General features: G+C 43.7%; 1 protein-coding gene across 1 annotated transcript; it reads left to right on the forward strand.

Moving 5' to 3' along the window:
- The first annotated feature begins 35,237 nt into the window (after window positions 1-35,237).
- Window positions 35,238-179,972, forward strand: SIAH3 (siah E3 ubiquitin protein ligase family member 3). Its single transcript, XM_068267752.1, has 2 exons — window positions 35,238-35,479; window positions 178,826-179,972. The coding sequence occupies exons 1-2, from the start codon at window positions 35,345-35,347 to the stop codon at window positions 179,411-179,413; spliced, it is 723 nt and encodes a 240-aa protein (XP_068123853.1). The 5' UTR covers window positions 35,238-35,344; the 3' UTR covers window positions 179,414-179,972.
- Window positions 179,973-288,358: the final 108,386 nt, after the last annotated feature.

Raw genomic sequence — 288,358 nt, forward strand, 5'->3', positions numbered from 1 at the left:
TTATATAAGATATCCCCTATAAAGATTCCTCTATAGCAGGTCTGATGCAGGCTCATCTCTATGACGGAAGATGGCGTCATAGAGATGAGCCTGCATCAGACCTGCTATAGAGGAATCCCGCAGCACGGACGGACTTTAGGAATGAAGGCCTAGATTCATCATTGTCTTTGAGATAACTTTTTCCAGTTTGTTAAATTACCGAATTCGAAGTTTATCGATTTCTAGTTGTATTCATCAAGGTTTTTCTGCATTTGGTGTGAATTCGATATAATATATCGATAACAATTCGGTAACCATTCGGTAACATGACGATATTTCCATTTTACAGTGGTAATTTTAACACAAGGCCATAAGATTCCCATGGAATTGTGGGTAAAAGGCAGTCCTTTGAACACCACGTAGCAACATTCTGAATAGGGCTTAACACTTGGATTCTGGAAGTGGCTTGGGACAATCCCACAATTTTGCCAGCTGCGGCTTGATAGGAGACTTTTCTAAAAAAAAAAAAGTGTAGTGCAGCTAGCAAATGAGTTAACCCTGGCACTGCCTGTGTTCTCTTACAAGATGATTCAAGAGAAATGCAGATGTCCTGTTATAGCAAATAAATATATTCTCTTGCAAATTGATATGGTTCTAGACCTTATTCTTGCCCTTCTGCGCCTTTGAATCACTCTCAGCTGATACATAACCACTTGAAATGGCTCCATCTTCTCTGTCAGCAATGATCTGACAGGAATAACAACAGAGCAGTGAAGGAGATAACTAATCTTAAGTGTAACGCTAAACCACACCCACTTTCATTTTCATGAATTGCACTTTCTTCCGTTTTAACGCATCACTAACGAATGATTACCGGATTATTACCGAATGCTCGCTAACCGCTGTAGATAAATTTGATGAATCCTGAAATCAACTTAACAAATTCGGTATTTTACCAAACTGTCGTTAACCAATTCGATAAGTCTTGATGAATCGAGGCCAGTGTGGAGGAAGCACACTCCGCTGTTTATATCTCTGCATACAGCGAGAGCGGCAGTCGGATCAGCACACTGCTGATATTTACATGCCGCTCCGCTATGGCGGGGGAAGGGGGAGACACAGCCGACACTGTCCGTGCAGCTAAACAACAGTGCATATGCAGGGGAGCACCCGGGGGACACAGCTGTAATTTAAGTACTACTCCGCTCTGGAGGGGGGCAGGGGAAACCCTCATGGCTACATATTTGCCCTATTCATTCATCACATTGTAGAGGGGGATACTCTGGTTAGCATGCACGTTTTATTTACATACTGCTCTGCTTTGGAGAGTGGACAGGACAGTCATGGCTGCATAAGTGCCCTATACATTCATCATTGTGTAGAGGGGGATACTCTGGCTAAAATGCACGTTTTATTTACATACTGCTCAGCCCTGGAGAGGGGACGGGGACACAGTCATGGCTACATATGTGCCCTAATCACACAACACTATGTAGTAGAGTGGGATACTTTGGCCGAGACGCACACAACTATAAGTTCCATTTTGCTTTGGAAGGGGAGCAGGGGCACAGTCATGGCCGCATATCCTCCTAAACCACGCCACATATGCTGGAATGGCTGCTTGTTGTGTAGTGTATGGCAAATGGAACAATGACCTTAGACCTTTGCATTGCCTCCCCCAGCTTATACACGAGTCAATCAATTTTCCCAAGTTTTTTAGATAAAAGTTGGGGGTCGGCTTATACACGGGGCAGCTTATACACGAGTATATACGGTAGAATGATCTTGGAAGTTAAGCGAAATAGCAAAAAACCGCAATCATTGTGAAACTGTCTCTCCCACTTTTTGGTTTAAATATACTTGCATATTTTAAAGTACACCCACAGTGAAAATAAACTGATAAACTAAACAATTGTATTTATCCTCCTTCTCATAAAAATTACTTTTCTAGATATCACACAGTTTTAGTTTACATTTAAATCTACTTTTTACATTTTTACTGTTTCATAATCTCTGCTCAATAACACATTTATTGAAGTATGCTAGAGATAAAATCTATGATCGATTGACCCTTTTTATCTCTTTCTTGCTCTCAGAAGCCATTTACTGCCAGGAAAGTGTTTTATGGCTGTAATTCCTTATCAGTGATGGCTACGCTACAGTCTGACCCAGTTCTGACCCAGACAGAAACTGTCACTTGCATACCTGATGTTTAACTCTTTCAGGCAGAGAAAGAAAAAAAAACACAACATAGTTATTTGTGTGCTAGGCACTGTACACACACATGTCTAACTCATCATGTCACATGTCACCTCAGTATTCCTTTATAGAGACAATGAAGCGAATTTTTTTTTTATGATAGAATGAATTGTTTGTGTAGTATGGATAATTACTAGAAACATTAGTAGCAAAGAAGATATTCTAATTTTTCATTTTCCGTTATATAGGTTTATTTTAGAACATTGCATTATCCTCTATAATAAAACTCTACAGTTGCTGCGTCCAGCAGCTGTCCCTGTTTTTTTGCTACTGCGCATGTACGCAGTAACGGACAGCTGGACGGGACCAGGGAGCGAGGTAGGTGGGTGGGTGGACGGGCGAGGCCAGTGGGTGTTCACGCGCGGCGGTTGCGTGCGGGCACGCGTGGCGGTTGCATGCGCACTGACTGCCGGCGGCGGTGGCGGCAGTAGCAAAAAGACCTAAAGCCCGTTTTTAAATGGGCTTAGGTCCGCTATTTCTCTAATATTTGCAGCTTACACAGTAGTCAGCATTCTAAATGATTTTACAGAGCAGACTGGTGAACTTTTGAAATGTCCTCTGCAGGAAAAAAAAAACAATACAGTGACTGACACTTGAGATAATAAGCTTCAGAAGACAGAGCTCTCTGAGACTTTGAAAGTTGTGAAGCTCAGTGGCTCTTTTGCATAGATAACATCTAGAGTTTCTTAGCTCTTCCTGTACTGGAAACAATATTAGACTTATGTCTCTGCTCCTAATGTTTTATTTCTTAACTGTATTACGCATACAAATCATTATATCATAATTTTGTTTTCGCTTCAGTGTCTCTTTAAGGAGGGATTATGCAGTGTATGGGAACATTTGCACTAGCCAAGCATTAGCAAAGTCTTCTTAAAGAAAGATCAATGTACAGTATATACCGGCGTACAAGGCGACCCGGCGTACAAGATGACCCCCCAACTTTTCTAGTTAAAAAAAAAAGTTTGGCATATACTTGCCGTATAAGACTACCCAGTTCACTGTGCGGAGCTTTAAAGTACCTGATGCTGCAATGTGTCATGCTGAAAAGTGACATAGATCACGCTCTCTGTTTAAAAAAAAACCCTTGTAATATCTTCTTGTGAGCAGCCGCTCGCGCGGTTATCAGAGCGGCTTCCAGCGTCGCCTGACTGGTGACGTATGCGCTCACGCATGAAGAGATTGCCGAGATGTATCGTGGAGCGCACACGTCACCAGTCAGGTGACCCTGGAAGCTGCGCTGCTAGCCGCATGAGCGGCTGATCGGAATAAGGCAATACAGGTTTTTTTTATCAAAAACACCGCAATCTATGTTTCTTTTCAGGGCACAGTGCACCATCAGGTAATTTATAACTCTGCATGGCACCCGGCACCCAGCAGCACCTCACGCTGAAAAACTGACACCCGGCGTATAAGACGACCCCTGACTTTACAGAACATTTTTAGGGGTTAAAAAGTCGTCTTATACGCCGGTATATACGGTACATCTTCTATTATTTATTATTATTATTTATTGTATTTATATAGCACCAACATATTACGCAGCGCTGCACAATAGATAAAAGGGTTAACATACAAGGTAGGACATACAGGAAACTCACAACAAAACAAGATCATGCAAATGATTTGATAATACAGTGTTATAGGTCAAAATAGAGACTGTTCTAGTCCACAAGAGGGGTGATTGTCAGTAAAATTGCATAATCAAGCTGGAAACACTAAGGGAGATGGCCCTGCCAGAGGCTTACAATCTAAAGGGTGGGGGTGGAGACAATAGGTGCATCTGTTGAGAGAGTGTCTAACAGAACATATTATGGTGCTGGTGTAGGGGGGTATGTGAGCATGAAAGGGTGAGTCTTGAGATCTTGTGTGAAGGTATTAAAAGTGGGGGCGAGTCTGGTGGCTGGAGGGAGCGATTTCCAGAGAGCAGCTTATTGCGGGTGGACCTGGCATTCCAGAGGCCACAGGAAACACAGAGCGTATGCCTAGGGGTAGGATGGATAGGAATAAGGTTATGCCGAGTGGGTGTGTGGGTAGAGTTTGGGGGGGAGGGAAGGGAGGTGCATGGGGGTTGAGGGCCAAAAGGGAGTCTAACGACAGAAGGGGAGAGGGTGCGGGGAAACAGAAGGGGGACAAGGAGTAGAAGGAGGTGGAGGTAGAGCATGTGGTGATGGGGGAGAGCGAGATGGGGAGGGAGATGGCTAGGAAATGGTGGAGGGGTAAGGGAGTGAACAGGAGGGAACATTTTGTACTGATGAGATAAGGTAGGATGGGGTGTGGAGAGTGGAAGCATAGACAGGGGGACAGCAGTTAGACCAAAATGAGGTAAATGTCACCAATGATGTGCCTGAAGGGGTTCAGCAAAGTTGCATCAGTAATCAATCTGGTAAGGAGAAGTCCACAGGAGATCAGCAGTGAAGTTGGCAGAACATCAATGATGGCAAAAAGACTACTTGTTAGAGTAAAGCTGTCTATATTTGTACAGTACGCATCATTGCCAGCACAAATGCCTTATGATGTAGTTTTATACAGAGTGAGTCTCATAGAACCAAAGATCACAAATAAAAATTAACCAAAAATGTAATAATTATTGCTCTGGATCTTTGTGGTATTTTTGACTGTCTCCATTGGATAATTCTGTATGGCTTTGGCTAACTTTGTATTTCCCTCTATCTGCTTTGTATTTATTTTATTACGAAATAAAAATGTTATGTGTTTTTTTACATAAATTTGCTTTACTGGCAGTTTTTATTCTGATTGGACAGGTATAGCAACCAGTTTGGGCTAAAGAGAACAAAGTATTGCTCAGTCTTTTCCTTAGACTGACAAAGTGTCTCCATTATGTAAATGGCACCTTAGCATTTTCTCACAACTCTCACAAATGAAGTACTGCTGTATTGATTTGCACTGGGGACCAATCATTATAACAATGCAATAGCATACAACATAATGAGTTTCCTGAGCTAAATCTTTATCCTGTGGTCACCTAGTTTGAAAGGTCTTTTGAGGTTATTCTAGGCCAACTCAATAAAATTATATAACTCCCCTTCTCTGCTCTGTGACACCTATTGACCTATTATTATGAAGGACTGGTTCAAGACAACATTTCATTAACCCTTTAATTGATGGTTATCTAGAAACCACTTACAAATAATCTGAGACCTCCTTTCACGCGTAGTCAGTTTCATTGTATAATTAGTCCACACTGCCGCATGAACAAATTATGACAATAAACCGAATGAACAAGTATAGCGACATAGGCACAAATTAACTGCAGCTTTTGTCTCCAGTGGTCAGTAGGCACAAAATCAATGTTGCATGTTTTGGATAAATTATTTCAGCCATCTGTTTTGAACACTTCTTGAGTAGCGTGCATTGTATTTTGTAGGGGAAAAAATGTATGCAAAAAGAAAATAGAAAAAAATAGCGAGAGTATGCAGATGGGGGATATTTGGAATGAATTGTCGACACTGACCAAGGAAAGCCCCCTAAAACAACACCATTTACTTCCAACCTACTTCCACTCCTGCTGTGGTCACTACTTCATAACAGTACTTTAGTAATGATAGTTGTATTTATGAAGTGGCAGTTAGCTTGATTGACACTTTTCAGGGGGCCAGTGGCGCACGCCAATTTTAAAGTGGACTATACCATGGGGAATGATAAAGAAAAGTGGTATTTGCTTTAAATACCTTGTTTGCCACTTCTGTAACAGACTGTCACTTTAAAATGATCAGTAGCCACCACAATAACAGTCTATGGGCCATTCACCTCTGCTTCTATAATAAAATAAGTATTGGGAACTAACAGTTGACAATGGTAAACAATTACTTCATACAAATGAATGTATGAGAGTTCCAAAGTCTACAAATGCCAATCGCCAAGGAACAAAACCTAGTCACATTTTTATAAATATGGTGCTATAAAAATAACAATAAGAGCTGGAGAACAATAAAAGGGACATCTGAATCTCAGATTGCCACTCTTTATAAATAGCCCTCAAATGTTTCCCTATTAGTCACTGATCTCCTGTCACACACCAACCATTTATTTACCACATTTATAACATGTAATGGATATACACACATAGCTGTGCAGAACTGGAGGCACATAGTAGCAGGAGTCTGATATTCCAAGGCCCCAGCCTGCATACTGCTGCTTTAACCCAGGATTGAACAATATCTCAAGCATTAGCCAATATCCATTTTCCCTCAAAAAACATTTTTTTGTATGGCTGCAGGGGCGTATCTGTATCATATAGAGCCCATGGCAAACACGGAAATTGCGCCCCCCCCCACCGGACAGAGCTGGGGGGAAATTGTGCCCCCCGCCGGTCAGAACCCCCTTCCCCTAAAAACAACATACTTTCTTGTGTACATGTGTTGTGGTTGCTTGTGTTTTTTGGCTCGGGATATTGCTTAAGTTACTTTACTGTAAATATCTCTTCTTATTCCCTCTTTGTCCTCTTTTTTTAAGAATAAGCCAAGTGCACCTTACATAAGTAGCCATGTTCCTCAGATGACAGAACTAATCTGATCTGAGGTCTGCGTGACGGGGAGGCATGGGGCAGACAAGGAGGCGCAGCACAGGGGCAGGCATCGGGACACAGCACAGGGGCAGGGAAGGGGGTGCAGCACTGGGGTAAGTATGGCAGCACAGTATAGGAGCAGTCATGGTGCCCTTGGTGCTTTGACGCTCATGGCACAAGCCATGCCTGCACCCCTCTAGATTCGCCTCTGGCTGATATTGTGGTAAAACCCCTCCCACAGTGTGATGTCAGGACCATGGTCCTGACAGTTTACTGTGTAACTTCGTTGCATTGTGGAAAATAATGGCTGTTTCCAGCTGCCAAGCAAGCCATATCTCCCTCTGCTGAATTTAAATTTACTTAGAGTTCTATGCACAGAGACCACTTGCCACTACTAAAGATGTTGCCACCTGTTATAAATTTCAGAATGTAAATTGGGGTGAGTAAAGATTTTACAATGGGAAAATACTGACTAAATACTTTATAAAATGAATATTTAAAAAAAAAAATAGGCAATTTTATTAATTACATTATTTTCACTACAGTTCCTCTTTAACGATGATCTTAAATGAAAATAAACTTATGAAATAATGATTGGAATGTGTAGTGCAGCTAAGAATTAGAACATTAGTAGCACAGATATGAGTCTCATATTGTTTCCAGTACAGGAACAGTAAGAAACGTCAGTCATTATCAGTGCAAAAGAGTTTCTCTGAGCTCTCTGACCAAGTTTGGTCGGCTATAGTGCTGTTTTCTGAAGCAATTATCTCAACCTGACTCTCACTGTTTCTTGTTTGTTTGTTTAAGGTTTTACTGCAGGAAAGTCCAAACAGTCATAGTTTAATAGTTTCATAGTTTAAAATACAGAGTGCAGTTTGTAAACTGCAAATATTCGAGAATGATGCAATCTTATAAAAAAAAGCTACATAACTGAAAATAAAAATTTGAGACTCTTTTCATTGCTACTAATGTTCCATTAATTATCCATATTCCACATACTGTACAATTCATTATATCATACATTTTTTCCTGTTTGCTTCAGTGTCACTCTAAGGACAACAAATATCCATAGAAAAGGTAAAAAGTTTAGAAAACCCTACATTTAGAAAACCCTTTCTAATTGCTGCATAAATAATCATCTGACTGTGAATTGAATAGCAGCTAGAGGCATTGAATTGCTCAGTTTTTTTCTCTTCCTGGGACATTGGCGATATGCATTTCAGGAGATATTTTCTACTCATCTCTAGCTAGGATCAGTCAAACTCGATGAACTTCATGATGTTTGACGAGACGGAGAATTAACAGGAACAAGATTTGTAGCTTATACCTTTTAAACATGTTTTGCACTTCAAAATGTATCATCTACTAAACATGCTATGTAGCCAAATGCCTTAACTCAGCTATTTGAATGAGTGTGGAGATAATAGAGGAAACAGATTTCTTGCATTACAGCCGTAAAGCCTCGTACACACGCCTGACTGCAGGCAACGATGGGTCAGTCGGCACCTCCCGCTGGGCGGATTTTCAGCAGACAGTCCAGCGTGTGTACAGCCAGTCTGCAGACTGATAAGGCCGTTTCTGAACGATCCGCCCGGGGAATCGTTCGAAACGGCCTTATTAGTCTGCAGACTGACTGTACACATGCTGGACTGTCGCTGGAACGCCCGCCCAGCGGGAGGTGCCGACGGACCCATCGTTTCTAACAATAGAGTGTGTGTACGAGCCTTTAGGCAATTACTTTAAACACAAAAGAAGATCCGTGAAGAACAGCTTATCAGTGTTAACACAACAGGAGGTCCCATATGCAATTCACCTTTTCACCCGAGTTTTCTCCTTGGTGATATTTTCGCACCTTCTCAATTAATTGCATTTTAAACCATTAGCAATTAAGAAAATACTCAAAACAATTTCCATAGTACTTTTTGGGGCTTTTTCAATTGCAAAATGCTGAAAAAATATTTTAAAGAGAAGATGAAAAATGATCTCCTAGGAGAAAACTCAGAAGAAAAAGTTATGGTAATTGCATATGGCCCCAGCTGTGAACAATTCCAGTTGCCTCATACCATGATATGCAGTGTTTTAAGTATGAAACACTAATGCATAATATGGCCCACATAAGAAAACAACATTCAAAGATCAACGACAATGGATATCTTTGTTATCATTGGGATTTTATACTGTTTTTACCCAAAAGTATCTTACATTTTAGGATCAAAACATCTTGTTATCTCAGATTCAGTTTTTATTGATCTCTACGTTTTTTCTATAATTTTAATAAAAATGAGCTTATGTTTTACTCTTAAACTACGTCATATTTACTGGAACAATGGCCTTTCTTTGAAGTATAAAAATCGCATCATGCAGAAATTATTTTATTATTTATTTTTAATGCATAATTTATTATATATCTCCAGTTTGTACATTAAATATTGTGTAAACCTCAAGAAACTTTTTTTCTAACATTTTACATTGTGACAAATGTCCCATCCCCCTTTAAATGGGCTCTGGCCAGATATATGTATGCGCAGAATTGTGGCTTCATTTGTGACTGAATAAGTCGCTAAAACTTTCTTAGTAAACTTCTATGTAATTGGCAATTCTAAGTGGTCTTCAATTGCCTGAGCAATTAACATAACAGCTAAATGGGCAGATTACTGCTGTGATCTGCCACAGACCTTTTAATTAATTTAGTCCAAGGGAAAAAAAAACCTTTTACATGTATTTTATTGATCATAATAATTATAATTTAACATATTAAATCAGACCTATGCTGGGAGAAATCTGCAGGCTGACACAGCTAACCTTTGAAAAAGTGTGAGTTTCCTGCTTGACAAGCTGAATCTTGCAAGGCAGGTCATTTCAGCGTGCGCTTTCACCCGCACTGTGCATGACCTGGGCGCCACTTTAGACATAATGTTATTATAATGTTATTATATCTATGGCTACGCAGCAATGTAATTTGAGTGCCATCAATAGCCAGACGTCTCTGAGTTGCTACAGCTCGGAGGGGTAAGGGCCCTTTTCCATTGTAAAAGTGATGCGAATGCGGCTACCCCGCCGCATCGCATCACTTCTGCTGCTGGCTGCGTCACTTCAGGAGATGTAGAACAGTGTATCAAGGGGACGGTTGGCGGATGCGGCTGTGCGAGAATCTGCAGTATGCTACAGATTCTTGGATCGGAGCATTGCCGTGCATTGGGCTCAGGACACCCGCAGTGCGATGCGGCCATGTAGCCACATCGCAACGCTTGAAATGAAAACGGGCCCTAAGAACAATTAACAGCGCCTGGAGTTTCAGCGGCAGCAGGGTGAGCCTTGATTTGGCTCACCCTGGGCCAGAAACTCCATGTACGGCAATCTTGGGCTTCAGTACTGATGTGCAGCCAGTGCTATCAGCCTGAAAGCAGCAAATGCTGGGTCAGTGGCCCAGAAAGCACAACATTGCTATAAATCTATTAATTAAGTTGTCGATTGGCAGATCACCAGGAAATGCCGTTATTTCTGCAGAAATAGCATAAGCTTTCTTCCAATCTGCTAATTGCCATATTTAGAAATGTACAAATCATCTGCTCCATAAGCAACAACTGCCACTTTCAATTTACATCAAAAATCAGCACTGATATATTTGTCTTCACCTTATTTATAAAGCAATGATCAGCCCGATTACTAATTTATGGATAGCCAATGCAGTGCAGTTTCTAGGCTAAAATGCACTCAGGGCGAGGGTGTAAAAATTGCGCCCCCCCCCCCGAGCAAGGTATGGGTGCCCGCAGTATAGGTTAGCCAGGCATAGGTGAGCCAGTATAGTTGCCCCCGCTATAGGTTAGCCAGGTGGGTGCCTCTAATATAGGTAGCCAGAATAGTTGCCCCCAGCATAGGTTAGATAGGTAGGTGCCCCCAGTATAGGTTATTTAGGTAGGTGCCTGCAATATAGGTAGCCAGTATAGTGGCCACCTGTATAGGCTAGCTAGGTAGGTGCCCCCAATACAGGTTAGATAAGTGCCCCCAGTATAGGTTAGATAGGTAGCTGCCCCCCAGTGTAGGTTAGATAGGTAGCTGCCCCCCAGTGTATGTTAGATAGGTAGCTGCCCCCCAGTGTAGGTTAGATTAGGTAGCTGCCCCCCACCGTAGGTTAGATTAGGTAGGTGCCCCCAGGATAGGTTAGATAGCTAGCTGTCCCCTATAATGGAGGGGGGAGCCGGAGCCGCGGGGAGGGCAGCCCGACCTCTCCCTCCCTCCCCTCTCCCGGGCCGCCCTCTGTGCTCCCCCCTCAGATGCAGAGCGAGCAGCCGGGAAGCGCTGTTTACAACTCACCTCCCTGGCTCCAAGCGCTGCTCTCTCGCCGCTGGTCTGTCTCCTCTCTCTGCATAGATGCGGATACACACGCTGCTTCCTGCTAAACAGGAAGCAGCGTGGCAGCGTATGTATCCGCATCTATGCAGAGAGAGGAGACAGACCAGCGGCGAGAGAGCAGCGCTTGGAGCCAGGGAGGTGAGTTGTAAAGAGCGCTTCCTGGCTGCTCGCTCTGCATCTGAGGGGGGAGCACGGAGGGCGCCCGGGAGAGGAGAGGGAGGGAGAGGTTGGGCTGCCCTCCCTGCGGCTCCAGCTCCCCCTCCATTATAGCGCCCCTCCCAACAGCACCCCGGGCGGCGGCACGCCCCGCACGGCCCTAAAAACGGGCATGAGCCAATGCCATCCTCCACTTTCATTGTGGTCAATGACAATGTGTCACTGGTATAATTTAATATTATTATTTGTGTCATAATGTATTTTTACTTACCTATTTTCTTTGATAGTATTGGAAGTTGCTGTCTCTGAAGGTGGACACACACTATACATTTTTTTAAATATCTGTTCAATTCAAGAATTGCAATCAATTTTTCTAACTACCGGTAATTGTCACATTTCAAAAATATGACCAATGTTTAATTTTTCCACAATTATGATACAATTGATTGGAAACTCTGAGAAAATTGCTAGGGTGTGTATATTAATAGACTGACAATCTAATACACACCATACATTCTTTAGAAAAACTGAAGAAAAATGTACAGCATTCCGGATTGATACAAATCGAAAAAAGGGAAATCCGATTTTTCAGTCGAATGAAAAAAAAAGCTTCATATTTTTCCAGGAGATCTGATCATATTTATGAAATTGCCATAAAATCTGATAATTTTATTGTATTGTGCATGGCCACCTTGAGACTTTAGTGGGAGCCATAATGTCTCTTGAGCCCCAGAGCCCTCCTACACACTATAGCTTTTTTCTTTCACAATCTAAACTCTCTGGAGAAGAATTATGATATCAGTGACAGGGAATCACAGCTTATCAAGGGATGACATTTCACAACACAGGTATTGTGTTCAAGTGAAACAAAATGACTTACTGCAACCTAGACACTGTCTACAGTAAATGCAGGCCACTCAGATATTTATCTGAAATACATAGTTGTTTACCATGTGTCAAGATTAATATGGGGTGCTCAACTGGCCCTAAGGGCCCGTTCAGACTACAAAATGCGGACCGCAACGCATGCGGACCGCAACGCGTACGAACGCACGCATGTCCGCGTTCGTATGCGTTGCGTGGCTGATCCCATCACTGAAAAGTGAATGGGACAGCCGCGCGTTTTTGTAAAATCTGCGTGCAGCATGCGTTCCCGGACCGCACAGGTCCGGAACGCATGCTGTGTGAACATCAGACATTGCACTCTATGCAATGTCTGATGTCCTGCGTGTCGGCCCCCCCGCACGCGTTTCCAAAACGCATATGGAAACGCGTGTAGTGTGAACGGGCCCTAACACTTAAGAAGAGAGAGGTGTTACTGCTTCATTGTTTACAAATATCCTCATTGGGTTTAAATCATGAATATGATTTACTGATTTCATAATAATTTTATTTTCAGAACATAATAATTATGGAGATTTCGCCACTGGAAATTGCTGGATCCAGGACTGATAATTGGTTACTTTATTCCAATTTAAGCTTAGTGGGTCCTATAAAGACATTTTTCTGGGACACATATTTCCTGCATGGTTCCCATTTGAATAGATTGACAAAGAGATAGGTTTGCTCAAACCTGTTACTTACTGTATATTTTTCTTTTTTGATCTCAAACACAGAGCATGCTGAACTTACTCTTTATTTTGCTGCTGAGAATTGCTCCAGAGAGGCCCTCTGGATATTCTGCACCCCCACCTTATTAATGTTTCCTTTTGTTTCCTGTACAACTTAAAGAGGAACTCCAGTGAAAATAATGTAGTAAAAGAAGTGCTTCATTTTTTACCATAATTATGTATAAATGATTTAGTCAGTGTTTGCTCATTGTAAAATCTTTCCTCTCCCCGATTTACATTCTGACATTTATTACATGGTGACATTGTTACTGTGGGCATGTTATGTAGCTGTTTCTAGCTGTTTTGTCTGTTAGAGACAGCTGTAAACAGCTAATTCCTGTCTGTGAACATTGTTACATTGTGGCAGTTTGCCCAGAGTACCGCGGTACTCAGAGCTTCTTGTGGGAGGGGTTTCAGCACAAAATCAGTCATACAGCGCCCCCTGATGGTCTGTTTTTGAAAAGCATTCTATTTCTCATGTAAAAGGGGGTATCAGCTACTGATTGGGATAAAGTTCAATTCTAGGTTGAAGTTTCTCTTTAATTGTTACTAGACTTTATTCTCACTCACTACATTCTTACCTTGTTGATGCTTTTTTACTCATAAGGCCTGATTTCATTGCAGATCTAAAAACATTAAAATGCTAAAGTCAGGGGTCCCTATTCAGTACTGTGAGGCCGCTTTCACACTTACCACACCGTGTCACGGTACACTCACCGTCACAGCTTGATGCAGTGGCCAGCAAAGCCAATGGAACATGTTACACTCCGTGCGATGCATTACAATGGAAGTGGTGCAGCTGACACATAGGCTGCAGGGTGTTGCCACATGGGGTGTGCGGTACAGAAAGCAATAGAAGACAATGGCAATGGGAACATGATAGCTGTTCGCGGTAGCGATGTGGTATGCACACGCAGATGGGGAAATTCAGATGATGCACTTCCCTTCTGGTAGTGTGAACATGACTGGGGAGGTAAGATGTTTTGGGGGTGGATCACTCCGATTTCCCTGTTGACGCAGTCTGCCGCAAGGAATTATGTACTGGTGTGGTGCGATCCGTTGCTGTGGGCTCATTTGCCGCATGCAAAACACTGCATACCATGTGTGAAAGGACCCTAATACAGATGGGATGCTGGAACCCTCTTCAATGGAGATCGACAGAAGACCCTAGTGGACTGCAATGGTTGAGACAGCTCATAACACTTGCATTATAGTGTGAGACAGTCAGTAATCACATTTTAATTTAAGCATTATAAAAGGTGTGTGTTTTTTTACATATAGCAGGAATAGGTAATGGGTACCAATGTACCACTATACTTTTTTCCAAACCTTAAGGGTTTATCTTAACCAAGTAGGGTCTATCTCCACAGGTATGTGAGTAGTTACAGGATTCATCAATAAATTGTATCATCCTGATTTAAAACTCCTTAGGAATAATCTATGACACTGTGAAATATTATTTTAGAGCTGAATAGGGTTTATTTCATTTTTTTAGCAAAACTTTCAAATTCACGTTAACATGTTTTTTTTTTCTTTTTAGAAAATACAACCACACACTTTTTAGATCTTTTTTTTTTTTTTTGCTAATGCCAGTGTCAATTGACAAGTAAAGTATTACCCCCTAAACCCAAACCCATTTTTACATTTTTGGTTTGAATAAGTGCTAATGTGAACACTCTGTGCTATTTCCAAAGCTAGAAACTAACCTAAATAGCATTATGTTCTTCATGTTCATGCCCTGCCTTCTTCAAACAAATGAATGGAGTAGCTCATCATCACACCACTAATTAAAACCTGTGAAGAGTAGGTAATGGGGACTTAAAGAGACTCCGTAACAAAAATTGCATCCTGTTTTTTATCATCCTACAAGTTCCAAAAGCTATTCTAATGTGTTCTGGCTAACTGCAGCACTTTCTACTATGACAGTCTCTGTAATAAATCAATGTATCTTTCCCCTGTCAGACTTGTCGGCCTGTGTCTGGAAGGCTGCCAAGTTCTTCAGTGTTGTGGTTCTGCTATGAACTCACCCTTCCTGGCCCCTCTATGCACACTGCCTGTGTGTTATTTAGAAAAGAGAGAAGAGAGAAGCTGCTCTAATCAGCTGGATAAATGGTCCTCTGAGCTGGCTGGGCTTTCACATACTGAGGAATTACAAACAAGGGCAAAGCTGTTTGCAGGAAGAAAAGAGCAGCCTGAAACTTCAGTGCATGGGGGAAAGAAACACACAAATGATCTCTTGAGATTCAAAAGGAATGCTGTATACAGCCTGCTTATGTATGGATGTATTTTCTATGTGTGGACATACTGTACATCAACCTACTTCCTGTTTTGGTGGCCATTTTGTTTGTTTACAAACAAACTTTTTAAAACTGTTTTTAACCACTTTTAATGCGGCGAGGAGTGGCGAAATTGTGACAGAGGGTAATAGGAGATGTCCCCTAACTAGTGTTGGGCGAACAGTGTTCGCCACTGTTCGGGTTCTGCAGAACATCACCCTGTTCGGGTGATGTTCGAGTTCGGCCGAACACCTGACGGTGCTCGGCCAAACCGTTCGGCCATATGGCCGAACTAAGAGCGCATGGCCGAACGTTCCCCGAACGTTCGGCTAGCGCTGTGATTGGCCGAACGGGTCACGTGGTTCGGACCCGAACGCGCTCTGATTGGCCGAACTGTCACGTGGTTCGGGTAAATAAATACCCGAACCACGTCATATCTCCGCCATTTGTCTGTGGGTTTAGCTTTGGGTAGGCAGGCAGGGTAGTTCGCGCTCCAGCCACGCTAGCCAGGGTCCCCCCCAGTCATTGTGTGTCGCTGCTGGGAATAGTAGTACACCGCTCGCTCAGCATTCTGTTTACTGCCACTCTGTGTACCTCGCTCAGCCACACTATATAGCATTCTGTTTACTGCCACTCTGTGTCTGCTGGGAATAGTAGTACACCGCTTGCACAGCCACACTATATAGCATTCTGTTTACTGCCACTCTGTGTACCTCGCTCAGCCACACTATATAGCATTCTGTTTACTGCCACTCTGTGTCTGCTGGGAATAGTGGTACACCGCTCGCTCAGCCACACTATATAGCATTCTGTTCACTGTTCTGTGTCTGCTTGGAATAGTGGTACACCGCTCGTTCAGCCACACTATATAGCATTCTGTGTACTGTTCTGTGTCTGCTGGGAACAGTAGTACACCGCTCGTTCAGCCACACTATATAGCATTCTGTGTACTGTTCTGTGTCTGCTGGGAACAGTAGTACACCGCTCGCTCAGCCACACTATATAGCATTCTGTTCACTGTTCTGTGTCTGCTGGGAATAGTGGTACACCGCTCGCTCAGCCACACTATATAGCATTCTGTTCACTGTTCTGTGTCTGCTGGGAATAGTGGTACACCGCTCGCTCAGCCACACTATATAGCATTCTGTTTACTGTTCTGTGTCTGCTGGGAATAGTGGTACACCGCTCGCTCATCCACACTATATAGCATTCTGTTCACTGTTCTGTGTCTGCTGGGAATAGTGGTACACCGCTCGCTCAGCCACACTATATAGCATTCTGTTCACTGTTCTGTGTCTGCTGGGAATAGTGGTACACCGCTCGCTCAGCCACACTATATAGCATTCTGTTTACTGCCACTCTGTGTACCTCGCTCAGCCACACTATATAGCATTGCGTACTCTGCCAGTCAGTGTGTATATTGCTGGGATCAGTAATACTCCACTCACCGTCAACCACTATATGAGCTCAACATGAGTTCCCCAGAGACCTCCGCTGTGAGCAGCACTCCCAACAACAGCAACAGCCAACGCCCCACGCAAGCTATAACATCCACCCCAGCAGCCAGTGGTCAGCAGCAGCCCTCCCCGGAGGAGAACGTTGTGTCCATCAGTCCGTCGCCAGAGCGATTAATGAGGGCTGCCATTGAGGAGATGATGGGGCCTGATGTGGAGGAGGAGGTCTGGCTCAGGCCAGCATCCCAAGTTAATGTTGAGGACGATGAGGGGTCTGTGTCTGGGGATGTTGGGGTGGCAGAGGTGGTGGGTGGGTCAGACTCAGGAGAAGAGTTGTATGATGAGGATGATGATCGGGACCATCTGTATGTGCCTCAGAGTCCGACCCCGGAAAACATGTTGTATCGTGTGTTTAGGTACTAAAATCTGCGTTCCCTCCCAGTAGTGTTGGGCGAACAGTGTTTGCCACTGTTCGGGTTCTGCAGAACATCACCCTGTTCGGGGTGACTATATAGCAGACTATATAGCATTGTGTTTAATGCCACTCTGTGTACACGGCTCAGCCACACTATATAGCATTGTGTTTACTTCCACTCTGTGTCTGCTGGGAACAGTAGTACACCGCTCACCCGCCACTGTATAGCATTGTGCTCTGTGTCACTGCTGACAATAGTGGTACACCGCTCACCCACCACTGTATAGCATTTCTGTACTGCCACTGTACTGCTGCCAGTCAGCGTGTACTTTAAGGATAAGTGAAATGAGGAAGAAATCCGGTGAAAGAGGGAGGGGCAAGGGAAGAGGTGTTTCCCCTGACGGTTCACGTACAGGCCACAGGGGAGCACCCAAGAAAACCCACTCAATACTGCCCATGTTGTCCAGGACAACAACCCTCACAGATCCAAAAGAACAGGACCAGATAATTACTTGGATGACCTCTCAAGCGTCCAGCAGTGGGTTAAGCAGCACCAGCACATCACGCACGAGGTCCGAGTCCTCAGCCAGTTAAAGTCTGGGCTTTCTTTGAAGACTGCACTGAGGATGTTACCATGGCGATTTGCAAGGTGTGCAAGACCCGCCTGAGCAGGGGGAAAAGTATTAACAACCTCTCCACCACCAGCATGAGCCGCCACATTCTATCCAAACATCCCACTCTGTGGGCAAACGCGGCAGGACAGGGTACCACCAGCAACACTGCCTCCCTTGGGTTCACCAGACTCACCACCAGACCCGCCTCAGCAGCAGCAGTAGCCCAGCCATTGCGTGGTTCACAACATTCACAAACATCAGACGATGCTGACACTGTCACTTTCCGGACTAGTGCTCTTGAGGTCTCCCAGTGTTCATCAAACACAACAACCAACAGCCCTTCGGTGTGCAGCGGTTGAGTTGTCTGTTTCTGAGATGTTTGAGCACAAGAGGAAATTGCCAGCAAATGACCCCCGGGCCGTGGCAGTAACAGCCAGCCAGCATAGCCAAGCTTCTGGCCTGCGAAATGCTGCCATATCGAGTGGTGGAGACAAACAGCTTCAAGGGCATGATGTCAGTGGCCATCCCACGTTACGTGGTTCCCAGCCGCTACCACTTTGCGCGCTCTGCAGTGCCTGAGTTGCATGAGCACGTGGTCAGCTAAATAACCCGAAGCTTGAAGAATGCCGTTGCCTGCAAGGTTCACCTCACCACTGACACCTGGACGAGTGCGTTCGGCCAGGGTCGATACATCTCCCTTACCGCGCACTGGGTGAACCTTGTGGAGCCTGGCAGCGATTCCTCACCTGCTACGGCGCGGGTGTTGCCCACGCCGCAAACAGCTGGATAACAACAGCAGCACCTACCTCTCTGACTCCTTCTCCTCCAACGCATCTCAAAGCTGTACCTCATCCGGAAATGCTAACCCAGCACCAGCAGCAGTAGGATCGTGGAAGCAGTGCAGCACAGCTGTTGGCATGCGTCAGCAAGCGTTGCTGAAGCTGATCTGCCTTGGGGATAAGCAGCACACAGGGGAGGAAATTTGGAGGGGAATAAAGGAACAGACGGATTTGTGGCTGGCACCGCTGGACCTGAAACCGGGCATGAAGCTAGACACCTGGCACGAACTGGCAATGTACGCAATAGAGGTGCTGGCTTGCCCGGCAGCCAGCGTTATGTCGGAACGCTGTTTCAGTGCTGCCGGAGGCATCATCACAGATCGGCGTATCCGCCTCTCCACAGAAAATGCAGACCGTCTGACTCAAATTAAAATGAATCAATCCTGGATTGGAAACGACTACGCAACACTCCTGGACCCCAACCAAGTAACATGACCGATGAACATCTGGGATGGTTTAGCGTTTCCGGTCCCTGTTTATTGAACCTCTCATCTGTATTACATTTATGACTGCATGGCGGCAAAAAGCATTGCTGCTATATCCGCACGCTTTTTGTCCTCATGCAAGGCCTGGGTTGTTGTGTCTCACAAAGCGTGGCCTTCTCCTCCTGCGCCTCCTCCTGTTCCATCACGTGTGCTGCTGCTGCTGCTGCTGCTGGGTTAGCGTTGCCGCGTGGTCCCTGTTTATTGAACCTCTTATCTTTATTACATTTATGACTACATGGCGGTACAAAGCATGCTATCCGCACGCTTTTTGTCCTCATGCAAGGCCTGGGTTGTTGTGTCTCACAAAGCGTGGCCTTCTCCTCCTGCGCCTCCTCCTGTTCCATCACGTGTGCTGCTGCTGGGTTAGCGTTGCCGCGTGGTCCCTGTTTATTGAACCACTTATCTTTATTACATTTATGACTGCATGGTGGTACAAAGCATGCTATCCGCACGCTTCTTGTCCTCATGCAAGGCCTGGGTTGTTGTGTCTCAAAGCGTGGCCTTCTCCTCCTGCGCCACCCTCCTCCTGTTCCATCACGTGTGCTGCTGCTGGGTTAGCATTACCGGTCCCTTTTCCTGGAACCTCTTATATGTATTACATTTATGACTGCATGCCGACAAAAAGCATGTTACCTGTGCAAAGAAAACAGACATTTCCCGCATTTAAAAGACAGTTTTCCCTTTGAAACTTTAAAATCGATTTTCTCAAAAACTATAAGCTCTTTTTGCTAAATTTTTTTTTCCTCTTGTACCCACTCCCAAGGTGCACATACCCTGTAAATTTGGGGTATGTAGCATATAAGGAGGCTTTACAAAGCACAAAAGTTCGGGTCCCCATTGACTTCCATTATGTTCGGAGTTCGGGTCGAACACCCGAACATCGCGGCCATGTTCGGCCTGTTCGGCCCGAACCCGAACATCTAGATGTTCGCCCAACACTACCCCTAACGCACTGGTATGTTTACTTTTGAGCGATTTTAACAATACAGATTCTCTTTAAAAAAAAACTGCTACCAACTGTGGGCTCATGTGGGGAGGCAGGTGAGAGGAGATAAAGGTTTTTATTGCTCTGATTTGATAAACTTTTCTCCACAGTTTTTTTTATTGATGGCTTTAAGTAGCTCAATAATATAATACCATTCTGACCCTCTGTTCCAGCACCTACCTGTAGGGAGCATAGTGGAAAAGTTTTGTAAACTGCCTCCTTATCTTGAGGAAATCAACAAGAAAAAGTCCACCATCTAATGCAACAGCCCTCTGCAGCCCTTACAGACCCAGACCAGTCTAAATTAGAGGTTGTACCACCACCAGACAAGAGCTGGATGCAAGTAGAAAACTGATGAGGAAAAGTTGCAGCCAAGATGGTGTCAGCAGAACCTTATTCTATGTGGTGTTTAAAGGATGAGACAGAGTGGGGCACAGAGTCTTCTCCTGGACACTGGGGAAGCAGATGAAGCAGTACATCAACTATAAGCAGCTGCCCGCTGGCTATAGAAGTGTGAGGGTGCTTCTCACAGACCTCAAAGCTACAGTGAAAACAGCACTTTCTAAATCCCTTAGGGAACTGTAGAAAAGTGCAGGCACATCTGTGCCCAGGAAGTGAAGTGGAGAACACAGGCTGCAAAATATAAACCTTCAGGAGTCAAAGAGATAATCAAAGATCTGATTGAGGACAATAAAGATGTGCTCTATAAATCAGACAACTAGTAAAACGAGTTGAGGTGAATTAACGTCTGGAAAGCGGGCTTTTAAAACCTTTCAATTCGCAACTTTTGCCACAGCTGCTAGTCTGAGAAAATGCCTGCAAATTGGAAAAAGTGCTTAGAGTACGACCACCACATTATAAATCACAGCACTACAGTTCAAGAATGGCTATTGTCAAACACAACTGTGTAGAAAAACACAGCAGTCTTAAATGCCTACAGAGGATTGAAACAAGATCTTATGTAGAGGGTCACTGTCTGCCTGTTTTATGACTACTCAGCAGAGGTTTCTAGAAATTTGTAAGACTATCAATGCAGTATCTGCTGTCTGCTTCAGCAGAAAATGGAAATTCCCATTAATGTACCTTGCTATTCTGTGAGTCATACATTCAACAAATAAAACCCTAGAGGAAGGTGACAGTTTCTATCCCCGAACAGAGACATGACAGGGCAAGCCTAAGAGAAAGGAGAAAGACAGCTCTTGGTCCATGGAGGAAACGGAGATAAATTAATGTCCGACACGTTAAAAGGGTGTTCTGACAGACAATAAAACTATTTACTAATCACACTATTCGCAAAGAAGGAGAGGCCAATGTTAGTAATGAGAAAACACAGAAATACAAGAAGAAAGTGATGTGAACTATAAACTTAAATAGACTATACAGTCTAAATATAAATTGCATATAAAGCGCTCTCCGAGAAAGTTATAAAGACTTAAGCAGAGTTTTCCTCCAAGCCCCAGGTGCACAAACTTCTGGCATGTCCCGACCCCTTACAGACACATGCTGTGGTGCATACAGGGCATTCTCTATCTGGAGTAGAGAGAACACCATGTCGTTTGGCTGTAATCGAGCGAGGCTATGCACAAGAATTCGGCGCACATGGGGTTTGGGGGATGAGTTTGAAAACAAATTTTATTTGACAGGCAGCCTATTGGGCCAATCAAAGTGTGGGGATCATGTCCTTTAAGGTGACTGGACCCGGAGGTGTCAGGGCGGGACAACTGGATCGCTCATTATTGGCAAATAGCATGCGTAAAGTTACTAGCGCTCGCTATGCTGCACTACAGCACCATAGCGTACGCTGCTTTCACTGAGGGTAATTATGCGCTCTATGCTGCCACTAGCGCATGTAGCGTGCAGTGTCTCACATTTAAGGTACGCTGATTAAATAGCACAGGTAACAGGAGGTTACTTACACTATTTTTGATAGTGAACCAACCCCTCTACGTCTTGCCACATATGAAGAAGAATTCAACTCTTAATTTCCCCTCTCACCTTTTTTCAGTTCTTTATAAACTATGGCTCATGTAACATTTGTGGACCTTAACAAAATTGCAAACGGGTGTGGTCACTCTCTCATCAGACTGATAAGGAAGTTAGTCAACTTTGAGGACAAAGTCTTTGCTATGTGATTCTTATGACTGAAAGTTGAGGTCTAACACTAGTAAAGACAAAACTAACATCTATAACACTCAGTTATCACCTTGTAACAAATTCATGGTGCTCTACTCAGACGCCTCAAAATTATTCACAACCTTGAGGTACTAGTGTAGAAACCTACTTGGCCTCAGAGCAATTGAATTAAACAAAGACAATTCGGTGGACAAGTGTGTGACTCTTCCTCTGTAAAGAGGAAAGCAGGGGTTTGATATTAGCACGTAAGAGATTGTAGAGAAATATCCTAGATCCATGAAGCAATATTTTAGGCCAGTGCTGTTCAACAACAGTCCTCAAGGGCCGAGGTCCCCACAGGTAATGAATTGAGGGGACTAAATCTGAAAGGGTGGGGTTCATCAAGTAGAATACATTTCTCTGTTTCTCTGTCCATACTTAACACTGGCATGTATATGAACTTGGACAGCCCTGTCCTAGGCATTGGATGAGATTAAGGGCTTGATTAACAAAAGAGTGCTAACACTTAGCACGCCCGTGCAAACCTGCTTTGCACGTGATATCATGCACGTAAAGCTTTACGCGCACAAACTAATGACTTCACGTGAAGTCAATAGTTTGCGTGCGTAAAGTTTTGCGCGCATTACATCACGTGCAAACCAGCTTAGCACGGGCGTGCTAAGCATATACTCTAATAGGTTAGCACATGAAGCGCCGTAGTTTTCACGTGCAAAGCGGACTTATGGCGCGTAACTCCGTTATCACTGTTTTGTGAATCAAGCCCAAGGAGTGTAGACCAGTGGGGTCTAGCTCCAGATTCTAGAGGATAGACTGACAGAATGTTAATATATAATGTGTATGGAACAAATAGAGACAACAATTATTTTCAAAAGCTAACTCGGAAAATAGCACAAAGTAATGTCACGAGAATGATAATAGGACAAGATTTTAATGCTATAGCAGAACTGAAAGAAGAGAGTTCAGTGGACTGGTATTAGAATGGGAAAAATTAAGGGGGCAATTCGATCCTGTAGGAAAAATCTATAATTACACAAGAACTGTACAAGTCTCAACCTTAAAGGCTTACCTTCTTCTCCATTCCCCATAGCACATGGTCATGTATGGATACATATTTGTGTCAATAAACAGGATATATAGGTTGCTGGCATGTCTGGTAATGGGAGTTATTAAATCCAGCCTTTCCCCAATCTCTGTTCAATTATCTGAGATAACTCTTACAGGGTTTCATGTCATCTGGAGAGTTCTCGCTCACCTTTATAAAAATGTACTGAATTACTCAAAGCAACAACGAACACATAAATGACCCCTATTTATTCTGCAAGGCAGCAATACAACAAGGCATAAGGAGCAAAATTATAGCCTTTACTTTGAGGAAATAAAAATACACGCAGTGCCAATCCAAGAAAGATATAGAGGAGATGAGAAAATCGTATAACACATATAAAGTAAGCGCTTTAAGTCCAACAGAAGAAAAGCACTATACAAGTGTTCACATTTCATTTTATTTAAAAGTAAACCTCAGTGAGAGTAATAACATTATTATAAGTTAAATACAATTCAGATTTATGGTTTGAACCTGAAAACAAATCTGTATTTTCATAAAAATGGAAAAAACTGCTAGTTGATTTATCGAGAGGATTTAGACCCACCACTCAAATGTCTGGTTCAAAACATGTATTACTAGACACTGAAAAGGCTGTTGATAATATGAACTCCGGATGACTAGAGCTGGTTTTGAATCATATGGTGTTCAAATGTGCATTTATAAAATGATTCAAACCTGTGTGTGCCCATCCTAAAGCGGACCTGAACTCAGAACTTCCCCTCTGCTCTAAAATATAAACAACAGCATAATAACCTTTAAAGAAAAACATTTGTTACAGCTGATACACATCCTGCAGTAAATCTGCAGTGTCTACTTCCTGCTTTCATGGAAGCAGCTATAGGGTAACAATCCCGTGTTTATAAATTATCTGCTCTGCCATGGCAGAGGAGATTTCTGAGCTGACATAGCTGAGAGATCATATTACACTGGTGATTAGTCACAGTTGAGGGGGATTAGAAGGGCTAAACACTCTAAATACATACATGGTACATTTCTCTATGTTTTCCTTCTGTCTTATGCAAGAGTTCAGGTTCATTATAAAACCCATGTGCACACTCCAACTTTTCTTTCCCCAACTTTTCAACTTAAACAGGGCTCAAAGAAGGTCTGTCCGTCATCTCCCCTTCTATTTCACTCTCAGCTGTAACCCCTGGCCAGAATCTTGGGTCAGAATCTTGGAACAGTCAATAACAGGAATTAAAGCTGGGAGTACATAAATGATTAAGCCATACAAAATGAAAAGACTGATGAATATGACATAAGAAACTAAATCAAAATGTGACTATCAATGTTACTGTAACTTCTTATTATGTAGGTAGAAAAAAACAAAGTCTTGTAAAAGTTATACCTTTTAATGGTTAACTGATAAAGTTAAATTCTGCAAGCTTTCTGGGATCTAGTCCCCTTCTTCAGGCATATTTCCAGATGTTAGCTGAAGTAAAACACCGATACAGGTAACCTGCCTCGTTTTTACATGCATCAGTGTTTTACTTCAGCTAACATCTGGAAATATGCCTGAAGAAGGGGACTAGATCCCAGAAAGCTTGCAGAATTTAACTTTATCAGTTAGCCATTAAAAGGTATTAATTTTACAAGACTTTTGTTTCTTCCTATATAATTTGTTTGGCTGACACAGTACAGAAACATTTTTACTACTACGTAGCTTCTTAAGTTTTTCTTTTTGAAAAGTTAAAATAAAGCTCAACACACGGGGGCTCCTTAAATGCTACCCGTTTTGAAAATGTGTATCTCTCTGAACAGGTTCCTAAAGGGATAATTTCATCTCTCTATACCCACCTCATGAGTTTTACAGCTAAATCCAAGATAAGTAGCATGTTAGTTTGGGATGTAGACATGAAGCAGGAACTAGATTTAGATTAATGGAATATCTTATTTACTAACAGGAATGCTGTCACTAAATCTGCAGCAGTACGTGATACGGTTCTGAAAGTCGACACTCGCTGGTATCGTACTCCCGTTAGGTTCCATAAAATGTTCCCTAAGGTTTCTCCATTTTGTTTTCATGGCTCCCAGGTAGGGGGCTCTATGTTACATAATTTTGGGTTGTCCGGCGGCAATCGGGCTGTGGACGCAGGTGAGGTCTCTCTTAAGTAGTCTTTGTGGAAAACAAATTACATTGGATCCTAACCAAGCTTTGTTATTAGCCCATAACTCCCTATTACTGAAAACATGGAGGAGAGTATATTATGTATCACTATGTTCTGTTCTGCATGTCTGCATGTAATGTTGCATGTCTTTGGAAACAACCAGCTCTGAATTTTTAGAAGGTTCTTACCAGGGTGGACAACATTATGTTATCTGATTATGTCTATCATATAATGTCTAAAACTATGGAGAAATTTCATCTACATTGGGATGACTGGCATTCTAAGCGAAACATCACATAATCTTCATAGTTTCGAAGGTGCTTGGTTCTTTATGTTTTCTGTTATATATGTTTTATTCCAGTTGGACATTTTGGACACTTGTCGTATCTCCTCGCTGTGACAGCCATTCGTAGATAATTCTTATATTGGCATAATGTTGCTGTATTGTTCAATAATCTTATATGTTCAATAAATCTCTAGTGAAAGAAAAGCTAAAATAAAGATTAAAACAACTAGACACGAACACGGTATGTTCAATGACTACATTATGCTGGTAAGAAGTATCTCAGAATTAAAAATAAAATAATTCAAAGGTGAGCTAATATATATATATACTGCAACATAAAAAGTGGATGTCCAGATAGCTCAACAGCAGGTTAGGCACTTGTCAATACAGGAAAAGATCTGTGTCCCTGTAGGCATGGAATTTCAATCTCCTAATTAATAATAATAGAAGGCCTACCCTTTAATCTGTTAAATGATTACCAACTTTATCCCTTGCAGACAATCTTGTACCTTGTAAAATACAAAGATTTGCAGAGTTTACAAACAACCTACACCTCTTTTTTTTGTGGTTTGAAGGAAAATCCTGACTCACTATGGTAGAATTTCAACTTTTGCGTGACCTAGCCGGTAAGTAGAATGGGAAGAGTATATCTTGATTTGACTAACTTAGAACTTTTAACTACACACATATAAGATATACATTTGTCCCAGAATAAAAATTCACCATCACTGCCACAGTAGGTATTAAAATCTGACTGGTTTTAGACTAGTTTATTGGCTCATGGGGTATTTTCAGGGTCCTCTTTATTCTCAAAATCACTTGCTCAGCCCAACTGCAAGAATAGTGTGCAAAAAGAGTACTTGGGCTTGTAAGCATCTTTGGCAAGCTTTCTTTTCAGGGAGCGCACTTGCAAAAAATAAAAAAATACTGAAAATCCAAAACCAGTAAGGACTGGCAGAATTATGAAAGTACCAGTCAGAGTAGGTTCACACTTGTCCCCTGCAGAGCAGAACCATTTAAAACTGATCCGTTTTTTGTAAAGAGTTTTTTTTTTCCTCTCCGTTTTGAGAGAAAATGCTTATTTTTGCAGGGACATTTCCAGTCCGTGGAAACGTCCCCAGCCCTGGCCGTTGGTGAGGGGCTGCCATGCTGGAGGGGAGAGCAGGCAGGAAGGGGCGAAGCAGGGGCAGCGGTGGGGAGGGGGGTCATCCCCCTCCCTCACCTGGATCCCCCCTTCCCCGCTCCCCCTCCAGCTAGTTTCTGTTTAAAATACTTTAAAAATCAATGTTATAAAGCAAGCGCCGAGCGGGGAACTACTCACTTCCTTGCACACCACCGCTCGCCTCATCACTTCCTTTAATCCCGCCCTCTGTACTTCATTGGGTGACATACAGGAAGTGACATGGTGAGCGGTGGAGCGCAAGGAAGTGAGTAGTTCCCTGCTCGTTGCTTGCTTTATAACATTGATTTTTAAAGTATTTAAGCAGAAACTAGATGGAGGGGGAGCAGGGGAGGGGAGACCCAGGTGAGGGGGACGACCTCCCTCCCCACCATCCGCTGCAAACCCCCGTCCTGGCTGCTACCCCCTCCAGCATGGCGGTCCCCTCTCCACCCACGGCCAGGGCTGGGACACAGAAAACTGATCCGTTTCTGTGTCAAAACATGCCTGTGTAGAGGGGGATCCATTTTCCTATTGCCCTTCACTACACCTGCGTGTATCAGGATCCATATGAGGCAGAAAGTCCAGATCTTCCGATGCAGGTTTTGAAAACGGGTCCCGCAAATGCAGATGGGTCCGTTTTTGTTTGGGTAAAGACGGCTGCTATTTTTAACATTGCTTTCCGTGGCTCCGGTTTTGATCAGGTTTTAAAAATGGAAACACAGATATGTTTCCAGACCTAGGGCTTGATTCACTAAACTGTGATAACTCATATCACGGCTGTTTTCGCGAGCATTTTTGCATTCACAATCGCGCGCATCGCAAATTTTCGCGCAAAAACAATATCGTTTTTGCTCGAAAATTTGCGATTGAGCGCAATAATTTGTGATTGCATGTAATAATTCCCGATTGCGCGCAAACACGAAAATGCGTGCGAAAACGGCCATATTAGGAGTTATCACAGTTTAGTGAATCAAGCCCCTAGTGTGAGCCCCCCTCAAAAAAAAAAAAAAAAAGCTTTGGAAGTGACTACAGCACTTAATGTAAGCCAGAGACGGGATAATTAAAAGATTTTATACTTACCCGGGGCTTCCTCCAGCCCCATAAGCATGTCTGAGTCCCTCGCGGTCCTCCCGCAGTCTGCCATTCAGCCACAATTAGCCCCGGTAACTGGCTCAGTCGCGTCAGTCGGGGTCTTCATGCGCGAACCTCCCCAGCATGCATAGAAGACCCCGACTGACGCAACTGAGCCAGTTACCAGGGCTGATTCCCACTGAATGGCAGACCGCGGGAGGACGACGAGGGACTCAGACGTGCTTATGGGGCTGGAGGAAGCCCCGGGTAAGTATCTAATCTTTTAATCATCTCGTCTCTGGTACACGATAATTACTTGTAATAACATGGCAGTCTGCCTTCAGAAAACATCATAAGCCATGTTTTAAATGTTTGCACAACGTCATCCCTTAACCACCCTGGCGTTCTATTAAGATCACCAGGGCGGCTGCGGGAGGGTTTTTTTTTTTTATAAAAAAAAATCTATTACATGCAGCCAACTGAAAGTTGGCTACATGAAAGCCCACTAGAGGGCGCTCCTGACGCGTACTTCTGAACGCCTCCGGCGATCAGAAGTAACAAGAAGGGCCGCGATGAGCGGCCCTCCTTGTTTTGCTTTCCTCGTCGCGATGGCGACGAGCGGAGTGACGTCATGGACGTCAGCCGACGTCCTGACGTCAGCCGCCTCCGATCCAGCCCTTAGCGCTGGCCGTAACTGATTGGTCCGGCTGCGCAGGGCTCGGGTGGCTGGGGGGACCCTCTTTCGCCGCTGCTCGCGGCGGATCAGGTAGCACACGCGGCTGACAAAGTGCCGGCTGCGTGTGCACCTTTTTATTTGAAGAAAATCGGCCCAGCAGGGCCTGAGCGGCACCCTCCGGCGGCTAAGGAGGTTAAAGGGACTCCGAACAGTGCAGAAACTATGGAAAGATGCATACCATTTTGAAGCTCTCTTTCACCTCTTTCCAATGATATATAAACCGCCGCCCTACGCCTTTTAGGCCGCGATTTCGATCGCGAAAATACCAAAAACTAAAAGGCGTAGGGCGGCGGTTTATATATCATTGGAAAGAGGAGAAAGAGAGCTTCAAAATGGTATGCATCTTTCCATAGTTTCTGCACTGCTCGGAGTCCCTTTTAATTTTACCTGGGATTTAGTAAACCTGAAGAGGTTTATATTTATGTATTTTTTAGAGAGGTTCCTTTTTTTACTTAGAGAAGGAGACCCTAAAGGGATGGCCATGAAACAATATCCCATCTATCCACTTTTTGCCTCATGGTGGTCACTCACTTACCCCTGAAAGATTTAAGAAACTAATCAATATTATAGATTGTATGATTGAATCTCTCAGGAGTTATGAAATACCAAACAGATACTTTCTGTCAAAATTTATTCACAAACCTGATTGAAATTGATTAAATCAAACTACTTCTCATTTACTGGTCAATGCAGTAGAAAACCACTGGTGCGATCAAGATGCTGTAACCAGTCACAGAGAGCAGGGAAATTAGTTTGCTGTATTATTTCACCTTGCGTTGTATAATAAGGCAAACAGCAACAATGCAGTGCAGTGCAATGTATGCAATGCATAATAACCAGATATCAGAGTTTATCATTGTCCTCAATGCTGCATACTGTATGTCATGCTCTTACTCTGCCTTAGGCCCCATTTCCACTAGGACCGAATTTGCCCCAAATCTGCAGTGTTTCCCTGAAGGGGAGTTGCACGGGGAAATGCTGCCTATGTGGCCAGTGACTTGCCATCCAGATTGCATGTTATTGTGAATCTGGAGGTCATGCTGCAGATTTGTGCAGCATGCACCACCTGAACTCCTAGCTGTGCACGGTACTCCTAAGCGTGTGTGCTCGCATCAGTTCAAGTGCCAGTGTGCATCCTGAAAAATGCATGCAGGCTAGTGGAAAACGTCCCTTAGGGCTGGTGCACACCAGAGCAGTTCTGGAGTGTTTTTTAAAACACTTGCAGGGGGAAAACTGCTTGGCTAATGAAAGTGAATGGGATGGTGCACACCAGAGCGGGTCGTTTTTTCCACAAACGCAAGCTCAGGGGCTGCAGCATTTTTTAGATTTCTGAGGCATTTCTGCCTCAATGTTAAAGTATAGGAAAGTGGAAAACCGTTCTGAAAAACGCTAGATCAGATCGGTTTTCCAGGCGTTTTGGTTACAGAAGCTGTTCAGTAACAGCTTTTACTGTAACAAAATGTGAAATCTGCTACACAAAAACACTCCAAAAAACGCTAAGCATGTTTAGAAAACATCTCTAAACATGCCTAGAATCGCTCTAAGGGCTGGTGCACACCGAGCGGCTTTTTGGGCGTTTTCAGATCCGCTTGCGGCTGCGGATCTGCTTGGTCAATGTATCTCAATGGGGTGGTGCACACCAGAGCGGCAGGCGTTTTGCAGAAACGAAAAATGCCTGGGTGAGGCATTTTTTGGATTTCGGATGCGTTTCTGCCTCAATGTTAAGTATAGGAAAAACGCAAACCGCTCTGAAAAACGGCACTTCAGAGCGGTTTTGCAGGCGTTTTTGTTACAGAAGCTGTTCAGTAACAGCTTTACTGTAACAATATATGAAATCTACTATACTGAAAACCGCAGCAGCAATCCGCAAAACGCTAGCAAAACGCTTCATAAAAATAAAAAAAAGCGTTTAAAAATCTGCTAGCATTTTGCGGATCTGCTAGCGGGTTTTGGTGTGCACCAGCCCTGAAATCTGCTTCAAAAACCTCTAGCGTTTTGCGGATCTGCGAGAGGATTTTGGTGTGCACTGGGTCTTACTGTCGGTTCATTAATTCCAAGCATGTCTAAGTTTGCCTATGCATAGACTTGCATGGATGCATGGTCACTATAATACTTCATTCTAAAGTGCTGATACCAGGAATGTATTAAGACATTGTATATACTTCTGGATAATATGAAATTTTTATGCCAAAAGATAGGGGTACAAAGTTTGGTTAATGTAATATGTAGGTGAAGTGGCAGATTTGGCTTCTGTTTGGGCTTCACAGCCTCCAATACAGCTCACTCGTTGGATGGGTGTATAGAGTGCAGAGTCCATGATGGAAGTATTTCTTTCCATAAGTTACTGCTATATTTTCTAACACCAGCAGCAGTTTCCAACTCCTCAAGTGACCTCTGAGACCTTCACTGCAGTCCCATGATAGTAGTGAACCCCTGAGCTCGCATGTAGAGTTACAAGCTGCATGAAAGATGCAAAAAAAGCAGCCAGAACTTGGCAATTACTTACAGTCATACTTCTAACATGAACTTTGAATCCCGCACATTCTTAGAATGAGCTCTCTGCTTGGGGGCTGGGGGAGATTTTGGGAGGTGAGCTTGTCAGTTGCTCTTGTTTTTTCAAAGTTTTGGAGGGCAAATGTTGAGGGGTGAGCTTAATGTCAAATATATACAGCAACTAAAATAAGCCTGGATTACTTACACTATCTGTAAGTATCCCTCCTGTAGCATATTCTGTCCGTTGCAGTGGAGCTGCAAACGGACAGTTCTAGCTTATCTGCTTGCATTCGGTTGTGCATTTGCAGTGGGTCTAATTGTCATTTGCAATCGCTCTGCAGTTCTGGGCAGCTCAGGATGCTGTCATCATTCCACCAATTGCTTGTTGCAGCTGAGCTGCGGCCAGATAGCCCTGGATTACCTGCATGCATGTTGTTACATAATACTGCATGTATTTCTTATAGGGGTCCTTTGCATTCACAGCCAGCAAGCTGTCCAGATAGCCCTGGATTTCCTGCATGCATGGTGTTACATAATTCTGCATGTATTTCTTATAGGGGTCCTTTGCATTCACAGCCAGCAAGCAAATGGTAATCAAGCCAGTTCAGGATTGAGTGATTACCATTCAGCTGTGTGGAGATTTGCATACCTGCGTCCATTGCCTGATGCCAGCATAAAAGTCTGCCTCCCATTTTATACCCCACCCGCCATAGTGGTCACTACGCTGATCTGCTGTGCACCTTGTTACTCTGTATAGTTCTGTTATTGTAGTTCTATGCGACCTTATTACTTGTGCTTTAGTTAGTTCCTGATAAATATATATGCAGACTTGCTAATATATATTTATCCGTTAGTTGAGCCGTTTGTTATTTTCCTTATTATTGTGTATTGCCTAGTTGCATGCTTGATGGACGTTCGCTGCATCCGCGGTGGATCAGTGAAGTCCATTATCCAGATAACTTGGATTCTGCCATCACCACGCTGGTGACTGTAGTATTCCTGCTACTCTAGTTTCTGGGAACGTAACTATAGGCTGCAGTTGCAGTTAGTTACGTTCTATCCTGTAGTCTTGCCTGGGTGGATGCTTGCTGGTGACTGTTGTTAGCCTGCTTGCTCTGCTTCTGTGGACGTGACTGTGAGCTGTGGTTGCTACTAGTTACGCTCCAATCTATAGTCCTGTCTTGTATCTGTCTGAAAGCTTGCTATCGCTAAGGCAGCACAGTGCAAACTAAGGCAGCGCAACATCGCACTGCGCTGCCATTGTGTTTCATTTGTAGCGATATCGGAAGCCCAGAGCTGCAGTTGCTCTGGGCAGCCTGTGTAACCTCTTCCATTATCCAGCTCTTAGTCTTGTTGTGCTGGGTGGTCAGAAAGTATGACCCCCCAGCATTACACTATCATATCGGGAGGAGACGCCCCAATGTAGAATGCAATGGGTAAACTTGGGTAATGAAACAACCTTACTTTAGGTTGGAGGTGTAAAGATAATAATTTTATTGGACACAAGAAAAGGCGACACGTTTTGCAGGACCTGCCAGCTTCCTCGGGTCTACCGTGCAGTGTCTTATGTTGCTGCATGCATGGACTGGGAGCGCCTATATAGCTAGCTATGCCCATGCTTTGCAGGTATGGGCTGCATTTGCAAGTGACCCAGACCAGGAAATTGGCAGAAAAAGTCACTTTCTTTGGAACTCTTTTGGGTAAAGATGTTTGTTTTTAAGTTGAATTCAGTGCTTATTAAAGTATATACCCCTATATTACATTGCTGTTACACTATGGCTATTAAGCATCATTTTATTTAAAAGAATGACTACTTATAAACAAATAATCAGCCCCAAATTGCATGATTTCATAGCTGCCTGTTGATTACGAGGGATTTTTTGCAGGATCCATTACAGGGGAGTACCTACAAATCACGGGGCCTCCCAAGGAAAAACTTTGATGCCCCTCATATTCACACCGTTGCCCTTGCCACCCATTGTTGACCCTCACAGCCAGGGTGGGGGGCCTTCTTCCAAGGGTCATAAAACAAGTGTGGCCATCATAATCTTCACACCCATAACAAATGTAGCCACAAAAACATCTGATCTGAAGGATGGACCCCTGTATTGGAGGGAGTGAAGTTGTAGTTGGGCTTCCCTGTAGTTACACCCCTGATCCATTATCTATTAGCTGTACACTTTGCCATCCTCCACATTACTTTCCCTACATCCCTCCTTTCCACTGCTGCCTGCGGCCTTCTTCTGAGTAAAATCTGTACTACTACATGTGGGCTGTAGCAAGGTATGATCATTGTTCTCTGCAGGTCACTTCCTATTCCTGACTGCACACAAAACACAGGAAGAACAATCCTAAGATAGGGATGGCAAATACTATAGCAGTTATCAGACCCGAGCTAAGTCATGTGAATAAAGCTTTCACACAAGGATGAAAACATTAGATCTGGTGTACACGGTTCATGGCATACAGGCTACTGAAGAGGGTAAGGGCTTGTAAACAATAGGCAGCAAGGGGTTCTCATATGTTTTCAGTGGAGCAAAATCAGTGGTGCATTTTAACTGCATTACTGATCAGGGAGAGATCATGGGCTCATTAGACCCATCATCCATAGCCATCATGACCGCTACCCCTTCCGGCACCCACCATATTTGTAAGGTATGGGGTGTGGCTTTGATTGATAGGGCTGCTGCCCACTTATCATGGATGTGACTGCATGCTGCAGAGTGGACAGACAGAAAAGATCAAGGAATTCCTGGTGCAGAGTATCGACTTTTCTCCCCAGAAGTGATTTTTTTTTAGACCCCTTTCACACTATCACGTCGTGGTACTCTCCCCACTGCTCCCACATAGTGGTCATTAGTCTCTGTGAGAATGGCCACATTAGCGGTGCTGCGCGCATGTGACGATCATTCAAATTTCAGTGACGTACTTCCCGCCAAACAGGGAGGACGTTAGTGAGCAGGGGCGGAGCTAAGCATATCACCCACACTCAGCCGCAGGGTGATTTAAACACGCAATGCTGCAATGCGATTGTCTATGTGTGAACCCAGACTCAATTTTTTGCCTGAAGATGGGTTTTCTCTAGAAATAGTCACCTGGGTTCAATTTTTATCCATTTGTCAATAATTTTAGAAAAACACATTATTTTGTGCCCAGACATTTTTCTCCTTTGTCAGCCCAGCACATTTTTCTGTGTGTTACGGGTGCTAATAATGATTTTTGTGTTCAGTTTGATAAACAGTGGCTCAACTGCCATGGGACAGAAAAACATTCTACACTTTACTTTAAAAGCCCTCTGCTTTCTGGGGAACATTGTGGCTTAGGGGGTCTTTAGGGAACTTTCAAGTCTGTAATGAGCTTTACAGCTCTGCAAAGGGAATAAAGGAAAATTGTCTCAGTCAGGAAAGCTGTGCTGGGGTAGCTTGATCAAGGCAGGGAAAGGGTTACACAGCTAGGCTGTTACTTGCAGCCAGTGATGGCTGGATTCAAGTTGCACAACCTTTTTCCTTGGCTTTCAGTACTCTGCCTTCATGCATTAATCACATATCATGCAAGGGATATTTTTAGCCTTCTAACACTGTACATTAGAGGTTGCTATGCTCTCCGCATACGGTCCTGCTGCCCTTGTCTGTGCTCTGCATTTGCTCTCTGCATGCACTCTATTATTACCTCTAGAGCCCTTTCTGAAAAGACATATTATAAAGACAGGCATGCCAGCATTAATGGGATAGAAATCCAATACAATAGCTGCTATGGATTGTCATTATAAACTGTAGAAGTCCAGCCACATCTGCTTATGGTAAGTTAAAAAGCACAGCTGATTCCTTGCCTCAACTTTACTGTATTTTTCTTTTACCTGAATTTCTTCCTTGATGGTTAAGTGTGTTAAAGTGATTCAATTAATAAATGAAGACATTAGGCAATCATTTTCTGGCTTCACTGTTGCGCTGGCATTGCTAGTCTGTAATGGGAAGATTAATGTGATGCGCTGATGTATGGTAATGTGCTGTAGTACATTCCCTAGCATTACCTCTATTCATCAGGGAGCTTCAGTAGGGGGAGGCATTTGTTATTGGCTGGCTCTGGTCCTCAAGGATAACAATCCTGCTCTTTTGATTGGTCAGCCCACTGCTGCAAGATTCTAACCATCTTATTTTGATCATAAATATGAAGGCATGCTAGACTGTGCAGGAGTGTAGTGTTCAGGCACAGCTACACTCCTCTCCTCCTCTCCTCCAGGACTGACAAGGCTGCTTTTCCCAAGCCCTGAGCAAGACAGGGGAAGAGGCAGAAAGTTGTGATGCTTTTCTTTACTCAGTGTTTTGGGGCTGTGTTAGATCTGATCCACCTAAGATTTCAGCATTATCAAGCCAAGAGAGTCTTCTCCTCAGCTGGGCAGCTGGTCTGTGTGGTGAACCCTACACAAAACTCAAAGGTGAGTTAACACAGAAGCTGAAGCAGATGGAAGGGAAAGACATTGCTGTTTTCAGAGCTCCATTCCTGCTTCCCAGACTGCAGGCTCCCCCTTCTCTCGTGTTTCTCTGGGCTGTACTATTGATTCATAGCTCCTTTCTCTGCCTGTCTTGCTTCTCTTGCCGTTATGTAAGATGTGATTTTCAAAGCGTTCATAATAGGATTTATCATCACTTAATTTGCATGGAAAATACAGCTGGAGGGCAAATGTTGTAATCTGGAGAAGCAGTTGCGTTAAGTTTTCTCGATGTGATGGCGAACTGAGGATGTATTTACCTAGCTAGTGTGCATGTATATATGTATGCAGCGACCTTGTCATGCATCTGTTCTGTGCAGGCTGTTTATTAAGGTCATCATCACTGTATTGTGTTCTAATGAGAAGTCCTGATGAATGAGGATTCCATGGTGCTGGTGTGTGTGTTGTACTACAGAACTCTAGATCGTGTTCCTGGAATAAACCGTCTTCTGTGGATATCAATGCATGGTGCCAATATATAGCTATTTGTATATGGAGTGATGTGATACACCGATCTCTATCACGATCTCTCGGTGATTTATGTTAACTGGTCCTGTTGCCTTTAGCAACCAAGCTGCTACATTTATTTTCAGTGCAAAGTATGGAGATTGAGGTAGGATTCACACTTATCAGTGTAGAAACATAGAAACAGCAAACATTTTTTTTGTTAGCAAATTTTCTATACATTATGTGCAATCGTTCGCATTTTGTGCGCATTCTTTCAGAGTAGCTAATAAAAGTTGATAAGTATTTGCACATGGTGTGCAAATTTATGCTGCAAGATTCTTTCGTGGATGCGAAAACCAAGCGCAATTTCACAATTTTTAACATAAGTGCAAATCTCCATTGATTCAATTGTATGTGCAGCGGACATGTTTGTGCAAACTTGCAAACTGTACACGATTTTTGATTGATAAGTGTGGACACTGCCTAAGTGATGACACCTGGATGGATGCTGTAGGACTATAGCTGTATTCTGTATGTTCTGTATCACACTTTTCATATATACAACACAGAACCATAATGACAATCATGATCCCCTATATGCAGAAATTGTGGTGGACATCCAGCCTAATGAATACTCTATTGGTCTCTGGAAAGAGTTGCCTGTGAATGGTAGTGCGTGTCGTGCTGTTGCTGTCCAGGGAGGGTGGTGCTGAAACATGAGCCGTACCTGTACGGAGGGAGCCTGCTGTGCCTCCACGCTCATTCCTCCACTGATCACAGCGCAAGCAGCTGTTTACATCCTACCTGCGTGTAGTTGCTGTGTGTAAGCTGTGTTGTGATTAATGGTCTGTATATAGCTGTTGTCAGGAATACAGTGAGCTGTAGATTGATCACCTTATTGCTGCAGCAAGGGACCTGTGAAGCAAGTGCTGAGACATAATCAGAGACATGGCAAGGAGTAGGTCAGAGATGTATAATTGTTATCTTGAAGTTCCACATTTAGCAACTGAAAGTCAACTATAAATAGATGACTGGAACCCTCTTTGGTACAGATGTGAACTGCATCTCTTTTGTACGTGTGTATAATAACAATGATGTGCATGTTGCTATGCATTTGTAGATGAATGTTGGCCATTTCTATTGGGCTGCGTGAAGGACTTTTCATATCATATTAAACCTATGCAGAATGTCACAGAAAGGTGTTAGGCATTGATAAATGTCACAGCTATTTCACTCACACTCACTGGTGTGAAGAATAGAGCCTGTATGCAAAAACAGGCATACATCAATTGAATATAGTAATAAAATGTATAGGAGTATTACTACTAATTAAGGTGAGGTGGTCTATAGGATACTGATATAATGAAGTATTAATCTATCCCAAAAGCAAACAGTAGCATTGCAAGTTCTGCAGCTCTCTAGTAGCAATAGTGACTGCCAAGTAGGTAGAGATGTAAACAAAGAGACAAGGAGTACAGCATGCTGCACTCTATTGGAGAGTGTGCAGTACTAACTGTAATTTTAAATGGGTAAATATGCTGCATTCAGCAGATCATAACTTTTTTTTTTCAAAGAATGGCAACGTTTTCTGTCTGTTTTACTATGTGCATGCAGATTTGGTGTACAGCACATTATACAGTGCTTTAGTTCTGATTGGCTGCAATCATGAATTGCGTGATTGTCCATTAACTATATAAATGTGAATGCAGCACACCTTAAGGATAATTAAAAATGTCTAGTCTCTCTGTTTATGTTTATCTTTAATAATGATATTTTCATTTTAGTTGAAGATTGTTAAATAAGAGATTTTTTTAGAGATGTAAATACTGCTTACCATTTACCCACAGGACAGCTAGATATCAATGTGATAGAAATCAACATGTTGCTTAAAGGAATACTGTAGGGGGGTCGGGGGAAAATGAGTTGAACTTACCCGTGGCTTGTAATGGTCCCCCGCAGACATCCTGTGCCCACGCAACCACTCACCGATGCTCCGGCCCCGCCTCTGGCTCACTTCTGGAATTTCCGACTTTAAAGTCAGAAAACCCCTGCGCCTGCGTTGCCGTGTCCTCGTTCCCGCTGATGTCACCAGGAGTGTATAGCACAAGCCCAGTATAGTCTGTGCCTGCGCAGTACGCTCCTGGTGACATCAAGGGAAGCGAGGACACGGCAACGCAGGCGCAGGGGTTTTCTGACTTTAAAGTCAGAAATTACAGAAGTGAACCGGAGGTGGGGCCGGAGCATCAGTGAGTGGCTGCGCGGGCACAGGTTGCCTGTGGGGGACCATTAGAAACCCCGGGTAAGTTCAACTCATTTTCCCCCGACCCCCCTACAGTATCCCTTTAAAGGACAACTGACCCAAGAGGGATATATGGAGGCTGCCATATTTATTTCCATTTAAAGGGAACGTGATATTAACTAAATGTCAGGTTTTATACTTACCTGGGGCTTCCTCCAGCCCCCTTAAGGCCATTTGGTCCCTTTCTGTCTCCCTGGGCCACTCCTGTCCCCCACAGGACAGTCCGGTACTCTGCCCAAGTCACGCTTTGTCACACGTGCACTTCCTTGGCCACTCCTCCATTGTGCTCCTTTGGCCAGAGGAGTGGCCCGGGGAGATGGTGAGGGACTGAGCAGCCTCAAGGGAGGAAGCCCCAGGTAAATATAAAGCCTGACATTTAGTTCATCTCAGGGCACCTTTACACAATGCACATTTCCTGGTTGTCCTGCTGAGCCTTTCTCTAATACTTTTAAGGTGGCCATTACCAATGCAATCTCGCGGATGGTCGATTGTTACTGATCTCCACAGTAATCAATCAGATATGATCGGTTGTGCCCATTAACGGGCAAAAATTTTCTAGTGAATACAATCAGATTGATGGGACCAATCGATTGTCTGCAGGATTGTATCGTTAATGGCCACCTTTAGTCCTAGACCCTGAACAAGCATGCAGATTAGATGCTTCACTTCCATTTACTGCATTTGCCGCATGCTTGTTTCAGGTGTGTGGCTCAGACACTACTGCAGCCTACAAAATCAGTAGGGCTTCCTGGGAACTGGTATTGTTTAAAAAGGAAATAAATATGGCAGCCTCTTAAGGCATTTGTCCTTTCATGTCTAATATACACTGTAAATATTGGCATAAAGTATATTCAGATATAATTACAGAGAAATAATAAACCAATTGAGCCATTTATTTTAAAATAATTACTTTTGTCCAGTAAAAGCATTATTTACTATGTTTCCTGTACATTTAATACCCCATACTTCCTAGTCTAGCCTACTACAAAAGTGCTAACAAGAAAAAGCGTATAATCACTCATGGAGGACCAATTAAAAACACCAGCTTTCATCTGCTTTGCGTGTGTGACACAAGTGAAATGGGAATAAATTGAGTTAGGTTTCCATGGAATACTATTTGTCATTGCAGTTTTCCAGTGTGTTCATTTATATGCCTAGTTTTCTATATGTTCTAACTGTGGGTAATAGCTTGATCAAGAAATGATGATGAATAATACCAGAGGTAATTTAGTGCCTGAATCTGGCAGCAACCGCCCACAACCCATTGCTACTCTATTGCTGTGTGACTTACAATGCATTTCTGGTGACTTATTAATACCTGTGGCCTCTATACTCAGCTTTGCAAACTTCAGTGATGTGTTGACAGCTGGAATGAAGTGTTTCCATAAGCAATGTGGGTCACTTGGGCCCTGAATACATGAAGCCGCATTTGTGGACTTCTTAACTTATCTTTATTAAACCTTTAAGGATCTTGTAAGCACAAAACTATTATAAACATGGTAAAAGAAGTACTATAAACTTTAGTCAGTAAGAACTTTTCTAAGTGACTTCTGCTTGCTGTGTGCTGAAAAGCTAATGTATACATATGGTTAGCAATACTGTACTTAGGGAGAGGTAGCTCATGAAATACATTCTGTACATTAGAGCCATGGTGACTTTCTCCAGCCACTCCTAGGTGAAGGAATACCTGCAGTCTGATGTGGAATAGCTTTTATTGGCATTGCTTTAGGTTGTCTTCAGTATACAATGGAATAAAGGGATGCCTCAATACTGTTCCTACATGACATTATTTTGATGCTGTGTACCTGTTTGATTCCAATTCACCACATTGTGTTGAGTGTTGTGATATTCTGTTTGTTTTGCTAGGTTTAGCATGCATCAATTCAGTCTAGTAGTTAGTGCAGCTATAAGGGCCACTACAACAAGTAACTGCTGTAAAAGGAAAAACACAAATATATATATATATATATGTCCTTCTAACAAAATTAGCATATTGTGATAAGGTTCATTATTTTCTGTAATGTACTGGTAAACAATAGACTTTCATATATTTTAGATTTATTTCACACAACTGAAGTAGTTCAAGCCTTTTATTGTTCTAATATTAATGATTTTGGCATACAGCTCATGAAAACTCAAAATTCCTATCTCAAAAAAATAGCATATCATGAAAAGGTTCTCTAAATGAGCTATTAACCTAATCATCTGAATCAACTAATTAACTCTAAACACCTGCATAAGATTCCTGAGGCTTTTAAAAACTCCCAGCCTGGTTCATTACTCAAAACCACAATCATGGGTAAGACTGCCGACCTGACTGCTGTCCAGAAGGCCATCATTGACACCCTCAAGCAAGAAGGTAAGACACAGAAAGAAATTTCTGAACGAATAGGCTGTTCCCAGAGTGGGAAGTCTGTGGGGAGGAAAAAGTGTGGCAGAAAACGCTGCACAACGAGAAGAGGTGACCGGACCCTGAAGAAGATTGTGGAGAAGGACCGATTCCAGACCTTGGTAGACCTGCGGAAGCAGTGGACTGAGTCTGGAGTAGAAACATCCAGAGCCACCGTGTACAGGCGTGTGCAGGAAATGGGTTACAGGTGCCGCATTCCCCAGGTCAAGCCGGTTTTGAACCAGAAACTGCGGCAGAAGCGTCTGACCTGGGCTACAGAGAAGCAGCACTGGACTGTTGCTCAGTGGTCCAAAGTACTTTTTTCGGATGAAAGCAACTTTTGCATGTCATTCGGAAATCAAGGTGCCAGAGTCTGGAGGAAGACTGGGGAGAGGGAAATGCCAAAATGCCTGAAGTCCAGTGTCAAGTACCCACAGTCAGTGATGGTCTGGGGTGCCATGTCAGCTGCTGGTGTTGGTCCACTGTGTTTTATCAAGGGCAGGGTCAATGCAGCTAGCTATCAGGAGATTTTGGAGCACTTCATGCTTCCATCTGCTGAAAAGCTTTATGGAGATGAAGATTTCATTTTTCAGCATGACCTGGCACCTGCTCACAGTGCCAAAACCACTGGTAAATGGTTTACGGAACATGGTATTACTGTGCTCAAATGGCCTGCCAACTCTCCTGACCTGAACCCCATAGAGAATCTGTGGGATTTTGTGAAGAGAAAGTGGAGAGACGCAAGAACCAACACTCTGGATGAGCTTAAGGCCGCTATCGAACCATCCTGGGGCTCCATAACACCTGAGCAGTGCCACAGGCTGATTGCCTCCATGCCACGCTGCATTGAAGCAGTCATTTCTGCAAAAGGATTACCGACCAAGTATTGAGTGCATAACTGAACATAATTATTTGAAGGTTGACTTTTTTGTAAAAACACTTTTCTTTTATTGGTCGGATGAAATATGCTTTTTTTTTGAGATAGGAATTTTGGGTTTTCATGAGCTGTATGCCAAAATCATCAATATTAAAACAATAAAAGGCTTGAACTACTTCAGTTGTGTGTAATGAATCTAAAATATATGAAAGTCTAATGTTAATCAGTACATTACAGAAAATAATGAACTTTATCACAATATGCTATTTTTTTGAGAAGGACCTGTATGTATGTATGTATATATATATATATATATATGTATATATATATATATATATATATATATATATATATATATATACATACATATATATATATATATATATATATATATATATATATATATATATATATATACATACATACATACATATATATATATATATATATATATATATATATATATATATACACACACACAGGGGCGTACCTAGAAATCCCTAGAAATTTGGGGGGCAGGGGGGGGTCACAGCATAAGAGGAGAGTGTGGCAGATCGGTGTGGTGGGGGGAAATTCCCCCCCCTCTCCCTCACCTCGGGCTCTCCTCTCAGCGCTCCCCCTCCTGAAATCATTGGTGGCAGCGGGCAGGCAGCAGCAGCAGCAGCGGTGGCGGCAGGATGATACATTACCTCCTTCTCGCTGGAGGACTTCTGTTCTCTAAGAGCAACTTCCTGTTTACACAGAAGCTCTTAGAACGGAAGTCCTCCAGCGAGAAGGAGGTAATGTATCATCCTGCAGCCACCGCTGCTGCTGCCTGCCCGCTGCCACCAATGATTTCAGGAGGGGGAGCGCTGAGAGGAGAGCCCGAGGTGAGGGAGGGGGGGGGGGTAATTTTCCCCCTCCACACCGATCTGCCACACTTTCCTCTTATGCTGCAACCCCTCCTGCCCCCAAAAGTCCCCGAGCCGGGCCCTAGGGGGGCCCCGGGCCCCCCCGCGACGGCAGGGGTCGCATCCCCTATTGGTACGCCAGTGTATATGTATATATATATATATATATATATATATATATATATATATATATATATATATATATATATATATTTATATTTACATATGTATATCATTTGTCCAAGAGTAAACTGCACTGTAAATGTTTTTTTTTTCCTATGTAGCTGTTACTTATAAGAAAAAGGAGATTTTGGGGGGAGCTTCCAGTTATCAAATATATCAAAAACCCTTTATTTCATATATATAAATAACACGCACAATGATTCCAAAATTCCCACCCCTTAAAAACAAAGACAGCTGTTGCTGAAATGAGGATTTGAGCCAAATTGTGCACTCCTAATTTGTCTGTTTTACCGGTATTTTAATCTTCAGGGCCCTTAATTCCCAGAGTAGTAGATCTTCCTCATATCAAGCATGAGTCAGGTGACAAAATACAGTTTTAATTCTCCTATACATTTCTCTTTGATCAAAAGATCCACCTCATATATTCATACACGCTCCTCATTACATGCGGGCTTCCAGTCATCCACATACCCGACTGAGCAAAGCAACTGGCTTTCGCCGGAACTCACGTGACCGTTGCCTTATATTTAGCGTGCTGTTTGCTGTGTCTCTTTCGCGGGCGGGTACTACCTGTACCGTATTCCCAGCATGCCCATCTCTCGCCAGTGTCAGGTCCATAGTCGGGGGGAGAGCGGAGGCGTAGCAAGGAGGTTAGTCACGTGACTCCAGCCTATGTGACGCGTTTCACCCGCAGCTCGGGTTTCCTCAGACGTGACGTCACAGGTCCTCCCCTTCCTCTTTATACTTTCGAGTGGGGATCTGTGACTATGAGTGAAAGGAACATATTAAATTAGGTTGGATTCATTATTGAGTAGCTGTTACTTATAGTAGGTGTTATTAATCTGATGACTTCAAACCTTTTTTCTGATTAGTTCTGGACTGGTACACTCAGGGGCGTAACTAGACTTTATAGGGCCATCTTGCAAAAATGAGAGCATGAGGCCCGCTTTGCCCCTTTGTCCTTTGTGAACCGGCGAATGGCAGCGGTGTTCTGCTGTTGAGCAGCCTCTGGAGGCAGGAAATAATTACACACGTCCTGCACATGGTTTTTGTGAGTGAATGTGGAGGTTTCTTTGCCATTTGGCTGCACTTGAGATTGGGGAGAGGGAAGTGGAGGGGCCCCCAAAGCCTCTGGGCCCCCCTGCGACGGCAGGGGTTGCAGGGGTGATTGCTATGCCCATGAGTACACTGACAGGGTACCTTTAAATGCACTTCCTGAATGGCACAGTCTAACTACCAGAATAATGTGCACATGATTAGGTAGACCCGGCAGCAGTTTTGTATAAGTCATTGCCAGTGAGAGCTTTTGAAAGAATAAAGGAAACTTTGAGAATCCTCCATTAGAAGGGATTTGTCATAGTGGTCCCGTAAGGGCCTGTCCACATATGGGCATTAGCTAGCAATGCAGGTACACACAGCATCTGCATTGCTGGCCACTGCAGTGCTGATCCCATTTGATTGCATTGAATGGAACTGCACTGCTCAGCACACCAAAATGCATATAGCAGCACATTGCTGGAATGCACCACTACGCAGTGCATGAGTGAAAACATAACACAGTGCTGTCTATTCACTGTATGATGTCCTTGCAGATCACACTAGCATTGCATTGCTGAAATAAGCAACAGAACGCAGAAGTGTGGACAGGACCTAAAACATAACTGGACTTTTATCTTTTGACCTAGATCACTACCTAGAGTCGCCTGCTCTGATAACTAGAAATGTATGATAAATTATTGATTTTGTTCCACTCATGTAATAAGAGAACACCTAGCTGTGTATATATACCTGCCCTTTGTACACATCACATTGCTATCTGCTACTCTGACAACTTTCTGAAGCCTCTCATTGCCCCCTCCAAAACCACCCAAGACCCCCATGGTGGTCATTAATAATAATAATTAATATATCAGTGACCTGTGTGTGATATGATATCAGTACTCAGAGTGCTCTATACCATTCCTCTATGCTCCTCTCCTGCTTACTGGACATAGACAGTAATGGCAATGGACATGCATAAAGTAATGTTCAAACCTGGTTTACAGATCACAGATATGACAATAACTGTCGCACGCAGTAATGGACATTAGTGTGAGAAAGGTTTGAAGGGAGGAGGGAGAACTATGTATGGCTGTCACAATTGCAGGGAATTGTACTAAATGTAAGTACAAGCTGTTGTTCAAGCCACAGTTTTTGCATCATACAGCTGCCTGCTAGCATCCAGGCTGAACTAATACCCCTGCAGTAACATGGGGATACAGGGAGGAGAGTTTAGTCTCTGTCATCCAGAACCTTCAACCTACCATCCCCATGGACTATTTAATTGTCTTTTTATTTACAAAAACTGCATTATGTTTAATAAAACTTTAATTAATTTAAAGTAATGTTCTATTAACTGTGTTCTAAAATAGATCCCTGAGCAATAGGGAAGTATAGCAAATAAAGAAAGAAGTTTTAAATCAGGATGATACCATTTATTGGCTAACTAAAAATGAATAAAAATAAGCAAGCTTTCGGCCTTGCAGCCTTCGTTGGGCTTACATCCTGTTAGTTTGCAGGCTGGTGGTACAGACAGCTATATACATGCAACATCAAAAGGGAAAACAGATTTTTTTTTCAAGCATAAATACATGTCATTGAGATGCCTTATGTAAAACAGAACAGAAAGTGGACAAACTCTGCGCAAACTTATGAATGGACACAGGCAAACTATTAACGATACCAAATCTGAACTCCCAGTTGCTACACACTTTCGGTCCAACGGACACAGCATGTATGATCGTCGTGTCACTGCCCTGAAGGGTGGCTTCAAAACGTCAAATGATCGATTAATAGCAGAAACAAAATTTATAAATTGGTTCAAAGCTGTGGACAAGAGCTTGAATAAGGACAAAAACTTTTTATATTGGTATGAGGCTGATGATATTTAAAAACTCTTTCTCAGCCTATATAGCTGAACTTGTGAACTCAGAATTTACGTTACCTCTGTGTCAGTCCAACTCCCAGGTCTGTGAGCAGGGAGTAAACAAGGATCCTTATCTCAAAATACAAATAGAGGAGCGCAAGATATAGGGTTAAATAATTTTTTATTTTTTATTTTACTTTATTTTGTTCCTAATTGGAACCAAATGTAAAAAGATATATAAAAAAAATATATATATGCACGTACATACAACCACATAAGTCTACTAATATCTATATCTCCACACAATCAAGAGCGCACACCACAAAGGGGATGAATAGCGATCCACCATACATTCATTCAATCAATCACATCCATATTCATACCAAGCCCTCTGATGACCCTTTGGGGATTTAGAAAAAATGTGAAAAAAATATATATATAAAAATTATAAAAAATATATGCACATATATATATATGAAAGCGATTACAATTTCCAGGATATAAAAAGCAATAAAACTCGTTCCAATGAAACGGTACTCAAAAGATTTTCCTCCACATGCATAAGGACCTTGTCCTCTCGTATATCCGTGGCAGTATCACCTCTATGTCAGGATGGAGTCCTTTCCACAGAATCAGACCTCACACCAGAACTTTTGAGGGCGCAGTTCCTATGCTTGGAAGCTCTTCACAACTAGTTAGCCAATTACTCACGTATCCCCAGAAAGAATCAGTCCCTCACGACCGGAATTTGTCCACACGGGGGTCCGTTTCTGTGTTGCAGCGGCTACTGACTCACCCACGCTGCCCGTAGTGTAAGCAGCCGTGTTGCGAGCTTCCGCGTGTCGGCTGGTTGAGGTGTCTGACGTCACTTCCGTGCGTCCCAGCTGCTTCCACTTCCTATAGTCCTGCGTTCCAGCTGCCTGTGTCACACACAATGTAGCTCTTCTCCACGTTAAGTTCTCCACACACCGCTATGGCATGAAGCTGTAGTTACAGGATCCCAGGCAGCAAGATTCCAATTGATTAAAGGGGCGCCCCACTCAATCAAAAATCTTTTATTTCATATATATAAATAACACGCACAATGTTTCCAAAATTCCTACCCCTTAAAAACAAAGACAGCTGTTGCTGAAATGAGGATTTGAGCCAAATTGTGCACTCCTAATTTGTCTGTTTTACCGGTATTTTAATCTTCAGGGCCCTTAATTCCCAGAGTAGTAGATCTTCCTCATATCAAGCATGAGTCAGGTGACAAAATACAGTTTTAATTCTCCTATACATTTCTCTTTGATCAAAAGATCCACCTCATATATTCATACACGCTCCTCATTACATGCGGGCTTCCAGTCATCCACATACCCGACTGAGCAAAGCAACTGGCTTTCGCCGGAACTCACGTGACCGTTGCCTTATATTTAGCGTGCTGTTTGCTGTGTCTCTTTCGCGGGCGGGTACTACCTGTACCGTATTCCCAGCATGCCCATCTCTCGCCAGTGTCAGGTCCATAGTCGGGGGGAGAGCGGAAGCGTAGCAAGGAGGTTAGTCACGTGACTCCAGCCTATGTGACGCGTTTCACCCGCAGCTCGGGTTTCCTCAGACGTGACGTCACAGGTCCTCCCCTTCCTCTTTATACTTTCGAGTGGGGATCTGTGACTATGAGTGAAAGGAACATATTAAATTAGGTTGGATTCATTATTGAGTAGCTGTTACTTATAGTAGGTGTTATTAATCTGATGACTTCAAACCTTTTTTCTGATTAGTTCTGGACTGGTACACTCAGGGGCGTAACTAGACTTTATAGGGCCACCTTGCAAAAATGAGAGCATGAGGCCCGCTTTGCCCCTTTGTCCTTTGTGAACCGGCGAATGGCAGCGGTGTTCTGCTGTTGAGCAGCCTCTGGAGGCAGGAAATAATTACACACGTCCTGCACATGGTTTTTGTGAGTGAATGTGGAGGTTTCTTTGCCATTTGGCTGCACTTGAGATTGGGGAGAGGGAAGTGGAGGGGCCCCCAAAGCCTCTGGGCCCCCCTGCGACGGCAGGGGTTGCAGGGGTGATTGCTATGCCCATGAGTACACTGACAGGGTACCTTTAAATGCACTTCCTGAATGGCACAGTCTAACTACCAGAATAATGTGCACATGATTAGGTAGACCCGGCAGCAGTTTTGTATAAGTCATTGCCAGTGAGAGCTTTTGAAAGAATAAAGGAAACTTTGAGAATCCTCCATTAGAAGGGATTTGTCATAGTGGTCCCGTAAGGGCCTGTCCACATATGGGCATTAGCTAGCAATGCAGGTACACACAGCATCTGCATTGCTGGCCACTGCAGTGCTGATCCCATTTGATTGCATTGAATGGAACTGCACTGCTCAGCACACCAAAATGCATATAGCAGCACATTGCTGGAATGCACCACTACGCAGTGCATGAGTGAAAACATAACACAGTGCTGTCTATTCACTGTATGATGTCCTTGCAGATCACACTAGCATTGCATTGCTGAAATAAGCAACAGAACGCAGAAGTGTGGACAGGACCTAAAACATAACTGGACTTTCATCTTTTGACCTAGATGACTACCTAGAGTCGCCTGCTCTGATAACTAGAAATGTATGATAAATTATTGATTTTGTTCCACTCATGTAATAAGAGAACACCTAGCTGTGTATATATACCTGCCCTTTGTACACATCACATTGCTATCTGCTACTCTGACAACTTTCTGAAGCCTCTCATTGCCCCCTCCAAAACCACCCAAGACCCCCATGGTGGTCATTAATAATAATAATTAATATATCAGTGACCTGTGTGTGATATGATATCAGTACTCAGAGTGCTCTATACCATTCCTCTATGCTCCTCTCCTGCTTACTGGACATAGACAGTAATGGCAATGGACATGCATAAAGTAATGTTCAAACCTGGTTTACAGATCACAGATATGACAATAACTGTCGCACGCAGTAATGGACATTAGTGTGAGAAAGGTTTGAAGGGAGGAGGGAGAACTATGTATGGCTGTCACAATTGCAGGGAATTGTACTAAATGTAAGTACAAGCTGTTGTTCAAGCCACAGTTTTTGCATCATACAGCTGCCTGCTAGCATCCAGGCTGAACTAATACCCCTGCAGTAACATGGGGATACAGGGAGGAGAGTTTAGTCTCTGTCATCCAGAACCTTCAACCTACCATCCCCATGGACTATTTAATTGTCTTTTTATTTACAAAAACTGCATTATGTTTAATAAAACTTTAATTAATTTAAAGTAATGTTCTATTAACTGTGTTCTAAAATAGATCCCTGAGCAATAGGGAAGTATAGCAAATAAAGAAAGAAGTTTTAAATCAGGATGATACCATTTATTGGCTAACTAAAAATGAATAAAAATAAGCAAGCTTTCGGCCTTGCAGCCTTCGTTGGGCTTACATCCTGTTAGTTTGCAGGCTGGTGGTACAGACAGCTATATACATGCAACATCAAAAGGGAAAACAGATTTTTTTTTCAAGCATAAATACATGTCATTGAGATGCCTTATGTAAAACAGAACAGAAAGTGGACAAACTCTGCGCAAACTTATACTTTCGGTCCAACGGACACAGCATGTATGATCGTCGTGTCACTGCCCTGAAGGGTGGCTTCAAAACGTCAAATGATCGATTAATAGCAGAAACAAAATTTATAAATTGGTTCTAAGCTGTGGACAAGAGCTTGAATAAGGACAAAAACTTTTTATATTGGTATGAGGCTGATGATATTTAAAAACTCTTTCTCAGCCTATATAGCTGAACTTGTGAACTCAGAATTTACGTTACCTCTGTGTCAGTCCAACTCCCAGGTCTGTGAACAGGGAGTAAACAAGGATCCTTATCTCAGATAACAACCTCTCACCCCATTAAGATGTTCTGTTTTACATAAGGCATCCCAATAACATGTATATATGCTTGAAAAAAAATCTGTTTTCCCTTTTGATGTTGCATGTATATAGCTGTCTGTACCACCAGCCTGCAAACTAACAGTATGTAAGCCCGACGAAGGCTGCAAGGCCGAAAGCTTGCTTATTCTTATTCATTTTTAGTTAGCCAATAAATGTAACTTGATAAAGGGAGGGGGGACACCAAGAGCCCAATAGTTTGATATTGTATAGATGATAATTAATAATGAGTAATATAACAATTTAATACTCACAAACCAGGGTTACCATTAGGCAACCACTGTAAAGGCAGGTGGGGAGATTAACCTGACCCCACTCAGGATTAAAAGTCGCTCTCTGTAGATGGGAAGAAGATGGGTACAATCCTCCACCAAGGGTGGACTTAGCAATATGTAGAAGCTTTACAGAGGCGCCAATAGAATAAAAGTCACTTAAACGCGCTTAAAACCGATGGGGCAGTGGTGGGCCTATCCCATCCATGCAGACAAAGCAAACAAAGGAAGGACTGTGGCATCAACAGTCAAACAACAATTTATTTATACTCCACAGTAAAAATAGGCAACGCGTTTCACGGGCTCAATCCCGCTTCATCAGGCCAATTAAAAAGGAGCATACAGCTTATCAGCATCAAAACCACACTGAGCGCCTCTGTGAAGTTGCGAACAGCAACTTTACCATTCTTTTCTGAATACACCCCACTGTAAGCCATGTAACTACATACACTTTACAAATTTTCCTTCAAATGCATAGTCACAGGATCAGGTCTTTAACAATAAAGGGCATCTATGGTGCTTAACACAAATGTGCCACGTGGCGCATGCTAATATTGGACACTGCACTGTATTTTAAGAGCTGTCTAGATGAGTAACTTAAAGCAAATGGGAATCATTTAAAAAAAAACAGCCAGATACTTACCTAAGGAGAGGGAAGGCTCTGGGTCCTGTAGAGCCTTCCCTCTCCTCTCCCAGTGCCCTCGCTGCAGCGCTGGTTTGCCTGTTTGAATTCCCCACCACAGAGGACTTTAGAAGTCTTTGGAAGCTGAGTTCTCCCGAAAACAGACAGCTCCATACTGCACATGTGCAAGTGCACGAGAAAGGGTGCAGTATGGAGCGGCCCGGAGCTCCCGGGGCTCCCGAAGACTTCTGAAGCCTCCCTTCAGTGGCAGAGAGACTAGTATTCAACCAAATTGGTTGAATACTGCTACGGGGGAGCCAGCGCTGGAATGGGGACTTATACAGGAGCGGGAAGGCTCTCGGGACAGCTCTATAGGTCCCAGAGCCTTCCTTCTCCTTAAGTTTTCTGTGCAGGTCTTTGGCAATCACCACATAGTGGAGGCGATTGTCTTAGGCCTAGGGAAAGGATGAGACCAGGAGCACTTACGGTGTAGTATCGTTAGAACAAATGTATAAAAAAATATAATGTGGGTAGTTTATACTCACAAAGGTGGGTTCCACTAATGCAACCAATGACAATGCATGCAGAAAAACCAGTTTCCGCTCAGTATCCTAGAACCCGCTGGAACTGGGTGGCCGCTCTCCTCCTGTGGTCCTATACACTGATGGATGATTCTCAACAGTAGTACAGTGGCACCTCAAAGAGGTGATGGGTACGGAAGCAAGTTGGAGGCAGGGCCGGCCCGCCCATGAGGCGGGGTGAAACTTTTGCCTCAGGCGGCACTTCTGGGGGGGGAGGGGGGGGGGGGCGGCACCCGCCCATCCGTGGGTGTGGGGGGGCCGCCTGAGCTGGAGGGGATAGCGGGCAGGAAGGGGGTATTGGACCTAGCGGTGGGGAGGGGGGTCGGACCCCCCCTCCCTCGCCTGGGTCCCCCGTCCTCGGCTCCCCTCCAGCTTTAAAAAGTTACGTTGCTGCCTGCAGCTATTGTAAGAGGCAACGGGTGGGGATCACTTACCTCTTCTTCGTTCCAGCGTGCGCTCCACAGACGTCACTTCCTGCTACGCCGCCCAGTCCGACCCCCCTCCCCGCCGCTAGGCCCAATACCCCCTTCCTGCCCGCTATCCCCTCCAGCTCTGGCGGCCCCTCACACCCACGGCTTGGGGGGCGGCGATTTCTTCAAAGATTGCCTCAGGCGGCAAAAAGTCTAGGGCCGGGCCTGGTTGGAGGCATAGAATAAAGTGGCCGCGCTCACAGTTCATAACCTAACAGGAGTACGTAAATACAATATCACCGTCCCAAACAGTCCTTTGTCTCCACTCAGGGATCAGTAGATCGAAATCAAAGACACTCCAGGATCACGTATAAGTCCTCCAGGTGAACCATCACATTACGCATGAAAAAGAAAGACATTGAGGGAATCATAGTGCGATCAGCTAAATGACAGTTCCCCTCCACCAGCTGGGTGACAAAATCCTCCTCCACCGTGCTTCACTCCGTGCAGGGACACACTCCCCCAATGTGCCCGCACTCACCTAAATGGCCTCCACTATCTCCGGAGGTAGGATTCAATCGCAAGGGGGGGGGGGGGGGGGGGGGGAACATTAGCTCACACTAGTCCTTCAATCGCTATAACTAAAACAGCCTCACATAGCGTAAAACCATTTATTAAACATATAAAGGAATGGAATTGCACTTCACAAGCATTGGAGGTTTAGCGCTTTGTACAGATATGTCGGCGAGTCCCTCAATGTCTCTTTCTTTTTCATGCGTAATGTGATGGTTCACCTGGAGGACTTATACGTGATTCTGGAGTGTCTTTGATTTCGATCTACTGATCCCTGAGTGGAGACAAAGGACTGTTTGGGACGGTGATATTGTATTTACGTATTCCTGTTAGGTTATAAACTGTGAGCGCGGCCACTTTATTCTATGCCTCCAACCAGGCCCGGCCCTTGTGTTACCTGTCATTTGACTCTAGCAGTACTACCCTATGTGGAGATCATGTATATTAGAGGACACTACGGAGACAATCAAGCAATTTGTGGTCAATGCTTAAGATCCACCTGAGAGCTGAGGTGGTCTGCATCTGGTGAGCATATGAGACAAAGGGGACATGGTCCTATATAGCAGAGTGACACTATTCATCACAGTCACTTGGGCACTGGGGTGTTTTTTGAGTGAACAATATATTGAATGGTATCACCCTATGTGAAGTTTGTATTTTTTGTAGATTATTGTGGAGAGGGCAGCAGTAATTATTGCAACAGTAAAGCCACATTGCTTCCTCCAGAGCTAGAACTATTAGAACTAATAAATAGTATAGTAATGCATATCATGGAATAAAAGAACACAGCCAGATTAATACATAAAAATATAGAAGTATAGATGTATTATGTCTCATGTCAAAATGATCTGTCTTATGCTGGGTACACACTATGAGATGTTCTGGCAGATTTACTGTCAGATCGATTATTTCGAACATGTCTGATATCAGATCAAGTCGATTTCCTATTGAAGTGAACGGAAAATGGTCGGAAATCTATCAGAAATCAGTTCTGATAGATTTCCGACCATTTTCCGTTCACTTCAATAGGAAATCGATCGGAAAATGCTCGGAAATCAATCGGAAATCAGATTGGACATGTTGGAAATAATCGATCGGACAGTAAATCTGCCAGAACATCTCATAGTGTGTACCTAGCATAAATTCTTAAACATACATGTTAATGTTCTGTCAGAGGAAGCCAAGGGAGAGGCAGAGGTCATGGCATATGAGGAATGGTTTGAAATGTCAAGCCTTAGTCATAGAATAGTATTATTAATTACCTGAGTCTTTTATCCTCTACTACTCTTACATTTCTCCATGCTGTGCTCATGGCCTCAATTCACTAAGCTTTATCAAACACTTTATCAAACGTTTGATAATTTAACTCATGCGTAAAATAGAATTTTGAATTCACTAAGGTGTTATAGATTTATTGAACATTTTATCGATAAAACATTTGATAAATATATAACACCTTAGTGAATTCAAAATTAAATTTTACCCATGAGGTAAATTATCAAACGTTTGATAAAGTGTTTGATAAAGCTTAGTGAATTGAGGCCAATGTGTAAGCCAGGTTTACATTACCATACATAAGCACTCTGATGAGACCCTGTAGATCTTTTGTTTGAAAAGGAAGCAAATTAGTTCTATTTTCTAAAAGCTTTTTTAAATACATTTTGAATGGAGTGATTGGTCCTTTTTGGGGCGAGTCCTGTATGCTAGCCTACAAGCTGGTGACACATTCTGTTGCTAAGGAGGGGGAGTTGAGTACTTAGGTTGCAGTCCACAATAAAGCCACACAAAACAGGAGAGTGAGCAGGAAAACATTAGGGTCGGCCTGCTGTCAGTCGAAACAATCTACCAGTGCTTAGAGATGCATTGGGGTAGATTGGGAGAGCACCATATACATACTAGATTCTTGACAGAGGCGGCCTTGACTGCTCTCCCACCCAAGAACCATTTAGTGTAAGTACAAGACTTTAGTGGGCAACATTATGCATCACAAATGGGCCTGATAGGCCCTTTAGTGTGGCCTACCGAAACCTGACATGATAGCTTCCTTTAATGTTACAATACAATAGAATAGATGGCAAAGAAAGTTTGAAGTTTCTGGTTCCAAAATAGTGGGCGGTTCACCGAGTGCTAAAGAAGTGTATGAGGGGAGTTGGCTTAGCCACCTCAAAATGTGATTGTTGCACTTCACAAAATCATTTTCAGGAAGATCGACAGGCTTTACAAAAATGAATGCAAAGTAAAATTTGTCATATGATATCCTTTTCTGTTATTCTTGTGACACTATCTGATCTTATCCATTGTAATATTCATCCCCATATCCTATCCCTGCTAGCTCAAGCTAGAAACAATATGAAGCTCATTCTGAAAAGAGACTGCGTATTCCATGATCAGTATTCTTTGGAAATAGTTTTCTTGATCAACTCCTCAGCTTTTCAAACCTGACTGCTGAATGAATGAATAACAGAACAATCTTCTAAATGTGAGAGAACAACATAGTTTGCATTAGTCGTAGCAAATTAACCACCCTGCTTTTGCTTCATTCCCCGCATTCAGTGTATTGACTTAGAGGTTATATCCATCATCTGCATGCACCTCATCACTTTTTGGTACTGCATTATGTCTCTATGACAGTTTTAATTTTGAATAAGAGTGGTTCAGCCAATTTCTTTTACTCAGACTTTGATTGTCCCACTTAATGTGAAGATCCAGGGCCTTGGCGCTGCATCAAATAATCTCATAAGTGCTCCAGCTGACATATGACAATGTTGCCTGGAGGACAACGCAGAGCGTGCTCAGAAGGACTTGGGATTTAGGGGGTTGTGTCATTTAAAGTGTCACTTTAATGAAGAACTGTAAAATTTAAAATACATATTGTGAGGTACAGAGCAGACCTCTCCTGAGTTCTGTCATGGATTTGAAGGAAAAAGTCCTGGATATTGACTGTTGTTGCACATTAGCAACAACAATATTGTGCAGATTCATTTGGGATCCAGGACTGGCGTGTATTGGGAGAAGGGTGGTCCTTGCAGGCCACTCCCCCAAGTCCAGGCCTGAGTGTGGCAGAGGGAGGGTTAATTGGCTCACCTGGATGATTTGCTGCATCCCTCAGTATGCAGTGGGCTGTGTGTGAAGCAAGAAGGTTCCGGAAAGGCTAGCAGCTGAGAGGGCTGCCAGGCCTGTTGCAGCAGGGAAGCTGCTGTGCTGGAGGAAGCTGCTGTGCTGAAGTGCTGGAGGGGAGTTGGACTCCAGTACTTGTAATCCAGGAGAAACCTGTAAAAGGTGAGTGGCTCAGGACTGCCATTAGGCCCGTGGCAGGGTGTCACTGAAGAGCCGGTCTGGCTGTTGAGAGTACACAGGGGTGGTATGCAGTAACCCCAAGTATTCCCCGAGGTCAGGGTTGGCACACAAGCAGAGTGCTCTGCCTACAGTTTGATTGCTGAATACCCAGTGTGGTGTATTTGTGTTGCTGTCTGGACATTGTTTTGACTGACCCTTGATGCTATGATCTCCTCTACCAATATGAGCTAAACATCTCAACTTCCCCCAGAATATCATAATGTACTGTATATGTAAATTAGATGTACATTCTTCCAAAGGTAAAATCACAGAAAATTACTTTTTTCCTATTTAAAAATCACATACAGTTGATATTATTACCTTATATACTCAACTATACGAAATCTAGATCTGACTCACTATATAACAGTATAGAGGTCGACTTATACACAAGTCAAGAGTAACACTGAGCACACTGAGTAGTGTGTAAGCTATTAGTGACATTTTTATTTACCCAGTGACAAGTGACACTTTCTTGATAAAGTAAATGCCAACAGAAAACACAGATCTGAAAGTCCTGGCCACAACACTTAACAAGGAAAGGGGCAGGGGGAAGATACTGGGCTGCAGGAAGGGGAGTGAATAATTACTGCACTTGTGGGCCTGGAGGAATTATTAGGGGACAGGAGGGGTTAATGGCTAGTGCAGTCATTAACCCCTCCAGGTCCCCAAGTACACTTGGTAATTCTTTCTGGTCCGCAAGTGCAGCCATTAACTTTGCTGGATAGCATTATACTTGAGTCAATAAAAATATTTAGCTTACGAGGGTCAAATATTGGAGCCGACTTATACATGAGGTCGACTTATATTCAAAGATACACGAGTAATCTGATAGCTCTAAACCTTTTACCAACAGGTTTTGAACTAGTGCATCTCCTCATAAGGGATTCTTAAAGTGAACCTCCAGACTAAAAATCTACGCAACAGCACTGAAGAGGCTCGGTGTTTCTATAACAGTTTCACAGCATCAGAACTTTGTTTTTCTTATCCAAGCCTCATTTTTAGCGGCACAGAAGAAAGCTGCCCGGGCATTTTGCGAAGTATGTACAAAGCATGATGAGATTTCTGATGTTGTTGTTCTTCTTCTGCTGTTTTGGCACAAATTAGTTTTTTTAAATTTTGAATTTGAGATTTGAAGCCTAGCGCACGCAGCTGGGAGGGGTGATCAGGACACAGGACAGTGTCTCATGCTCCCTGTCACCTCCTTTCAAACAAAAAGATGGCTGCCCCCATGAAATCACAAACATTTGCCTGTTCTTTTAAAACGGGGTGGGTAAGAGATTATATTACCTGTCTATTTTAATTAACATAACTAATGTAATTTTTTGACAGTATATTTATTTAGTTTGAAGTTCCCCTTTAATGTTTTCCATACTCTTTTCAAATGCACTCCCTGGCAAGGACCTATACAAAGATGCTGCCCTGACTACTGGCATGCACATTCTTCTGACAGTTAGACTGTGCCACTGCCATCCAAGGAGTCCTTTTTGAAAACAGTGAGGAGATGGGCTAGACCTAAACTGCCACTAACCTAAGCAATATATATTAGTGAATGGGGGGGGGTTCAACAAAAGTGGAATTTCCCGCTAAGACATTGCTATGCAAATGGACAGCACGGTGGCGTAGTGGTTAGCACTCTCGTCTTGCAGCGCTGAATCCCAGCCAGGTCAACATCTGCAAGGAGTTTGTATGTTCTTCCTGTGTCTGGGTGGGTTTCCACCAGGCAGTTCAGTTTCCTCCCACATCCCAAAAACCTACAGATAAGTTAATTGGCTTCCCCCTAAATTGGCCCTAGGCTATGATACATGCACAACATGATACATACACAGACATATGACTATGGTAGGGAGTAGAATGTGAGCCCCTCTGAGGGACAGTTAGTGACAAGACAATATATACTCTGTACAGCGCTGCGTAATATGTCGGTGCTATATAAATACTTAAACAAATAAATAAATCATCACAATGGACTTATGACAAGTATAAAAAATTGAATCAAGTGTTTTATTAGATTATTCTGGAGAACATAGCTTTAAAGACGTATCACATCCATTTGTTGACAAATTTAACCAGTTCACTGCCAAGTGGTTTTTACCCTAACGGACCAGAGCAAATTTCACCTGTCAGTGCTCCTCCCTTTTATTCCCTAATAACTTTATTACTACTTATCACAACAAAATGATCTATACCTTGTTTTTTTCCCCACCAATTAGGCTTCCTGTGGGTAGTACATTTTGCTAAGTAATTTTTTTATTCTAAATTCGTTTTAACGTGAAAAATAAGAAAATAATGGAAACAATTCATTGTTTCTCAGGTTTTGGCCATTATAGTTTTAAATTTAAACGTCCTCCTGTGGTTAATTCTGACACATTTTATTTGCCCAGTTGTCCCGATTATTAAACCGTTTAAATTATGTCCCTATCACAGTGTATGGCGACAATATATTATTTTGAAATATAGGCGTTTTTTTTCTGTTTTGTCCAGTCCGTAATTACAAGCCCCTATGTAGTAAAGTTATAGTAATAATCCCTCATAAAATATAAAAGCTGAGTCCCTAAAACAACTATTTATGTATTTTTTTTAAACAGATTTTTTTTACAAGTGTTTTTTTTTTGGGGGGGGGGGGGGCTTTGGAAGTGTAAGTTATCAATTGTATTAATATTTTGTGTATGTGTATGTATGTGCCTGTATGTGTAATTTTACTTTTTTGCCACAAGATGGCGCTAGTGAACACATTCCCGTTTCATAGGCAGTGTTCACTTTGATGGCTTCCTGTTTTATGAATGGACGTGACCGCAATTCATTCCAGGCATTGCGATTGGGTAGAGGACTGCTCGGTCCTCTTCCCCAATCACGGAACACGGATACCCGACGGTAAATGGCGGTGGGAGCGACGCGTACACGCGCGGAGCAGCGGTGGCAGCGAGCAACTTATTACAACATCTTGTTGCCCTTAACAGGGTCAAACAGGACGTTTTAATAAGTCAGGTGGCTGTTAATAGGTTAAATGGAAATGTGGGACTCATTTGTTATAGGTGCTTGAAGGGTGGTAAACAATTGAAGCAGGTTTAATTTATTTCTGACAGGTATTTTTTGTCAGTATGGAATGTACTATAGATTCTGGCATTATAACTGGTTTGCTGCGTTTGGTCTCAGAGAAATTTGTCTAAATAGACAGTGGCCAAACAGAAGTACCTTCAAGATGTAGCTAGAAAGCAAACTGGGAAGAAAGCTTTAGATCCGGGGTTTATTTTTGAAGATGATCTATGGACATCACATTGAAAACAGTTCAGGTGTTGCTGCACTTATATGTTAGGGCCTAGGTTCCCAACATGCAGTACGGGTACCCCTGGGATCACCTAGGTTAATTTAGGAGGTACTTTAACTTGTCACCGTGAATAAATATTAGTGAGTGTAGGGACTTAATATAATTTATCATGCATAAATAAGCTTGAATAATTATTTTTTAGTTAATTGAAAGCATTTATTCACAAATATCAAATACTCCTGACAAATATATATGTGTCATGAGGGTACTTGAGATGGTATCACATTCAAAATCCAGCAATGTAATCTATGTCTTTTCAAAACCCCCTCATTGGTAATGTCCTTGCTTGACTGAAGAACTGCTGAGCCATTATTCACACTCACCATATTCCTGGCAACTGAGAGGAATTCTGGAGGTGGCATATTTGGATTTCTTGCCAAGGAGTCTCATTGGTCCAGACCTAGATCTATTTCATAGTGGAAATTCGCATGCTTACACATTTATCCTTGTGACAGGTTTTCTTTAACACAATGAGCAGTTTTGATAAATCATCAAGCTGTGAAGATATTAAACTGGCGGTGTACAGAATCTAAAATGTAACACAAATTCAATTTCTGACACCCCCATCATATTTCTTTAAGTGGTTTTTGTTCTGATTTCCCATAAGAATCAAATTCCATTACATCTGTCATCAGTTCTTTGTTGCATTTGTACTGTGATAGTCATTTTCTATAGTATTAAATACTAGTTTCCAGTTATATGGAAAATAAAGTGATGCTGTCAGTGTGTGATGTAATGTATATTCCGAACATCTGCCGTTATGGATCTGATCAGGCTCAGTGAAACCTTTGCTTACAGTCATTTACAATAACATTATAAGTCAGCATGGTTTGCGAGCAGCAGAGGAAAGCTATACATTAATCATGCTTGGGTTACCATAGGGTAAAATGTACAAGCCTCCTTACACAGACTCAATTAAAGTCCAAGAGAAAGGTGCATTGATTTGAGATCACTGTCTCTGATTCAGAACATTTTTAATGTGGAGAAAGTCTGAAGGAGAAGGTGTATAAGGCCAAATCGTACACCAAATGAATGAGAATGTCAAGACTAACACTTTGTAATTTTTGAAGGGTTGAGAGAAATGATGCTGCATGAAGATGTAGAGCAAATTATATTCTGGGTCCATTTGTAGTGTTTGTTACAGGCTTAAAGCTATATGGGCCGCTTCACATAGCTTTTCTGTTGAATTGTCTGATCCTACTTATTAAAGTGGACCTGAACTCTTCCACAGGACAGAAGGAAAACATAGAGAAATGCACCCTGTATGTATTTATAGAGTTTAGTCTGTCTAATTTTCCCTCATCTGTGACTAATCACAATTGTAATCTGATCTCTCAGCTGTGTCAGCTCAGGAATTTCTGCTGCCTCTGCAGAGCAGCTAAATTGTAAACACCGGATGTTAACCCTGTGTCTGCTTCCATGAAAGCAGAAGGTAGACACTGCAGATTTATCGCAGGATTTGTATCAGTTGTAACAAAGAAATGTTTTTCTTTCATGGTTATTGTGCAGTTGCTTATCTTTAAGAGCAGATAGGATGTTGTGAGTCCAGGTCTGCTTAACTCACAATTTATCTCTCCTTAAATGACCTAACTCATGATTTATCTCTCCTTAAATGACCTAACTCATGATTTATCTGTCCTTACTTTTTTATCTCATGAATTATCTCTCCTTATTTGTTGTTTATCTCCTGCATTTGCTCTCCTTTGTACTTTCTGAATCATCTCTTGTGGATGACACCACACTCTGCCATTGGTCTCTCTGCAGTATGAGTTGTAAAGTGATATGGTGATAAATGAACAGTGAAAAGTCACATTCCAGATTTGTGCACAAACCACCAGTGTTGTGAAGTGCAGACCAAGTTCGGGATAATGTCAACTATGGTCTCTTTTGCATGCACAATGCACAATTATGACCACATATTAGGTAACGCGAGGTGATTCAACCACAGGGACAGCAGAAAGTACGTACAGTGCAATTTCTCAATTTCTTCATTTCCATCTATGCATGTAAATCGCAGCACATGGTTGCATGTATTTATTGCATGTATTTCTGTGCGTTTCCTTGCATTATAAATAAATGGGAGCGCAACTGTATTGGGAAGAAACGTGTACCAATGCAGTGTCGTGCATTGCGACTGCCACCTGTGCTGATCACAGCATGATAGTGGAAAGGAAAGTTAAGGAGACGATCTATGCAAAAACCACGTTCCCTACAGTGCTTCATTTGAAAACCAGGTCTGTGGGGCATTTTGTCAGTTCCTTATAACAGAGGATTGTAGAGCTTTAGACACACCCCCTATATGCCCATGCTGAACTAATCAACCTGTGCACTGCAGCAGAGACTGTCCTAAATAGTCTTGTGGGTGGATAGGGGTTGTGCCCACAGCCTGTGAATAGCTGTGGCTGCATGACCAATTCACTTCAAACCAGGCTCGCTAAACCAGATGGGCAGGTGGGGATGTGTCTTCATGGGGCATTATCTAACTTTGTTTTAAATTCACTATATTGATAATAGCAGACCTGTAGTTAAAAAAAAACTGTGTGTGAATAATTACACAAGTTTCTTCTTCTTTCACGCCTACATCCCCTCCTCTGTGTGCCGCCATAACAGTTTTGTGACAGAGGAAGGAGGAGTAACAATCACTGCTATCACATCATGAAATCTGACAACAATCTAGGTCATGTAACTCATGGGAGAGAAAACAGCAAGTACTATCAGAAATGAGGGATGGTGACTTGAGAGTAAATATACAGGCTGAACTGAACTGTGTTTAGCTTACCACGGTACTAGATAAGAAGAAAGAACAAATTTTTAGGGTAAGAAACAGCAAAAGTGCTTGGGATCAGGGCCGGATTTGTACTTCTTACCGCCCAAGGCCGACTGTTACCAGCCGCCCCAACCGAAACCGTATCCTACCACCTCTCTCCACACACACACCCACCCAAACATTTTTGCGCCGCTGGTGTCCTCTATTGCGGCTAGTGCCGAGGTCTCCATGGCAATATGAAGTGAATCAATCACGTCTCACGGGGAACTGGTCAATCAAGCGATCTACAGGTGATGGGAGTGGTGGGAGCCGTCCACCACACACACATTGTCAAAAGTGGCTCACAATTGGACATTGGGTGGGGTCAGCAACACGTAAAAGTGAGTCCTGTACCCACTGCTGTCTCCAGGGTACAGCGCTGGCCAATCGATAATTAAGAAATGGGTACTGTGAGAGGCTGCCTTCTGTATTCTGTACTATTTGCTGGTGCTGCCCCTGGTCCTTTCATCCCCCATGCCAAGTGCGTGAGACCCGGCCTTCTGTAACTGCCTGCAGCTGCTGCTATGTCATTGGACAAGGTCTGGCTTTTTGCTAGTCACACACTGTTCACAAACATTTGGTTAACGGACTGCAGCTGCCTGTAGCACAGCACAGGCAGATGCCAGCTGGTACTAATAGTGCAGTTATCCTGACCCCTTTCATTTGTTTGGACACTTGCAAATAATGCCCTGCAAATAATGCCCACTGCCTGCAGGCCGCCCCTTGTTTATCTGGTGCCCTAGGCCATGGCCTATGTGGCCTTGCCAGAAATCCGGCCATGCTTGGGATACAACAGGAAATTGATACACATGAATCCATTACAGGATCACATTAAACTTTGCTGAAACCTTTGTTTAAATGCTTGTTGTCCCCTTCCTTATCACAATCGTTTGCTTTAAAATCCTAATTTTAGCTAAATGCAAACAAAACCTATTTTTTAAATGTTAAATAGCATCAGTATTTGGGGGTCTAAAAGACTTCTTAAAGTGGATCGGAGATAAACTTTTACTCATTGCATAATTGTGTTCCTTTCATATAGTTTATAGGGCAGAAACCTTTTTTTTTTTTGTTTTAATACTCTAGTTCCCTATAAACTAAACAAGCCTCTCCCACAGCTTTTCCAGAGTGCCTTGGCACTCTCAGACCCATGCAGCAAGGGCTTATGGGAGCTCAGTCTGGGCAGGAGGAGGAGGAGGTGGTTACTAGCCAGAGATTTCAGAGGCAGAGGGGAGGAGGGATGAGGAGAGGATAGTACAGTTTTCACAGACTGAGGGCTGGAGATGCACAGCAGCTTGCCTGTGTGTAATGAGACAAACAGAACATGGCCGCTCTCATTGTATCACAGGAATAAATACGCATAAACATTGTAGCTGTTTGCAGCTACATTTGCTGTGTAAATGATCTAAACTTTAGATACAGTATATAGACAAGTTACTTGTTATAGTTAGTTTTTCATCTTGGATCCGCTTTAACAAGTGCTTTACTTTAATGTGTACTGAGTGATGAAGCATGTGCATCAAGACATCATTCTGTGACTCCCTTCACAGCTAATGTATAATCCAAGAGGTCTGCACACTCAGTAGAAGAAAAGGATTTTTGTATTCACATTTCAAGCCAGATGTCAATTCCAATAACCAACAAACATTTTGGGGCCACGGCAGGACCCCTTTGTCAAGGCATTTAACAGAATGGTTGTATAACTCGTAATGCTGCATGGTGTGTATGTTCCCTTCACAGCGAATACTATTGGCTCCTCAGAGTGAGGATTCCCTGATCTGAGCACTAGTATAAATATGTTAGCCTGAAGACACCAGGGATCACAGGGTCAGGAGTTGTGCTGTGTTGTACAGTTGTATCCCTGTTCAAGGGTTCAGTAAATCATTGGTTAAGATGTCTGTTGTACAATACTACTCAGTGTCAGTTTCTAAATCCCAATACGGGTCTGGACAAAGTGAAATTAAACTGACTGATTTATCTGTCATTAGCAGTGAATGATTACAAAGAAATACCCTCTCAAAAATCTACATTTTTTTTCACACCATTGGTTTAGGGAAAGCCGCCATTAGAATCTAGACTATTATAATTTTCTGCATCCTGTGCAAGGAAAACTTTGGGGACTTATGTACAAGGGAAGCTTAAGGGTCCCTATACTGGCACTGGAGTACTTCTTGTACCCCAAGATGGTGGCTCTGTTTTATGATACTGGTATAAATTGGTTAAATTGGCCAATGAAAATCTAACTGTGCGGCTAGCATAACAATTTGCTGCATCGTCTAGGAGAATCAGAGTCATCTGTAAGGATGAATCATGTTCTGTCTTCCTGTCTCTGTTTTCACATCTCCAAAAGAATTCTTGATAAGAAATGTATTTGCTATATGCAATGAGAAATCAAATAAAAACTCACATTATATGGGATATGAGAGTGCGGCATTCACACAAGCTCAGATGAACTAATTAGGCATCTCATACTATGTTCATGCCACAGCCAGTGCACATCAGTAGTATGGTGGGTCCTGCTTACTGTAGTGGAGACAGACCAATTAAATATTAAGTGGCATCCATTAGTTGCAGCGTGGTTTCTCTCCCACGTCATGTGTGAAAAAACACTATTTTTGCTTTCACTGGCTCGTGTTAAACATGAACTAAGAGTAATATGTTTGGTACTGTTGCCGATTCCCTTTTTAAAATGCTACTTCCATGGCAGCTGCACTGAGTTCCTGTCTTTATACCTCCTTACTAAATCAGTTAACTAGAACAGGGGTCCCCAACCTTTTATGACCCGGGGACTATTTTCTGACCAAATTTTACTCCGGGGACCGCGGGGGCATCCTAGTGGACAGTGTCATGCGCAGCGGGTTACGGGGAAGGGGGGCGAGTGGGTACTGGGGTGCAGCGGCATAGCTAGCATAGTTGCCCCAGTATAGGGAGTTTAGTTGCCCCAGTATGGCTAGTATAGTTACCCCAGTATAGCTAGTATAGTGCCCCAGTATAGCTAGCATAGTGCCCCAGTATATCTAGTATGGTGCCCAGTATAGCTAGTATAGTGCCCATTATAGGTAGTATAGTACTCCCAGTGTAGTGCCGCAGTATGGGTAGGTAGTGCCCAGTATAGCTAGTATAGTCCCAGTATGGGTAGGTAGTTCCCCAGTATAGGTAATATAGTGCCCAGTATAGGTAGTATAGTGCCCCATTATAGCGCCCTAGTATGGGTAGGTAGTGCTCCAGTATAGCCCCCTAACCTCCGCAACCCCCCCCCCCCCCCGCGGCCCCCTAACCCCCCCCCCGGTCCTTCTGACCTCACACACAAGCCCACACACAGCGCAGCTCTCCTGCTCGCTGTGTGCTGTGTATCTTAAGGGGAACTATAGCGGTGGGTGGCGGGGCGGGCAGAGGGGAGGAAGGGCTATGACTTCCTCCCCTCACATATTTGAAGGCAGAACAGGGCCACAGGGGACAATGGAGGTGGTAGGATGGTGCTGTGTCCTAGTCACAGCACCAGTAATAAAACAATATTAACAGTATCAAGGACCAGAGGTACTTTAACTAGCTCTGGTGCTTTGAGTTCACCAAAGGTTTAAATCCCACATCAAAGGTAACAGCCTTACCAGTACACTATCCATCTGACCCCTTCTTAGAGATACACAGGATCAGCAGGATAGGAAGGCAATTGGCGTGGTTTATAAGAAAAAAGGCCCACCTTCACATCCATCTTACTACAGTGTCATTTTAGAAATATTTTCTGCTACTTAGCTGAACGTTGAACAGCTTGTTTACTTTTTTTTATTCCATTCTTAATGTCTTTCTCCTTAACACATTCTGGCTGCAGATGGGTCAGGTAGTTAGTGACCTTTATTCATGTTAAATATGTTATTGTCAATGATAGTATCTGTGCCTCTTTCTAATGAATAAAACTTTCAATAGAAACAGTGTTAAGCTAATGTTAGGAGACTGGGATGGGCGAAAGGTCTCCGGTTTCCTGCATCTAGTGACACTTGACTTCTCTCTAATGACTTCCCTCCAGACTTAGGTTGACACAAAAACAAAGTGTTATCCAAAATAACTAAATTAAAAACCTGATACATCAAAGTCAGTTATTCTTATTAATCCTGTTACAAACATAACACACTCTGCATCCATGCTGTGTCCCCTTTCACCCTTACCAGTAATTAGTTTTATTTACTAAAAGAGCATAACAAATAAATGCCAACTCGTTAAAGTGAAGTACATTGCTTCTTGCATCTGTGGACATTTCCCATAGTAGTCGAACAGTAATATATTATTTATTAGGCTTTGTACACAAGTGAACTGCTTCTTGAAAGTCTTTGCTTTAGTAATAAGGAAGGTTTGTGTGTTTTGCCTGGGGTGCTTCTACATACAGTCTCTGTTGCCACAGATCTCTCGTCTAAATTGCTTTTTACATTTGTCATGTTTACTTATATGTGTTTTCATGATTAAATGCTGTTATTTTAGCAGAACATGAGCTGGGTGTATTTTTTTGTCATAATAAAGCATAGCAGGCACAGCCGTCTAAATGTCAAACAGCCTTTTCCATTTTTTCCCTAAATCCTACTGGAATAGCAAAGATAATAATAGCAGTAGATATTATAATTTGTAGAAGTAGCAGTGGTAGTTGTGGTAGTATCAGCAGTAGCAGTAATAGTATAGCAGTAGCAGACATCGGGCTGGATTCAATTCAGTTTTTATCCTCAGTCTTCTCCTAGGAGATTATTTTTTATCAAAAGATGGGAAATCTTGCGCTGCTACCGCTCAAGGATTAGGCAGATCTCGCAGGACCTTATGAACACACTCTAGCAACTCCTCAACACTCGACTGCAAGTGGACTGAAGAGAAAGAAACAAAAGCAGGAGGAGCGCTCCATAGTGTGTTAACTTTTAATGGATTAAAAAAACGCAAAAACAAATGCACTTACTAGATACATAGGTAAAGAGGCGTTGAATTTGGCGTAAAGTCTTGAAGAAAACATCCCACCAAAGGAGCAATTTGGGAACTGCAGTGGCCAGCAGCAGTGGGGTCCAGATGGCGTGGTGACCCGATGTGCCCTTCCGTGGTGATCGTGTCCAGTAGACGTCAAGACGCTTTTCGGCGTGTCCACGCCTTCCTCAGTTAACATCTGTTTAAAGTCACTTTTTACCACTCAGCAATTGAATAAACAAGAAGTAAGCAAAAAAGTACTATCAAAATTATTCTGAAAAATTTCTTGCTTGCTTTTGGCTTAAAAGGCATATTGATAAGATATGAAAATATCACCTACTGGTAGGAGAAAACTTAGGAGTTAAAAGGAATTGGATAAGCGTCATAGTGATAGTAGCAGCAACAATAATATGAAGCGTAAGATACAGTAATAGTAGGAGAACTCCCAAGCCCTATTCACCCTCTTACTTTCATGGAGGCTGGTATTTCACAGGGCACAAGCAATATAATATATGGTTAATCTGAAATGTATATCTATCTATCTATCTATCTATCTATCTATCTATCTATCTATCTATCTATCCTTATGTATACTTCTGATGTAATCTTCTTTTGTTTGCTTCTTTCTCCTACTTCATAAATTCTTCTATCTTCTTTTTTGTTCTTTTATATTTCTATTATTCTAGCCTCCTTCTCTTCTGTTCCTCCACCATCTTTATTGCAGACACGGAGTTTGATCAAATCCACTTTCTCTCCTAATATTTCTTCTTGGTGATATTTTCACATTATAAATAAAATTGCTTTTAAGCTACCAGCTGGCAAGAAAATTCTCAGAATAATGTTGACAATACCTTTTCACCTACTTTTTCGTACTTGCTGAGTGCAAACGTTATTTTTAACAGCCATGGAAAAATGGTCTCCTAGGAGAAGAGTTAGGAGAAAAAAGTGAATTGGATCGGGGCCCATTGTGAACTCTTTACTCTTGCTGCATCCCACCATTAGCCAGCTCTGCTGGCAGCATATTTGAATTTCCTGTTGGGGGCTATTGTAAGTGCTACAAAAATATATGATTATAGATACAGAACATTTATAGCACGCTTTTCTCCTGGCGGACTCAAAGCGCCAGAGCTGCAGCCACTAGGACGCGCTCTATAGGCATTAGCAGTCTTGCCCAATGTCTCCTACTGAATAGGTGCTGGCTTACTGGACAGACAGAGCCAAAATTCGAACCCAGGTCTCCTGTGTCAGAGGAAGGGCCCTTAACGAGTACACTATCCAGCCACTAGTACACGATCCAGCCACTAACGGGTGTGTACATGTGAGTTCAATAGTACAAAAACAAATTCACTAACCTTCTCACAACTGTGCTATATATGTAACCCCAATAAACCACATCAAGCTCCTGTGAGTAGTGGTGTCCGCTTTGTGACTACATACAGCAGAGTTTTCTAAAGTGGTGTCCATAGTTAACAGGTTTCTGCTGGTTCTGTGCTCTGGCTCCAAAGAGCTCTGTCGGGAGATGTGTCCCATACTTAGCGCAGAGCTAATATTTTAACTGGTTCATTATATAAATCATGCATAGAAGACGAATGCTGATAAAACCTTTATAAGGCTGGGGAACCAAGACCTACAGAACTTCAGAAGAGGCATGCTCTAGTACCTCCAATGAAGTCATTACATAGACTGCTGTGCCTGGGGTTTTATTATTAAAATTTGAAGAGATAAATATGTAAAGCATGATTATTAATGAATAAAAAGGGATTCTTCTTCTGCTTTGCTATTCTCAAGTCTGCATAAAGATAAGAGCAATCCTATTGCTTTTTTGGCGTATTCACGTTCCTTAATCATAGCATGCTTTGGCCAGGAACACATTAGTGCTACTGTTATCAGTATGCAGCCTTCTTCCTCACAGTAACATACTATAAAAAGCAGACATTGATGTGTTGCTAACGTTCTAAAATTCTCTATTAATTATGTACTTATCTCTTTAAATGTACATTGTAAAAATAGACAGGCACAGCAAATTATCCCGTTGAGTAGAAATTCAAAGCTATGAAAGTGACAGCAGTTTGAATACTCAAACTGTCACTTTCACCTGGCATATGGCAGTTTAGCTCCTATTAATGTCAGGTGGATGAAATGGTCTGGAGGGTTTAAGACCCCTGACCCCTGACCTGGTCCCCGGTACTTTTAATATGTTTTGTTACTGGTGCTGTGTGACTAGCACACAGCACCATCCTCCTATCTCCAGTGCCCCCCTGCGGCCCTGTTCTGACATCAAATATGTGCGGGGAGGAAGGGGCAGTTCTTCCTCACCTCTGCCTGTCCTTAGTCCCGCCCCCTCCACTCACCACTATAGTTCCCCATGTAAATCACTGCAAAAAGCGTGCAGGGGTGACACCCAGGCAAAAATTGGACGGGCAGTTTGTTAGTACTCGGGATGAAGTAGTGGAGCAAAGAGAAAAGAGCAAAGGGGGTGGATCAAAGGGTGGGTGAAGGGGGCAGAGCAACCTGCAATGTGGCAGAGTAATGTGCAGAGTGGGCAGCAGAGAACAGAGAGAACTCACCTTTCCAGGATCTATCTTCATCCTACTAGGTGCTCCTTCTCTATGATGCGAACGCCATCTGTCACAGATCGGTGCGGAGACAATGATGTCCAGAGATGACCTCCTTCACCGTCGAGTCTCTCCTGCGCTCCTGCTGCAGCCGCTAACTGTCACTGTCCTCACTGGTTTCTGCCTTCCTCTTGGTCTTCCTCTTCAGCCTTCCTCAGATTGAGAGGAAGGCAGAGACTAGAGAACACCTAGTGGCTGCAGTGGGAGCGCCAGAGATACACAATGGTGGAAGAGGGAATCCCCGGCTGCCATACTACTTGCCAGGCACCCGGATTGGGTGGCTGAATAGAGTAACGGGGGGCTCTAAAAGATTCACCTCTGGGTCCTAGTAGCAGGTAATACACCAGTAGTGGATGTAATAAATTAAATATGTCTCATACTGTATGCCTGGTATGAGTGTGTCTATGGTTTCTAGCAGCATGATGCAATTCAGGCCCTGAACACAGGTATTCACTTTCGTGTTTGGTCTGATTTGTAGATAAGAATCGAGAAGCATGGTGGCGTAGTGGTTAGCGATCTCACCTTGTAGCACTGGTCTCCGGTTTAAGTCCCAGCCAGGGCATTATCTGCAAGGAGTTTGTATGATCTCCCTGTATCTGCATGGGTTTCCTCCGAGCATTCCGGTTCCCTCCCACATCCCAAAAACATACAGAAAAGTTAATTGGCTTCCCCCTAAATACGCCATAGACTACAATACATGGGGCTTGACTCACAAAAGAGTGATAACACTTAGCACGCCCGTGCAAAGCTGCTTTGCGCGTGATATCATGCGCGTAAAGCTTGACGCACGCAAACTAATGACTTTGCATGAAGTCAATAGTAAAGTTTTGTGCGCATTACATCGCGTGCAAACCAGCTTAGCATGGGCATGCTAAGCATACATTGTAATAGGTTAGCACGCGAGGCGTCATAGTTTTCACGCACAAAGCGGACTTATCGCGCGTACTGCGTAAAAGTTAATGCACGAGCGCTAAAACTCTGCACCCGCAGCACGCGCGCAAAATGCCTTGCACGCACGTTTGCACGTGCAAAGCTTTTAGGCGTGAACTCAGTTATCACTGTTTTGTGAACCAAGCCCATAGACTGTTCGATACACACATAGACATATGACTATGGTAGGGATTAGATTGTGAGCCCCTCTGAGGAACAGTTAAGTGGTAAGACAATATACTTGTTATAATTTAAGTAGGCCTCAGTTATTTGGACTGAGTTTTAGGTAAAAGGCTTGTTCGCAGAGTATACCTTTAAGAAGAGGTTCTCGCAAAATCGAGGATGCAGGCAGTTACCAGGAATATGTCCTGAACATGTCCCTGAGGGGAGGGCCACAAGGGATAGTATGGGACGTGAGTTTCATGGATCAGGGGACTTTTTGGAGTAGAGAGGTAGAATCCTGGGATACATCAGGTAGCACCCCGGGGACTCTCTATGATGGAAGGGTGATGGGACTAAAAACGGGGGAGTTTAAAAATAGAGCCCTTAGTCCTGGAGGATGAAGGACCATGGACATACGGTTTTTGCATCCCACAGTCCCTAGAGTTTAAAGGTCCAAATAGATCTTGCATAATGAGAAGGGGAACCGTGACAGTAAAAGTGGGGGTTCCCCCAATTCCTAAAGCTCAGGTAGTCACCCTGCCAGTGACTACCCAGGAACCCCACCTACCGTCATGTGATACACATCAGGTTGTAAAAAGTGGCCCTTTTCAGTTAAATCAACTGAGGGCGACTCCAGTTATCATGGAGGCCCAGCTTCAATTGATCATCACTTGGCAGATTAACTTAGAGGAGTGGGTAATATCTAATATCTACCCTAACTGCAGCACTGTCGCTGCCACCCTGGTACATGCTTTTATGTCATGGGCACATTCCACAGGGAATAGTGTAGCCAGAAGAAGGTTTAGCAGATACACTCTTGGGAGGAATGGGCGCTGGAATGGGGGTAGCAAACAGTGTAGACATCAAATGTATGACAGAGGTCATTCAACAATTAGGCACATTGGGACAACAGAATGTGGGTACCCAACATCATCTGAACTTGGTTTTGGAACAGTTAACGCACAACACATATAGAGTTCAGGGGTACACTCAAATGCACATTCAAATAATTCTTCAAAAGATGATTGCACATGCTTAAGGGTACTGCATGGGAGACAGCATGCCTGTCAATGCAGACCGAGTAGATTTTAAGATAATGGCTCAAGTATTTTCAGAAGGTAAAACTCCTTTACAGCTGAGACTTGACAAGGAGCGATTTGTCGATTTTCCGGGGGAAGGATCTTTTGCATGGAGGCACCGAGAGGTGTGGATAAACAAATGGATAGGGTGCGACAATTTTTTATTCACCGCTACTTCCTTAGTTCCTACCGGTGGAGAAACCAAGGTAGTTTTTCAAGTAGTATCCCTGGGTACACCTGTTTCCTCAACACATGTCTTACACCATGACCTGAGAGGTGCTAGACAGGGAGGTGAAACAAGTAGATCTGTCATCATGCTGGTAATTCTCAGAGAGGTACCTGTGTTTGCCGGGGCAAGTCCGATTTAGTGAGGAAGCCTGCTGGCCCAATAACACAGAATGCACAGCCGCCATCCAAAAGATCCCTCCTAAAGCCAAACCATTATCTCCAGTGGCGAAAGGAAAAGTTTGTTTTTTAAACATGAGGGGCCATATGCAATTCACTTTTTCACCTGACTTTTCTCCCAGGAGATAATTTTTCATCTTTGATTAAAATAACTTTTCAGTACGTTTCAACTAAAAAAGTACCAAAAAGTAGGTGAAAATGTACTATCAAAATTATTTTGAGTATTTTCTTGTTTTCTGGTGCCTTGAAAGGCATTTTATTGATAAGTTTAAAAATATCACCTGGGAGAAAAGTCAGGTGAAAAAGTTAATTGCATATGGCCCGAGGTCTAATGACACATTCATGGTACATTTTCATAATTGCTCCGATAAGGTTGATCTTTCAAGGGGAACATATTGTGTGAGCGGAGATCCCAGATGAATCAAGTCATCAAGGTTTGACTACGTTATTCCTCAAATTGTTAGGAGAACTCTAAAGTTCAAAGCTCCACAGGAAGTGCCCATCCTGAGGGATAACACGCCATGGGACAAATGGGTACAGGTTTTGACACAAGATCACACTTTGTTAAAACGGTTAAACAAACAGAACACTAAACTAGAGGTGATATTTCATCATGATCAAGGTGATCTTAAAGAGGTTGAACACCAATATAATCAGGTGAGTTCCAGTCTGACCTGGTAGAAAAGGTTTCTGGCGATATTCCAGGGACACTCGGACTGGGCCTCTACAATTCAAAATTTCTTCCTACATCCACTGGTCATAGTGATGGGGGTGGCAATCTTGGGAATCATTATACAGGTGAGTTTGTGTGTGAAATTACGCAAACAAATTAACACGATTAAGAGATTGGTGCCTCAAACAATCTCATGAACCAATATTTCCAAATTAAGGGGTATACAGGGTTACGGGTATAAGTTTAGCAGTACCTATGATGGAGCTGATTGTTTAAAGGCGCTCTTTTAGAAGGCACCTGGCACTGCTCCGTTGTTTAACAGACAAACCACGTTTCACTTTTCTGTGATCATGCAAGTGTTTAAGTGATACGCAAATGACGCAAATGCTGAGAATGTGATATAGAGGGACTTAGAAGTAGGGCATCCCCAGAGAGCCTGGTTACAGGAAGACCAAGAGGTCTTGCCCTCTCTCCCAGGGATAACCACCTAGAGCAGAGAAGGTGTGTGAGCATGAGCATCGAAAAGTGAAACATAAAGAAAAGAAACCAGGTACTGTTGGGTTCAAGCCATTTTACGGGGGATTGTTAAAATTTAAGTAGGCTTCAGTTATTTGGACTGAGTTTTAGGTAAAAGGCTTGTTCGCAGAGTATACCTTTAAGAAGAGGTTCTTGCAGAATCGAGGATGCAGGCAGTTACCAGGAATATGTCCTGAACATGTCCCTAAAGGGAGGCCACAGGCCTAAACTGCCCCAGATGGTTAGGAGACCTAAAGGTAAACATAGGCTATATTTACCAAACATAACATTCTTGTATGTAGGGTAAAGATAAAGAAGTACTTGGAATATTAATTGAGTAGGTGTGTGTCATTACCCTACGAGGCATCTGAACCAATTATAGGTTTAGGGGGATGGTTCAGATGATGACACAGTTAACTCTTTCCTGGTCAGTATTAAGGTTCATGATGGGCCAACGGAGCTCACTCTTACTTTCACACTCTCTATCTACTGACTGGAACCCTAATTACTTTCCTTTATTTATGTAATCTGATATAACGTATGCTGTACATATTAGATAGGCCTCAGGGCTTGGTAGTTAAATGTAACGTAGTATAGACAGAAGATGACCTGATTACCATTCAACAGGAAGGTAATCAAGAAGCTGTAATGCAACGGACTTACTACAGAAGAATCTGCTTTGCTAAGATGTAACGAACTGTATCTGTATATCTGTTTACTGAATAAACACTTTGGAACTTGGAAGACGCCTAAAGAAGTTCTTTCTCCTATGCTGTTTTGCTGTGATGAGAGTCGTATTTGCAGCTCTTACTAATGAGTTGCTGGTGCCGGAATAAAGGTGTGTTGCCAATAGAAACATATGGTTTCTTACAATACTCTGTACAGTGCTGCGGAAGATGTCAGCACTATATAAATACTACATAAGAAGAAAAAGAAGAATGTAGTAGCCTGAAATAGGTTAATTCATTAAGGAAAACTCCTATTAGGATGGGTGATGTGGGCCTCCCTTGGGACACTAAGTTTGTCTAAACTGGTTAATGTGCACTGTATACATTGGAGACATAATGCATACTTGTTATAGTGCACTTCTGTCTAAATGATTGCTGACGCTGTTAGCACAAATGCATCTACAAAGAACAATCAATATCCATCGTCTTGATCATACATCATGTTAACAGTTCTGCAATCTGTTATCCTTAATTAGCGCTTAATTCTTAGGGATCTATTCAATGTAATTAGATATTTTGAAAGCAACTCAACAACTCAGGACTTTCATGCTGCAGATGCCAAGCATACATTATATGCACAATCAATACTAAAGATGTATACATACATCATTTTATAAACATTGTATCAACAAACCAAACACATATTGCTATAAAAACAACATAGTTACTATGGAAGATGAAATGCAACTAGACAGCTTGTATTTCTGTAAAACATGTTTTGCCACCAACGTATGCCTTCACGTCTTCTGTGATATTCACCATGTTACACAAAAAGTAACTTAAAGGATAACTCACTCAAATGTAAACATTGGATAAAAGGTGAGCAAACAAGAAAAGAATTGTAATACTATTTGCATTTGTCTGTTTGCTGCAGTCACATGACTCTTTTCCACAAAATGCGACTGAAACTTCTCCTTTCTCTAGACCAAATTTTTTTTAAGTTGGAACAGCATGTCAAACACAAAGATGTTTAGCTTATTATTACTGAAAACCCTGTGCAGAAATGACAACTTAACCGAGATATAAAGCTACTTCCAGTTTACAGTAGCTTTATTATATGTTCAAGAACCAGTGGCAGAGCTAAGGAGCTTTGGGCCCTGGTGCAAGTTTTAGATTGGGGCCCCCCAAGAACTCTATACATAGCAATTGATATGGTGCGCCAAAACAAAGGACAACCACAGTGTCAGAGGGGCAAGAAAGGGATGGGAAACAGTTTGTTAATGGGCACTGCTATTTAAAGGAAACATCCAAGGAAAAAAAAAAGATCCACTTACCTGGTGCTTCCTCCAAGCCCGTGGCATCCATCCTGTGCCCTTGCCGCAGCTCCGATGGCTCCCGGTCTTCTCCACTGCAGAACCCACCCTTGCCAGGTCGGGTTCCGGGTCAGCCTCTTCTGTGCTCCACGGCGCGGGTCACGTGGTCTGGCTGACGTTATCGGGACGGTACTGCGCAGGCAAAGTAGTTCTGCGCCTGCGCAGTACCGTCCTGATGACGTCGGCCGGCCCACGTGACCCGCACGGTGGAGCGCAGAAGACACCGACCCGGAACCCAACCTGGCGAGGTCTGGTTCTGCAACAGGGAAGACCCAAAGCCTCCGGAGCTGCGGCGAGGGCACAGGACGGATGCCATGGGCTGGAGGAAGCCCCTGGTAAGTGGATCCTTTTTTTTTTATTTCCTTGGACATTTACTTTAAAGCATCTATAGAAGTGATTATTATCAGCATAGGACCAATAAAGAGCTAATACTGTAGTTGAGGGAGGGGCCTTTGGGGCCTCTCTGGCCCAAGAGCCCCGATGCGGTCGCAACCTCTGCACCCCCTATTGCTACATCACTGTGAAGGATGAAACTTTGCTTAACTTCTGAAAACAAAAATTGGACAAAATTAGATACATAACATTTATATTGCCTCTTCTCCTGGCGGACTCAAAGCGTTAGAGCTGCAGCCACTAGGACACGCGCTTTAGGCAGTAGTAGTGTTAAGGAGTCATGCCTAATGCTAGGTACACAATATTGTGCATACAATTTTTAGATAGATGGTTCGGTAGATAATTTCCGACACGTCCGATCTGATTTTCGATCATTTTTCTGATCTATTTCTCATAGAAGTGAATGGAAATAGATAAGAAAAGATAACAGAATCGAATTGGAATTTGATCGGAAAATCAAATCGGAAATCGATCAGATGGAAAATCGATGTAAAAAACGCATCGTGTGAACCCAGCATAAGATCTCCTACTGAATAGGTGCTGGCTTACTGAACAGGAAGAGCCAAAATTCAAACCCAGGTCTCCTGTGTTAGGGGAAGAGCCCTTAGTAGCACTGCCCTGACTAATCAATAAATAAGAAAAGAAGTTGGATTACTGTGCAGAAAGACAGAAAATTATTATTCAGGATTTTACCAAACTGCTGTATACAGGACTGACATCAGAAACAACAAGGTGTATTCACTAAATATTGGTAAAATTGCAATTAGTGTGACCCTCATTACCTAGGTCAACGTGCAGGTTGCCAGTGTCCAGTGCACTATGCAAGTTACAGGCTTAGGTTATTATTATTATTGATTTATAAAGCGCCAACATATTCCGTGGCGCTGTACAAAGTAAGAAACAAACATGAGGTACATAACAATACAGACAATGGTGTACACTCTGGTTGAACTCGATGGACGTATGTCTTTTTTCAACCAAAATAACTATGTAACCAATATACAAGATACATAATTAGTGACAAAATACAAAGAATGATACAAAATACAAAATATAGAATTGGTAATGACAGTGATAAAAGTAACATGATGAATAAAATGTATAATGAGGTTAGGTTAATATTTTTTTTTTTTAAATAATGTAATTTGCCACAGTGTTCACAACTTTACCTAATACTGTATTTAGTCAAGGTGTTCCTGATTTTGCATGTTCTTTTACATTCATCTGCCTGCCTCTCACCATTTGTTTAGAACAGGGGTGCCCACACTTTTTCGGCTCGCAAGCTACTTTAAAATTTGCCGAGGCCAGGAGATCTACCAACGTCTAAGCACGCCCCCCCCCCCCCCCCGCGCATAGGTTAGCCAGGTATATGTGCCTGCAGCATAGGTTACGTGCCCTCAGTATAGGTTAGCCAGGTATATGGGCCCCCAGTGTAGGTTAGCCTGGTATATGGGCCCTCAGTGTAGGTTAGCCAGGTATATGGGCCCCCAGTGTAGGTTAGCCAGGTATATGTGCCTGCAGCATAGGTTACGTGCCCTCAGTATAGGTTAGCCAGGTATATGGGCCCCCAGTGTAGGTTAGCCTGGTATATGGGCCCATACACCCGGCTAACCTACACTGGGGGCCCATATACCTGGCTAACCTACACTGAGGGCCCATATACCTGGCTAACCTACACTGGGGGCCCATATACCTGGCTAACATACACTGGGGCCCATATGCCTGGCTAACCTACACTGGGGGCCCAGGCCTACTAAGTAGTGTTGGGCGAACAGTGTTCGCCACTGTTCGGGTTCTGCAGAACATCACCCTGTTCGGGTGATGTTCGAGTTCGGCCGAACACCTGATGGTGTTCGGCCAAACCGTTCGGCCGCATGGCCGAACTAAGAGCGCATGGCCGAACGTTCCGAACGCAGCATTCTGTTTACTGCCACTCTGTGTCTTCTGGGAATAGTAGTACACCGCTCACCCGCCACTGTATAGCATTGTGCTCTGTGTCGCTGCTGGGAATAGTGGTACACCGCTCACCCGCCACTGTATAGCATTGTGCTGAGTGTCGCTGCTGGGAATAGTGGTACACCGCTCAGCCACACTATATAGCATTCTGTTTACTGTTCTGTGTCTGCTGGGAATAGTAGTACACCGCTCGCTCAGCCACACTATATAGCATTCTGTTTACTGCCACTCTGTGTACCTCGCTCAGCCACACTATATAGCATTCTGTTTACTGTTCTGTGTCTGCTGGGAATAGTAGTACACCGCTCGCTCAGCCACACTATATAGCATTCTGTTTACTGCCACTCTGTGTACCTCGCTCAGCCACACTATATAGCATTCTGTTTACTGTTCTGTGTCTGCTGGGAATAGTAGTACACCGCTCACTCAGCCACACTATATAGCATTCTGTTTACTGCCACTCTGTGTACCTCGCTCAGCCACACTATATAGCATTCTGTTTACTGCCACTCTGTGTCTGCTGGGAATAGTAGTACACCGCTCACCCGCCACTGTATAGCATTGTGCTCTGTGTCGCTGCTGGGAATAGTGGTACACCGCTCACCCGCCACTGTATAGCATTGTGCTCTGTGTCGCTGCTGGGAATAGTGGTACACCGCTCACCCGCCACTGTATAGCATTGTGTTCTGTGTCGCTGCTGGGAATAGTGGTACACCGCTCACCCGCCACTGTATAGCATTGTGCTCTGTGTCGCTGCTGGGAATAGTGGTAGTGTATAGCATTTCTGTACTGCCACTGTACTGCTGCCAGTCAGCGTGTACTGTAAGGATAAGTGAAATGAGGAAGAAATCCGGTGAAAGAGGGAGGGGCAAGGGAAGAGGTGTTTCCCCTGACGGTTCACGTACAGGCCACAGGGGAGCACCCAAGAAAACCCACTCAATACCGCCCATGTTGTCCAGGACAACAACCCTCACAAATCCAAAAGAACAGGACCAGATAATTACTTGGATGACCTCTCAAGCGTCCAGCAGTGGGTTAAGCAGCACCAGCACATCACGCACGAGGTCCGAGTCCTCAGCCAGTTACAAGGAGCCAGTGGGCACAAAGCTGACACAATCGGCAGCGACACCACGCACACAACTGCCAGATAACCAGTCCGATGAATTACCTCAGGACACAATGGGGTATTCGCAGGAGCTATTCCCAGCCCAACAAACTTCCACCTTTCAAAGGTCAATGGAGGAACAGCCAGAAATGTTGTGCCCGGATTCAAAACCATTAACTGTGGAAATGCACCGCACACTGAAATACAAGGCGAGTCCGAGGAGGACTCGGAAACCCAAATCCCAGAGCAAGTTGGGCAGGAGGGGTTGCAATTGCAGGAGGTCGGCCGACAAGATCTGGAAGACGACGTTGGAGTGAGCTGCGCAGAGGTTGTTCTGGGGAGCTCTACTCCACGGCGGCGGCCCCCCACAATGACATATGACGAGTTTGAGGAGATGGAAGAGGAGGGTATGGACAATGTGGACAGAGACCCAGATTTTGTTTGTGAACGAGAACATCGCCGTCGTAGCAGCAGCACAGATGAGTCTGTTGAAGAACCCACTGCTGCACGAGTTCGCCTTGTGCCACAAGGTAGGCGGCGCGCAATTTCAGGCACCACAAGCGTGGAAGTTCAAGTGAGAGGCAAAAGAGGAGCAAACAGAAATCGCCAGCAAGGCAGGTGCTCCAAAGTCTGGGCTTTCTTTGAAGACTGCACTGAGGATGTTACCATGGCGATTTGCAAGGTGTGCAAGACCCGCCTGAGCAGGGGGAAAAGTATTAACAACCTCTCCACCACCAGCATGAGCCGCCACATGCTATCCAAACATCCCACTCTGTGGGCAAACGCGGCAGGACAGGGTACCAGCAACACTGCCTCCCTTGGGTTCACCAGACTCACCACCAGACCCGCCTCAGCAGCAGCAGTAGCCCAGCCATTGCGTGGTTCACAACATTCACAAACATCAGACGACGCTGACACTGTCACTTTCCGGAGTAGTGCTCTTGAGGTCTCCCAGTGTTCATCAAACACAACAACCAACAGCCCTTCCGTGTGCAGCGCTACGGTTCAGTTGTCTGTGTCGGAGATGTTTGAGCGCAAGAGGAAATTGCCAGCAAATGACCCCCGGGCCGTGGCAGTAACAGCCAGCATAGCCAAGCTTCTGGCCTGCGAAATGCTGCCATATCGAGTGGTGGAGACAAACAGCTTCAAGGGCATGATGTCAGTGGCCATCCCACGTTACGTGGTTCCCAGCCGCTACCACTTTGCGCGCTCTGCAGTGCCTGAGTTGCATGAGCACGTGGTCAGCAAAATAACCCGAAGCTTGAAGAATGCCATTGCCTGCAAGGTTCACCTCACCACTGACACCTGGACGAGTGCGTTCGGCCAGGGTCGATACATCTCCCTTACCGCGCACTGGGTGAACCTTGTGGAGCCTGGCAGCGATTCCTCACCTGCTACGGCGCGGGTGTTGCCCACGCTGCAAACATCTGCACCGCCGTCCCTCCCACTGGATAACAACAGCAGCACCTACCTCTCTGACTCCTTCTCCTCCAACGCATCTCAAAGCTGTACCTCATCCGGAAACGCTAACCCAGCAGCAGTAGGATCGTGGAAGCAGTGCAGCACAGCTGTTGGCATGCGTCAGCAAGCGTTGCTGAAGCTGATCTGCCTTGGGGATAAGCAGCACACAGGGGAGGAAATTTGGAAGGGAATAAAGGAACAGACGGATTTGTGGCTGGCACCGCTGGACCTGAAACCAGGCATGGTTGTGTGTGATAATGGGAGTAATCTCATTCGCACTTTAAGGTTGGCTAAGCTGACACACATCCCTTGCCTGGCGCACGTGATGAACCTAGTAGTTCAGCAGTTCCTGAGGACATACCCAGGCGTGGCCGATCTTCTGTTGAAGGTGCGTCGAGTGGCCAAACATTGTAGAAATTCCAGTACTGCTTCGGGGGCACTCGTCAAGATGCAGGAGCGCTTCAATCTCCCCCACCATCGCTTGCTGTGTGATGTCCCTACGCGCTGGGATTCTACGCTGCACATGCTAGCCCGCTTTTGTGAGCAGAAGAGTGCAGTGGTCCAGTACATGACGGCGCAGTACCGAGGCGCATCCGGACAGCTGCCAAGCTTCTGTGGATCCGATTGGGCCAACATGTTGGACCTCTGCCAAGTCCTCCAAAATTTTGAGCAATCCACGTTGCTTGTGAGCAGTGACAACTCTTCAGTCAGCATTACCATACCACTGCTGTGTTTACTGAAGAGGTCAATGTTGAAAATCAAGGAAACAGCTGTCATGATACAACTGGGGGAATATGAAGGAGAAAACGATCAGCGTGATGGTACCAACATCAGGCCATCCGCCTCAGGGAACGCTGGCCCCAGCAGCTATGACGAAGAAGAGGAGGAGGAACAGCTGGAGTTGGAGCAGGAATTTCATGCCACCACTGACGAGGGCCAGAGCGGTGCACGTTGGACTTCCACAATTCAGCGCGAATGGTCAGCAGAAGCAGACCAGGAGGAAGGTGACGACTATGATGCATCACAACAACTATCACAACGCTCACAAGAGGATGATGAGGATTCTGGTAGGACTCTGGCACACATGGCTCAATTCATGCTAGACTGCATTGAACGTGACCCACGCATTGTGCGCATTCTGGACAACACCAATTACTGGGTTTATACCCTTCTGGATCCACGGTACAAACACAATGTTCCAAAACTGCTTGAAGAAAGAGTCAGACAGGTCAAAATGGAAGAATACCAGCAGGCCCTTGTGGAGACTTTAGAGAGGAGATTGACATCCTCCCCCTCCTCTAGCCAGTTGTACGCCGACAGACTGACTTCCGCAAACCCAGGACGACCAGGAGGGCAGCAAACAATGCAAGCCGCAGCTAGTGCCCAAAAGGGAATGGTATCGGCAGTGTCCTTGGAGTGGGAAAATTTTCTGACACCCATGCAGCAGCAGCCCACTGAACAGCAAGCGTGCAGATCCACCTCCAACACCGATCGCCTGGAGAAGATGGTCAAGGACTACATGTCAGATGACGTAGCTGTGTCGAACAATCCATCTGCACCCTTCAACTATTGGGTATCGAAGCTAGACACCTGGCACGAACTGGCAATGTACGCAATAGAGGTGCTGGCTTGCCCGGCAGCCAGCGTTATGTCGGAACGCTGTTTCAGTGCTGCCGGAGGCATCGTCACAGATCGGTGTATCCGCCTCTCCACAGAAAATGCAGACCGTCTGACTCAAATTAAAATGAATCAATCCTGGATTGGAAATGACTACGCAACACTCCAGGACCCCAACCAAGTAACATGACCAATGAACATCTGGGATGGTGTAGCGTTTCCGGTCCCTGTTTATTGAACCTCTCATCTGTATTACATTTATGACTGCATGGCGGCAAAAAGCATTGCTGCTATATCCGCACGCTTTTTGTCCTCATGCAAGGCCTGGGTTGTTGTGTCTCAAAAAGCATGGCCTTCTCCGCCTGCGCCTCCTCCTGTTCCATCACGTCTGCTGCTGCTGGATTAGCGTTGCCACGTGGTCCCTGTTTATTGAACCACTTATCTTTATTACATTTATGACTGCATGGCGGTACAAAGCATGCTATCCGCACGCTTCTTGTCCTCATGCAAGGCCTGGGTTGTTGTGTCTCACAAAGCGTGGCCTTCTCCTCCTGCGCCTCCTCCTGTTCCATCACGTCTGCTGCTGCTGGGTTAGCGTTGCCGCGCGGTCCCTGTTTATTGAACCACTTATCTTTATTACATTTATGACTGCATGGCGGTACAAAGCATGCTATCCGCACGCTTCTTGTCCTCATGCAAGGCCTGGGTTGTTGTGTCTCACAAAGCGTGGCCTTCTCCTCCTGCGCCTCCTCCTGTTCCATCACGTCTGCTGCTGCTGGGTTAGCGTTGCCGCGTGGTCCCTGTTTATTGAACCACTTATCTTTATTACATTTATGACTGCATGGCGGTACAAAGCATGCTATCCGCACGCTTCTTGTCCTCATGCAAGGCCTGGGTTGTTGTGTCTCACAAACCGTGGCTTTCTCATCCTGCGCCTCCTCCTGTTCCATCACGTCTGCTGCTACTGGGTTAGCGTTGCCGCGTGGTCCCTGTTTATTGAACCACTTATCTTTATTACATTTATGACTGCATGGCGGTACAAAGCATGCTATCCGCACGCTTTTTGTCCTCATGCAAGGCCTGGGTTGTTGTGTCTCAAAAAGCATGGCCTTCTCCTCCTGCGCCTGCTCCTGTTCCATCACGTGTGCTGCTGCTGCTGCTGGGTTAGCGTTGCCGGTCCCTGTTTATGGAACCTCTTATCTTTATTACATTTATGACTGCATGGCGGTACAAAGCATGCTATCCGCACGCTTCTTGTCCTCATGCAAGGCCTGGGTTGTTGTGTCTCACAAAGCGTGGCCTTCTCCTCCTGCGCCTCCTCCTGTTCCATCACGTCTGCTGCTGCTGGGTTAGCGTTGCCGCGTGGTCCCTGTTTATTGAACCACTTATCTTTATTACATTTATGACTGCATGGCGGTACCTCATGCAAGGCCTGGGTTGTTGTGTCTCACAAAGCGTGGCCTTCTCCTCCTGCGCCTCCTCCTGTTCCATCACGTCTGCTGCTGCTGGGTTAGCGTTGCCGTGTGGTCCCTGTTTATTGAACCACTTATCTTTATTACATTTATGACTGCATGGCGGTACAAAGCATGCTATCCGCACGCTTCTTGTCCTCATGCAAGGCCTGGGTTGTTGTGTCTCACAAAGCGTGGCCTTCTCCTCCTGCGCCTCCTCCTGTTCCATCACGTGTGCTGCTGCTGGTGCTGGGTTAGCGTTACCGGTCCCTTTTTCTGGAACCTCTTCTCTGTATTACATTTATGACTGCATGGCGAAAAAAAGCATGTTACCTGTGCAAAGAAACATGACATTTTCCACATTTAAAAGACAGTTTTTCCTTTGAAACTTTACAATCAATTTTCTCAAAAACTATAAGCTCTTTTTCAAATATTTTTTTTCCTCTTGTACCCACTCCCAAGGTGCACATACCCTGCTAATTTGGGGTATGTAGCATGTAAGGAAGCTTTACAAAGCACGAAAGTTCGGGTCCCCATTGACCTCCATTATGTTCGGAGTTCGGCGCGAACACCCGAACATCGCGGCGATGTTCGGCGAACGTTCGCGAACCCGAACATCTAGGTGTTCGCCCAACACTACTAAGCAGCATGGACTAAGTAGACGGACCCACAGACTTAACGGTGATCGGGTGCCTACGTGGATATGGGTGAGATCTAAACCCTCCTGACTTGTAAAAAGTTTCTGACAATTCAAGTTCTCTCGGCAATATATGCAGGCAGAACTGTTGCAAAGCTAACTTGCAGAACCATTAATCAAGCAATTGCTCGGGGGGCCCCCATATATAACAATTTGGGCACATGTGTGAATGGTGAATGCGTGCGTGGGCGAATGTGAAGTGTGGCAATATTATCTATCTGGCCTGACATAGATTGCCTTAATACTTCTTAGATCAAGCATGTATGTTTGAAACGCAGCCTGCGTTTTATATGCAACCCGCATCTGTTGTTTTTAAGGGGGTTTTTGGGATGATATTGATTTGTGGATAATATTTGTGAGGGTTGGTGTTTTAAGATTTGATACAATAAAAGTGACTTGGTATGCTCTAAGAGGCTGTATGACCGTTGTAAATTTGTTTAGTATATGCTATTGAAAAAGGTCAGCCCCTTCCCCATATCCAAGTGGGAAATGAGGCCCAAGCGATCAAAACACTGCTTGTCTAGTTTTTAGATTACATCTGTTGGCTCGCCTGTCACCTCAACCTTTTTGTGTGTGGCTTTAACAAGTAACTTATCCAATGACAGTTGCTTTTGAGGACTTCATGGAAATGTGACTTTGTACAGTACCTACACTCAGATTAAGTACAATTAAATACAATCCTGCAGCATGAAAGGGAGAAGAATTATTGACTCAGTTGTGTTGATATGACACATATATACTTTCTTTTTGCTTGTATATCAAGATGTTGCTTGTATATCAAGTAAAAATTTAATAAAAATGTTTGTATTGCAAAGCGCTCTTAAACCAAGTTACTCTAAATCCAAGGTTTTACTGTATTGCTGTGCGCAAATAGCGCATAGCAATATTTTTATTACTACTGGCAGTATTGTACCGCAAGTTACTCTATCAATGCAATCCACAGTACTCGATTAGTCCGAGCGTTGCTGCAGTAATGTATGTTACTACGGTCATGTTAGTAGTGCGCCTTACTGTTAGAGTTGGGCCGAACCTCCGATTTTAGGTTCGCGAACCGGGTTCGCGAACTTTCGCGGAAGGTTCGGTTCGCGTTAAAGTTCGCGAACCGCAATAGACTTCAATGGGGATGCGAACTTTGAAAAAAAAAAAAAATTATGCTGGCCACAAAAGTGATGGAAAAGATGTTTCAAGGGGTCTAACACCTGGAGGGGGGCATGGCGGAGTGGGATAGATGCCAAAATTCCCCGGGAAAAATCTGGATTTGACGCAAAGCAGCGTTTTAAGGGCAGAAATCACATTGAATGCTAAATGACAGGCCTAAAGTGCTTTAAAACATCTTGCATGTGTATACATCAATCAGGTAGTGTAATTAAGGTACTGCTTCACACTGACACACCAAACTGTTCACTGAACAGAACAGGTATGCAGTGGCGGGTTCACTGAACAGGTATGCAGTGGCAGGATCAATGAACAGGTATGCAGTGGCAGGATCACTGAACAGGTACGCAGTGGCAGGATCACTGAACAGGTATGCAGTGGCAGGATCAATGAACAGGTATGCACTGGCAGGATCACTGAACAGGTATGCAGTGGCAGGATCAATGAACAGGTATGCAGTGGCAGGATCAATGAACAGGTATGCAGTGGCAGGATCAATGAACAGGTATGCACTGGCAGGATCACTGAACAGGTATGCAGTGGCAGGATCAATGAACAGGTATGCACTGGCAGGATCACTGAACAGGTATGCAGTGGCAGGATCAATGAACAGGTATGCACTGGCAGGATCACTGAACAGGTATGCAGTGGCAGGATCACAGTACAGGTATGCAGTGGGCTGAGGGCTCACTGAACAGAACAGGTATGCAGTGGCAGGATCACTGAACAGGTATGCAGTGGCAGGATCACTGAACAGGTATGCAGTGGCAGGATCACAGTACAGGTATGCAGTGGGCTGAGGGCTCACTGAACAGAACAGGTATGCAGCCAGGAAGAAGTTAAGCCTAACTAATCTTTCCCTATGAGAGACTGCAGCAGCTCGCCCTACTCTCACTAATGCAGGCACACGAGTGGCCATAACGGCCGCCGCTGCCTGCCTTATATAAGGGGGGGTGGGGCTCCAGGGGCTAGTGTAGCCTAATTGGCTACACTGGGCCTGCTGACTGTGATGTAGAGGGTCAAAGTTGACCCTCAGGTGCATTATGGGGCGAACCGATTTTTTGCGAACTTTTGCCGCAAAACGTTCGCGTGCGACACCCGCACGCGAACCACCTAAGTTCGCGCGAACCACGTTCGCCGGCGAACCGTTCGGCCCAACTCTACTTACTGTAGCAATGCTTGCGCTATTTGAGTCCTATGGGTAATGCTAATAGCATAACTCTTGGTACAAAGCTGCCAATAGTAGTAACGGTAATATTGCCATGCGCTGTCTGCGAACAGCAAAATTATGCCCTTTAGTGCATCAACTCCTCTCTTCCCAGGCTCTGTAATACCCTTGTGACTTTATGCAACTGCTGACATCCTCTTGTACACATGTCTGATCATTAAGCAATTTTCAGTAACAAAGATCAGGAATGCCTTCACTTCAACCAAGTCACTTCTGGCATCATATAGAAGAAAAATGATTTTTGCAGGAACATTAGTAGTTATAATGGTAATTGCATGCATGTAATGAAAATCATCCATTACCAATACTTCCTTCTTTCAGTCCTATACAAGCTGGAATGGCTCCTCAGGGATGAATTTGATTCAAAGAGAACCTTTACTTAAATGTCTGCTCTTTGATCCTGTCCAGTTACTTCTAGTCATCTGTCAGACTGGCATAGCTATAGCGCTACGGACACCAGTGCAAATTTTAAACTGCCTGTCTATGTCCCCATTATATATATTATGATACCAAGACCATAACCTGCATTCCAAGGACAGTTTAAAGCTACACACAGATGCTAGATTTTCACCGCACAAGACAAATGACTTTGCGTGGAAATCTGGGATCAGTACAGGTGTGGAGTGTCCCATGATTATGTCATTTATTGACCCTCCATGCTCGATTGCTAATCAAGTATCACAGAAAAACCTATTTTATTTGGTACTTTTTGCTCAGCCATCAGTTCTCTAGTCCTCTACTGCTGGGTATGTGTCTGGCATTAAGGGACATAAAGGGATGATTGGCATATTAATCAGTAATACAATATATTTCTTGCTTATATAATGCTGAAAAATTGCAAATACCTACTGTTTTAAGAAAGTAAATTTATATTTAGCATGATTGTAAGCAGCAGGGTGCTATATGTTCTTCACTCAAAAAAGCATAGCCAAGAAATGGCTGCTCAGCACTACGGCACTGTAAGCTGGGGGAAACTGTGATTTTTACACAGAGGACATTGCTTATGGCCCAAGGTAGGTAGGATAACTATATGAGCAATAAGGACTTGAGAAACCAAATCTGGTGCTTGCACCTTTCTCTTATGTTATGCATTGGCGCATGCAACTAACTGAAATGCATTTTGTAAGTGTATAAACTTCATCTTCACAAGACTATAATAGCTTTTTGTCTAAACTCTTAGACCACAGTTCACGGGCTAGACATTCAGGCTCTGTTTTTCTCTTGGCTGACGACTGACACTATGATAATATCAGACACAATGCTAGGAACTTTATAACCAGTTACCAGCACTCAGAGCATGTATATGATGACATAGCACTTCATTTATATTACATCCAGTGTATTCGGTGTATCTGTGAAGTAATAGAAGAATGATTTAAAATCATTTAATTATGTTATTGTCCTAAACCTGTATCATGGGTGACATACCCACACACCTGCTCAATTTTATAGGCAGGTGAGTTTTTTCTTCCATCTACTTAAAGAATACACAAGGTGACATGTGACATGAAGATAAAGACGTGTATATACAGTGCCTAGCAAACAAATAACTATACTGTGTTCCAGTGGCGTACCTAGGGTGCTTGACACCCGGTGCTGATTATTCAGATAGCAATCCCCCCCCCCCCAAAAAAAAAGTGAGCGTAGGGATTTGTTTGTGCACTCCGAGTGAAATGTCTATGTACTCTGTAAAGCACTGTGGAGAATAAATACATAATAATGAGCTCTTCTGAGCAAGGACAATGGCATGACTATGTATTCTGTAAAGTGCTGCAGAAGATGACAGTGCTATATAAATACATACTAATAATAATATGGTAGGCCACTAAACTGTGGCTATGGTAGGTCTAGATTATGAGCTCTTCTGGGGACAGTCAATGACATGACTATGTACTTTGTACAGTGCTGCAGGAGATGTCACTGCCATATAAATACATAATAATAATATGGTAGGACATTAGACTGACTATGGTAGAATTAGATTGTAAGCTCCTCTGAGGACAGTCAGTGACATGGCTATGTACCCTATAAAGTGCTGCAGGAGATGTCAGTGCTATATAAATACATAATAATAATATGGCAGGATATTGGAGCATGGTGGGATTAGATTGTGAGCTCTTTTGAGGACAGTCAGTGACATGACTATGTACTTGGTAAAATGCTGCAGAAGGTGTCAGTGCTATATTAATACATAATAATGTAGTAGAACATTAGACTATGACTATGGTAGGATTAGACTGTGAGCCCCTCTGAGGGACAGTAAGTGACATAACTATGTACTCTGTAAAGTGTTACAGAAGATGTCAGTGCTATATAAATACATAATAATAATAATAATATGGTAGGACATTAGACTATTACTATGGTCGGATTAGAGTGTGAGCTCCTCTGAGGACAGTCAGTGACATGACTATGTACAGTTAGTTAGCATGCCCAATTAACTGGATGCACCCATCAGCAGAGAGGTGACAGGAGGGGAGTAGAAGGTGGCAGATAGGTGACAGCAGGGAAGGATGGCAGATGGGTGACAGGAGGGGAGGGTAGTAGAGAGGGGTAAGCTGGGGAGGGTGGCATTGAGGTGACAGGAAAGGAGGGTGGCAGAGAGGGGATGTTGGAAGAGAGGTGACAAGCAGGGGAGGGTAGTATAGAGATAACAGGAGGGAAGGGTGTCAGATATGTGTCAGCAGGGCAGGGGAGGGTGGTATAAGGGTGACAGAAGGGGAGGGTGGCAGAGAGGGGTCCAGAGGGGAGGGGATGATGGCAGAAAGGTGACAAGTGGCAGAGAGGGGGTCAGCAAGGAAGGAAAAGGTGGCAGAGAGGTGGGAGCAGGGGAGGGTGACAGCAGGGGACTGGAGTAGAGGGTGACAGAAAGAGGGGGAAGTAGAGGAGGTAAGAGTGGAAGAGAAATTTCAGCAACCTGCTGAAGGTGAGGGGAAAGACTGGCAGCGAGGTGACTGGCTGCAGCCTGCTGAGGATGAGGAAAGGGTCAGTCAGGGAGGGGGGTTGAGAAGTCAGGATGGAGGAGTAATAAAAGTTGAAGGGATAGTCAGGAGCTGCAGCTATAAGTACCAGACATCCGAACATCCAGCTCCCTGCATTGGGGCTACCTGTTTTTCCCCTGCACTTAGCCTGTTGCTCATGAAAAGCAGCATTGCGCGGGAGAAGGGATCCATAAGGCTGCACTAAGAGCCCCAAGTGTGCCATAAATAGTTCTATGTGTGCCGTATATATGAGCATCCTTGCAGAACTTAGGCAGCATGGAACAGCTACTGTAAGAGTGGGAGAGTTTGATCAGGCTCAGCTCAGCTGCATCAGCTTTTGGTGTCAGGACTCCCTACTCCCCTCTCCCCTCTCCCTGCGCACTCAGAAGAAGATCAAGTTATTCTTCCTCACTACTGGCCTCCCCCATTTGCAGAGCGCATCTTGCAGCTTGATTTGTGTCTATCACCTCCTCGGCTGCTCCTGATGTTCCCTCCCTGTTAAATCAGCGCAGGCAGGAATGCAGAGTACACCGTCCATCCTCATCACAAGCCGCCCGCTCTGCTCTCCTGCCTTGCCTTCTCTCATTACACCTCCTCTGTAATAACGCGACATGCAGAGAACAGGAAGTAGTGAGAGCAGCCGGCTGGTGGATGGATGGTGTACTCTCATTTCTGCCTGCACTGATTCAATTGGAGGGTACATCAGGAGCAGCCAGACAGGAGGTAATACAGACTTATCATTCAAGCTGTCCGTGCACGCTGCAAAGGACCCTCTCCTTTGTCGAGTGGTGAGGGAAGGAGGAATGGAGTTGGTCCCTCCTCCCTGCATTCTCACTACATTTCCCTGCAATCACTGGACTTCTGCCCGGGTGTCACCCCCTTCCCATGATGACACCCGGTGCGCCCCGCCCCCTGTGCCCGCCCCTAGAGACGCCACTGCTGTGTTCGTTTTTTTATTTTTCTTCCTGAAAGAGTTAAAAATAAGGTATGCAATTGACAGTTTCTGTCTGGGTCAGGACCGGGTCAGACTATAGTGTAACCCTCACTGATAAGGAATTACAGTCATAAAACACTTTCCTGGTGGGAAATGACTTCTGACAGCAGAAAAAAGATAAAAAGAGTCAATAGTTCATAGATTTTAACTCGGGCTTACTTCAATGCCAGACCAGAGACAATGAAACAGCAAAAACTTAAAAGTAGATTTAAAATAAAATACAACTTTGGGATACTTAAAAAAGTCATTTTTTAGGAAAAGGAGAACAGATACAACTGTTTATCTCATCAGTTTATTTTCACCTTGTTTCCTTTAAAAGTTCTCATTGAGAAATAAAATACACTGTAAAAAAAACCCTTGCTTAGTTCCCATGAACCAGTAGGGGCTTTCTTTCCTATGCTCTCTGTGTCAGTATATCAGGTGGATGTATACACTGCATGTCTGAGAGCTAGTTCACACTCTGCGCTTGGAGCGGCGTTAGCCCACGATGGCGTTCGGCTCCACGATCGCGATTTGCATCCAAAATCTCGCTATTTGATTCAATAGAACGAGAATCACAGCGCAATAGCCCGAAACGCTGCATGCAGCGCATTTGCGATTGATTAAAATCGCAAACGCTGCTGTGTGAATGTATGCATAGGGATACATTAGTAGCAGTGCTTTGCTGATCGCTGGCGATCGGCAAAGTGCTGAAAAATAGCCCAGTGTGAACTAGTCCTGACACTGGTGTATATATCATATCTGGCATGAGCACCAAATCACTCAGAAAGCATTGGAATCAGCCAATCTGTATATGAGCAGCTCTCCCAGCTTTAGAGAAACCATACAGCTATACCACTAGATAAAATAGAAAAGTTGTAATTTAGATAAGAGTTCTACTTTAGATTCAAGCCAGTTAAGATTGTGTATTTGTGTATTTGTCCCACTGTCATAGTAGTAGTCACTTTTCAAGATCTCTCAATATTCCAGCCTTATGAAATTGCTGGAAAAGAGGCGAAAGATCACAAAACAAACCAGTAGTCATTGATGATATAATGTTGCCCTATAGGATTGCCCTTTCATGTTTAAATTCTGCACATGAATAACTCATAAAAGGAAACTGTCTGAAGAAACTGGCATATGGAGTAACCCACTGTTCATTACACAGAAGGGCCGAGAGTGGTTGCAGATTGTATGGCATTACGTTTACTGAATTTTGAATTAACTGGCATAGAAAACGTTGATGCACTGTTCAGAATATGCTTCCAGGAGCAGGGCCGGGCCGAGGCATAGGCTGGAGAGGCTCCTGCCTCAGGGAGAAGTGTAGGAGGGGGCGCACAATTCATTCAGCTGTCATTCCTAATTGTGTTTTAAGCAGAAAGAAATAAGAAAATGGGATACATAGCAGTGACTGCAAGCCAGATAACTAGATATTAAGGTGTTGGGGAGGTTGTGGGCCCTGTGGCCCTCTTAGTCTAATAGCAATCAGTGTGTGACGGCTGGGGTGGGCGGGATGGAGGGGCGCACTTTGGTGTCTCAGCCTTGGGTGCTGGAGGACCTTGTCCCAGCTCTGTCCAGGAGTCTGGAATTTTCTTTCTAGTTTAAAGTAAACATCAATCAAATCGTGCTTCACCTTGATATACTTACTTGGGGCTTCGTCCAGCCCCTTGCAGCCGACATGTCCTACGCAGGTCCGCTTGCAAGCCGCCGGCCCGGGGTCCCGCCGGTGCAGAGGCTGAACTTGAGGTCGTCCTCTACTGCGCTTGCGCAGTACACTGCGGACAACATGGAGTTGACCGACAGTGGCGTTCGTGCAGGTACAGGAGAGTAGGTCAGCTTCTCTGCACTGGCGGGGACCCCTGGCCGGCAGCTGCGAGCGGAGATGCTAAATGGGGGCTGGAGGAAGCCCCAGGTAAGTATATCATGGGGAAGCATAATTTGATTGATGCTTCCTTTAAGGACTGCAGAAGTAATAGCACCTTAGTTGGCATGAGCAAATCAAATAAAAATGACGCAGAACTAGAGCCACTAAAAATGGCACTATAGGTGGCTACATTAAAATCCGTAATTACTGTCAATGAACCGTAATTATGGTGCCTGATATTTATTGACTGCCATAATTATTGCTCACTGCTGCTTATCGTGTCTTTTACTATTGCCACCTTTGGTGGTAACGAGGTAGTTTAGGCGTTAAGAGGTTAAGGTGGGGAGTTAAAGTTAGGCACAGAGGTAGCTAAGTTTAGGCAGGGGGTGGTTAAAGGTTAGACACCGGGAAGGATGGTTAAGGTTAGGTACTGAGGGAGAGAGGTTAAGGTTAGGCAGCAGGTGAGGTCTTATGCTGGGTACACACGATGCAATTTCCCGCTCGAATGGTGGGATTGATCGATTATTTCCGACATGTTCGATCTGGTTTCGATCGATACAGCCGTCGAGTTTGCATACTTAACATGAGAAAATCGATGGCTGAATAGATCGAAACCAGATTGAACATGTCGGAAATAGTCGATCGACCGGGAAATCAAGCAGGAAATCGCATCGTGTGTACCCAGCATTAGGGTTAGGCATTGGTAGAGGGATGTTACAGTGTCAGAGTAGGCAGGGGCGTAGTTATACATTACCTTCTCCCGGCGATCATGTCTCCTCAACTTCCTGGTTAGTTTGCAGATGCTGTGCAGCCAGTCAATCATCATTAAGCTTCAGTCCCCGCATTGTGATTGGCTGGCTGCAGGACACCTGCAAACTAACTGGGAAGTGGAGAAGACGCCAGGAGCAGGTAATGTATAATAATGCATCCACTGAGAGTAGGGTTAAGTTAGGTCATAGTAAAATAGGTCATAGTGAAATATCGATAAAGAATACCAATATTTTACTATAAATATTAAGTAGTAGTTTTTCTGATATTCTACTATCGGCAGTCTCGAGCATTATTTTTTTCTTCATGAGCCACTTTTATAGGTACGCGGCATGAGACGCTTTATTTTGTGTGCTTTCATTTTGCTGCACCCATTACATATGAACAAATCTGTTTGTTATTGGACGGTTTTTGCAAATTCATGTTTGCCTCACATCGAATGCAAATCAAAGGCATCGCATTTGACATGCATTGCTATGCAAATTTTTGCATTAAAAAAATTATGATATAGTGATTGGTATGTGTAGTACAGCTAAGAAATAAAACATTAGGAGCAGAGGCATACATCAAATATGGTTTCCAATACGGGAAGAGTTAAGAAACTCCAGTTGTTATCTATGCAAAAGAGTCATAGAGCTCCATGACTTTCAAAGTCGTAGAGAGCTCTGTCTTCTGAAGCTTGTTATCTCAACTGTCAGTCATTGTATCTTCTTTTTCTCTCCAGAGGACAGGTCAAATGTTCACTGGCCTGCTCTGTTAAATCATTTAGAATGCTGAGTAGTGTGTAAGCTGAAAATATTACAGAATGATGCAATGTTATAAAAAAAAAAACCTATATAAATGAAAATAAAAATAAGAGAATATTTTATTTGCTTCTAACGTTCAAGTAATTATCCATACTACACAACCAATTCATTATATCATAATTTTTTTTTGCTTCAGGGTCTCTTTAAAACCTACATGTATGCTTTTTTTGCATTGGACATGCAAATTGCATACAATGCAAGTCAACGGGTTTGCATTCCAATTGTGAAAATTTGCATGCAAATGTAAAGTTAATTAAATACAAATTCATGTAAATTAACTTCGTTGGTATGCATGGAAAAATGGGAATGTAAAAATTTTGATTAAAAAATGCAAACAATAAAGAGAAGAATCGGATGCAAAAAACCTGCAAAACATAAAATCACAAATATGAAAAATCGTGAAAGAATGTAAATTGCATGGTTAAGTTTTAAGGCACCTATATTTCTGTGACTCAGCCTATAAAAAGACTGGAGTGGGAAGAATCTGGGTCAGCCAGCTGGAAGGGGATAATTATACAGTAATGTGTAAATTGAATTTTCAGACTATAATGAAAACAATTATTAATAATAATAAGCAACTGGTTTAGCCTGGCCACATGAAAACCAATGCAGACCAATTTCTGTGAGCAGAAACAATGCCATCAGAAAGAATAATTCTGAGACTACATTTTTTTTAAAGTGTTTGCTGATTTTGTCATTTTGTGTTTAAAAGTGCACTTGTCACTTCCTGTGAACCTATCAGACACTCCACATACTGTGTATGGCATACTGTATGTTTATCCTACTGTACTTCTGGTGTAAATATATTTGCCAGAGCCTGAGCTTACGTTTACTTGGTGAGCATAGCAGACTGCAGTTACATGCTAACTTTGTCTTCATTGAATCTGAATGATTTCTTTTAAGACTTCCTGTAGTAACTGTAGTAAGTTTAATAAACAAAAACAAACAATCATTGTGCAAAGTATGAATTTGGAGTATTGCTGACTCAATTGCACTGGTATTCATGGATGGAAGGGCAGATTTATTAAAATCGGTGGAAGAAAAACTTGAGCAGAACTGGTGCAAAAATGGAGCATATGTCAAGGTCAATCATTTTAATTGGTCACACTGAGCGACTGCTCCACTTCTGCCTTGGGTTTGCTATAGTTTTCATAAATCCATTGCAGTGTCTATAAAACTGCCAGGCTAGGTTCACAGTGGTCAGTGGGTTATACAAATCCTGCATGCATACTAAAACACAACAACGTAGTACTGTGAACAGCTCAATAGAACTGGGCAGCACAGTGGCATATTGGTTAGAGCTCTCACCTTTCAGTGCTCGGTTTATATTGACCCGAGGAAGCGGGCCAGTACTCGAGAAACGCACAGTCTTATGTGCATCAATAAACATTGTATATACCTTATACAGTTTGTTCTTTGATGGAGGCAAGATTAAATTACTCCTAATCTTATATTCTTATACACGTTAATTAGATTCTAGGAATCTTTAGGGCGCCTCCTACAGTTTTTCCAGGGAAACCTGCTAGGGCAATATTGGTAAAATTACAGATATTCCATTATAGTCAGTGTGGCTAATTCCGATGATAAAATAACAGTAATTTTTCCCCATATTTTACAAACACCGAACCCTGTATCCCTTTACTGATGCCTCTCCCTAACCGACCCTCCCCCGCTGCATTCTTTGCCGAAATGCATCCCCTAACCTATTCTCACACTGACTATTCCTCTACCAATGCCTAACATCAACTGCCGCAACCCCTGCCCCCCACCCTGCAGCAATATACACGTACACCGATATCTGCACCGCCTTCACTGCTTAATTCGCCCTCTCTGACAGTATTTATCAGACCCCACCCGCCTAATCATGATACATATCTGGTGCTGCCGGTGCCCAAATTACGATGTGGCACCGCTATAGCCACATAAAACATTGTGGTGTATGAGGCGCTGGTGCTCAAAGGACATGCTTTGCAGAAGGGTAAAGGACTGAGGAGCATAAAGAAAAGTGGTTGCCTTTCTAGGGAGAGGAGTAATATCTGTTCTCCCCATTGGTGATGCAACTAGGAACATCACAAATGCTGCATTGTGTTAGGTTGTGAAGGTTCACATTATGTTTCTTTTCTTATTTAGCCATAATAATATGCAGACGGTTAGGAGACGGTGCTGGTTTTAGAGTCATGTTTACCTTCCTGATGCTAATTCCTGCACAAGCTAGCAATGATGAATTTAGCAGCCTTCACAAAACTGCTTTTGTGATTTCCCTATTTATTTTAGGTTTAATAAGTGACCTGGAACCAGTTTTCAGTTGACTCAAGGTTTCCAGAAAGCCGTATTGCAGAATATGATTGCCTCCACTGGCAGATGGTGTGTAATCTATTACACTGCACCATATTGCATCTCATTTCTTACATTTATTCGTTTTGATGACTTAGGGCGAAATCTATCAGACAAATGACATTTTTTGACACATGTCTTTGGTGTTTGAATATCAGAATAAATGCACAGCAGAAACATCTGATCATAAAATATGCACAGAAAAACGATCGACTGACAGAGTGAAAAAAAGTCTCAGATACAGCTGCCAGTGTGTTGGCAGCAATTACAGATTTGTCTATATAATTAATATTTTTGCTGTTCGGTATAAAAGTAGAAACTGTTACTGTAGAGTGTAACTTTACTTTCGGGAATTATATGCAGAATGGAATACGATCTTTTGCATACAAATAGAAATGTGTTGAGACAATCAATGCACTTTGTAAACGTCTGAATTGTCTCTTGACAAGACAAGACACAGAACATTTATATCAAGCTTTTCTCCTAGTGGACTCAAAGCTCCAGAGCTGCAGCCACTAGGGAGTGCTCTATAGGCAGTAGCAGTGTTAGGGAGTCTAGCCCAAGGTTTCCTCACTGAATAGGTGCTGGAAGAGCCGAGATTAAAACTCAGGTCTCCTGTGTGAGAGGCAGAGCCCTTAAAGGGACCCTGAGCACTCGCTAAGAATGAAATAGTGACTTACCAGGGGCTTCCTCCAGCCCACCGTAGGCAGCAAACTCCCCCGGCGTCCTCCTGGCTCCTCTCCCAGTCCTTGCGGCCTACGGTGGGTTGGCGGAAGCCCCAGGTAAGTCAATATTTAATTTTTAACCAGTACACTATCCAGCCACTCTTAAAATGTATAACATGGTTAGTGCAAAATCTGACCTTGAATGCAAAGGACATTAGATCAATATTAATTATATAGCACCAACATTTTCCATGGTGTGATATAGATTTGTTGTGGTTAGAGGTCTCACACCAATCTACTGCGCTTAAAGTGAACCTGTATAGAAAAAAAATAGATACTTAGCTTAGTAGAGGGAAGCCTTTGGATAAGCCGAGTGGCTTTATGCTACTGCATAGCCACAGAGTTTACTCAAGCACAGGGCCGGCCTTAGGTTTCACAGCGCCCTGAGCGTAACCAGGTTTTGGTGCCCCCCCCCCCCCCCCCCAAATTCATCCTCTTCGCGTTTCAGCGCACCACACACATACACTAATGGGGGGGGGGGGGCGTATCCGTCCATCCTGAATCCTGACATAGGCCTAGTGCACACCGGAGCGTTTCCGCTGCGGTTTGCGATCTGCTTGCGGGTGCGGATCCGCTAGGGTAATGTATTTCAATGGGCTGGTGCACACCAGAGCGGGAGGCGTTTTGCTGAAACGCATACTCCCGGGCTGCTGCAGATTTTGGATTGTGGATGCGTTTCTGCCTCAATGTTAAGTATAGGAAAACCGCAAACCGCTCTGAAAAACGGCACTTGAGTGGTTTGCCAGGCGTTTTTTGTTACAGTAGCTGTTCAGTAACAGCTTTACTGTAACAATACATGAAATCTACTACACCAAAAACGCTTCCCAAAACCGCAAAATGCTAGCTGAAACGCTGCAGAAAAATAAGAAAAAGCGTTTCAAAATCTGCTAGCATTTTGCGGATCTGCTAGCGTTTTTTGGTGTGCACCAGGCCATATAGCTATAAGTCCCCCCCCCCCCCCCAGTATAGGTAGCCAGGCATAGGTGACCCAGTAAAAGTAGCCAGCTGTAGATCCCTCCCAGTATAGGTTAGCCAGGTAGGTGTCCCCAGTATAGGTAGCCAGTATACTGTCCCCAGTATAGGCTAGATAGGCATTTGTCCCAGCTATAGGTTAGATAGGTAGGTGCCCACAGTACAGGTTAGATAGGTAGCTGCCCCCAGTGTATAGGTTAGATAGGTAGGTACCTGCAATATAGGTTAGATAGGTAGCTGCCACCAGTATAGATTAGATAGGTAACTGCCCCCAGTATAGATTAGATAGGTTGCTGCCCCCAGTATAAATTAGATAGGTAGGTGGCCCGCAGTATAGATTAGATAGGTAGGTGGCCCGCAGTATAGATTAGATAGGTAGGTGGCCCGCAGTATAAATTAGATAGGTAGGTGGCCCGCAGTATAAATTAGATAGGTAGGTGGCCCGCAGTATAAATTAGATAGGTAGGTGGCCCGCAGTATAAATTAGATAGGTAGGTGGCCCGCAGTATAAATTAGATAGGTAGCTGCCCCCAGTATAGGTTAGATAGGTAGCTGCCCCCAGTATAGGTTAGATAGGTAGCTGCCCCCAGTATAGGTTAGATAGGTAGCTGCCCCCCAGTATAGATTAGATAGGTAGCTGCCCCCCAGTATAGATTAGATAGGTAGCTGCCCCCCAGTATAGATTAGATAGGTAGCTGTCCCCAGTATAGATTAGATAGGTAGCTGCCCCCCCCAGTATAGGTTACATAGGTAGCTGCCCCCCCAGTATAGGTTAGATAGGTAGGTGCCCCCCCCAGTATAGATTAGATAGGTAGCTGCCCCCCCAGTATAGGTTAGATAGGTAGGTGCCCCAGTATAGATTAGATAGGTAGCTGCCCCCCCCCCAGTATAGGTTAGATAGGTAGGTGCCCCCAGTATAGATTAGATAGGTAGCTGCCCCCCCAGTATAGGTTAGATAGGTAGGTGCCCCCAGTATAGATTAGATAGGTAGCTGCCCCCCCCCCCAGTATAGGTTAGATAGGTAGGTGCCCCCAGTATAGATTAGATAGGTAGCTGCCCCCGTATTGGTTAGATAGGTAGGTGCCCCCAGTATAGAGTAGGTAGATGGGTAGGTGCCCCCAGTATAGAGTAGGTAGATAGGTAGGTGCCCCCAGTATAGAGTAGGTAGGTGCCCCCAGTATAGAGTAGGTAGGTAGGTAGGTGCCCCCTCATACTGGAGGGGGAGCCGCGGGGAGGGCAGCCCGACCTCTCCCTCCCTTCCTCTCCGGGCCGCCCTCCGTGCTCCCCCCTCAGATGTACACTGCAGCAGAGCCAGAGAAGAACAACTCACCTACCTCGCTGGTTCCGATCGCCGGCGCCTCTCACTTCCCGCTGGTCGCCTCTTCTACGTTAGTTACTGATGCACACTAAACTTCCTGCTTAACAGGAAGTTTAGTGTGTATCAGTAACTAATGTAGAAGAGGCGACCAGCGGGAAGTGAGAGGCGCCGGCGATCGGAACCAGGGAGGTGAGTTGTTCTTCTCTGGCTCTGCTGTGCAGTGTACATCTGAGGGGGGAGCACAGAGGGCGGCCCGGAGAGGAAGGGAGGGAGAGGTCGGGCTGCCCTCCCCGCGGCTCCCCCTCCATCACGGTGGCTGGCTGCACGGGCATCATGTTTGCGCCTATCACGGCACCAGGGGGCGGAGCTTCCATGCGGCAGGAGCGCCCCCTGGAAGCCGGCGCCCTGAGCGATCGCACAGGTCGCTCAGGTCAAAGGCCGGCCCTGCTCAAGCATGTGCAGTACTGCTGCACTTGTACATCTGCATTACAGCTACATTATTGGGAGCGCAGCCGTGAAGAGTAAGAAAGTCCTGGCCAGCGCCGGTGGGTTCAAGGAGGACATAGGAAGCCTATGGAGTATCCAGAGGATTCCCACTTCTTGACTTAGTATCTATTTTTCCCTTACAGATTAGCTTTAATGTTATCAGTTAAGTGCCTACTGCAGTTGAAGCTGATGGTGAGTTGGGAATCATGGGCTTGTACACATCAAAATTAAAAAATGCACACGTTTTTGCTGTTTTCTTTTTCTATGCAATTTTCTGTGTATTTACCGTACATTGTCATTTCAGTGGCTCACACAGTCATTTGAATTTAACTGCAAGCACCAAAATACAGTACATGCTGTAATGAATTTGAAAAATGCCGCACATGCAAACACATTGGTAGTAACGCTAATATATCTGCAAGTCCTGGTGGTATACTGTGTCTTGTAGCCTAGGCACACACTGTATATAATAAATGGTTAAGGTACTTGATTGCATCCCTTTGCATCACTGCAATAACTTAATGACAAAAGTTTTACTTCCTGTGTAGCTGTCACTACAGTAAGTATTATAATTTGCCAGCTCTGAACCTCTCACCGACAGGTAATGGAGTAAACCATCTACTAATGGGAGATTCTCAAAGTTTCTTTAATTATTTCAAATGATCTATAAGAAGATGCCATCCAGCTTTTTCTGACTTTCAATGATTTCCTTGGAAAAAAAAACCTGTTTGTAAGAGGTTCAGACATGGTTGATCATAATGCCTACTGTAATACTGCCTACTGTAATAGCTACATAAGAAGTTCCTTACAATCAGGGATATTTCCTGCTTTACTGAAGGAAGCAATCATCAGGCCTCTCCTCAAAAAACCCTCCCTGGACCCAGATGCAATGACCAGCTACAGGCCAGTCTCTAACCTCCCCTTTCTGGGCAAGCTAATTGAAAAAGCTGTATACCTCCAGCTAGAAGCCAGAATCCTACAAAATAACAGTTATGACCCATTCCAATCTGGCTTCAGGAAACACCACAGCACTGAAACTGCCCTCATCCAAATATGCAACCACCTGCTCATGGCAAGAGACAGAGGAGAGTGCTCGATCCTCATACTGCTAGACCTTTCTGCAGCCTTTGACACAGTTGACCATGACATCTTGATAAACAGGCTACAGGAATACTGCGGCATTGATGGCATAGTACTTCAGTGGTTCCAATCCTTCTTGAGTGGCAGAACCCACAAAGTGTCTATGGGGCCCTTCCTGTCCACCCCTGTAACACTTAAGTATGGGGTGCCCCAGGGCTCAATCCTCTCTCCCCTGCTTTTCACGATTTACATGCTACCATTGGGAAAACTAATCCAAAAACATGGCCTGACATACCACTGCTACGCAGACGACACCCAACTATATCTTTCCTTCAAGCCTGGTGTGACAGACCCAACTCTAACTATAAACGCCTGCTTACGTGAACTACAGCAATGGATGAATGACAACTGGCTGAAACTAAATGCAGACAAAACTGAAGTCCTTCTGATTGGAGGGCAGAGCATGATAACAAAACAACTTAACTTGCAGTCTTCACCACTGGGAATAGGAGGCATGGATCTACGCAGCTCTGATCATGTGCGTAGCCTGGGAGTTCTAATTGATGGGGATTTAAACTTCAGAACTCAAATCTCTGCGGTGGTGAAATCATCCTATTTTCACCTGAAGAACATTGCAAAAATCAAGCACCTCATACCCCCAGAAGATCTGCCAACCTTAGTCCACGCCTTCATCACATCCCGACTGGACTACTGCAATGCTCTCTACACTGGCCTTCCAAAAAAGGTCTTGTACCGCCTACAGCTGATGCAGAATACTGCTGCCAGACTGCTAACCAACCAACCCCGTCACTGCCACATAATGCCAGTCCTGCATTCCCTTCACTGGCTACCTATAGAATGGAGGGTACTATTCAAGATCGGCCTACTGACATTTAAATCCCTGAATAATCTAGGCCCTGGATACTTGAAAGATATGTTACAGCTGCGTAGCAATCCCCGTATTCTCAGATCCACAGGTTCTAATAACCTAGTCATACCCAGAGTCCACTTGGAAACTTTTGGTCCCAGAGCCTTCTGTCATGCTGCCCCTATGTTTTGGAACTCCTTACCTCAACAGATCAGGACAGCCCCATCCGTGGATGTGTTTAAATCCAGACTGAAAACCCACCTGTTCAGTCTGGCATTTGCAGAAATATAACTTTTGTTGTGTGAATACTTCATCCTACTAACTACTGAATCTGAGAGAGCCTAAGCGCTTTGAGTCCTATGGGAGAAAAGCGCTATAGAAATGTTATTGTATTGTATTATTGTATAAGAAGTTAAAAAATATACTACATTTACTCTGGGACAAGTGTAAATATGTATACGTGACATACGTGTCTTAAATGTTCATTTTTTTTCACCATAATGCCCCATTAATGACTTTATGACCTCTGTAAGCCTGGCAAAGTTGGCCTGTATGAGATACATAACATAGATTATGTATCTAGGTTTAGAAGCAAGACATTAGAGCCTTGCTCAAGGGGAATTTTGCAGCCTTGAATGCACATATTACATATCAGTGTACATATCAATTTTACATTTTAACTTTTTTTTTTTTGCCACCGTGTCCTTTAATTTAAATCGTATTTTCCTCAGACCAGGGCATTTGCTCAGAAGATTGCTAATACTATATTGGTGGCAGCCAGATTAGCAATAGCAGCGTGCTGGAAATCCATATCCCCCCGAATATGGAAAGGGTACGTCCAAAAATTTAGTTCATTAGACAAATGGACTATCTCACAGCAACAAAAAGTTACACTATACAGTAGCAGGTTCTGAGAAAATTTGGGACTAATAGCAGAAACTGACATCAGGATCTGGACTCCCTTTTAAATTGAGTCTGGGGAATTTGGATGGGTGCTTGGAGGTCTGTTGCTTTTGTCTGTTCCTGGGCTCTTGGCCCTTTGACTTGAGTCAACCTGCAATGGTCTTTCTCTTTGTTGCTAGAAATTTATGTTGCTCCCATTTGAAGCTTGTTGTTGTTCTATATATATACTTGAAGTTTATAGCATGATCTCACCTCAGGAGTTGTGCACTATTGTGAGATCACTTGCTCTCCTCCTGAGAAACATCCCAAAAAATGTCTGATCTTTGAGGCTTTGATTTTATGACCTTTGCAACCTGCTTTATTCTTGCACTGTTTTGTTTTATTTGCTAATGTATGATAATTTTAAGGAATATGCTGATCATGTCATTGTTTTCCTTGTACTGCTGATGTTGTCCTCAATAAAAACTTTAACTACAAAAGAAAAAGTAAATCATATCAAACAGTATTCAATCCAGGTAGCTCTACACCCATGTTATCATTATGGGCCTTTTTGTAAACTAGGAGATTTGAAATAGTATTGCAGGCACTAGAGTCTTTCTGACCTTGCATACATACTGTCCAAGGCTTCTGAAACTGTTGGATGGGAATACAGTGGCTTGCAAAAATATTCGGCCCCCTTGAAATTTTCCACATTGTGGAATCATGTATGATTTTTGTTACACTTCTCACGTGTACACCACTTTGTATTAGTCTTTCACGTGGAATTCCAATAAAATTGATTCAGGTTTGTGGCAGTAATATGACAAAATCTGAAAAACTTCAAGGGGGCCGAATACTTTTGCAAGCCACTGTATGTGCTGGCAGTTCTGAGAAACCTTCAGACAGGTTCTAATTTGTGCAGATGGATTAAGATAATGCACAGCACTTGCAGCACTTGCATCAGGATTAACTATTCTATATCAGATTCCTTTTCCAGTTCAAAGGAAATGAAGCGGGGATATCTGAAGTCCCCTTGATTATGTGTTCTGTTGATGGAACTCTCGTGGAAATGATAACAGTATAAGAGATGATGCAAGGCTTTAAAGTACAGCAATTCAACTTGTCTTACGTTATACAGAAAGGAAAAAGGTGAGATTTACACATCCAGTGATGTAACAACTATATCAGTGCTAGACTACAGTATAAGGGTGGACAGGGCCCAGCCGAGGTCCATAAACCTTGGATAGTCAAGTACTGAAAGTATTTTTTTCCGTCACAGCTCTGTAGTTGTTTTGAAAAATAGGGTACCTCTTCATTAAAGTGGACCTCAACTCTAGCACAGGACAGAAGAAAACTTAGAGAAATGCACATTGTATGTATTTAGAGAGTTTTTAGCCTCTCTAATCCCCCCTCATCTGTGACTAATCACAAGTTGTAATTTGATCTCGCAGCTGCTACAGCAGAACAGCTAATTGGTAAACACAGAATGTTAACCCTAAGCCTACTTGCATTAAAGCAGGAAGTAGACACCCCGCTTTAAGGCAGTGGGCCAGGAATTAAAATTCAAATTGAGAGAGCACTTACAGTCTCATACATGAAGTTAATGCTGTTCAGCCATAGTTACAGTACAATGGAGAAAGCGCTAACGTCAAGACGATGTGTTGGCTGATTAGCCATAGGTCTGGTGAAGAAAGTAGAGTCTCGGTTATCCGACACCAATGGTGCCCAGCTGATTCCAGATAAGTGTGCTTTCTGGTTACTTGAGACTCAAAGTTAAAAATTGGCCTAGCTAATAATGTACTATACCTCTCTCTCTCTCTCTCTCTCTCTCTCTCTCTCTCTCTGTATATATATATATATATATATATATATATATATATACACACCACAAACTCTGTATTAAATGTTAAAATACAGTAATTGAAAGTATATTAACCTTGGAGGAGCCGTGTAACCTAATGATTGAGCAAAGTAGAGCCTAAAAATAGCCTAAGAAGTTGGCCTTCACTTCTGTGAGTACTGTTGGCAATTTGTGCTGGTTGGTTAGTTAAAGCGGACCCAAACCAAACATTTTTTTTAATTAAAAATATTTAGTTGCACCACTCTGACACATACAAAGATAAATAAACACTCCTTCAAGCCTATGAGCATTTCAGTGCATGCTTTTCACCCTTCTCTTTTCATAACTAGGGTTATACTGGGGGCAGCCACTAGCAATTCCTCCATTGCCGGACACCACCTTCTCCACCAGTTTGCCGGATTATTTGCCGGCAATATGAAAGGAAGGGAGGGGTTCCTCCAATAAGTGTAAAATATTTTATATTTGTCATCATGCAGCTGAAAAAAGGCTGCTATTTATTATTACAATTTAGAAAATAGATTTTATTTCTGAAATCTTGTGTTTTTAATTTGGGTCCACTTTAAGTTCTGGATAACCGCTGCAACACAGTGTGCATGCTGTTCAGCCATTGATACAGTACAATGGAGAAAGCACTCACAGCAGCACAATGTGTTCAGCAATAGGCCTGATGAAGATATTACTTGTGGCAACACAGTGTGCAAGCTCAGCCATAGGTGTAATGGAGAAAATACTTACAACAATTGAATGTGCATGTTGTCCAGATGTTGGCGCACTTGTGGGTGTCCACCATACACATAGGGCTTGATTCACAAAGCTGTGATAACTCTTAGGCCCCGTTTACACTTAATCAGTTGGTACGCGCTTTTTTTTCTTCTCCATAGCAGTGCATTGTGAAAAAGATTTCAGTTAAAACACGTTAAGTGTGAAAGGTGCCATAGGAAAACATGGGACTTACTTTGAAAATCAGTTGTTCTTTCAGTTATAACTGAGAGCAACTGATTAAGTGTATACGGGGCCTTAGCACGCTTGTGAAAGGCCCCTCTTCACGCCTAAACTGAGTTTACGCGTGTAAAAATGAACTCGCGCGCAAAGTCCCGTGCGCAACGTCGCAACGCGGTGCGACTGAAACGGCGCACCCGATGCGTCTATAAAGTCGCATGGGGTGCGACTTTAACGTAAGTTTTGCGCGCGGGATGTCATTCAGAAAACGGTGTTAACCTACTTAGCACCCTGCTTATCACGCCCAAAGGTGCTAAGTAGGTTAGCACGGCCCAGTAGGTTAGCCCATTGTGTTGCTATGAGTTCTTTCTTAATTTAGATTTCTCACTATTTACAATTATCACCTTTAACCTGTTATTGGGACTTTGTATACATTATTTTCCGTAGTCTAACCTCTGTGTGTAACAGACTGTACATAATTGCCCAGGGAGTGCCCAGGAGGTGATCACCACTTGACACAGTGTCCTCTGTGGAAGCTGGCCTCTGGTCATGAAATGCATCAGGTCATGTTCCAATTAACACAAGGTTTATTACACGGTAAAAGTAAAAACAGTTTTAATGCCTTTCCACACAAGATTTATTGAACAGTAAAAGTAAAACAACAGTTAAAGCATTTTCTGACATCATTGGTTAGGTTATCAGAACATAATGGGGCTTGCTAACAGACAATGAGCTATGTTAGATAAGCATTCAACATTGTGAGACAAATACATGGGTGGCAGATCGTGTTCTGATGAACAGAATTCCTGAAATGATTTATTACTCTGGCATAACAACTAATGTTATTGCAATACGGCTGAGTTTATTGCAGATGTTATTTTTTTGCTTTGTCCAGGATTGCGCTATTCACTTCTATATGCTACACATTGTATCATTGCATTTTGCACTTTTTAACTGGCTTTATTTTATGCTATAGTAATTTATTCTTATGATCGCTGTTACCTTTGATTTTATACATGCCAGAAATATTGGCATCCCTGCATTCATGTAAAGGTGGCCACACACAATACAATTAAATGATCAGATTTTATGACAATTTGATAAAAACAATAAGTTGTACAGAAAAAACTAAAGTGTTTGTTCTTTTTTTTGTTGTTAAATAATCTCTTTGAATTTCCCATTTTTTTTTCCAAATAAGTCAATCAGGAGTGCTAGATTTTGCTGATCAATTTTTATGAACATTGAATGGTGTAGTGTGTATATATATATATATATATATAGTATGTATAGATGTATAGACCCAAGCATATTTTTTTTCTCAATCGTTTTTTTCCTAATTGGGGAAAATTTGTGGTACATTGGTCGGTCCCATATTTTAAATATTACAGTCAATTAGAAAAATTGATTATAATTCTTGAATTGAAAAGGAGAGGTAAAAAATTGTATGGTGTGTGGCCACCTTAAAGAATAAATGGGTTGAATATAGCATCTTAAAGTGAACCAGAGATGAAGCACCCTCATGTATTTTACCATATATATCAATGGGAACATTAGAGAAAACACCTACCCTGCTCTCTGTTTCATTCTTCACTGCTCAGCCTGCTTGTTAACAGCCCTGATAAAATCCTTGACTGAGGATTCAGTCTGGCTTTTCTATAATGACTCAGCTATAATGATTCCTGAGTAGAGCCAGAAGGGGGCAGGCTTGAGCTTGAAAAGACATCAGAGAAGACAGACTCAGCTATAATGATACCTGAACAAAGCCAGACTGAATGCTCAGTCGGGGATTTTATCAGGGCTGCTAAGAAGCAAGCTGAACAGTGAAGAATGAAGAATGAAACAGAGAGCAGGGTAGGTGTTTTCTCTAATGTTCCCACTGATATATATGGTAAAATACATGAGGGCGCTTCAGCTCTGGTTTACTTTAAGCTTTCCTTACCTGTGGCTTCTTCCTGTCAGCGTGTCCCTCACCGCAGTTCCACTATGCTTCAGTCTTCTGCTGTCCTCTCTCTAATGATTGGCGACCTAGCAGCTTGGTGAATTCAGCACATGTGTGGGAGGGTGTGCGCACAGATCACATGCTACTGCACATGTGCAGAATGCTCCCGCCCATGAAACGCGATTGCATGAGGCAGAAGCCGCTGACCATTGTGGAGGGAACAGTAGAAGACTGAAGCATGGAGGAACTGCAGTGAGGGACACACTGACTTCTAGGGGTTGGCAGAAGCTCCAGGTAAGTAAAGCTTTAGTCGCTGCATTCAACTCATGTATCCTTTGAGAAAATACTCCACTTATGTGTGGCACAAAAATATTTATAGTATTTTTCAAGTTTCTGCTAAAATTCTGTATATATATATATATATATATATATATATATATATATATATATATATATATATATATATATATATATATATACAGCCAAGGGCTTGATCCACAAAAGGGTGCTAACTTAGTTAGCACGCCTAAAAGCCCCTAAGCACGCCTAAAGCTCTTTAGGATGCGCAAAGTTTTGTGTGCAAAGTTTAGCGCTGCACAGTGTGTGCGAAACGTCGCACCGGGTGAGACAGGGGGATACAGAGAGCGGGTGGCTGTGCAGAAGATGGGCAGCGGCAGTGAGCCTCAGATACGCCCTTACTGCGTTTCACGAATATTTACTGGTCCTTCACACGCATGCACAGTAGCCCCTGATGAGTCACATGACGTGACGAAACCGGTAGGGCATGGCTTGAGTGCAGCGAGGAGGACGCTAGGATGCCAGGAACGATAGACGGCGGGAGACGAGACGTGCTGTGGCCCTGGATCGGGTGATTGGTGCTATCTTGTGACATGCTTTTAATGTCTTTTATGATGTACGCGCATTACTTTTATGTAGTTTATTAAATGAATGATTTTAGACATTAGTGCCCTCTATGCTTGTTCTGAGGTTGTCATAAAGGACAGAGATGCGTAACAGGATACCGGTGATTAACTATCGTACACAGAGGAACGCCAACTGCGGGCGCGTTTGCCAAGCATCTACTTGACCACACGGCGGTGAGCAGGGAAGAGATAGGCAATTAAGGGGAGCGTCTGTTTATGGCTGGTGGAGGTGGTCCCCTGCCCCCTACCCTCACAAGTGTAGTATACCTGTATACGTGTCGTGCACCACGGGGTGTTGAGATTGTATAAACAGTCTGCACTATCATATGGTGTTTTGTCTTTACATTTGAGGTGTATCCACACTCAGGAGAAGACTACAGGAGTAGAAGGAACCTGTTGTATGGACTGAGCGCAGCTACTTTTGAACTTTATCTGCAAACAGGAGTGGTAACTGTATATAGCGCGCACAACCCACTAGTGACTTTTTAGATCCATAGCGCTGTGATACCGTGTATAGACTAAAACGTTGCACCGGCTGCCCCTAAAACGTTTTGCGTGCAGCACTAAACGTTGCGCGCGATCAATAAAAGCTTTGGACGTGCTAACTGCTTAGCACTCCAGTTAGCACGCTCAAAGCTTTTAGGCGTGCTAACTGAGTTAGCGCCCTTTTGTGAATAAAGCCCAAGTGAGTTTTCAATTTATAAAGTTAAACAATTTCCTGTTTTTTTTTTGTTTTTTTTTTTAAAAATAAAAATCGGAATCTGCATGGATCAATCAAAACCCAACATAATCCATGGTGACATAGCAGATGGCGAAAGCGTTTTTACCTTCCCTGCATAATAAACTCTTATGCATGTCTACTGTGCATAGCAGTATCGCCTGCGAGAGAAAAGACACTGACAGATCTCATATTAACGGAGTCACCCGACTGATGGATGGCTGATGTCAGTGTACGGCATTTATAATTCATATTTGCTTCATTCCAAACAACATAAACAAAAGACTGAGCAATTAGTGTGTAACAGGCATGAGAAGAAAAATTTCATCCTGTGATTTTCATCCCAACATGCAGAGCTCTAAATCAACTGAGAAATATCAATAGTGCAGCAATGAGTCTTACCACAAATATAAACTCAATTGTAAAATACAGATTTACTACATGCTGTTCATTTAGAAGTAAATTGTTTTTGGCATCCATGCTGATGCTAGGGGATCAGTGAATAATGGCGCACAGTGCCTATGCATAGAAATGGCGCCGCATTAAAAAGATACGCTTATCGCTATTTATCGTTAGTACTGCATAATAATGGCGCACAGGGAAAAAAAGAAGAAAAACGGCACACGGTAACGTTATTTATCAATAGTGGCACACACTAACGTTATTTACCAATAGTGGCACACACTAACGTTATTTATCAATAGCGCCCTACATAAGCCAAACTGCAGAAGTTATTTAACTGCAAAACGATGAATGGATTTAATGTAACACTGTCAAGGTTAGGGTTAGGCACCACTGGGGGGGTCTTAGGGTTAGGCACCACCAGGGGGGTCTTAGGGTTAGGCACCACCAGGGGGGTGGTTAGGGTTAGGCACCACCAGGGGGGTGGTTAGGGTTAGGCACCACTGGGGGTGGTTCTTAGGGTTAGGCACCACCAGGGAGGTGGTTAGGGTTAGGCACCACCAGGGAGGTGGTTAGGGTTAGGCACCACCAGGGGGGTTTAGGGGTTAGGGATAGGTACAGAGAGGGTTCTGTGTGTTAACGCTAAATAACAATAAGGCTTTAACGCTAAATAACAATAAGGCTTTAACGTTAAATAACAATAAGGCTTTAACGTTAAATAGCGATAAGCGGCAAACGGATTAGCGGCAACACTGTGCGCCATTATTCACAGGCGCCATTTTCAGATGGATGCGATGCTAGTGGGATGCACTTCACAGTAAGTGGAATGGGAATGTTCCATGACATGAGCGTTTGATTAAAGGGACTGTGCTGTTTTAAGCAACTTTTTCTTATATTAAAGGAAAGCTGATTTAGAGGCTGCTAGCTAAATTGTCTTTACTAATGCTAACTGTCTGGCTTTCATGCTGGTCTTCTGTCTTTGGTGGATGGAGCTACAAAACTGTAACGGGCAATCAACAATTGTGCCGGGTCAGTGACTCAGAAGACATAATGGGAACGTAGACTTAGGCCCCATACACACATCAGACCATAGTCTTTTGAAAATGAAAGATCACAGACCAATCTTACCACCCTTCATGTAGTATGAGAGCCACACTCTACACAGTCTTTTCTATGGAGCTGAACTCCACATCAGAAAAAAATCTTTGCAAGATGCTGCACACACAGATGCTGTACAGACACAAAAGATCAGTATCTGCAAAAGATCTGTTCCTGCCAAAAATCCATTCCTGCAAATTGCAATGATAGTCTATGAGATCTGCAGATCATCATACACACATGATTTAACTGACATTCATCTGCAGATCAGATCCACCCGGATGGATTTTCAGATCTGCAGATGATTGCTTGATCTGCAGATGAATGTCAGTTAAATCATGTGTGTATGGGGATCTGCAGATCTCATAGACTATCATTGCAATTTGCAGGAATGGATTTTTGGCAGGAACAGATCTTTTGCAGATACTGATCTTTTGTGTCTGTACAGCATCTGTGTGTGCAGCATCTTGCAAAGATTTTTTTCTGATGTGGAGTTCAGCTCCATAGAAAAGACTGTGTAGAGTATGGCTCTCATACTACATGAAGGGTGGTAAAATTGGTCTGTGATCTTTCATTTTCCAAAGACTATAGTCTGATGTGTGTATGTGGCCTTATGCTTCATACACACTTGAGATAAAAGTCTTTGGAAAAGGCAAGATCACAGACCAATCTTACCCCCTTCCATGTAGTATGAGAGCCATACTCTACACAGTCTATTCTATGGAGCTGAACTCCCCATCAGATAAAATCTTGGCAACATGCTGCACACAAAGATGCCCGTACACACTCAAAAGATCATTATCTGCAAAAGATCTGTTCCTGCAAAATATCCATTCCTGCAAATTGCATTCATAGTCTATGAGATCTGCAGATCCTCATACACACTTGGTTTAACAGACAATCATCTGCAGATCATCTGCAGATCAAATCCACCAGGATGGATTTTCAGATCTGCAGATGATTGCCAGATATGCAGATGAAGTCTGTTAAACCAAGTGTGTATGAGGATCTGCAGATCTCATAGACTATGAATGCATTTTGCAGGAATGGATATTTAGCAGGAACAGATCTTTTGCAGATAATGATCTTTTGAGTGTATATGGACATCTTTGTGTGCAGAATCTTGCAAAGATTTTATCTGATGGGGAGTTCAGCTCCATAGAATAGACTGTGTAGAGTATGCTCTCATACTACATGAAGGGTGGTAAGATTGGTCTGTGATCTTGCCTTTTCCAAAGACTTTTATCTCAAGTGTGTATGAAGCATAAGGCAGGAAGCAAACTTTGCAAAATTGCCAATGTTTTTAATGAGTGCAGAAAACACATGCGTTATCACACACATCACACATTAGAAGTCTATGGCTATGTTTCCATTAGAAGCATGTAAATCGTATCATATGTGAATTTTCAGATGAGAAAATTGCATGGGAATTTACACATGCAGATATGCAAAGTTACAAAAATATTTCTTTGGTCCGTTTATTTTTTTTTTTACAAGAAGGAAGTCCTATTGTCATTATTGATGGTGAATGTGAAAACGCACGCATATGCGAAAACTCATGCTCGGTACAGGATGCAACATCCAAAAAAATAGTAACCCTTTGTCAGTTTTCTGCACAGACAACTGTGCTCTCAGCTAAAAGGCAGAAGATCAACACAAGAGCCAGGCAACTAGCATCAGGGGAGGCGCTTCCATAGAGGCAAAGAGGGTAATTGCCCCAGGACCCCAGAGCCTGTAGGGGCCCCCCAAGGTGTCTCCCCCCCCCCTCCTCCTCAGCTTTGGTGATGCCCCTATTGATGCCTGCAGGGAATGAGGAAGAAAAGTCCAAAGCATAGAGCACAGTGCTGCCTCCTGTGTCCTGCTTGGATTAGATATGACTCTGCTATTCGTACACTCTGCGTTTGTAAGGTAAAAGAGAAGGGGAATAATGGGGACCCCACTAATCCTTATGGGGACATATGATGGACACCTAATTATATTGTGTGATGGGGGTAGGGGGGATGGGGTCTGACAGCCAGCTTGGGGGCCCCGGGTTGTGAATTAGCTGTGGGGGGTGGGGCTGTGCTAGGAGGGTCCCCCAAGTTACTTAGGGTAAGTAGCTAGAACTGGCCTTGACTGGCATTTTCCGAATGTTAAAATGTAAATCCATCTTCGCAAACTAAAAGGCAATGTTTGTCAAAGGGTTCATTTGGTAAACACCGAATTGTTGAGCTCCTACAAAGCATAGCAGTTTTATGGATATTTACATATTTTACCGATATTTAAGAAACATAACAAACAACAACAACAAACAACATTTGTAAAGCGCTTTTCTCCCATAGAACTTAAAGAGCATAAGCATGGCTCAGACCATCGTGGTACAGAGGAAGAATTTTATAAGTCCGGAAATGCCAGGCTAAACAGGTGGCGTTTCAGTCTGGATTTGAATAGCTCCAGGGATGGTGCTGTCTTTACTGGGTGTGGCAGGGAGTTCCAAAGAGTAGGGGCAGCATGACAGAAGGCTCTGTCTCCAGATTTTTTGAGGTGCACTCTGGGAGTGACCAAGTTTATAGAACTTGCTGATCTGAGGTTGTGAGAGGTGTGGTGCAGCTTCAGCAGGTCCTTCATGTATCCAGGGTCCAGATTGTGCAGGGATTTCAATGTCAGCAGTCCAATCTTGAAGAGTATTCTCCATTCTACTGGTAGCCAGCGCAGTGAGCGAAGGATCAGTGTAATGTGACAGTGGCGAGGCTGGTTTGTTAGTAATCTGGAAGCAGCATTCTGCACTAATTGCAGGCGACGCAGGTCCTTTTTGGGGAGGCCAGCATAAAGGTTATTGCAGTAGTCCAGTCATGATGTGATAAAGGCATGAACTAGGGTTGGAAGATGCTCTGGGGGGATCAGAGGTTTAATCTTTGCAATGTTCTTAAGATGAAAGTAGGAAGATTTAACTACAGATGAAATTTGGTTTCTGAAACTCAATTCCCCATCGATTAGTACGCCAAGGCTGCGCACAAGGTTGGAGCTGTTTATGTCTGAATACCCAGTCCTGATTGGTGTTGCTTTAGGATAGAGCTGTTTTGATAGCGAGCGCTGGCTTTGGACAAAAAGGACCTCAGTTTTGTCAGCATTCAGTTTCAACCAGTTATCATTCATCCATGCTTGTAGCTCAGCTAAGCAAGAGTTTATTTTTGGAGTAGGGTCTGTTCCACCAGGTTTGAAGGACAGGTAAAGCTGTGTGTCATCGGCGTAGCAGTGGTACGTCAGGCCATGTTGTTGGATAAGTGTACCGAGTGGCAACATGTACATTACAAACAGCAGAGGGGATAGGATTGATCCTTGTGGCACTCCGAATTTTAGAGGTGCAGGTTTGGACATTATGGGTCCTAGGGATACTCTCTGTGTTCTGTCAGTCAGGAATGATCTGAACCACTGGAGGACTGATCCCCTGATGCCACAGTACTCCTGCAGTCTGTTAAGCAGGATTTCATGGTCAGCTGTGTCAAAAGCCGCTGAGAGATCCAACAGGATTAGGATGGAGCATTCCCCTCTGTCCCTTGCCATGAGCAGATCGTTGCAGACTTGGATGAGGGCTGTTTCACAGCTGTGGTGTTTCTTAAAGACAGATTGTAGAGGGTCCATGATGTTGTTTACTGACAGCCTGGTTTCAAGTTGCAGATAGACAGCCTTTTCAATAACTTTACCTAAGAAGGGGAGGTTGGAGACAGGTCTGTAGCTGCTCATTGCATCTGGATCCATGGAAGGTTTTTTAAGAAGGGGCTTGATGATTCCTTTTTTTAGAGAGGTAGGAAACCTCCCTGCATGCAGAGAGCAATTTACTATTTTGTGAAATGCTGGACCAAGCAGGTCAGGGCATTTCAGCATATGTTTAGTTGGTCCAGGGTCCAGGTCGCAGGTTGTCTGGCGGAGGCGACGGAGGATGTCTGAGATCTCTTCCTCACTAATACTTTTGAAGTCAGTCCAGGGTGTTAGGTTGTTCTTGCAACTATTTCCAGGAGTTGAATGTAGCACATAGCACATGTTGAGCCCGTAGCATAATGTGGCAAATGTACACAAAGCCCATGTTGCTTCTAGAACGTGTGTAATACTGGCAACATGCACACTTTGTACATAACATGGATTGCACTACATGCAGAACATGCACTACACCGCTGGCATAAGTACCGCTAAAATTGCTCTATGCTGCCTGCACATGCGAATTTTACCATCTTTCAGTGAATATATGCCCCTTGGTGACAAGAAATCTGTGACTGCCTCAGGACCTGTTCACGTACGAGTTTGTGCTAGTAGTATGGTTTTGGTCACTTGGCTGAATGTCTCGTGGGTCATTCAAGCAGTGTTTCAAACGTTTCTGCCATTGGTTCTCTCTTCCCTCTTCTGCTTTGACTCCTCCCATTCATCATCGTTAAAGCTATCCGTTGCAGAGAAATGCTGTCAAGATTGGATGTGCACAGTTTCATATTCATATCTGACTATTCCCTAAAGCCCCGTACACACTGCGGAATTTCTGTCACATGGCAGGGATCGGTACTCGACCCCTTGGGCGACAGTCCAGTGCCAGCGCTGTACAGACACATCACCATCCTCCAGGCTGGTGACAAATCTGTTGCTATGGAGGGGGCGGAGGGAGACCGAGCAATGCATGATAGAGCAGATTCCCATGGGCGGAGGAGAGGGAAGAACAATGTGGTCGGGCGGTGCGAGGGCGTCAGGGATCGCTGAAGATCCAGCATGCCAGATCTTTAGCAAACATCAGGTGGCCGCTGTATACACACTGGATTGGCTCATGATAGTTGGCCAAGGCGGTCTTTACAGCCAAGTTAAAACCAGCATGTATGTACATAGCTTAAAGAGGAACTCCAGTGAAAATAATGTAATAAAAAATGTGCTTAATTTTTACAATAATTATGTATAAATAATTTTAGACAATGTTTGCCCATTGTAAAAGCTTTTATCTCCCTGATTTACATTTTGACATTCATCACATGGTGACATTTTTACTGCTGGCAAGTGATGTCAGTGGAAGGAGATGCTGCTTGCTTTTTTGGCAGTTGTAAACAGCTATTTCCCACAATGCAACACGGTTCACAGACAGGAAACTGTCAGGACCCTGGTCCTGAAAGATTCCTGTGGGAGGGGTGTCACCACAATATCAGCCATACAGTGCCCCCTGATGGTCTGTTTGCGAAAAGGAATAGCTTTCTCGTGTAAAAGGGGGTATCAGTGTAACGATCGGTGTAACACAGTGAGGATCTGATTACCGGTGATCTGCAGTATCACCGAGAATGCAGAATATACCCGATTATTGAAGATCTGCAGTATCACCGATAATCAGATATATCTTCTAACCTCTGTACACCCAAGAGATGAGAGTGTTTGGTGCAACAGTAATACTTTGAGGAACGCACCCGGAAGATGGGTGCTAAACAGTAAGAGCTACTGCTATGGATCAGATTCCTTCCACAGGTCTGATGCTCCCCAAGGGGCGGAGCCAGGCTGAGACAGTGGGAAGGACAGAACGTGAATGACACCAAGGGTAGTGTCACTAACAGATCTGTGAACTATCTCTTAACAGCAGAGATAGTTCTCGAGGTCGGACAGGCCAGGTCGTAACCACACGGACAGATACAGTTCAGAGACAGGAGACAGATGAAGAATCCAGGAACTAGCAGAGTTTGGCAACAAGGTATCAGAAAGACAAAGGTACAGAATCAATGATCAGGAAAATGGTCAGGAATGCAGAAAGTCATAACAGATAATCAACAATGCCTAGACTTGAGTGCGAGCTCCAAGATTCTCACACTCCAGGAACTAGACTAGAATAATGTGAATGATACAGATGGTACAGAATTCCTGGACTAAGGTGTGAGTTCCTTGGCCGTCAACACCTAGGAAACTGGTCTAGATAACAATACAGATAATAACAGAATTCCTAGACTAAGGTGTGAGATCCTTGGCCATCAACACCTTTGGAAACTGGTCTAATAACACAGATACAGACAAGGTCTGAGTGCTACCACGTAGTGATCACAACGGCAGACACCAGATGAATGACCAGCACCCAGTATATATACACTAGCGCTCACCAGCGCCTCCCCTAAGTGCTGGACCAATGGAAGTTACTGAACTTGTCAGCTGACCAGCTTGGTCAGCTGACCCTCCTCTGACTGCCATAAAGGCCCTGCCTCTCTGCGCGCGCGTCCTCCTAAACCAGCGTGGACTATCAGTCCCAGCCACACCAGTCATGTGTTGTAATGTTTCTGCTGAGTTAGATGCGGAAACCGCCGCACCGCTGTCAGTGCGTGCGGCGTTTTCTCCGCATTCCGCATTGCTGAGAGGAGCAGGCCTATGCGAGCAACTTGCCGCATTGGACGCGGAATCAGCTGTCCTGTTGTTAGAGCATGCGGCGGTTTCTCCGCGCTCCGTCTGCGCGTCAGCTGCCATGTTGAACGCGGAGTCAGCCGCCTCACCTTGAGTATTGGCGGCTTTTCCGCGTTTTCTCACAATCAGATACTGATTGGGATGAAGTTCATTTCTTGGTTACGGTTTCTCTTTAACACATTTTGAACAGTGCTGGCTCTGTAATATCTATCATGTACAAGAATGTGACTGTGCTTGAATTTGTATGCTGTAATCTGCTTTGTCTGGCATTCAGTATCTATTGTCATCTTTATGTTAATACTTAATGTCTTTACTATTTTTCGGCATCCAAACTCTGGAATCTTGGCGTTAAATCTATTCACCATGTTGAAAAATCCTGCATAAGTATTTTTTTTAAGTCATGTAAAATAGCATAACTGTCTATGGTCCATTTTTCTTTATCCATAGTCCAGTGGCATAACTGAGAACACTACAAAACCTAATTTACAAAGGGAGGTTTGCTATGAATTTCTGAGCAATGTGTCTAGATATCTGCCATGATTGCTTGCAGATTACTGTGACCATTCAATTCAGCCTGCTTCACATTGACTCCTCTGGTGATTGCCTTTGGATTCTGTGTTGCTGTGATCATCCATAATTGATTGCACTGAATTACAGCCTTGACACTGCCATGTCCCATCCACTGACAGAGATCAGGGCAAAATTTACAATGCGGCTGAAGGTTTATATAAGCTTTAGGCAGACTACCGGTATATATACATACTGTATATGTTGGAAAAACAAAATGCTCTAATGCAGAGGAATAGATTATAAAATATTTGAACAAGCAAAGTATTTTCACATAGGATGAAATGGAATTGAGTCTGTCATCTGTTATATGACAGTTCCCGATTTCCTTATGGAATCTAAATCCTATTTGCTACTCTTTAAAGTGGGCGAACGCTGAACGATGGTGATTGAATTACCCTAAAAGCATATCATGGTCTAAAATGCAATTGTGTTGTCATCTGGAAAATTAGCGTTTCTCTCAAGGTGCATTGAATCTGGTTTGCGAAAGAACATCCAAATATCCACAAACAATTTTGGCACTTAGACAAACCTAATAAAATGTCCCAATTCAGTCAGTGATGGATCACCCAACGTTAATAGTGCTACTTACACTTCCTTCCCACATGATTCCTGTGTGGATAATACAATTTAGATCCATACAGAAGCAAAACAAGGCAGTTTTCATGTAGAGATGATCTCTGCGGTCTGCATTATCCTGCTGTAAATGCAGCTTAATCACTAATCATGTATATTGTTAAACACCGCCACATAAGACAAGCTTTTTTTGCCTTGTCTTTATCTTTCCTATCCAGAGCCTAGAAATGGACAAACATTACTTAATCACTTTGTTTATTTTCACTAATTCACTTGGAAATGGACCAGACCTATCCTGCTAAGAGCATTGAAGGACACTGTACAGCTAGTTGTGTGCTAGACTGAAAACAAAATACCTCACAGCAGACAAACATAATCAAAATAATTGTTTTTGCTGATGGTCTGTGGACTTTGTAGTATACCGGTAATTATGGCGCTCCATTGGATATGTTTTGCCATCTGCAGTTTCTTGATAAGCACAGAGTTCACCAGCCCTATACTATATAGTTTGAGAATTTGAGAGATCTATTCCATGTTGTAAGAGTAAACTTATGTTAAGGTCCCCATTGAGGGTACAATATTTTCCTCAGATGCAATAATTTGAATAGATTTTCGGGATTGTAAGTAATCGAAAGGTAATTCACAACTGTTCCCCTAAACTGGTTTATTAAGGTACTTTCTTTCCTCAGATACAATCAAAAAATCCAATATTCTATTTGAAAGAAAATGTATTCCAATAGACCATAGATTTTCTAAGCAAACTGGGTGATTTTCTATACAATTCGATCGTAATCGCATCTGAGGATAATATTGTACCCTTAATGGGAACCTTAAGCCTTGGTCGCTTCTGGCTATTGCTAGCATTTGGATCAACAAATGTTCAAATAGATGAAAGACAGTTGCAATAATGATGTGCTGAGAATTTAGTCAAATCACAAAATATTGTTTGTTTGTGGATTAACAATGTAATTTTTGACAAGATAATTTTTTTGCTAAAAATTACCATAAGCTGTCACATTTGTAAACTTTAGACAGAGTTTAACCAGAAACTACAGTAATAATGAAAACAAAATTAAACATACACCTTAAAGAGGAACTGTAACCAAGGACTTCGCTTCATCCAATAAGTAGCTGATACCCCCATTCCCTTGAGAAATCTTTACCTTTTCTCGAAAAGATCATCAGGGTGGTCTATATGGTTGAAATTGTGGTGAAACCCCTCCCACAGTGTGATGGCAGGACCTAGGTCCTGACAGTTTCCTGTCTGTGAACCTTGTTGCATTGTGGGAATAACAGCGGTTTCTAACTGCCAAGCAAGCAGTATCTCCCTCTGTGCATATGTATAGCTATAAAATAACAATCTTTTAGCATATCGCAATGTGGTTTGAAATAGTGGAAGTTGGTGCTGTGTATTTTTTTTTTCTTGTCTGCCAGTACTAAAGATGATTATCCACAGGCTTATTGTGGATCAAACAACATGAACAAATGACATGGAGAATATCACTCATTTCTTGATCTCTCTTCTGTTTTTTAACTTCTCACTTTACAATGTTTGATTATTTCTTCCCCTTTTCTCTAAAATTCCTGTAAAGTGGCATAACAAACTATAAAAAAATTGCCTCCCAACTCTTTATTGGCCATATAGTTATACTTCCTGTCTTTAGCCTAAAGTAGTGTGATCCATACAAGCACACAGACGACCTCAGCTTACAGTACATTTAGAGGTGGTGGCAGCCATTTTCATTTTATATCGTCTCTTGGGTGGTAATAACTAGGTTCAGAGGGAGCTGGACATATAGAGAAAAAGGATACCAGTTATTCTCCATGCCGCATGATGTTACTAATGTCTATGCGTACTATGTAATTTGTCCAGGTAAAACTAACCTGATGAATTCCCAGCATCACAAAACACATGGTGGTAATAAACCTTTTTTGGCACTTATCTCTGCTAGCATTAATGTAACCTTTAGGAGGTAAACTCCACCCTTTTTATGTGTAAATCATTTCATTTTTGGGGGTACCGCCATCAATAACTTTTTTATTTTTTTCTTCCCATATATTGTAATTTTCTTCCTTTTCTTCCTTAGCAAACTGAAGCATCTCTCCTCTGCCTCAGAGTCATGCATCAAAAGTGAAATATCCAGAGAGTGGGGAGCAGGGAACGGCATTTATAAATAAGAGCTGCTACCACACTTCTTGCTGGAGTAATCATGTGATCAGACGCCAGGGAAGGAAGTAGGGCTTTTTAACAATTTCAGGAACTTTTACAACAGTCTTATTTTCTCAGGCTTTCTTCTGGTGTGTTGCATATATCTACTGGCGAGCAGGAGAAATGTTTGCTATAATTCTGTCTTAAAGGCTGACTGAGTGTCTAGACAGATCTCATGCATGCTTTACCACATCCTCTTTATTAATCTGGCATTTGCATAAAAAACGAGTACTAGCCTATGAGAAGAGGACAACACTATTGTAAACACGAAGTGTCTGTTTTTAAAAACTAGTCATTTCTGCTGAGGATTTGAAGTTTTATACTGTACGGGTGTGTGTCCCATCTACTGTTTTATTTGAAATGTTTTGTTCTCATGACATTAAACATTCCATGTGCTGAAATAATTATGTAGGGTGTCATTTCTTGTCAACCCTGTACTTGCATGGCTTCCACGCTGATTCCCATCCTTTGCACTTTCTATGTTATGGAGGTGTAAAAAATTCAGCACTTGACCTGAGTGAGACTTGTTCTGGGTCAGTGATTCTGAAACTATTAAAGGCAAAGGATCAGGATGAAGGCCAAGTGTCCCACTTGGTCCCAGTGTCCGAGGGACCACCAGGGCAGGCTGCAGCCACCCTAGTCTGCACCCAAGCACACTGATCTCCCCCCCCTGCCCCCTGATCACCCACAGCACCCCTCAGACCCCCCCTGCCCACCCCCCAGACCCATGTTTGCACCCAATCACCCCCCTAATCACCCATCAATCACTCCCTGTCACTATCTATCAACGCTTTTTTTTAGGTTAGATCTTAACCAGCTGAGCGGTCTGGACGAGCTCGTCCAACACCGCCAGCGGCTGCCGCTCAGGCCCTGCTGGGCCGATTTTAATGAAATAAAAAGCAGCACACGCAGCCGGCACTTTGCCAGCCGCGTGTGCTGCCTGATCGCCGCCGCTCTGCGGCGATTCGCCGCGAGCAGCGGCGAAAGAGGGTCCCCCCAGCCGCCTGAGCCCAGCGTAGCCGGAACAAAAAGTTCCGGCCAGCGCTAAGGGCTGGATCGGAGGCGGCTGACGTCAGGACGTCGGCTGACGTCGATGACGTCACTCCGCTCGTCGCTATGGCGACGATATAAGCAAAACAAGGAAGGCCGCTCATTGCGGCCTTCCTTGTTTATTCTGGGCGCCGGAGGCGATCGGAAGATCGCCTCCGGAGCGCCCTCTAGTGGGCTTTCATGCAGCCAACTTTCAGTTGGCTGCATGAAATAGTTTTTTTTTTATTTAAAAAAAACCCTCCCGCAGCCACCCTGGCGATTTAATCAGAACGCCAGGGTGGTTAACTGCCCCCTGGGGCCTCCTGATCACCCTCAACACCCTCAGACCCTCCCCAGACCCCCCCCCCCCCCGTGTATTGTATACATCTATTCTCACCTGTCGATCACCTGTCAATCACCCGTCAATCACCCCCTGTCACCACCTGTCACTGCCACCCATCAATCAGCCCCTAACCTGCCCCTTGCAGGCAATCTGATCACCCACCCGCACCATCAGATCGCCCGCAGCCCCAACGTCAGATCACCTCCCAAGTGCACTGTTTACATCTGTTCTCTCCTCTAAACACCCACTAATTACCCATCAATCACACCCTATCACCACCTGTCACTGTTACCTATCATATTAGACCCTAATCTGCCCCTTGCGGGCACCAAATCACCCGCCCACACGCTCAGATTGCCCTCAGCCCCCCCCCCCCCCTTATCAATTCACCAGTGCATTATTTAAATCTGTTCTTCCCTGTAATACCCACTGATCACCTGTCAATCACCTGTCAATCACCCCCTGTCACCACCTGTCACTGCCACCCATCAATCAGCCCCTAACCTGCCCCTTGCGGGCAATCTGATCACCCACCCACACCATCAGATCGCACGCAGCCCCGACGTCAGATCACCTCCCAAGTGCATTGTTTACATCTGTTCTCTCCTCTTAACACCCACTAATTACCCATCAATCACCCATCAATCACACCCTATCACCACCTGTCACTGTTACCCATCAGATTAGGCCCTAATCTGCCCCTTGCGGGCACCCAATCACCCGCCCACACGCTCAGATTGCCCTCAGATCCCCCCTTATCAATTCGCCAGTGCATTGCTTGCATCTATTCCTTCCTCTAATCACACCTTGAGACACCCATCAATCACCTCCTGTCACCACCTAGCACACAGGTGGTCAGAAAAGTCAGAGATGCTTCAAAATGGGAAAATTCACTTTTGGCACCATAGTTTGTAAACGCTATAACTTTTACCCAAACCATTAAATATACACTGAATGGATTTTTTTTTATCAAAGACATGTAGCACAATAAATTTGGACAAAAAAATGTATACAGAAATTTTACTTTATTTGAAAAATGTCAGCACAGAAAGTAAAAAAAAAATCATTTTTTTGGACAAAATTCATGTCTTTTTTGATGAATATAATAAAAACTAAAACTCGTAGCAGCAATCAAATAGCACCAAAAGAAAGCTGTATTAGGGCTGGTTCAGACGGACGTTTGGAGGCGTTGCGTTTGCTGGCGTCGCGTTCAGCAGCGTTCGTGTGCGTTTGGATGCGGTCGCGTTTTTTCTTCCCCTAGGGGGACAGTAGCCGTCGCGGTTAACCTCCCCTGGAAGCTACATGTAGCTTCCAGGGGCTCCTTGAACGCCAGGGAAAATCGGGACCCAAACGCCGCGTTTGTGTAAACGCGCTTGAAAGCTTGGTACAAACGCTCCCATTCACTTGAATGGGAGCGTTTAACACCAAGCCCTGAACGCTGGCTGTAAACGCTCTGCAAACGTCCGTCTGAACCAGCCCTTAGTGACAAGAAAAGGAGGTAAAATTCATTTAGGTGATAGGTTGTATGACCGAGCAATAAACCGTGAAAGCTGCAGTGGTCTGAATGGAAAGTGCCTGGTCCTTAAGGGGTAGAAAGAATGTGGTCCTCAAGTGGTTAAAAAAAATAACATAATTTAATACAAAAAAATGTTTTAAATTAATAATAATAATAAAAAAAATTGCAGCAGCAATCAGATCCCACCAACAGAAAGCTCTTACAATGCTCTTTGCAATCTGACAATTTGGAGCATTTGCACAAAACTTTGGTTAAGTTGCATGTGCAGAGCGCGCACACCAATCTTTTCATTAATTTTGCTGATAAGGTAGTTTGCATTGCAAAATTAGTGTGATCCGTTTAAATCCGGTATAGCCAGCATTTTTGGGGTAACACGCATTTCTATACTTGCAATGCTCGCCTTACCTAGGTACACATTTTCCTGTTCACTTTACTGGAGCCTGTCATAGCTCCTTGTGTATGGAAAGCCATGAGTCCATGGTTTCTGCACATTGTGACCACCAAGTACATATAGCCACACCACCAAGTGAGTTGGGCACTGGGAGGTAGCGATTGCTCAATATCTGTGATATTAGATTACTGAATTTAACTATCCTGTCTTATGCTCACACTGGCCCTCTCTCCTACTTACTAACAATAACTACCTCCCTTCCTAATGATTGTCTAACACTAACCCCTTTCTAATGCCCAACACTTCTAAACCCCCTTCTAGTGCCTAACACTACCCTACTCCAGGCGCTGTAATAGGCGTCCTGCTGGTGATAGCCGGTAGAACTTGTAAAAGCCAATCACTAATGATAGCCGATCGGCAATTATCGGGTGCCCGACTCACCATCTCGGCACCAAGTAACTGCAATTTACATTGCAGTCTATTACACGGCCTCTGATCATGGCGATCAATTCAACTGATCCACTTGAGCAGTATGTGATCAACCTTGCAATGGTGACTGTAGTAGGTGTACAAAGCAATCCTTCAACTCAGTAAATCAAGGCCTCTGGGTCTTTACTGAGTGTAGCTGTAAAAGTGGGTGTAGGACTAAGTCGAAGCCATTGTCTTTTACTGGCATGTCTCTTTGTATAGTGAATCAGCTTTATACACTGACCCCTGCCTTATTGATAGGGATCTCCTGATGACTTTTGGCAGACATAAAAAAAAAATATCACAAGCTCTCTTCTAGTATACTTAAGATTAATTTACTATAACGGGAAGTGATTGCTCCCATAAATCACAGTTTGCTTTTAGGCTCAGCCACAGCCTGTTTTATTGATATTTATGCTTGGGGTAGAACAAAATCAATTGTGCACATAATAAAAAGCTTCCAGTAAAATAAAAGAAAGGCATCCTTACCCTACCCAGACTGTATGTAATAAAGAAGAATGTACACTAAGTAATTTCTGAATTTGTGCTATCAACGTGCCAAACATACAAAACAGGTTAATTTAAATTACAGAGACTACTGAACCAGAGGGAGACTGTGGCAGTAATCATCATTTTTCACACAGCGGAGAAACACTTTGCATAGCACTCATTAACTCATTGCTAGTGATACAATATATTAGTTTGTTTAAAACTATAAATACTGCTCTGTCTGGTGGTGAAGCACTACTTTTGCCAGGCACAGACTGCTATTAGCAAGACGGCTGATACTTCCGGCTCAACTAATAAAAATGATCTGTTACTGCTAAACAAGCTTTAATACATTAGGGTAATTAAAAATACTTTTTCAATTTGCAGCAAGCTATGGTTTTCTAAAATTGCCAAAAAGTTCTGCTTTCATTTTTTGCAGTTTTGGACGGTTAGAGGAGCTTATTCGTGTTTTTTCAGGGAGGTAACTACAAGTCATAGTGCACTTCAGCAACGCTTTGATGGGTTCTGCACTACTTTCATGTCCCCTTTCCCCTTACCTGGTGACTTCCATGGTCTTCTTGGAGACTAATGTGCTTGGGACCATGTAACATTATGACTCCCTCAACTGCCCCCATTATGACTCCCTCACCCACAAGTATGGTCAGAACAACAGCTGCCTTATATCAGTGTGAGATGGAGGTTGTGAAATTGGGGCCCTTTATGGTGAAGCAGGGCCTACACTGTAAGTACCGGCAATAGCATCATCAGGAGGGTTATTTAGGCGTCGGGCACTCAATATTGGTAAACTCCACATGGACAGCAGCACTATTTATCTGCAGCATCCTTAATTTGGGCATTGGGCACCTGATATCGGTGAACGCTTCCTCCACATAGAGCTCGACACAGACAGAGCCACTGCAGCGACTATCTGCTTCCTCCAGCTCCACAGCACACAGTAGGCACCCTGTGATCGTAGGTGGGAAGGGGTAGTGTTAGGCATGGATGGCGGTATTTAGTGTTAGACGTAGGTGGGGGAGGTTAGTGTTAGACATACAGTAGGTAGGGGAAGGTTAATGTTAGGCATAGATGGGGAGGGTTAGTATTAGACGTAGGTGGCAGGAGGTTGGTGTTAGATGTAGTTGGGGGGGAGGTTATTGTTAGATGTAGGTGGCGGGAGGTTAGTGTTAGACGCAGGTGGCGGGAGGTTAGTGTTAGATGGAGTTGGGGGGGGGGGGGTTACTGTTAGACGTAGGTGGCGGGAGGTTATTGTTAGACGTAGGTGGCGGGAGGTTAGTGTTAGACGTAGGTGGCGGGAGGTTAGTGTTAGACGTAGGTGGCGGGAGGTTAGTGTTAGAAGTAGGTGGCGGGAGGTTAGTGTTAGACGTAGATGGCGGGAGGTTAGTGTTCGACGTAGGTGGAGGGAGGTTAGTGTTAGATGTAGATGGTGGGAGGTTATTGTTAGACGTAGGTGGCGGGAGGTTATTGTTAGACGTAGGTGGCGGGAGGTTATTGTTAGACGTAGGTGGCGGGAGGTTATTGTTAGACGTAGGTGGCGGGAAGTTAGTGTTAGACGTAGGTGGCGGGAGGTTAGTGTTAGACGTAGGTGGTGGGAGGTTATTGTTAGACGTAGGTGGCGGGAGGTTAGTGTTAGGCTTAGATAGGGGAGGTTAGGCATAGATAGGGGAAGTTAGGCATAGATAGGAGAGGTTTAGTGTGAGAACTAGTGCGGGTTAGGAGAATATCACTAAAATTATTGATATTCTACTTTTGAGATTTCTTCATTTTACCAGCCGCCTCTTTTAAATGTACACCTCAATGGTTTTGCCCCTTCTCCCTGCTGCTGCATTAGCTGCTCCCCCAATATTTAGACCTCTGGGTTTCCTGGATCGATCCTGAAATATATTTCTCAGAGGCACATTACAATTACAACAGTTTCTATCAACTTGAGCTTTGCTGACATATTATCTGAATTCCACAACTGAGCAATGTATTTCCATGCTAAGCATATGGCCTGATTGTTATTTATTGATGCAAAAATGTCCTGCATTCATTTCAGTACAAACAAGTGCTTCATGCATTAGTCATGTCGGTGTATGTGGACAGGTGTTCATATGTGTTTCTTGTTAGCTTATCTCCATGTTACATAAATGCAGAAGAAGCATATTTTATTCAGCTTACTCCCATTAATGCCCAGGCCTCATACTTATGCATTACAAAAAACCTTTTTTTTGTTTTTCTTGCTCAATCACTAGGCATAAAAAGAATAACATGAGAGACAGTATGCATATGCTCATTCCAGTGGCGGACATACGGCCGTGCAGGCCGTGCCGCCGCACGAGGGCCCCTGAAGTTCCGCTGCTTCAGGGGCCCATTAAGTATTGCAGGTTTTTTTTTTTTAATTTTACCTTTTATTTTAACCTGGGGGGCCCCGACTCCTGTCCTCCCCCCTCACATCGGCCCCCCCCCTCCCCCTCATGCGATGCGGCGGGAGAGCAGAAAATCCAGGAAGTCTCCGCCGGGGCTGCAGCAGACACTAGAGGCTGCTGCCGCTTGGTCTCCCGTGTCTCCAACTTTGTACACTGCTCGCTACTTCCTGGTTTAGTAGCGAGCAGTGTACAAAGTTGGAGACACGGGAGACCAAGCGGCAGCAGCCTCTAGTGTCTGCTGCAGCCCCGGCGGAGACTTCCTGGATTTTCTGCTCTCCCGCCCGCCGCCGCCGTCGCCGCGCATACCGGGAGGGGGGCCCCGAGGTGAGTGAGGGAGGATAGGAGTCGGGCCCCCCACCCGGATAGCTACACACCCATCCACCCGGCTAACTACCCACCCGGATACCCGCACACTCACCCGGCTACCTACCCACCCGGATACCCACACACCCACCCGGCTACCTAACCACCCACCCAGCTACCTACCCGGCTACCTAACCACCCTGCCGGCTACCTACCCACCCGGCTACCTACCCACCCGGATACCCACACACCCACCCGGCTACCTACCCGGCTACCTAACCACCCACCCGGCTACCTACCCACCCGGCTACCTACCTGGCTACCTAACCACCCTGCCGGCTACCTACCCACCCACCCGGCTACCTACCCGGCTACCTACCCGGCTACCTAACCACCCTGCCGGCTACCTACCCACCCACCCGGCTACCTACCCACCCGGCTACCTACCCACCCACCCGGCTACCTACCCACCCGGCTACCTACCCACCCGGCTACCTACCCACCTGGCTACCCACCCACCCGGCTACCCAACCACTCACCCGGCTACCTAACCACCCACCTGGCTACCTACCCGGCTACCTAACCACCCACCCGGCTACCTACACACCCACCCGGCTACCTACACACCCACCAGGCTACCTACCTACCTACCCACCCGGCTACCTACCAACCCACCAGGCTACCTACCTAAAGACCCACCAGGCTACCTACCCACCCACCCAGCTACCTAACCACCCACCTACCCACCCACCAGGCTACCCACCCACCCGGCTACCCAGCCACCCACCAGGCTACTTACCCACCCGGCTAAGGGCTGCCTACCTACCTACCCACCAGGCTACCTATCCACCCAACCACCCATGGGAGCTGCGCGCTGGATGGAGGCTGGGACAGGAGGTCTGCTGCTGCAGGTGAGTAAATGGTTTTTTTTATTATTTATTTTAGCAGGTGTATGTTCTGGGCAGGTCTGCCACATGATTGCGTGTATGTTCTGGGCAGGTCTGCCACATGATTGCATGTATGTTCTGGGCAGGTCTGCCACATGATTGCATGTGTTTTCTGGGCAAATCTGCCGACATGATTGCACGTATTTTCTGGGCATATCTGCCGACATGATTGCACGTATTTTCTGGGCATATCTGCCGACATGATTGCGCGTATTTTCTGGGCATATCTGCCGACATGATTGCGCGTATTTTCTGGGCATATCTGCCGACATGATTGCGCGTATTTTCTGGGCATATCTGCCGACATGATTGCGCGTATTTTCTGGGCATATCTGCCGACATGATTGCGCGTATTTTCTGGGCATATCTGCTCACATTATGTGTATTTTCATGAGAAAACCTGCACAATTATGTGAATTTTCTGGGGAAAGGGTCACCAAAACCTGGGCCCACTGTCTTTGCGTTGCACTTTTTCAAGGGAACCTGAGGTGAGAATAATATTGAGGCTGCCATATTTCTCTCCTTTTAAGCAATACCAGTTGCCTGGTTGCCGTTCTGGTCCTCTGCCTCTTATTCTTTCAACCATAGACCCTGAACAAGCATGCAGCAGGTCAGGGGTTTCTGACAATATTGTCAGAACTGAGAAGATTAAGCTGCATGCTTGTTGCTGGTGTAATTCAGTTTATTACTGCAGCCAAATAGATCAGCAGGGCCGCCAGGCAACTAGTATTGTTTAAAAGGAAATAAATATGGCAGCCTCCATATCGCTCTCACCCCGGGATCACTTTAAATTACAGTTAGCTCCGCCCTTATCCGGTCATTGCCACACCCATTTTTTGCTGCGGCGTGCTTCGCGCGTCGTAGGTTATAGCCACGCCCATTTTTGGGCGCGGCGCGCTTCGCGCGCCGCAGGTCATGGGGGCCCACAATTGATATTTTGCACAGGGGCCCACTGCTGCCTGTGTCCGCCACTGGCTCATTCCCAAATCGGGAGGTTTTGGAAGCTTCTGTTTGACGGTTGCCTGTCGTTTCCTGCAACTGGTGAAGTTTTGTATAATGATTTCAGAATGACTAAAGGAATTACAGAGCATGATCTGCCTGTGAGTGTGTGTAGAGAGCTGCTTGGTGTTTAGTACTCATTGGGGTAATTCAATAGAAGTTTTTATTGTGTTAAAGTGACACTGAAGAGAAAAAAAACCTTATGATATAATTAATTGTATGTGTAGTACTGATAATTAATAGAACATTGGTAACAAAGAAAAGAGTCTCATATTTATTATTTTCAGTTATACAGCTTTTTTTTTATAACATTGATTCACACTGTCACACTTGCAGTTTTAAAACCACACTTTGAAGTACAGCAGAGCTAATGACCCTTTGAATTTCCCTGCAGTAAAATATTATCTGAAGTTGTCTTTCACTGTTTCTTTGATGTTTAGGTGCTTCAGAAAATAGCACTGTAGCCGACTAAATTAGTCGGAGAGCTCAGAGAAGCTCTTTTGCATAGATAACAAGTGAAGTTTCGTAGCTTCCCTGGTGGTAATGACGAAGCTGATTCCTTGTTAAAAACTTGTTTCAGGTGGTATTGACGAGCTAGGTTCGTCTACACTGAAAACAGGCCTAGAAAGAGTTATAATGGTGTTTGTGCACCACCTACTGGCAGTAGGCACATATTAAAGGCAGCATTACAAAAAAATTCAAGTTCTGTTTTCTAATACCATACTGTATATTGTACAGAGAATGACACTTATTGGCCCACTGGTCTGAACTCGGCCGTGACGGACTATAACGACCATGATGACTAATGGTGGCCATATATGGTACAATTTAAAAAAAAAAATTGATTCAGACAATTTAGTTTGATTATTCCGTTAGATCGAATATAAAGATTTTTCCACCATTTCCGATCAGATTTTTTTCTCGAAAAAACGGGATAATCGTTCGAAATTCTTGATTGAAAAAAAAAAATATTTTCAACTTTCATTCGATTTGATCATTTACATTGAATAAACGGGAAAATTGAACATTTTTATTGTATCCGGTATGGGCACCATAAGAGTTGCGCAGCAGACCAGAGCCCAATGACGATCCCTAAAGATCTGGCATGTCGGACCTTTAGCTATGCCTAAGCATTACCCAATGACATTGTTCTTTGCACCTCTCCACCCGAGGTAAGCAGCTAAGTCAGATGCGCTTGTTGTTCCTTTGCCCCCCCTCCCCCCGCGCCATGCAACAGAGGCGTCATCATGCTTGCGCGCGTTATTGCATACAAACGTTAGCTAGCACACGGGTGTAATCCTTTTGCATGCGCAAAGCTGCGTGCACGTCACCTCGGGTGTTAACTGCATAGCACGGCCATGCTATCAGTTAACACTCTTTTGAGAATCAAGCCAAATGCATCTTTTGCTATGCAGGGGGTGAAACCATGAGAGAAGTTTCTGGTGGTGGGAACAGCGAGAACAATGCTATTGTGCTGTGCTCATGCATTGCAAAAAATATAACATGCCGGATCCTCATGCAATCATTGTGCGCCTAATGTAGTCACGCTGGTCTGACCATAATACCACTCCACCATGGCAGTCGTTATGGTGCACCCCTCAGAGTTCAGACCAGCGTGTGTATGGACCTTTAGGGCTAGTTCAGGCGGATGTCTCAATCACCTGGCCAGAGTCTCGTCCAAATGCTTTTCTGCAAGCGATTCCCAGCAATCGTCATTTTTCATCCCGCAGGGGGACACCGAAGTGCGGCGCTAATGGGCCCTCAACGACCAGACCGTGCTGCTTCCAGACAGTGGAAAAAAATAAAGATCAAAATGCTGCTTTTGCATAAAAGGCAGTAAATGACGTGCAAGTGTGCGTGTGAACTGGCCCTTAGTTGCTGTACCACACAAGAGAGATGTTTTAGGCAAGCACTGTACAGTATTTATTTCTGCATCTATATTTGAGGAAGATTTTTCAATTTGTGATTAAAAAGTTGAAATTTTAATTACATTTTTTGACATGATTTTGTTTTGAAACTTTTATTATACTCAAAATGAATACTAGACCCTTGCTTGACGGGTTTTAGTAAGTTGCAAGCAAAAAGTTCACAAAAATTAATTGAACCACTTTTTGCACAGAAATCCTGCAGAAATTGAACACTAGGGAGGTTAACTCTTCCTGTACTGGAAACAATGTGAGACTCATATTTGCTACTAATGTTCTATGTATTAGCTGTACTACACATACAATTCATTATATCACAAGTGTATTTTCACTTCAGATTCCCTGTAAGGCATGATTTACCCCCAATTTGGATGTGCAAATTCATCTAATGATTAAGCTACATCTGTGTTGATTTTGCACAGAAATTTGCACATAGTGTGATATTTTGAACAAAATACTAAAAAAAAATAATGCCTATGCTTGAGTTTTTTTTAAATATTATCTCATTTAGTACTGGATGGTGTACTGGTTAAGGGCTCTGCCTCTGACACAGGAGACCTGGGTTCGAATCTCGGCTCTGCCTGTTCAGTAAGCCAGTAATTCAGTAAGGAGCGCTTTGGGCAAGACTCCCTAACACTGCTACTGCCTACTGAGTGCGCTCTAGTGGCTGCCTCGCAAGCGCTTTAAGTCCGACAGGAGAAAGGCGCTATACAAATACTGCCATTATTGAATTGTTCAGAATAACTTTTCAGTACCCATCTTCCCCACCCTCCCCTAAACAAACAGTGATGCTGCATCTGAGCAGTCTTACTGTCAATTCTCATCAGAGCATCCTTAAAGCGGACCCAAACCAAACATTTTTTGAATTCAAAATATTTAGTTGCACCACTCTGACACATACAAAGATAAATAAACACTCCTTCAAACCTATGAGCATTTCAGTGCATGCTTTTCACCCTTCTCTTTTTTTATCTAGGATTATACTGGGGGCAGCCATTAGCAATTCCTCCATTGCCGGACACTACCTACTCCAGAATTTTGCCGGATTTTGTCCCGGCAATATGAAAGGAAGGGAGGGGTTTCTCCAATAAATGTAAAATATTTTATTTGTCATCATGCAACTGAAAAAAAGGCTGCTATTTATTATTATAATTTAGAAAATACATTTTATTTCTGAAATCTTGTATTTTTAATTTGGGTCCACTTTAAGGCTCTTTTACACCAGGGGCATTGCTAGCCCCAAAGACCAGTGGCACGTGCCCCGGATCTATTCTGGGGTGCCCGGATGTCCCCCAGGCAGAGTCAGCTGTGGTGCCTCAATGGTGGGCATGCTTGGAGCTGTGGTGCATCAATCAGGGGTACGCTGGGTGCTGTGGATGCTCCCCTGTACGTCATGCTCCAAACCTGGACATCTTCAAACGCACTCTTAAAACACACCTTTTCAGACAAGCTTATAACATTCTATAGCCCTTATTTACTTATCTGTCACAATGTAATCAGAGGCAAAGGATCACTGCCTCATCCATCCTCCACCCCCTTACCTAGTGTGTCCCCCACTACCCATTAGATTGTAAGCTCGCAAGGGCAGGGTCATCCACCTAATGTTTACTGTTTTTGTAACAATATTTGTGCTGCTTGGAACTCTGCTGTACATTTGTTAGTTGTATCTATGTTCCCCTTGTCGTCTTATTGTGCTTTGTAAAGCGCTGCGGAATATGTTGGCGCTATATAAATAAATAAATAATAATAATAATGTGGGCATACGGAGTGCTGTGGTGCCCTGCTGGGCACTGTAATGTCTTTATGGCATCACAGTGCCCAATGCCTAATGACTGGGTAGCATGGTGGCTTAGTGGATAGCACTCTTGCCTTGCAGCACTGGGTCCCTGGTTCAAATACCAGCCAGGTATCTGCATGGAGTTTTTATGTTCTCCCCATGGGCTTGATTCACAAAAGCGTGCTAAGTGTTAGCACGCCAGTGAAAAGCCACTTAGCGCGTGCAAACTGGCTCTGCACGTGCTAATATACGCGTAAGAGTTTACGGGCATAAAGTTTTGCGCGCACTGATTCGCGTGCAAAATCAGCCACTTCACGTGCTAAGTAGTGTAATAAGCATACTTTGCACGTGAAACAGCTGATTCTGCATGCGAAGCAGTGAGCGCAAAACTTTACACACTAAAATAGCACGCGAACAGTAACATCTTTGCTGTGCAAACTACTTAGCACCCTAGTTTGTACATGCAAAACTTTTAGGCGTGCTACCTGTGTTAGCACCCCTTAGTGAATCAAGCCCCATAACTGCGTGGGTTTCCTCCGACTCCGTGTACAAAAACATACAGAAAGTTAATTGGCTTCCCCTAAAATTGGCCCTAGGCTACGATAAATACAGTACACTACACGATACATACATAGACATATGACTATAGTAGAGATTGGATTGTGAACCCAAAAGTGCCCCTGATCTCTAAGGATCCTAGCAACGTCCCTATTTTACACTGCAAATTCCAAACCGTTAATGCAATGTAATTTTGATGCAATTTTACAACCTGATTTGCATTGTGAAAATGCAGGAATAATTCAGCATGTAGGACTTTTGTGATCAGGCAGGCAAAATTGGATTGCAATAGTATAAAAGGGTTCCTGTGATTCTCAAAAAACGCTTTACCAATGTATTTAAATGTTGGGGAACCCACTAGTGCGATTGCGATTATGGTTGATCGCATTCTCAGGACAAGCAGCATTTTGATCACTCAATGCTATGCATAGAAGCACTGCAAAATCGCTTTGAAAAGCAATTTTGCAGTGATTTGGGGGCCGAGCGTTTGGAATTTTAAATAACGTTAATTATACTTAACGAGTGTCCCGATATCCGGCTTCCGCCCATAGCCCCTCCCCCCGCAGAAGAGGTTACAGGCGCTTCTCTCATTGGTCCAAGAGAAGCACCTATGACCAGGGGCGTAACTAGAAATCACTGGGCCCCCCTGCGAATATTTGGATGGGGCCCCCCCCCATAGGTGCCAAATAATCGTAATGGGGCAGCGTTTCACTGTAAATTAATTGTAAAGTGGGCAGCATTTTACCAGACAATCGTAATGTGGGCCAGAAAATCGTAATGTGGGCAGAGTTCACCAGAAAATCGTAATGTGGGCCTTTAGAAAATCATAATGTGGGCAGAGTTCACCAGAAAATCGTAATGTGGGCACCAGTCACCAGAAAATAGTAACGTGAGCAGCAGTCACCAGAAAATTGTAACGTGGGCAGCATTCACCAGACAATCGTAATGTGGGCAGCGTTCACTAGAATATCGTAATGTGGGACAGAAAATCGTAATGTGGGCAGAGTTCACCAGAAAATTGTAACAAGGACAGCATTCACCAGACAATCGTAACTTGGGCAGTGTTCACCAGAAAATCGTAATGTGGGCCAGAAAATCGTAATGTGGGCAGCGTTCACCAGAAAATCGTAACGTGGACAGCATTCACCAGACAATCGTAACGTGGGCAGTGTTCACCAGAAAATCGTAATGTGGGCCAGAAAATCGTAATGTGGGCAGAGTTCACCAGAAAATCGCAATGTGGGCTGCAGTCACCAGAAAATCGCCATGTGGGCAGCAGTCACCAGAAAATTGCAATGTGGGCATCAGTCACCAGAAAATCCTAATGTGGGCAGCAGTCACCAGAATATCGTAATGTGGGCAGCAGTCACCAGAAAATCCTAATGTGGGCAGCAGTCAGTCACCAGAATGTCGTAATGTGGGCAGCAGACACCAGAAAATCCTAATGTGGGCAGCAGTCACCAGAAAATCCTTATGTGGGCAGCAGTCACCAGAAAAATCGCAATGTGGGCAGCAGTCACCAGAAAATCGCAATGTGGGCAGCAGTCACCAGAAAATCCTAATGTGGGCAGCATACACCAGAAAATCGTAATGTGGGCAGCAGACACCAGAAAATCGCAATGTGGGCAGCAGACACCTGAAAATCGCAATGTGGGCAGCAGACACCTGAAAATCGTAATGTGGGCAGCAGACACCTGAAAATCGTAATGTGGGCAGCAGACACCTGAAAATCGTAATGAGGGCAGCAGACACCTGAAAATCGCAATGTGGGCAGCAGTGACCAGAAAATCGCAATGTGGGCAGCAGTGACCAGAAAATCGTAATGTGGGCAGCAGACACCTGAAAATCACAATGTGGGCAGCAGACACCTGAAAATCGTAATGTGGGCAGCAGACACCAGAAAATCGCAATGTGGGCAGCAGACACCAGAAAATCGCAATGTGGGCAGCAGACACCAGAAAATCGCAATGTGGGCAGCAGACACCAGAAAATCCTAATGTGGGCAGCAGACACCTGAAAATCGTAATGTGGGCAGCAGACACCTGAAAATCGCAATGTGGGCAGCAGACACCTGAAAATCGTAATGTGGGCAGCAGACACCAGAAAATCATAATGTGGGCAGCAGACACCAGAAAATCGCAATGTGGGCAGCAGACACCTGAAAATCACAATGTGGGCAGCAGTGACCAGAAAATCATAATGTGGGCAGCAGACACCTGAAAATCACAATGTGGGCAGCAGTGACCAGAAAATCGTAATGTGGGCAGCAGACACCTGAAAATCACAATGTGGGCAGCAGACACCTGAAAATCGTAATGTGGGCAGCAGACACCAGAAAATCGCAATGTGGGCAGCAGACACCAGAAAATCGCAATGTGGGCAGCAGACACCAGAAAATCCTAATGTGGGCAGCAGACACCTGAAAATCGTAATGTGGGCAGCAGACACCTGAAAATCCTAATGTGGGCAGCAGACACCTGAAAATCGTAATGTGGGCAGCAGACACCAGAAAATCATAATGTGGGCAGCAGACACCAGAAAATCGCAATGTGGGCAGCAGTGACCAGAAAATCGCAATGTGGGCAGCAGTGACCAGAAAATCGTAATGTGGGCAGCAGACACCAGAAAATCGCAATGTGGGCAGCAGACACCAGAAAATCGCAATGTGGGCAGCAGTGACCAGAAAATCGCAATGTGGGCAGCAGTGACCAGAAAATCGTAATGTGGGCAGCAGACACCAGAAAATCGCAATGTGGGCAGCAGACACCAGAAAATCGCAATGTGGGCAGCAGTGACCAGAAAATCGTAATGTGGGCAGCAGACACCAGAAAATCATAATGTGGGCAGCAGACACCAGAAAATCGCAATGTGGGCAGCAGACACCTGAAAATCACAATGTGGGCAGCAGTGACCAGAAAATCATAATGTGGGCAGCAGACACCTGAAAATCACAATGTGGGCAGCAGTGACCAGAAAATCATAATGTGGGCAGCAGACACCTGAAAATCACAATGTGGGCAGCAGTGACCAGAAAATCACAATGTAGGCAGCAGACACTAGAAAAAAAAATGCACCTGTGAAAAAAAAACAATTCACTTACCTGACAGAAGTCTTCTCCTCTCCCGGCATCTGGCTCGCAGCTCCCCGAGTTCTCCTGCAGTACATCTCCCGCGCTGACAGGCAGAGTGCAGGGCTACGGCAAGATGGCTGCCGAAGCCCTGTACTAGAGACACAAATAGTCTCCAGTGTAGGGCTTCTTCGGCGGCCATCTTGCCGTAGCCCTGCTCTGCCTGCCGGAGACTATGCAGGCTGGTGGAGCGGGGCTGCGGGGAATGAACTGGCGCAGCGTCTATTAGACGCTGCGGCCAGTTGAGCACCTTGCTGGGGGGTCCAGAGCAGCGCTCCCCCCACGCACAGTGAGTGGGCCCCAGAGCAGCCCCGGGCGGCCGGGCTCCCCTGCGGCTGAGAGAGTCGCATCCCCGGTAGGTACGCCGGTGGTGACAGCCTTTCCTCCTCCGGGCCCCTGACTTGCTAGGGGCCCCCCTGCAACTGCAGGGGCTGCAGGGTCTATTCCTACGCCCCTGCCTATGACCTCGTCCATTAGACAGCGGGGCTATGGATGGACGCCAGACACCGGGCCATTTGGTAAGTATAATAAAGTTTATTTAACAAAATAAACAAACCACTGATCAGAAGCGCTGTGCAGTTTACTGTACAGCACTTCCAAATCTGAGCCAAACGCTATTGCAATCGGACTAGTAATCGCTGCGCACAGCGTTTGCACAATTTAAAAGCACTGCAGCGATTCCTGGTGGGCCTAGTGGGTTCCAGCCCTTACTGTTACTCCACACTGCCTCTGAGCAGCCTTAAGGCTGGAACCCACAAGAGCGGTTTTGTGAGCATTTTGGCAGCGCTGCGATATGCTAGCGTTTTGCCAAAACGCTCAGCTAATATTAATGGATGGGGCAACTTCCAAAGGAGCGTTTGCGTTTCCCAAAAAGGCAAACATGCAGCTTTTTGGGAGCGTTAGCGCTTCAATGTTAAGTATACAAACGCTAGCGTAATCGCTTATCAAAACCTAAACGGAGCGGTTTTGCTAGCGTTTTGAAGTTACAGCACACTGTAACAAAATTAAAATTAATTGAGAGGACCAATCAGGATTAAAACATGAATCGCTAAACGCTACACAACCGCTGACACGTAAAATACACTTTTTAAATACGCTCACTAAAACGAGCATGAATCCGCTTGCAAATCGCTCATACAAAACGCTAGCGGTTGCGGATTTCAGTGGGTTCCAGGCCTTACTGTCACTGCCTCCCTTCCATTACAGCCCCTCCCTCTTCTCCCCACACATCCTCCGTTACACACATGGCGGGAGGGGGGTGTTATAATGTCATAGGGTTAGCAAAGTGCTTCTGCTGAGTTTCTGTTTTTCTTAGTTTGCAGTTTCCTTTTTTTTTTTTTTTAATCCTGTAAGATATTCATTGCCCAGCTTGGATTTGTTTGTTTTCAGTTGTTTACATCAAATTAATTTCAATAATTCTAGCTTATTTATACATGGTACCATGCACTAAGGAATGAGCAGGAGACCTCAGCTTACAATTAGCGAATAATCCTTATTGGTTTTATTATCTCAGCTGTTAGCTGTAACTGTTACAGGAGCAATGAGACTCTCAGTATCTACATCTACAACTACTGTACTGAATATAGTTGCAAAATAATGTGCACCGTCAGTCACAGCCCACTCTGCATTTTCTGCAAATTTACAGATCACAAAAACTGTATATCCAATGACTGATTTATTATGGGTTTGATTTTTTAATCATATGTCATCCATATTAATAACGTTGTGGCTAAATGGATGACTGAAGCTTTGTCAGTTTGTATACAAGTCAGAACCTGCCCACCCTTCATTCTGCCAGTTCTCTTTAGAAGGAGACGCTAGCAGCCATCACGACTTTGGCTGGAGTCAGAATAACTTTCCTGAGAAACGTTTGGCATTGCTGAGTCCTGTATTTCTGTTCTGCATCACCAGTCTGCCTTCCACTCTATCTGTTATCACTGGCGGTGTGGAACCAGCACAACAGAGAGCTGTCCATCTGTGCAGAGAGACAGATCTGCAGCTTAGTAAATGCACTCACACTGTAACAAGCAGAGAGTGACAGAAATAGGAGCTTAATGCATTACATTTATAGCAAAACTGATGAAGTGCTGAACTACCGAATCTACACTGGCTTTTCTTATATATGCCGAGTGACAAATATATAAGATGTACAGTGCTGGTAAGAAATGTCCATACTTTAATCATAAATAATATTAGCTTGTTCTCATCAGTGGAAATAATAACGCATTAATCAGTTATTCTATGAGTTTTGCTGGGGGTTAAAGGGGATCTTTCGCGAAAAAAGTAGGCAGTTAAAAAATGTGACAGATGACAGGTTTTGAGCCAGTCCATCTTTTTAAAGGGGGATTCTCAGGGCTTCCTTTGTTTTCAACAGCATTTCCTGAACAGCAGTTTAACTGCCAAAATAGCAAGATACCAGCCGGCCTCCCTAATCACTTGCACACTATTATGTCAGTTAGATTTTGCAACTATTGTTCAGGAAATGCTGTTGAAAACAAAGAAAGCCCTGAGAATCCCCCTTAAAAAGATGGACTGGCCCAAAACCTGTCATCTGTCATATTTTTTAACTGCCTACTTTTTTCGCGAAAGAACCCCTTTAAAGAGGACCTAAACTCTTCCACGGGACAGAAGGAAAACGCAGAGAAACCCACCTTATGTTTATACTGTATGGGCTAGTGCACACCAGAGCGATTCTGAAGCGTTTTTTTAAAAATGCTTGCAGGGGGAAAACCGCTTGGCTAATGAAAGTGAATGGGATGGTGCACACCAGAGGGGTTCGGTTTTTTCCCCAAACGCAAACTCCCGGGCTGCAGCATTTTTTGGATTTCTGAAGCATTTCTGCCTTCAATGTTAAGTATAGGAAAAACGCAAAACGCTCTGAAAAATGCTAAATCAGAGCGGTTTTCCAGGTGTTTTTGTTACAGTAGCTGTTCAGTAACAGCTTTACTGTAACAATATTTGTAATCTGCTACACAAAAACGCTTCAAAAAATGCTAGGCATGTTTAGAAAACGTCTCTAAACATGCCTGGAATCGCTCTGAAATCTGCTTCAAAAACCTCTAGCGTTTTGCAGATCTGCTAGAGGTTTTTGGTGTGCACTGGGCCTATGTGTTAGACTGTCTCATTCTCCCATATCTGCTAGTAATGAGCCACTGTAATTTGAGCTGTCAGGTCTGCCTGATCTGTGCCGCAGAAGTGTTGTTCAGGCAGGCTATATGTAAGCACAGGAGGTTAACCCTGTAGGTGCTTCCATGAAACCAGGAAGTAACTACACTGCAGCATCTCAGAGGAGCTCTACAAGCAGTAACAAAGAAATGTTTTTCTGTAAAGGTTATTATGCTTAGACAGCAGAGAGAGGTGGCAGCGCTTCCCAAGACAGGCTGCATCTGAATGACTAATAGCATAGGTGTGCAGTGCCTAATATTTAGGCAAGATACATCTTGCATTCAAAACAGATGCACCAAATTAACATTAATGGAGGATGTTAGCTTCCACAAAAAGTTTACATGCAGAGTGTTCCATACTGGACCCTTCTGCTGCAATGAAGCCATCCGTCCAGAAGGGATCCTAACCTCTAACTAATTACTAAACAAGCATAGTGTGAACCTGGGAGCAGCTGGCCACAAAATGGTTTACACATTTTTTAGGTAACAGGAGAGATAGCAGCGCATCCTAAAACCAGACAGCATCTGAAATTACTACCAAATTACTACCAGCAGAGGCGTGCAGAGCCCCCAGAGGCAATTACACACTCAGTATTCAAAACAGATGCTAAACTATGCACTAGACCCCAACCTCTGAATAAAAATGGAAAGCAAACATGAAATATCAAATGGGTGCAGCTAGCCATAAAATAAACTTACATTTCTCAGACAGCAGAGAGAGAGATGGCAGCACTTCCCAAGACAGGCTGCATCAGAATGGCTACCAGCATAGGTGTGCAGAGCCTAATATATAGACAGAATACACATGCATTCAAACTAGATTCGCCAAATTAACATTAATGGAAGATGTTAGCTTCCACAAACTGTTTGCATGCAGAGAGTTCTGTACTGAACCCTATCCTATCCTTATGGAAGGGACCCTAACCTCTAACTAATTGCCAAAAAAACCATAGTGTGAACCTAGGAAAGGCTGGCCATAAAATGGTTTACACATTTTTTTAGACAACAGGGGAGAGATGGCAGTGCACCCTAAAACCAGGCTGCATCTGAAATGACTACCAACAGAGGTGTACAGAGGACCCAAGAGGCAAATACACACCTTGTATTCAAAACAAATGTGTTAAACTATGCACTAGAGCCCGCACGTCTGAATAAAAATGAAATAAAATGAAATATCCGGATCCATTCATTTCAGCACCGAGCCAAGACTGGGCACTGTCGTAACAGCAATGCGGTTGCTAGACCCCCCGAATTACATCTTTGCTACAAATCGGAGGGGGAATAGTATTTAATGCCGCTTAGCAGCAGCAGGTAGAGCCCTCATTCGGCTCGCCCTGCGCCAAACTGCCCAGCACTATAATAATTTGCCCCCTGAAATATCAAATGGGGGCAGCTAGCCATGAGGTAAACTTACATTTCTCAGGGCTGGTGCACACCAGAGCAGTTCTGGAGCGTTTTTTAAAACGCTTGCAGAGGGAAAAACCGCTTGGCTAATGAAAGTTAATGGGATGGTGCACACCAGAGCGGTTCGTTTTTTCCACAAATGCAAACTCGGGGGCTGCAGCATTTTTTCTGCCTCAATGTTAAAGTATAGGAAAGTGGAAAACCGCTCTGAAAAACTCTACATCAGAGCAGTTTTCCAGGCGTTTTTGTTACAGTAGCTGTTCAGTAACAGCTTTACTGTAACAAAATATGAAATCTGCTACACAAAAACGCTCCAAAAAACGCTAGGCATGTGTACAAAACATCTCTAAACATGCCTAAAATCGCTCTGAAATCTGCTTCAAAAACCTTTAGCGTTTTGAGGATCAGCTAGAGGTTTTTGGTGTGCACTGGCCCTTAGACAGCAGAGAGAGGTGGCAGTGCTTCCCAAGACAGGCTGCATCTGAATGACTAATTGCATAGGTGTGCAGAGCCTAATTATAGGCAGGATACACATCTTGCATTCAAAACAGATGCACCAAATTAACATTAACGGAGGGTGTTAACTTCCACAAACAGTTTGCATGCAGAGTGTTCCGTACTGGACCCTTCCACTCTGATGAGGTCATCCTTCTGGAAGGGACCCTAACCTCTAACTAGTTACCAAACAAGCATAGTGTAAACCTGGGAGCAGCTGGCCATAAAATGGTCCCAGAAGTTCAACTGCATAGGGAAATAACCAATTTAATGCAAGATATTATTTGTCTATCTATCTATCTATCTATCTATCTATCTATCTATCTACCTACCTTGGGTATCTATCTTTACATCACAGCTTCACATCAAGCACTATGTTTAAAGTGATAACATTCATGAACGTACTTAATTGGCACCAGATTTTGCTGCTCTCCACTAATGACATCTGTTTGGAACCAATAGGTTAGAGTCATTTTTACATGCTACATGGTCAAAGCACAAATGTTTTTTGGCATGCAAATTTTCAGAAATTATGTTCATTTGTCGGCATTTAAACATGACATTCATCTACAGTAGCTATTGACTGGCAACAAGAAAATGCACACCATGTGCAAAATTATGATTCACTGCTGAGTTTTTTCTTGCATGCAAAATTAACATTTCGGTGTGAACAAGCCCTTTGACTTACATCGGTTTTAAGTACAAATGAGAATTTGCATGCAGTAAAAGCATGCTAGTTTGAAAAGTGTGAACCCTGCCTAAAGAATCAAGCAGAGCACTGGAGTGAATTGACTCCTGTTGCTTCTACATCTGCTAGAAATGTTACATGCAGCAGAGACAAAGTCCATTGTGGTGATGCCTGTTTCTGATTTACAGAGAATAAGCAATTAGAGTCACATGTCATATTGTACAGTGGACTCCCTAAAGCGCTTTTTGTTGGTAATTGATCCCTTGTAGTCTATATAGCTATGCAACTGTGTGCTGGAGCAGAGTGGCTAGTTCTTCACTGCAGCAAGGTCAGCTCTGCCGTGAAGACTAGGGAAGATGGGAGCTGCCTCTAGTACCTGCTGGCAGTGCTGGATGTCCTCCCCGTATCCAGACAATGTAGGTGTCAAAGTGGATAGTCGAAGTCAACAACAACTGTGCCTCATTATGTGAACTACATTTGGAAGTGTAGACTATCTTGTGAACCATGCTGTGAAGTGGCCTCCAAGCAGGACATTTTGTTTTAATCTTCCTTTTATTCAGAGTGAAGCACAGATAATGAAAGAGGGTTCAAAAAGATATATTCTGACAAGCAAAAATACAACACAGTCATCTTGATTTTCTTATCAGATGTTAATGCTCTGTGACTTTCACTTGAGTCTTATTAGAACATAATGGGGTTGCTAAGAAAAAAATGAAATTTACCATTTGTGTGGTAAATTTGTGCATCCATCAGATGTGACTTTTGCAATGCACCCTACTACAATATTGCCTTTGAGGTATAGGTTAGAGGCCCAGGGGTCTTCCAGTGATGTAGCCAACTAGCCATCAGGGCATGTGTTGCAGGCATTAATTACCAGAGCTGCTCTTGTACCAGAATCGTCACTATTGTCTGATTCTATTCTATCCTGAGCTCTGTGATTGGGTGGCAATCAGAGTCGGAATTACCATAAGGCACCGTAGGCGCATGCCTACAGGCGCCTACCATCTTACCATCCGGCTCCAGTCCAGTAGCTGTAGGCAGGTGGTTAGGGGCGGAGATCCAAGGCTTAATTGGTGCCGCCTGTGGAAGTGAGAGTAGCGGGGTGAGTGGTGTGGTGGTATTGCACCCTCCCTCTATCCCTGTACCACACCAGCTGCAGCACAGGTCAGCTATGCACTCTGGCCACACACACTGCCATTTGCCGCCTACTCTTCTCATCTTGGCGGGGGGTGGGCTTGAGGCAATTTAAGGTGGTGACTTATTTGTGTGTAACCCCCGATTATGTGTAGCCCCTCCCCGATTGTGTGTAGCCTGTTTTGTAAGGCAACTAGGGCGATATATATAATTATTATAATTCTTTATTATTATTATTAATAAAGTAGAGGGGCCTTTATCCAAGATTTTTCTGAGTAGGCTCACTCTTTGAATTACACCACTGCCAGGTTCATGTTCATGTAGCTCCTTATGTAATCTAGGAAAATAAGGGCTGGGGTTGGGGATGTGGCCTGTGTTGAGGGGCGGGGTTTAGGGCACTAGAATCTCTGTGCCTACAAGCTCCTGAAGTGTAAATCTGGCCCTGGTGGCAATCATCACCCAGGAAACTATGATTATAACAACTCCTTTATGCCCAGGTGCTGCTGATCCATACCCCATTTGTACGTAGAGTAAGGACGTTACTGACAACTGGTAATTAATTGATTGTTGTGGATGCTCCTTTTGCGGTTTTCAGTGAATTTAACAAAAGGAAAACATCTACCCTCAGTCTGCCCTGCGATAATGTACGATCACTTTTCATCAGCCCGATTGTTTTTGTTTGTGTACTTTCTCTTGCAGAGTCAAAGTGTATAATTATAAGTTAAAGAAATGACTAAAGCTGAATTATGCTGCTAGTCAGGAATTTCGGCATTGCGCTTCTAGGGACCATTCATCACATTAATCACCACGGCTTCCATTCTTTCACACTGTGCTAAAATATCTAATAAAGATGACACACTGCTTCCTGATAAATTCTCCCTCAATGACAGCGCTATCACATCCTTTCATTTTTGGTGTTAAGAAAACAAATGAGGTGACCTCAGTGCAATCTCTAATAAGTATCGGAGGACAGTAATCACTCATGTGGCAGAGAAGTGAAAATTAATTTTTATAACAAGCAACATTGCTAAATCATGTTAATTTCTCTGCAAAACTACAAGAGCTCGTCTAAAATAAACTTGCATAGCAGATTGATTTACATCCATAACTATGTACAAGAGGAGTGTTATTTCCTACCAACAAAGACATTGCCGTGACATAAGATGTTATTTGATAAGCATGATTTTAAAAGAATATAAATGTTAGAGTTAAAGTGTACTTCATAAGCCAAAACTTGTGTGCACTTGCTTTTGCGGTTGTGGAAAAAAGTTGCTAAATAAATTAGCAGCCTACAGAACTTTTTGTTAAGCCTCTTTCACAGTGCGACGTTAAAGTCGCACGTTAAAAAATATTTCAATGCAGACTAACGCACAGCAATACTAAGTTATTCAAAATGCACAAGCTGCGTTTGTTTGTAATGTGTAGTGTTATTAGAAAGTGCTTCATGCCGTGCGTTATACACATTATTAGCTGCGTTGGACTGTTTGCACATGCTCAGTAATGACTGAGGCATACGTTTCATTGCCTGCATGCTCTACTGTATGCGACGATAAGGGGGCATAAAGTTGCGTTGCGACTTTTTTGGGGCGTCCTACTGTGAAAGAGGCCTAAAGGAATACTTAGATGAAAATAAACGATGATGAGATAAACAACTGCATCTATCCTCCTTCTACTAAAAATGACCTTTTTTTTAGGCACACCACAGTTTTATTTTATATTTAAAAATGTTATTTTTTAATGTTTTTACTGTCTCATTGTCTTTGCTCAATGACACATTCATTGAAGTATACCAGAGCTAAAATCTTCGAGCTATTGACCTTTTTTATCTCCTTCCTGCTCTCAGAAGCCATTTTCTGCTATTGTCTACAGATCCAAATTTGTATGTTCGTGCAGGTAATAGACAGATATTGGCAGTCAGGTGGTAGTTACCGGGCGTCCTCTTTTTGCAGTGTTACAGGGGAGACCGATTGTTTGTTGTATGTGATACCATTTTAAGTGATTCTAATTGTGTTGGACATTTGTATAAGTACTGAGTTTATGATATTGAATACAAATTATGATTATTACTTAATGGAATTTGAAAGATTGCATTATTTATATCCATCCTAAATGTAAACAGCATTCCCAGAGCAGCTGGAATCCTTATTCATCCATGGGAGATGAATACAACCTCAAGTGGGGGCTCCTATTCCTACATGCCTGAATATGAAGATGATTTCTAAGCAGATTTAATTTGCTGAAACCGTCAGACACTTCACCTCCAGCACGGTGCTGCTACCTGAGAGTGCCCTTTCAAATGTTCCTAAGTACAGAAACAGTGTGGAGGAATTGTAGTTTTATCTCTGTAAGGAAACTAATGCTGTGCAACATTGCTGTTTCCTTGCAGTCATGTCAGGCAACAAGTCTGATAATTAGAACTGACAATTGGCTTGATTGGCTGCCATGTCTTACGATCCCGCTACGCTAGGCAACTGGCTACGCTGAAATCTAGCCCTGTGTGTTATGCTGAGTTATTGCTTATGCGCTCCTTGTGTGGTTTCTCCTGATCTTTCAGAATACCATTGTAACATATGTTGTTAGCACATCAATAAAGCACTAACAGTATTGGCAATCTGCAATATTCTAAAGAAAAATAGAAAAAAAAATACATCATTTTTACACAATCTTCTGCCATTAAAATCACCCTTTTATTTCAGTGAACAGCTAGTGATTTTATTCTAAACTCAACAAATGACCAACTACAGTAGGAGAAAATACATATAGGTCATTACACTTTAGATGAATGAATGCCCCACCATCTGGATACTCTGAAACATTACATAGCCTTTTACTGGCTAGAACACCTTGGTGTGAACAATGCTGCCTTGCTGTTTCAGCACAGAGCTAGGAGTTCTGGTCATTACATGATTGTAATGATTTTACTAAAACTGTTGGAAAACTCAAATGTCTTTTCCTTGCAATCAGCAATTGTACATGTTTCCACCAATATCTTTTAAAATGGTTATTCTCCTTCTCCTATAATTGGCTCTTTGATTTTCTCATAAATCTGTACAGAACGTAAGGATATGTTACAAGTATCCCTGACAGGTGTTTAGAGATTCATTAACAAATAGATATAATAAGTGTAAGTTCCAAACTCTAAGTCACACTTCCTTTCACAAGATACACAGTCTTGGCCTTTTTGTAGGTATGTAGCAGGTATAGATTTACAGTAATGATTGCTTAGCACATCAGTGTAGATTTCTTTTACCTCTGCGGTGGCAATTCCTCTCTTGTCAGACATGTCTGCAATCCAGGAGTCTCAGAATAACCTTTCTCTTATAACCTTTGCTGGTCAGCTATTATAATTCACATACCGATAATACCACATGAATGAGTACTTGCAGGTATTTCGGGGCCATTGTGCTAGCGGAACCACAGTAATGCTGATTCCGTCACAGTGAAATGTTTCCCTATAAGGTACATTATTCTTAGATTGTAAGCCTTTGGCAGGATCCTCCTTTCCCTACTGTATTCTCCATGTGTGCTCCTTTCCTATGACAGCCTCGTACTTTCTTGGGCCTACCTAACCAGCCCGAAATCACATGATCATGTATCTTGTACCCTGTTTGCCTTGTATAGCTTTGTCCTATGTTGTATAACCTTATCACATCTGTCATCCTTTGTATCACTGTATGTATTTATTGTCCAGTGCTGCGTAATAGAGTAGGTTGGCGCTTTATAAATGCAATAAATAATAATAATAAAATATGGCAGCCTCCATATCTCAGGTTGGTTTTCCTTTAATAATTGTAACGGGTAACATTAGAAACAGCTGCTTAGCATCTTAGTAGCTGCAACCAGTGGCTAGAAATATCGGCTCTATTCACAATCAGTTACATCCTTGTTACATCTGTCATCCTTTGTACCATTGTATGTATTTATTGTTAAGCACTGTGTAATATGTTGGCTCTTGTGAAGTTTAGAGGGGGTCGCAGCCAGCACGCAGTACACAGATGTATAAAACAAAGTCCGTTTATTGTGCAGTAGAAGAAAACAGCTTCAATGCAGCAGTAATAACTGGAAAATAACAGTTCAGCTTACTTCAGCTTGGTAATATACAGTCCAGCAGGATCAAACAAAGTTCAGTTTTCATCAGGCCAACACCATACAAACAACAGACAGGGTATGGTTTGGCTTCCATCAAATACTCCAATATTCCTTGTCAGGAGCTTCCATAGCATACTTGCTACTCCTTCAACACCTCTCCTCAGACTGCCTCTGAGGCTGCTTCTTAAGCATAAATTTTCATCTCATCAATACCATAATTAGTGAGACTCTCAGCCTCACTGACAACCAGGTGTGTACCTAGGTGGGATGGGAAGGCCCGCCCTTCCTTCCCTCCCATCCCAGGAGTCCGGCCCTGAGAAGAAAAAAACCAAGCAGCAACTGCTTGCTGCTAAAATCCAGACTCCCTTCCTAGGACCACACAGGGTTTTAAAGTGACCATAGTCCAAATACCGGGGAAATATACCTCCCATCTATTACCCAGCCCTGATGGCCCCTACATATCCCCCCCCCTCTGCCTCAACCCCGAGGCGGTGGAGGCACATAGACCCACTAAACAGTGGACTCAGGAAAGGGCATCAGCGTTCTGGTGCACTTTACCCGGCCTATGTTCCACCACATAGTTGAACTCCTGGAGAGAGAGAAACCACCGGGACACTCTTGCATTCGTTCCTTTGTTTCTTTTCATCCATGCTAGCGGGGCATGGTCAGAGATCAACCTAAATTTTCTACCCAACAAATAGTAGCGCAGGGAGTCCAGGGCCCATTTTATGGCCAAGCATTCCCTCTCCACTACCGCATAGTTTCTCTCAGCGGCCGTCAGCTTCCGACTGAGAAAAACTATGGGATGTTCTTCTCCATCAATCACCTGAGACAGGACCGCCCCCAACCCAACATCTGAGGCATCTGTCTGCACTATGAACTCTCTAATGAAATCGGGGGCTACCAGGACAGGGTGACTACATAATGCCGATTTCAGCTCCAAAAATGCTTTTTCTGTCTCTGCTGTCCACTGTATCATCACTGACTTCCGGCCCTTAGTCAAGTCACTTAGGGGAGCTGCTAGGGTAGAAAAATTGGGAATGAACCGTCTGTAGTATCCCACTATCCCTAAGAAAGCTCGAACCTGTTTCTTACTGATGGGGCGGGGCCATTCCTGGATTGCCTCAATTTTGTTAATTTGGGGTTTTACCAACCCCCTTCCGACAATGTACCCCAAGTACTTTGCTTCCTCCATACCTAGGGCACATTTCTCGGGGTTCACTGTAAAACCCGCCTTCTTTAACGCATCCAGGACTGCTTGCACCTTGGGAAGGTGGGACTCCCAGTCTGAACTGAAAATTACGATGTCGTCTAAATAGACCGACGCGTATCTTTGGTGTGGACGCAACATTCTGTCCATAACTCTCTGAAATGTGGCCGGGGCGGTCTGTAACCCAAACGGCATTCTTTTATACTGAAAATGGCCCTCAGGTGTAGAAAATGCCGTTTTCTCTCTGGCGTCTTTGGCCAAGGGTGTTTGCCAATATCCTTTGGTCAGATCTAATGTGGTTATGTAGCGGGCTGGGCCTAACCTTTCTATCAATTCGTCCACACGGGGCATGGGATAACCGTCAAATTTGGAAATTTCGTTTAATTTCCGGAAATCGTTACAGAATCGCAGAGTTCCGTTTGGCTTGGGTACCAACACAATCGGGCTTGACCATTCACTCTGCGATTCTTCAATAACGTCCAATTCTAACATGCGCTTCACTTCCTCTGACACCGCCTTTCTGCGGGCCTCCGGGATGCGATAGGGCCTGACGAACACTTTAGCCCTGGGCTCAGTAACAATGTTGTGCTCCACCATACCCGTAAGTCCAGGCAAATCCGAAAATATCCCCTTGTTTCTCTGAAGAAACTCTTTTACTTGTTGGACCTGGGATTTGGAAAGAGTGGGGGCTATTTTCACATCCTCAATGCTGATTTTGGGTACAACACTCACACCTACCCTAACCGGCGTGGTCTCTCTCTCTTTCCAGGGTTTTAACAGATTGACGTGATACAGTTGATAGGGTTTCCGTCTCCCTGGCTGATGTACCTTATAATTCACTTCCCCCACTTTTTCAACGATCTCGAAGGGACCGTGCCACCTGGCCAAAAATTTACTCTCCACGGTTGGGATCAATACTGCCACTCTATCCCCCACCTGGAACTGCCTGATCTTTGCGGAGCGGTTGTATACCCGACTCTGCGCTTCTTGGGCTGCCAATAAGTGTTCCTTGACCAGGGGCATCACCTTGGCAATGCGTTCTTGCAACTGGGAAACGTGTTCCACCACACTTTTGTGGGGACTGGACTCACTTTCCCAGGTTTCTTTGACCAAGTCAAGCAACCCTCGAGGTCTGCGCCCATAGACCAGTTCAAATGGTGAAAAACCTGTGGAGGCTTGAGGTACCTCCCGAACAGCAAACATCACTGCCGGCAATAAACAATCCCAATCTTTTCCGTCCCTTTGAACAACTCTTTTTAACATCATTTTTAAGGTTTTATTAAACCGTTCCACCAGCCCATCTGTCTGAGGGTGGTAAACAGAGGTTTTCATCTGCTTAATCTGGAACAGTTTACACACATCACCCATCACTTTAGACATAAACGGGGTTCCTTGGTCCGTAAGAATTTCCTTAGGAAAACCCGTCCGAGTGAACATATTAAACAATTCTCGGGCGATAGCTTTGGACGTGGGTTTTCTTAACGGAAAGGCTTCCGGGAAGCGAGTGGCATAGTCGAGTATGACAAGGATATATTGGTGCCCCCTGGCAGACTTTACCAGTGGCCCCACTATATCCATGGCAATGCGCTCGAATGGCACCTCGATGATTGGCAAGGGCACCAAAGGGCTTCGAAAATGGGACACTGGCGCGGTTAACTGACAGGTGGGGCAAGAAGCGCAGTAATTCTTTACTTCGGCCTTTAACCCAGGCCAGTAAAACCTGTCAGTTATCCGCGCCTCCGTTTTCTCGGCACCCAGGTGACCTCCCAATGCTTCATTGTGAGCCAAGTCTAGTACCATCCTCCGAAACTCCTGAGGCACTAGCAGCTGCTCAACAACCTCTTCTCTGACCTTGGCAACCCGATATAACATATCCCCATGAACTGAAAAATGAGGGAATCTCTCCTCTGCCCCAGGTTCCTGGGGAACTCCATTTACCACAGATACTTGTTCTCTCGCATGGGATAACGTTGGATCCCGCATCTGCGCAGTGATAAACAACCCTTTTGACACATCCAGGTCAGGGAGCATAGATTGGGGGGAAGATTCCTCATCATCCTCGCCCAACATAACTTGTAATGGGGGATCATCCCCCCCCCCCCCTCAGTAACCTGCTCAGGGTCCCGACAAGGATGGTCAATCTCATTTTCATCCATTGGCAACATGACATCATCTTTTTGCAATAATACATGATTATTTTGCAATACATTTTCTGCAACATTTGTATCTAGACTTGGTACATCAAGTTCTCTGGTAGGGGGAGGAGGGGCTAAGTTATTATCAGAGTCCTTAAACAACTTCCCCTTGACATTCTCCCACAGTACCCAAAATAGTGGAAAGTCTCGACCCAATATAACTTGGCACATTAGGTTTCTTACCACTCCGACGTCGTGAGTAATTGTCCCACAGTCCGTTGAAATCGACACTGGCACCACAGGATAAGTCTTTGTGTCTCCGTGAATACACACCACCTTAAGCGGCTTTAGCACAGTGTCAATAGTTCCAATCAGATCAGCATGCACCATGGTTACCATACTGCCTGAGTCCAGCAAGGCTTTGGCAGGTACCTGGTTCACACTGACGGGACACACAAAACTCTCCTGGCACTCTGCCAGGCATACCTCCTGGGCAAAAAAGGACACCCTCCGTAGTACGTCACACTGCATGGGTTCCTCCTGCAGTGGACACTGGGCTCTGGTATGGCCCCAAGCAGAACATCTCCAACACTGGATCACACCTCCCTTCCGGGGTGTAGCCATAGCAGGTGGCAACCCCTGAGCAGCTTTTGGGAATACTTCCCTATTTCTGGTGATGCTGGTTGCGGGGTTCCGTGAAGCACCCTTTCCAGAGTCAGGGAACCTTGCAACACGGGGTAAGATGGGGCCCGCCTGGCCCTTTGGAGAGAGTAGATCTTCCACTACGGTATATCTCTCCACCAACTCCACCAGCTGCTCTGCTTTTTTGGGGTCTGCATGACTGACCCATCGCTGTAGTCCCACTGGCAAGGCACGCAGAAAACGATCCAGCACGAATCGCTCCACCATCTCAGGCCCTGTAAGTACCTCTGGTTGCAGCCACTTTGTCGCCAGTTGGATAAGGTCATACATCTGCGATCTGGCTGGATGCTCCATCCGGTATTGCCAGCTGTACACCCTCTGTGCCCGGACCGCTGTTGTTACACCTAGTCGGGCCAGGATCTCTGCCTGTAGTCGATATAGTCGAGGGCGTCTGCAGAGTTGAGATCGTAGTAGGCCTTCTGGGGTTCTCCCGTCAGGAACGGTGCAAGGATACCAGCCCATTTGTCTTTCGGCCATCCTTCCCGCTCTGCTGTCCTTTCGAACGTTTTCAGAAAGGCTTCCACATCATCTGTGGGGGTTAGTTTCTGCAAAAAGTGACTGGCTCTCACCATCGCCTGGTTGCTAGGGGCAGCTCCTGCTGTCTCTCTCCCCTGGGCCAGTTTCTGCACCGCCTCAAGCAGGATTTTGGCTTGCCCCTCTGAGGCCTCTCACAGGGCTTCCGTGGCTTGCTGTTGAGTCACCATACTCTGCTGTAGCTGCACAGTTGCTAAGGCCATTTGTTTCAGCAATTCCTCCATCATGCATACAGGGAGACTGGCCCTTTAAATGTCACTTTTTAAACTGAACTTTTTCTTTTCCTGCAGTGCTGCGCTGCCCGCATCCGAGCACCAGTTGTGAAGTTTAGAGGGGGTCGCAGCCAGCACGCAGTACACAGATGTATAAAACAAAGTCTGTTTATTGTGCAGTAGAAGAAAACAGCTTCAATGCAGCAGTAATAACTGGAAAATAACAGTTCAGCTTACTTCAGCTTGGTAATATACAGTCCAGCAGGATCAAACAAAGTTCAGTTTTCATCAGGCCAACACCATACAAACAACAGACAGGGTATGGTTTGGCTTCCATCAAATACTCCAATATTCCTTGTCAGGAGCTTCCATAGCATACTTGCTACTCCTTCAACACCTCTCCTCAGACTGCCTCTGAGGCTGCTTCTTAAGCATAAATTTGCATCTCATCAATACCATAATTAGTAGACTCTCAGCCTCACTGACAACCAGGTGTGTACCTAGGTGGGATGGGAAGGCCCGCCCTTCCTTCCCTCCCATCCCAGGAGTCCGGCCCTGAGAAGAAAAAAACCAAGCAGCAACTGCTTGCTGCTAAAATCCGGACTCCCTTCCTAGGACCACACAGGGTTTTAAAGTGACCATAGTCCAAATACCGGGGAAATATACCTCCCATCTATTACCCAGCCCCGATGGCCCCTACACTCTTTATAAACACAATAAATAATAATACCATATTCTTGTCAGAATCAAATTACTCTACAAGAACTCAAACAACATATTTTTTTGTAGGGGGGGGGGGTTAAAGCTGAACTTATAACTTTCCCCACGTATTAGGGCCCGTTTCCACTAGAAGCGGTGCAATGCGGCTACATAGCCGCATCGCACAATGGGTGTTGAAACAAATGCACGGCAATGGAATAGTTTCCACTGCGTGCATGTTATGCGGAGCGATCAGAGAGTCTGCAGCATGCCCACAGCCGCGTCCCATCTCTTCAATTGACTTCCGCATCTGGAGATGCGGAAGTGACGCGGGTGCCAGCGGAAGTGATGCATAGCTGCATCGCATCACTATCGCCAATGGAAAAGGGCCCTTACAAATTAGTCGGTTAGCAAGGTGTATTTTATCAGTTTGCTATGTGGTTTTCTCATTGGTAATCAGATGGAAGAACTTGCAAAACACTTTCAGGGCTAGCGCACACAAAGAGCGGTTCTGATCGTTTTTTTAAACGACTTTGGGGGTAAAACCGATTGGCTAATGTTAGTCAATGGGCTGGTGCACACCAGAGCGGTTCGTTTTTCCCCCAAACGCAAACTCGGGTCCTGCAGCATTTTTTAAATTTCTGAGGCACTTCGTCCTCAACGTTAAGTACAGGAAAGTGGAAACCGCTCTGAAAACTGCTAGATCAGAGTGTTTTTTCAGGCGTTTTTGTTACAAAAGCTGTTCAGTTACAGCTTTACTGTAACAAAATATAAATCTGCTACACAAAAATGCTCCAAAAAATGCTAGGCATGTTTAGAATTGCTCAAGAAAACCGCTTAAAAAAAACGCTAGCCTTTGCAGATCCGCTAGCGGTTTTTAGTGTGCACTGGCCTTCAAATTTTTTGTAACCGGATTTCTGGAAAGGCCACAAAGGTGCGGGTCTTTGGGAGGTGGCTGCCCAGGGAGACAGCTGGACATGGAAGAGGTGGTTGCACCATATTGGAAAGGAGGCTGCAAACAAGGAGCAACCCATGGAATAGAGGAGCTGCTGCCCAAGAGAGCTATACATGGAGGTTACATATAGAAGAGGGGGCTGCATTTGCAATGGGACCGGCACTGTTGTACATGGAAGGGGAGCCACAAAAAAGATGGCCTAGGGACAGAAAAGGTATAAATCTGGCGTTGAACACAAGAGTTCCATAAACAATACCTTTCATCATCAGTGGGTGCCTAGCCTAAAAGTCAATTTCCATTTAGTCTCCAACGTAACACTTGTCTTTCTTCTTACGTGGAGAAATGGAAGGAGATAAACAGAAAAGCATCAGTTATTAATGTTTGCCTTATTATATGATTTATGTATTTATCCTGCTCCGGCTTTATGTAACATGAGCCTTTGATTGGTCTGAAGCATTCTGCATCTCAATATATCACTTTTTCAATACAACATTGCCAATAATTATTCATTTGTTGGGGCAATTTCTCACTTAGCTCTGGTTTGCTGCACCAGCATTTATAGCCAATCAGCCAGACGAAGCCCATTAAATCTCCTTCAAGTGTCGTCAGTATCGGAACTCACTCACATTGACCAGCCAATGATCTACTGAGACAAGTTCAGACCATTCCGAGTTCAGACATTGCACAATATGGAAATGTTATATAAGTAAATAGCAGCCATAAAGCATTATCCATATACAAGTGAGATTTCTGAAAGGTTCTACATTTATTTAACATGTTCTAGCATGCCGTACCATCAGTTCAGTGCACATTGTCAAGGACAGTTGCTATAGCGATGCAATGAAACCAACTCTCAAACTTGTACTTTATTTCCTAGTGCCCTAGAAGTTACAATACCATTGCAATTGCTGAAAATAACTAGAAAATCCAACAATATCACCTCTTATAAAAAGCACAGATTAGATAAACGTAAGAAAAAAATCCTCTCCATCTGCTCTATTGTCTCTTCATGCCAGTACATTTGTACGGCTTATATGTACCTTTCAACAACAGATAAAAACTCTGCAATAATAGAATATAATTGTAGATAAGAATCTAATATGTGTTTGCAAGCTGTGATGAGCAGCATCCACCCACATCACATCGCATGCAGTTATCTTCCAGTGCCATTTTCACATTCTGAAATTAAGCTTCGGAATGCTTCTACCTAATTAAAGTGATTCCTGTGATCCTGGTGTTAGTAAATCTCTCACATAGCGGCTTCATTTTGATGACTTAATTTCTGATGTGGGTACTAAGGCTGTGCCAAAGAGATTTTCTTCATCCAAGAGATTTTACAAAATCCCATTAGCATATGCAGGAAAGATAGTAAGTGAGACATGAATGCAAAGATTAAAGGGATTTAAATTGCTTGTCTTTGAATATATAGCTGGGACTTGTATTAAATGTTGGCAGGGGTTTTGCCTTAGATCTGGGGCCTCTAGCTCCTGGGCACAATGCAGCCTGGGTTCTTGCTGCTAGTTATGTGTGTGTAATAGACTCTCCAGGGTCCCGGGGATTGTGCAATTGATTTACACTAGACATATCTTATAGATTGGTGAAATAACTTCATGGAAGAAGTTGGCATCTTGCCTGTATACTAAGATTACATTTGCATTTCAATATAAGACATAGCTATTGTCAATTGCAATTACAATTACATTATAACACTAAGGACTGGTTCAAAATACAATGGACTTAACTGGAGAAGTAGTGTATTCCTTATTGTATAGATATGCTGTATCACTTCGGGGTCAATTGCAGGGTCCTCTGCCACACAACGCAGCCTGCTGTCTGAAAAACAGAGTAGGGACACCAAGAGCCAAATATAGTGTATGTACTGGTAGTTGAAATGAAGTATGAGAGAGTAATAAGCTATACTCACAAAGCAGGGTTTCCTCAAAGGCAGCCACTGTATAGTCAGGTGGGGAGATTAGACCTGACCCCACTCAAAATTAAGAAGTCGCTCTCCATAGATGAGGAAAAAAGGGGGTAACACCCCTCCACCAGGGGTGGACTTAATATAGCGTAGTATGGATACAGAGGCGCCAAATGGATAAAAGAATCTAAAAAATCTTAAAACATGAGGCGGCAGTGGTGGTGCACCTCTGCTTGGTTCTTCTACTGACCACATATGCTATTGCTCCGTTGTTATTGCCTGATGAAGCAGGATCAAACCTGTGAAACGCGTTGCATTGTCACCCGGAGTATGTAAATAAACTTGTTGTATTTGACAAACACATTGGTAATTTTTGTGTCTGCTTGGAGGAGGTAAGTCCACCACTGCCTCCTCATGTTGTACACTTTTTAGATTATTTTATCCTTTTGGTGCCTCTGTATCCATACTATGCTGTCTAAAAAAGTCATGCTGGTCAGAACAAGGATTTTCTTGATGGTTACCTGAAACCGCCGTCTAACATAGTACAGCGCTGCGATCTGCAGCAGCGCTGTACTGGGGACAGCCGTGTGACACGGCTGTCCCCTCCAGGGGATCAGAGGTGATCGGCTGTCATAGGCTGCAGCCTATGACAGCTGATCACAGTGATTGGCTGGCGGGGGGAGAGAGGGTGGGCCTAGGGTAATAGAAATAAAAAAATAGTACAATTTATTAAAAAACAATAAACAATAATATTTACATAAAAAAAAATAAACACACGGGGAGAGATCAGACCCCACCAACAGATAGCTCTGTTGATGGGGAGAAAAGGGGGGGATCACTTGTGTGCTGTGTTGTGCAGCCCTGCAGCTTGGCCTTAAAGCTGCAGTGGCCCATTTTACATAAAATGGCCTGGACACTAGGGGGGTTTAACACTGCAGTCCTCAAGAGGTGAGGAGAGACAATCACTTTTACTTATCTTTCTATGAAAATGGGGTACTTTTTACCCCAAAAATATTTTTTTGTGAAAATCATTGCCTCTCCTCTTTGCATTGCCTGAGTCGGTGAGTCATTGCTGGTTCCCAGTGCTTTGCTCTCCGAATTGCACTGAGCTTACGTTTTCACTTTTAATAAGAAAAAAATCAAATACCTCCGATCATTTCAATACAATAGGAAGATTTTGACTAGCATTATCTAGCTTCATCTGCAGAGACGAATACAAGTATTGTACAGAGCAGGAAACAACAAATTGCCTGTGGGGGTGTGAGGGTTAGCTGATTATCCAAGTGTGTAGAAAGGCTTATACTGGTTCTTGCTCTGTGCATTTAAATGTAGTTACCGGTACTCATGAAGGAATACAAGTTTGGGGTTGATGCTAGGCACTCGATGTTTTAAAAAAAGGACCAATATTTGGATTGGAAAGACTGCTATCTGAGTTTTAGGGTCCATTCAAGCATTCCTAGCTGGAGTCAAATGGGAAGATAATTTAATAACAATAAATTAGTTTTACAAAATAAATTAGGAATTTTCTAAGGGATAACTTAACTAAAAGATTATGAAAGGCACTTACTTAACTGTCATGCTGTTCTTTTGGCATTGGTAGTGTCTAATTAGTCTCTAAATCAAACATATGATCAGAAAATATTGGATGGGCCAGTGACCTATAGGCTATTAATGACAGAGGATCACGATGATGGCCAAAGGCATAACTACAAATCATCCAACCCCCTCCGGAAAAACTTTTATGGGACCTCCCCACTGTCCTCATCTGTTTCCACCTTCCCCATGTTGTGACTACCACAGCTAACAGACTCAACTGAATGGTTTCTTTTAACAAGTGTGGCCATGATGAACAAGGGAGGCCATGACCACACCTAGTGGAGGATGCGGTGGATGCCTGTATCTGTAATAAGGCCCGTAGTTGGGGATCCTGTGCAGGGGCTGCTTCCATGTACTTACAGTATGTCTGTGCATGTAACTAGTACTTTTTTTTAAATGAGCAGATTTCATAATCTTTCAGTGTAGGTCAGTGTAAAAGGCTCCCGTAGAATTCCATGTTATCTACAGTGCAAAAAATTATACTAGTACTAAATGAGGCAGCTTTCGCTGTAACCCATACCATTTTGTTGCTGGATGATAACTACATGACACTTTCAAGCAGGAAAGTAAAAAAAACAAAAAAAACATAGGAGGTAATTTGGGCATCGGCGGTAAAATGGGCACTGCATACACTGCAATGATAATTGTGGCTATAGCGGTGCCCAGTGCATCATTTGGGCAGCGGTGGCAAACAATAAATAGTGGCTACAGGTGGCGGAGATATAGGCAGAGGGAGTGTTCAGCTGTGGGGATTGCAGCACAGATATCTGGGTGGGAGGGGGGGAGATGGGTTGGTAATTTAGAGTTAGGGTTAGGTGGGGGGAGGGTTAGTGTGAAAGACGGTTAAGTTGGGTCATAGTAAAATATCTGTAAAAATGACTGATATTCTACTGTCGGTATTAGCCTGTGCTCAGTAGTTGAATATCGGTAATTTTACTGATGTTATACTAGTTACTTCTCCCACTGCCATTTTTCAAAGTGCGCAAAATTAAAATTCATTTTTTATACTTTGACACTAACTGTCTCTTATTTATCAGAAACTCAAGCTTTCTAAGTGAATGCACACTTACCACAGCACAAGTCAAGGTCATCTTATTTATTTAATTCCCCTATTACCATAGCACCTGCCTATTATGCAGCACTTTACAGAATACGTAGTTGCATTCACACCTGTCATCTGCTGTAGCTCTGTCACCGCACATTAAATACATTTGAATGAACATTATTTAATTCCCTTTTCAGAGTCTTATTGCTTCTGAATGGAAGCAAGGAATTATGGCTCATTTGGATGCACATACTCTATAACTTTACCAATTTCAGTCAAACTGGTTGCATCTAAATTAACCATGTGGAGCAGATGTTTTATCCATAACAGAAAGGCTATTTTTAGTCTGTGCTGTTTTTGTAAAAGTAAGAGACAACCAGACAAGCATATTAGTCTCACTCCCTATCAGCTATTGGGACAACAGAGATGGAAAGAGTTTCTTGTCTAGGACAATGGAATAATGGTGCATTGTGGGGCCTACCACGTAAGGCAGAATCTATAATATTTCCACCCCTAGGTCAACTTTCTTCTGGCTCCCCTTCCATGTGTAGCAGCCCCCTCCCATTCCATTTGGTAGTCCCCGTCTTCCATGTGTAACATGCTTGTACAGCAGCTCCCTCTTTTCATGCACAGCGGGCAATGTGGCTCCCCTTGTCCATGTCTTGCAACCTACCTGAAGCTTCCCTTTCCATTGGCCACCTCCTTTTCCATTACCTGAAATCCCTGCCCATTTGGAAGCAGCTGTCCAAAGCCTGGGCCTTTGTGACCTTTCCAAAAATCTGACCCTGCTCCCAGTGTCAAGATCCATGTAGATCAGTTGGCTTGGTAAGGATATACACTGGCCTTTTTCTACTCATCCAGGGCTGGTTTGTCTGCACACTGGGCTAATTGGAATCTCTAGGGTATGATATACTGTTTTGTTAGCTTTAAAAACAGAGCTCAGCTATACTGGATATTCTCATTATATTGATCTGTTTTTTTTACATTGCTTATGTATAAGATACAGTTACAGTATAAGTCAGCATTGCCCACTATAAAAGGGAACCAGAGGCGAGAGACATAAATAATGCACATTGCATGGCTGTCCTACTGATCCTCTGCCTCTAATACTTTTACCCATAGACCCTGAACAAGCATGCAGATCATGTGCTCTGACTAGATTAGCTGCAAGCTTGTTTCGGGTGTGTGATTTAGACACTACTGATGCCAGAAAGTTCAGCAGGACTGCCGGGCAACTGGTATTGTATAAAAGGATATACATATGGCAGCTTCCATATCCCTCCCACCTCAGGATCCCTTTAATAAATGCATAAAGTGACATTGCATGGAAGCTCCCAGGCATTTAATTTTGTAAATAGTACGATCTGTGATTTTTATGAAACACACTGTGGCTTTATAAATCAGTCCCAGTGACTGCTAATATTTTAGCGAAAGTTCATCCCATAAAAGCGTTACAGATTCAGGCAATTAGAAGAATGCTATTTCTACACTGCCGAGAAGTCATATAATGGAATCCGAAAAGCAAACAGTAGCAATTAATATCAAGAGTAGTCTTAGATTTGCAGCACTTCCTACGTAGTAAGAATGGGAACACAGCCTTTCCATTTGGCTTTAACACCATCTTATGGATGCCTCTTTTATTTTAGAGTCCATTAGTGTTTGCAGACCTCTCAGTTCTGTTAGATCGCTTTCATACTGGCTGTAAAAAGATGGAGCTGGTCTATCAGAAGCAAGAGCTGTAATCTACATTCCTACGTTCCTTCCAAGTAAAAATAAAAAAAAAGCAGTTCAGTTCAATGTATTTGTAATTTTCCAAAGGTTAGTCACATGCTCAGTAGCAGTACAAAATCAATCTGAAAAGGCTTATAGTTTCATAGACTTTGGTGACAAACGTGTTACAAGGACGATCTAAAAACATATTATTATTCTAATTACAGACCGCATGCCGGTCACTTACAACATCTTTGTTTATATATTGATGAAGAAAAAAATCATTTGTATTCTGTGGCTTTTTTTTTAAACTAATGGAACCATTTACCGTATATCCAGTGAATCAGAGTAGTTAAAGTGGATCTACCATCTTATTAAGGTTTTTGAAAGCCTTATTTTGATTATGAAATCTGTAGCAATGTTATTTTCCTGAGGATATTAAGCCCCATGTGGTTCAGAAAGCATGAACGTTTAAATATTTCAATATAGATTCTGAATGAGAGCCAGTTCACACGTGAAGTTATATCAATAAAAGCACGCCACTAGGCATGGCCTTCGACCTGCATATGGACAAATACAGTATAGCCTAATGTTACTATATATTCACTTCCCCAAACTTCTGTTGTATAGTACTGCACTAGATCAATGTGTATGGACACTTGATTTTAACATAAAAGTTCCCCAGTCAGGCAGATGCAGGGGGGGGGGGGGGAGCTCTGGGTGTCCAAGCACCCATCCCTTTTTAAATATCCATAAAAATGCCCCTTTTGCTGCTAAAGGAAGCCCCGGCCGTGATAAGCTCCACCCATGGGAAGCTCCTCCCCGTCTGCAACACTTTGGAGGTCCCATACAGGAATGCTAATGTGACCATCCCCGCAGCTGTGTGGGAGCTGGTAAGACGGTGCCTCCCTGAAAGCAGTGACCTCTCCCTCCCCAGCATTCACAGCGGCCTCTCCCTCAACCTTGCACCCACAGTGACGTCTTCTCCCTCCTAGGACCCATACTGGCCTCCACCCCCTAGCATTAGCACTGTAGTGATCCTGCCTCCCCCAGCACCTACACTGACCTTTCCCTTCCCCAGTAGCACTCTTCCTGTCCCCAGTAGCACCCATAGTGACCTCCCTCAGCACCTAAACTGACCTCTCCCTTCCCCAGAATGCCAGTGACATCTCCCTCCCCTAGAACCCCAATGACTTCCCCTTCCTGCAGCAGCCACACTGACCTCTACTGACCACTACTTTCCCCAACCTCCACCCATACCCCTTTCCCCCTATAGTTGGTACTCACATAAAACCAAGTACCTGCACCCAAGCCTGACATTGCACCCAGAACTCACACCTGCACACAGCCTCCATATGGCACCCACTATCTGCTCCAAGCACCCACTTAACCAGTACCCGCATCCAAAGTACCTGCATTTAAAACCCACATGACACCCAATGCCCACCCATAGCCAGCACCCAGTACAGGCATGGCACCAAGTATTCACACCCATGTCACACCCAGTACCTGCACCCAGCACCCACATGACATCCAGTACACGCACCCAGATCTCACATGGCACTAAGTACCTGCAATCAACACCCGCATGACACTCAATACACACCATTAGCCAGAACCCACATGACTCCCTGTACATGCACCCAGAACCCACATGGCACCCAGCATCTGCATTCAGCACCCACATGACAACCAATACCCCCCTAGCCAGAAACAAGGAGGGGGAACTGTTATAATTTAAGTAGGCCTCAGTTATTTGGACTGAGTTAGTCAAAAAGGCTTGGGGTGCAGACCTGCCCTTTAAGGGGATTTTCTCTTTAGAGAGAAAATCTACAGTTCTGTCAGCAGAACTAGAACATACCAAGAAGCTGTTCCTGAAAGAAGGCCACAGGCCTACACTGACCTCAACATGTACACCACAAGAACAGTAAACATAGGCCAAATTTACAAAATATCAAATTCCTGTATGTAAGTGAGAAGTGACATTAAATATTAATCGAGTAGGTGAGTATTATGACACCACGAGGGGTCTAAGCCAATAGTCCGGTCTGGGGGATGGCTAAGATGAGGTCACATTTAACTCTCTTTCCTGGTCAGTATTAAAGGATGAGCTGTCAGAGCTCACTCTGATTCCTGCTCTGCTTCCTACTTTCATGCTATCTAGATGCTGACTGGGACCTCTATGTATTTCCATTCTTTATGTAATCTGATCTAATGTATGCTGTACATAGGTAGTCTAGAGTAACGTAGTCTAGAAAGAAGGTAACTGACTAACATTCAGAAGGAAGGTTAGTCAAGAGCTGTAACGCCAAGAACTTAAACATGAGGATCTGCTTTGCTAGGATATGATGAACTGTTTCTGTATATCTGTGTAGTGAATAAACTCCTTAAATATTGAAGAAGCCTGAGAAAAGTCTATCTCCTGCTTGCTGTGTTGAGAGTCAAGCTATCTCACAGTCTGTGAGACGTAACTATAAGAAGTTGCTGGTATCGAAACAAATAGGTGATTTATAACAGGAACGTGCAGCCACCGGTGTCAGGTCCGACTGACTCATACCATTTAATGCAGCCAGCACTTCTGTGAGTGAATGTGTGTGTTAAGCGTAGGGGCTCAGGGGGATGGTTTGAGGCAGTTAGTGAGGGGGGGTCAGAGGAAGTGAAGGCCACATGTCAATGCAGGGCAAGGGGGTTGGGGGGGGGGGGTCCCCCACCACTTGTAGGTGCTACTGTGCATTTTGGGGTGGCAGGGAAGCAGGCCCTTTTTTAAACTTAAGCACTCCCCCACTTAAGGACTGCATCTTACGCATGGAACGCACCATGCAGTTTCCTGTCAGATAGAGAGGCCGAATAAATAATTTCCAACAGGTCTAATCTGATTTCTGATCTTTTTTCTGATCAATTTTCTGAACACTTCTATGCAAAATAGATCAGAAAAATGATTGAAAATCAGATGGATTTGACACATGTATCGGATGTGAAATTGCATGGTGTGTAGCAGGCATTTCAGCTGGAATGGATAAGATCCATTAGATGCACTGGGAACATTTTAGAAACAGGTTATCAAGTAAACAACATGACACATTATATGCAGATCATGGAGGCTGTCTATACGAAGACATAGCTACAAAAATCGTTTAGGCATTTAGGCAATGACTGTGCAAGTTTTCTTTGCAAGCTTTCAAAACTTTAAGTTTCTCCTTCAGGCCTGTTACAGAACTGGATCAGAGCCGTATAAAGCTATTTCTTTATTTTCTATTTCTTTAATGTATAAATTAAATTACACACTAAATTGTCCCCTAATAAATGATCTTATAAAAATGTAATTAGGGTGCATTCTCAGTCTGACACCTACCGGAAATATGTCAAATATTAAGTGACTGCTGCATACTTCATTAACACATTTCCCATTTTGTAACCTTCCATCAATTCCACAACCAACTGCTGCCCTGTGTATATGTGTGTATGTGACAGGGTTACTTATTAGATGATTTAGATCTCATGTTCACACTTTACCAAAAGTACTGTATGGCAAAGTTACCCAACCCTGTCCTCAGGGCCCACCAACAGTGCATGTTTTGCAGGAAACCACAAACATTCACAGGTGAGGTAATTATTAGTGTCTCAGTAGAGCTGATTAACTACCTCTGTGGATTTCTACAAAACATGCACTGTTGGTGGGCCTGGAGGACAGGGTTGGGGAACACTGTGTATGGGACCAATCTGCAGCAGTGCTGGTGAACAACTACAGGCTGCAGGTAAATGATAAACACATGTAAACAAAGAGTAGCTGGGTGGAGCTCAAGTTACTTGGTTGGGAAGAAAGCTTAAAGGTGGCTACACACTATACAAGAAAATGAGCCAATTTGATGGCAATTTGATAAAAAAGATCAGATTTCACACAAAAATCAAAAGCTTTTTTTTAATTCGAGACGGAAATCAGATTGGATTTCTCGTTTTTATTCGATAAAAGTTGATCGGGAAAGGTGGATTTTTTGCTGATTAATTTTTATGCAAAATTTAATGGTGTGTGTTAGATTGTCAATTTATTAATATACACACCCACCCGGAAAAAAATTTTTTGCCTCAGGTGGCAAAAAGTCTAGGGCCGGCCCTGTGTAGTACATTGGTCATATTTTTGAAATGTTGCAATCAGTCAGAAAAATTAATTGCTATTCTTGAATTGAACAGATATTTAAAAAAATTGTATGGTGTATGGCCACCTTGTAGTACAGCTGCATTTGTTTATCAAGGGAAATTGAGAATATTTAGTACTTAGGTGTTATTTTGCAATGTACAGCAGAATTTTTTCTCATCCACTTAGACCTTAACCTGCTCTGGTTAAACTACGGCCCACAGGCCGCATCTGGCCTGTGTGCGCTGCTTCTCCGGCCCACCGTGTGCTCCTTACCCCCTCCCTGAAAAATTCAGAGTGGGCAGCGGGGATGTGAAAAACTCACCTCGCTCACTGATATTCCACATCGTGTCTCCATAGCAACAGGACGTCACATGACGTGTTGTCAGGACGTGGCAGCATATTGCACGCTGGCAGCCAGCGTGTAATACACTAGCACGTCCTGACATCACGTCATGTGACGTCCTGTAGCCATGGAGAGAACGCAGGATATCAGTGAGCAAGGGGAGTTTCAAATCCCCCCCCCCCCCTGCCCACTCACAATTTTACAGGGAGGAAGGGGGGTAGAATTTGAAGAATGTGGCCCGTGGTCCGCACAATGTGGCCCGTGATCTGCATAAACTAATGACAGTGGGAGATGATCTGTGTTGGAATATGAGCTTATTTTTCAATACCAGTTATGCCCACAGAGGGCAGTGTTTAAATAAAAAGCATTCCTATTCACTGTCTGTGTAAAGCTGGGTGTCTGTTCAAAAAGGTGTTTTATTTTTTTTCGTTTTTTTTAGTTATAAGCACACAGGGGAAATGTGGGCACCAGGAGAAGCTGCTAGTCCAATATCTGATATTCTTCTTTTGGTCACTGGCTAATACTGATAGTAGAATATCTACTATCGATCTACCTAACCTTCCTCTCACACTAATCCTCCCCCCACCTACTCCGTCCCTCCGACACTATTTCTGACACTTTGGCTATCCTCTTCCAGTGCCCAAATTGTCCACTGGGCACAAATATAACCACTATTAATATTGAAGTCTATGGCAGAACTCTAATTTCCAAATGACGCAGGCACCCATTTTTTTTTTAAAGCCCAAGAGCCTTTGAGAGAAACACATGGTGTTGCTGTGTGTTTTGTCTCTCCCAACTTCATCCTACATGAAAATAACTCTGAAAATACAGAGACACTGTAACAAAAAAACCCAGCCCCTGAGGCATACTTACCTCAGGAGGGGGAAGCTTCTGGATCATAACGAGGCTCCCTGTCCTCCTAAGCCTGCGGGACCCAGCAGTGCACTGACGGCCTCTGAAAATACAGTCAACAACCCTGTCGGCTGTATATTTACCTTCCCTGCTACAGCGCAGGTGCAGTAGCGGTTTTCTGATGGGCTCCCTCTGCGCAGTTGAGCGGACCCGATCTGCTCAGCTATTTCCGCCAGAGCCCAATTAAAAGCCACTACTGCACCTGCTCTGGAGCCGGTAACAGTGGTGTAACAATGGGGCTGCAGCCCTGCATTCGCGGGTGGGTCACGCTCAGGGTCATTTTGGGGGGGCAGGAGGGGTCACAGCATGAGGGAAGAGCATGGCCACACCTCGAGCTCTCTCCTCAGAGCTCCCTTCCAGCATCAATCAGTGGGCAGAAATACATACCTTCATGTGTTCCACCTGCAGGAGGTTCTACTCTCTAAGTGTCTGACGCTACTTCCTGTTGAAACAGGAAGTAGCGTGAGGCACTTAGAGATCGGACCTCCATGGTGGATGGAAGTATGTGTTCCTGCCCGCCGCCTGCTGCCACTGATTGATGCTGGAGGGGAGAGCATGGCCACACATCGGCGGGGAGAGGGGACAGGCCCGGGGGCGGGGAACTTTCCATCCAAATTTTTGTAGGGTGGCCCGGTGATTTCTAGTTACGCCTCTGGCCAGAAAGGTAAATATTTACATCACTGGGTCCTGGAGGCTTAGGAGGATCATGGAAGCATCATTATGATCCAGAGGCTTCCCCCTCCCGAGGCAAGTACTCCCTAGGGGTTGTTTTTGTTTTTGTTTTTTTACAGATTCTCTTTAAATCAGACAGCAATGTAATCTAAAAAAAAATGATATTCCAATGCAAAAACAAGATATAATGCTATCAGTGAGCCCATTGCATTTTTTTTTATATCTCACGCATGGACTTTTTTTGTGTAAAAATGTGAAAAGCTCACATGTTACTATATAAACAAGCCTCTACATTGTTGATTATATTTGCTCTTAGACATTCTGTTAGGGCTGGTAGTTGGTTTGGTATACCCAAACCAGTGTAAATCGCTGCTGATTCCTGACTACTAGGACAGCAACATTACTGCACTTCAGGGTACATTATGTCTATAAGTTTATTACATCGTTATTTTATAACTTTTATGTTGCAGCAAACACCTAGTCATTTAAACGTGAGCGTAGAATATATTAACTGTTGTTTGTACAATGCAATCTCGGCCTGCAGCTCTTTAGATAGGCAGGTAATATGTGCTCACAAGTACACCCCATTAAAAAATAACGATAAACAAGTTTTACCTTGCCATTTGCTATTAGCTCCACTGTTAAAGGTTAATGAATTATGCTAAAGTAATTACCAGATTTAATGGTTCTGTAAATGTGAATGTTGAATCATCTTCATTTTTTCACAGAAGTAATGTATTGAAGTTAACATTTCAAATTCTAATCCCCCCCCCCCCCCCCCCAAATAATTTTACAGGGTATTTCGAATTCAGCTTCCTAATAGAAACATTTATAGTCGTGGAGTGCTTAAGTACCTTGACTCATGCTAAGAGGTTTAGTAGAATGCAAGGGAAAGTTCATTATTTTTAATTAGTGTAATTGCTAATGTTGCATTAAGAGTTTGGTTAGTGGAAGTAATTACAGTAAGTGTATTAGATGTGAGCATTGGCATTCATCTTGTGACATTATTAGAATTTCAGAGATGAAGATATCCCTGGTGCTTTGGAGCCACTACATTGTTTACCGAAGGATGTTGAATTAATCATAGCGTCAATGCCCACCAAGCAGCCAAAGAATAATTATATTTTAGCAGGTTTCTGGTGTCTTGGGAAGGGTGTTATTTTGTGATGACTGACTGTGTGTATTTGTCTAACCCGAATGATTAGGAGAGAGAATAGGTGAACTTCGAGGTGGAACTTCACACTTCGCATATGGCATGTAGTATTTAAAAAATGAAAAAAGAAAAAAAAAATACATACTAAGGCAGCTATCCTATTTTAATTCGACAAGTCAGTGTTATCCAATCCTATTTTCTCTGCAGCTGGGCATACAACATACCAGTCTTACCCGTCTAATCTTACTATATTGTTTGTAGTATAAAGGTAGCCAAACACCATACAATTTTTTAAATTGACACTGAAGCAAAAAAAGTTACCGTATATCGCTTTTTTCTTTTATAACATTGCATCATTCTCTAATATTTGCCGTTTTCAAACTACACTCTGTATATGAAACTATGAAACAGAGTAGAGCTAATGACCATTTGAACTGTGCTGCAGGCAGTAAAACCTTCAACAAACAAGAAACAGTGAAAGACAGGATAGGGATAAGTGCCTCAGAAAACAGCACTGTGGCCAACCAAGCTTGGTTGGAGAGCTTAGAGAAGCTCTTGTGTATAGATAACAAGTGAAGTTTCTTAACTCTTTCTGTACTGGAAACAATATGGGACTCATACCTGTGCCTATTTCTTAGGCATACTACACGTACAAATCATTATCACATACGTTTATTTTCATTTCAGATTCCCTTTACAGTCAATGGGCTTGATTCACAAAGCAGTGCTAACCCAGTAAAAGACTTTAGGCGTGATAACCATTGCACCACGCCAGTGAAAAGCCTGTTTAGGCGTGATAAGTTTAGGTGTGATAAGTTTAGATCGCGCGCAAAGCAGCGCCATTAAACTCTATGCGAAGTGCACCAGACTTTGCTAGCGCAAAACTTTTGATCAGCTGTGCACTGCGGTGCTAACCCAGTTGGTGCTTAAACTTATCACGCCTAAACTTATCATGCCTAAACTTAACATGCCTAAACTTATCATGCCTAAACTTATCATGCCTAAACTGAGTTTAGGCGTGATAAGGGGCTTTTCACCAGCTTTGTGAATCAAGCCTTATGTTTCTGATTGATTGTAACATTTGAAAAATCTGACCAATATAATAAACACATGTGCTCAGTTTTTCCCCAATTATGAAAAAATTACATATATATTAAGAAATTAACAATCTACCCTACACTATTCAATTTTCATAAAAATCAATCAGAAAAATCCATCACTCTCGATCAATTTATATCGAAAAGACATGGGAAATACATTATCAATTTGCTGTAAAATCTGAACATTTTATTCTTTTGTGTGTAGCTACTTACTTAGGTCTAGTTAAAAAATTTGTTCAAAGTATATGCTTGTCTGTCTGATTTAATACTACACTGACTTATTCAAATATGAGATGGTTCTACAATCAAGATTGTAGGGTGAAGTTTAACAGGCTGATTTTTGTAAAGTATAGTGGAAACTACTAAGCACAGTAACTCAACAGGCTCTTTGATTCAAGTTCCATGCCTAGGTGGTGACAGATGTAATGTGGACGCTGGCAGTACTATGGCAAATTGGTTGCTACATAGACCGCAAATGTTAATTGCGTTTATAGCTGCACCCAGGGGTCAATTTGGGCACCACAGGAGCCCAATACAAATATGGGGATTGTGGCTGGTGCTGGATAAAAAGTGAAGGGGAGGGCATATTTAGGGCAAAGGTGACAAAGATATTGGTGAGGATTGTGGTGGGGGGGCAGTTAAGGTTAAACATGGAGGAGTCAACTAGGCTTAGGCATTGGCGGGGCGAGAAGGTGGCTAGGGTTTGGTATCATCTAAGGGCGAGAGGTCAGTTAGGGTTAGGCATTGGCTGGGGGGGTCGTTGATGCATTGACTGGGGAGGCAGCAAGGATTAGGCATCAGTGGTAGAGGTTGGTTGGTTAGGGTTAGACATCGGTAGAGGGAGGACTATTGGAATTACCACTGCCTAACAGTAGAATAACAGTAATTTTATTGATATTCTACTATTAGCTATTTCTGACACACAAATTATCGAAGCACTCTTTTTACATGTATGCGATGACAGAAGCCTGACAAATCTTTGAGCCATAATTTCCATAATTCAGGGCCAAGCTGAGTATGTTCTTTTATGGATTTTTTTTTTATCCATCAATTAGTTGTTGCTTTATCTGCTGAGTCTATAAAGCCTTCAGCAACATCATCATGTGTACTGGGTTACATTTCACCCTGCAGTGAAGCAGTAAAAAAGGGCGCATATGGCAAGTGGACTAATTGGGTGCCACACTGGGTATCAATGTAAAATATCAGGTAATGTAATATTTCAGGGTTTTTTCTTTCCTTTTCTTATGCGGTGCAACGATCGCATTGCCACTAGAAGAAATGGGCCCTTAGGTAGCTAGTGAGCAGGGGGGTTAGGCAGGTAGTGTGTTGGGGAGGGGGGGAGGGAGGGAGTTTAGGGTTAGGTATTAGTAGGTAGCTTGTGGGGGATTTAAGGGTTAGGCATTAGGTAGGTAGTTTGTGCAGGGGGTTAAGGGTAAGGTGGTAGGTAGGTAGTTTTAGGAGGGGGAGTTAAGGATTAGGCACTAGATAGCTAGTTTGTGTGGGGGGATTAAGGGTTAGGCATTAAGAAGCTAGTTTGTGCATTGGGGGAATTTAACCACTAATGTCATCCACATTCCACTTATCCTGCACAGGGGCGTAGATATAAGCCTATTGCCTATTACTGGTCACCACCAGATAGAGGAGAGATGAATAATTGGGAATGCAGTTCCCATTGATTAATCTAACTCCTTGTGTCAATGATCGTCAGCATCTGTGAGATGCCTGCGTCATCGTATCTTCCGGAGTAACACTTCCACGCATGACTTCCTGTTTAGCGTGCAAATAGGAAATAATTAATAGGAAATAATGCGTGAAGACATCTTGTGGCCAAATAGTTAAAATACACCTACATTCATTATTTTTAATAAAAAGACCCACCATTACATTTAAAATTAACCCCTTACTTCCTACCCTCTCCCATAGTTACCTAAAGAAATTATATGTAAATTAAAAAAAATGACAAATAAAAAAATACATAAATAGTTACCTTAGGGACTGAACTTTTTTAATATGTATGTCCAAAGGGTATATTAATCTTATTTATGAAATTATGGGCTTCTAATTAGTGGTGGACGCAACATTGAAAAAATGCACCTTTATTTCTAAATAAAATATTGGCACTATACATTGTACTAGGGAAATACTTTGAAATGTTTTAATAACTGGGGCAAATGGGCAAATAAAATGTGTGGATTTTAATTATGGTAACATGTATTATTTTAAAAATGGCCAAAAACTGAGAAATAATGATTTTTATCTATTTTTTTTTCTTATTTTTCCAGTTAAAATGCATTTAGAATTAAATAATTCTTAGCAAAATGTACCACCCAAAGAAAGCCTAATTAGGGGCGGAAAAAAAAGATACAGATTGTTTCATTGTTATAAGTAGTAATAAAGCTATAGGCGAATGAATAGAAGGAGGGGTGAAAGGTGAAAATTGCTCTAGTACAGAAGGAGAAAAACCCCTCAGTAGTGAAGTGGTTAAGGATTAGGTGTCGGATGCCGGGGGGCTCTGTATGAGAGTAGGGTTATGTTTGGCCATAGTAAAATATCGGTATTAAATACCTGATATCAGATACACAAGCTACAAAGGAATTGCTAGCACATCATTAGTGCAGCAATAGGGGATGCAAAGTTTTCAACTGCATCAGAGTCCTTTGTCCAGAGTGGCTCTCTTTCAACCGCTGTATTAGCTCTTCATTCAATCTCTAGTGATAATGATCGCGTACATCAAAAAAGGGCCTCGGGAAAAAAGGGCGCGTGGTGTAAACGATAAGCAGTATTATCGTTTATAAAAAATATTGTGTAGAATTTCGTTTACAAATAGTGTTTTAACAATTTATAAATCATTAAATAATGTGTATGAAATCGGCAATTCTTAAAACGTTAATCTTCCCTGTTTGTAAACTGAAACTTATAATTACGTTTGTTAAAAAAACAGTAATATTTGTTTAAACATTATAATTATATATTGTTATGAATAATCTTGATTTATCGTTTATTATTATAATAAAATGTGAAAATATTGTTTATAACAATGATATTAATATAAGTACATTCATAATAACTGTTGATTAGTATTATTAAAATTGTACTAAAACTATACCTAACCCTACTCTCACACAAAACCCTCCCTGTACCTATCCCTAACCCCTAGACCCCCTGGTGGTGCCTAAACCTAAGACCCTCCCTGGTGGTGCCTAAACCTAAGACCCCACTGGTGGTGCGTAAACCTAAGACCCCCCTGGTGGTGCCTAAACCTAAGACCCCCCTGGTGGTGCCTAAACCTAAGACCCCCTGGTGGTGCCTAAACCTAAGACCCCCCTGGTGGTGCCTAAACCTAAGACCCCCCTGGTGGTGCCTAAACCTAAGACCCCCTATGGATAATAATGTTTTACAAACATTAATAAATAAAAAATTTAAATAAAAAAATTTAAAACATTTTTTTGGGTGGATAATAATGTTTTAGAAATTTTTTATAAATAGTGATTGTAAAAAATATATTGCAATTTACGTTAGGTACTGATAGCTTTATTTTGTGAATAATAATGTTTTACAAACAGTAAGGGATAAAATGTTAAATAATGTTTTAGTTATAAATAGGATAAATATGTTTAGTATTTTTATAAACGTTATTTGTCACGGGTGCATTTTCTAAACGTAAATCATCACAAGCACAGTTATAAAACATTAAAAATCTCCGGGCGCTGTTTGTAAAACGTTATTTATCTCCGGTGCCCTTTTTTCCCTGTTCGGCGCCCATTAAACGATATTTATAATGGGAGTGAATGGGGCGCCCTTTTTGTCCACTTGTCTCATGCGCCCAAATCTCCTGCTTCCATAATGATCACCTTTATATGACTTGAATAGGGAAAATTGTTCCCCTTCCTTGCATAAACAACTTACATTGCTGTCCTTGTGTTTTGGTGTGCCTTATCAATGGTTATGTATAGTAGACAAAGACAAGACAAATAACATTTATATTGCGCTTTTCTCCTTGCGGACTCAAAGCGCCATTAGTAGCATACTTAAAGAGGGCCCAACATAAGGCTTGGTTCACACAGGCATCCCGGACAGTGATAAATGGTGTCCCCGGTACTTGTTGCTTAATGTGAACCTCCAGACTAAAAAGCTACTCAGCAGCACTGAAAATGCTCTGTGTTTCACTTCATCAGAACTTTGTTTTTCTTACCCAAGCCTCATTTTTAGCTGCACAGAAGCTAAGCTCCGCCCCATCAAAGCAATCTGTCTGGGCATTTTTACCCTGATGCTGTGCATAGCATGATGGGATTTTTTGTGTTGTTGTTCTCCTTCTGCTGTTTTGGCACACTTTTTTTTTCTTTCAATTTTGAATTTGAGATTTGAAGCCTAGCGGGCGCAGCTGGGACGGGTGATCAGGACACAAGACATTTGGAACTGTGTCTCTTGCTCCCTGTCACCTCGTTTCAACCAAAAAGATGGTTGCTCCCATGAAATCACAAACATTTGCCTGTTCTCTTAAAACAGGGTGGATAAGTGATTATATTACCTATCAATTTTAATTAACATAACTAATGTAACTTAATGACATTATGTTTGTTTTGGCTGAAGTTTCACTTTAAAGAGAACCTGTACTGAGTAAAATTATTTAAAATAAACACATGAGGTAACTTCAAATGAACATTACATAGTTACCTTGCCATCAGTTCCTCTCAGCTCACCATTTTCTTCTTACAGTGATCCCTTCCAGTTCTGACAACATTTTGTCAGAACTGAAATATATCAGTTGCTGTCAGTTATGTATCAGTTGCTGTCAGTTACAGCTGAGAGTAGAACTGATGTGTGCATGTTTCCCTATGGCTCAAGTGGGCGATGTTACAGTTTAACAGTGTGCTGACCAGGAAGCTGTTATAGGGTAATAGCTATTTTCAAAATGGAGGACGGAGAATTCCCTTGATCACAGTGGACAAACAGGAGGCAGGAGAGGAAAAATAGATTGAGGAGTAGACTACACAGGAGGTAAGTATGACTTGTGTATGTTTATTTTGACTTTTATTTTCAGTTCAGGTTTTCTTTAAGCACTGTCCATGCAAAAGCATGGACAGCGATGGTACTGTAGTTCACTGCCATTTACTTTCATTTGCACAACTGCCGCATTTAGATTCCATTTTTCCCATCAACTGAAGCGATGGGTTGCTTCCTTTGTCATTTACCACTGCATTCCCCTGTCCCCCTGCAGGGGTGAAAAACTACAATCACCAGGATGCGCTGCCAAAAGTTGCCAAATGCTCACTAGCAGAAAAGCATTTAAGCAAAACTCCATTGGAAGCTAATGTGAACCGGAACTATAAAACTCGCACATGAGCCCATAACTTTTTAGCTAGGCTACTGCAACACACATCACATAAAGCAAAGTAGTTTATCCAGACATATGGAATAAACAACACATAAGCACTGCATTTCTTTTCTTATTTCCTTAAAAATGCATACAAAATAAAATAATCCTTAGCAAAAAGTACTACCCAAAAAAGCCTAGTTTGTCCCGCAAAAAAACAAGATATAGATTTTTTAAGATAAGTAGCGATAAAATTATTGGCAAATGAATGAGAGAAGCGTGAAATGTGAACAATTTTTTCTAGTTTTTAAGGGGAATTAACCTGTGGTAGGGCATTGGTTAAAGGTTACCTGAACCAAATCTGAAAATTACATTAATGGGCCCTGTTCCTATATCTTATTTGAAATACTTACATGTCTCGGTCTGCTCCAGCTCCCCTTCTTCTCAACTTAAGTGAGGTGGTGCTGGAATGAATGGGGGTGCCTGTAAGTGTTTGAAATAACCCATTAATTACATTTTAATTTAAATTCACTTCAGGTCGGCTTTAAAGGGAAGGTTCAGGGACGATTAAAAAAAAATCCATATCCACTTACCTGGGGCTTTCTCCAGCCCGTGGCAGGCAGGAGGTGCCCTCGGCGGCGCTCCACAGGTTCCCGGTGGTCTCCAGTTGGCGACCCGACCTGGCCAGGCTAGTAACCAGGTCGGGCTTCTTCTGCGCTCCATTCTGCGTTTCACGCCGGCGTGCTGACGTCATCGGTCGTCCTCCGGGCTGTACTGCGCAGGCTCAGAACTACTGAGCCTGCACAGTACAGCCCGAAGGACGTCCGATGATGTCAGCGCGCCGGTGTGAAATGCAGAATGGAGCGCAGAAGAAGCCCGACCTGGCCGCCGGCCTGGCCAGGTCGGCCACCGGGAGCCTGCGGAGCGCCGCCGAGGGCTCCTCCTGCCTGCCACGGGCTGGAGGAAGCCCCAGGTAAGTGGATATGGATTTTTATTTTTTTTGTATCGTCCCTGAACCTTCCCTTTAAAAACGAACAAACAGAGGTTACCATTCAACAAAGGTTATTGTTATTGTGCTTTTCAATCAGTCTTTTTATGCTAGTGTTATATTTGTTCAGCAGTGTTCATTCATGAAGTTAACAACACATTCTGAGATTTAAAAGAACTGTATTTTTGTGCCTGGCTAACATTGTTTACTTAATACATTAGATAATTTACCAGGCTTACATGGTGACACTTGTTATGGGCGCAGATTAGAACTGTATTTGTTATATGAGGGAGATATATTAACAGCAGCTCAATGTTCGCAGTAAAAATCCTGCAGTAAGTGAGGTAAATAGAGTTTTTGACATTTTAATGAATTGACTAAAGAAGCCATTTACCACATCCAAGTCCTAGTTTACTGACCAAACATACTGGAAGGGGTGTTTCCATAGCAACAACTGTAATGAATGAACAGAGCCGGAAACAGCTATATTGCAAGGTAGATGCTGCAAAAAACCTAATGTGGTGCAGTTTACAAAGGCTGTCCTAAATACTTTTATTGCCATGGTCTTGTGTCTGTGAATTACCCTACTTGGCGCTGCTAATTACTAAAATTCTCAGAAGTTGCGACTAATGCTAACCAATGGGGATGGTCGGAAGTGCCGGTTTCTGATTATGTAAAATTTTGCATACATTTTTACAATTATGGCCATACAAAATTATGATTTGGTCATTCTATTCATTTCGTGTAATCCTCCTATATAATAAAAACCCTGTGTCTCTGCGTCCTGTCCCTGTGTGTGTGTGTGTGTCCCTGCTTCCAGACCAGTTTGCTGTCTGAGAACCTCATCGCATTGTGGGAAATAACAGCTTTTTCCAACTGCCAAGCAAGCAACATCTCCCTGGGAAGCACCCATACCCTATCGGACGGTTTTTAATGGGCGGGCTTTTTTACTAGTCCATCCATAATTTAGCGTAATTTGCGCATCATTTTGTGCCGACTTAAACGGTTAATAGCAAAGCCTCCATACATGCTGTTTTCACAAAAATTGCTACATGTGTTATGGCCCCATACACAGTACAATAAATACGCTAGATTTTCACATTTATGGGATCAAATGGAAAAGAATCTTTTTATTTGCTCAAGAAAAACAAACAATTATCAATTTTTTACAATAAAAATTCGATTGGACATGTTGGAAAAATCTTTATATTTGATCTAACAGAATAATCGAATGAAATTATCTAATCGAAAAAAAATGAAAAAATTGTACCATGTATGGGCACCATTAGGGAGAATAGTGGGGATAAGAAAAAAAAAAAAAAAGACTGTGTACTATTTGAGAAAATCAATTTTAAAAATGCAAAGGAAACATTTTTAAACTATAATTTTGGAAAAATGGTTAAAACACCATTTTTCCTTTGCATTTTTAATTTGGTGACAATGGCATGTATGCGGGCTTTGCTATTTACTGCTAAAGTTGGCATGAAATTACCTGAAAATTACGTGAAATTGTGGTTCCTGATTATGTTTATAAACTAAATTAATTATGATTTTTTCCAAAATTTCTCATTAAGATTTTACTATTTAATTGCAAATTACAACGCGAAATTACAATTATGCGAAATTTGAGCTCACGACTACTGCACAATTAAAGTTATTTTATTTACATCAAAATTTTACAACATTCAGCTCATTATGCATTAAGCCGGGTAACACTGCACTATGTTCCACTGTTATATAAAAGTCCTACATTAAATGTATCATGCATTCAGGAAATAATGCCAATATATAATATTAGAATATTAGTTACACAAATTGACCACTGTAATATACAGAGAACAACGGCGGACTAATATATGGAAATGAATTGAAATACTCGTTTATTGTGTTCCTACAAGCCATGCCTTGCTTTTCTAACTAGTGAGAATGCATCGGTGGTTACAATGCAACTTCATGCTTCTTCGATCTTATTGATCTTACCATTTATTCCCTATAGGAATTATCTCAGCTGAAAAGTCGTTTAGACTCTAGAGAAATTAATGTACTGATATATTCCCTATAACAACTGCATATTATGGTGGTTAATTTTTTTCACCAATATATTGGCATTATTTGATGCATATTTGTTTTGTTTTATGTAGGTACATTGTATAGCAGAAGAACATAGGGGTTGATAATTGCCGGGATTTTGTCATGCATGGGTATCACACGGCAACATTACTGTTATTACCACCAGCAGTGTATTGTGCAATACACAATTTGTGTGGCCTGCAGTACTGGAGTAACACAGTAACAAAAGCATTACTATGGCAACATGCATTATGCTACATGCATAATTCACATTACAATGGTAACACTAGCGTTACTCCTGTACCACTGGTTGCGGTAATTGTGTAACGTGCGACATGTTGCTGGTGGCAGTAATGATAATATTGCCATATGCTGCCTGTGCAAGGCAATATTAACTGCAATTAGTGCATCAAGTCCATAGTGCGGTATTGCATACATAATGAGTGCATGTTGTAAAACTTTCATGTAAATAAAATAACTTCAGTTGTGCAGCAATACTGGTATTTTTGTGTTCTGGAGTTCTTTCTGTTTTTTACATATAGTGCTAGCCTTACTAAGAAATAGTTTGAAGTCCCTTTCATTTTCCAGTACAGCAAGAGTTAAAAAAAAAAAACTTGAGTTGTTATCTATGCAAATGAGATTGTGGAACAGCTTATTAAATTCAGTCCAGTTTCCTGATGTGAGAAAACGCGGAAAAGCCACTGCAAATACTCAGAGTAAGGCGGCTGATTCCGCGTTCAACATGGCAGCTTGCGCGCATGGGCCTGCATCCACTAGCCTGACGGAGCGCGGTTTGCACGCATGGGCTTACCACGAGCAGTATGGCTGAACGCGGGGAAACCGCCGCATGCTCTGACAGCGGTGGGGCTGGCCCCGCGTTCAAACCAACAGATGCATTACAACACAGGTCTGGTGTGGCTGGGACTGATAGTCCACACAGGTTCAGAAGGACGCGCGCGCGCTGAGAGGCAGAGCCTTTATGGCAGTCAGAAGGGTGTCAGCTGATCTAGCCGATCAGCTGACAATTCTATCAAGTTTCATTGGTCCAGCACTTAGGGGAGGCGCTGGAGAGCGCTTGTGTATATATACTGGGTGCTGGACATTTATCTGGTGTCTGGCGTTGCGATCACTACGTGGTAGCACTCAGACCTTGTCAGTATCTGTGATATTATCTGTGTTATTATCTAGATCAGTTCCTAGGTGTTGATGATCAAGGACCTCACACCTCAGTCTAGGGAAAACTGTATATTATCTGTGTTATTATTTAGACCAGTTCCTAGGTGTTGATGACCAGGGACCTCACACCTCAGACTAGGAATTAGCCTTACCATCTAGTTATACTCAGACCAGTTCCAGGGTGTTAAAGATCAAGGAGCTCACACCCAAGATTAGGCATTGTTGATTATTTGTTATGACCTTCTGCTTTCCTGACTACTCTTCTGATCTCTGATTAAGTACTTCTGATACTCTGTTGCCGTACTCTGTTTGTCTTAGGATTCCGCATCTGTCTCCTGTCTCTGTCCCTGATCTGTCTGTCTGTTGCCGACCCGGCTGGTCCGACCTCGAGAGCTATTTCCTCAGTCAAGAGATAGCTCACAGACCTGTGGGTGACACCCTTCCTGGTGTCACTCACACTTTGTCCTTCCTACTCCTAGCCTGACCCCTCCCTCGGGAGAGTCTCAGGCTTACGGAAGGAACGTGTTACTGTGCAGTACTCCTTACTGCTGTGCGCCTGCTCCTCAGGTGCAGTCCTCAAAGTATTTCTGTTGCACTAAACACTCTTATTACCCAGGTGTCCAGAGGTTAGAGATATATCTGATTATCGGTGATACTGCAGATCACCGGTAATCAGATCCTCTCTGTGTTACACCGATCGTTACACCTGAAAAGTAAATAGAAACCAAAAGCCTGTCAACTGTCAGGGAGAAGGCAGATAATATGGTTTTATTGCAGAAAAGTTCAAGGGGTCAATTCTTCTGCTTCTTTTTCAGCTAAACAAAGTAGAAAGTGCATTGTAAACCGTAGATGTGACAGACTGATGCAAAATTAACAATGAAACCATTAAACTGAAAATAAAAATATGATAATAATTTCTATGTTATTAATGTATTATTTACCATTGGTGGTATGCATAGAATTAATTATCTGATACATTTATTTATCACTCCAGGTTCACTAAGAGATAGCATAGCTGTCTGCATTAGCAAAAGAGGCAGAGTGATTATGGGCTCCTAGCAACAGATGGAGGCGCTAACAATTTTTTAATGTATGAACAGTATTAATTATGGGGATGGTGATAAGAAAAAAAGAACCTGATTTGGGGTTAAGACATAAATGGTTCACATAGAAACAACATGGATGGAAGAAACCACTTCAGCTAGTTACAATATGCAGTATAGAGAGACAGAGACAAAGAGTGCGGAAACAATCAAGGGGGCATCATATGTTTTCCTAATAAATAGCAAATTAATGTATTCTGTGGGCAACAGAGCATTAGCAGAATCTTTATTGCACAATTTCATGTTTACTACAACCATAGAGAGATGTATGAGCTGATTTGCCAGGAACGAACAATTATCATTCCTTTTCAGTTTTATGTCTGACTGCTTCTGTGCTCAGCAATTCCATAAAAGTTGAGTGTTATTGCCTATTTTCTACAGTAATGTCTTTCTCTTTCAGAATGTTCCAAACAGATGTGCGGTCCCTGAAGACTCCCCTCTGCAAGCCACACATCATCAAAGCCATGAAGCCATCCACGACTCACAGCTGACTTCGTGCACTTGCCCTTTATATGCCTGCAAATGGGAAGGTCATTTGGAGGTCGTTATCACCCATCTGACACAAACTCATACAATTAACATATTGCATGGAACAGAAATTGTCTTTCTTGCTACTGATATGCACCTCCCAGCACCGGTAGACTGGATCATTGCACATTCATGCCTGGGTCACCATTTTTTACTTGTGCTCAGAAAACAAGAAAAATACCAAGGACATCCACAGTTCTTTGCTACAATGATGCTGATCGGCACACCAGCACAGGCTGAGAATTTCAACTATAAACTGGAGCTAAACAGAAACCGCAGAAGACTGACATGGGAATCCAGCCCTCGCTCCGTCTTAGACTGTGTTGACTCTGTAATTAAAGATGGTGATTGCCTTGTGCTTAATGCTTCAATGGCTCAGCTCTTTGCCGATAATGGAAGTCTGGCTATTGGAATAGCAATAACTGCGACCAAACTGTGTGCTGCTCAACCTGAAATGTAATATTTTGGACATTGATGTATGGAAATCCAGCCTACTGGGCTTTTATTCTCTCTGGGATTTCTAGTGGCTTGTACAATACACGCAAGGAAACACGTTCGGCCAGAAATGTACATGTGACATTTCTTTTAAATGTGTTTAGGTTTAGTTTCTGTGACAACTTTTGACTTGACTCCTAAAGAGCTAATGGCATAAGTAAGATGTCAGTAGGATAAAATGTGCAAAGATTTGTATGTTTACATTTATAGTTATATGTTCATATATATGTTTACCTGTAGCTATGTCTACCATTAGGTAGAGAGTGTTAACCTGAGCCCAAACACTAAGAAATGATTACCATCTCGTAACTGATGATAAAAATCATGATTAAGGTCAAGAATATAATTTATTTAAAAAAATAAATACATATGTTTAAATGAGGGTCATTTATGGAAACTGGACATAAAAATAAAGCTGTTGCCCACAGCAACTGACCAGGAGTCCATTTCCATGTTGTAATTTAAAGGGGCACTATGGTGAAAAATTTTAAAATTTTAAATATGTGCAAACATAGACGAATAAGAAGTACATTTTTTTCCATAGTAAAATGAGCCATAAATTAGATTTTCTCCTATGTTGCTTTCAATTACAGTAGGTAGTAGAAATCTGACAGAAGTGACAGGTTTTGGACTAGTCCATCTCTTCATAGGGGATTCTCAGCAAGGCTTTTATTCTTTATGAAGATATTCCCTAAAAAGGATTTAAACAATGATGCTGGCCAGCTTCCCTGCTCAATACACAGTTTTTTGGCAGTTGGACAGAGCAACTGCCATTTACTAAGTGCTTTTGAAAATAAACAAATCCCTGAGAATCCCCCCATAAAGAGATGGACTAGTCCAAAACCTGTCGCTTCTGTCAGATTTCTACCTGTTGTAAGTGACAGCAACATAGGAGAAAAGTAATTTATGGCTCATTTTACTCTGGAAAAAAATTACTTCTTATTTGTTTATGTTTGCACATATGTTAAATTTTACATTTTTTTCGCCATAGTGCCCCTTTAATTTCAGGATTTAAACCGGATCTGGTTGGTTGGTTGTTGTTCAAAACAGCATTGTCTGGTGAATACGGTGAAAAGCGTTTCATGAATCTAGAATAGCAATTAGAAACACAAACGTTTTCAAGTCCTAAATATGTGCTTAGAACATTGCTGCAGTGGAAATTGTTGGCCAAGGCCGATGGGAAACAAGCTTGTGCCTTTAGTATCCTGCAGTAGACAGAAGGGCTTGGGGCAAGAAAAAGGAATGTACTGTATCTACTGACCCAAGAAAATGGAAGCTGGGACACAAAGCTGTTAGCAAGTGTAAGTCACTAGCTTCCACGCTGACATCAACTAACCATGAATCATATAGTTGCTGGCTAACTAATTGGCCGCTAATGACTTCATTCTGCTAGCATGACTTCCGCTTACTTTGTCAGTGAAAATTTGCATGTTAGGAGATTTTTTCACTTGTACCGACTAACTAATATTGTCCATAGTTCTTGTAGGTACTTGCAAGGCATAAAGAAAATTACATTTTTTTGCTTATTAAAAACCTGCAATAAATTATGTTCGTGTATGAGGAGATGTTGACCATGATGCAATAGGGTAGTCCAGAGGGCACCTTCAAGGGTAAGTGGATCTTTTTAAGTTCACCTTGCTTTGAAAGCAAACCTTAAGGGAGCTGTGAAAAAAGTTACATGCTCAACTATTTAGAGGCAAAGGTCTGGATCCACAGGGCCTTCCCAGTCCTCTCTCATTTACCTCGTTCCACCGCTGTCCCTTAATCAAAACTAGCACATTTGGGACTCCTCAGAAAGCAGGAGTACTTCCGAAGGCTGCCTGAGAATGGCCGAAGATGTATTTGACCTGTAGATCAAATGATTTGAAAGAGGAGAAAGCAGGGGTCGAGAAAACAGAGAGAGGGCCTGGAAGGATCTAGGAGATCAAGAGCATTCCCTCTTCTTAGGTGAGTATCTAACCTCATTTACAGCTCACTTCATGGTTGCTTTAATCCCTCACCATCACCTTTAAGAGGACTCACAACTGGACTTGAGAGAGATTGAATATGTAGTATTAGGGTTCACGTACAGAGGCCTAAAACAGAGCTCAGACTGAAGAAAAAGACTTATGTACTCCTGGACAAGCTGAGCAGTTGACTTCAAACCCTGTCTGACTTGCAGTCAACCTGCACTCAACCTGCACTGAAATGAAATGAATGTTAAAAGGGCATCTGAACTGAGAACAAAAGTCAATGATGTCTCTGATTTATTATGTGGGGGTATATTCACTGTGCCAATCAGAATAATTTGCGTAAAGTCTTACAATGAGCAGAGTGTAATGCATTGCATGTAATATATTATTCTGCTTGACGTAGTTTACTGAATATACTCCTTTGTTACTAATTTCAATTTAAGTTTTTCATACTGCACACATACTTGGCGGCCCATCTATCATCAGATTAGAAAATTACTATCGATATCGTCAGATTAAAATTGGTGCTGCCACAAGCATGCCTGATCAACGGCTCAACTGATTTTGGGATAAAATTGGTCAAATATATCAATCAGATATGCTGAGAAGGCTTGGGCCGATGAGGTCGATAGGGTGTGTGGTGGTAATGGCATGCGATAATTGCCAACGATGAAAGTGACGGAACCTCCCAACTATGTCCTTTCCAAATGCTTTATGTGCCCTCCAGTGCCCATGCATTTCAATAATTTACCTATCACACCATTCGCTGAGTGTCCTTTGTATCTCCACTCTTGGGGTCCACCTGACTATAGGCATATAGCACATTGGGCGTGTGTGGCATCACACACACACACACACACACACACACACACACCCCATGTGCTATAAAGTGCGGAAGTACACTCGAGCAACAGCGGACAGGTATCTTAATGCACGGGCACCATAGGGCACATAAAACATTTGGGGGTATGTGGACAGGAGTGGGAAGGCGACATCACAAGGCCGATTCCTGAAAGATTTCATTGGCCTGCAGTGTATGGTCAGGGAACAGATCTCTCTCTGATCATATTCAGTCAGAGAGAGATTTGTCTCTTGGTCAGATCTGCCCATCATTGTTAGATGTATGGACACCTTTACTCTTACAGCACAGATTGGAATCAATGATTTATACTTACCCCTATTAAGCTTCTCTTAGTTTGCTAGAGGAGAACCATGGACCTCAGAACCAGCTATGTGCAGTTAAGCTAGTTAAAAATGCTAGATGACTTTCGCGTGTGCACAGTTGTCCCCGTTGTAGCATAGCAACAGTGACGCCTGAACAACCCTGAGGACTTTGTTATGATCATCACTCCCCACTACCACCCCCACCACCATGGATGCCACTCCATTGTGTACCGCACCATCCTCCCTGTGAGTTAACTAACCTGTAGGCTAGTAATGTGTATCTACAGCACTCAGCAATGAAATGTCACCCAAGATCTTATCCCTGCAGACAACAGTAATTGTGCATGTGTATGCATTTTTATTTACTTAACAAACATCCTGTAGAAACAGTAACATAGCTGCAGAGCCATGGGCCCCAGTGAGACCTGAAGCACTGTGTAAATAATAATCATATCATGCAGAACAACAAAATTGGCTTTCCAAGGACAGCCCTTTTGTAAAACAGGGGTAAGAAACACATATATAAGCGATTATTACCACTACTGTATAACACTAACAGAGGACACCCCCCAAGTACCGTAGGCACTCAGGACCAGGTGAACCAGTGCAGTCATAATCTCTGCATCCCCTATTCCTATGCCACTGCACAAAGACATTCCTGCTTTTCATATTTCCCTGCTGAAGACTGGATGTTTTAAATGACTGCTCTTCTTTTATAAGCAACTCAAGAGTCGCTGGACCTTATTCAATTCACTTTCTCTCCTAAGTCCAAGCATGAAAATAAAATCATTTTGACTGTACTTTTTTACCTACTTTTTGGTACTTTTTTCAATTGCAGAGTGCTGAGAAGTTAATTTAAACAGAACATTGAAAAATTCTACCAGGAGAAAACTTCAGAGAAAAAAGTAAATTGAATAAGGGGCTGTGAATGTTCCCTTTCTCTGCTGAGTTATTCAGATGTCTTGTGGTGGTGTTGGTGACTGTGATTAAGCCTGTAGGCAAAAAGGCCTCAGCTCCAACTCCTTTCCCACCTTTCAGACAACTTGTCAATGTGCTAGGTATGGCACCTGCTATAAAACTAACCCTAGGCTCTGTTCCCATTTGTACCAGACAACATGCGGCCAGGGGGAGCAGACAGTATAGTGGTCTGCTGCATGGTCAGCTGCAGTCCAACTGGAGCCGGGGGTAGATGCATTACCACCATAGGCTATATGGAGCAACGCATCCGCCTGTTCGGGATTATTGCAGACTGCACAGAAGTGCAGCTCACTTACCATAACAGACCCCATATATCCATTGCAGCGTGACATGTGTGAACAGCTACTATTTATAAAATAGGAGCTGTTCATTGTCCGTTTATCGATGGACAGCAAACGGATAACACATCAGTTTTCCTTTCAAGTGGGAACAAAACCTGAGTCTTGTGATTTTTACAAGCTGCTCCATGCATGGCAGCACATGTCAGTTCTGTAAATGACCCTTAAAGTCACTCAGTAACGACATTGTGGATTTTTGTAAGCTGTATGTATAGTTTAAGAACATTTAAAAAAGAAAAAAAACATTTTTGACATAACTTAAAAATAAATATATGAATTTTTTTATTTAAATGCAATGGCTTAAGTCATTTTTTAAAATATTTTTTAACTGAATGTATAGTGTTCTTAAAAAAATGTGTTTGTTTATTAAGTACTAGAATTTAATCTGTGAAATATGAGCCTTTCAAATTTACCATTTTCTGTAGTAATTCCTGAGCAAATCTAATCTCAGTTTACCAACTTCTGCTCTAGAAACACATTTTTCTTCTATGCTACTCTAAGGCCTGGAACCCATTAGCACTACGTTACTAAACTGTTTCTAAGAGCTTGTGATTTGAAAAGCTCTTGCTAATGTAATGCTATGGGTGTGATCCCACTTAAGCCATGTGATTTTATAAAAATCTTCCACTGCATTGCATTAGCAAGAGCTTTTCAAATCCCTAGCGGTTACAAAAAGCTGCTAGAGTGTTTGAGCCCCGAAACAAGGAACAGTGAGACTAAAGCCTGGCACACACATGCAATTTTGATTGGTCAATCACTGTCCAATTTTACAACTTCCATGTAATTTGAAAGATTACCTACATTTTTACTACATCCAAAGTGGTAAAATTGGCCAATCAGTGGACAATCAAAATTGGATGTGTGTACGCACCCTTACACAGGAGTGATGAAACACCTCCTCCCAACCAATCAAGAGGCAGGACAATATTAGTGAAACTCCATGCTATTTACTACAGTGGTATAGGGGGATGAAATTAAGAATTTAACATTGTTTATGTTTTTGTATTTCAATAAAAATTTTATAAAGTCAAGGGCTATGGCTTTCATAGGATAATTTACAGTGTCAGGGAGTTTGTAGTTGTAGAAACAAAACTTGTGAAAACATCTTTCCAGGGTCACACACCGACAAGTAAGATTTGTGTACTTATAGTAAAGAATGGTAGGAAAAGTGTTTCGGTTGCTCTGGTCCGTAATGTAAAATATATGGAAAGTGTTCCAGAATTCGATGTTCTATATTTTTAGCACTGATTCCCCCACTCACATAAGGTTACAATTTTCTCATACTGCGACTGCTCAAGATGCTCTCAGTGACAGGAGCGTGAACGAGGACGTGCAGGGACCCTGGCCATATAGGCGCAGTGGCCAGCGACAGGCTCAGTCGCCGAAAGCTAAACTTGAGCCGCAGCGGTGGACTGGAAGATTGTGGAGTACCAGCCTAGGCACAGGGCCACTGCAGAGAGCCGGTAGAAGCCCCAGGTAAGTAAAACGGCTTTTTTATGGACTTAAGTATTCCATTAAAGCGCCTGTTGATACTTGCAGCTGTGACACAGTTTGAGAAGAGCTTGAGAACAGGGTTCATCATATAACATAAATTATGTACCACTGTAACAATCGATAATGTGGTGGCTGCGGAGGTGCAGAGTGTGGCCACAGCCGCCTTTGTTCCTTGTTCCCTGTCCTCATCCGTTCCGTCGGCATCTAGCACACCGGGAACGGTATTGCTATCTGCTCATAGGGTCGCTGTCTCGTGCGGGCGCGCGCGGTGACAGGACCTTTATGCTGGGAGAAGGCGCGTCAGCTGACCTGCTGGTCGGCTGACGTCGCAGGTGACTCTTGCCGCTCGGATTGGCTGTTCCGAGATGGGCGCGGCTGAGAGTCTTCCTCTGCTTCACAAAGCCTTCGTTCACCATTCGCTAACTGCCTGCTGTCGTGAATACTTTGTGTTAGCGCTCAGACCTTAGACTAGTTCCCAGGTGTTTAAACCAAGGACTTCACACCAGACTAGGAATTGTGATATTGTTATTGATTACTTGTGTATGATTCTGGCTATACTCTGACCTCGCATTTGCTTACTGATTCTGTACTTCTGCCTATCTGATCCTTGTTGCTGAACTTCTGCCTGGTTGCCTACTATTCTCTTGCCTCTCGCTTTGTACTGATATTACCTCTCTGTTGCCGAACCTTGCCTGTCTGACCACTCCTCTCACCAGTGGGACCTTGCCACTGGTGAGGTGCTATATACCCACCAGCTCCTCTGGTGAGGTGACACTTGTTTCTGATAGTACCTTGCCAGCTCCTCTGGTAAGGTTTTGTTAAACTATACAGTTACCTTGTCAGATAGTACTTTACCAGCTCCTCTGGTAAAGTCTTGTTAACTGATACAGTCTTACCACTGATAGTACCTTACCAGCTCCTCTGGTAAGGTTTAGCCAAACTGCTTTGACTCTCTCTTTGCTTATACTTTGCCAGCTCCTCTGGTAAAGGTCTATTGTTTATATTTGTGTTGTTAGACCCTCCAGCTCCACTGGAGAAGTCTATACTGTTGCACCAAACACCACACCATACTCTCCACTAGCTATACTTGTATTATTGATGATACTGCAGATCACCACATAATCAGGTATAGCGTCTGTATTATTTGTGGTTCTGCAGAGCACAAATAATCAGATGTCTGAGTTGCAGCACCCAATCGTTACAACCACTAGACTTGTCCCCTTGCCCTCTCAAGCTGCTGTTATATATTAGGTTCTCCTACTCCTTCCTATGGTGACCTTCCCCGTGTTTTGACCCAACACTACACTGACACACCAGTAAATAAAAAGAATCTTTATCATTATGAAAATATCCTTTAGATAAAAAAGATTTTTAATAATATACAATAAAATAAGAATCAAAGACAATAAAGGAACACACATATTCAGCAATACATCAGACAGAATCTATGATGACCACATGGATGAGTAATAATCAAATATAATGTTAAACCATAAACGTATTGATAAATACCAAACTCAGGTGAACACTGGGGTGACTATTAGGGGCCTAACTACAATGCCTGAGTCCCTAACTATCCACTGGCCAGTGGCAGAGCTGCCACACAGTCTGCCAGCATTGGGGCCCTTTTAAGGTGGAGCACCCAACTTTCAAGAGAAGGTACTGTATATAATTGCATATAAGCAGAGGTACCCACTTTCCTCTGAGAAACCAGGAAAAAGTGATTGACTCGCGTATAAGCCCCTTCCCCAGTATAGCACCCTCCACAGTAGCCAGATGTGCCCCAAGGATGATACAGCTGTGTCTCAAGATGCCACTAGATGGCATCATAGATATGAGACACAATGATTGCTACACAGGAAGAATCCCCGATCATAGCACCGCTGACATCTTGCTGGCATGCTCCGCTCCACAAGCCGGGGGACACAGGTAGTCTTGAGCAGCACACTCTACACACCATGTTGCAGGGGGAACCAGCTGGCAAGAGCAGGATCACTAGTGCATGATCCCTATGCTCCTCTGCCAGTAACAAAACCTGCTTCACCATCCGTTCTGCACCACTGACTCATATATAAGCTGAGGGGGTAACTTTTTAGCACATTTTTTCTGCTAAAAATGTAGGCTTCTATGTAAGTATATAAGGTATTTGTAATCCACATGGCATGGTAGGTTCTCCAAGAAAAGATTTAGAAACAATTAAAGAGAATCTGTACTCTAAAATTCTTACAATAAAAAGCATACCATTCTATTCATGATGTTCTCCTGGGCCCCTCTGTGCTGTTTCTGCCACTCCCTGCTGCAATCCTGGCTTGTAATTGCCATGTTTAGGCAGTGTTTACAAACAAAAGACATGGCATGTGATAGGCTTAGAGGAGCTCAGTCTGTGATTCATACAGAGCCTGCAGGGGGCATGGAGAGGGTGTGTATAGCTTCTGCCTATAACAAGCAGAGCAGCACATTCTTGCCTGAGTGCCTGAGCCCGACAAAGCTGTCAGAGGAAAGAAGATTAGATCATATAACAGAGATAATACAGCCGCTGTGCAACTAGGAAAGACTGCAGTAAGACAGACGACATTAGAACAGGTATAGGAACCTATAGGATAGAAGAAATAAGGCTGAAAATTTTGTTACAGAGTCTCTTTAAAGACAAAGGTGTAGAGTGGGCCACTAAGGAAATATAAGAGGTGAAGGGAGTTGCGATAACCCAACCAGTTAAAAGTAATAGTTTATTCAACAGACAAGGTGGCCAGTGTGCCTTTCACCACTCCATCGTCTGGAGTAGCTTCATGCCACTGGGCCTGCATAGACAAAACTGATGCAGCACAGTTCAACCACGCTCATACACATAGGGACCCAGCACCAGGAACTGTGGCCACAAGGATGGACAGGGAAGCATCTGGACTATTCAAAGGCTTTCTTCAACTGAGGTATTTAAATTTTCATTTTAAACCACTTCAGGCAAGCCTTTTAATTATATTATTCACTTGGAAAAATACACATCTTCATGCGTGCATCACTCTAACATCAAATACAAATGAGTGGTGTCTCCAGGGGTCTAGTCCTTGAAAAAGAGGGGAGTGGACTCACCCTAAAAACCCCTGCGGCGCGCAAAAAAGGGGGCGTGGCCAAGCATAACGGGAGCATGGTCATGGGTGGGGCCAAATATACATGACCTTAGCAGTGATGTAAAAGGTCTGCCAGGGAAGTTTGAGCTCTGCCGTAGTGTATCCCCCAAAAATAGATGTAATCTGACAGCATTTCACCAAAAAGACACATAATCTGGTAGAAGTTCCTCCAGAATACAGATAAAATGGCAGTGGTTCCCCCAAAACAGACAATGTGGCAGCAGCAGTTCCCCCAACATACACATAATTTGGAAGCAGTTCCCCAAAAAACGCGAAACCTGGCAGTGGATCACCCAAAATACACGTAACACCCAAAATACATATAATCTGGCAGCAGTGGTCCCCCAAACATACACAATCTGGCAGCAGTTACCCAAAATACACGTAACCTGGCAGCAGCCGTTCCCCTAACATACACATAATCTGGCAGCTGTTCCCCAAAATACATAACAGCGGTTCCACAAAAATGCAGATAATCTGACAGCAGTTCCCCCAAAATAGGTACCCCCAGCATAGGTAGCCAGGTCTATAGCTGTCCCCAGTATAAGTAGCCATGAGTATAGTAGTCCCCAGTATATGTAGCCAGAGGTATAGTTGCCTAGTATATGTAGCCAGGGGTATATGTGCCCAGTATATGTAGTCAGGGGTTTAGTAGTCCCAAGTATATGTAGCCAGAGGTATAAGTGTCCAGTATATGTAGCCAGGAGTATAGGTGCCCAGTATATGTAGTCAGGAGTATAGTAGTCCCCAGTATATGTAGCCAGGGGTATATGTGCCCAGTATATGTAGCCAGTGGTATATGTGCCCAGTATATGTAGTTAGGGGTATATGTACCCAGTTTATGTAGTTAGGGGTATATGTGCCCAGTATATGTAGCCAGGGGTATATGTCCCAGTATAAGTAGCCAGGGGTATATGTCCCCAGTATATGTAGTCAGGGGGGTATATGTCCCAGTATATGTAGTCAGGGGGGTATATGTCCCAGTATATGTAGTCAGGGGGGTATATGTCCCAGTATACGTAGGCAGGGGTATATGTGCCCAGTATATGTAGTCAGGGGTATATGTGCCCAGTATATGTAGCCAGGGGTATATGTGCCCAGTATATGTAGTCAGGGGTATATGTACGCAGTATATGTAGGAAGGGGTATATGTCCCAGTATATGTAGGCAGGGGTATATGTGCCCAGTATATGTAGCCAGGGGTATATGTGCCCAGTATATGTAGGCAGGGGTATATGTCCCCAGAATAGGTTGTCAGGTGTCCCCCCCCCCAGCATGAGGGGAGCAGTGCAGTGAAAGGAGAGCTGTGCGGACAGCGGGTAAGGGGGGCCATCTCCCCCCCTTCCCTCACCTGAGGGTTCTCCATCCATCACTGTCCCCTCCAGAACTAATGTACGGGCGGCTGGCAGCGGACGGAACTTACCTCTTCCTCGTTCCGGCGCAAGAGGGAGCTATCCGCTGCCGCTAGTCTGGTCTGGTCTAGACCAGAGAAACGGCATGCAGATCTTACCCGGATCGAGGAAGAGGTAAGTCCCGCCCACTGCCAGCCGCCGCACATTAGTTCTGGAGGGGACAGCGAGGGATGGAGAGCCCCAAGGTGAGGGAAGGAGGGGGAGATGGCCCCCCTTCCCCACCGCTGCTCACAGCTCTCCTTCCACTGCGCTGATCCCCTCCACACATGCCAGGGTGGACGGCGTCCACTCTCTGAAAAAAGCAAGTTGACGTCGTCCACCCGCGTTCACGCAGGACTCGACCCCTGGGTGTCTCCAACCAGTGGTGTAAGTAAGGAGCTTGGGGCTGCATTGCGAGTTTTACACTGGGCCCCAAGCACTCTATTGATATGGAGCTTCAAAACCTAGCAAGAACAGCTGCCGTGTCAGAGAGGTGTATTTAGAGTAAGGGAACAGTTTGTTAAGGACTACCACTGTGCAATGGACATACTGTGTAGAGGTGTTTATTACCAGCATAGCACCAATGAAAAGCTAGTAAAATGGATGAAGGAGGGCTCCCTAGTGGGCCCCTCTGGTCCAGGGGCTCTGGTGTAGTGGCAACCTCTGCATCCCCTATTGCTACGCTACTGTCCCCAACCATGAAATGATTGATTGACACCATCACCCTCACACATTCTGACTGTAAATGCAAGTAGTAATTGTATCCCATGGAATAAGGCAAACATTTTGAATCAATATGAGAACATTTGATAGCTAACTTAGATGTAAATTAGCTTTTTGCCTAATAAGCCTTCTTCAGACTTTGTTCCTGTATATTGATAAGGTGTTAAAACACACAGCTTATATACACTGGACATTCAGGGGAGAAACATTGTTTTGAAAACATAAAATGTCATTAGATGCCTTCATTACAACTTCAGGAGGGTCTCACAGGGTGCTAGCTAATTTATGACCAATAGATAAGACCACTTGTTTGCTAAAACATCACTTACCACAGACTCCGGATGATGGGGCGACATCGTAAATCCAGAATTCAAACATAACTAGGCAGAGTACATACACTATTTGTTATAAACTAAAAAGAATTGTGGCATTTAAAACCCATATTACCAGCACATGAAATACAATGAATAGTGGCATTAAAAACCATCTTACCAGCATACCAAAAAAAATAAAAAAAAATTTTTTTGCATTTAAAACCCATCGTACCAACCCAAGAACTTGGAATCCCTGTTTAAACCTTTTTCTACAGTTTTGAACCAATGTATACATTTCTTGTCTTTTGTTAATCTCTCTTTATGCAATTTGAAGCCATGAGAAGATAGCTTAAACCACGTAAACAGAAATGTGTGGGCAATGGGAGATCAGTATGCATTCATTTTATCTGCTGAAAAGAGCAATATTCTCAAGTTGAATAGATGTTCATAGAAACAGCAGACTGGTTGATGCATATGTGAAAGTACTGAGTCAGATCTCGATCCACTACAGGCAGTTAAAGAGAAACTCCAACCAAGAATTGAACTTTATCCCAATCAGTAGCTGATACCCCCTTTTACATGAGAAATAGAATGATTTTCACAAACAGACTATCAGGGGGCGCTGTGTGACTGATTTTGTGCTGAAACCACTCCCACTAGAGGCTCTGAATACCGCGGTACTCCTGGCAAACTGCCACAATGTAACAAGGTTCACAGACAGGAAATGGCTGTTTAGAGCTGTCTAACAGCCAGAACAGCTAGAAACAGCTACATAACATGCCCACAGTAACAATGTCACCATGTAATACATGTCAGAATGTGAATCTGGGAGAGGAAAGATTTTACAATGAGCAAACACTGACTAAATCATTTATACATAATTATGGTAAAAATGAAGCACTTTTTTTATTACATTATTTTCACTGGAGTTCCTCTTTAATCAGTGGTCACAGATAGAGTTTCTGCTCAAACAGTATTATGTATATGAAAACTGAAATGGAAAGATAATATTAATGCCATCAAAAAGAAGTAATGCAGTACTGATATGTTTCTGGCAAATTTTATGGATTTCCCTTTAACTAAAATAAGTTCAATCTATAAGTCCAGAAAGTAAAAAAGTGCAGCACACGGATCCACAGTAGAATTAGTCCTAAGTGATTTACACAGAAAAAGCGTTGGAATGCTATTGTATGTGATCGTATTTCGGTTTTATATAACAAAAGTCGGTGTGGCTAATGAAGTGTAGATTCTGCCGAACGGATACAACAAGCTGAGCAGCACCAGACATGTTAGCATTCATTCAATAAAGGTGTTAAATCTACCAAATCTAACGTCTGTTCTCAAGAGATCTCAACTGAATCTGATACATAACTGCTTTGTAAATTAGTGTAGATGAAAATATGTATGCTAAAGCACCCCCAGGGTATTATACGAGAAGCATTTACCATTTCTACCAAAAGGGAATATGCTGATTTTCCATGGCCAGCTTTAGAAACTTTCCATTATGAAGCTAAAAGTGTGTGAATTCCTATTTGCACCTATCATTTATATCTTTTAGCAATTATATTACATGTGACATTGTGACATGCACCGTAAATAGACAACCAAGGTTGTACAGAAGAAAAACTAATGTAAAACTCTTTGACAGCTGTACTAGTATCGGCAGGTGCCAGGCACAGTACCTTACCCGCTCACCTGTAATTCCATCTATTGTTTTGAAGTTCTGATTCTCCCCCCCCCCCCTTCCCCCTCGGCAAGATCACTATGGCCATTTTAGCTCAAAATGTTCCCGAAGCCACTGGCCACCCCCACCTGCATTGCTAAACGCACTGCAACGATACACCCATTTGGTTTGGTATGTGCACACTTAATATGTAGTTTGGTTCTGCTTGATGATACCCACGCATGTAATGTGGTTGGTGGTATAGCGGATAAGTCAGTTGCCTAACACACACTGAGACCTGGGTTCAATTCCCAGCCATGGTGAGTAGGTTTTTGACATGCTACAAATACTTAAGCATGCTACTTTTCCTCTAGGATTGATCATAATGGTACATGTTAGGCTGGCTTCAGCATGTAGTGTGGTTGGTGGTATACCGGATAAGTCAGTTGCCTAAAACACACCGAGACCTGGATTCATTTCCCAGCCACAGTGAGTTGGTTTTTGACATACTACAAATCCTTAAGCATGCTACTTTTTCTCTAGGATTGATCATAATGGTACATGCTAGGCTGGCTTCAGCATGTAGTGTGGTTGGTGGTATAGCGGATAAGTCAGTTGCCTAAAACACACTGAGACCTGGGTTCAATTCCCAGCCATGGTATCTAAGCTGGCTTTTGAAAAACTACAATTCCCTGGAAGATGATATCCTCCTCCCTCCAGGAGGAGGAGGAGAGAGAGAGAGAATTTTTTCCTGACGGAATCCGGAATTTCGTGGAGTTTCGAACAATTCTGGCGTAATTTTCATAGCGACGGAATTTCACACTGACTGAATCCGTGTTTTCCGGCAGAACAGAATTTCCTGGTTCCGATCAAATACTTTTAGGCACAGTACCTAAAACCTGCTATACCTGTTGCAGATATACAGTATGCCTGTATATACACTGCATACTTCCCCGCCTCTTGTTTCTCCCCATTCCTTTAGATTGTAAGCTCGCAAGGGCAGGGCTCTCTCACCGTTTTGTGTCTAGGAATTTATTATTTATTTCATAGCTCACACTTTGTTATACACTTTATTCATCATGTTACCTCTGTCATTGTAATCACCAGTTCTGTATTTTGTACCATTGTCCATATCTTATGTATATTGTCTATCATTATGTACCAGATGTTTGTTTTCCTACTTTGTACAGTGCCACAGAATATGTTGGCGCTGTATAAATCAATAATAATAATAATTCTTATCCCGATTTCCACTGTATGAGATTCTCCTTGATCAGTGATATCTATATTGCCTGTCCACGAATCACATTATCTGTGTCTGTTAACCAATTGCCAAGTCAAATTCCTTTTAAGTGCAAACTTATTTGGAAAAATACAATTATTTTGATGTTCCAGAAAGTGTTGCACCTGTGATAGACAGACATATATTGCATGTATGCAATATATTATTTCTGAGGGATGACTATTACTTGAGCATAGAGCTGTCCAAATAAATCTGTGACATCTACCCCTCTAAGTAAAACCAGCCCCTCCTCTCCTGAGCCTCTTTGTGATTGCAATATTAGACTAAGGACTCAAGTTCAAGTGAGCTGTATTGTTTACAAGAAACTGCTTCAGTCCTGCCCATAAGCTTATACAGAGATCTCTGCCAAACTGCATCATAGCAGATGTGTCTCTTCACATGGAGAGCCAGCCTGCTCATACTCTAATCTCTGCACAAAGGAGTACACATCGTTTGTCATCTTTCAGCTGCAAATTTACCACTAGAGAGTGGAACAGAGATAGTGTTGGGAAAAAAAAGAGAAGGGCATTGACTGAGAATATGGTTACATTGCATGATTTAATACTGTGCTAAACATAATCATAAGTAATCTTACATGTTAATAATTACAGCAACACTTAAAGTTTACTTTTTAACAAAGGTTCAAGGCGAAAGTCTCTGCCTTGGTGCTGGTGGTATATAACCAATATATCTTATGTTCTGTCAGCTGAGAAATCTATAGAGTACTTGCACTGGGCTGAGAATACACAGTTCAAGGCACTGCTGCTTATCTGTGCACTATTTCTCCTTTGCAGGAAAAATGACAAGCACTGAAAAATTCATCAATCAATAAAAGTCATTTGAAATACTATGTCAGTGTCAAGGGATCAGAAAGACAGATTTCTATGGTGTTCTAAAACAAACAGTATGAGTACTGTACATGTGCTGCTGACCTTGCTGCAGAGTAAAATCTACAAATATGTTTTTTTTAGCCACTACTGTTATATTTTATCGCTGTAAACCCTCTGGCGCTGAATTATTTCAAAGGAAGACTTTTGTTCATTTATTGGAAAATTATTCAAATGTCTCCTGTCATTGCCTGAGGAGCAATTTTAAAAAGAAGTGACCCTATTTGCTGTGCAGTGGATATGCATGGTCTGTTGCAGATATGTCACGGCTTATGATATTAACCTCACTTGACTGTCTGTGAAAACTCTCAGGGGTATTTATATACATGAAAAAAACACGTAAATGAAAAAAAAAACAGTCCAAGTAATCACCAATGATTTAACGGTCACCTAAACTGAGAGCGATATAGAGGCTGCCATATTTAATTTATTTTAAACAATACAAGTTGACTGGCAGTCCTGCTGATTTATTTGGCTGCAGTAGTGTCTGAATCAAACACCTGAAGCAAGCATGCGGCTAATCCACGGTCAGAAACATCTGATCTGCACGCTTGTTCAGGGGCCATGTTATTAGAGGCAGGGGATCAGCAGGAGAACCAGGTAATGTGCATTGTTTAAAAGGAAATATATATGGCAGCTATTATATTCCTCTGACTTCAGGTGTGAAAAACTGGCCATGCAGAATATGACCAAATTAGCTGCTATGGATAATAACTATAGTTCTTCTGTTTCCGAGAGTCATTTTTATTACAATTGATTTATAAAGCACCAACATTTTCCATGGTGCTGAACAAAGTAACAAATAAACATGGGGTACATAATACAGACAATGGAATACACCAATATACAAAATACAGAACTAGTACTACAAAGTACAGAATTGGTTATCACAGTGGCAAAAGTAACATGGTGAATATAATGTATAATGAATTTCTGGTTTGGAAACAGAAGCAGCTTTTTTGCAGCTCTGAAAAATGTTCCCATGTTCCCTGTGTGTATCTACCATAGGGCACTTACTTCTGCACATCTGGCCAGTAGTACAGATTGCCACTTTCTAGTTTATTCTGACCTCTCTTGCACATGATTGGCTAGTTTGATTACATGGGAATGGGACTGTAGATAGAAGTGCTATGCTACTTAAAGGACAACCGAGGTGACATGTGACATGATGAGATAGACATGTGTATGTATAGTGCCAAGCACACAAATAACTCGGCTGTGTTCTTTTTTTTTTCCTCAGCCTGAAAGACTTAAACATCAGGTATGCAAGTGACAGTTTCTGCCCGAGTTGGGACCAGGTCGGACTGGGTCAGACTATATTATAATCCTCTTCTGCTGATGCTTGGTGGATGCTTTTTTTTATGAACCGGTTTTATTTAGACCCACAACACTTACACTTCAGTATATGTCATTGAATGCATACTCTCTCAACCCATATAACAGGAAAAATGGTCTTCTAAGCTGCTGAATTTAGAATCTTTTCAGCATGTAATCCTCCAGCATCCTCCTGTTGCCAGCAGGCCCACACATTATGTGCTGAAAAAGATTACACATGCAGCATCTTAGCAGAGCATTTTTCTCATTCGCGTATTGTTTTTCTGTTGCAAAATGCATGCTCCTCTTATGTAGGCTTAAAAAATACTTCTTCATCTAATGTGATCAGGCTACCAGGTATATGTTCACAGCGCCCCTGAAAACCTTGTAATAAGTCATCTTATCTGAAAGGAAGGGGGCCTCCTTGGGAACAAAGCAGATGATTTGGTCACTTGGCTTGGCAGGCGTTAAAAAGGACAAATGACCTGAAAGGAATATGGAGGCTGCCATAGTTATTTCCTTTAAAACAATACCAGTTGCCTGGCATCCTGTTGATATTTCAGGTATCAGTAGTGTCTGAATCACATACCTGAAACAAGCATGCGGCAAATGCAGTAAAACTTAAAGAGGAACTCCATACAAAAAACGAAAATCCGTCAGCGCTGTTGTAATGAAAAGTTATATTTACCTCCGGAGTCTCGTTCCACGAAGCCACCCCAAAGACCTTGCATCACTACACTTCTGCCGCTTGGCCCTGCCTCCCCCTCTACTCCGAGAAAAAAACACCCGGCAATTTAAAGCAGTAAATAGCTTGGCGGTTTTTCTCAGAGGAGAGATAGGAGGCGGGGCAAAGCAGTGGAAGTGTACTGATGCGAGGTCTTCGTGGCGGCTTCGTGGGACAGGAATCCGGAGGTAAATATAACTTTTAATTACAGCAGCACTGACAGATTTTTATTTTTTGTATGTAGGTCCTCTTTAAGTCAAACATCTGAGCCGCATGCTTGTTTCGGGTTTATGACTAAAAGTATTAAAGGCAGAGGATCCCCCAGGACAGGAAATAAATATAGCAGCCTTCGTATCCCTTTTGGGTCAGTTGTCCTTTAATTGATGCCAATGCTGAGTATCGGTAATCAGGCACCCAGGCACTGAGTTGGACAGCTGATGGGGGAGTAGTAACCAAACAGCTAAATAAGTAGCTGATACCATATAGGTTTCTAGTAGAGTAGCGGATTGGCTAAAAATAGCATGCACTATTTATAACTATTGAAGGAGGTTAGGTTTAGGCATTAGAAGGGCGAATAGTTGTGGGCATTAGGTGGTGTGTATGTGTGTGTGGGGGTGGGGGGGGGGTAGTTGTAGGCACTAGGAGAGGGGATTAGTTTTAGGCATTAGGCTGTGGGGTTAGTTTTAGGCACTAGGAGGGGGGATTAGTTGTAGGCATTAGGTGAAGTAGTTTGTTTTAGGCACTAGGACGGGGGATTAACTTTAGGGGTTAGTTTCAGGCATGAGTCATTGGGGATCTTAAAGATCCGATCCGCCGTGCTGGTCGTTATTGCCATTGGTTGTTATTGCCACGCGCCGCTAAGCATCATTAGCATCATTGTTGTATTTGCGGGGCTGTACCCACGTATTGAGATAGCGGAACTAATCCCTCGTCACGCAAAAAAATCGCCGGTCATCAGAAAAATCGCGTCGTGGGTACGGGCCTTTAGGTTAAGATAATGAGTGTCCTCTCTTCAGCTGCCACACACATCTTTTTCTTTGAATAACATGAATATATTAGTAGATGGACATCTGAATATTATCTCTTGCCAAAACAATTCTCTTTGCTTTTCATCACCTCATCATGTTTCAGTCTTTTTCTATGTGGTCAGTGAATAGAGCTGTTATAAACAGCTGATAAACAATGGTGAAAGGTGTTGAGAACTGGAAAAAGTCCATAGTCTCTGTTTCCAATTAGATGAGTTGTACTCATTTTGATCATGATTTTAAGTGACAGAAAATAATGCTTTACATTTTTATTCCCTTGTTTATCTCAAATAAGCACTATCTAATTTATGGGGGATGGAGAAGGAAAAATTTAAATCTGAGCAAATACTGTTAAGGCAAATTGTAGTGAGATGGATATGATGACATTTTTATCCTTCAAAGTTGCCTGGCTGTCATAACAATATTTTGGCTTCACTAGTTTCTCAATCACACACAGCACCTGAAACATGTACTCAGCCAATTAGGCAGATCTGATATAGAAGATCTAATATGCATATTCATTTTTGGTTTGTAATGGTAGCCAGGCACCTAACATCTGCAAAGACAATGAAGATGGCAGTCCTGCTATAGTTTTTTTTTATAAACAACCGGACTGAATAAAGATTTGTGTTTGTGCTATTATTAGTTATTGCCTGAAGAAAGAGAAAATTGTACTGAGTAAATCTTTCTACTGATGTCCACTTGTGACAGAAACCACATAAAACCTGATCAACATGCTGATATGTGAAAACTAGAGCAGTAGAATGAAGCAATAAACATTGCTAGTTTTATTTTAAAATTAGAATCCTGTTTTAGTTCCTAGGGCAACAACTCCACTTTTAAAGCATACCTGAACTGACATGGGCCCTGGTGACTAAACAACTGTAAAATGCTATGTGCTGACAGCACACAGCAATTTTCCATATAGAAACAACATGTGCATTGCTAGTATAATGTTACACCACACTCGATAGGCACCCTAGTGAGGGTAAACGTGCGCTAGGCTGATATGGCGCTGTAGTCCAGCAGCTCCCAAAGCATGAAGAGTAGAGATCAGCAGCATCACGATGATGTATTTAAGCTCTTTATTGCATAAAAGATAAAGCCCAGGGCTTTTTGAGTGAGCCTATACAGCTTGAGGAAGGAGTTTACCTCCGAAGCAGCGTCTGTCGCTGACCCTGGGCTTTATCTTTTATGCAATAAAGACCTTAAATACATCCTCGTGGTGCTGCTGATCTCTACTCTTCTTGCTAGTATAATGCACATTATTCAAATGGTGTAATGCACATAATAGAAAGATTCAGATGTCAAAACACTTTTATTTGGGTTAGGAAACACTGCTGATAACGTATTCTGTTCTGAAATGTTCATAAGGTATTTATTTCTTTTGTATAGTTAGTCCCCTACTTACATATAAAGTAAATTACAAAGTTTAAGAGATACAAACAAAGTTGTCTTCTTGTACAAAATTTACAATACTGGCTTTTTATTAAATATTTTTGTTTTTAAACATTACAGTAAAATAAGTAGTTTAAAACATTTTAAAAGCAGTTTGAAAACAACCAAAAAACATGGTTTATACAATGGGCTTCATTCACTAACCGGTGCTAAGTGTTAGCACCGCAGTGGTAAGCGGTTGTGCATGCGAAATGGTGCACGCAAAGTTTTGCGTGCACAAACCATTGACTTTGCGTGCAAAGATAAGTGCTGCGCGGTGCATGGGTGTGCTGGAAACATTAGGTGCAACGTTTCATGTGCACCGCGCAGTACTAAACTTTGCGCGCGATCTGTTGAAGCTTTGTGCGTGCTAACTACTTAGCACCCTAGTTAGCATGCCCAAAGCCTTAAGACGTGCTAACTGAGTTAGCACCGGTTAGTGAATCAGACCCTAAGGGCTTGATTCACAAAAGAGTGCTAACTGTTTGCACGGCTGTTTTGTGCGCGATCGCGAATTTTCACGTAAAACGATAACGGTTTCGTGCGCAAACACAAATTTTTGTGCGAAAACTATATCAATTTGTTTGCGTGCGAAAACGGTTATCGTTTTGCGTGAAAATTCGCAAGCGTGCGCAACGCAAAAACTCGCGCGAAAACGGCAGTTAGTGAATCAAGCCCTATATGTCCAAATCCAGAGTTGTCTGAATATAAATCATTTATCCACGTTTCACCATTTTTACACAGGACTCTTCTTACAAACAAAACTCAACTTACAAACAATCTCCCAGAATGGAACATGTTTGTAAATAGGAGACGGTCTGTATCTCTTTGAAGCTGAATAAAGTAGATTTTACATCAAACCTGCTGTTTGAAATTCAGATTTACAAATTTAGCCCTTAAAGTACCTCTGTCGCGAAAATCTTAAAATTTTAAATATATGTAAACATATACAGTTAAGAGCAAATGTTCCTCAGCGCTTTTACTTTTAAAATACCCAATAGGTTACCTGCAGTCGCCAAGTGCTCAAAAGACAATCGTAGCCACCACCAGGGCACAAAACCACATCCAGGCTTTAGTTGTTAGCTCACAGGGAATTGCAAGTTATTAAAATGCCAAAAAGCGAAGTAAAAACAGTTTACTCACATCAAGGGTCCATACAAGATGGACCTTAATCATATAAACACACATATAAGGTTTCTGCACAGACACAGATGTCAAGTGCACCTTAATCTACCACAAACTGGTTGCTGGTCCTTCAATGAAATAACATGTTCTCCTTCCTGACAAGGTTTAGGCCTTCCGCCGTAATCAGGGGTCCCCTGATGAATAAGAATCATGCTTCTTACGGTATTTGTATGTGTTTACATGTATTTTACATTTTAAGATGTTTGCAACAGTGGTCCTTGAAATTGAAAATTAGAGTATGAGCACCAGGAAATCTCTATTTACTGTTAGTACTATGCATACAATTTTCAACTCTGGTTTGCTTTAATGCAGGTCAATATGCCATTAGACAGACATTGTAGAATGTGAATCTAAACTTACAGTTTATAACATTTGGCCAAACTGTATTTTTGTATAGGATCACTACTGTATCCCATACAACTGTTTGTCCTCTGCTACTTTCCTTTCACTTCTATTTTCACACAGAATTCATGCATGTCTGTACAGCTGTTTATTATACTGAAAGATGGAAGTCAGTTTGGGCTTTGCACACCCATCTTCCATGTTGTGTTCTATTTATCACAGGTTTGGACCAGAAGGCCAAATTTATCAAAAACAGAACTGGAACAAATCTGATGCATAAGTAGAGCAGGTATTCAGAGCTACTGGTCAGAATTATGGATTTAAGCAACTTCTCTATTTTTGCCCCAGTTCTGCAGTTCTCAAACAACAATTTAACAAGTATAAAGAAGCTCAGAATTGGTTAAAAGAAGAGGTAATGCTGGACTTACCTCTCCAATGATGACCCAAACAGTCAATTTTAGTACTTTTAATTGTCACTTCAAAAAGCTCCCAAATGCGACACGTTTCGCTGGACACAGCCCGCTTCCTCAGGCAAAAAAGTATCTCTTTTAAACAATTTTGATGTACTTTATACTTCTTGGCACCTCTGTTACATGTTTTTTGTTTCTGGTTGTTCCCCCTTGGTAGATTAGTGTAACCTCTCTTTTCAATTCAGAGAATGGCTTCATAACCCGAATGGGGTTAGGTATATTCACCCATCTGTCTTTGCAGTGGTTACCTTGGAAGTAAACCTGACTTAGTATATTACTACTGACTGAGTATATTACTACTCAACAATTCTTACACCCTCTGGTATACCAACATGCTACACCTGAGTTCCCCAACCCTGTCCTCAAGGCCCACCCACAGTACATGTTTTGCAGAAAACCACACACATTCATAAGTGAGGTAATTAGTGTTGCAGCAGAGGTGATTAACTACTTCTGTGTATTTATACAAAACATGCACTGTTGGTGAGCCTTGAGGACAGGGTTGGGGAATACTGTTACACTATATTGGGCTCTCTTTTTGTTTTACAGTTCTGCAGTTCTAGTTCTCCTTGTACTGGTTTTGATAATTCTGCCCCATAATTCTGAGCACTTTTCTTAAGTAAAGGGATACTGTAGGGGGGGGTCGGGGGAAAATGAGCTGAACTTACCCGGGGCTTCTAATGGTCCCCCGCAGACATCCTGTGTTGGCGCAGCCACTCCCCAATGCTCCGGCCCCGCCTCCGGTTCACTTCTGGAATTTCTGACTTTGAAGTCAGAAAACCACTGCGCCTGCGTTGCCGTGTCCTCGCTCCCGCTGATGTCACCAGGAGTGTACTGCGCATGACACAGACCATACTGGGCCTGCGCTGTGCGCTCTTGATGACATCAGCGGGATCGAGGACACGGCAACACAGGCGCAGTGGTTTTCTGACTTTAAAGTCAGAAATTCCAGAAGTGAACCGGAGGCGGGGCCGGAGCATCGGTGAGTGCCTACACGGGAGCAGGATGTCTGCGGGGGACCATTAGAAGCCCCGGGTAACTTCAGCTCATTTTCCCCCGACCCCCCTACAGTATCCCTTTAAGTAACCCCTTCCAAACCACCCTTTTTTCCCTTCAAAATCAGGGTAATTTTCACATCACGCTCCTCCTATTCATTCGCCAATAACTTTATTGCTATTATTACACTGAAATGATCTATATATATTTTTTTCACCACAAATTAGGCTTTACTTGGGTTGGATTGTGCTAAGATTTATTTATTTTATATGCATTTAAAGGGAACAATAAGTAAAAAAATTGAAAACAAAAAACAAATTATTTCTCAGTTTTCAGCAATAATAGTTTTATAATAAAATGTGCTGCTGTGAATAAAACCCACACATTGTATTTGCCCATTTGTCCTGGTTATTACAACATTTAAATTGTGTCCCTAATACAATGTATGGTGATAATATTTTATCTAGAAATAAAGGTGTATTTTTTCAGTTTAGTGATTTTTTTTAATACTACATCACTAATTACAAGCCTTTATTTTCAAAATAACCTGTAATATACCATCATGACATACATATTTAAAGTCCCTAAAGTATTTGTTTTTTTTATGATATAATGTTTTTTGACATGATATAACGTTTTTAAACAGGCCTTAGGCCTAGTATTCAATAAAGTTCCTTTTTAGATTATTTATGAGCATTGTGTATGTCACTCTGTGAGTCTTCAGGTACCGTGGGCAGCACAGTGGCATATTGGTTAGCTCTCTCGCCTTGCAGTGTTGGGTCCTCGGTTTGAATCCCAGACAGGGCACTATCTGCATGGAGTTTGTATGTTAACCCTATGTCTGTGTGTGGGTTTGCTCCAGGCACTTTTGGTTTCCTCTCACATCCCAAAAACATACAGGCCCTAGACTATGATACCTACACTACATGATACATACATAGACATAGGACTATAGTAGGGATTAGATTGTGAGCCCCTCTGAGGGACAGTTAAGTGACAAGGCAATATACTCTATACAGTGCTGTATAGATGTCAGCACTATATACATATACACACATTACACATTATATATATATATAAGGATAACATATCAACTGCATAATTTTTTAAAATGTAATTTTATTTAAAATTTACAAGCAGTAAAAACTGTAAATGTTCCGGTAGTTCTCTGTCTAGTCAGCTGTATGAAAAGCCGTTATATTTTACAATAACAAGCATAAATCAAGCAAAATCACCCGATATGTCACATAGCATAACTAATGTATTAAAAATGCAATTAATTCATATTATAATGTTACTTATTGTTTCAAGCCATAAACTTCCGATATGCTACTACAATCTGCTTTCATTACCCAGTGATATATGGTGTATCAAAAAAGAAAAAAATCCTGAAGATAAAGCTTCCATTTTCATTTGTAATTTTAAATATTTTGGAACAAACCACTCGCGTCTTGTTAAACCTATTTAATCATTGGCTGTCCAAGCTATTTCTTGCTGTATAATATTATACAGAGAAACAGACAGAGCTCATAACTCCCTCACATATCAGTGGTGCCTGCCTATCACTCCACATGGCAGCAACACAGGAATAGCACAAGAGTCCACAACATACCATAGATTGGTGCAGCCCAGAACACTTTATTAGCACATCCAAGAAGACAGATCGCAGCAGCTGGCATTTTTCAGACATGAAGGCCTGTATGCAATTCACTTTTTCGCCTGAGTTTTCTCCTAGGAGATAATTTTTCATCTTCTATTTAAAATAACTGCAATTGAAAAAGTACTAAAAACTAGGTGAAAGAGTGCTATTAAAATTATTATGTGTATTTTCTTGCTTGTTGGTGGCTTAAAAGGCATTTTAAGAAGTTTGAAAATATCACCTAGGTAGCGGGCAGGCAATTAGATTTGATTGGTTAGCCATTTCCAATAAGGAATTAATTAAGGGAGTAATTAGTACCTGTAAATATTTGCTGACTGCAAAATAAGAAGCACTTATATAGGTGAAGCTCAAAAAATTAGAATATCATTCAAAATTTTATTTTGTATGTTCTCACCGTGCCTGGGTGGGTTTCTCCCGGGCATTCCGGTTTCTGCCCACATCCCAAAAACATACAGATAAGTTAATTGGCTTCCCCTTAAATTGGCCTACAATACATGCACTACATGATACTTACATAGACATATGACTATGGTAGGGATTAGATTGTGAGCCCCTCTGAGGACCAGTTAAGGGACAAGACAATATACCCTGTACATTGCTGCGGAAAATGTTGGCGCTATATAAATACTAAATAATAATAGAAATAATAATCATTTATTTCAGTAATTCAAATTAAAATGTGAAACTAATACAGGTAGTCCCCGGTTAATGAACGAGATAGGGACTGTAGGCTCGTTCTTAACCTGAATCTGTCCTTAAGTCGGAACGCTGTGCCTTCTCTGTCCCCTGTGCTTAAAATGTCCACCTCCGTGTCATCTCTGTCCCCCTCTGTGTCTCCTTGTGCCCCCTAAAGCAGAGTATGCGCAGCAGAAGCCACTACAAGTCTCACCTCATCTATGGCGGCTCCGGGCCAATCAGCGGCGTCCTCTCTCCTTTCACCATTCCTCCCAGCGGCTTCAACAGTAGCGTCGGGTAATGACGCAATCAGAAGGAGCCGCAGGGGCTCTTTTTGATTGCGTCATTACGCGACACTAGGGAAGCTGGAACATTGAGGGAAGAAAGGACGCCGCTGATTGGCCCGGAGCCACCATGGAAGAGATGAGACTTGTTGAGGCTTCCGTTGCGCATACTCTGTCTTAGGAGAGGGGGCACAAGAGGTAGTCCCCGGGCTGCATGACGTCATCGCGGCAAGTCGGCGGGCGTTCGTATCGGCGGGTCATTCGTAAGTCGGGCGTTCGTAACCTGGGGACTACCTGTATATGAAATAAACTCATTACATACAAAGCAAGATATTTCAAGCCTTTGTTATAATTTTGATGATTCTGGCTTACAGCAATGAAAACCCCAAAATCAAAATCTCAGACCATTAGAATACTGTGAAAATGTTCAATATTCTAAGCTCTAATAAGCTAATTAATCCAAAACACTTGCAAACGGTTCCTATTTCATGTATTAGTTTCACCTTTTCAATTATAGAAATGTTGAAATTATTGAATTATTGAAATAAATGGACTTTTGCATGATATTGTAATGATCTGCTCTGCTGTCTGCACAGGCAGGCAGCTTTTTGACAATTTTTCAGGTCTGCATGCTGCAGGCCATGGCGTGAACAAGGACTGTGATGGTCCTAAACGGTGGACCGTAGCCACTATGCAGCTATATGTATACTTGTTATGATCCAATAAAGTGCTGTGCTGGATCACCTTGGAGAGACTATTGATTAGATTGTGAGCTCCAAGTGACAGTTAAGGCCCATACACACGTCGGATTTTAGCGAACGACCCGTCGTTTGAACGTTCCGTCGTTCAGACGTTTTCGCGTCAAATCCGACGTGTGTACAGACTATCGTTCGGGTGATAAGACTGGTTACCAACGATCCGCCGGGCGGATCGCTGGTAACCAGTCTTATCACCCGAACGATAGTCTGTACACACGTCGGATTTGACGCGAAAACGTCCGAACGACGGAACGTTCAAACGACGGGTCGTTCGCTAAAATCCGACGTGTGTATGGGCCTTAAGAGACAAGACAATAAATAAGTCCATTCACAAAACTGAGTTAGGAAAATTTACAAAAAGCATATTTCATTATTTTTAATCATGGGTTTCCTTTAAAACTCTGCATTTTTGGGCTATTACCCCTTAAAGTGTACCAGAGATAAAAAAAAATCTAAAGAATCGATACTTACCTGGAGCTTCCTCCAGCCCCATAAGCACGTGTGAGTCCATCGCCGTCCTCCCGTGATCTGCTGTTCAGCCGCGATCAGCCCTGGTAACAGGCTCAGTCTGGGTCTTCTGCGCATGCGTGGACCTTCCGCATGTGTGCATTAGACCCAGACTGACGCAACGGAGCTAGTCACCGGGGCTGATAGCGGCTGAACGGCAGACCGCGGGAGGATGGCGTGGGAATCACACGTGTTTATAGGGCTGGAGGAAGCCCCAGGTAAGTATCCATTCTTAAGAAATATCTAATCTCTGGTTTACTTTAAGATTCCTGACAATTTTGCTATTTCAGATGTATCGCTATTAATACAGCAATAACCTTTTTATTACTTACTAGCTGTCAGGCCCATTACACTAACGGGCACTAGAATGTGTGCCACCATATTGTATGTGCGTCTGACCCCCTGTGTGCTTGCTAGCCTACAGCTTGTGCTCACCCACAGCAGTGGCCCTGCGCACGCTGCGAATTGTACATGTGAAAATCATATGCAGAATTCATGTGGATAACTGCAATGGCTGCCTTACATGAACACACTCATACATTAGGTATTTAAAAATCTAAATGCTGCAACCTGGCAAAATGTCCACTAGTCAAAAAGAGATTAAATGTCAAAGAATAAAATAATGTGTCTTTCTAGAATCTAGTACGACAGTGCACAAACTATGTTTAACTTTATTCTTGATTTAAATGTTTTGTTTCTAAATGTCACAATAGGCAGTCTGACCTAAGATTTTTTTTATCAAACAATGGTATTTCTTTGTATACTTTTATGGAGTTTTTCCCACTTTTAAGGATAGATTGAACAAGTCACGCAAAGGTTACACAGCTATAGGGGGGAAGAGGTTACGTACACACTGAAGAAAAACTCATGTGAGCAATATTTTCTTTAAGAGAAGATAATAGAAAAACTGCAGGGGCATAGAATATGATGTTTCTTTTATGTTAACAGTGTCATGTAAGTTCTCCTTCCATAAACGAAAGGTGAAAGTACAAAAAAGATTTTCTCCTTTTCTTGTCTTTTGGAATGAAAATGGGAGAAGGGCATCTGGCAATCCCAGCTTTGAAACTGTTATTTCATTGTTATTTTCCTGATTGGCAGTTTAATAGAGCTAGAATATACTTCTAGAGCTATCAGATCACTTGTCAGAAATACCATCAGTCTGAAATTCTTTAATTTCAGGATTCTTTTATTTGTGGAAAGAAAATCAAGTGGAAACTTTTAATCCATTAGGTTGTCAATTCTGATTATTTTCCGTCTGCTGCTTTGAAATTGCAATTTTCAGACTCCACTTCTCTATAACGATCTGACAGTGATGTACAAAGTCAAACCTGGATTACGTGAGGATGTATCATTAGTAGGACTGGAATCCTATGAATGACTTCCCTTTGGTTTTTGACATTCGTATGGCTTGGCTGCGTGCAAAGAAGATTGTTTACTGGACACGATGGGTGATCTATACAAACTGCAGGAAAGGGAATGGTATTCTTTCTACTACAAACGACCAAAACAGCAAAGATGACAGCCTTCTTATTGTAAACAGTGTTATACAAATTACTATTACAGTATAGGTGATACCCATAGGCTAGGATTCTATTTTTCCATTATTTCATTTATCTTTTTTTCCCTTTACTTCAGACAAAGTGTGAATGGTTTTTGAAACTGAAGTAGACCAAAGAGGAGCAGAAATGGAGTCATTTCCAAGCAACTTAGTTACCATGTTTAATGATTCATGCACAAAAACTGAGAGATAATAACATGGAGGTGTATGTCTCAATCGATGACAAATCAGATTTATAAATTATCTCATAACTGCTACCAAGTTATGTGAAATGATACCCAATATTATTTAATGTGAGGTAATTATAGGTCATCATTTCTAGCACATGTCCACAAAAACACAAATGTCATATTTCAGTATGGTGGATAGATCCAGGCAAAACTGAGAATGCATAACAGAAATGCATGTTTAATGTAGTTACATCAAAATAAAGTACATTTCATACATATTTTATTCAAGTCATCCAAAAACTCAATTTCACACCAAAGTTTTCCCAGAAAGTCATCACATGCAGTTATTATACAGTGTGCTTCTGTCTTCACACATCCCTACTTAATTAGCACAATCACAGCAAGCTTTCCTATCAGTTATAAAGCCACTTATATTATAAAATTCTGTTTCCATTTGCATGGGTAGTTAATGTCATCACACGGTATCTCTGCGTTGCAGCGGGGAATGTCTGTGGTTTTCACATCTTCACACAGGAAAAGATAAGAAATGGGAATTCAGCAGGTCCTAGGCATAGTATAAATATGCATACAGTAGTGTGAAATATCGCTTGACCCCCACCTGATTCTGTCTTATCATTACTTATTCTTAACACGTTATTGTTTGAGATCTCTACAAAAAATGACTGTAATACAAAAGACAAACTGAGTAAAGACAATACATGATTTTCAAATACCCATTAGACTTATTGAAAGAGCAGTACCCATACCATCAGGGTGGTTCTTCCATAAAGCAACGTGAATCACGGTCTTTAGGGCAGCAACAATTAGAGGGTGGCAAGAGGCGGAGCCCCTCCCCAATGTCCCCTACCTCCTACTCCCTGTCTCCCCCTCTCTAGATGCACAGTTGCTTTACTCATCTGCTCTCAGAATTCCATGGATGGGATCTCCATCCACCCATCCAGTGTCCTGTATCCATGGCTATAGCGGTGATACATGTGACCTGTTACGTGCTGCTGGGTCTCATGAGGCACCGTTATAGTCAGAGAGGAAGCAGGACTTCACATGTGGCTGGTGATTCCATTGCTAATCTGGTAAGAGCAGGTGAGTGATGTGGTGCCGGTGCAGCACATACCCGGCATCCTGGGGATCAGAGCTGGGATGCTGCGGGCCAGCAGGGAGGATATGCTGTCTTAGGAAATAAGCGTAGTACCAGTGACTGCAATGCACAGCAAGATGTGTCCCTCCTCTCTGGTTTGGAAGGGGGGGGGGGGCAGCCTTACAATGTATTGCTTCAGGTGGCAAAAATTCTAGAATCGGTGCTACATACCATTAAGTTGAAAATGTACAGGAGCTGTGCCGTAAACCTTACACACACACGCCAGAGGGTTCTCGGCTGAGGTGGCCAGTTTGAACTGTCCCAGCTGACAATTTGTCATGTACAGGCTACCCAATGCATTGTTGAGGGTTCCAAAGTGCCAGATCATCTTGATCAAGCTGTCACAGGAGACCTAGTGGTCAGACCGCAAATTGCCTTTCAAACGGTTTCAGCACACAGACCTTCCAAGCTTTGGTCGCGATTTTTGCGCAGAAACCAACAGAAATTTGGGCAGCAGCCCGACCAGAAGGGAGCCTGTGGGGTTACGGAAATACAACTTACACACTATTTCAGGGTATATCTGCCACCACCACTGGTATGGGCCAGTGGACCCTACCGACTGACTGACTGATCCTGCAAATAAAACAGTTAAAACACGCTGTATTCTGTCTAGATATCAACAATAGTAGTAGCGTCTCTCCAGAGACCTGGGATCAGTTTCTGTGTATGGCTGAAAAGCAGGGTAGCGGAACAGTGAATGACTTTGATAAAGTCTTTTATTCACGGCAATATAAATAATTAATATATACAGACAATTATTAAAATCAACAATTATGGAAACATTAATAGCTAGTATGAAATAAAAAAGGAGAAAATACTTAGGGTTTGTGGAAATATGTCTGTTCTGGGAAAACTTGTAGAGTTCCTTTTGTTCAGTTTTAGCAAAGTTCAACGTCCAAACCAAATGGCTACTGTCCTTTGTTTCAGTTCAGACAAGATGGCCGATCAAGATGGCCGCTATCCATGTGTCCTCTGGCTAGCACCAGACAGCTCGCATATAGATGGAATGTGGAGGACTGAGTTGCCCGGGCAGCTCATTTCTTTTAATTGAGCTGAGTTCAGAGGCGGACTTCCAGAGTCGGCCCCTGGGCCAGATTATGGTAATCACATCTGGGCAGGGGCTTTCAACAGCCCCATAACCCTGACATTTTCTGTAGGCCGACCTACGCGGCCGGCACACAAATAATAATTACATATTCATATTTCTCAGACTAGGCCAGTTCATATGATACCAAACTTGGGCATGTTTGCATGCCCGGTTAAAAAACGGTGGAATCCCCCGAGTTCTGGTTATGCCAGTGGCCCCAATTTAATATCAAAATACTCACAAGATCCGGACCAGCAGAATGATATAAATTTCACATTTCTCACCTGAACGGTATTGCTTAAACATGCTCAAAATCCTAAACTCCATGCTTTCTTATTCTGTCTATATAGCTCTGGCCAGTCTGGGGGGAAAGCAGGTTTTGAATAGCCCCCTGCTGGGATTAGGTTTCTGAACACAAGGGTTTGTTCCTGCTCATTAGCATATCAAAAGAGCCATCCTGCAGTTAAGTTGATGATATCTCTCTGCTGAGAAAAAACTGCAGATGCTCCTACACAATCAATCCAGATATAGCACGTCACTGGCAATCGGTGCAATAAACCGATTGCGTTTGCGTTCTCGTTTCTCACGGCTGTTCCGTGACACAAGCACTTTGTTCTTGTCTGTACACCTCCTGTTGGCAGGTGCTCCATTATGCCTCATACCTCCTCCCCGTCTCCATGGAAACAATCCCAATCCTTGCAGGTGGCATCCTTCCTGTGTGTACACACCATAAAACAATGGGTGGTGCTCCCCTGGAGTTAGGACTGGTGAAATTGCCTCTGTCCCTGTATTTACCATATACTGAGAAATAAGGAAATGTCTAACTGTTGTATTCTAAAAAGGTCAAGATATCATTGCATTTAGACAGAACTTCACCATGTGCCTATGCAACAACTGGAAGAAGCAGTGACTGAAAAACACATCTGGCATGCAACAGTACATATGGTCACAAAGAGTCAGAGTCCACTAAAAGAATGAAGACAGAGAGATAGAGCACCCTGTGTAAAGGCTCGCAGCCTCGCATCCATGACATGACCTTTTGCACGACTGTTCCAACAACAGGTGATTTTTCTGCACAATGAGCAATCATTTCTGAGATCTTATAATGTGGGAATGCTTACATGATTAACCACTTGAGGACCACAGTGCTAAACCCCCCTAAAGACCAGGCCTGTTTTTAATAAAAGGGCCATTGCAGCTTTAAGGCCAAGCTGCAGGGCCGCACAACACAGCACACGAGTGATTCCCCCCCCCCCCCCCCCCACCCCCTTTTCTCCCCACCAACAGAGCTCTCTGTTGTTGTTTTTTTAACAAATATTTATTTGTATTTATTTGTATTAAAAAGATCGATTTTTTAATGTTTTTTTTCCCTCTGCCTCCCGCCCACCCCCCGCCAGCCAATCACGGTGATCAGCTGTCATAGGCTTCTGCCTATGAGAGCCGATCGCTCTCTTGTCCCCCATGCGGACAGCCGTGTCACACGGCTGTCCCCAGTGCAGCGCTACTGCTGATCGCAGCGCTGCACTATGCAAATAGACGGCGATTACGCGTCTAAAAGTCTCCAGAGTGGCAACAGCCGCTCGGAGACTGAAGGTGGGGCGGAGTTCTGCCCCTGAGAAGGAGATGCACGCGCACCCTGCGCCTGATCTCCTTCAGTAGCCGGCTCTGGGACCTGATGCCAATTGGCGTTAGGTGGTCCTGGGGCTGCCGCCACGTTCACGCCCATTTGCGTGACGCGGTTGTTAGGTAGTTAAACAAATGACATTTTGCGACCAGCACAGTGAATCTTTAATAACCCCGATGACTCCCGCACAAAGTGCTGCGATTGTTAGACGTCTTGCTCTCGTCCATTGTGTGCCGTCACATGATGTCGCGTGTTTCCGTGAGTAGGAAGATGGATCGGGGAATGCTCGTTCATCGGGTGGCGTTGCTGTAAGATTCCCCGATCCATCTTCCGACGTGTTCAGGTGAGTATTTAGCTTATTACATGCTAAAAAGTCTCTGTGATCACATTTCCTACCCACAAAGCTCCTGCGCAATCCTTTCCCTATTTTTAGCCTAAACTAGATAAAATAAAATAACTATGTTAAAAAGCTATAAAATTTAAAATACATATGTGCACATATTGTAGAAGATGTTCATTTTTCCCATAATAAAATGCACTTTAAATGACTTTTTCTTATCTAGACCTCACTTGCAGTAGGTATTACAGTATGAATATATTGACTTTTTTTCTTGAAAAGGTTTTGAACTACTTTCTCATATGCCACTGGCATTCTGGGAGTGGTTTGAAAGTGTAAAGGAAACCTTGAGGATCTCCCTCATGAGTAGGCAGTAGACTAGTTCAGAACCAAAAAGAGGATTGAAGTTATCAGAATAATAATTCCTACTGTAAGTGACCCCTACATGGGAAAAAATGTTATTTACACCATTTTGTTTCTGGGACAAATAAAGATCATATATGTCAGAGCAGGGACAAGGTCCTCCAGTACCCAAGGCTGAGACACCAAAGTGCGCCCCTCCATCCCTCCCACCCCAGCTGTCACACACTGATTGCTATTAGACTAGGCGGGTCAGAAGGCCCACAATTTCCCCAACACCTTAATCTCTAGTTATCTGGCTTGCAGTCACTGCTATGTATCCCCTTTTCTTATTTCTTTCTGCTTCATACACAATTAAGAATGACAGCTAAATGAATTGTGCGCCCCCTCCTACACTGCGCCCTGAGGCTGGAGCCTCTCCAGCCTATGCCTCGGCCCGGCCCTGATATATGTATGCATACATATGTATTTGACATTTTTTTTTTGTTATACTGGACTTTAACCTCCTTAGCCCTAACCGAGAGTCAGGCTCGGGCTGGAAATCTGCAGCTCAGAGCGGTAACCCCGAGCCTGACCCAGGGTAGCTGCTGGGAGGCATAGAGGCATATGCAGAGCCTGCACACAGTGAGTGTTTGTAACTCACCTCACCCGGGATCCAGACACTGGTAGCCATTCTTCTTCCAGTCCTCAATCCCCCTGGTGAGCTTGCCATCTGTCGTCATGGTGGGGAACAGAGGGAAAATTGCAGTGCTGGATCCAGGGATGGTGAGTAATGTGCAGGGCTGCTGCAGATCTAGCTAGTGTTATATTTTTTCCTGCTTATAGGGTCTAAAAGCTTGTGAAAAATGGCACCGCTTTTAGATCATAAAAATCTGGAAGTAATTAACGTCTAAACAAATATTTTTGTTTTTAATCAGTTACAAGTAAAGTATGGTGCTGAGTTCATGTGACAAATTTGGCTTCAGAATAAGGGAAGACCATTCACTAGATACTCTGGAGAGACAAGCAGATTGCAGGACCATTTTACCATTAATATTGCATAGCTCATAATTATATGTATAACTACAAATAAATAAAGCAGTTATATAGAGTGTAATAGATTTAAGTATTCATATTTCATACTGCTTACCATAGGGAGGAATAATTCCTATGTATAGAGTCCTATAACAAAGAATATTTTTAAAGCCCTGGCTCCTTTTCTATGCATTTACTGAATACACAATGTATGCAGCCAGAGCCAGAGATTCATTGAAAGCATTCCCTACTTTTGAGCTATTATTTTTTTATCACAGTTATAACACAAACAAGAAAGCAGTCATTTGAGCTTGTACAAAAACTTCTGCAAAGGCATTGGCAAAGTGCACAATAAAATATTGACGGGGTATTCAACTATTCTGTGATTTGTTGTGTGTTATGAAAGTAGGCGATCTTGTTCTGTATCGATCATCTTTCTGTACTGAATATGGATATTGCAGTAACCCAGTCATTGTGTTAAAAGTAAGCATGTCAAACTTGAGAAACAATTCACAGCAGATCAAGGGTCTGCACCGTCATAGGCTATCCAGGGAAAATATATATGAAACATCCCTGCACCCTCAGATAAGTATTCTAGTAACAGGCTTCTTTTTAAGTTTTATGAATAAGAAAAAGCAGTGCACCCCCACCACCACCACCCTATTTACCACCCACCCAGAAAGCTGTTAACTGGGGGAGGGGCGGACTAAGAAGAAAACTAAACCACATACACATGAGTCTCTACCCAATCTTGATAAGTCTTATGGTGTTATCTGACCTCAATAAGGAGTAATCAAATATTCACCACCACTTACATCAATAGGTAAAAGTATGGCTCTTAGCCTTTTTTAGCATAAAGGGTTAACATGAAAGATAAAATATATAGGTTTAGGAGGATTCCCCCATTAGTCTGTTAAGCGACCAATGGGGAGCTCCAGTGGCACATTTAAAGATACTTTTGCCAGGGATTCCTCCAATGAGACAAATGAGAATCCTCCGCATGGAGCAATGCACACTCCATGTCTGCCTTAAAGGACAACTGTAACAAGAGGCATATGGTGGCTGCCATATTTATTTCCTTTTAAGCAATACTAGTTGTTTGGCAGTCCTGTTGATCCTCTGGCTCTAATGCTTTTAGCCATAGACCCTGATAAATATGCAGCATATTAGGTGTTTCTGACATTATTGGTAGATCTGACAAGATTATCCGCATGCTTGTTTCTGGTGTGATTCTGACACTACTGCAGCCAAACGGATCAGCAACGCTGCCAGGCAACTGGTATTGTTTAAAAGGAAATTAATATGGCAGCCTCCATACCCCTTTTATTACAGTTTTCCTTTAGGACAACTACTGTGTATCAATAACCAACTGTTCTAAAATTACAATGTACAAATTATGTCTAAGTAGCTATGTAAGCATTTTCCTACTTTTCATGGGAAATATCAGAGGCAATTTTCTATATACTGTGATTTGGAATACCAATATTCTTTTAATAAAAAGTATAGTAAAAAAATAAATAAATTATAATATATATATATATATCCACAGTATATATATATATATATATATATATATATATATATATATATATATATATATATATATATATCACCGCTTTTCTAAGCGGATCGCAAACGAACCGCTCAGATATGAACTCTGTCATAGAGAATCATTGCACTTTTGAGAATCGCCCGCGCTTAAAATTTTACAAAAACGCCTATAATGTGAACAAGGCCTCAGAGAGACACAACTACAGCTGAAGCTTAAGCCAGTGAGACCTGTCATCTGCAAAAGATATAAAGTATACACAGGGTTAATAGATGTAAGGAGAGGGATCCCCCGCCCACCCATGATTCACTGGTTCGACACCCTGGTCCGACACACCTCCATGAAAGGAATTGGATAACATTACAGAAAGGGATAAGCAGGGGGAGATATGCAGCAGTACTTAGGATCACCTAGACAAGCTATTTCCCATCCTATTTCAATAAACATGTTAATCAATGGTTGTTCTTTAAGTGCCAGTAAAATTGCAGTGCGCTACCTGCGTATGACACTTGTTCATGCATCAACCTCCATGTCACATTTCAGTTCAAGTACCCTTTAAGCAAATATGCTACAGGACATTTCCTAGTAATGATGGCAGAATGTACTTTGGTCTAGCAGAAATGTTTATAAATAGCATATATCTTTGACCACTGTGCATACTTAACTACTTTATTAATGTTTCCTGACAAAACAAAGCAAAAAACTAAACTTGCCATTTCAAAAAGCACTTACTTCCTATACTTTATTTTTCATCTGACGTGATAGGGTACATCCATAGGAATCATTGTTCTTTGCTACCTTCCAAAAGGAGTTCTTTGCTACCTTCCAAAAATTTCAGTTACATTGGTTATTCCTGCTTAAACATATAATCCATCTTTTTAAATGTATTTTTGGAAGATTTATTTTTCGTAGAAAAAGAAAATATGAGTCCTTTTTCAGAATCTGAATACAACTAAAGTCTAAATCTGGCTTTGCCTATCTAGAACACTCCATAAACATTAGATTCAACACTAACCTCAAAAATTGCTTTTATATTTAGTGCTTATAAGATATATTGTGTTTAGAACTATACTGCTAGTTCTTGAACAAATAATCAAAACCATTTTGTATTCACAGACCCTGTGAAATACAAATCTATAATGTTTCCAGTAAAAAGAAGCATTCAGATATATATAAAAAAGAAAGAAATTAGCAGTGTAAACATTTAACCACTTCACCCCAAAGGTGTTTTACCCTAACGGACAAGAGCGAATTTCACCTTTCAGTGCTCATCCCTTTCATTTGCCAATAGCTCAATCACTACTAATCACAATGAAATTATCTATATCTTGTTTTTTTCACCACCAATTGGGCTTTTTGGGGCTGATATTTGTTTTCAGTAATTACTTTATTTTCTATGCATTTTAAAGGGAAGAACAAGGGAAAAATGAAAAAATACACTAAGAGCGTAATTCACTAACCGGCGCTAAGCCAGTTAGTGAGCCTAGTTTCTGGGTGCAAACCAGGGCACTAAAGGCCTTGATTCACTAAGGACTTCATTCACTAAGACAAATAGCGTGCCTTATCAGAGATAAGGGGCCTTATCAGAGTTAACGGGCCTTATCAGAGTTAACGGGCCTTATCGGTACCTTATCAGAGATAAGGGGCCTGTTACAAACTTACCTGGTGTGGTCTCTGCAAGCTGCTCTGATAGTTTGGAGCAGCTGGAGGAAGCTTCCTCTTCCTCTTTGATCAAAGGCATCGCCGGCTTCCCTGTAGACGTGAATCAGAATGATGGCATCCCCGGCCCCCCTATAGATGTGGGCCAGCGTGTTGGTTCTGGCAGGATGCGCGCAGCTCAGAGCTGTCTTTATAGGCTGAGGAGGCGTGTCTGATGGGGTGTCAGTGGTGATGTCATCAGCTAACACCTTTTTGCAGGAGGTGCTGTCATTTCTGGGGGCTGAGTTTTTGCTCTGCCTCCTGGGTATTTAAGGACAGGGTATTCACTTGCTGGTTGGTCTTGATACTAATCAGTACGCTGGTTCTTGGCCTAGCTAGCTGCTATTTGAGCTACATTTATATATTGTGTAGACGCACAATATATATGTACTCTAGTTAGTCAGTCTTGTATTTGTAGTTATATTATATATTTTTGTAATATATTGTAGTAAAATCTGATTGTATATTTATCTGTGTACCAACTTTTTGCCTGCCTCTTGACCTCGCTCTTGTCTTGTCCTTCTGTACCATTGCCATATGAGAAACGTATTCGACTCGGTCTGTCCCTGACTTCATTATTGCCTGATCCTTACAATACGACTGACATCTGACTTATGTGTATGACCCTGCCTGTTTATTAACTACAATATTGCCTTGCTACTCTGTACCTCGATATCTCTGACTTTGTGTACGACTACAGCCTGATCCTGACTACGCTTTACATACTACTGTTTGTGTATACACGTGTACGTTACCTTATCACGTATCAGCGCGATAGGGCCTTATCAGAGTTAAGGGCCATTATCAGAGTAGCATAGTGCGTGCTACAAACTTATGCCTGCTAACTGGCAATGACGAGAGCTCCACTTGTCCTACCATGAGCCCCTGTGGGTCCAATCCCTTTAGAGGACATTATCCCCGCACTTTGATTGGCCCAATAGGCTGCCTGTCACTTGACATGCACAAACAACCTCAAGAATCAGAATTCCCACTCTAAAGTCATAATTGAGGAAATCAAAATTAATCACTGCTTCACTGTTCAGAAACTCTTTATTGTATCAAAGGTGCATGATCAAAAACAATGTTAAAAACAAGGCATGGTTGCATAACATCCATAAGTCTGTATGCAGATTAATAATAAATAGGTAAGGCTCTGTAGTTCCTATTATGAAGATTATTATACAACATAATGGCATAAACAGTATATATACTGTATAATATAACTATAAAATGTGCGATCTCTCAAGAACAAATTGCAAAAACAGAAAAAAATATAAAAATATTTTCAGTGAAGCGTACAATAAAAATGCAGAAAAATATGCATAGATCTGTGCATTATTGTTAATATTCATAGATATCATATGGTGCTGATGTAAGGGACATAACACCATAGAAAAATGCCAAAAAAGTGAAAAAGTATTTAGAGTGAAGAAAACCAATGAAAGTACTAGTGCAAAAAGATGGCCAATATAGACAAAAAGTGCCAGTGTGAACCTATACAGAGTATCCACCAAGAATATAATGCAACAGAATGTACCAATAAGAAGTATTATAGAGGAAATACCACATCTGCAGTGAATAGGAGCAGGAACCAATGTGAAGTGATGAGAAACGCAGAGTAGTGAGAGTCTTACTATAATCCTCTATAATACTTCTTATTCTGTTGCATTATATTCTTGGGGGATACGCTGTATAGGTTCGCACTGGCACTTTTTGTCTATATTGGCCATCTTTTTTGCACTAGCACTTTCATTGGTATGCTTCACACTAAATACTTTCTCTTTATTGGCATTTTTCTATGGTGTTATGTCCCTTACATCAGCACCATATGATATCTATGAATATTAAAGGACTTACGAGGCCAACCTATACAAAAAAAAGTAAAAAAAGTTAAGTACCTGCGTCTCTTTAATAGACACGGAGGACGCCATCCGCGCCCTCCGTGTCGTTCCGCCGGGTCCCCGCCATTTAATAGCCCCCCCGGCCGGTCACGACCGCAGGGCCCGGGTCGGGCTCTCCTGCCTCTGCCAACATGGCCGCCGGAGCTGGCCGCGGCTGCGCAGTCCGCACAGCCGCGAGTGCGGCTGCGCAGCTCTAGGGCCAACCCCCCGATCCACACTACAGTAGCGTGGATCGGGGGGTTGGCCCTAGAGCTGCGCAGCCGCACTCGCGGCTGTGCGGACTGCGCAGCCGCGGCCAGCTCCGGCGGCCATGTTGGCAGAGGCAGGAGAGCCCGACCCGGGCCCTGCGGTCGTGACCGGCCGGGGGGGCTATTAAATGGCGGGGACCCGGCGGAACGACACGGAGGGCGCGGATGGCGTCCTCCGTGTCTATTAAAGAGACGCAGGTACTTAACTTTTTTTGCTTTTTTTTGTATAGGTTGGCCTCGTAAGTCCTTTAACAATATTGCACGATCTATGCATATTTTTCTGCATCACAGATCATACATTTTATAGTTATATATATATATATATATACACTGTTTATGCCATTAGCATTACTAGACATTTTGAATATTTTATTATTATGTTGTATAATAATCTTCATTAAAGAACTATAGAGCCTTGCCTATTTATTATTAGTCTGTATACAGACTTATGGATGTCATGCGACCATGCCTTGTTTTTAACATTGTTTTTAAACATGCACATTTGATACAATAAAGAGTTTCGGAACAGTGAAGCAGTGATTAATTTTGATTTCGTCAATTATGACTTCAGAGTGGGAATTCTGATTCTTGAGGTTGTTTGAGCATGTCAAGCGACAGGCAGCCTATTGGGCAAATCAAAGTGCGGGGATAATGTCCTTTAACCTCCTTAGCGGTAACCCCGTGTGTGACACGGGGTAAACCGCCGGAGGGTGCCGCTCAGGCCCTGCTGGGCTGATTTAAATAATTTTTTTTTGCTAGACGCAGATAGCACTTTGCTAGCTGCGCCAGCACCCCGATCGCCGCTGCCGCGCGCCCGATCGCCGCTATCCGGTGCGGCGCGCGCCCCCCCCCCCCCAGGCCCCGTGGATCGGGTCTCCCAATGACGTCCCGACGTCGCTGACGTCGGTGACGTCATCCAACCCCGTCGCCATGGCGACGGGGGAAGCCCTCCATGAAATCCCATTCTTTGAACGGGATTTCCTGATCGGAGATCGCCGAAGGCGATCGAAGAGGGTCGGGGGATGCCGCTGAGCAGCAGCTATCATGTAGCGAGCCCTGGGCTCGCTACATGATTTAAAAATTTTTTTTTTTTTAAAAACTGCTGCGCTGCCCCCTGGTGGTATTTTTCATACCGCCAAGGGGGTTAAAGGGATTGGACCCGCAGGGGGTCAGGGCAGCGCGAGTGGAGCTCTCGTCATTGCCAGTTAGCAGGCATAAGTTTGTAGTGCTCGCTATGCTACTCTGATAAGGCCCCTTAACTCTGATAAGGCCCCTTCACTCTGTTAAGACACCAATAAGGCCCCTTAACTCTGATAAGGCCCCTTAACTTTAATAAGGCCCCTTAACTCTGATAAGGCACACTATGTGGCTTTTCACTCCAGCGCTAACACTTAGCGCTGTTTAGTGAATCAAGCCCCATTTCTCCAATTTAACCCCTTATAGTTTTAATATAAACACTGCTACTGTGCATAAAACCCACAAATTTTATCTGCATATTTGTCCTGGTTATCACAACATTTTAATTATGTCCCTAGTATAAAGTATGGTGACAATATATTATTTGGAAATAAAGGTGTATTTTTTCTTGCATGTGCATGTGCAGGGTAATTCATGTGCAGGCGCACAGTGGCAGCAGCACTGTCTGACTTATAAAAACATCCTGAAGCCATTAAGAGGCTCTAGCAGGACGTTTTTATAAAGTCAGCTTGTCATTAAGTGGTTAAGGATTATGGAAAGCAAATACTGTATTTTACGGAGTATTAACACCCACCTAGGTTTAGCGGGGGAAAAAAAATCAGAGAAAAAAGTATACTAAACCTGGGTATGTCCATGGAGCAGGGCTATCTTGTAGACCTTTTCCCCCAAGCTGTCTCTAAGCTACTCTAAGCTACACTGCCCAGCTAAACTAATCCCTGCTGTTCCCCCAGCTACATTGCACTGCATTGCATTGCACTACATTACTTGTGTGCATCCCCTTTCCCCCAGCTATGCAGAGAGCTGTGTCTGGCAGGCAGAAGAGCTGGTGGGTGGAGCCCCATACTGGGACTGCACCGGACTTGTGCGTTCGCAGAGCTTCTCTCTGCCACATGTGCTGTAGCCACAAAGACGGCAGGGGACTTGTGGGGCCTGTTTAGACTATAAGACACCCTCATTTTTGTTTGCTATGTGCAACAACTCCAATCTTCTTCTCAGCAGTTTATATCAATGAAGCCCATCATTTAGTATTGTATTGTTGTGGATAATAATGTAGATGGTTTTGGCGTGCGTCTCTGTGACAGATGCTGGCACTTGTGATGATGATGCGAGTACGCATCCAAATCCCTCTAGCCATGCCATACACTATAGGGATTCACATGCATAGTGCAAAAAAAAAAAAAAAAACCTTGAAGACCATTCGTTTTTACCCCCACAAACAAATTCAGTAGAAGCCTATTAATATTAATAAATTGCCACTCCCTATTTGAATTTGCACGCACGGAATCACTCCAAATCACCTCTAGTGGAATGAGCATGAAGGGAAGGTTTTAAGAGCTGTTCCCTTTAAGTGATGAACAAGGATGATGATTGAGAGCTAAGGCAGGTTGATGATTTTTGTTAAAAAAAAACAAAAAACATTTTATTTGCATTTTTTGAGTTTAAACCATTTGCATACAACCATCAAGAGAGAATTGTATAGCTTACAATGAATACAATGTATCCCATCCCTCCCCAGCCCCATCACCCCTTTAGTAACTCACGCCCCCACCCTCAGCAGGCTGATGATTTTGTATGAAGCGCTCGTTTTAGTACAATCATGAAGCCGAAAATAACACTAACTGTTATGGGCCATTTCTAAATATACACAATTGTGTGCCAGTGTACAGTGAGACGGCATGCTCCCCATACTCAAAATATCAGTTTACTAGCCTTCAGGACTGGTGTACAAAGATAGATTTCCATTTAAAGAAGGATTGTCAGCCACAAAATCAATCAAATTCCATTTTCCCAATGCTCTGTGTTCATTGTGCATCCTGGAACCTCACCCTGCAGTGCAAGCTCTCCAATCTAATTAGAAATGTTTCTGCTGTAATAAATCTTCAATCAGACTGACTCTATTCTCGCCATCACCGAAGACAGTAAGAGAGGGATGCTTGTCATCTCCCCTTTTACATTCCTTCTCCTCACTTATTAGCCGAGGGCAGTTCGGTGCTGCTGAAATATGATCTCTATGTTGTGCTCTCATGTGTTCACTAAGCAAGAAGCTATGACAAAGATTCTAGGAGGGAAAAAAAAAAGAGTAAGGTAGGAAATTACATCAGGATTGGCTATAGTCAGAGGGAACCAAGATGGCAAATGCTAGGAACAGAATTCTCTTTATTTAATATATAAAATTCACTGAAATCAAAATGTGGACAGTACAATACATCTGTTATGTACTGTAATTAGAGCAAGCAGTTTTAAATATATATATATATATATATATATATATATATATATATATATATATATATATATTTATATATGTGTGTGTGTGTGTGTGTGTTTTTTTCCTGGCATAGCTTGGCTGACCGTGCTGTTTTAAGGATTCCACATTTTTTTTTTCCAAGAATCTTGCTTCTATTTTAAAATGTTTTTTTATATGCTGGGTAATGTGTTTTTATAGAAGGAACAGGTTTAGTACCATGCAGAGTGTATGTGTCTTCAACAGGACCTTTGTCAAATAAGGTTGGATTACAGCATCAGGTATGGGACTTGATTCACTAAACCGTGATAACTCAAATATCACACCTTATCAAAGATATCACATCTTATGAAAATATATCACACCTCATTAAAGTTAACACGCCTTATCAGAGTAGCATAGCGAGTGCTACGAACCCGCAGGGGCTCAGGGCAGGACGAGTGCCATTGCCAATTAGCATGCATACGTTTGTAGCGCTCACTATGCTACTCTGATAAGGTGTAGGGGTGATATCTTTTCATAAAGTGTGATATTTTTTCATAAGGTGTGATCTTTGATAAGGTGTGATATTTGAGTTATCACGGTTTAGTGAATGAAGCCCTTGAAGTGGTAATTCTCTGTTTTTTATCCACTCACTAGCAGAAAAAGACTCTGTCATGCAAGTGGTGAATTGTGATGAAACTATGGAGTGATTTTAGGTAAAAATGTATCCTCCTCGTATCTAAGCATGCATCAACAGACTCAGCAAAATTGATGTACTCTTACAGAAACTCTCAGTCATTTCTTCCATTAGAAAAACAATAATATACTGCTGTAATGACCTGGCTAATAGACCAAAAGCAAACAATTGTGAACAATTAATTATATTCAAAATAGGTGACTGTTAGCAGTGGGGTATCGCAGGGATCAGTACTGGGTAATGTGGCTATTTTTGCAGATGATACAAAGTTATGCAGAATTATCAATACATAGGAAGATAGTGCATCTTGCAGAAAGATCTGGGTGGGATGGCTATATGGGTACGTACGTAAATGACAGATGAAAGTCAATGTTGAAAAATGTATAGGCATTTTGGTTGTACCGAAGGTATGGCACCATAGAAAATAAACGGGATAGAGATGGGGGCCTCACACTTGGAGAGGGACTTAGGCGTACTGGTTGACAACAAATTAAATAATTATATTCAATGCCAATCAGCTGCAGCTAAAGCCAATAACGTTTTGGGATTCATGAAAAGGGATATAAAAACTCAGGAATACTCATGCTAATATAATACTGCCCCTGTTTAGCTCACTTATAAGGTCCTATCTGGCATTTGGAATTCAGTTCTGGGCATTGCATTACAGAAGAGACATTGCGGCTTTAGAGCAGTTGCAGGGATGAGCCAAGAAACTGATCAGCCTGATGGAAGATCTCACTTACCAGGATAAGTTACATAAACTGGGCCTTTTTAGTCTGGAGAAAATACATCTTAGAGGAGCTCTATTTAACATGTATGAATACATCAGAGGGCAATACAAAAGTTTGGCAGATTTTTGTCATTAGACTTGTATAAAGGACAAGTCTCCATTTGGAGGGAAACAAGTTTTACCTATCTATTTAGAGTAAAAACTATTTTTACAGTAAAAATTGGTTTAAATGTAAAATATATTACCACAGGAAATAGCTTTGCACATTCTATATCTGCTGTTAAAGGGGACTTGTATGCTTCCCTTACATTAAAGTTACACTGAAGAAAAAAAAAACCCTCATGATATAATGAATCATGTGTAATAATAGAACAGCAAAAAAAATCATATCTTTTATTTTCAGGTATATAGCTTTTTTATAACATTGCCTCAGTCTCTACTAATTGCAGTTTCTACAATACGCTCAGCATTTTAAATGATTTCACAGAGCAGGCTAATGAACCTTTGAACGTTTCTCTCCAGAAAAACCATAAACAAAGAATAAACAATGAGAGACAGTTGAGATAAGTGCTTCAAAAGACAGTGCTAAAAGAAGCTATTTTGCATAGATGACAACTGAAGTTTCTTAACTCTTCCTGTACTGGAAACAATATGAGACTCATATCTGTGCTACTAATGTTCTATTCCTTAGCTGTACTACACATAAAAATCATCATATCACTTCAGATTCCCTTTAAAGGACATCCATGGCTATAAATAATTACTAGGTAATAGCCAGCAGAGTTGATCCAGGGATTTTATGTAGTTGCAATCTGGAGTCAGGAAGGATTTTTTTCCCTTTTAGGGCTAATTGGTGCAAGCCTTTTATGTTTTTTTTTTCTTTCCTTTGTCTGGATCAACTGAGATCGGTGAAGGAGCAGGCTAGTGTTGTATCATGTTCTCTAGCTGAACTTGATGGATACATGTCTTTTTTCAACTAAACCATGTAACTGCTGTTCTTTTAATGGCAGGGAATCACAGTTTTTACAAAGACCAACCAATAGTTGTCCGGTGCTTCAAGGCACTCTTACAACCACTGTGCTGCACACAATGCAGAGTGATGTCTCTTACATTTTCTAAGGCGAATTTTACAAAGAATTGGACACATTTTATTTTCTTGTGGTATCATTTGTACAAACTATATGTCATTCTAACATAAACATTTCTAAAAACTTTAGTTTGACTTAAGCACTTGAATGGATAAAGTTAATTCAGACTGCTGTGTTATCCTATTAACAATCAACATACAACTGATAGAAATGATTATATTTTTAAGATGACATAGTGAGGTGGTAAAATAAAATGGAAACAATTTTGCAGCCTAATAAAACCATAAACTTTTAATGATGTGTCAAAAACATTCAAAAGTGATTTCCATTACAAAAATAAATGGGCTAGATTTCAGTGTTGTAAAAGCCTGTGGACCCCATTAAACTGATAAATATATGCTAAAAGCGAGTAATATCTGTATCAGTCTGCACTGTACCCAGTTTAAAGGTCATTTCATTTCCCAGGGTTATGTTTGCAATGCACATGTGAAATGTAACTTGCATGGTGGAATAAATAATAAAAGGTTACACTGGGGTTTTGTCTTGGTGTATTAAACTGACCGATGTAAATTATTGCCTGTTGCAGATACTCAATGGTCAGTTTAATGGACAAGTATGAACTTCATGGTTGGTTAATTAAAGATGCTTTTTTTTCTGCAAAAAAATTTGAAAAAACGACATATCAAAATATAACACAATATAACGGTAATGTGTAAAAGCAGAAATACAAGGTACATTCAATTTCCGCTAACATCCGATACGTTTTACATTGAAATTATTTTCAGATGATGGCAGCACCAAGGCGCCAAGTACGGACATCTTAAAGTCTGCAGACAGCTCAGGTTGCATGCTTATAGTGAGGACCACCACGCTGAATCGGTGGGCCTTCTGATCTAGACTTTAAATACCGTAATTTCCAATACCTAGCATCTGGGGGATGGGAACATTCTTCAGTGTAAATATGCTTATAAACTGTCTAAACAATGGAAAGAATATACAGTAAATGGCGTAACCTAGACGAGACTAGTCCCGTCTTAGAGGGTATTTAGGAAAAGAAGGTACGGAGTAAGAGAGGAAGGATGAATGAGAGGAAAAAGAGAGGAAAGATAAGGAGAAATTTGCTGATCTGTTGTAGTTCAGTTCATTATCTGAAGCTATGGGGTTACAAGTTATTATCTGCTGGGGACCCACGGGGGGACGCAACCCGCTACTGTCACACCTCAGTGAGGAATGTGGAAGCGTGTCATCCAAAATTGCCTTCATTCTGTCGAAAACAAAGTGCATGAATCAGATTTTTGCTACCAAAAAGATATGCATAAGTAATTTTTACTAGGAGATTGAAGCTTCTGGGGGTTTTAAGCCTATTAAATCGACTTAGTGGTGGTTTAAATTACCCTAATCCAGAATTTTGGAGCTTTAGGATATGACCACCATACAAAACACAATCCATTGGATCTGGGATAGAATTTTCACACATGGTCAGGTGTTAGGTACCAATGGAGTAACACTTTATATTGTGTTTCCACTATAGATGCGCTGATAGAGCAAGTATGGGTAAACTTCCACATGTAGCTTAGGTACTCAGGGTCTAGGCCAATATTGAGTTCATCTTGTTCCCACTTTAAAATGTTTTGTGGTTTAGAGAGGTGAGTGGGAAAAATAATACATTTATATAAAAGGGAGATAAGTCCAGCACACCTAGGATCTGCAGCACACTCATATTAAAAGCAGGTTCTAGTCAGTAAAGAATCTTGTTTTTTAATAATCTTATTAATAAAGTGGGATAATACAGATAACGAAAGAGCTCAATATTGGGGATTTGTTCATGCTCCTTAAGTGAGGCAAATGTTTTAATAGATTTGTCTGTAACTAGGCTGACTTTGTAGTGAGATCTTGTTGCTGCGACCAGCGGAAAGTGGTTGGGTCTTTCAGTCCGGTTACAAATTCATCGTGCCCTAAAAAAGAGGTAAGTGGTGTATGTGGGGCAGTGGCGTAGCTACAAACCTCTGGGCCCCGATGCGAAATCTGGATGTGGGCCCCCCCGGCAACACCCGACGCACACACATATCCGAATCCCTATAGCCAGCTATAGGTCCCCCCAGTATAGGTCGCCAGGCATAGGTAAGCCAGTATAGTTGCCCCCGGTATAGGTTAGCCAGGTAGGTGCCTCCAGCATAGGTAGCCAGTATAGTTGCCCCCAGTATAGGTTAGATAGGCAGGCGCCCCCGGTATAAGTTAGATAAGTTAGATAGGTAGGTGCCCCGTGTACCTCTAATAGAGGTAGCCAGAATAGTTGCCCCCAGCATAGGTTAGATAGGTAGGTGCCCCCAGTATAGGTTAGTTAGGTAGGTGCCTCCAATATAGGTAGTCAGTATAGTTGCCACCTGTATAGGCTAGCTAGGTAGGTACGTGCCCCAAATACAGGTTAGATAAGTAAGTGCCCCCAGTATAGGTTAGATAGGTAGCTGCCCCCCAGTATAGGTTAGATTAAGTAGCTTCCCCCCAGGATAGGTTAGATTAGGTAGCTGCCCCGCAGTATAGGTTAGATTAGGTAGCTGCCCCCCAGGATAGGTTAGGTAGCTGCCCTCCAGGATAGGTTAGGTAGTTGCCCCCCAGGATAGGTTAGGTAGTTGCCCCCCAGGATAGGTTAGATTAGGTAGTTGCCCCCCAGGATAGGTTAGATTAGGTAGTTGCCCCCCAGGATAGGTTAGGTAGCTGCCCCCCAGGATAGGTTAGGTAGCTGCCCCCAGGATAGGTTAGGTAGCTGCCCCCAGGATAGGTTAGATTAGGTAGTTGCCCCCCAGGATAGGTTAGATTAGGTAGTTGCCCCCCAGGATAGGTTAGGTAGCTGCCCCCCACCCCCATAATGGAGGGGGGAGCTGTGGGGAGGGCAGCCCGACCTCTCCCTCCCTTCCTCTCCCCGGGCCGCCCTCCATGCTCCCCCCTCGGTGTGCAGAGTGAGCGCGCACGGAAGCGCTGTAATAAACTACTCACCTCCCTGGTTCCAATCGCCACACTCGCCGCTAATCTTCACCTCTCTGCATAGCCGCTGATACACACGCTGTTTCCGGCTAAACAGGAAGCAGCATGTGTATCAGCGGCTATGCAGAGAGGGGAAGATCAGCGGCGAGTGCGGCGATTGGAACCAGGGAGGAGAGTAGTTTAGTACAGCGCTTCCCTGTGCGCTCAATCTGCACACCGAGGGGGGAGCATGGAGGGCGGCCCGGGGAGAGGAAGGGAGGGAGAGGTCGGGCTGCCTTCCCCACAGCTGCGGCTCCCCCCTATAGTGCTCAGGGCTGTGGCATGGGCCGCATGGCCCTAGAAACGGGCATGGGCCCCCCGAGCCCCTCCCCCACCTCTTCAGGAGCCGGGCCCGGTCGCGAAGGCGACCACTGCGACCCCGGGCCCTACGCCCATGAAGTGGTGACAATTAAAGAGGTTTTTGCTAGTGTTCCCTGGAAGTTCAGTGCTGCAGTGATTAATTTCTAAGCGAAAAGGGTGCCCTAGCAAAAAGCATATTTGAATTTGCCACTGGAGGCTTCTCACTGGTCAGGTTAGAGGACCAATCCTGCTGAGGATTTTTATTATCAATTGAACCAGTGGAGGCCCATGGCTGGAAAATGATGGATGCTTTTACTTTAAATCCCTTTTAATATTGGAGTAGATGATCATTGGAGTGTCTTCATTACAGATTGTAAGCCTTTGGCAGGGCCCTCTCCCCTTGTGTATCATACTTGACTGTGTGTAATTTACCCAGAATTATGGAACTTGTATTTTTACCACTACCACTCCAGTGTATGATCTGGCATTGTATTACTATCTGCATTGTGCTGTGTATCTTATTGCTTACTAGCTGATTGCCCGGCGTTGCCCGGGTATGTATTTGGCTGGTGTTAGCTCCGCCTAATTTTTCTAACCCTAACACACAATTACTTACTGACCAAGTTTGTGGGCTTTGCGGTCTTTGGTATCAATAATCTGCATTGAAATGAAACAAATCTGATTGGGTGTGAGTGGCTCCACCCCCTTTTCTGAATTTGAACCCCAGTCACCCAATAACCAACTGTACCAGGTTTGAGGCCTGTGCCATTAACAGTTCAAGAATGGTACCAATTAAATATTCCCCTTGAAAAGCAACAGGTGAAGTTTGATTCACTTTTGTAGGCTCCACCCACTTTTCTGAATATTAATCCCAGTCACTCAGTGACCAACTGTGCAAAGTTTAAAGACCCTGCCATTAACAGAATGGCTGCAGTTTACATTTTCCCAGTGAAATTTGTATTTGTCTCCACCCACTGATGACCCGGCGTTGCCCGGGTATGTATTTGACTGGTGTTGGCTCTGCCCACTTTCTAACCCTAACACACAAACACTCAATGACCAAGTTCGTGAGCTTTGGGGTCCTTGGCAGAGCCGGATTAGGGCTAAATGGGGCCCTAAGCAAAGTAACTGATTTGGGCCCCCCCATCATGTCGTAATAGAATCAGAAGATGCAGCTGCACAGCAATATGTCGCACACACCGGGCAGCCGAGCTACTGGTTGCTATGGGCAACAGCACGCTTTCCTCTGTGGGTGCACAATGCAGGGAATAGCAGCGGCAAAATGCAGAGTGAGAGATGAATGGCTGGGACATTTGCACTCAGGGGCTGGGGCACCCCTGTGAAGAGGGCGCCAGATATCACAGCAGCAGCACTTTCCCCCTGCATCTCCAGCCTGGCAATAGCAGAAAGCTCTGGACACCGCCAAACCGGAAGCCGTTCCCCAGACAGAATTACATAACCACCCCCACCACCGAACAACCAATTTCCTCCCAAACTAGACAGCCACCATGCAGCCTCCATCCCAGTGAATACGATAGTCCAGCAGAGAAGGCAGCCGCAGCGGGGGACAATGACAGCACCAGATGAATCACATTCACCTATTGCGATCCAAGCAATAGAGGTCCCGTCATCCGGAGCCCATCTGTCTCCTCTAGAGTGCTGCCGCTCTGTTACTACTACTATTACTACTTCCTACTTCATGTCTGATCTGAGAATCAGGAAGTTCAGAGCGAGCAGCTGCACTGTAGAAGAGACAGATGGGTTTCAGATGACGGGATCTCTATTGCTTGGATCATGGATAGGTGAGTGAGCGTTTGCCATCTGCTGCTATCATTCTTGCTGCAGCTGTGGTTCTCTGTGGGAAGGGAGGGTGGAGTGGGCAGCGGCAGAGCGCACAGTAGCAGGAGGGGGACCTAGGAGGAGAGCCTGGGTCTGAAGACAATCAGCAGCGCACGGCATCATTTGACAAGACAAGACAAATAACATTTATATCGCGCTTTTCTCCTGGTGGACTCAAAGCGCCAGAGCTGCAGCCACTAGGACGCGCCCTATAGGCAGTAGCAGTGTTAGAGAGACTTGCCTACGGTCTCCTACTGAATAGGTGCTGGCTTACTGAACAGGCAGAGCTGAGATTTGAACCCTGGTCTCCTGTGTCAGCGGCAGAGCCCTTAAAGGGACTCCAAGCAGTGCCTGTGGATATGCCTTTAAGCATACCCACAACTAATTCATTACATCCTCACACCTACCAGCATGATGTTTGTAATTATATTCCCCTGGGTTCCTTATATTTCATTGCATTGTGCTGAATCGAGCTGCCAACTTTGGAGAAAAGTCGTCCTGTGGCCGTGATTTCGATCGTGAAAATATCAAATACTAAAAGGCATAGAGCAGCTGTTTATATATCATTGGAAAGAGGAGAAAAAGAGCTTTAAAATTATATGCATCTTTCCATAGTTACTGCACTGCTCAGAGTCCCTTTAACCATTATACCATCCAGCCACCGCTGACTTTGGAGAAAAGTCGTCCTGTGGCCGCGAATTCGATCGCGAAAATGTCGAAAACTAAAAGGCATAGAGCAGCTGTTTATATATCATTGGAAAGAGGAGAAAGAGAGCTTTAAAATGATATGAATCTTTCCATAGTTACTGCACTGCTCAGAGTCCCTTTAACCATTATACCATCCAGCCACCGCTGACTTTGGAGAAAAGTCGTCCTGTGGCCGCGATTTCAATCGCGAAAATATCGAAAACTAAAAGGCATAGAGCAGCTGTTTATATATCATTGGAAAGAGGAGAAAGAGAGCTTTAAAATGATATGCATATTTCCATAGTTACTGCACTGCTCAGAGTCCCTTTAACCATTATACCATCCAGCCACCTCTGACTTTGGAGAAAAGTCGTCCTGTGGCCGCGATTTCAATCGCGAAAATATCGAAAACTAAAAGGCATAGAGCAGCCGTTTAGATATCATTGGAAAGAGGAGAAAGAGAGCTTTAAAATGATATGCATATTTCCATAGTTACTGCACTGCTCAGAGTCCCTTTAACCATTATACCATCCAGCCACCTCTGACTTTGGAGAAAAGTCGTCCTGTGGCCGCGATTTCGATCGCGAAAATATCGAAAACTAAAAGGCATAGAGCAGCTGTTTATATATCATTGGAAAGAGGAGAAAGAGAGCTTTAAAATGATATGAATCTTTCTATAGCTACTGCACTGCTCAGAGTCCCTTTAACCATTATACCATCCAGCCACCGCTGACTTTGGAGAAAAGTCGTCCTGTGGCCGCGATTTCAATCGTGAAAATATCGAAAACTAAAAGGCATAGAGCAGCTGTTTATATATCATTGGAAAGGGGAGAAAAAGAGCTTTAAAATGATATGCATCTTTCCATAGTTACTGCACTGCTCAGAGTCCCTTTAACCATTATACCATCCAGCCACCGCTGACAGGATGGCAAGGGCTGGTTTATGTGCTAATGGGGCCCCTTTGACTCTGAATGGGGCCCCAAGCGACTGCTTTTGTTGCCTGGTCAGTAATCCGGCCCTGGTCCTTGGCATCAATAATTTGTATATTCCCATAGAAATTAAACAAATCAGATAGGCTGTTTGTGGCTTCACCCCTCTATAGCATTTGAACCCCAGTCACCCAATGACCAACTGTAGCAGGTTTGAGGCATCTGCTATTAACAGTGTAAAAATGGCAGCAATTTAAATATTCCACTTGAAAATCAACAGGTGAATTTTGATTGGCTATTATAGGCTCCACCCACTTCCCTAAATATTAATCTCAGTCACTGTAACGATCCGCTCAGCTGCCTACGCAGGCAGGCAGCCTTTTGATCATTATTCAGGTCTGCACGCTGCAGGACTCTGGAAAGAAGACCTTCTGTCAGTTTTGCAGCTTGTGCTTGCTGAGGAATTTGTATACGTTGTCATGCAAATTGCCTGGTAACATTCATTGGAGGCGTGTACTATAAGTACTATGTGTGTCCCACAATGCTTCGCTGCTCATAGAGGTTTGTTCCTGCTGGACTCACCTGGAGTGTCAGCCACTGCTATCTTAGTATAGTTAATTCTTGGGGAGTGCTCCTTGCATTCCTAGTTAGTGCAGTCAGTTTGTGTATATTTGTACTGCCTATTCTGTCCTGTCTTGTCTGTCGCGATTGCGCTGTCACCAGCGGCGGTTGATAGCGAATCGCTCTGTCTTGTTTGGATCGCACTAGCCTCTAGCGGTAGCGGCTGTGGATCCTTCTGATCTAGTTCCTGGAGTGTAAGCTGGAGCAGCGGTTGCTACCAGCTACCTCATCTGATCTGTCTTGTTTAGATCACACTAGCTGCTAGCGTTAGCGGCTGTGGATCTTTCTGATCTGTGTTCCTGCTTGGATCACACTTGCTCTGGCGGAAGAGCGGTGGATCCTTTCTGCCTAGTTCCTGTTTCTCGTTTGTCTGTCTTGTCTGATACGGGCGCTTGCTGTAGGCTCGATGAGGTAACCGTTAAGCAAGCGTTCACGTTCTTTGTTTCGTGTTTGTCTGTTGATGGTTAGTTAGGCGTGCTTGTCTCTATTGTGCTTATCACGTGGAGACCGCGCATAACCGCGTGCACTGTTGCGAATGAGTGCGGTGTTCGCGGTTAGCTAGCGTTTATTATTTTCCGTATCTTCTCATTGTATGATTTGCTGTGCCTTTGCTATCCTCGTATTCTGTTCTGATCTGCCTTGTGTCACTTCTGGCAATCGCCGTTCTTGGCGGTTGCGTTTCTGTTTCGCACCTGCTGTTGTGTGTGCGTGGTCGCGGGGGGCGACTAGATTGGCGCACACACATACAACCTGTCCCTTTGCTCGTTCTCATTCGCAATCGCTTCTCTTGCGATTGCGTTCTGCGCTTCGTGCAATTCCTGTCTGGCATTTGTGGAGGTGCAGGGGATTGGTTCCTCTGCACTCCCCAGTGCCCTCTGCCGACAGGAATTTCCCTCTACTGGTGCTTGCACCAAAAGCTGGGTTCTAGTATCTTGACACGCTTGTGGAGGACCTCCGCAGTGTCAGCGCACATCTTTGTGCGCTGAACACGGAGATATCCCACAATCGTTACAGTCACTCAGTGACCATCTGGGCAAAGATTGGGAACCCTGAAATAAACAGTGTAAGAAGGGCTGCAGTTTACACTTTCCCAGTGAAATTTGTTTTTGACTCCGCCCACTTTTTGTAACCTGGACACAAAGTCACTACTCAATGCCCAAGTTTGTGAGTTTTTGGGTCCTTGGCATCAATAATTTGTATTTTCCCATGAAATGAAACAAATCTGATTCACTGTTTGTGGCTCTGTCCCTGTTTCTGAATTTGAACCTCAGTGACCCAATGACCAACTGTACCAGGTTTGAGGCTTGTGCCATTAAGAGTGCAAGAATGGCAGCAATTGTAATATTCTCCTTGAAAAGTGACGTGATTTTTGATTGGCATTTTTAGGCTCCACCCACTTTTCTGAATATTAATCCCAGTCACCCTGTAACCAGCTATGCTAAGATTGAGAACCCTGCCATTAACAGTGAAGAAGGGCTGCAGTTTACAATTTCCCAGAAAATTCTGTTTTTAACTCCACCCACTTTTTGTAACCTTGACACACCGTGACTACTCAATCACCAAGTTTGTGAGCTTTTGGGTTCCCGGCATCAAAATTGTGCTAATGGAAGCAGTTTATCCAGCAAAGAAATCTGGCTGTTTTTGGCTCTGCCTCTTTACTGAATTTGAACCCCAAACACTTAACGACCGACTGTAGCAGGTTTGAGGCCTCTGCTATTAACAGTGTGAGAATGGCTGCAGTTTCAATATTCCCCTTGAAAATCAATAAGTGAATTTTGATTGGCTCTTGTAGGCTCCACCTACTTTTCCGAATATTAATCCTAGTCTCCCAGTGACCAACTGTGTGAAGTTTGAGAATCCTGCCATTAACAGTGTAAGAAAAGCTGCAGTTTACATTTCCCCATGTAAAAAGTTAGTTGTTTTTGGCTCCGCCCACTATTTCTAATCTTGTCATACAGTCACTTAATGACCAAGTTTATGAGCTTTGGGGTCTTTGGCATCAATAAGTTGCATTTTACCTTTGAAATTAAACAAATCTGATTGGCTGTTTTTGGCCCGCTCCCTTCAGAATTTAAACTCCAGTCTCCCAGTGACTGACTGTAGCAGATGTTAGGCCTCTGCCATTAAGAGTGCATGAATGGCAGCAATGTAAATATTCCCCTTGAAAATCAAAAGGTGAATTTTGATTGGCTGCTGTAGGCTCCACCCACTTTCCTGAATATTAGTCCCAGTCACCCAGTGGCCAACTGTGTCACGTTTGAGAACCCTGCCAATAACAGAATGGCTGAAATCAATCTAACAAATCTAATTGTCTGTTTGTGGCTCCATCCCTTTAGTGAATTTGGACCCCAGTCACCCAATGACTGACTGTGTCAGGTTTGAGGCCTCTGCCACTAACAGTTTAAGAATGGTAGCAATGTGAATATTCCCCTTTGAAAATCAATAGGTACATTTTGATTGGCTGTTGTAGGCTCCACCCACATTTCTGAATATTCATCCCAGTCACCCAGTGGCCAATTGTGTAAAGTTTGGGAACCCTACAATGTAAAAAAATGAAGTTGTTGGCACCGCCCACTTTTTCCAACCTTGACATACAGTCACTCAATTATCAAGTTTATCAGCTTTGGGGTCCTTGGTATCAATACTTTGTATATTCCCATTGAAAAATAAACTAATCTGGCTGCTTGTGGCTCCACCCCCTTCCTGAATTTTGACCCTAGTCACCCAGTGACCAACTGTACCAGGTTTGAGGCATCTGCTTTTACCAGTATAAGAGAATGGTAGCAGATGAGATATTCCCTTTGAAAATCAAAAGGTGAATTTTTATTGGCTGTTGTAGGCTCCACCCACCTTCCAAAATCTTAATCTGTCACCCAATGACCAACTGTGCAAAGTTTGAGAACCCTGCCATTAACGGTGTAAGAATGGCTGCAGTTTATATTTTCCCAGTAAAAGTTTTTTGGCTCCACCCACTTTTTGTAACCTTGACACACAGTCACTCAATGACCAAGTTTGTGAGCTTTCAGGTTCCTGGAATCAAAAATGTGTGAATGGAAGCAGTTTATCCACCAAGGAAATCTGATTGGCTGTATGTGGCCACGCCCCTTTAGTGAATTTTGACCTCAGTCACCCAATGACCCACTGTAGCAAGTTTGAAGCCTCTGCCATTAACAGAGTAAGAATAGCAGCAGTTTAAATATTCCCCTTGAAAATCAATAGGTGAATTTTGATTGGCTGTTCTAGGCTCCACCCATTTTCTTGAATCTTAATTGCATTCACCCAGTGACCAAGTGTGGCAAGTTTGAGAACCCTGCGATTAACAGTCTAAGAATGGCTGCAGTTTACATTTTCCCATTTAAAATGAACGGCTGAAATTTGATTGGCTGTTTTATGCTCTGCCCACTTTTCCTGGATTTGTAACCTCGGTTACCAAGTGACCAACTGTGCCAAGTGTGGGGACTCTGGCTTGATTACTGTGAGAATGGCAGGCTTTTACATTTTTTCCATTGACTTGAATGGGTGGAATCTGATTTGCTGTTTGTAGCTCCGCCCAGGTGTGCAGGGGGGCTGCGAGACCCCCAGAACATATCATCCCAGGTAGTAAGGGATCTGTGTACCAAGTTTCGTTCAAATCGGTCAAGCCAATTTTGCGTGATCACGGCACATACACACATACACACATACACACATACACACACACACACACACACACATACATCCGATTTTATATATATATAGATTACATGTATTGTTGTATCTATTGTCTATTACCTGTATTGTGCGGTCACCCCTGTTATTGTCTGTAATCATATTTATTGTAAATAATAATAATAATAGTTTTTAAGAAGACTAGTGAGCATTTCACTGATTGGGACATTGCGTTAGATGGGAATTACTATGTACAATTGTATAAAAATGTTTTTTGAGGCAAGGAAAATTTAGTTGTTGGTTTTTTTTTTGTTTTTTTTAAATTAAAGCATTTCTTAAGATATTAGTGTGTTTTTGTAACATTTTACCCAAATGTAAAACTTCTATACTCATTCCAAACAGCAGGTGGAGGATGTCTGGAAGTTCCCTTGTTAAAGGCCATTTCCAGATTCTTCCAGGATTAACCACCATCAGGTCTCAAGCCACAGTGCAGATGCAGTTACACCCACCTCTCTTGGGCACCATGGTTGGCATGAGCCCCTTCTTCTTGACATGGAGTGTTTTGCAAAAAAGGTTAAAAATGTTAACCATCCTTGCAGAACCCCACCAATGTGGGGTGAGCAGAGCAGTATGTTTTATCACCTGGGTACAGTAAGTGAAAAGTTTTGTTTTGATGTTAAAGAATGCATTAGACAGCTAAATGCATTAAGACCTCTGTCACACAGGAGATGGAAGGCAGTGAATTCACCACCTGTCAGCTGCTCCAATGCACAGCCTAGTGCTTGGTACGGGCAGGGAGGTAGCCACCACATTGAGTCACATCTGTGCATGGCTTTGGCTATGCTCATAAGCAACATGATGAGTTTTTGTGTTCTGCCAGGAACCAGCAACCCATGTGAAACGTTGACACACATGGGGCTTGATTCACAAAAGGGTGCTAACTTACTTAGCATGCCTAAAAGCCCCTTAGCACGCCCAAAGCTCTTAGGCGTGCTAACTGAGTTAGCACCCTTTTGTGAATCGAGCCCTAAATGTATTTTAAACTATGAAACAGAGCAGAAAAGTTCAAAGGTTCATTAGCTCTGCAGTAAAACTGTAACCAAACAAGAAACAGGGAGAGACAGGTTGAGATAAATGCTTCAGAAAAGAGCACTGCTCTCTGACTAAATTAGTAGGAGAGCTCAGAGAAGCTCTTTTGCATAGATAACAACTGAAGTTTCTTAACTCTTCCTGTACTGGAAACCATATGAGACTCATATCTGTGCTACTAAGGTTCTATTTCATAGCTGTAGTACACATACAAATGATAAGTTTATTTTCACTTCAAATTCCCTTTAAATAAGTTCTGAAAGAGGCCTAATTGTATTTGTAAAAGAAATAACATGATCATTTTTTCCAAGTGAGTTTTTTTCGTATTGCCAGCCAAGGTTATTGGCACTTTGTTCCTATATCCATTGCATTACACTATCACTAGCTAATGCAATAGCTAATAACTACTAGCAATTATTGTAACTTAATCAGGCCTCTATTCTATACATGTACCGCATTCAAATCTGGATGTAATAGATCCTTTAAGGAAATCCTAACACATTTGTAGGCAATAATCTGGCTTTTTCTGCTAAACAGACTTTGTTTGTGTTTGAAATGATCAAACTTGACAAGCAATTTCAGCCTAATGTTCACAGCTATCTGTCTGGCAATTGACCATCTGCAGGTGAGAAATCCCATTTTCTGCCAGTGACAAGCTAATGTACGAAGTTTCAGATGGCTGAAAGGTGACTAAATCAGGGTGTGACCCACACTGGGGGATATAGACTCAAATTTCCGGCAGGCTTCGCAACAGGTTTTTCTCAATTAAAATTTAACGCATACGATGCCTTTACATTAAGGGGTTGATGTATGTGACTCCGTGTTAAAGATCTACTTCCATAAATTAGCCATCTTTCATATTCGGAGTACAGATAAGATCCAAAAAATAATGAACAGCTGTAGATTCATGCAAACATTTATCTAACTGAGAATATAAGCAAATTGTAATGCTGGGGGAAGCATACTTTCTGACCACCCAGCGCAACAAGGCTAAGTAGCTGGATAATGGAAGAGGCTCCACAGATGGACACAGGAGTAATGAACAAGGGAGCAAGATTGCCCAGCTCTGGGCTGCCTATCAGGCTACATGCTAAGTGATACAATACACAACAGACAAAGTCGGTAACAGGCTTGGGTCATACACATTAATTCAGATCATGTCAGTTGTATTGGAAGGATTAGGCAGATTTGTAGTCGAGAGGCAGGCAAAGGTCGGTACACAATACAATATACAATATTACAAATAATACAATACTGACTGACTGGAGTACATATATATCGTGCTGATGCACAATATATGAAATGTGGCTCTCAAATAACTCACTAGCTAAAGCACAAGTAATGACAATTAACAAGACAGACAACAGACAGACAGACGGAATGCTCAGCCAATCTAGTCGCTGTTTCAGCGATGGCAACATTCTCACTGAGATAGACAAGACTAACAGGTAGGAGCGAAACTAATGGCAACCGCTGCTATAGTTCGTCCTCAAGAACAAGGCTAGAAGAAATACTACCTGTCACCAACGTGGTGCTGGCAAAATCCAAACTATCAGGATCAGAAGGACTTCACTGACCCCCGCAGGTCAGCAAACGTCCAGCAGACATGAAAATACAGAGCAAGGCATTATACATTTTTACAATAACAACTTTCACAGCATAGACTCAACGGCAACTCAGAGAGCTGAACGCTATGTCGGGCGGAATCTGAAATGGAAGGCAGACTTTTATGCCGGCATCAGTCGATGGATGCAGGTATGCAAATTTCCACACAGCTGAATAGTAATCATTCAATCCTGAGCTGGCTTGATTACCATTTGCTAGCTGAAAGACTATCATAACAAATGCATGCAGTACTATGCAACAACATGCATGCAGGAAATCCAGGGCTATCTGGCTGCAGTTCAACTGCAGCAAACCGTAGGAGGAATCCTGACAGCATCCTGAACTGCTCTGAACTGCAGAGTGATTGCAAATGACAATAAGACTTACTGCGAATGCGCAACCGAATGCAAGCAGACAAGTCAGAACTGCCCAGTTGCAGCTCCACTGCAAGCGACAGAACATGCTACAGGAGAGATCCTGACACAAATATTTAATTAATGTTTTGGTGTTTATAAGTCTTCTTTACAATTTTTTTAAGTTAATAAGCAATCAAGCAAAAGCATTATTTTGCAGTAAAGCAAAAAAAAGAGGATTTACATTTAATGAATATGCAAAAGTGGGATAACTAGGAATTTGGGGTATCTTTTACCCCAAGCTGTGTTCTGTTGCCATGGATTCAGATTGTCTAAAAAAGTTATAGCAGCTGCATTCTATAGTTTAAATTTAATGTATCGCATTATGCTGATAGATGCTACATAGATTTTAGCACTAAGGTAGAGTAAGTTGTTAATTAAAAATTAACTAACTAAATCTATCCTTGTTACCATAGTTCAGCCCAGTCCCTTTAGTAAATTCAGCATTTTTCATGCTTTGAATATTTCTGTACCACTGTAATCTTGCCCAAAAAGGTGAGCTGTTCTGCATCTTCAATGAGCATTACTCAGGGCAGCATGGTGGCTTAGTGGTTAGCACTCCTGCCTTGCAGTGCTGGGTTCCTGGTTTGAATCCCAGCCAGGTCAACATCTGCAAGGAGTTTGTATGACACATACTACGATACATACACCACATGATTAACTTTTCTCCTGAGTTTTCTCCCGGGAGATAATTTTTTATCTTCTCTGCAAAATACCAATTAAATGCACAAATTTATTTTGTGTATTTCATTGCTTGCAGGGGGCTCAAAAGGTGTATTTTGTTAATAAAGTGTAAAAACACCTCAAGTGAGTAAAGTCTAGAGCAGGGGTAGGGAACCTTGGCTCTCCAGCTGTGATAAAACTACAAATCCCAGCATGCATTTGCCTTTATTAATCATGACTGTGGCTGTCAGACTCCTGCAATGCATTGTGGGACTTGAAGTTCCTTAACACCTGGAGAGCCAAGGTTCCCTACCCATGGTCTAGAGCAGGGGTAGGGAACCTTTTTGGCCGAGAGAGCCATAAACACGACATATTTTAAAATGAAATTCTGTGAGAGCCATACAATATGTTTAAAACTAAATACAAGGTAATGTGTACATTTTATGCAAAACAAACACTTTTTAAAGTACAATAAGTGTCTGCATTCTTTAATAACGTTGTTATGCAGTTGCTAATGGTTAGGATTAGGTTGTGAACTCCTGGGCAGGGGGAGATGGCTAGGGGTGGTGGGTTGGGAAGGCCGGTCAGGGGACAGGGGCGAAACTAGAAATCACTGGGCCCCCCCTGCGAAAATGTGGATGGGGCTCCCCCATAGGTGCCAAATAATCATAATGGGGCAGCGGTTCGCCATAAAGTAATTCTAATGCAGCAATGTTTCACCAGAAATTAATCGTAAAGTGGGGAGCATTTCACCATAAAATAATCGTACACTGGCCAGCATTCACCAGTAAATAATGGGAGCGGCAGGTCAGGGTGCGGAGAGGTAGGTCAAGGTGCTGGGTGGGCAGGTGATATTGCTTGGTGGGTGGACAGATGAGGTGCACAATAGTCCACATGGTGGAGGGCCGGCTGGCCACAAAATGCAATCTCATTGGCAGACAATTTCCCCACAAGTGCAATCTCATTGGCAGACTATTTCCCCACAAGTGCAATCTCATTGGCAGACGTTTTCCCCACAAGTGCAATCTCATTGGCAGACGTTTTCCCCACAAGTGCAATCTCATTGGCAGACGTTTTCCCCACAAGTGCAATCTCATTGGCAGACGTTTTCCCCACAAGTGCAATCTCATTGGCAGACAATTTCCCCACAAATGCAATCTCATTGGCAGACAATTTCCCCACAAATGCAATCTCATTGGCAGACAATTTCCCCACAAGTGCAATCTCATTGGCAGACTATTTTCCCACAAGTGCAATCTCATTGGCAGACGTTTTCCCCACAAGTGCAATCTCATTGGCAGACGATTTCCCCACAAGTGCAATCTCATTGGCAGACGATTTCCCCACAAATGCAATCTCATTGGCAGACAATTTCCCCACAAGTGCAATCTCATTGGCAGATGATTTCCCCACAAGTGCAATCTCATTGACAGACAATTTCCCCACAAATGCAATCTCATTGGCAAACTATTTCCCCACAAATGCAATTTCATTGGCAGATGCAATCTCATTGGCAGACAATTTCCCCACAAATGCAATCTCATTGGCAGACAATTTCCCCACAAGTGCAATCTCATTGGCAGACGATTTCCCCACAAGTACAATCTCATTAGCAGACAATTTCCCCACAAGTGCAATCTCATTGGCAGACGATTTCCCCACAAATGCAATCTCATTGGCAGACGCTTTCCCCACAAATGCAATCTCAATTGGCAGACTATTTCCCCACAAATGCAATCTCATTGGCAGACAATTTCCCTACAAATGCAATCTCATTGGCAGACGATTTCCCCACAAATGCCTATCCTATCTCATTGGCAGACGATTTCCCCACAAATGAATTTACCAGACTGGAGTGACCTCCTGGACCTGTCCTGGAGTGACTGCGGCGGCTCCTGCGGCGGCGGCGACGGCTGCTGCTGGCTTGTGCGCTCCGGAGCAGTACCTATGGGTGCGGCTGCCTCCGGGTCGCACGTCGTGGGGTCGGCTCCTCCCCCCGCCAAGCTGCCTCAGTTCCCGCCGGCTGCGCCGATGTGTCACACGTAACGTGTGACATCACACAGGCAGCGCCAGCATCAGCGCAATTACAAACACCCGGCATGGAGGAGGGGGGCGGGGCGGCGGCGCAGATTACCGGCATGGAGGAGGGGGGCGGGGCGGCGGCGCAGATTACAGCGGGGCAGATTACTAAACACAGGCTCTCTGGCCGCTCTGTCACCCGTCTTTTAGCGAGCCAGAGAGCCATACGCAGGCATGAAAAGAGCCATATATGGCTCGCGAGCCATAGGTTCCCGACCCCTGGTCTAAAGAAACGTTAATTGAATAGGAGCCATTGGGCCCAATTAAATTCATTTGTTCTCCTAGGTGATTTTTGTTCTCTTCTGTTTAAAATAACTTTTAAAATAACTTTTGCACTCTGCACAAGTAGCAAAAATTAGGCAAAACAGTACTTTCAAAATTAATCTATTTTCTTGCTTGCTGGTGGCAAAGTATTTTTTTATAATGTGAAAATACAGTATCACCTAGGAGAAAACGAAGGAAAAAAAGTGAATTGGATCGGGCCTATTATGCTTTTTTCCTGTTTGCATATACTATGATTTTAATTATTCTCATAATGGTGCTCATTTAGTAAAAAAAAAAAAAAAAAAGTAAAAAATACCACAGTAATCAGTACAAATAGTCAATAAGATGCTAATAATTTCGGCTTGCGTGAAAATTAGTGTTGGGCCGAACAGTTCGCCTGGCGAACCTCTCTGGGCCTCTTACTACTTCCGGGTCGCAATGACCCGGAGTAGTACGCCTGCGCTGCCCAGCGGATCGCGTCCTAGATCGCGCTCCTGTTGCCGGGCACTCTCTGCGCATGAGCGTGACGTCACTCATGACGTCACGCACATGCGCAGAGAGTGCCCGGCAACGGGAGCGCAATCTAGGACGCGCTCCGCCGGGCAGCGCAGGCGTACTACTCCGGGTCATTGCGACCCGGAAGTAGTAAGAGGCCCATGGATTTAGAGATGTTCGCCGGCGAACGGTTCGGGAACCGTTCGCCACATCTCTAGTGAAAATGTAAATCAGATTATAAACAGCTTGGAATTGGGCCAATCAAATACACTTTCTGTCAGTTTTGGCTGTTCAAATTCCATGTTGCATACAATTTGCATTAAGTTGACATGCAAGCCACAATTGTTGCCTCCTCACTGACTGTCTCTAGTTATCAGATATACCCAATATCAGGTAATAGAAGTCTATAGAGTTGAAAAGGAATGACAGGAAAACCCCTTCTCCTCCCAGGGAATTCAACACAGAACTAGAGAGTAAACATGTGTAAAATAAACATTACAGCAGAAGAGAGAGGCAGCAGTGAGTAAGTATGGAATCTGTGCCTAATACATGATGAACACAAATTAACTATTTTAATAAACAGGAAAGATAGACAAATACAATTTGTGGGTTTAATGTGCAACATAACTGTTTACATTAAAGCTATAACGGATGAAAAGGGATAGTGTATTTTTTTTCATTATTTTCCTTATTTTCCCTTTAAAATGATTTGAAAATAAAGTAATTACCCCCCCCCCCCCCAAAACAAATCACCCACAAAAAGATTTATTTGTCCTAGAAAAAAATATATAGATAATTTAGGTGTTATAGGTAGTGATAAAGTTATTGCCAAAGTAATCAGAGCTGCGCTGAACTGTGAAAACAACCTCAGTAGTGAAGTGGTTAAAATAAATAAATAAATAAAAAGTGACCTGGAGATGTTTTTTTCCTGGCACCCGACAAATATAAATAATCTGATTCACTCTACGACTCACCCTCTCATAAAGCCTACATTAAAAACCTTATATGCTTTAATTATACAGTGGCAGAAAAAGACAGGGCTCTCCCCCTTCACCACTTTGAGGGATAATCCAGATTTCCCACTCGCATCCACCCCTCGCTGACTTGTAGTTAACAGCCTTGCACAGGACACACGTGTGCTGCATATGCTGGGAAATGAGGAGTTAAAGATCTCTGGTGTGTTGAACGAACCTAAAAATTTAGAAGCATGGTGGTAGAAACAAGTCAAAAGCTACTTAGCTGACCGGCTGCGGAGAGCTGTTGCTTTGCATCTGTTGAGCTGGTTGGCACAGCCCGGTTGGTCGTGGTGGTTTGGATGCTTTGGCACAGTTTGGAGTTTATGGAGAGGTGTGGAGCTTTGGATTGTCCCACTGTGGAAGTTTGTGGAGGGTGTGGATGGCTTTGGGCTGGGCGCTCTCTGCTTGGATGTGGGTGGGGGCCGTTTGTTTGTTTAGCTATTTATTTTTCCTTCTCTGTGGTGCCTCTTGTGCATCGCCCTGTTGTCTCCCTGTGGGCGCCTGTATCTGTTACTGTCGGGAAGCAGCTTGCTGGCTGGACAGAGGTGACTTAAGGTCGGGGTTGCCGGGGAGGGGGTGATTGGGGACAGTACTGAATGGGTGTGTGGATATGTAGTGCATTATTTATTTTAATATACAGCATAATCACTATATCACCTCATGTTGGCTGTTATTATTGGTATTTTCCTTTGATGATCATTAATAAAATACAACTCTTCAAACTGTGATGCAAACTTTACCCGACATGAGGAGCACTGCTGTGAAGCCTTAAAAGCAGTCGGTATATACCCTGTAGGTATGCTGAGTTTGAAAGAAAAAAAATAATTAAAAAAAAAAAAAAAAAAAAAAAAAGAAAAAAAAAAGTGTGTGTACAGTTTTATAAGGATATTGCTTTTTTTTTTTTTTTTTAGACTTATGCCATACCATTACATGGTACCTATTAAGATGTTTATAATAAACTCACTAGTTGCCTAAGCTGTTCTTGAGTGATTTGAGTCTGCGATGCCGATTAACAGCTTCTCACTGAGACTCATACATGACTGCACATAAATCCATCAATTATGTACGCAGTATTTTGCTAAGGAAATGGGCCTGAAACAAACAGCTATAGAAGCCCACTGAAGTGAAAAATCTCTGAAATCAAGTTGTCTCTACTGCTGCCAAGGTATGCTGAACATCACACAGTAAATCTGTATGTGGTGTTTCCAGCCCTAAGTTATTTAGAAACCTTTCTGCAAAGCCATTATAGCCAACAAGAGAGTTTCAGAAAATTCCGTCCACAGGTAAGGGCCTGTACACACTGCTGCGCTTGCGTTGCGTTTTTAAAAACGCATGCGTTTTTAAAAACGCAAGGTCTTTTGAAAAAGAATGAAAATCATGATGACTTGTACACACTGGTGCGATGCGTTTTTAAAAAAACGCAAACGCAGTGCCTGCTGCGCTTTTTTAAGCGCAGCGCATGAAAAACGCATTAAAAACGCATGCGCTTGCGTTTTTGCCTGCGTTTTTCAGAAGTCAGTATCCCAGAAGACTCTGCAATCTCCTGATTCCTGTTGAAATGTAAACTAGAAAAAAAACAAAGGATTCTTTAGCCAATCAGCAATTACAAGAAAAACGCAAACGCACAAAAAACGCAGGCAAAAGCGCATGCGGTTTTAAAACTACAGGCACTTTAAAAACGCATGCGCTTGCGTTTTTGCCTGCGTTTTTCAGTGTGTACAGGCCCTTATATAGCAGCTTGTGGTGAACTAATACAGGGGACAGGTCACTTGGGGAGACTTTGGTTAATGAGGGTCAAGAATCCAAACAGAATTCAAGTTTTGATGAGAAAACAAGCAGAGAGAGAGAGAGAGAGAGAGAGAGAGAGAGAGAGAGAGAGAGAGAGAGAGAGAGAGAGAGAGAGAGAGAGAGAGACGCTGAAATAGTGTTTTGAGAAATGAAGAAGCAATCATCATTTCTATAGGATCATAAGAGAAAGAAAGAGCCTGATGCACTAAAGTATGGTAAAGTTTCCGCGTTCAGGGACCGTGCACATCAATCTTATCATTACTAGCACGGGGGGGGGGGGGGGGGGGGTACAAATCATTAACCCACTAGTGGCATGTGCATTACTGCTGTAACACGAGCATTGGCTATGCCGAAACTCCATATCAAAACATGCGCGTCAACTCAGTAACGCACGTGGCACTAATGGGTTAATGGCTGGAGCTCCCTCGACCCTAGCAATGGTAAAATTGCCATATACTCCCTGCACAAGGGAACTTACTTTAGTGCATCAAGCTCAAAAAAAGAAAGAAAGAACTCGGTAAAAGACAGCCACCTTCTAGTTATTCATAGACAGGAAAAAAAATGTATTAGATGTATTTGCCCGATATAGAGTCATTGTTCACAGTTCATTGAACAAAAGTCAACACTTTATGGAAATACCCTATCGATCCAACATCTCAGTCCATAATGTGGTAAGAATCAACAGGTCATCAGTTCTGCCTAACCTTTTTCCTGGTGCAGATACACAATTAGAAAGATTATAGCAATATTTTATCTAGTCTATGTTCCTATCCTGGCAAGCCAGTAAGGTGAATGGTGGCATATTTATGTTAACACCACCAGTAATGTTCATTGACATTTCATCTGCCTTCATTTAGAAGTAGACATAAGGACCTAGACAAAATTATGTCTGAAATAGAAGATTCAATTTACTTATACATTAATGATCAAAAAATCTAAACCACCTAAGGGCTCAGCCACACTATAAGCACTTTTCTGAGCGCTTGTTAATGATTAGTGCTTTCTGAGTGCTTTTTAAAAATCGCTCCCATTCACTTTCATTAAAAATCACAGTAAAAATCACATAAAAATCACCAGGTACGTGAAAAAACGCAGCGATTTTTATGCGATTTTAATGAAAGTGAATGGGAGCAATTTTTAGAAAGTGCTCAGAAAGTGCTAATCAATCACAAGTTTAGATTTGCAACGATCTTCTCATGTCCAGAGACAGAAGCAAGTGCTCCATCCTGATAATGCTTGATCACTAAACAGCTTTTGATACAGTTGATCATTGCTTAACAAACTGCACAGTGCTTTGGCGTTGAAGGTTTAGTCCTCCAATGGTTCTCCTCCTTCCTGGCTGGCAGAACACAAAGGATAGCCTTGGGGCCTTTCCAGTCCAAAAATAAATACATGCTTAACTGAGCTTCAGGAGTGAATGAATAACAACTGGCTTAAACTAAATGCTGACAAAACTGAGGTTCTTGCCATCAGAGGTCAACACCTAACAGCAAAGCAGCTCCAGACAGTCAGCACCACTAAGGGTAGGGAACTCAGACCTTACTAGCTCAAACACTGTATGTAGCTTGGGTTTACTGATTGATAGATAATTCAACTTCAGGAATCAAATTTCAGCTGTTGTGAAACATTTCTTTTTTCACCTAAGGAATATTGCAAAAATTAAGCACCTTATTCCTACAGAGGATCTTCCAACCCTCCAATGCTCTCTATGCAGGCCTTCCAAATAAAGACCTACACCAATTACAGCTAGTACAGGATGCTGCTGCTGCAAAATAAGTGCTTATGTGTAATTGAGCTTTTAAATAACAAATAACTGACCAAGGTCAAAAAATATCTGACATGCTGCTTAAAGTGGAACTGTCGCGAAAATCGTAAAATTTAAAACACATACAAATAAGAAGTACTGTATATTCCTGCGTATAAGACTACTTTTTAACCCTTGAAAAACTTCCGAAAAGTTGGGGGTCGTCTTATACGTCGGATGTCATTGATGCCGGGTGATACGCCCTATCCTGTTACCGCCTCTCGGATCTCCCTGCTGAGGGAGCGCAATCTATTCTTTCATACCGCTAGTAATGAATTAAATAGGTATAACGTGTATATCAATTTGTAAATATAATATATTTTATTGAATACAGAAAATTGATAAAAGACAAACAAAGTTAAAACCAGGGCAAGTTGCGGAGCCTCAGATCTGCATACCTGTGCGGTATAAGTATCCACATGCACACACGCCACACGCACTGCACACACTCACTAAGCACAAAAAATGGTGGTACCACCTCCCATATCTCTACATGGAAATAGGTTCCCTAACTAGAAAAATGAAAAATGGAAAGTCTGTCCATTCTGTAGATTTCCACAATGGATATGCCGCTGTGATAATATTGCACTGCAGATTTCTTGCATAAGGTTAAGTTGCATGTCAGGGTTAGTATTAAGAACGGAGCCAGAACGCACCTGAGCGAGCGCGCCGCTCTCACTGTCCACGCTCACTTCCTGACTGCCGCTCTGCCGCCCCATTACCTTCTGCAAAGACCTCATTGAAGTGCATCAAGGAACGCCAAGACGTGGAGACCTTACCACAAGCAGGCTGGGACGCCAGCCGCTAGTAGGTCCACACAGCTCCCTTGCATTACCGAGGACATTTATTTGTGCAGTATCCGGCCACTGCTTCAGCCATGCAGACTGGACAATTTGGGAAAAGGGCACGCACGGACTGACAGAAGATGGTGGTGAGATCTAAACCTACTTTTACCATTTTTCTGTGCTTTCGCTTGTACAATTGCTTGCTTTGTGGAAGTAACAGCATGAAGGCTTCTATTGCTTAATACTAACCCAGACATGCAACTTAACCTTATGCAAGAAATCTGCAGTGCAATATTATCACAGCGGCATATCCATTGTGGAAATCTACAGAATGGACAGACTTTCCATTTTTCATTTTTCTAGTTAGGGAACCTATTTCCATGTAGAGATGTGGTACCACCATTTTTTGTGCTTAGTGAGTGTGTGCAGTGCGTGTGGCGTGTGTGCATGTGGATACTTATACCGCACAGGTATGCAGATCTGAGGCTCCGCAACTTGCCCTGGTTTTAACTTTGTTTGTCTTTTATGAATTTTCTGTATTCAATAAAATATATTATATTTACATATTGATATACACGTTATACCTATTTAATTCATTACTAGCAGTTTGAAAAACTGGTTGTGTATGCAACTACAAAATTATTAGATATCCCTCTGTGTGATGATCATATCACTCACTATGGGAGAATAATTGTAGTCTTACGGAATTTTAAAGGGGTAATACCCGATATTTTCAAATATTCTTTCATACCGCTCTGATAAACAGGTAGACAAGGAGAGCTGACCAGTCTACTTAAGGAGAGTTGACCAATGCAACAAGTCAATTGACTATATACTGTTATATATATTGGGTAACACATACAGTACAGCACCAGTATCTGTTCATACACAGCAGCAGTACAGGATTTTCGGGGAGTCTTATACGGCGAGTATATCCCAAACTCTATATTTTAGCTGGAAAAGTTGGGGGGTCGTCTTATACGCCCAGTCGTCTTATACGCCGGAATATACAGTACATTTCTCCCAGATTAAAATGAGCTATTAATTACTGTTCCCCTATGTTGCTGTCACTTACAGTAGGTAGTAGAAATCTGATATTATTGACAGGTTTTGGGTTAGTCCATCTCTTTATGAGGGATTCTCAGCATGGCCTTTATTCTTTTTAAAGACATTCCCTAAAAAGGATTTATACAATGATGCTGGACAGCCTCCCTGCTCACCGTACACTATTTTGGCAGTTGGACGGAGCAACTGCCATTCACTAAGTGGTTTTAAAAATAAAGAAACCCCCGAGAACCCCCCTGTGAGAAGATGGGCTAGTTCAAAATCTGTCAGTAATGTCAGTTTCCTATTACCTACTGTAAGTGACAGGAACATAGGAGAAAAGTCATTTATGGCTCATTTTACTCAGTAAGAAATGTACTTATGTGTATGTGTTTTAAATTTTAAGATTTTCACAACAGTTCCTCTTTAAACAGTTTGACTTTTGCTTCCCTTATTAGGCTGAGCCAAGGAGAGTCTTTGGTTGTTTAGAGTAATTATGCAAAGCTGGACCTGTATTTGATGGAATGCAGGCAGATTAATGTGGATTCAAGCAAAATGCAATGAGAAGGCATACATTTGAAGAGAAGAAAATGAGGGAAATACAAGTTAGATGATCAGGAGGATGCCAGATGGAGCTTACAGATATGCAGATGTTAACTAAAGGCCCATACACACGTCGGATTTCTGCGAACGACGGGTCGTTTGCACGCCCCGTCGTTCCGTCGTTCGCCCGCTAAATCGGGCGTGTGTACAGGCTGTCGTTCGCTTGATAAGGGTGAGTTTGAGCGATCCGCTCACCCTTATCAAGCGAACGACAGCCTGTACACAGGCCCAATTTAGCGGGCGAACGACGGAACGACGGGGCGTAATCCGACGTGTGTATGGGCCTTTAACCACAGAGGCGCCGATCTCGCTGATATAATACAAATGCTGTGACTCCTATTGTATTTTGCCTGAGGAAGCGGGATGTATGGCCCGTGAAACGCGTTGCATTGTTTTTTGGAGTTCCGAATAAATTGTTGACTGTCTGAATCGCAGTCCTTGCCTGTGTCTGTTTGGAGGGGGTAAGACCACCGCTGCCTCTTCTGTTTAACCAGTTGGTTTTTTAAGTTCATTTAATTACCTTTTATTCTTTTGGCGCCTCTGTATCTTGTACACTTAAATCTTAAAGAGGAACTTTACTGAAAGATAGTAAGTAATGGGAAAATATATCAATACATTTCAAAGTGAGAAGTTAAAAATAGAAGATAGAGCAAGAAATGATTGATTTTCGCCATGTAATCTGTTCCCGTTGTGTGATCCGCTGTGAGCCTGCAGGTCATCATCGTTACTACTGGCAGACAGGGAAAAAACAGCATCTGCCATTATCGATAAACAATCAGGCCTCTTGCACACTACATGTGACTAGTGTTGGGCGAACAGTGTTCGCCACTGTTCGGGTTCTGCAGAACATCACCCTGTTCGGGTGATGTTCGAGTTCGGCCGAACACCTGACGGTGCTCGGCCAAACCGTTCGGCCACATGGCCGAACTAAGAGCGCATGGCCGAACGTTCCCCGAACGTTCGGCTAGCGCTGTGATTGGCCGAACGGGTCACGTGGTTCGGACCCGAACGCGCTCTGATTGGCCGAACGGTCACGTGGTTCGGGTAAATAAATACCCGAACCACGTCATATCTCCGCCATTTGTCTGTGGGTTTAGCTTTGGGTAGGCAGGCAGGGTAGTTCGCGCTCCAGCCACGCTAGCCAGGGTCCCCCCCAGTCATTGTGTGTCACTGCTGGGAACAGTAGTACACCGCTCGTTCAGCCACACTATATAGCATTCTGTGTACTGTTCTGTGTCTGCTGGGAATAGTGGTACACCGCTCGTTCAGCCACACTATATAGCATTCTGTGTACTGTTCTGTGTCTGCTGGGAACAGTAGTACACCGCTCGTTCAGCCACACTATATAGCATTCTGTGTACTGTTCTGTGTCTGCTGGGAACAGTAGTACACCGCTCGTTCAGCCACACTATATAGCATTCTGTGTACTGTTCTGTGTCTGCTGGGAACAGTAGTACACCGCTCGTTCAGCCACACTATATAGCATTCTGTGTACTGTTCTGTGTCTGCTGGGGATAGTGGTACACCGCTCGTTCAGCCACACTATATAGCATTCTGTGTACTGTTCTGTGTCTGCTGGGAACAGTAGTACACCGCTCTTTCAGCCACACTATATAGCATTCTGTGTACTGTTCTGTGTCTGCTGGGAACAGTAGTACACCGCTCGTTCAGCCACACTATATAGCATTCTGTGTACTGTTCTGTGTCTGCTGGGAACAGTAGTACACCGCTCGTTCAGCCACACTATATAGCATTCTGTGTACTGTTCTGTGTCTGCTGGGAACAGTAGTACACCGCTCGTTCAGCCACACTATATAGCATTCTGTGTACTGTTCTGTGTCTGCTGGGAATAGTGGTACACCGCTCGTTCAGCCACACTATATAGCATTCTGTGTACTGTTCTGTGTCTGCTGGGAATAGTGGTACAACGCTCGTTCAGCCACACTATATAGCATTCTGTGTACTGTTCTGTGTCTGCTGGGAATAGTGGTACACCGCTCGCTCAGCCACACTATATAGCATTCTGTGTACTGTTCTGTGTCTGCTGGGAACAGTAGTACACCGCTCGTTCAGCCACACTATATAGCATTCTGTGTACTGTTCTGTGTCTGCTGGGAACAGTAGTACACCGCTCGTTCAGCCACACTATATAGCATTCTGTGTACTGTTCTGTGTCTGCTGGGAATAGTGGTACACCGCTCGTTCAGCCACACTATATAGCATTCTGTGTACTGTTCTGTGTCTGCTGGGAACAGTAGTACACCGCTCGTTCAGCCACACTATATAGCATTCTGTGTACTGTTCTGTGTCTGCTGGGAACAGTAGTACACCGCTCGTTCAGCCACACTATATAGCATTCTGTGTACTGTTCTGTGTCTGCTGGGGATAGTGGTACACCGCTCGTTCAGCCACACTATATAGCATTCTGTGTACTGTTCTGTGTCTGCTGGGAACAGTAGTACACCGCTCTTTCAGCCACACTATATAGCATTCTGTGTACTGTTCTGTGTCTGCTGGGAACAGTAGTACACCGCTCGTTCAGCCACACTATATAGCATTCTGTGTACTGTTCTGTGTCTGCTGGGAACAGTAGTACACCGCTCGTTCAGCCACACTATATAGCATTCTGTGTACTGTTCTGTGTCTGCTGGGAACAGTAGTACACCGCTCGTTCAGCCACACTATATAGCATTCTGTGTACTGTTCTGTGTCTGCTGGGAATAGTGGTACACCGCTCGTTCAGCCACACTATATAGCATTCTGTGTACTGTTCTGTGTCTGCTGGGAATAGTGGTACAACGCTCGTTCAGCCACACTATATAGCATTCTGTGTACTGTTCTGTGTCTGCTGGGAATAGTGGTACACCGCTCGCTCAGCCACACTATATAGCATTCTGTGTACTGTTCTGTGTCTGCTGGGAACAGTAGTACACCGCTCGTTCAGCCACACTATATAGCATTCTGTGTACTGTTCTGTGTCTGCTGGGAACAGTAGTACACCGCTCGTTCAGCCACACTATATAGCATTCTGTGTACTGTTCTGTGTCTGCTGGGAATAGTGGTACACCGCTCGTTCAGCCACACTATATAGCATTCTGTGTACTGTTCTGTGTCTGCTGGGAATAGTGGTACACCGCTCACCCGCCACTGTATAGCATTGTGCTCTGTGTCGCTGCTGGGAATAGTGGTACACCGCTCACCCGTCACTGTATAGCATTGTGCTCTGTGTCGCTGCTGGGAATAGTGGTACTGTATAGCATTTCTGTACTGCCACTGTACTGCTGCCAGTCAGCGTGTACTGTAAGGATAAGTGAAATGAGGAAGAAATCCGGTGAAAGAGGGAGGGGCAAGGGAAGAGGTGTTTCCCCTGACGGTTCACGTACAGGCCACAGGGGAGCACCCAAGAAAACCCACTCAATACCGCCCATGTTGTCCAGGACAACAACCCTCACAAATCCAAAAGAACAGGACCAGATAATTACTTGGATGACCTCTCAAGCGTCCAGCAGTGGGTTAAGCAGCACCAGCACATCACGCACGAGGTCCGAGTCCTCAGCCAGTTACAAGGAGCCAGTGGGCACAAAGCTGACACAACCGGCAGCGACACCACGCACACAACTGCCAGATAACCAGTCCGATGAATTACCTCAGGACACAATGGGGTATTCGCAGGAGCTATTCCCAGCCCAACAAACTTCCACCTTTCAAAGGTCAATGGAGGAACAGCCAGAAATGTTGTGCCTGGATTCACAACCGTTAACTGTGGGAAATGCACCGCGCACTGAAATACAAGGCGAGTCCGAAGAGGACTCGGAAACCCAAATCCCAGAGCAATTTGGGCAGGAGGGGTTGCAATTGCAGGAGGTCGGCCGACAAGATCTGGAAGACGACGTTGGAGTGTGCTGCGCAGAGGTTGTTGTGGGGAGCTCTACTCCACGGCGGCGGCCCACAATGACATATGACGAGTTTGAGGAGATGGAAGAGGAGGGTATGGACAATGTGGACAGAGACCCAGATTTTGTTTGTGAACGAGAACATCGCCGTCGTAGCAGCAGCACAGATGAGTCTGTTGAAGAACCCACTGCTGCACGAGCTCGCCTTGTGCCACAAGGTAGGCGGCGCGCAATTTCAGGCACCACAAGCGTGGAAGTTCAAGTGAGAGGCAAAAGAGGAGCAAACAGAAATCGCCAGCAAGGAGGCAGGTGCTCCAAAGTCTGGGCTTTCTTTGAAGACTGCACTGAGGATGTTACCATGGCGATTTGCAAGGTGTGCAAGACCCGCCTGAGCAGGGGGAAAAGTATTAACAACCTCTCCACCACCAGCATGAGCCGTCACATGCTATCCAAACATCCCACTCTTTGGGCAAACGCGTCAGGACAGGGTACCAGAAACAACACTGCCTCCCTTGGGTTCACCAGACCCGCCTCAGCAGCAGCAGTAGCCCAGCCATTGCGTGGTTCACAACATTCACAAACATCAGACGACGCTGACACTGTCACTTTCCGGAGTAGTGCTCTTGAGGTCTCCCAGTGTTCTTCAAACACAACAACCAACAGCCCTTCCGTGTGCAGCGCTACGGTTCAGTTGTCTGTGTCGGAGATGTTTGAGCGCAAGAGGAAATTGCCAGCAAATGACCCCCGGGCCGTGGCAGTAACAGCCAGCATAGCCAAGCTTCTGGCCTGCGAAATGCTGCCATATCGATTGGTGGAGACAAACAGCTTCAAGGGCATGATGTCAGTGGCCATCCCACGTTACGTGGTTCCCAGCCGCTACCACTTTGCACGCTCTGCAGTGCCTGAGTTGCATGAGCACGTGGTCAGCAAAATAACCCGAAGCTTGAAGAATGCCGTTGCCTGCAAGGTTCACCTCACCACTGACACCTGGACGAGTGCGTTCGGCCAGGGTCGATACATCTCCCTTACCGCGCACTGGGTGAACCTTGTGGAGCCTGGCAGCGATTCCTCACCTGCTACGGCACGGGTGTTGCCCACGCCACAAACAGCTGCACCGCCGTCCCTCCCACTGGATAACAGCAGCACCTACCTCTCTGACTCCTTCTCCTCCAACGCATCTCAAAGCTGTACCTCATCCGGAAACGCTAACCCAGCAGCAGTAGGATCGTGGAAGCAGTGCAGCACAGCTGTTGGCATGCGTCAGCAAGCGTTGCTGAAGCTAATCTGCCTTGGGGATAAGCAGCACACAGGGGAGGAAATTTGGAAGGGAATAAAGGAACAGACGGATTTGTGGCTGGCACCGCTGGACCTGAAACCGGGCATGGTTGTGTGTGATAATGGGAGTAATCTCATTCGCGCTTTAAGGTTGGCTAAGCTGACACACATCCCTTGCCTGGCGCACGTGATGAACCTAGTAGTTCAGCGGTTCCTGAGGACATACCCAGGCGTGGCCGATCTTCTGTTGAAGGTGCGTCGAGTGGCCAAACATTGTAGAACTTCCAGTACTGCTTCGGGGGCACTCGCCAAGATGCAGGAGCGCTTCAATCTCCCCCACCATCGCTTGCTGTGTGATGTCCCTACGCGCTGGAATTCTACGCTGCACATGCTAGCCCGCTTTTGCGAGCAGAAGAGTGCAGTGGTCCAGTACATGACGGCGCAGTACCGAGGCGCATCCGGCCAGCTGCCAAGCTTCTGTGGATCCGATTGGGCCAACATGTTGGACCTCTGCCAAGTCCTCCAAAATTTTGAGCAATCCACGTTGCTTGTGAGCAGTGACAACTCTTCAGTCAGCATTACCATACCACTGCTGTGTTTACTGAAGAGGTCGATGTTAAAAATCAAGGAAACAGCTGTCATGATGCAACTGGGGGAATCTGAAGGAGAAAACGATCAGCGTGATGGTACCAACATCAGGCCATCCGCCTCAGGGAACGCTGGCCCCAGCAGCTATGACGAAGAAGAGGAGGAGGAACAGCTGGAGTTGGAGCAGGAATTTCATGCCACCACTGACGAGGGCCAGAGCGGTGCACGTTGGACTTCCACAATTCAACGCGAATGGTCAGCAGAAGCAGACCAGGAGGAAGGTGACGACTATGATGCATCACAACAACTATCACAACGCTCACAAGAGGATGATGAGGATTCTGGTAGGACTCTGGCACACATGGCTCAATTCATGCTAGACTGCATTGAACGTGACCCACGCATTGTGCGCATTCTGGACAACACCAATTACTGGGTTTATACCCTTCTGGATCCACGGTACAAACACAATGTTCCAAAACTGCTTGAAGAAAGAGTCAGACAGGTCAAAATGGAAGAATACCAGCAGGCCCTTGTGGAGACTTTAGAGAGGAGATTGACATCCTCCCCCTCCTCTAGCCAGTTGTACGCAGACAGACTGACTTCCGCAAACCCAGGACGACCAGGAGGGCAGCAAACAACGCAAGCCGCAGCTAGTACCCAAAAGGGAATGGTATCGGCAGTGTCCTTGGAGTGGGAACATTTTCTGACACCCATGCAGCAGCAGCCCACAGAACAGCAAGCGTGCAGATCCACCTCCAACACCGATCGCCTGGAGAAGATGGTCAAGGACTACATGTCAGATGACGTAGCTGTGTCTAACAATCCATCTGCACCCTTCAACTATTGGGTATCGAAGCTAGACACCTGGCACGAACTGGCAATGTACGCAATAGAGGTGCTGGCTTGCCCGGCAGCCAGCGTTATGTCGGAACGCTGTTTCAGTGCTGCCGGAGGCATCGTCACAGATCGGCGTATCCGCCTCTCCACAGAAAATGCAGACCGTCTGACTCAAATTAAAATGAATCAATCCTGGATTGGAAACGACTACGCAACACTCCAGGACCCCAACCAAGTAACATGACCAATGAACATCTGGGATGGTTTAGCGTTTCCGGTCCCTGTTTATTGAACCTCTCATCTGTATTACACTTATGACTGCATGGCGGCAAAAAGCATTGCTATATCCGCACGCTTTTTGTCCTCATGCAAGGCCTGTGTTGTTGTGTCTCAAAAAGCTTGGCCTTCTCCTCCTGCGCCTGCTCCTAGTCCTGTTCCATCACGTCTGCTGCTGCTGGGTTAGCATTTCCAGTCCCTGTTTATTGAACCTCTCATCTGTATTACATTTATGACTGCATGGCGGCAAAAAGCATTGCTATATCCGCACGCTTTTTGTCCTCATGCAAGGCCTGGGTTGCGTCTCAAAAAGCGTGGCCTTCTCCTCCTGCGCCTGCTCCTGTTCCATCACGTCTGCTGCTGCTGCTGGGTTAGCGTTGCCGCTCCCTGTTTATGGAACCTCTTATCTTTATTACATTTATGACTGCATGGCGGTACAAAGCATGCTATCCGCACGCTTCTTGCCCTCATGCAAGGCCTGGGTTGTTGTGTCTCACAAAGCGTGGCCTTCTCCTCCTGCACCTGCTCCTGTTCCATCACGTCTGCTGCTGCTGCTGCTGCTGCTGGGTTAGCGTTGCCGGTCCCTGTTTATGGAACCTCTTATCTTTATTACATTTATGACTGCATGGCGGTACAAAGCATGCTATCCGCACGCTTCTTGCCCTCATGCAAGGCCGGGGTTGTTGTGTCTCACAAAGCGTGGCCTTCTCCTCCTGCGCCTCCTCCTGTTCCATCACGTGTGCTGCTGCTGGGTTAGCGTTACCGGTCCCTTTTCCTGGAACCTCTTATATGTATTACATTTATGACTGCATGCCGACAAAAAACATGTTACCTGTGCAAAGAAAACAGACATTTCCCGCATTTAAAAGACAGTTTTCCCTTTGAAACTTTAAAATCGATTTTCTCAAAAACTATAAGCTCTTTTTGCAAATTTTTTTTTTCCTCTTGTACCCACTCCCAAGGTGCACATACCCTGTAAATTTGGGGTATGTAGCATGTAAGGAGGCTTTACAAACCACAAAAGTTCGGGTCCCCATTGACTTCCATTATGTTCGGAGTTCGGGTCGAACACCCGAACATCGCGGCCATGTTCGGCCTGTTCGGCCCGAACCCGAACATCTAGATGTTCGCCCAACACTACATGTGACTACAATTTTTTATATGATCCGATTTTTGATTCGGGTTAAAAAAAAAAAAGTACTGCATGCTGCTAAGTTTCTTAATTGGAATCAAAAATCAGATCATATATAAAAATCTGAATCGCAATGTAGTGTGCGAGAGGCCTTACTGACAATTTTATCCGCCACACAGACTTCCCCGATGATCTATTTGAGAACAGGTAATGATTTTTTAGGGAAAGGGCATGTCCACTGATTAGGATGAAGTTCAATGCTGGGTTAAAGTTCCTCTTTTAAAAAAAATGTGCTTTCTGGACTAGTCTGAGCGGTTTCCTCCGCTGATTAATACTAAGGTAATGTTTGTGAGCACCAAACAGCACATTTCCCACCTTGCACATTTTCAGATTATTTCTTATAATGGCCAAATTAAAATCTTAGTTTAGCACATTCCTGAACAATTAATTCTGTACGGCACCCCATTTCCTTTTTATATAGATTTGTGCCTGGCTAATCCTGCTCTGGTAGTGGAAGCTTTCTACATAAAAGCATACAATGCGTGACATGCCGATAACACTAACTCAGCGCTCACAAGCAATCCTTCATTATGCACTGTTATTTCTTTAATGAACCAAGAGGATTAAATGTAGCCTTGTAGCACACTGTACTTTATTCAATTTAGTCATTTCAGTAAATCTGCATATTAATAAACTACCGTTAAATATTAGGCACCTGGTGTTCAAGGGAAACTAATTAGAATGCTGTTCAGACTGAATCAAGACTGTAGAAACATTGAATAAAATTAGCAGCAGTGAAACCATAGAAAGCAACGGAAGGTCAAAAGGGTCTGTTGTAAATAAAACATCTACTGTAGCCACCTCCTGAAAATTAGATTTCTAAGAAGGAACTTCATTTGTGGAATTAAGGGGTTAAAGGTGATGGTTAGTGTCAAATGCTCACTAATCCTCTTCCTGTGAGTAAATGTGACAGCAGTGAGGGATGCCAATGTCACTTGTATGTCACAGATGACAACTATAATGACAGCTGATGTAACTGATAGGAAAGGATGGATGGCGGATTAAATTTTGATGCACGGGGTACTACGCTGTTTATTGTGATTGTTATCTTATGAAGACGCTCATGTGTTTACCTACCATAACAAATGAAATTGCAAGATTCAATCCAAAGGCAATATATTTTAACTGCTGCTATCTGGTACCTTTCGCTTCAGTTACATTTGTCTAATTTTCTCAGATATGATTAAAGTGCAGCTTCACTTTCCCTACGTAAGGAAAAAAATATATTTTTTCAGATCATCAATAAATATGATTGCTAAACCACTTCACCCCAAAGCGGTTTTTACCCTAACGGACAAGAGAGATTTTCACCTTTCAGTGCTCATCCCTTTCATTTGCCAATAGCTTAATCACTACTAATCACAATGAAATGATCTATATCTTGTTTTTTCACCACCAATTAGGCTTTTGGGGGTTCATATTTGTTTTCAGTAATTACTTTATTTTCTATGCATTTTAAAGGGAAAAACAAGGAAAAAATGAAAAAAACAATTTCTCCAATTTCATCCCCTATGGTTTTAATATAAACATGGCTACTGTGTATAAAACCCACACATTTTACCTGCCTATTTGCCCTAGTAAAAGAGACGGTCTCTGTTACTAGGGCAAATAGGCAGATAAAATGTGTGGGCCCATATGCAATTCACTATTTGTCCTGAGTTTTCTCATAGGTTTATTTTCACACAATGGCCTCAATTCACTAAGATCATGCTGGAGATAATAAAGCAAGAGATAACTTGCCACCACACACAGAAAGTTACCTCATCTCTACATTCCTTAAGTTACCTCCTCTGTAGTTATTTTCACACACAGTTAATTAACAGCCTGTCTTTAACTTTAGAATTCTGGAGTTATTTTAAGGATTGAAGAGTTAACTTTAGGTTTGCCTGAGGTAAAATGGTTCCTGAATACTACATGCTTGCGGCTTCATGCAGTAAGCATAACAACACATCAATTGGTAAAACATTGTCCTACCCGTTACTTCAAGTAGCTGTGGGGTGAGGTGGGAGCAGTGGGGGCCGCCTTACGACCGTTTCGCTCTCCTGAGCGTCTTCAGAGGCAATGCGCACTAATGGTGCGCATTGCCTCTGAAGACGCTCAGGGGAGCGAAACGGTCGTAAGGCGGCCCCCACTGCTCCCACCTCACCCCACAGCTACTTGAAGTAACGGGTAGGAAAATTTTTTACCAATTGATGTGTTATGCTTACTGCATGAAGCCGCAAGAATAAAGCTTTTTTATATGCTACCTGCTTGCATGTGCCGACTTCCCTCTTGCATTCTGCTTACCATGACCTGCTGTTTTCCAAGTCTGAGCACGCTAACTACAGCATGACCCGCTACTAATCTTCTGGCAACATACTACAGTTTCCTTGCATGTTTAACAGCAGTTGCAGTGCCGGTTCTGTGTTTTCTACTTTGGTGTCTGAATACTACATGCCTCATCACCATAGTGATAACTCTAGAAAGGTTATTAAAGACAGGAGATAAGCTTAGTGAATTGAGGCCTTTGTCAATATAATATCTTTTGAACCACAAGCAAGCAAGAAAATACTCAAAATAATTTTGAGAGTACTTTCTCTGCTACTTTTTGATACTTTTCAATTACAAAGGGCTTGATTCACAAACGAGTGCCGCTTCAGCAGCGCTCGTTAAAAACGAATAGCGGCCGCTATGCTCACTCCTTGCAGCATAGCGTTGCTTACATAGCAACCCGTATTCCTTTAAATACCGAAGCAGCTCTCAATCAAACCCGAAGTGCTGAAAATGTATTTTTAAGAAAAAATGAAAAATTCTCTCAAGGAGAAAATTCAGAGAAAAAAAGTCAATTGCATATGGGCCAGTGGGTCTTATTCAATTCACATTTTCTCCTGGGTGATGTTTTCACCCCCTATTAATAAAATGGCCCTTTTCTCCCAAGTTATCTCCTAGCAGATCATTTTCATCTTCACTTTAAAGTAGCTTGTCAGCACTTTACAATTGAAAAACAACTTAAAAAGTAGTTGAAAATGTACTATCAGAATTATTCTGACTATTTTCTAGGCGTTTTATGATAAGATGTGAAAAAATTCCCTAGTAGAAAACTCGGGAGAGAAGGTAAAATGCATATGGGCCAATGGGTCATATGCAATTCACTTTTTCACCTGAGTTTTCTCCTAGGTGATATTTTCACAACTTGTAAATAAAACGCAGTTTAAACCATCAACAAGCAAACAAATACTCAGAATAATTTTTAGGGTACTTTTTCACCTGCTTTTTAGTATTTTTTCCATTGTAAAGTGCTAAAATGTTATTTTAAATCAAAGATGAAAAATTATCTCCTAGGATAAAACTCATGAGAAAAAGTGAATTGCATATGGCTCAATCTCTTTTAAGCCAAGTTATTTTAAACAGAAGATGAAAAATGATTGCCTAGGAAAAAACATAGGAGAAAAAGTGAATGGGCCTGTCCTGAGTTTTCACCTATGTGATATTTAGAGTTGGCCCGAACCTCCGATTTTCAGTTCGCGAAACGCGAACATGAACTTCCGCAAAAGTTTGGTTTGCGTGAACTTTCGTGAACCGCAATAGACTTCAATGGGGAGGCGAACTTTGAAAACTAAAAACACTTATGCTGGCCAGAAAAGTGATGGAAAAGATGTTTCAAGGGGTCTAACATCTGAGTTTTTGCATGGATGAGTGGGATAGATGCCAAAAGTCCCGGGGAAAAATCTGGATTTCACGCAAAGCAGCGTTTTAAGGGCAGAAATCACATTGGGCTTGATTCACTAACCGGCGCTAAGCCGGTTAGTGTGCCCTATCACTTAGTGGGCGCAAACTACGGCACTAAGTAGTTTGCTATATAGGTGGCGCTGTCTGACCTGGTGTTCTATGCCATGGGATCTTAATGGCTTTTTCAGCCGGTGTACATGTGTATGTTGTATATATGTATATGTACATTTGCTGCATCATGCGTTTTTCATTCACTATGGGCATCACATATTACTCTTGGGAGGCATGTCATGTAGTGACATATGCCCCTTGAAAGTTTTTATGCCTATGTAGTGATGATGTGATCCGGTATCCTATTATATGGACCATCTATATGGGTACAGATGGGACAAGCGTGGTGGAACGCAGAAATAGCGACGGGTGGAACGCCCACATGGTATCTACTATCTCTACTGGCCTTGCGAGATTTCACATGTCTTTATGTATAGGGATGGCCGCATGTGCACTGTGGTATGGTGGCCTGCATGCATCCATTTGGTCCGACGCTCTCGGCCATATGCGTTCCAGCTCGCCATTCAGTCTGCAGTGTGCGCTCCATGACTACACGTGAGTTGTAGACCTTTAGCCACTATTGGCAGGTCTCCTTCACGCGAGTCCCACCCTCTATTTCTATTGGTCCTTGCATAGTTCTTTACCCAGGAGGCATAGGCAGACAGCATCTGCTGCAATTCATTAGGTCCAGCTTCGTCGCTGAGTGAACTTATTATTCTGAACTCCAGGTAATTTAACTCCCTATGGGAATTTTTACACCTTATCACATTGATAATTATACTTTATTCACCATATTGGTATATTAATAATTGTGAGGATCCTGCACTGCATCTATAATGGGAACTGATGGGGATTGAGCGGTCATCACTGACCGCACTTTCTACTTGATGACATATCACATTAATTATAAGGAGGCACAACTTGCACTATAGAGCTATGCAGGTATGATTAATTGCCTGGCATATAGCTTGTATGGTGGTAGCACTTTTAGTAGGGAATACGGATAGTGCATGCACTGTCACATAATTGTGGGATATATGCACACTGGTGGCTCCTTGTATTTAAGGTGCTATGATGCTGGTGGGTGGGGATGCGGGATTGCGTATCCCACCTACTACATACTGATACTTTAGGTTGTATTTCACTTTCTCTGTGTATATGTATGGGTGGTTGGTCTTTGCATGCATTATATATGACCATATTGGCACTGCTTATGCACATGGATGGTGGATGTTCTGTTCCTGGGAGTGTTATATGAGTTCGGGTAGGCACTGTCTATGCTGCCTTGTGAACACTGGTAGGCATGCTCAGATGTACCAAAATTCGGTTCGGGTACATTCGAATTCGGGTCCGCAGGACATTCGAATTCGCCTTCGACCACGAAATTCGGTTCGAGTTCATATTCGGTTCGAGGTTACGCCTAAAAATTCGTTAAAAATTCGTATTCGTGAATTCGGGGGTTTTTTGTGTGTTTTTTTAAAGTGAATTCACATTGAAATAGGTGTACTTAAAAAAACAAAACTGAAAACGTGACGTGTGGCACTGGCAGCAGGCAATGCATAGTGTGGACCCTGGCGGTGGGACCACTGACAGCAGCAGGATAAATACAACAGCAGCAGTAGGAGGAGGTGGAGTGACGTGTGACACTGGCAGCAGGCAATGCATAGTGTGGACCCTGGCGGTGGGACCACTGACAGCAGCAGGATAATTACAACAGCAGCAGGAGGAGGAGGAGTGACGTGTGGCACTGACAGCAGGCAATGCATAGTGTGGACCCTGGCGGTGGGACCTCTGACAGCAGTAGGATAAATACAACAGCAGCAGCAGGAGGAGGTGGAGTGACGTGTGGCACTGGCAGCAGGCAATGCATAGTGTGGACCCTGGCGGTGGGACCACTGACAGCAGCAGGATAAATACAACAGCAGCAGTAGGAGGAGGAGTGACGTGTGGCACTGACAGCAGGCAATGCATAGTGTAGGCCCTGGCGGTGGGACCTCTGACAGCAGTAGGATAAATACAACAGCAGCAGCAGGAGGAGGTGGAGTGACGTGTGGCACTGGCAGCAGGCAATGCATAGTGTGGACCCTGGCGGTGGGACCACTGACAGCAGCAGGATGAATACAACAGCAGCAGTAGGAGGAGGTGGAGTGACGTGTGGCACTGACAGCAGGCAATGCATAGTGTGGACCCTGGCGGTGGGACCACTGACAGCAGCAGGATAATTACAACAGCAGCAGTAGGAGGAGGAGTGACGTGTGGCACTGACAGCAGGCAATGCATAGTGTGGACCCTGGTGGTGGGACCTCTGACAGCAGTAGGATAAATACAACAGCAGCAGCAGGAGGAGGTGGAGTGGCGTGTGGCACTGGCAGCAGGCAATGCATAGTGTGGACCCTGGTGGTGGGACCACTGACAGCAGCAGGATAAATACAACAGCAGCAGGAGTAGGAGGAGTGACGTGTGGCACTGACAGCAGGCAATGCATAGTGTGGACCCTGGCGGTGGGACCACAGACAGCAGCAGGATAAATACAACAGCAGCAGTAGGAGGAGGAGTGACGTGTGGCACTGACAGCAGGCAATGCATAGTGTGGACCCTGGCGGTGGGACCACTGACAGCAGCAGGATAAATACAACAGCAGCAGTAGGAGGAGGAGTGACGTGTGGCACTGACAGCAGGCAATGCATAGTGTGGACTCTGGCGGTGGGACCACTGACAGCAGCAGGATAAATACAACAGCAGCAGTAGGAGGAGGAGTGACGTGTGGCACTGACAGCAGGCAATGCATAGTGTGGACCCTGGCGGTGGGACCACTGACAGCAGCAGGATAAATACAACAGCTGCAGGAGGAGTCCGGTAGAAATACAATAAATAAATAAATACATAAATAAATTCATAGGTAAATCAATGCAGCAGGCCTGCAGCAGCAGCAGGAGTCCGGTAGAAATACAATAAATAAATAAATACATAAATAAATTCATAGGTAAATCAATGCAGCAGGCCAGCAGGAGGAGGAGGAGTCCGGTAGAAATACAATAAATAAATAAATACATAAATAAATTGATAGGTAAATCAATGCAGCAGGCCAGCAGGAGGAGGAGGAGTCCGGTAGAAATACAATAAATAAATAAATACATAAATAAATTCATAGGTAAATCAATGCAGCAGTCCAGCAGGAGGAGGAGTCGTCGTCACGTATGGCAGGCAGCAGGCAATGTATTGTAATTCCCAGGCAGGCACCTCATGTCCTCCTTTCGCCGACAACAGGTGCCAGGAACGTGCCTTCTATCCAGGCCTGGTTAATCTTCAAAAATGTCAGTCTGTCCACGCCCTCTGTGGACAGACGAGAGCGCTTCTCGGTGACCACGCTACCAGCCGCACTGAAGCACCTCTCAGACAGCACGCTGGAAGGGGGGCAACACAATACCTCCAGTGCGTACTGCGCAAGCTCCCTCCAGATGTTCAAGCGCTCCACCCAGTACTTCATGGGGTCCACAGGCTCTTCGCTGCCGGTGTCAAGCCCACTGAAGGACCCCATGTGGTCGGCCACCATCCGGATCATGCGCTGGCTGTGACTCTCACCGAAGGTGGCTGCTGCCCGCACCTCCTCTCTCGGCTGCTGTACCTTCATGTAGAACGCCTGCGTCAATGACAGAAGGTCTCCTGGGCGCCTGATGCTGCTGCTGGCCGCAGGCACCTGCTGCTGTGCTGCTGGCTGCTGGACAGGGACAGAGGGAGTGGAAGGCGGGGGGGGAAGGCTTCCTCCAGTCGCCGAACAAGGATCTCCTGCAACTCCCTTGCTCGCTGCTCACGGTCTCTGGCAGGCAGAAACTGATCCCACCTTCCCCTCAGCCGTGGGTCCAGGATCATGCTGATGCAGGCGTCCTCCCTCGCTTGCATCCGCTTGACCCTGGGGTCTGTGCGCAGGCAGCGCAGCATGTGCGCTGCCATGGGGAACAGGGTGGACCGTCTAACAGAGACATCAGGGTCAGCGTCCTCCTCCTCTTGCCCCTGAGACTCTTCCTCCTCTCTCCACCCTCGCCCCACTGCTGCTGCGCTCCAATGTTCCCCCCCAGCAGCAACGTCCAGCACCTCCAACTCCTCCTCCTCCTCCTCCTCCAGGGACTCAAATACCTGCGGAGCAGTGGACTGCACAGGCGGCTGCTGTTCCAGCTGCTTCAGGGCCTCCTCTCCCAAATCCACCAAATCGCCAAGTGCCCTGTCCAGCAGACAAACAAAGGGCACCCACTGGCAGAGGGATGCCCTTTGTTCACTCACCAGGTTGGTTCCCTGCAGGAAGGGAGCCAACACCAAGCATACCTGCTGCATCTGCCCCCATTGCGCGTTGGTGAGGAGCTGGAGTGTGGTGCTGCTTCTGCTGCCGGTGCCGGCGACAGTGGCATCATAGATGTACCGGTTGACAGCCCTCCTCTGCTCAACCAGCTGCTCCAACATCGCCAGGGTGGAGTTCCAGCGAGTTGGCACATCTATGATAAGGCGGTGTCATGGCAGGCCCTCCTGCTGCTGGATGTCTGCCAGTTTTGCTGCGGCAGCTGCTGAGCGGATGGAAAGTGCGCACAATTTTCCGCGCCGCTTCTAACAGCTCCTCCATCCCCAGGTAGGTGCACATGAACTTTTGCACCACCAGGTTCAGGACGTGGGCCAAGCAAGGGACGTGGAGCAAGTCTCCACTGCTGATGGCAGACAGCAGGTTGGCGGCATTGTCGGACACCACCAATCCCACAGTGAGGCCTCTGGGGGTCAGCCACGGTCCTCTCCTGCTCCCTGAGGTACCGGAGCATGTTAGTTGCCGTCAAGGAGTGTTTCCCCAGGCTTTTCATCTCCAGCAGCGCTTGGCAGTGGCGGGCCTTCACGCTGCTGGAGAGACGGGATCGCTTGGCGGTGGGAGCTGCTGCTTCTCCCCTGACCCCGCGCGGTGGCACCACGTAGTGGGCGGCTGGTGCTGCTCTGCCCGAGGATGGACCTGCTGCTTCCTCGCTTGGGCTTTCCACCAGGCTGACCCAGTGGGCCGTAAAGGACAGATAGCGCTCTGTCCCAAACCGGCTGCTCCAGGAATCCATGGTTATGTGGATCCGCGCACTGACAGCGTGATCTAGCGCGTGGCCCGCGTTCTCCATGGCAGAGCGGTGCAGTGCTGGGATCGCCCTGCGGGAAAAATAGTGGCGGCTGGGGACTTGCCACTCCGGGATTCCAACCTGCAGCAGCGCTCTGATGTCACTCCCCTCCTGCACAAAGGAATATGGCAGGAGCTGGGAGCACATGGCCCGGGCAAGCAACCCGTTCAGCAACCGGATGCGCCTGTGGGCGGGAGGCAGCACCTTGGTCACACCGGGGAATGCTTCGCTGAGCAGGGTCTGGCGGCGTTTGCCTGCACGGGAGGATGAGGAGGCCACTGTGGAGGGAGCTGATGAGGCCACTGAGGACTGGCTGCCTGGGGGGGGGGGGAGTGAGTTGTTTTTGTGCTCCTGCTGCTGCTGCTGCTGCTGAAATCTGTGCAGTGGCTGTCTGGCTCTGACCACTGCCTGCACCACTTTGCATAAGCTTCTCCAACTCATTAAAGTCCTCAAAATGTCTGCTCTGTAAGTGGGTCTGCAGGCATGAGGTACTCAATTTGTGGATATCGCGACCTCTGCTGAGACTGAGATTGCAACTGTTGCAAATTGCACAGGTCGGGTCCACTGGGCACTTGGTGAAGTACCGCCAGACTGGGGACTTCAACCTGCTCTTTGCGCTTGAGGGCTGGGGTTTTTGGGTGCTCTTGGAGGATTGTGCCTTTTTGGTTGTAGTTAGAAGTTTGCTGCAAGTGGTGGTGGTAGCGACTGAAGCAGTAGGCTGTGGCTCCTGCCTTCCACTCCCTGTGCTGGCCGCCTTGCTGCTGCCACGCCTCTGCGCCAGAGACGCCTCCTCCTCCGATGATGAGCTGCCTTCAACCAACTGTGCTGGTGGTACCGGTGGCACATAGGAAGGATCTATCAAGTCATCATCATCAACCCCAAACAAATCCTGTGAGCCCGACTCAACCAACTCCTCTACCCCAACATCCCCTGCATCACGCCCCTCCTCCTCAGTGCCAACAACAAACTTCTGCACCTGTAACTCCTCCTCCTCCTTGCATAGCCCCATCATCTCCAACTCATACTTCTCCAAAACATCCCTGTACATGGTCACAGTCTCAGGGGAGAAGAGCGTGCTCTTTGAGGACAGGCTGGTCGATGGGGTCACCGTGACCATGGCCTCAAGCGCTGGTGGAGGCCTGCTGCGGACAGGAGTGCTGGTGGCACTAGTCTCGCTGCTGCTGGAGGCCTGGCTGGAAAAGGTGGCTTCCTGCCCAGCCATCATTTCCACCACAGCCTGCACCTGACTCTCCCCAATAGGCCGTGGGCGACGACCCGTCTCAAAGATGGGCGCAACACGCTGTTGCGCCTCTGCTCCCTCCTCCCTGTGGTCAGTGGCTGGCGGCGCACCAGTCCCAGACCTGCTGCTGCTGGCAGTGGCTCCTGCAATGGCGCTTCCTCTCCTGGTGGTGCCTCGCCCTCTACCTCTACCTCTGCCAGTCATAGTGCACTATACAAATACAGTAAAAAAAAAATAAGTAGAAGAGGGCGGGAAAGGGTGTAAACTTTAATAAAGTCTGTGTTGGTGTGGTGACTTGGTGGTGACTAGTAGTACAGTAGTAGACACTAGTAGTATGCACGCATGCAGGTAACTAAGAAACACCTAGCGTAATAGGCTATAAGTAAGTCGTGCGGCAGACAATCGGTGACAATTACAAACGGTCACACACGGTCAGACGCAATCAATCAATAGGCTCGGGCAGGTGAGGTGACAGACAGTCACAGGTCACTCACAACGGATGCTGGTGTGGTGGCCTGTATGTGTTGTAAGTAACTCTTATTTATTACACACACTACGGATGATAATAAAATCACACAGTAAAATTGAAAAAAAAATTAGTGAACGGGTACTAGTCTAGACTAGTAGACTAGTAGTATAGTAGTAGACACTAGAAGTATGCACGCACGCAGGTAACTAAGAAACACCTAGCGTACTACGCTACAAGTATGTCGTGCGGCAGACAATCGGTGAAAATTAATAACGGTCACACACGGTCAGACGCAATCAATCAATAGGCTCGGGCAAGTGAGGTGACAGACAGTCACAGGTCACTCACAACGGATGCTGGTGTGGTGGCCTGTATGTGTTGTAAGTAACTCTTATTTATTACACACACTACAGATGATAATAAAATCACACAGTAAAATTGAAAAAAAAATTACTGAACGGGTACTACACTAGTAGACTAGTAGTATAGTAGTAGACACTAGAAGTATGCATGCACGCAGGTAACTAAGAAACACCTAGCGTAATAGGCTACAAGTAAGTCGTGCGGCAGACAATCGGTGACAATTAAAAACGGTCACACACGGTCAGACGCAATCAATCAATAGGCTCGGGCAGGTGAGGTGACAGACAGTCACAGGTCAGGTCACTCACAATGGATGCTGGTGGTGACCTATCACTCACAGTCAGTAACTAACTAACACAGTACCAGTGGCGGACATACGGCCGTGCAGGCCGTGCAAGCGCACAGGGGCCCCTCAAGCTCCGTTTTTGAGGGGCCCATTATGTATTGCAGGCGTGTTTTTTTTTTTTGTTTTTTTGTTTTTTTTATCCCCGGGGGGCCCGACTTATCACTCCCTCACCTCGGCGGGCCCCCCTCCTGTTATGCTCGGCGCCTAGCGGGAGATACAGCTATTGTCTCCGGGCTGCAGCAGACACTAGAGCACCAGCCGCCTGTCCACTCCTGTCTCCTCCTCAGCAATACCGCTCTGCACTACTTCCTGATTCAGTGCGTGCAGAGCGGTATTGCTGAGGAGGAGACAGGAGTGGACAGGCGGCTGGTGCTCTAGTGTCTGCTGCAGCCCGGAGACTAATAGCTGGCTGTATCTCCCGCTCGGCGCCGCGCATAACAGGAGGGGGGCCCGCCGAGGTGAGGGAGTGATCGGGCCCTCCTCCCAGCCTCGGCAAATAGTCCACCCACCAGGTAATCTTATCTTTCACCCTCCCAGACCGACCAGCCCGCCCCCCAGGTAATCCTACAGCCCGCCCCCCCAGGTAATCCTACAGCTTCACCCCCCCAGGTAATCCTACAGGCCCCCCCCCAGGTAATCCTACAGCCCCCCCCCCAGGTAATCCTACAGCCCGCCCCCCAGGTAATCCTACAGCTTCCCCCCCCCCCAGGTAATCCTACAGCCCGCCCCCCAGGTAATCCTACAGCCCACCCCCAGGTAATCCTAAAGGCCCCCCCAGGTAATTCTACAGCCCCCCCCCCCGGTAATCCTACAGCCCACCCCCAGGTAATTCTACAGCCCACCCAACCACCCAGACCCAGGTATTCCTACAGCCCACCCACCCAGACCCAGGTAATCCTATAGCCCACCCACCCACCCAGACAATCCTATAGCCCACCCACCCACCCCCAGGTAATCCTATAGCCCACCCACCCAGACCCAGGTATTCCTATAGCCCACCCACCCACCCAGACCCAGGTATTCCTATAGCCCAAAGGACCCAGGTATTCCTATAGCCCAAAGGACCCAGGTATTCCGATAGCCCACCCACCCACCCAGACCCAGGTATTCCGATAGCCCACCCACCCACCCAGACCCAGGTAATCCTATAGCCCACCCACCCAGACCCAGGTAATCCTATAGCCCACCCACCCACCCAGACCCAGGTAATCCTATAGCCCAAAGGACCCAGGTATTCCTATAGCCCAAAGGACCCAGGTATTCCGATAGCCCACCCACCCACCCAGACCCAGGTATTCCGATAGCCCACCCACCCACCCAGACCCAGGTAATCCTATAGCCCACCCAACCCACCCAGACCCAGGTAATCCTAGAGCCCACCCACCCACCCAGACCCAGGTAATCCTATAGCCCACCCAGACCCAGGTAATCCTATAGCCCACCCACCCACCCAGACCCAGGTAATCCTATAGCCCACCCACCCAGACCTAGGTAATCCTATAGCCCACCCACCCACTCAGACCCAGGTAATCCTCCACCCACCCAGACCCAGGTAATCCTCCATCCCACCCTCACAGGTAATTTTATTAGCCCACACACCCACCTACCCTCCCGACCAGATAATCTTTTAGCTCACCCACCCTCCCGACCAGGTAATCGTTTAGCCCACCCACCCACCTGCAGCACTTTACAGAGTACATCGTTATGTCGCTCACTGTCCTTTAGAGGAGCTCACACTACTCCTACCATAGTCATAGTTGAATGTCTTATCATATTATTATGTATTTATATAGCTCTGACATTTTCTGCAGCGTTTTACAGAGTACATAGTCACGACACTGACTGTGCTCAGAGGAGCTCACTATCTAATATCTTCTATATGTATAGTAAATAGCGCATAATTTTTTATTAGGAGACAGGGCTTTACTCAAAGTTCCCTGTTGATGTCAACTGCTGAATTAACTGCTGCTAAGTTCATGTACCCGTCATCGCACGTACGATTGCACGTATTTTCTGGGCATATCTGCCGACTTGCTTGCACGTATTTTCTGGGCATATCTGCCGACTTGATTGCACGTATTTTCTGGGCATATCTGCCGACTTGATTGCACGTATTTTCTGGGCATATCTGCCGACAAGATTGCACGTATTTTCTGGGCATATCTGCCGACATGATTGCATGTATTTTCTGGGCATATCTGCCGACATGATTGCACGTATTTTCTGGGCATATCTGCCGACATGATTGCACGTATTTTCTGGGCATATCTGCCGACATGATTGCACGTATTTTCTGGGCATATCTGCCGACATGATTGCACGTATTTTCTGGGCATATCTGCTGACATGATTGCACGTATTTTCTGGGCATATCTGCCGACATGATTGCACGTATTTTCTGGGCATATCTGCCGACATCATTGCACGTATTTCTGGGCATATCTGCCGACATGATTGCACGTATTTTCTGGGCATATCTGCCGACATCATTGCACGTATTTTCTGGGCATATCTGCCGACATCATTGCACGTATTTTCTGGGCATATCTGCCGACATCATTGCACGTATTTTCTGGGCATATCTGCCGTCATCATTGCACGTATTTTCTGGGCATAAGGAAATAAATATGGCAGCCTCCATATCACTCTCACCCCGGGATCACTTTAAATTACAGTTAGCTCCGCCCTTATCCGGTCATTGCCACACCCATTTTTTGCCGCGGCGCTACGTGCCGCAGGTTCTATCCACACCCATTTTTTGCCGCAGGTTATAGCCACACCCATTTTTTGCCGCAGGTTATAGCCACACCCATTTTTTGCCGCAGGTTATAGCCACGCCCATTTTTTGCCGCGGCGCGCTTTGCGCGCCGCAGGTCAGTGGGGCCCACAATTGATATTTTGCACAGGGGCCCACTGCTGGCTGTGTCCGCCACTGCACAGTACTGAAACGAATAAAGTAACAGACTACAGCAGTAATAATTAACTAAACTAGTACTACTAGTACACAACTAACTAGAATCCCTAACCTACCTAAGCTAGTAGTAGGCTAAGGCTACCTAGGCTAGCAGGCCTAGCCTGCTCACAGACTAACACTAGCCTAGCACAGTATACACTATACACTAGCTGACTAAAAACAATCAAAATACTAGCTAACTATATAAGACAACAATAAATGTGTTTAGGAGGTATTTAGGAAGCAAAACGCTAGGTTTAGCAGTGAAAAGCACTTGCTCAGACACAGCACAGCACTGGAGAATCTCTCAGTACCAGCAGCAGTCACACAAGTGCGTGGCTCCGCAACATGGCCGCCGCCTTATATAGAGGAGGGGAGGGCCAGGCTCCCCTCCTCTGATTGGTTGCTAGGGTTGCCAGCTCCTCGGCAGGAAGACTTCTGATTGGCCAATCACGTCATCCCCGAATCCCGAAGCCGAAACCGAACCCACAGCTCCATCCGGCCGAAATCCAGCGCGTGCATTCGGCATACTTCGTATTCGGGCTCGGCTTGGAATCGCAGCATTCGGGTTCGGATTCGCATGCGGCAAACCTAAAAAACACCCTAATTTTTCGGGAAAACTTTGCATTCGGGGTCCTGCTGAGCAACCCTGAACACTGGGGATGGATGTTCTATGCTTCAATCTCCACACCAGAAGGGACATGTCACCTAGAAGGTTTGTTGCACTATGGTTCTTTTGTCATTTTGATCTTCAGAGTGATATTGTGTATTGTGTAGGGAGGCTTTGTTTAGCCCTCTATATTAAAGGTGTTCTGAACACTGGAGTTTATTATTTGTGGTCTGCATTGTTTCAGATCATGGGGCCCTTTACGCTGACCCTTGGGTAAGATATATACGCACTTTTTACTCCACCCACCCATACTTTTTTGGATTGGCATTGTTATCCTGATTTGCGCATGGGTCTCTAATGGTATGTATTTTGGTTCATATGTTTTTAACAGATGTTTGTATACGATGTGCCTCTGAGGAAGCGGCTGTTGGCCGCGAAACACGTGTCAGGCTATCTTTTTACGTGAAGTGGAAGTTCGGTCTTTGTATCTACATGCTTTGTCCATGATTTGGAGAGATTGTAAAGAAAGAATAAACTATAAAGAAAAGACTTTGGTTCTAAACAAAACCCGCTGTGCTGTTTGTTTGGATGTGTAATACTAAGTAGTCTGCGCCCACACATCAGTCTAAGTCCAGCTCACTGCGTGCGCAGTACGGGTGCGCCTATATTAGGGTGCGGTGCGTCAATAACGCCACACCCGCTACCTCTTAAACGGTGCATCTGATGCGACAATAACGGCACTTCGGTGCCCCTGAAACGGCACCGTTATTGTCGCATCAGATGCAACGTTTAAGAGGCAGCGGGTGCAACGTTATTGTCGCACCGCGCACTAATATAGGCGCACCCGTACTGCGCGCGCAAAGTAGCTTTGCACGCACTAGCAGCAAAAAAGGGCTTTTTACTAAGTGTTAGCGCCGGTGTGTGAATTAAGCCCATTGAATGCTAAATTGCAGGCCTAACGTGCTTTAAAACATCTTTTATGTGTATACATCAATCAGGGAGTGTAATTAGAGTACTGCTTCACACTGACACTCCAAACTCACTGTGTAATGCACCGCAAACAGCTGTTTGTGTAGTCACAGCTGTTTGTGTTGTCATGCTGGACTGGTGCGCACCATGGCGAGAGTACAGGCCGTGACGGTTTTAAAGCCCATATGGTCGCCGGGCTGTGGTAGCTCAATGATAGAACAACAGTGACTGTCCAGCTGATCAAATTTGGTCTGTCCACAATGAAGCAACGACCTTATTATCTTTGGCGTGCCACACCCCGAGACACTCATATAGCAGTCGGTCATTGCTTCATTGTGATACGTAAGCCCCTTCACCGCGGCAAGGTAATGATCATGAAGGGGAGTTGGCACATGTACCTGCCTTTTGTTTTGTTGCTGCAGCTGCAGTGCAGCCAGAAAAATTAGGCAGGCATGTACACGCACCAGAAAAATTAGTATAGCAACGGCTGCTAGAAGCAGCCTTAAAAATTCAGGAATCCCGCTGGAGTCCTGGACCCTGTTGGTGGGGGCAGAGAAGGCAGTGAAGCTGCCTGCGGGCAGAGGTGCTGTGTGGGGAGCGACTTAGTCTTGGGGCAGGCAGTCACACGGCGTGCAGGCAGAGATGCTGTGTGTGGGGACTGACTTAGTCTTCGAAAATCAATTAACCCTTCGCACTCTCACATGCAAATGCTCAAACAAATGCATTCACAGATTCACTCATCTAGGCACAACGGTTATCCCTACAGCTAAATTAAAAGCCGGGGTTTTAGTTCACAGAAGAATGCATTCTTATGCTTAGTCACCTATACTGCGTAGAAGTACCCAGGTGAACATAGGTGTCCTAACTCTGGCCCTGTAACATGCATAGTGCAGACATGCAAACACATTCATTGCATCAAACCTATCAATGGATTAGGAGCACACATCCTAACTTCCTCTCCTGGGAAAGACAGTGCATCTTACCAATCGCACAAGGGAGCTAACGTTATGTGTCCATGTGCACCATGCGCATACACCAGCATAAGCTGTGTGCATGCTGACAAACATACAGGGGAAGAAGGGAGTGCACTGAATTAGACCCTAGCCACAGGGGTCAATGATAAGAATAAAAATACATATATCCAGGCACATCGCCTCTAGTTAGGACATTAAATAAATTATTAGGGAAAGGGAGGTGCTGAAGGGTGTGTGGCTAGAAACAGCAAAAATCAATTAACCCTTCGCACTCTCACATGCAAATGCTCAAACAAATGCATTCACAGGTTCACTCATCCAGGCACAACTGTTATCCCTACAGCTAAATTAAAAGCCGGGGTTTTAGTTCACAGAAGAATGCATTCTTATGCTTAGTCACCTATACTGCGTAGAAGTACCCAGGTAAACATAGGTGTCCTAACTCTGGCCCTGTAACATGCATAGTGCAGACATGCAAACACATTCATTGCATCAAACCTATCAATGAATGTGTTTACTTTAAACGCATTGTAAAGCATAGTTGCCAGCTTGATCTGCAAGTGTTGCATCTTTTCTGCCTTCTGGTGATTTGGAAACATCTCCGCCACTTTGTGCCTATACCGAGGGTCTAGTAGCGTGGCCACCCAGTACCGCTCATTACCCTTGATTTTTTTTTATACGGGGGTCCCTCAAAAGGCTGGATAGCACAAGCCCCCTGCGACGCCTGCTGCGGTTGTTCTGCCTCCTCCTCCTCCAAAGAAACACCTTCCTCATCATCCGAGTCTGACTCCTCTTCCCCACACGACTCTTCCTCCTCCTCCTCCCCCCCCCCCCCCGGTGCTGCTGCAGGTGTTGAGGAAACATCTGGTTCTGATGAGAATTGATCCCACAATGCTTCCTCCTGTAACTGTTCCTGTTCACGCTCCTCCACAGCTTGATCCACCACTCTACGCACGGCACGCTCCAGGAAGTACGCGTACAGGATCAAGTCGCTGATGGTGCCTTCACTGTGACTCACCAGGTTGGTCACCTCCTCAAACGGCCGCATGAGCCTGCATGCATTTCGCATGAGTGTCCAGTTGTTGGGCCAGAACATCTCCATCTCCCCAGAGTGTGTCCTTCTACTGTAGTTGTAGAGGTACTGGGTGATGGCTTTCTCCTGTTCTAGCAGGCGAGAGAACATAAGGAGGGTCGAATTCCAGTGAGTCGGGCTATTGCAAATCAGGCATCTCACCGGCAACTTGTTTCTCCGCTGAATATCGGCAAAGTGTGCCATGGCCGTGTAAGACCGCCTGAAGATGCCCACACACCTTCCTGGCCTGCTTCAGGATGTCCTCTAAGCAGGGACGGATCAAGAACAAGTTGCGCCTGGGGCAAGATCAGGCTTTGGCACCTAAAAGTCAGGTTTTGGCGCCTAAACTGCCATTTTGCCACCTTTTTAAGAATTCAACAAACTGCGCCTGGGGCAAGATACCCGGTTGCCCCCCCCCCCCCCCCTTAGATCCGTCCCTGCCTCTAAGCCTAGGTACTTTGACACAAATCTTTAAATGACTAGATTCAGCACATGTGCCATGCAGGGTACATGTGTCAGCTTTCCCAAATTCAAAGCGGAAATGAGATTAAATTAGATGTTGTTCTCACACACCACGTTGCCCATGATCCATCTGTTTCTTAAGAGCAGCCAGGAGAGCTGCTCCAGTGTGACTCTCCGCTTTGAGGCAAGACCTGTCTAAGATAGCGTGACACCGTCGTACCTGGCATGCAGCATAGGCCCTGGGGAGCTGGGGCTGTGTAGCTGGAGAGGAGATCGCAACACCAGTGGAGCTCAGTTGAACTGCCACTCAGCCAAGGAGGAGGAGGATGACGACAGCGAAGAGGATGTAGCAGGAGGAGAGGAGGTGGCAGGAGGCTAGCCTGCAAGCTTTGGGGGTGTCACAAGTTGGTCCGCTGCACAGCCACATACTCTCTGCTTGTCAGCAGTCACCAGGTTGACCCAATGGGCTGTGCAAGTATTGTACCTGCCCTGACCGTGCTTGGCAGACCAGGCATCCGTTGTTAGGTGGACCCTTGACCCAAAGCTGTTTGCCAGAGATGACACCACTTGCCTCTCAACTTCACGGTACAGTTTGAGTATCGCCTTTTTAGAGAACTAATTGCAGCCTGGTATCTTCCACTGCGGTGTCCCAATGGCCACAAATTTACGGAAGGCCTCAGAGTCCACCAGCTGGTATGGTAACAGCTGGTAAGCTAACAGTTCCGCCAAGCCAACTGTCAGACGCCAGGCAAGGGGGTGACTGGCAGAAATTGGCTTCTTCCGCTCAAACATTTCCCTCACGGACATCTGACTGCTGCTGTGGGCAGAGGAGCAGGAACCGCTCAAGGTCAGAGGCGGAGTGGAGGAGGGTAGCTGTGAAGGTGCAAGGGAGAAAGATGCTGCACCTGAAGGAGGAAAAGGAGGAGGGTGGCTTTTCTTTTGTGTGCTGCTTTTGCTCAGGTGCTCTTCCCATTGCAGTTTGTGCCTTTTTATGCATGTGCCTTCGTAAGGCAGTTGTCCCTACGTGGGTGTTTGCCTCCAAAAATTGAGCCGTGGAAAGGCAGAGAGAACAGATGGCATTGCTCTGATCTGTGGCAGACACATTAAAAAATGTCCAAACCACTGAGCCCCCCTGGGGTGATGGCACTATGGTGGCATCAGCAGCTGACGTTGAAGGGCATGTTGGCTGGCTGTCCATAAGTGGCGATACATGGCGCCGGACACTGCCACCAGCTGTTTCTGATGACGAGCTACCCCTGCTTCTTGCAGGAACTCGTCTCCTCCTCTGAACTGTCCCCTTGGTCATCTTGTCTCTTAGGATCCCACGTGGCATCCGTATCATCGTTATCATCATAATCATCCTGCCCAGCTTCGCTTGCCTCAGACACCTCCAAAACTGCACCAACAGCAGGTACTTCATCATCTTCCTCCTCACACGTTACGTCCATAGTGTCGCCTAACTCAGAAATATGAGGTGATGTAACATGTTTAGCGCCTTCATCTTGTTGTAACAATAATGGCTGTGCATCAGTGATTACCCCACCAAATAACTCCTGCGAAGTGTCAAATGCAGCAGATGTGGTGCTTGTAGTAGCGCTGGTGGCTGCGGAAGATGAGGTGTTCTGTGTTAAATAGTCAACCACGTCCTGACAATCTTGGGAGTTGATGGGACATGCCTTCTTCTGAGCACTGTACTTCAGGGCCGCACTAAATCACATCAGCACGACCTCACATGGACCTGCTAGGTGGCCTTCCTCTGGGTCTGCCTCTACCTCTGCCTCTACCCGTTTTGTCCATATTGGGGGGGATGAAGTGAAAGGTATGCACTGTCTTGAATAATACAATGTGCAGTCACACAGGTGCAGTTGACAGGTATGCACGGAATGGTATATCACACTGCATGCATTCACGTAGGAGTGGGTGCACTGAACACAACAGGTAGGTATATGCAGTGATGGGTATTACAAATGTGCACCTGTCACACACACACGTACCGTGAACAGGTACAGTGACTGATGGTATTAAATATCACACTGCATGCACTCACGTAGGTAGGTGGGTGCACTGAACATTAGGTAGGTATATGCAGTGCTGGGTATTAAATGTGCAGCTGTAACACACACACACACGTACCGTGAACAGGTACAGTGACTGGCGGTATTAAATATCACGCTGCGTGCGCTTACATAGGTAGGTGGGTGCACTGATCAACAGGTAGGTATATGCAGTGATGGGTATTAAATGTGCAGCTGTCACACACACACACACACACACACACACACACACACACACACACACACACACACACACACACACACACACACACACACACGCACACGTACCGTGAACAGGTACAGTGACTGGTGGTATTAAATATCACACTGCGTGCACTCACGCAGGTAGGTGGGTGCACTGAACACAACAGGTAGGTATATGCAGTGATGGGTATTACAAATGTGCACCTGTTACACACACACGTACCATGAACAGGTACAGTGACTGGTGGCATTAACCTCCTGAGCGGTATGGACGAGCTCAGCTCGTCCATCACCGCCGGAGGCTGCTGCTCAGGCCCTGCTGGGCCGATTTTTATCAAATAAAGTGCAGCACACGCAGCCGGCACTTTGCCAGCCGCGTGTGCTGCCTGATCGCCGCCGCTCTGCGGCGATTCGCCGCGAGGAGCGGCGAAAGAGGGCCACCCTAGCCGCCTGAGCCCTGCGCAGCCGGAACAAAAAGTTCCGGCCAGCGCTAAGGGCTGGATCGGAGGCGGCTGACGTCAGGACGTCGGCTGACGTCCATGACGTCACTCCGCTCGTCGCCATGGCGACGATCTAAGCAAAACAAGGAAGGCCGCTCATTGCGGCCTTCCTTGTTTATTATGGGCGCCGGAGGCGATCGGAAGAACGCCTCCGGAGCGCCCTCTAGTGGGCTTTCATGCAGCCAACTTTCAGTTGGCTGCATGAAATAGTTTTTTTTTTAATTAAAAAAAAACCCTCCCGCAGCCTCCCTGGCGATCTCAATAGAACACCGGGGAGGTTAAATATCACACTGCGTGCGCTAACGTAGGTAGGTGGGTGCACTGAACACAACAGGTAGGTATATGCAGTGATGGGTATTACAAATGTGCACCTGTCACACACACGTACCATGAACAGGTACAGTGACTGATGGTATTAAATATTGCACTGCGTGCGAAAAACGTAGGTAGGTGGGTGCCCTGAACACAAAAGGTAGGCATATGCAGTGATGAGTATTACAAATGTGCACCTGTCTCACACACACATACCGTGAACAGGTACAGTGACTGGTGGTATTAAATATCACACTGCGTGCGCTCATGTAGGTAGATCAGCAAGGAGCAAGCTAACAAGTCTACAAGAGCCTAACTAAGCTTTCCCTATAGGTCTCTGCACAGCAGCTCTCCCTTCTCCAATTACTGCAGGCACACGAATGAGTCCAATGCCTGACGCTGCCTGCCTTTTATAAGGGGGGGGGGGGGGAGTGGCTCCAGGAGGGAGTGTAGCCTGATTGGCTACAATGTGCCTGCTGACACAGAGGGTCAAAGTTGACCCTAATGATACACTATGGGGCGAATCGAACTTTTGCGGTTCTCCACGATTGCAAACCCTGGAAGTTTGCCGGGCACCGTTTGCCGGCGAACCGTTCGGGCCATCTCTAGTGATATTTTCACAACTGGTTCATAAAATGCCTTTTAAGCAACCAGCTTTAAAATAACTACATTTTAAAAGTACCAAAAAGTATGTAAAAAATTATTCTGAGTATTTTCTATCTTACTAGTGGTTTAAAAAGCAGTTTTAAAATTTTCACACATGTGAAAATATCACCCAGGAGAAAATATTTCCTATATAAATAAAAATGTTTTATCCTTAGTATTACCCCTTAGTATATTCCTTGCTGTAATTCTTTCTAACAAGCTGTCAAAATCAAAATCATAATCTCCTCATGGTTGGTGTCTTACCCAGACAGTACACTGAAGACTGCATGGTCAGATTCTGCTCAGCTGTGAAGTCAAATGACAATGAGTATTGTAATCTTTCATGAACATTGGCTATGCTGAGAAGAACGTCTTCCATGCTCCAGCAAATCGATTTCTACTAGCTGTCCACTGTAGTATCTTGTATCTCTGGTCCTGATCCAAATCCAAATCCCCTTTCCCTCAATTCACAGGTCAGAGCAGCTTTACGGCTAGTTTATGTTCCAGAGCTCCATTAATTGTACTAGTTATCTTTAGACATCTCCCTGGGAGTTTGGAATGGATTTTTTTTTACTTATTCAGCATCAGCACGTGGTATTTAGGAATTGCTGATCCAGCAGATTCTGCATTCTAAGACAGATTTCCCATTGTCATCCTAAACATTTCCAGTCCCATTACATTTTCTTAGTTGGAGACTCAGCTGGGCTCACATACCATTAATTTCAGTTTTTTTGTCCCACTTGTAAGTACTGTAGATTGCATACTATAAAATGTTGTGATTTCTCTATGATACAAATCAGTGCTACAGTGGTCTAGGAGGTTATCAAGCTGAAAGAAGTTTGTAAAATGAAATATTCTAATAGCTGTCATTCTTGACCTCCATAAATTCTTAATTTTGGCTATAACAAAACAAATTTTTACTTCTACGTCTCTCTCTGTTGTCAAGATCAGTAGTTTAACTAAACAAATACATTTTAAACCTTAAAATAAAAAAAATGACACCAATTACATAAGGCATGTGATACTGTACATAACAAAACTCTAATGAAAATACAGGAATAAATGTATTATTTTTACTTTTCAGATGTCGTAATTTTTATGTCTGGTGTCAATTGCCAGCCAGCTCCTTCCTCCATCCTACCTGCTGAATATGCTTATTAGCTGTGGGAGCAGGGCTGTGGAGTCGGTATAAAATCATCCAACTCCAACCACCGTCCAGGTACCCAAAATTGTCCCGACACCTCAACTCTGACTCCTTAGTCTTAATACTTACCAGGGCTGTGAAGTTGGTACAGAAATCATCCGACTGCTCAGTTTATTAAAACCACCGATTCCAGGTCCCAATGCCAACTCCTTGGATCCAAATCCACAGCCCTGTGTGGGAGTGTACATATACACAAAATGAGAGAAGCTTATCAGCTCCCAGCTGACCCTCACTGCCATGGGCATTTTAATGAACCAAAATGTGGGTGTGGTCATGGGTGGAGACAAGTTTACATGAACTAAGCAATGGTGGGACATTAGATTAGGACAGTGGTGGCGAACCTTTTGGAGGTCGGGTGTCTAAACTGCAAAGTCACTTTACTATCACAAAGTGCCAACAGCAATTTAAACTAAATCTAAACGTTTTAACTCATACATGAACATTATGGAAAATCCAAGTTGAAAATAAACTGTAAAGATAAACAATTTCATCCATCCTACTCCTGAAAAATGTATTCATTTTTTTAGAACCTCCCAGTTTCATTTTCTGTTTTAAAAAGCGGAAAAAGTAGGTTTAATGCTATTGTTTCATATGATGATGATTCAGCTTTTTCCATAGTCTCGCAGTTAGTAATCATGTGACCGCTAACAAGACAAATTCAGCAATCATGAGGCCCCCCCATCAAGACAAATTCAGCAATCATGAGGCCCCCAACATGACCAACTCAGCAATCATGAGGCCCCCAACAAGACAAATTCAGCAATCATGAGGCCCCCAACAAGACAAATTCAGCAATCATGAGGCCCCCAACAAGACAAATTCAGCAATCTTGAGGTCCCCAACAAATGAGGCCCCCAACAAGACAAATTCAGCAGTCATGAGGCACATAAATAGACAGCATTTCACATAAATAGGCAGAATGCCCCCTTAATATGGTAGCATAATACCATAATAACACTCAATCTGACAGCAGTGGTTCCCCAAAAATAGGTAGCCCCAGGTCTATAGGTGTCCCCAGAGCTGGTAGCCAGGGGTAGAGATGTCCCCAGAACAGGTAGGCAGGGGTATTTGTGCCCAGTATATGTAGCCAGAGGTATATGTCCCCAGTATATGTAGCCAGAGGTATAGATGACCCCAGTATATGTAGTCAGGGGTATATGTGCCCAGTATATGTAGCCAGGGGTATATGTGCCCAGTATATGTAGTCAGGGGTATATGTGCCCAGTATATGTAGTCAGGGGTATATGTGCCCAGTATATGTAGTCAGGGCTATATGCGCCCAGTATATGTAGGCAGGGGTATATGTGCCCAGTATATGGAGTCAGGGGTATATGTGCCCAGTATATGTAGTCAGGGGTATATGTGCCCAGTATATGTAGTCAGGGGTATATGTGCCCAGTATATGTAGTCAGGGGTATATGTGCCCAGTATATGGAGTCAGGTGTATATGTGCCCAGTATATGTAGGCAGGAGTATATGTGCCCAATATATGTAGCCAGGGGTATATGTGCCCAGTATATGTAAGCAGGGGTATATGTGCCCAGTATATGTAGGCAGGGGTATATGTGCCCAGTATATGTAGGCAGGGGTATATGTGCCCAGTATATGTAGGCAGGGGTATATGTCCCCAGAATAAGTAGCCAGGTGTATATGTCCCCGTATATGAAGGCAGGGGTATATGTGCCCAGTATATGTAGGCAGGGGTATATGTGCCCAGTATATGTAGGCAGGGGTATATGTGCCCAGTATATGTAGGCAGGGGTATATGTCCCCAGAATAAGTAGCCAGGTGTATATGTCCCAGTATATGTAGGCAGGGGTATATGTCCCCAGGATAAGTAGCCAGGTGTATATGTCCCAGTATATGTAGGCAGGGGTATATGTCCCCAGAATAAGTAGCCAGGTGTGCCCCAGCAGGAGGGGAGCAGCGCAGAGAAGAGGGAAAGCTATGTGCGGACAGCCCTCCCCTTCCCTCACCTTAGGGGGCTTTCTCTCCCTCGCTCTCCCCTCCGGAGTCCGGAACAAAGTGTGCAACGGCTGGACAGCGGGCGGAACTTACCTCGTCTCGTTGCAGGCGCCGGATGGATTAGCCGCTACTCTGGTCTGGTCCAGACCAGAGTGCGGCACCAGAACTTCCGGCGCAGGAGCGAGACGAGGTAAGTCCCGCCCACTGGCCAGCCGCTGCACACTTCGTTCCGGACTCCGGAGGGGAGAGCGAGGGAGGGAAAGCCCCCTAAGGTGAGGGAAGGGGGGGGAGACGCCTGCCCTTCCCCGCTGTCCGCACATAGCTTTCCCTCTTCTCTGCGCTGCTCCCCTCCTGCTGGCTGCACGGGCATGCGGCCAGGGGGGGGGCAGTGGGCGGCCAGGGTCGGGCAGATGCCCAGTTTTGCCATATGTGCGGATGCCCATGCTCACTGCATCTGGTACTTTGCCTCGCCAGCATGTCATTGGGGGAGGGGATAAATACATACATAAATATAAATTACAATATGCCTTATTCACATTTATTTTTTTAAATACTTAATACATCATAATTATAAATACAAACAAAGGAGCAATAGGAGCAAATGTTAAAAGTACTTCTAGTTTAATTTGAAGTTCTTCATTTGATATTTCAATGCTTATTGATTTGCAAAGCCAAAAGAACGTGGGTGTGATCACAAAGACCCATAATAAACTTTCATGCACATAAAATTGTATGTGTGTAGAGAAATTGATTGAAGGAGTATGCAAGGAGACCCCAACTGGAATTTCTGGGTAATGCAGGTATGTTGTGATCGCCTTATAATACTAGTCCTTACCCGAGGTGACATGTGACATGATGAGATAGACGTGTATGTACAGTGCCTAGCACACAAATAATTATGCTGTGTTCCTTTTTTTTCCCTCTCTGCCTGAAAGTGTTAAACATCAGGTATGTAAGTGGCAGTTCCTGTCTGAGTCAGGACTGGGTCAGACTACAGTGTGGCCCTCACTTATAAGAAATGACTACTGTAAAACACTTTCCTAGCAAAAAATGGCTTCTGAGAGCAGGAAAGATATTAAAAAAACATTAATAGTTCATAGATTTTAGCTCTAGCATATTTCAATGAATGTGTCATTGAGCAAAAAGAATAAAACGATAAAAACTTAAAAAGTAGTTTTAAATATAAAATAAATATATAAAATAAAACTGTGGAATATCTTAAAAAGTCATTTTTAGGAGTAGGAGGATAGATACAATTTAATTAGTTTATTTTCAACTCAGGTGTCCTTTAAAATAATGACATCCTCTGACTCTGGACAGCATTAGAGGAAAAACGTATTACTTTCCACAAAAACTTCAAATGTTTGATAATCAGCTTTTATTTGTATACATTAATTTTATAGACAAAACAATTTATGTACAAACAGATAAGGACAAAAAATCACTGTATACCTTTAACCCTTTAGCCAACCTTTTGACCTCAGGTGGAATATCTTTCACCCAACAAATACAGAAAAATAAATGTATTTACAATCAAGCTCTGAGATATATCTGAATCTGTTCAAGCCCAGAGGCAGGAAACATACATCTCTTGTCACTGCAGGATATATCCATAAATCAGACGTATCATTCATAAATAGTTGATAAGCAAATCCACTGGGCAATTCAAAAGCAGAGAGAAAAACTCTCAGAGCCAACTAGGAGACCGAAAACAGCACATTTCTGGTTGTAGTCACCTATAGGAATGAGTATGTGAAATTAGCAGACTTTTTCATTCCTTCATTTTCCTGAACACAGAAGCTATTTTGCCATGCTTCGAGTGAAAGTAGAGGTTATTGATTTACTTCTTAGGTGAGCTTTCAGCAGTTTATCATCCTATTAGAGGCCACCAAGTTGTTTGCAAAGCCATGTGGTCTATGCAATAAGGGGTTTTGTTTACCTCAGAGAGCCCAGTCTCTTTTCCATGGACAGTTGATAGGCAGTGAAAAGCCTCTCAAACTCTCCCAACTCTCCCAGCTTGCCTGGCAACTGCTAACTACTGCCTGGTAACTGCTTGCTGAGCACGCAGTTCAACGGTCGTGTAATTAGCGTACTCTGTGATACATAGGTAATGCACGTGTTGCTATGGTAACATGCACTGTGCAACTAGCGTAAAAGATCATTCTCCCTTGACAGTGGAAAAAGGATATTTGTCAAAGGGCACCAGAAGGCATCCCTCAGATTTTTCCATGAATGCGGCCCCGCTATGGTTCAGGTAGAGAGTGGGTGCATAGTCACTAGAGATGAGCATAATGACGCAATTACGATTTTGCGAAATTTCGCGTAATTAGTGTAATTACGATTATGGCCGTAAGTACATAATCGTAATGAAGAAGGATTTCGCGAAATTTCGCGTAAGTGTAATTTTCGCGTAATTTTCGCATTACAATGGGTATTTGTTCATGCCGTAATTTCGCATTAAACGCTACCGTAATTTCGCGTTAAACCGTAATGCTCCGTATAATATAAAAAAGCCTCCGAATTTAAGGGTTAATAGCAAAGCCCCCTTAAATGCTAAGAGCCTCAAATTTGGAGAATATATTAAGGAGATCAGAAGGAATAAGAGGAAAAAAAATTTTTTCAAAAAGACCTTATAGTTTTTGAGAAAATCGATGTTAAAGTTTCAAAGTAAAATGTATACATTTAAAAATCCGCCGACTTTAACGGTTAATAGCAAAGCCTGCTTAAAGTTTAGGAACACCAAATTCCTAGGGTATATTAAGGGGATCAGTGGGAATAAGAGGAAAAACATTTTTTTCAAAAAGACCTTATAGTTTTTGAGAAAATCGATTTTTAAGTTTCAAGGGCGAAAATGTCTTTTAAATGCGGAAAATGTCAGTTTTTTTTGCACAGGTAACAATAGTGTATTATTTTCATAGATTCCCCCAAGTGGGAAGAGTTTTACTTACTTCGTTCTGAGTGTGGGAAATATATAAAAAAAAACCGACGTGGGGTCCCCCCTCCCAGACCTCTTTAACCCCTTGTCCCCCATGCAGGCTGGGATTGCCAGAATGCGGAGCACCGGCCGCGTGGGGCTCCGCACCCTGACTATACCAGCCCGCATGGTCCATGGATTGGGGGGTCTCGGAAGGGGAGGGACAGCCAAGCTTTCCCCTCCCCCTCCGAGCCCTTGTCCAATCCAAGGAATCCCCCAGATGCCCACCCCCCCTCCCAGGAGAAATGAGTATAGAGGTACTTGTACCCCTTACCCATTTCCTTTAAGAGTTAAAAGTAAATAAACACACAAACATACATTTGTAAACATACAAATTAAAGTATTTTAATTGAACAAAAAACATAACCACGAAAAAAGTCCTTTAATATTCTTAACCTGCTGGGTGGTCTGGACGAGCTCAGCTCGTCCAGTACCGCCAGAGCCTGCCGCTCAGGCCCTGCTGGGCCGATTTGGCTCAAATAAAAAGCAGCACACGCAGCCGGCACTTTGCCAGCTGCATGTGCTGCCTGATCGCCGCTGCTCTGCGGCGATCCGCCGCGAGCAGCCGCAAAAGAGGGTCCCCCCAGCCACCTGAGCCCAGCGTAGCCGGAACAAAAAGTTCCGGCCAGCGCTAAGGGCTGGATCGGAGGCGGCTGACGTCAGGACGTCGGCTGACGTCGATGACGTCACTCCGCTCGTCGCTATGGCGACGATGTAAGCAAAACAAGGAAGGCTGCTCATTGCGGCCTTCCTTGTTTATTCTGGGCGCCGAAGGCGATCGGAAGAACGCCTCCGGAGCGCCCTCTAGTGGGCTTTCATGCAGCCAACTTTCAGTTGGCTGCATGAAATAGTTTTTTTTTTAATTAAAAAAAAACCCTCCCGCAGCCTCCCTGGCGATCTTAATAGAACGCCAGGCAGTTTAATTAACCATTAATACTTACCTGTCCCTTTAAATAAATGATCCCTCGAAATAGCCTCGGAAATGTTCTATCAGTTACAATGTAACAAAGTTATTACAATGTAACAACTTTGTTACATTGTAACTACGCCGCACCCAACGTCACTCGCCGCTCAGCCGCCGCATACGCGTCTGCGCTGCACAGACCCGACAGAGCTCTGAGCTATATAGCTCAGAGCTCTCTAAGCATCTTTGAATTTGGGCTCCAAGGAGCCCCATTGGTCCTTAGCAGACCAATGGGGTTCCTTCTGATTTGAAGGAACCCCATTGGTCTGCTAAGGACCAATGGGGCTCCTTGGAGCCCAAATTCAAAGATGCTTCAGAGAGCTCTGAGCTATATAGCTCAGAGCTCTGTCGGGTCTGTGCAGCGCAGACGCGTATGCGGCGGCTGAGCGGCGAGTGACGTGGGGTGCGGCGTAGTTACAATGTAACAACGTTGTTACATTGTAAATAACTTTGTTACATTGTAACTGATAGAACATTTCCGAGGCTATTTCGAGGGATCATTTGTTTAAAGGGACAGGTAAGTATTAATGGTTAATTAAGGATATTAAAGGACTTTTTTCGTGGTTATGTTTTTTGTTCAATTAAAATACTTTTTCTAAGTGTTTGTGTGTTTATTTACTTTTAACACTTAAAGGAAATGGGTAAGGGGTACAAGTACCTCTATACTCATTTCTCCTGGGAGGGGGGGTGGGCATCTGGGGGACCCCTTTTTAAAGGGGACTCCCAGATTCCACCATGAAACCCCCCCCCCCAGGAAATCGCGGCCTCCACCGCCCATCGGAGGTGGAGAAGAGCCCCTTGTCCTTGGATTGGACAAGGGCTCGAAGGGGGAGGGGAAAGCTTGGCTGTCCCTCCCCTTCCGAGACCCCCCAATCCATGGACCATGCGGGCTGGTATAGTCAGGGTGCGGAGCCCCACGCGGCCGGTGCTCCGCATTCTGGCTATCCCAGCCTGCATGGGGGACAAGGGGTTAAAGAGGTCTGGGAGGGGGGACCCCACGTCGTTTTTTTTTTATATTTCCCACACTCAGAACGAAGTAAGTAAAACTCTTCCCACTTGGGGGAATCTATGAAAATAATACACTATTGTTACCTGTGCAAAAAAAGCTGACATTTTCCGCATTTAAAAGACATTTTCGCCCTTGAAACTTAAAAATCGATTTTCTCAAAAACTATAAGGTCTTTTTGAAAAAACATTTTCCCTCTTATTCCCACTGATCCCCTTAATATACCATGGGAATTTGGTGTTCCTAAACTTTAAGCAGGCTTTGCTATTAACCGTTAAAGTCGGCGGGTTTTTAAATGTTTACATTTTTCCTTTGAAACTTTAACATCGATTTTCTCAAAAACTATAAGGTCTTTTTGAAAAAAAAAATGTTCCTCTTATTCCTTCTGATCTCCTTAATATATTCTCCAAATTTGAGGCTCTTGGCATTTAAGGGGGCTTTGCTATTAACCCTTAAAGTCGGCGGCTTTTTTACATTATACGGAGCGTTACGGTTTAACGCGAAATTACGGTAGCGTTTAATGCGAAATTACGGCATGAATGAAACGCGAAATTATGCGTTGAAAATTACGCTTACGGTATTTTCAATTACGATTTTAATGGCAATTACGCTACCGTAATTTCGCATCGTAATCGCAAATTTCG

Source organism: Hyperolius riggenbachi, chromosome 2, assembly GCF_040937935.1.
Source record: "Hyperolius riggenbachi isolate aHypRig1 chromosome 2, aHypRig1.pri, whole genome shotgun sequence".
NCBI lineage: Eukaryota > Metazoa > Chordata > Amphibia > Anura > Hyperoliidae > Hyperolius > Hyperolius riggenbachi.

Excerpts from the sequence above, each read along its gene's own strand:
- SIAH3 (XM_068267752.1), top strand. The coding sequence starts at position 35,345 with ATGCTTTTCTTTACTCAGTGTTTTGGGGCTGTGTTAGATCTGATCCAC. Across the intron at positions 35,480-178,825 it reads ACCCTACACAAAACTCAAAG|AATGTTCCAAACAGATGTGC; the intron begins GTGAGTTAACAC and ends TTTCTCTTTCAG.